Below are 238358 nucleotides of genomic sequence, written 5' to 3'. Positions count from 1 at the left end.
GGTCATGTGTGGATGTCCCAGCAAACAGGATCATGCTTTGGCATCCCGTAAACATCGAATACCTGAATAGTTTAACATACGGTGATAACATGCATTGATCTCATCCAAACCGAGTCACATGGAAAGTATACTTAATGACTTGCAAATCAATGCAGAAAAATATCAATTGCGTTTCACGGAAGCCAAATAACACCTGATGGTGGCATCAAGGTTCGCGAAAATTTGCTTATTTCCGTCGGAGAAACAATGATGTTACAAGAATTCATTAATCGCTGTTTAAAGCCCAACAATTGGATTACTAACTCCGAATCATATATAGTACCATCAAATTCCAATTGAGAAAGAAATGGCTTACAACTGAACTGATAAATATATATGAAAGTATTAAATCCGAAAATAAAAACGATGAAAATGAGGTATTAATTTTCAACAAAAGAAGAATAAGCATAAACACAGCAAATTGTTGTTGCTTTTTACTTAAGCATCCGTTTTTTGTGTGAATGTAAAGCCATAGGTAGGAGTATAAGTGGTGCGAGTGCGAGAGAAAGAGTATGCTAAAAGAGGTCACTACAAGGATGCAGGTGTACGGTGTGTGATGCGTTTGACCCTCCTTGGTGTTCTTTGGCAAGAAGATCAGTCAATATCTTAAGTTGCGGCTACGGACAATGACGTTTGCTGTTGGCAACGGCTAAATACAATTTTGCCAACACCCTTATTTATGCATTAAAGTAAATATTAAAAGGAATCAAAGTAACTAATTTTGTGGTCGCGCTACGCATGAAATAGTTGGCGGAGAGTCAAGACAAGTAAAGGAAAGAGAGTGCAGTATTTTTGCTTACATTATGTAATGGATACCATATGTTTTAAGATAAACAATCAATTCTTTTCGTGTGTTACTATGTTCGCATAGGCTTAGATTTACTTGCAATATTCAGATAGTTTAAAATTATCATGGATGAAAATAGTGGACTTTATATTTGAATATCAGAAGGTGGTTGAGGGATTGCCCTACCACTGAACAACCCAAAGCGTCATGTAGCGCGACCTGGTAATATGGGGTGTCAAATGGAAGACAGAACAAACCGGTTCTGAACGAACCTTAAATCACCTATCATTACAATGAGGGTTTTACAAGTAGAGTACGAACCTCATTTTGATATATGGATTCAACTTTCAGAGAGTTTTTCCCCAATTTGGCTCTAACGGATATGTGGGCTTACTATGACAATATAGGGCTCAAATTCAAGGTATTGGAGAATAGGGTAGTATTTTGAGATCGACATTTTGGTTCAACAATCTCAAATGTCTCCAAAACTGCTCGAAAGGAAATGTTGGCGAATTAACAAAATCTGGGTCTAAATGAAAGGGTTTTTGGAGTAGAGTTCGCACGTAACATTCAAACATTTAACAAGTGGCTGAGAGTCCGCCTTATACCTAAGTTTACATGTAGCCCGATTATGGCAATATGATATTAAAAACAAGTAAAAGCGTGCTAAGTTCGGCCGGGCCGATCTTATATGCCCTCTACCATGGATCGAATTTGCCAAGTTCTTTGGATGACTTCAGGCAAATCGAGTAAAATATACACCCTCCAGTGACTCAGAAAATACTTGGCACAGTTGTTAGAAATCATACCAAAACAATATGTAAATCGGTTAATATGTCAGCTATATCAAAACATGTCCCGTTTACAATCCCAACGACCTACACTAATGAGAAGTATTTGTGCAAAATTTCAAGCGCCCAGCTTTACTCCTTCGAAAGTTAGAGTGCTAAATTGACTTGAAATGTCATGACGATAAAGAATATATACTTTATGGGATCTTAGACATATATTTCGAGGTGTTACAAACGGAATGACGAAATTAGTATACTATGGTGCAGAGTATATTGAAGGCCTTAGGGTAAAACTCTGTTCCGTCCGTGTAAAAGCTCTAAACAGTAAATATGGTAAGCACCTACAATCTTATATATAGAAATCAATTTCTTAGTGGTGAAGTACGAGTTACTCCGGTCATGTGTAGATGTCCCAGCAAACAGGATCATGCTTTGGCATCCCGTAAACATCGAATACCTGAATATTTTCTTAGTGGTGAAGTACGAGTTACTCCGGTCATGTGTAGATGTCCCAGCAAACAGGATCATGCTTTGGCATCCCGTAAACATCGAATACCTGAATAGTTTAACATACGGTGATAACATGCATTGATCTCATCCAAACCGAGTTACATGGAAAGTATACTTAATGACTTGCAAATCAATGCAGAAAAATATCAATTGCGTTTCACGGAAGCCAAATAACACCTGATGGTGGCATCAAGGTTCGCGAAAATTTGCTTATTTCCGTCGGAGAAACAATGATGTTACAAGAATTCATTAATCGCTGTTTAAAGCCCAACAATTGGATTACTAACTCCGAATCATATATAGTACCATCAAATTCCAATTGAGAAAGAAATGGCTTACAACTGAACTGATAAATATATATGAAAGTATTAAATCCGAAAATAAAAACGATGAAAATGAGGTATTAATTTTCAACAAAAGAAGAATAAGCATAAACACAGCAAATTGTTGTTGCTTTTTACTTAAGCATCCGTTTTTTGTGTGAATGTAAAGCCATAGGTAGGAGTATAAGTGGTGCGAGTGCGAGAGAAAGAGTATGCTAAAAGAGGTCACTACAAGGATGCAGGTGTACGGTGTGTGATGCGTTTGACCCTCCTTGGTGTTCTTTGGCAAGAAGATCAGTCAATATCTTAAGTTGCGGCTACAGACAATGACGTTTGCTGTTGGCAACGGCTAAATACAATTTTGCCAACACCCTTATTTATGCATTAAAGTAAATATTAAAAGGAGTCAAAGTAACTAATTTTGTGGTCGCGCTACGCATGAAATAGTTGGCGGAGAGTCAAGACAAGTAAAGGAAAGAGAGTGCAGTATTTTTGCTTACATTATGTAATGGATACCATATGTTTTAAGATAAACAGTCAATTCTTTTCGTGTGTTACTATGTTCGCATAGGCTTAGATTTACTTGCAATATTCAAATACATAGTTTAAAATTATCATGGATGAAAATAGTGGACTTTATATTTGAATATCAGAAGGTGGTTGAGGGATTGCCCTACCACTGAACAACCCAAAGCGTCATGTAGCGCGACCTGGTAATATGGGGTGTCAAATGGAAGACAGAACAAACCGGTTCTGAACGAACCTTAAATCACCTATCATTACAATGAGGGTTTTACAAGTAGAGTACGAACCTCATTTTGATATATGGATTCAACTTTCAGAGAGTTTTTCCCCAATTTGGCTCTAACGGATATGTGGGCTTACTATGACAATATAGGGCTCAAATTCAAGGTATTGGAGAATAGGGTAGTATTTTGAGATCGACATTTGGTTCAACAATCTCAAATGTCTCTAAAACTGCTCGAAAGGAAATGTTGGCGAATTAACAAAATCTGGGTCTAAATGAAAGGGTTTTCGGAGTAGAGTTCGCACGTAACATTGAAACATTTAACAAGTGGCTGAGAGTCCGCCTTATACCTAAGTTTACATGTAGCCCGATTATGGCAATATGATATTAAAAACAAGTAAAAGCGTGCTAAGTTCGGCCGGACCGATCTTATATGCCCTCTACCATGGATCGAATTTGCCAAGTTCTTTGGATGACTTCAGGCAAATCGAGTAAAATATACACCCTCCAGTGACTCAGAAAATACTTGGCACAGTTGTTAGAAATCATACCAAAACAATATGTAAATCGGTTAATATGTCAGCTATATCAAAACATGTCCCGTTTACAAAATTTCAATTTGTGCAAAATTTCAAGCGCCCAGCTTTACTCCTTCGAAAGTTAGAGTGCTAAATTGACTTGAAATGTCATGACGATAAAGAATATATACTTTATGGGATCTTAGACATATATTTCGAGGTGTTACAAACGGAATGACGAAATTAGTATACTATGGTGCAGAGTATATTGAAGGCCTTAGGGTAAAACTCTGTTCCGTCCGTGTAAAAGCTCTAAACAGTAAATATGGTAAGCACCTACAATCTTATATATAGAAATCAATTTGTGTTTGTTTGTAGGTTTGTTTGTTTGTATGTTTGTGTGTTCCTTATAGACTCAGAAACGGCTGAACCGATTTTCTTTAAATTTTCACAGATGGTGCAGAATGACCCCGGGGTGAAAATAGGGTACCACATTTTTTGATATCTGAAGGGGGGGGCGGACCCTCCCCCTTACCCTAATTTTCAGAAACGCCAGATCTCGGAGATTGGTGGTGCGATTTAAGCGAAATTTTGTGTGCTCTCATATAGTACCCTCAAAATAAAAATTTTGTTTCCAAATTTCGGATGGGGTACCTAGGGGGGCTACCACACCCTAAAACCTACCAAACATACATTTAGGCCAATCACGACAATATGGGACTCAAATGAAAGGTATTTAGGATAAGAAAACGTATCTGATATTCAACTGTCGGACCAAGTGTTAGGGGGACCACGCCAAGCCCCAAAACACCCCTAAATCGGACACATTTACCGACCATAGCAATTCTACTACTTACGTGAAAGTAGAATACGAATCTGATATCCAAATGTGGGACCACGTTTCTGGGGGTCCACCCTTTTCCCAAACTGGACTTATTTACTGAGCATGGGAATATGGGGCTTAAATAAAAAATATTTGAATGTAGAACACGAATCTGATATCCAAATATGGGACCAAGTGTTTGGGGGACGCCTCTCACCAAAAACATACCCCAAAGGGGACAAATTTACGACCATAGCAATATGGGGCTCAAATGAAAGGTCTTTGGGAGTAAAGCATGAATTTGATATCAATATTCGGGAAAAGTGTGTATGGGTCCAACCCACCCCCAACACCACCCAAATAGTAGGTATTTTCTGACTATTGCAATATGAGGCTCAAATAAGAGGGTTTTTAAAGTGGAACACGAATCCGATATATATTTTCAAGGCCAACTCACTGAGTCGCCATCCATCCCCCAAAACACCCCCCAAGCCGGTCATTTTTGCCGACTATGGAAATATGGAGCTCAAATTAAAGGTATGTGGGAGCAGACCACGTATCTGATATCAATATTAGGGGCCGACTGTCTAGCGGACATCCCACCACCATAACAATCCCCAAATAGAACGTATTTGCTCACCAAGACAATTTGGGTCCTACAGAGAGTGGAGCTAAATATTCAACGTTTTTAGGGCCAATACCCCAAACCGGACATATTTGCTGACATTTGCAACAAGGAGTTTAGATGAGCTTAGAAAACGAATTTGATATCCAATTTTGAGGGCAATGGCAATATGGGGTTCAAATAAATGATATATAGATATATGAGAATAGAGCACGTTGCTGATATATTTTCAGGGCTTAGAATTTGGGGGACCACCCCACCCCCTATATCGGGCATATTTACCGACCATGACAATGTGGGGCTAAAATGAAGGGTATTGGGGTGGTAGAATAAAAATTGATACTCATTTTCGGGACCAATTTTCTGGACGTCTACCCCTTTCCCAAAATATCCCACAAGCTGCAATTTTTTAGTGACCATCGCAATATGGGGCTAAAATGAAAGAATTTGGGAGTAGAATACGAATTTGATATCCAAATGTAGGACCATGTAATTAGGGCATCATCCCATTCCCAAAACACCCCCAAAGGAAACAAATTTTTCGACCTTGCCAATATCTGGCTCAAATGAAAGGTATTTGAGATAAGAAAACGAATTTGATAACCTATTTTGGGGCCATGTGTTTGGGGGACGACTATTCCTGTGAACTCCTCTTAAGCCAATGGCAATATAAATGGTATTTGAGAGAAGAGCACGATGCTGATATTTTTTCGGGGTCAAGTATCTGGGAGACTTCTCCCCCGAAAACACCACTAAATCAGATATCGTGAGAATATCGGGCTGAAATGAAGTATTTTAAGAATGGAGTGCACCTTACATCCAAACTTAAATTCATAGACTAATAAAGATTATATGGGATTCAGATAAAGGCACTTATATTGTTAAACTGTTAATCAAGTGATATACTACTTTCGTAGCATGGTATTTCACTAAAAGCTCTTTTATTGTTGAAAATAAATATTCCAAGGAAACTTTTGTTCCATATAAAGTAAAAGAAGGCGCAGCGGAGCGGGCGGGTCAGCTAGTAGCTATATACAGCAAAGCTTCTAGCGCTCGACCCTCCTTCAATTCCCACCAAACTGACATATTACCCGATAATAAAAATATCGGGCATAAATTAAAGAAGAGCGGTGGGAATCCTACAAATAAAAAATGAAAAAAAAAAATTGGCTCTTAACCTTTTGAAATATGGACTGCAACCGAACAGTATTGGTAAATTGTGTATGCCAACAATGTAGAGTATATTTGAAGTCAAGATACACCTTCAATATTAATAGTTTTTACACTATCGATACTATCGGTAAAATGTAATTTTCTGTCGAAATGTTTCCTTTTTTGAGATTAATCTTTTTAGATTAACCAATAATTCTAAAATTCATAGACCAAATGTTAGATCTTTGTTTTGATAGACAAACAAATAGTGTAGCCACATTTTCGGGACAATAAATTTAACATATGTTAGTTAGTTAACTCGCCCTTTTCTATTTAATTTTGTTGTTATTAACTCAGGCTCGATGTCTCAATAATGGATTTGGGGTATACCGGCGTAAGGAGGAATGGACGCCAAAATGTATTTAAACATTTTAGAGCTTAATTTTTTCTCGAGCGCTGCTAAAATGGGTTTCCAAGATAAACAAAAAACTATGTTCCAGGAAGATAACGACCTCATCAACACAACATCGGATGTCAAAACGTGGCTTCTTTACGACACAAATTATCCCAAAACACCACAGCAAAGTCCAGACGCCAACCCGATATGTTGGTCGTATTTGGAATCCGGGATTAGACGTCTCCAAATTTCATCTAATTCAACCCTTAAGCAAGTGCTGCAGGAAGAATGAGGCAAAATCATTCCAGAAATGTGTCGAAAATTGGTAGAATTGATGCTTAGACGATTGAAGGCTATCTGTACCAATACGGACTACCATACAAATTATTAAATATGATCAATTTATAGTCCTAAATTTGTGATAAATTTACCGGCAAATACTTTTTTTAAGCAAAATTTCTAATTATCCTTAGAAATAATGCAATGAAGATATTTTTTTTTAATTTTTTTGGCAAAGTTCGCTTCTTTATATACTTCTTTACGTATCTCGAAAAAAATATTTATTTACAAAGTGTTCGTAGGTTTACAAAAAATCTAATATATTTGAAGAAAACAGAAAAACAAATACTTATGTGAGTTATTGTATGTGTAACATCGGCAGAACTCAAACTCCATTTTTAACAGTTGCTTAATTCCCAGAAATACATTATGCGCATATGTACTGGATCGATGAAGACTTGGATAAAGAAAATACTCTACTTGAGGTTAAGGAAACTCTGGCAAAGGTGAAGTTAAATAAAGCACTCAGAAACTTTTAGAAGAAATAGTCCTGCAATGTGATATAATGGTAAACGTGAAGTTGATCTATTGTACGTTCTTCAAAAGCGTAACTTATCCAATTGACAAAAAAGGAGATACATCATAGGCTTGTCCTTCATAAATTGCTTAATGATGGGATGGGAGTAATTATAGCGCGATTGACAGGATGAACTGAAACAAGTAAAAGCGTGCTAAGTTCGGCCGGGCCGAATCTTATCTACCCTCCACCATGGATCGCATTTGTCGAGTTCTTTTCCCGGCATCTCTTCTCAGGCAAAAAAAGGATATAAGAAAAGATTTGCTCTGCTATTAGAGCGATATCAAGATATGGTCCGGTTTAAATTAAATTATATCTTGCAGACCTGTGTAAAATGTCAGCCAATTCGAATAAGAATTGCGCCCTTTGTGGGCTCAAGAAGTAAAATAGAGAGATCGATTTATATGGGAGCTGTATCGATACCGATATACCGATTCAGACCATAATAAACACGTATGTTAATGGTCATGAGAGAATCCGTCGTACAAAATTTCAGGAAAATCGGATAATAATTGCGACCTCTAGAGGCTCAAGAAGTCAAGATCCCAGATCGGTTTATATGGCAGCTATATCAGGTTATGAACCGATTTGAACCATATTTGGCACAGTTGTTGGATATCATAACAAAATACTACGTGCCAAAATTCATTCAAATTGGATAAGAATTGCGCCCTCTAGAGGCTCAAGAAGTCAAGACCCAAGTTCAGTTTATATGACAGCTATATAAGGTTATAGACCGATTTGAACCATACTTAGCACAGTTGTTGGATATCGTAACAAAACACGTCGTGCAAAATTTCATTCCAATCGGATAAGAATTGCGCACTCTAGAGGCTCAAGAAGTCAAAACCCCAGATCCGTTTATATGACAGCTATATCAGGTTATGGACCGATTTCAACCATACTTGGCACAGTTGTTGGATATAATAACAAAACACGTGGTGCAAAATTTCATTTCAATCGGATAAGAATTGCGCACTCTAGAGGCTCAAGAAGTCAAGACCCAAGATCGGTTTATATGGCAGCTATATCAGGCTATGGACCGATTTGAACCATACTTGGCACAGTTGTTGGATATCATAACAAAACACGTCGTGCAAAATTTCATCCCAATTGGATAAGAATTGCGCACTCTAGGGGCTCAAAAAGTCAAGACCCAAGATCGGTTTTTATTACAGCTATATCAAAACATGGACCGATATAGCCCATTTACAATACCAACCGACCTACACTAATAAGAAGTATTTGTGCAAAATTTCAAGCGGCTAGCCTTACTCCTTCGGAAGTTAGCGTGCTTTCGACAGACAGACGGACGGACGGACGGACATGGCTAGATCTACATAAAATTTCACGACGATCAAGAATATATATACTTTATGGGGTCTCAGACGAATATTTCGAGTAGTTACAATCAGAATGACGAAATTAGTATACGCCCCATCTTATGGTGGAGGGTATAAAAATGGAAAACTTAAGGAATACCCAGCAGGTTTTCGCAAAAACTATTCCACGTCTGATATTATTTTTTCATTATCCTCAATTATCCACTTGAACTGGGACAAAAACAAGAAAATATATGCATTTTTCGTTGATTTTAGATTTACTTTTGATAGAATATCGCGAGAGGATTTGATTTATAAGCTACATAGCATTGCTGTACCTTCGAAGATATTAAAATTTATTGAAAAGGTGAATGAAAAGACTGATTCCGTAATATGGACAGAAGAGGAGCTCTCGCATGATTTTTCAACTAACACAGGTAATAAACAAAGATATCTCACTACTCTTATTTGCTCTTTACCTAAATGACTTCATTGGCGGTGCAAAAAACGTAAAAGGCATAAATATTTTTATTTTACTCTATGCGGTCGATATTGTTAAATTGGCAAAAGGTGTAAATGTATTACAGTGGATGAAAAATAAGTTAGAAATTTAATGCAAACTACGAAATGTAGAGGTAAACCTGAGTAAACCCAAATAATGATTTTTACAAAAGAAGGAAGAATTTCAAAACGCCCAAAACGGCGAACAAATTACTGTCAACTCCGAATACTGCTGTCTAGGAACTAATCTGACACCAAAACTCTTTTTCACCAAGCATATTCAAAAACGAACTCAAGCAGCCAAAAGCAACATTAATTTAACATGGAAAACTATGTATATAAGCGGTACGTATCAGTTACCGCAAAATCAAAACTTTACCTTGCAGTTTGTAGAGCAATCGACATATATGTGTCCCAAATATGCGGGTTCTCCAATATATTTTCTATATATTTTCTCGAAAAAATGGTTAGGTTAGGTTGAAAAGGTTGTTATGCGCTCTAAATACTTATAAAGTAACCCCGAAAAAGAAAATCTAAATTTGGAATTCTGTGCTATTTACAAAATCCTTAATTGTTTTCTTTCCTGCATGCCCTACACTTACCTCACCGATTTTGCATAAGTGAGCTCGTAGTCCCATGTGTCCCGTTATAATACCGAAAGCTATACTGACCTCCTTCTTACTTCCTTTCAGTAATAGCCTAGTCTTCTCACGATCTGGATCTCCCCACAGGGTTTTCGCCGTCCTACCGACCGTTTCGCTGTTTTACAGGGTTACATGCGTATTCGTCGCCCACGCCCTTAACTCGGACTGCGTCGAACTGAAAGACTTCGAATTAACTAAGATTATTTACGTCAGCTTTCTCAATCCCAGTTACTCCACCCTATGCCATCCTCAGAGAATGCGTTAATCCCTTTCTTATATTCCAAGACAGATTGTTATTGCAGTGCCTTGCACTCGACCTCAAGTATCGTCTCCTCTTCCTTTCTTTTCAGGTTTCCTTTAGTCGCCTCGATTATATCACTATGGTATGAGCTGCTTCTCAATCTCAATCCATTCTCCCATAGCATTATGTCTTATAGCCGATATGGCTGTGTCGCACTTATGGTTCGAATATCCAGAATAGTCACACATTTACACGCACTTATTTACTTATGCTCGAATCCGGTATAGAAAATGCACACATATATACCCTCGGTACACACCTAAAATATTATCATCGAACCATGTTTGAATATGGCGAAAAAAGGCTTTCACATAAACATACAAAAAAACTAAATTGAACTTGTGTCGGAAAACAATATGGAGCGTTTTGACTGAGACTTAAGTCATACTTGGTTCCACGGTAGTGGGTGCTTATTAAAAAACTTGTGTTGAAAATACATTGGTGGCCATATAGCGAAAGCAAATGAAACGAGAAGTTTCTTTGGTATATTTGATCCGTCTGTAGGTGAGTTATACACAAGACGAAATAACGTGGATCTTCAAGGTCAGAAGCAACATCACAAATCTGAATGAAGCCCATTTCCCTCAGAACTCAAATCCTCGATGTTCAATGTGTAATATGAACGAAAATAAAAATTTGCAACACTTTTGATGTCTATGCCCCGCTTTAAGGAAATTTCGAGTTCAATACTTCCAAAAGGTTTCGTTTGATGAGAATGATCATGTTAAATGGTCTAATAATTGCTTGGAAAACTATAACAAACTGAATAAAAATGTGTGTTCTATAGAGAGAACAACTACTGCACATTAAATTCTATCACATACACAGAAAAAAAGACGTGAAAAAATTTTTAAATTTGAAATTGTTGCGCTTTGTTTATTTGTTTGTTGGTTTGTTTGTCTGTTTTGTATAGACCCAAAAACGGCTGAACTGATTTTCATGAATTTTCACAGCTGGTAGAGTTTGGACCCCCAGTGAAAACAGGGTGTTCAATTTTTTGATATCCGAAAGGAGGCGGACCCTCACCCATATTTAAATTTTCAAAAACGCCAGATCTCGAAGATGCTTTCACTGATTTAAGCGAAATTTTGTATACCACCTTATGATACCCCAAAAACACATAATTAGTATAAAACTTTTGGGTCAAATAACCTAGGGGGACGCCCCATTCCAGAACTCACACAGACGGACCTATTTACCGATTGGGACAATATGGCTACAAAATGACCATTTGGCGTCACAAAATGGATTTTTAATGAAAGGTCTTTGGGAGTTGACTACGAATCTGGTATACATATTTGCGATAGAGTCTGGGACGTGCCAACCCACTAAATTCCCTTCAAAGGACGTGTAGTTCGAGCGGGATAATATGTGAACTAGGTTAGGTTGAAAAGAGGGTGCAGATATTAATCTGCCCTATGCCAATATGGACATACACCTAAGCCAGTAATCGGCTTGTTATGCGCTCTAAAAACTATAAAGTAACCTCTAAAAAGAAAATTTCAAGTTAGGAATTCCGTACTACCTACAAAATCCTTTATTGTTTTCAATACCACTCCCCTCAGTTGGTTCATGTCTGGTATTGTGTCTCCACCTAAGTGCCGGTTCTGTTAGACGCGAAAGCCGGGCAATGACAAAGGAAATGCTCCAACGTCTCATCAACTTCACCGCATGCCCTACACATGCTATCACTTGTCGCACCGATTTTACATAAGTGAACTCGTAGTCCTATGTGTCCCGTTATTATACGAATAGCTATACTGACCTCCTTCTTGCTTCCTTTCAGTAATAGCCTCGTCTTCTCACGATCCGTCCTACCGACCGTTTCGCTGTTCCACAATGTTGCATGCGCATTCGTCGCCCACTCCCTTAACTCGGCCTGCGTCGTCCCGAAAGGCTTCGGGGTAACCAAATTTATTGACGGCAGTCCTCTGGCCTTCACCGCCAAATCGTCTGCCCTTTCATTTCCCCTTACTCCGTTATGCCCCGGCACCCAAACGATGCGGATTTTGCTATCCTCAGAGAAGGCTTTATTCTCCTTCTTACACTGCAAGACTGTTCGTGACCTTACTGTCCTGGTCGTTATTGCCCTAATAGCAATTTTACTGTCGGTAAAGATGTCCACACTCGACGTCCTCGCATTAACACCACACCACTTCACGCATTCCGTGATCGCCGGGATCTCCACCTGCAGGATCGTACTATGGTCAGGCAGTCTAAAACAGATGTCAGTCCCTGGGTTTTCAATGTATACTCCCAGGCCCACTCTGTCCTCTAGCTTTGATCCATCCGTGTAACATGATCCTCCAGATGGCAATACTAGGGTTCCATCAATCCAAGACTGTGCCGATGGCAGCAGTGCGACGCACTCGACTTCAAGGTTCAACTCAGGTATCCGATCGGAAACCTCTCCCCTTCCTTCCAGGTTTTCTATCGTCGCCTCGATTATACCGCGATGGTATGAGCTGTTCCCATCCTCAATCCATTCTCCCATCGCCTTAAGTCTCATAGCCGTAGTGGATATCTAGAATAGTCTCCAGTGCCCTGGTGGGCGTGGTCCTCATCGCTCCGCCTATGCCAAGACAAGATGTTCTCTGAACCTGTTGTATGGTCCTTATATTGCACTTTTTCTCCATAGCAGTCCACCAAACTACTGAGGCGTAAGTAAGTATTGATCTAATCACGGTCCTGTAGAGCCAGTGGACTATCCTAGGATTCAGGCCCCATCTGTGAGCCTTCTCAGTACGCTCCTGAAAGCAACAATTCAAATTCAGTTTCCTGTCCAAGATCACACCTAAGTATTTGACCTTTTCAGATATCGAAATCATCTTATTGAGGAAACGTGGTGCGTTAATAAGTCATTTATGGTGGTCATCCATAGGAGTGGCGATAAAATGTCCCCTGTGGCGTGCCTCGTGCCACTTTCTCCCTTATATTTATGCCATGGGACACACAATTTCTCCACCTCTAGGGACCTGGTACACCCGGTACTGGTCTAAGAATTGGATCAATGTGTCGGTCCGCATACCGCCAGGGTGTACATTTAGGCATTGAAGGATTCGTCTATTTTATGCACAACCTCGAGCAGGGCAGTTTCAACCGACCTTCCCCTTAACATAGGCACGCTGTTTGTATTTGAGCAGTATTTGGATCCATCGTTGGGTCCCTGTTCGTAAAACTTTATTGGATTTCCATTCCCAGTACTGTCTGATGTTCCAATACTAGCCGTCCTGCCGTTCAGCAGGACATGTATATCGCGACAATAAAGGACTGAAATAAATAATAAAAAAAGGAATTAAAAATAATATAATAAGGCCGATCAGGATAGAATGGGACAGCAATAAATGGTCTTTGGAAGTAGAGTACACTTTTTACCCTCAAATTGGGGTAGACACAGGAGTACCTGCGGATCTTTAAAAATGTGGTATCCCATGTATACTCTTAACTCTGCCTTATAAGCGTCCGAGTCGGGTAGTGCCCTTATGCTTTTCGCCTTATTAAAGAGTTTTCTGCATCCTTTGCTTGGACCAACCAGTTCTGTGGAACATTATGCGGTCATTGTTTGCCCCTTGGTTTAATTCTAGCGCTTGACCATTGTATCAAAGACCTTCACTCTATGCACTACCCTTTCATGTCTACTAGGGTTAGCCCTGTAAAGCGTGTGCCGATCTCATAGCAATTCACCTTCTTTCGGTTTAGCGGAGGGACCACTACTGCGGTATTTTCACCAAGGCTGACTCTAATGTTACGATAAACAGAGAAGATATACTCGTCTAAGACTTCTCCGTCACATACATACATACATGTTATCTTTCCGCTAATATTCTCTGATACAAAGTGAACAATTTAGTATATCCTACCTTTTTCTGACAATAAAGATCGGCCTATTTCTTTTTTTTATAATTCGCCTAATTGTAGCTTACAGGGCAGCTGATGTGATATTCAAACGACCACAACCAATGGCCCTGGTAGCAATCGTTTTCACAACTCCGTTCATGCAGCCTCTCCCCATGGACAGAAATTAACCAAATAAAAATATCGCTATGCCCTTAGAATGTTACTTACCAATGGAAGGATCAATTTAGTCTGTCACAACAAAAACATAATTTTGGTTTTAAACTAACCTAAATCCCTTACTTTAGTATACAAGTCCTTTTAAACACTGTAAATTACAAAAAATTATGTTTTCCCCTTTACGCCAACAAGAAATGCTTTTAAATACAAGCATACCTACGGTTCCAAGTACTTGATACTTTATGTGTAGATTTGTAATTATTTTTTTGTTACAAACGAACATATGCATGATAGAATGAACACATTCACGTGTCAGCCATGCGTTTGCGTGTATATGTGTGTGATCGCAAATTTATAACAAGCCCAACTTAACATTTCAACAAAATACTTACATTCACTTGCACCATAAGTAGGGCCATTCAGCGTTTGTACCATCCACCGGCAATGGTGCAACAACAACATTCGCTTCAAGCACTTGCCTAAAGAGGAGAAAAAACCTATTCATATATGGGATACTGCATATGGAACTTTTCAACTGGAGACAATTATTCTTCATAATCAATCATTTTACATACAGATCATATTGTTAGACCAGTGCCGGATGGACCGGGTTCTTAGAGACTGAATGAGCCATATGGTAAGGAACAGTTGAATAAATTGTGAGTACCATGACACAAAGAAAGATTGGTACAGGGCATGACACATGAAGCCTACTATACTAAACCTAAATAAAGAGAGGTTTGAATGTGCGACAAGGTTATAATACTGTTTTAAGGAGTAGGGATCAGAATCAGCTATGGAGAAAAACAGAAAGGGTCGTAGAGATAGCATGCCATTTGGGTGGATCTAGAGGTCTGAACGTTAAACCAACGAAGATTTAAATCCGAATAGATTGGAAGAGGTATTGGATGGATCAGATCTATGAGACAGCACTTAAAGAGGAGTTAGAAACGGGAGCCAGCGGCACAGTTTTATTTTACCGGGACAGAGGTATTGTCATCTGATAGTTCATGCTAAAAGGATTGCTCAAATCTAAAGTCGAGAACAGGTCTGGGTCAGAGAATGACAAATTTTGTGGATGTTGACAACATTCTTACTAAACTCTCAACTCGAACGGCATGGTAGATTCTGAATACATTTATGTTTGAAACATACATGAACAACTCAAACACGTTCGAGAAAGGTTAGATCCGCACTTTAAGTTGAATGTTCCAGTATTATGGTGAATATTTGACGGTTAGTGGTGGTTGTTTGGTTTGTTGGAATCAGGGATGATAAATAAGGTTGGCAAAATGGTATTGTAAACAAGTTAAAAACGTATTTTTTGTGGTCATAAGGTACCATTCTTTATTCTATAGGGCCGAAACTTCCTCTCACAACTTAAAAAAATTCGTTCAAAAACATAACAGTGGGGAATACATATAAAAAAGTACTATGTGCAGGCCTTTTCACTCGTATATAATGCAAGTGTTCTTTTGCTACGAAAATTCCTTTAAAGAACAGGGGCAATACTTTTCTCATATCTATGAGTGCAGTCTGATTCAAGTATTAAATTCATTGATAAGGGACGTCCATGTTACGGCTGAGTCTGAACTCGAACTATATTTTGACATAGCTCCCATATAGACCGAATATGAAGAAATGTTACCCCTTGAAGACACAAAAAGCGTATTTTTCATTAGATTACTTTTAAATGAGGAAAAATTAGTTGTATTCTATCGCTCTAATAGCAGAGCAAATCTTTTCTTATATTCTTTTTTTGCCTAAGAAGAGATGCCGGGAAAAGAACTCGACAAATGCGATCCATGGTGGGGGGTATATAAGATTCGGCCCGGCCGAACTTAGCACGCTTTTACTTGTTAAACATAAATAAATATTTTGGAAAAATTAAATGGAATATTTAAGTTATTCGATGTAATCGATACGTCATAAATTGCTTTTGTCATTGACCGCGGAAGTAATATTGTAGGTGCATTGAAAGATTTTAAAAGGTAAAATTTTTCGGCCCATTTATTTTTGAATGTCTTAAAATGTGCAATCCGCCATGTTGTCATCAAGCTGATCGACGCTTTGCCAACACACACAAAGAAATTGGTTTGAGTGTGTGTATACATGTGCGTACATGAGCAGAGAATAAACGAGAAGAAAGTAACAATGAGAATGCAAACAAAAATCTGTCATTTGAATACCGTCAAACCTGTCCGGCTGTTAGCAGCTGTTCGCGCGAGACCACCTTTTTAAATCCGCTTTGTTAAGAGCTAAGAACCAGGCATTTCGTCATTAAAGACAAATATTATAACAAGCTTGGAGAAATGGACGGCCAATTTAGGGTAGGTGTGATGTAGGGTATCAAAATGTCGACTTTGTCCGACTTAAGTCTTTCCTAACGGATATGGCAAAAAGGTCTTAGAATTTTACGACAATCAAGAGTATATATACTTTACAGCGTCAAATATGGAAATTTCGATATATTTGAAACGGAATGATTATAACCCTGTACTTCGGTGGCGCGTATACAAATTATCAAAGTTTCAATTCAATATCTTTATTTTAAAAGAAAGTAGCATAATTTCAATAGACAGAAAAATGGACACGCCTACGTCGTCTTTTTATCGTATTTTGCTGAAATTTGGAACGGAAGTTTTATTACACCATCTACGGCCACATTGAATATGGTGGAAATTGCTCTAAATTTGCATAAGTATAGTTTCCATTTACCTCTGACCCTCGATTCCCTTGCCCGATTTTAATAAAATTTCATGTTTTTATTATTTGGAGCATTTTTATTGGCAAAGTAATTTTTTTTTTAATTTCAAATAATACAATTTTTGAAAAAGTAATTAAACAAATTTGTTTTTTTATTTCCTCAGCTACAACAACGAACAAAATAATTTTCTTAATACTTTATGACCATATAGCCAAGAAAAGTGAACATCGCAACCGCTATCAAAAGTAGTAGGCTTATCGCCATAAATTTATTGTACCCACCACCGAAGGATGGGGGTATATTCATTTTGTCATTCCGTTTGCAACACATCGAAATATCCATTTCCGACCCTGTAAAGTATATATATTCTTGATCAGCGTAAAAATCTAAGACGATCTAGACATGTCTGTCCGTCTGTCTGTTGAAATCACGCTACAGTCTTCAAAAATAGAGATATTGAGCTGAAATTTTGCACAGGTTCTTTTTTTATCCATAAGCAGGTTAAGTTCGCAGATGGGCTATATCGGACTATATCTTGATATAGCCCCCATATAGACCGATCCGCCGATTTAGGGTCTTAGGCCAATAAAGGCCACATTTATTATCCGAATTTGCTGAAATTTGGGACAGTGGGATGTGTTAGGCTCTTCAACATCCTCCGTCAATTTGGCCCAGATCGGTTCAGATTTGGATATAGCTGCCATATAGACCGATCCTCCGATTTAGGGTCTTAGGCCAATAAAAGCCACATTTATTATCCGATTTTGCTGAAATTCGGGACAGTGAGTTGTCTTAGGCCCTTCGACATCTTCCGTCAATATGGCTCAGATCGGTTCAGATTTGGATATAGCTGCCATATAGACCGATCCTCCAATTTAGGGTCTTAGGCCCACAAAAGCCACATTTATTATCCGATTTTGCTGAAATTTGGGACAGTGAGTTGTGTTAGGCCCTTCGACTTCCTTCGTTAATTTTGCCTAGATCGGTTCAGATTTGGATATAGCTGCCATATAGACCGATCCTCCAATTTAGGGTCTTAGGCCCATAAAAGCCACATTTATTATCCGATTTTGCTGAAATTCGGGACAGTGAGTTGTCTTAGGCCCTTCGACATCTTCCGTCAATATGGCTCAGATCGGTTCAGATTTGAATATAGCTGCCATATAGACCGATCCTCCAATTTAGGGTCTTAGGCCCATAAAAGCCACATTTATTATCCGATTTTGCTGAAATTTGGGACAGTGAGTTGTGTTAAGCCCTTCGACTTCCTTCGCTAATTTTGCCTAGATCGGTTCAGATTTGGATATAGCTGCCATATAGACCGATCCTCCGATTTCGGGTCTTAGGCCCACAAAAGCCATATTTATTATCCGATTTTGATGAAATTCGAGACAGTGAATAGTGTTAGGCCCATGGACATCCTTCGTCAATTTGGCCCAGATCGGTCCAGATTTGGATATAGCTGCCATATAGACCGATCCTCCGATTTAGGGTTTAAGCCCATAAAAGCCACATATATTATCCGATTTTGCTGAAGTTTGGGACAGTGAGTTGACCTAGGCCCTTCGACATCTGTCTTCAATTTGGCCCAGATCGGTTCAGATTTGGATAAAGACCGATTTCCTGATTTAAGGTTTTGGGCCCATAAAATGCTCATCTATTGTTTGATGTCGCTGAATTCGGGACAGTGAGTTAAATTAAGCCCCTAGACATACTTTTGTAATATCGCACAGATCGGTCCAGATTTGGATATATGTAGCTACCAAATGGACCGATCTCGCGATTTAAGGTTTTGGGGCCATAAAAGACGCATTTATTGTCTGATCTGGCTGAAATTTGGGACAGTGCTTTAAGTTAGGCTCTTCGAAATTTTTTTGCAACTTGGCCCAAATCGGTCCAGATATAGCTGCCATGTAGACCGATATCTCGATTTAAAGTCTTGGCCCCATAAAATTCGCATTTATCATCCGATATCACTGAAATTTGACAAAGTCTTATGTTAGGCTTTTCGATATCCGTGTCGTATATGGTTCAGATCGGTTTATTTTTAGATATATCTACTGTACTTATTAGTATTTGGTCCAAATTGGAACATATTTTAATATAACTGATATGGGACATAAGTTATGAATTTTTAACCGAATTTTGATGAAAGGCGGTTTACATATATACCCGAGGTGGTGGGTATCCAAAGTTCGGCCCGGCCAAACTTAATGCCTTTTTACTTGTTTTTTTTTTTTTAATATAGAAAACACCAAGTGAAACAAAATTTTTAAACGGTTAGTCTCATTTCTAAGAATTTTGAGAACATTTTTTGCTTAATTTTAGAGCCTTAGAGAATTATCGACTTTCGGCACTCCAATTTTTCCCAAAACATGACCTTATATGACGGGATTTTTTTAACTAGTTTCAATCGTTTAGTTTACATCAATCCAAATTCATAAACATACCTCTTTCCTAACTCGAGCTAAAATTTTTTTAAGACAGTTCCATTTTTGGATATTTTTCTACCCATTCGTCGTTAATGAATTAAGGTTTTTCAATTAATTTGTCTAACAGATGGCATGGAACTTACATACATAACAAACAAATATTTCATATCTTGCCACGCACCAATTTCAGTAAAAAATCGTATAAATTGGTTCAGTAAAATTAACATTTATAGCCTTTAGATGGTTATAGAGGCGATAGGAGGACAACGTGGGCAACCTGTATCTCACCATGTATTCATGACATGGAATATTTAAGACTAGTCTCTGAAAGCTAACGTACTCTTCTACAAATTTCTAGATCAGATCTAATGTTGTGGACGCATTTACATTTTTAAAAACAAGGTAACTACAATGGAATATTTTTTTTCACTCATGTTTCAGTTCAGCTGTGACGGGTAGTGTAAATGTACACTGATACTGTGAATGTACACGGATACAGTGAATGTACACGGATACAATGAGCATCGAACATTTTGTTTGGGTATCAAACCTGAAATTAGTGTTAAAACATGTTTGAGCTTTTTCATAAGTACACATTTACTTCTGCCCAGTCAAACAGCAGCAATGTTGTTTTGTTTATCAAGGGTTGTTACAGTGTTATGAAGCATATGGAATATGCTTGAGCAGAAACAATACACTTAGCATCCATTCTCATTGAACCTTAATATTTTTGTGGTATCCAAATCCATACAGTTCGTCATTCTCCGGTCTGGGTGTCCACATTGAGGGTCCAGAGGCCGTGCTCTGCCTCGGGCTGTCTGACCACAACACGGTCCTGCAGATAGTAAACGGTCAACGAGCGTACGTCAAATGTTAACAGCTATATGCACAGTCAGTAGGGCAGTTTCAAGATGGTTTGGTCACGATCGGTCTTGGAGCGTATCTAGGAGAATGACGCCTTCTGTGAGTATGCTACAATCTGCATGTTAGTGCTGGACTATAGCGTAATAAGGAGGAATAAAAGGGCAGACGACTAATAGCTTTACGCAGTCAACGTTTAATTAACAGGTATCGTTGCGGCCCATAAAAGATTAATGAGTTCTAGGCAGGTTTAACACTGGATTTAGTCAAGAAGTAATATATTCGTTTACGACCATTGGATGTGGAGAAATTATCTTGATTCCGACTCCGGACAAAGTAATACAAAATGCATACAATCGGATATTGTCCGGCTGCTGACCATAAGGTTATCTGTTTCTATTACAAATAGAAAAACAAAAAAAAACCCTCTTTGTTATAGTTAAGCAGAAAATTTGTTTTTACTTTGTAATAGCGTTCGACTGGTTTGATACCGCCCAAAATCGTCAATAGGAGTGTGCTGTTTTTAAAATATAAGCTGGATGTCTTTCTGTTTTTATACCCTCCACCATAAGATGGGGGGTATACTAATTTCGTCATTCTGATTGTAACTACTCGAAATATTCGTCTGAGACCCCATAAAGTATATACATTCTTGATCGTCGCGAAATTTTATGTCGATCTAGCCATGTCCGGCCGTCTGTCCGTCCGTCCGTCCGTCTGCCCGTCCGTCCGTCTGTCTGTCGAAAGCACGCTAACTTCCGAAGGAGTAAAGCTAGCCGCTTGAAATTTTGCACAAATACTTCTTATTAGTGCAGGTCGGTTGGTATTGTAAATGGGCCATATCGGTCCATGTTTTGATATAGCTGCCATATAAACCGATCTTGGGTCTTGACTTCTTGAGCCTCTAGCGTGCGCAATTCTTATCCGATTGGAATGAAATTTTGCACGACGTGTTTTGTTACGATATCCAACAACTGTGCGAAGTATGGTTCAAATTAGTCCATAACCTTATATAGCTGTCATATAAACCGATCTTGGGTCTTGACTTCTTGAGCCTCTAGAGTGCGCAATTCCTATCCGATTTGAAAGAATTTTGGCACGTAGTATTTTGTTATAATATCCAACAACTGTGCCAAATATGGTTCAAATCGGTTCATAACCTGATATAGCTATCATATAAACAGATCTGGGGACTTGACTTCTTGAGCTTCTTGAGGGCGCAGTTCCTATCCGATTTGGCTGAAATTTAGCAAGACAACAACTATGTCAAATAAATTACAAGTCGGTTCATAACCCGATATAGGTGCCATATAAACCGATCTGGGATCTTGACTTCTTGAGCCTCTAGAGGTCGCAATTATTATCCGATTTGCCTGAAATTTTGTACGACGGATTCTTTCATGACCATCAACATACGTGTTTATTATGGTCTGAATCGGTCCATAGCCCGATGCAGCTCCCATATAAATCGATCTCTCTATTTTACTTTTGGCTGACATTTTACACAGGTCTCCAACATATAATTTAATTGTGGTCCAAACCGGACCATATCTTGATATCGCTCTAATAGCAGAGCAAATCTTTTCTTATATCCTGTTTTGCCTAAGAAGAGATGCCGGGAAAAGAACTCGACAAATGCGATCCATGGTGGAGGGTATATAAGATTCGGCCCGGCCGAACTTAGCACGCTTTTACTTGTTTATTTTAATTATTAATCGATATTTCGAATATAAAAATTGTATTTCTTTTTCGTTTGGATATATCATATCTTGAACATGCATTCCATTGAAATATTGATAACTAAATTAAATGAAGAACAGAAAGACTCCCAGCTTGAAATGAAAAACAGCTAAATTAAAAAATTAAACAGTCATAATTTCAGGGAAATTTTTCTTGGCGAAACTTTTATCAAAATATTGTGTTTAGAGAAAATAGTAATGATTTAAAGAAACTTTATTTTTTTCAAAAGTCATAGAAATAAAAAAAATAAAATTAAGATTTTGTCTCAAGAAAAAATGTCACTAAAATTTTGACTTAAGGATTTTTTTTTCCAATTGATGTTAAAAAAATTTATTCGAACTTTGTATTAAGAAAAAAATTCCCTTAAAATTTTGTCTTAGAGGAAATAAGAAAGATGTCAATGAAATTTTGTCTTTAAAATATTATCTTAAAAAATGTCCTTGCAATTTTGTGTTTAGAAAATGTTTTATTAAAAATTTTTTCCTGAAAAGATTTCAATAAATATTTTTTTAAAGATTACATTAAAATTTTGTTTAAAAAAATTCATTGACATTTGCTTACGTTTAAAAAAATTTCATTAAAATTTAATGTTTTTGGAAAACGTTCATAAAATTTACTGCTTTAGAAAGTTTCATTAAAATTTTAGTCTTTAGAAAAATGTCATTAAAAATGTTGTCTTAGAAAATTGCATGGGCATTTTGTTTTGGAACCGATTTCTTATCAAATTCAATAGGCGTCGTCTCCAAGCCAAATAAAATGCCTGTAATAAATTTGTTCACAAATTAACATGGACAGAAAAACAGACAGATATAGCTAATTGAATTAGAAAGTGATGCTGAGTCTATCGGTGTACATTGGCAATCTGAGCACGCTACTAACTCGGGTATAAATACTTGCATCCTTCGAGAACCATCGTCACATTACAATTAGAAAGCACTGACCACGCCGAACTCGATAAGCTTCCACAATACGGTGAAAACCAACTGGACAAAATTCAGAGGAAGGCTTGGGCACGATAATTTGAATTGTCCAAGCATAGAAGACATTGACGACAATATCAACTGGATCACGACTGCAATAGTGAGGACTATTAAAAATAGTTGTCGTCTTCGAAAAATTAAATTAGTCCAAGAAAAACCCTGGAAGACCGAGCAGATTCGCAACGTTGGGAAAGAGGTTCGCAGATTTTATAACAGAGCACGTCGTAAAAAAACAGAAGTTTATTGGGATGTGTATTACAAAAGGCTAAAGGAATACAATAAAATTATTAGAGCGCCAAAAGTGTCTTCTGGAAGCTTTTCTGCAAACATTTCAATATTGTTAATGATGTTGCCACTATGAAAAAGTTTCTCTCAAAAACCCATATCCAAACTGAAACGTTTGTAGATGACATGGTAGTGAGTGCGAGACTACGGAGGGCAAGTTGGGGATTTGGATGAAAACGCATTTTCCACAGGATACGGCGGGAATCACGGAGACACCGTAGTCTTGGAATAATGACGCTTATCATTACGGAATTTATTGTAAAGGAAGCGCTAAGAAGCTTCCAACTATTAAAGTCACACTAACCTGATGGAAAATTTGCGGCGTTGCTACAGAAAAAGGTAGTGCTGGCAAACTATCGATATTCGCAACATTCGAATATCGATACTATCGTTAATTTCTCATCACCTATATTTCAAACGAAAACGAGAAGTAAAAATCAAGAGATCGACTTATATAGAAGCTATATCAATGCATAGACCGATTGAAACCAAATTGAATAAAGTCAGTTGAAAGTTCTGAGAAAAGCCACTTTACAAAATTTAAGCCCATCGGATGAAAATAGCGCCCTTTATAAGCGCAATGAGTCTTATAGTATACATTCATTGTCGGATCGCTTATTTTTGTTCAGTTTTGCAAAAAATTTACTTTGCCGATAGTATCGATAGTCAAAATATGAATCGATAATCAGACAAAAAATAAAATATCGATAGTGCCATCGATATTTTTCCATCTCTAGAAAGAGTCAGACTACCTGGCGCCCCATTTGGCCACTATTTTCAAAGCGTGCCTAGGACTTGCATATGCTCCGAAAGCCTGTCAGGAGGCAAATAAGGTATTTATACCCAAACCCGGCAAGTTAAGAGGACCACACCCATGCACTGGAAACTATTCTAAATATCCGACCCATAGATATTCAGATTCAGCGTGAGGCAGCCACTGCGGCAATGACACTTAATGCGATGGGAGAATGGATAGAGGATAGGAGTAGATCACACAATAGCGGTATAATCGAGGCGACGATAAGAAGCCCGGAAGGAACGGAAGATATTTCCTAACGTATACCTGAGACGACACTTGAGGTCCAATGCGAGGCACTGCTGCCCGCGACACATTCTTGGATCGATCGGCTCATTTTTACGAGAAGCAAAATACTTTTATTTTGAACATTTTCCTCTATTGTAACTATGTACATTTTCGCTTCGACATATCAAACGTTAGCCATAAACGTAGTATTATCGAAAGTCACTAACTTTTTTTATTGTAAACCCTTTAACAACTTCGCATACGGTAAAAGAACCTGTCTTTTGTTGTGAAACCCAAAAGTTTTTAATGGTAACAGTGTTTCGATAACCGCAAAGGATTATTCGTTTACCGGACCAATAATTGTTCTATTGGGTCTCACCTACTAGATATAGAGAGAAGGTGAGTATTTAAGCATATAGACCAGTGAAGGCTTTAAAGCGATGGGCGGGTGGTCAACTCAGAAACTGAAAATATTTAAAATTACGCCATAGTCACGTACAATGACTTAATTCATTAGAGCAACATGGAAGGCTTTTAATATAATTGTGTATCATAACATTGAAATAAATTCAAATATATTCTGGAAGAGTTTGAGTTACCAACTTAGCTCTGATTATAATTGGTAAACATTTATGTTAGAATACGCAAAGTCTGTTTTAAAATAAACAAGTTCGGCCAGGCCGAATCTTGAGTACCCACCACCGTGCATTCCTTTAAAAATGTACCCGTATTAACTGAGTTTGTATTTGAATTATTGTGGTCTCAAGAAGTCCTACCGGTACTCGGGGGCCTATATCACCAAACTGACCGATTCGGATGAAACTTGACACTGATTTTGTAAGTCATAAGATAGGTACTTTACTTCACTTTAATTGGCTATGACCGAATATTTGTTCCACTAGCCGAACGTAGAATAGCGATCCAAGCGCCTCGATCTTCTGCGCTCATTCTAAAATCTCTGACATCAAGTTTCGAGGTGTCTCCCACAACTTGATCTTTACATCAGGCTTTTGGTCTTCCCGGTTTGCGTGTACCACCGTGTTTGCCTTCAAAAGACTTCTTTGCTGGAGCTTCTTCATCCATTCTGACAACATGACCTAGCCAACGCAGCCGTTGTATTTTGATGCGTGTAACTATGCTATCGTTGTCATACAGCTCATACAGCTCGTGGTTCATACGTCGCCTATATTCTCTTTCTCTCAAATACCCCAAGCACTGCCTCATCAGCTTTCACAAGTACCCATGCTTCAGAACCATATAACAGCACGGGTAGTATCAGTGTCTTGTAAAGTGAAGTCTTCGTCTGTCGAGAGGTGGCCTTGTTTCTAAACTGCTTACTTAGTCCAAAGTAGTATCTGTTTGCCAGCATTATTCTTCGCTTTATCTCAAAACTGGTGTCATTCGTTTCGGTTACGGCGGTGCCGAGGTAGATAAAGTTACTGACTATCTCAACTTTCTCCATTTTCTTTATCTGCTCGGTTGTTTTTGGTCCAAATTTCAGCCAAATCGAATGAAAATTGAGGCTTCTAGGGGCTCAAGAAGTCAAATCCAGGGGTCGGGCTATATCCAAATCTAAACCAATGTAGCCCATTGGCAATCCCCAACGACCTACATCAATTGTTAGTACCTGTGCAAAATTTCAAGCGGCTAGCTTTATGCGTTCGACCGCTATCGTGATTACGGCTGTCGGACGAACATGTCTAGATCGACTCAGAATGCCGAGACGATCCAGAGTATACATATGTACTTTATGGGCCGTAAATCAATATTTCGAGGTGTTACATACGGCATACCCCCATCCTAGGGTGGTGGGGATAAAAATACTATACATATATGTAAGCATGACGCTAAATTAACTTTTAAGTAAAGAAAATCTAGTTGAAACCCCCAATAACATTTTATACATCAAGAATGAAAGGTATTGTCATTGTAAAAAAATTTATATTTGTCACAAATTTTTCCAAGAATTTGTGGCAGGAAACATGTATTTTTATTGTAAACCAAATCAAAGTTTTTCAGAAATGAAGTTTACTTGACAAAAATTTATTTTATGTGAAACGAATTATTTTTTTGCGTGTGGTATTGCCATCTGGAAGTTCATGGATCAAAGCTAAAGGACAGATGGCCTGGAGGTCTACATTGAGAATCCAGGAAATGAAATGTGTTTTCGACTGCCTGCCCATAATACAGTCCTGCAGGCAGAGATCAAGGCAATCACGGAATGTGTGAGGTGGTGTGGCGTTAACACAAGGACGTGGAGTGTGAACATCTTTACGGCCAGTAAACTGGCCATCAGGGCATTGACAACCAGGACGGTAAGGTCGCGAACAATTTTGGAGCAGATTAACGCCTTCTTTTAGGATGGCACCATCCGCATCGTGTGGGTTCTGGGCCAAAGCGAAGCAAAAGGAAATGAAAGAGCAGACGATGTGGCGAAGCCTTTCGGGGAGCATGTAACACCGTGGAAAGGTGAAACGGACAACGAAAATCCTATGGGGAGATCCGTATCGTTAGAAGACGAGGCTATTACTGAAAGCAAGTAAGGTGGAGGTTAGTATAGCTTTCGCTATCCTAATGGGGCACTACGACTTAAAAATAGGTGCAGCAAGTAATAGCAGGTGTAGGGCATGGGAGAAAAATAATGAGACGTTGGCTACATTTAATTCTGAAACAAATTTTATGTATCCAGATAGATTATTAAAATTCCTGTTTCAAATTTCGATCTGAATAACAAATACATGGAAGCTAAATCTAAATCTGAACCGATTTCGACCAAACCGTATGAATATTGTGGAATTCGTCGAGGAAAGCATTGTACAAAATTTTCGGAAGATTGGTCAATAAATGCGCTTGCTGTGGGTCAAGGAGTGAAAATCGGTCGATATATATATATATATATATATATATATATATATATATATATATATATATATATATATATATATATATATATATATATATATATATATATATATATATATATATATATATATATATATATATATATATATATATATATATATATATATATATATATATATATATATATATATATATATATATATATATATATATATATATATATATATATATATATATATATATATATATATATATATATATATTTATATGAAATTCACCAGTAATATCGAGGGTCATAAGAAAATCCTTCCTGCCAAATTTCGAGAGAATCGGTTGACAAATGACCATTTTATTGCAGTATTATTCCAAATCGGACGTAAATATAAATGGGTGCTATATCCAAATCTGAACCGATTTTTATCGAATTCCCCAGTAATATTAAGAGTCAGCAGAAATACCTTCCCAACAAATTTCAAGAGAATTTCAAGAGAATCGGTCAACAAATGACCATTTTACTGCTGTATTACTGAAAATCGGAAGAACATATATATGGGAGCTATATCCTAATCTGAGCCGATTTCTATGAAATTCACCAGTAATATCGAAAGTCATAAGCAAATTCTTCCTGCCGAATTTTGAGAGAATCGGTTAATAAATGATTATTTTATTGCATTATTACTGCAAATCGGACGAACATATATATGGAAGCTATATCCAAATCTGAACCGGTTTTTTCCAATTTCAATAGGCTTCGTCCCTAGGCCGAAAAACATGCCAATACCAAATTTGAAGACGATCGGATGAAAATTGCGACCTGTAGTTTGTACACAAATTAACATGGACAGACAGGCGGACATAACGAATCAGAAAGTGATTCTGAGTCGATCGGTATACTTATCAATGGGTCTATCTCTCTTCCTTTTGGGTGTTACAAACTAATTCACTAAGTTATAATACCCTTTACCAGAGTAGTGGTGTAGGGTATAAAAATTCTGTAGCATATTTTTACTGAAGCTTATTACCATTGATTTTGTGGATTGCTCGAAATTTTACTGATGTACTCTAGAGGATTCGAACAAGGGTGTTCAGCGTCATAGATGAACATGTTATCCTCTGAGCTTCGGTGGCTCTAGTTTATCGATTACGTTTTGAAAAATGGAACAAAATTAAAGTGGAAATTTGACTTAAAGCAGTTTCGCATGCTATGATAAAGAACTCGTAGATGAGCATAAGGTGCCAAAGAGAAACCAGCAGCTTTATTATGAGTACAAGTGCAAGGCGTTAGTTAGAACAAGTAAAAGCGTGCTAAGTTCGGCCGGGCCGAATCTTATATACCCTCCACCATAGATCGCATTTGTCGAGTTCTTTTCCTGGCATCTCTTCTTAGGCAAAAAAGGATATAAGAAAAGATTTGCTCTGCTATTCGAGCGATATCAAGGTATGGTCCGGTTTGGACCACAATTAAATTACATGTGGGAGACCTGTGTAAAATGTCAGCCAATTCGAATAAGAATTGCGCCCTTTGGGGGCTCAAGAAGTAAAATAGAGAGATCGATTTATATGGGAGCTGTATCGGGCTATAGACCGATTCAGACCATAATAAACACGTATGTTGATGGTCATGAGAGAATCCGTCGTACAATTCAGGCAAATCGGATAATAATTGCGACCTCTTTGAACCATACTTGGCACAGTTGTTGGACATCATAACAAAACACGTCGTGCGAAATTTCATTCCATTCGGATAAGAATTGCGCACTCTAGAGGCTCAAGAAGTCAAGACCCAAGAACGGTTTATATGACACTATATCAAAACATGGACCGATATGACCCATTTACAATACCAACCGACCTACACTAATAAGAAGTATTTGTGCAAAATTTCAAGCGACTAGCTTTACTCCTTCGGAAGTTAGCGTGCTTTCGACAGACAGACGTACGGACGGACATGGCTAGATCGACATAAAATGTCACGACGATCAAGAATGTATATACTTTATGGGGTCTCAGACGAATATTTCGAGTAGTTACAAACAGAATGACGAAATTAGTATACCCCCCATCCTATGGTGGAGGGTATAAAAAGACGTCGGCCATGAATATTATAGAATGTTAACAAACTTTCAGTTCTTTTTAAAATAAAAGTTTGGTAACTAAACAAATAACTTGTGTTACAATAATTTTGTTCCCAAAACGAGAGATAATTGGATGAAATTTGCCTAAAAGATGATAGCAAAAACATTCTGTCAATAGATAACTAACTGGCTCAACCAAATGTAAATGATTTAAAATCTGAAAATGTTTTTTGAAAAAGTTATTCTACCGAATTGCACTTCCTGAAATCATCCGATAGACCATGGTGTGATATGGAGCTTTAAATTGCAATTCAAATTTGCCCATAAACATTCCATTAAGGAACAGGGGCAAAGTTTTAAATTGCAGTTCGTCAAAATATTGTGCAAAGACTAGTCATGTAATATAAAGAAACGACTTTGGTCACTTGATAATAGCTGGAAAGATGTTAGTTCTACAGTTTTACAGAATGTCTTGGGTAAATTGCCCCGCCCAAGAAATGAATATAACCGGATATGCATCCGATAATGTAACACAAATCTTAAATGCAATGACCAACGGACTTTAACACTGAGGAAATGAAAATATGGGACAGGTGTGACAACAATGTTTCCCAATTCGCTGCTTTGTTTCATTATGAATTTATAGATTTGACAAATGTCACAGATAAAATGATGATGATATTTCGCCAAAAGATATGTTTAAAGGAGGGTATCTGTTTCTGATTTCTTTTAATTTTATTTAATTATTTTCTATTAATATTATAATAAATATTAAAAAAACATTGTAATTTACTATTTTTGCATAAAACTAAAATTTAATTTTTACAAAAAAAAATGTGTAAAAATTGCTAAAAAAATTTACTCCATTATCATGGAAAATCGATTGTACATAATGCCGAGCATGATCGAGGTCCGATCTGTATATAACTACAACTAATCATGGCTTTTTGCAGCAAATATATATCCAAAATGAATGAGATAATAACTCATCGATAAAATAAATAAATGTTTTTGATAATTCATTTATAAATGCTAATGTATAGTGAAGTGCAAATATTCTTAAACTATCAAATTGGTATTTTTAACTTGACCAAGACGAAAAAAATTATTTATTATTATTCAAAGTTCACTTTTTTAATCAAGCGAAAATTTTACAAGTAAAATACTTACCTATTTGCAAATAAACATAATAATTTTACGTTGAAACAAATTTCATTAAAACAGGAAAATCAGAATAGTTTTTAAGAAATACATCACTATTTCCATATTTATATGTAATAAATTTATTGTGTATACCAAACGGGACATAAATAATTTTAAGCGCCAAATCATGGTCAATTTTACCACCATTTAGTTCAATATTCATTAATTTGGGGTAATTTTTTTTGAGTGAGACTGTCATTCGAACCCAACGGTAAAAATTGGTAAGCAGTTTCCCTCTTTCCTTATTATCTCTTGTCTAAATTATCTAAGTCCGAGGGCCTTTTTAACCAAAACTAGCCTTCCTTTTCATCATCTTACTGATATAGTTAAACATAAGTTTTGATCATGTTGTGCCCCATATGTAAGTTCATTACATATGTATGATTGTATATATTCATAGTCAATTTTTGCCGCCTTTTGGGATAATAATCACAATTAAGTGTTGAAGATGTTTGAAAGACAAAGTGTTTTACTTGCACTCTTCTTTCACACACATCCTTACCCAGCAAACATTTTTTTATTTCCAAACAATCTTCGGCCAATTGAAGAATATGATCGTGGACGAGTTAGTCTAGTTTAGGTTTGGTTGGAAGAGGATGACGCCAAGATTTATGTCTTAGCATCCGCGAAGGCCATCATGTGACTCATTGTGATCCCTCGTGAACTCTTCCTCAGTAACACCCGCCTGAAAGAGTTAGGTTTCAATGCACTTTCTCGTACCATTTTGCCGTTTTGGTAAAGGCCTTGTATTTAACTGGCTTAATGCCTCTGAGTTCATCTAGTGCCTGAAAGAAAAAAAAAAACAAGTATCCTATTTCACCTTTGGGATAGAGCATTGGCATAGGAAATGAAAGCTATCCTCCGCAGAGTCTATATCGTGACACCATCGGCAGGCACATCCTTGACATCGACCCTATCATTTCCTTCAACGTTGCCTGACTGTCGCTGAAAATGTGAATTTTCGATCGGTCGATATCCATACACTGACAAATGCTGAAATTATATCGTGAACAGGCATATTTCAGTCTTCTCTGGGTTAACATTAAGACCTCTGGGTCTATCCCAGTCATATACCATATGCAAGACCCTTTCGGCCCTTTTGCATTGCTCGATCGGATCTTTACCCCTTAGAAGTATTATAACATCGTCTGCGTAGCAGACAGGTTTAAATCCCTCCTCAGTCAGCATCCGTAATAGGTCATATATGGTGGTCACCCTTAGGAGTGGCGATAAAATGTCCCCCTGTGACGTGCCTTGGCTCTAAGGATCCAGTCTCTAAGGACCGGGTCCACCCGGTACTGGTCAAAGGATTGAATCAGTGTGTCTGTTCGCACATTGTTAAAAGCCCCCTTGATTTTAATGCATACCGCCATGGTGTACGTTTTGGCATCTAAGGATTCGTCTATTTTATCCACAACCTCGTGCAGGGCAGTCTCCATCGACCTTCCCTTGACATAGGCATGCTGTTTGATTTTGAGCAGTTCGCTGGATATCCTACTCTTTATCATGTTGTCCACAATGTGTTCCATTGTTTTGAGTAAAAAGGACGTAAGGCTTATAGGTCTGTAGGCCTTTGGGGGCTTGAGTATAAACACCACCATTGCCTCCTGCCAAGCTTTCGGAATATATCAAGTCCTAGGCACACTGTGAAAATGTTGGTCAGATGAGGCGCCAGATAGTCTGCCTCTTTCTGTAGTAACGCCGGAAATATTCCATCAGGTCCGGGTGACTTAAATGATTTGAAGCTCCTCAAGGATTCCTTCACCATAAATTCCGTTATTGTAAACCTTCGATCAATGTCATTATTCCAAGATTCCGGTGTCTCCGTGAGTCCCGTCGTATAATGTGGAAAATGGGTTTTCATCTAAAGCTTCAACATGTCCTCCGTTGTTTTTGCTCTCACTCCCATGTCGTCTACTAACGTTTCAATTTGGACATGGGATTTTGAGAGAAACTTTTTTATCTTGGCGGCGTCATTAACGCTATCGACCTGATCACAGAAAATCTTTCAAAAGGCACGTTTTGCCGCTCTGGTAATCTTATTGTATTCCTTGAACTGTGTGTAACACACATCTGCAGACCTCTTTCCCAATATTGCGAATCTCCCCGGTCATCCAGGGTTTTTCTTGGGCTGATTTTCTTTCTTTTCCGAAGAGGACAACTATCTTCAAAGGACCCCACCAGTGCAGTCGTAATCCTGTTGACATTTTCGTCAATATCTTTTATGTTTGGACAATCTAAATGATCTTGCCCAAGTCTTCTGAGAAGCCTCCCGAATTTTGTCCAGTTGTTTTTCAACTTATTCAGAAAGCTTATCGGATTCGGCGCTGACCGTGCTTTTCTAAACATAATGTAGCGACGGTCAGAGAAAGAGTGTTCCATGGAAAACCTTCAATCCTGAATCTCATCGATTAGATTTTCCGAACATATTGTCACATCTAATACCTCCTCCCTAATCCTATTAACAAAGGTAGCAGTGTTACCAATATTAAGTGTTATTTGGTCGCTATTATTCAAGGACCCACGAAATGTGGTGACAGTTCGCATCGCACCCTATTAGTATCTCGATTCCTGTCTGTTTTGCTTTCCTCACCAGCCGTAGCAGTTCCGACGTGGGTGGCGGTGTCGGAGAGTCGAAAGGCAGATAAAGTGATGCCAGGTATGTTCCACCGTCTCCTTGTCTCATCACTGTTGCATCCAACGTTGACAACTCTGGGAAAAATACATAATTCAAATTTTTATGACAATTAACGCAGGTCCTCGGCCAAATACTAGTGTTAGCATAAAAAATTGGTATTTGATATGGTTCAGTCCACTGCTCTGCCTAGTCTTCCGAATCTTGAAAAAGACGGCCATGGCCCCGTAGTGCGCCATGCCTTTAGTCTTAGCCAAACTTGGTTTTCCCATAGTACTTAAAAGATGGAAGCTCTTTTTCTTCTTCATTTAACGGCTGTTTTTAATTATAATGACAGTCACTAAGAATGGGTCGTTAATGGTTTTCAATGTCTGGTTTTCACTGTTAGTTTGTGTAAAAATCCGTATCCTATTATTTTTGCAAAACAATTCAATAAAATGTAAACTTCTCTGTAAGTTGTTACTTCAGTTATAAACAACATCCAACGAAAGGTGTCCCCATTCCGAAGATTTCCACGGCAAAGTTTACTCCAAATTACAACAATATTATTAGCCAAAAATAACACACAACGTGCTCTCTAATTCGAATAAAAATATTGATATTTACTGAGTTTTTCCAAAATTTATTGTTCACTGCTATTTTTTTGACTGTCTTAAAATGGCGACTTTTTTATAAAAGTTATAACAACTCCATCACGTTGAACAATTGAACCAATATAATTGCTCATTCCGTTTGGCACCAACATACCGTAACGATAAATGCAGCAGTCGGATTGGAAGAAAGTCTGTGTTAAACAATTAATAATGATTTTTATTTTCATGCGCTGCTATTATTTTGACCCTAACTGTACGTGTGTTTCTCGCCGGTGATCCACGAATCCAAGCTGCTACAGTCTGAAAAGAGTTCTCTCCGCTATCTCCCTTACAAATAAGTCCATAAGCTGAATTCCCATTATAACGTCCAATGATGCAGTCACAAGGGTTTCCATAGCCTCAGTTACAAATCTCAAAGCGACCCTAATCACCCTGTTAAGGTTACGGACAAAGGCCATTACTGGCTGCACCACCGCCGAGAATAGCAGTACATCCAAGTGCAGCATTAAACACCTGCGAAATCGTGTTTAAACGTCTCCAATCTATTAAGATCTCCAGCACGAGGATCCAGAGAAGCGGTGATATTACCCATCTCTGAGGTGTTCCCCTAGTGGCATTCCCCCACACCGTCTCGGCACGCTGGCCGCTACCTCCCTGCTCCATTGCAATCATACCATTGCCCAGACCCGCACCCCTTAGTGCCGCATCAATAGCAGAGTAGCTCACGTTGTTAAAAGGTACCTCAATATCCAAAAACGCCACCAGAATGTAGTCCTTGTAATCGATATGTCTCTCAATATGATGTACTACATGATGCAATGTAGAGTCCACGTATCTGCCCTTTATATAAGCATACAGATAGCGAGAGAATTAAGATGTTCCAAACTCTCTCCCATATGAAGGTCTAAGATTCTCTCCGGCGTCTTGGCAATAAAAGAGGAGAGACCATTCGGTCTAAAATCCTTCGCTGAACTGTGTGGGATCTTTCCCGCCTTCGGTATAAAACCCACCTTATCCCTCCTCCAAGATCTGGGAAGATAGGCAACCCTTAAACATGCCCTAAACGCTGGTACGTATTCATAAGATAAATGGTCGAAAGCCTCCTGCAGCGTTTTTGGATAAATGGCGTCCGGCCCGGGAGACTTAAATATTCCAAACGTGTATAGTGTCCAGTTCACACTCCTATTAGGCATCAGTCAGTCGCCAACATCCTCCGCGTCCGTATACCCTGGGATATAGAAGACGAGTTCCCATGTTCCGTGGGAAACGGATAGAGACATCTTCATAAAATTGTACATGGTTATAGCTGAAGTGTTATCCTGTTTCCAGTTTATATGCAAAATTTCAGGGCCCTAGAAGTAGGCCTTCAAAATTGGTCACCTTGGCCCTACAAAATTTTGTTCGGGCTGTCAAATGAGCATTTATGGTTCGATTTTAAAAAATTTCTGTGCTTAAAAAGTCCAAGAAAATTAACTAAAAAAATTTTTCTTCTTGAAATTTTCGCGGAAGCTTGTCTCTTATTTTGTTTCTTGTAAAAGCATTTCTGAACCGATTTAAAATTTTTTAACTGATTTGGAAAGCTAATAAAATTTACTATTTTTTGCGATATATGCTAAGGTTCGGTACTTCAGTCAAAAGTTATGAGAGTTACAAATCAAAAAATGTGAAAAAGTATTTTTTTTTTCATAAAAAAAGGTAATTTCATTGTTTCGTTACCATTGTTACTACTACCAATTTTGCTTACTGTACTGTAAAGAAGTCTTAATGTAGATGCGTTTTAAGTGTAATTTTTACAGATTGTGTTGTAACTCTAATAAGAGATCTGTGAAGTACAATATTGGCATTTTTCAAAAAAAAAAAAAAAAAACTGGGAAAACCCTTCGAGTTCTCAAAACGCAAAGCTGAGACCCCCAACTTTATAACATATTTTCATTGCCCCAAGTAATAACTAATTGCATACAAAAAATTTGTTGCCCCATCCAAGAATTGAGGTCTCTACGAACATTTTACTAAAAAATGCCGGCCCGAACAAAATTTTGTCGGGCCGCTGTGACCAACTTTGAAGGCCCACCAATGGGCTTCTGGGTCATCTAGGGCTCTGAATTTTGCATATATACTGTATAACAAATCAGCCATAACCACGTAATGGTCATGAAGATATCTCTATCCGTTCCAAAATGGCAGACTTATTTCCACTTTTATTTTCCATCCTCAAGACGAATTTTCTGGAAGAGTGTTGTTATTTAATAGTTGCTCGTTATTTGCTTGGAAGACATAAAAATGTATGTCATAATTAGTATGTTTATTTTGTTCCACTCAAAAAAAAAATTTTTTACACAATATCTAGCCAGAATTCGGTTTGGTGTTGTGCAAATTGCCCAGATATTAAAATTAAAGCAATCACGAAAAGCTAACTCAGGCGATTGATAACAAAATCTTCTAAACGATTATTACGCACCTCATTGCGTAATAATCGTCTCGAAGTGTTGCTAAAACTTCCGCACGCGAAGGTGTGTCCAATGATATCCTAGAACAGTGCTTCACGATTCATACGGACGATTATAGCGCAGTGGGTTGAAAGAGAATCGCCGCGAAGGGTTGCTAAAACTATTGCAAACCCAACGGATTGCCCAATGATATCGTAGAAGAGTGTTTCGCGACTCATATGGAAGAATAATTGCGTAAAAATTTTTCAAAAGATTGTTTTATTCAGCGCAGCGACGAAAGCTTTTCCAAAATTATGAAAAATGTTTGCAGGGTAGATACAAATAAAAACATACCAGTGTATGTATGGTTAAATGAGGATACTTGTTTTTTGTAATACATATATACATTAGTAACACTAATATAGGCACACAAAAAAGGCTCCCTCCCACGAAAAATAAATAAATATTATACAACGTGTTGTGGCAAATGCCTCAGAGATATTTTAAAACAAATACACAAACAAACACACATGCTAACTCTCTCTCCTACAGAATTATACGCGTTTTGCCGGCGAACAATTAAAACAACCACAATACATGGCCACATGCCACACTGTAATGAAGCCTCAATAACATCTTTCAGACAGCGAAGGCGATGAGAGCGACGGCAACAAAGGTGTCCTTTTTGCTTTTGCCTTCGGCATGATAACAGAAACAACACGTAAATGTACATCTAATGAAGTTTTTTGGCCCACAAGAAGCCCCATTTCGACAAGGTGGACGTGTCGGGGAAACATTGAACAAGATTCTTAAAGAATCATTATAATTGAACTTAAAGTCACGATTTTTGTATGACCTTAATTTAATTTAAAGATGTTGTTTCTTTTTTTGCTTTGTTGCTTGGTCTTTAACGTTTGACCATAGTGAAGACATAACACGTCTAAAAACACCAGGTGAGAATGTGACGTGAAGCTGTTGCATCCAAAGAGAATGTAAAGTAAACATGAAGTCCACACTATTAGAGGAATGTGATATTTGCGTCAAAAACAAATGTTTTTTGAAGTGTAAGCTTGAAATAGGGAGACACTATTGGAAAGTACTGAAAACAGTTTCCTATACTCGTAGTCGGCTTAATTTATTTAGGATGATATTTTAATTATATACTTACTTACTTAATACTTAATTTCCAATGAAGATTCCACTAAAGACCGATTAATGTTGAGGCTTAATGATAAAGGCCCTCCTTTTTTATGCCGAGTCCGACCGGCGTGGCGCCTAGCGACACCACTTTGTAGAGAAGTTTTATTCTCACAAATGTAGCCAGAACAAGTTAGGGGACAATCACCGTTGATTTGAACCCAGGCGTTCGACATCATAGGCGGACATGCTAACCTCCGTTGTTAAATCTATTCTCTTCTTCTGTTATATAAAAATGAAATTGTTGCGCTTTGTTTGTTTATTTGTTTGTCTGTTCCGTATAAACTTAAAAACGGCTGAACCGATTTTCAGGAAATTTCCACAGATGGTAGAGTTTGAGCCCCCGGTGAATATAGAGTACTACCTCCTCCTTAGCCCAAATTTCAAAATCGCCCTCTCAGAGATGGGTGCACCGATTTAAACGAAATTTTGTGTGCAGCCTAACGGTAGCCCAGAAACACGAAATTGGTAAACATTTTGGGGTCAAATAACATGGGGGGACGTCCCATCCCAAAACCCACCCGAACGGACGTGTGTACTGATTGGGACAATATGTGTATCAAATTAAAGGTATTTAAGAGTAGAGTACGAATTTGGTATACAAATTTCACTCTTAATTTTCTGGGGGGTCCACACCCACAAAAAAGCCCCAAGAGGACACTTTCACAAATTAAAGGTATTTAAGAGTAGAGTACGAACTTGGCATTAAAATTTTACCCTAATTGTCGGAGACCCCCACCGCCAAAACCACCACCCAACACTACACTTTAACCACTTTGAGCAATATGGGTATCAACTGAAAGGTATTTAAAAGAAAGATCTATGAGAGAATATTTTGAATCCAATGTTGGTATAAGGATTCAAGTATCTGGGTCACGTCCTACCTTGTAAGAGGGCGATCCCCCTCCCCCTACACTACCCAAATAAAGGAATAATATGAGATAATATTGAAGGCCGACCAGGATAATAAACGGTCTTTGGTAGTAGAGTACGCTTTTTATCCTCAGATAGGGATGGACACAGGAGGACCTGCGGGCCTTTAAGAATGTAGTATTCCAAGTGGTCGCTTTGAAATATAATTTCGAATGTAGATAACCAATATGCCTCCTTCAAAATGCTTGACATTATAGGGCTCAAATAAAATCGTGCTCCAGCACGATGCTAATATTACTTCAGAGTCCGCCTCCAAGCACCCTTCAAACCGGTCAATTGCCTACTATGACTATAAATAATATCCAAGTTTGAGGCCAAATGTTTAGGGATCGTGCCAACCCATAAACTCCCCCTAAATCAAGGCAATTGGGACTCAAATTAAAGAAATTTGAGAGTAAAGCACGATGCTGATATTTTTTCAGGGCTAAGTATGGGCTAATGCTGGCAATATTTGTGAGATAACATGCCATGTACAATTTCTCTCCAAACAGGTGTCGCATTGCGCCACGGCGTTCGGACTCGGCTATAAAAAGGAGGCCCCTTATCATCGAGCTTAAAACTTGAATCCGACTGCACTCATTCATATGTGAGAAGTTTACCCTTTTTCCATAGTAGAATGGTCATGGGCAAAATTTGTTGTTTGTTTGTAAGTACGTGGTTGGTCGCCCCACCCTTCATACCCCTCAAATTGGACGTATTTGTGGTTATGGAAAAAAGGGGCTCAAATCTGTATCTGTTTCATGGCAAAGTGTTTCAGGGTCGCCTCAGCTTATAAACTCCGCCTAAACCACACATATTTACCGACCATAGCAATATGTAGCTTCAATGTGATATTCGGGAATGGAGTATGAATCTGATATCTACTTTTGGGGCAAAGAGTTTGGCTACTCCAATCCACCACCAAATCCAAGAGAATGAAATAGATCTAACATCCAATCTTCAATGGGCGGGCGCCCTTCTTACCTTATTTCTAAAAACGCCAGATCTCGGAGATGGATGGGATATCTAGGGGGCCGCCCCACCTCCAAAGCCACAGTCAAATGGATGTAAATCAATAATAACAATATGGGAATAAAATGAAAGGTATTTGAGACCAGAGCACGAATCTGATATATGGGGATCCACCTCACTCCCAAAAACACCCCCATACCTCACATATTTACGGCTGCAATGAAAGGTATTTGGGAGAAGAGCACCAATATATTGGGTTGCTCAAAAAGTAATTGCGGATTTTTTAAAAGAAAGTAAATGCATTTTTAATAAAACTTAGAATGAACTTTAATCAAATATACTTTTTATACACTTTTTTTCTAAAGCAAGCTAAAAGTAACAGCTGATAACTGACAGAAGAAAGAATGCAATTACAGAGTCACAAGCTGTGAATAAATTTGTCAACGCCGACTATATGAAAAATCCGCAATCACTTTTTGGGCAACCCAATAATATCCATATTGGCGCGAAATATACCACATTGGCGCGAAATATACCGTACCAGCACCCCTAAAAAGGACTTATTTCCTGACGTGGTCGTACATGGATCAGATAAAATAAGAGAGTGACAGAAGGCGCTGCGGAGCGGGCCCTGTCCAGCAAGTTAAATAATAAGTTTGATTTGAAATAAAAATTAATTAAAATATCCAATTAATTTTTTTATTGGATCAATTAAAAAAGTAATTGAAAATATTCAAATTTTATATATTAAAATTGTTGCAAAATAAGCGCCGCGTACCCTCGATTTCGATGCAACATGGTTTACATATGTAAAACTCCATGAACAAAACCCAACAGAAGAACATCTAGCCTTTATGCCATTAATATGCATATTTTGGTCATTAATAAGATTAGAATTATGCCTAGAAATTTCAAAAGGTAGTCGAAATACTGTCTATGTGAGAGTTTTATCTTCTATGTATAGAAAGTATTTAAAAACATTTTATTCTTTAGTTACTTTTACTTTAATTGCCTATGACAGATCATTTGTTCCACTAGCCAAACGTTGAATAGGGTTCCAAGCGCCCCGATCTTCTGCGCTCACTCTAAAAGTTTCGCAGTGTCTCCCACCACTTGATCTTTCCATCGGGCTTTTTGTCTTTCCGGTTTGCGTATACGTGTTACCGTGTTTGCCTTCAAAACACTTCTTTGCTGGGGCTTTCAATCATTCATTCTGACGCATGACGATTAATGCAAACTGGTCCATATATTTTACGAAGAATATTTCCCTCAAATACTCCAAGCACTGCCTCATCTGCTTTCACAAGTACCCATACCAGTACCATATAACAACACAGGTAGTATCAGTAGTAGTAGTATCAGTAGTAGTAGTATCAGTAGTAACAGGTAGTATCAAAGAGATGGCAAGTGTTGATTTGTCCTTCTCGGATCTTTTCCAGGATTTGGCGCAGTGTGCATATCTGGTTCATGATGGATTTACCAGGTTTAAAGCCACATTGATAGGGCCCAATTATCTCATTGACTTTAGGTTGTATTCTTTCACATAGTGAGCTCGAGAGTATCTTGTATGAGATTGGGAGGAGACTTATTCCTCTGTAGTTGGTACATTCCGTCTTGTCTTCTTTCTTGTGTATGGGACATAGTTTACTGAGATTACAATCATCGAATATGCGTTCTTCTAGTCAAATCGCGCAGACGGGCTAGTGCATACTCCTTTTCAGCGTGTCGCCTCCGGTCTTAAATAGTTCAGCGGGTGACCCGCCGGCTCCTGCCGCCTTGTTGTTCTTTAGTCGGGTCACTGCTACTTGTACCTCATTCTGACTATTCTATACCAACATCATTGATTAGTTCTGCGGTATCCTTTTCGTCGCCAACGTCGATAGCTGAGTAAAATGTTCTTTCCCTATCCACAACATGCTATCTGTGTCAGTTACCAGATTTCCTTCTTTGTCTTTGCAGGAGGATGTGCCTGCACCAAAGCCATCGGTTTGATGTTTAATTCTTTAGTAGAATTTCCGGACTTCATTCTGTCTCCTGCACATTTCAATTCGCTCACATTCACGTCTTTCCATTTCCTTTTTCTTCCTGCGGAATAGACATTTCTTCTCTCTCCTTTTCTCCCGATACCTCTGCTTCATCTGATTGCAGGGTTACTCTATATGCCGCATTCTTTGCTTCAGTATCATCTCGACACTCTTGGTCGTACCATGGGTTTCTTGGAGGAGGCCTCCGGTACCCACGTACGGATTTCGCGCCAATTTCCATAGAGTGGGCAATAGTTTGCCACTGCGCCATTATATCAACGGAACAAGGAGTGTTTTCCTCAAGCAGTTGGATCAGTCGAGTGGAGTATGCAACTGCCATCTTTTGTGCTTGCAGCTTTTCAATGTCCAGCTTCCGTGCAGTGCCAGATCGTACTTTCTTTGCCATGTTAAAGAATTTGGCTTTTATGTGGATTGTGGCTAGCCTCTCATCCACCGGAGTAAAGCTGGAGACAAGCTGTTTCAGTCTCCGACTAACCACAAATCCACAGCCAAATTCATGCCTCGTGTTATGGCAGCTATAGTATAGTTCGTCACCGTCTGGTGTTGTAGTGACGCCATTCCCAGTCCTTCGCACTTCCTTAAGGCGGTTTCTGCCTTCTAATTCTCTAATATCTGCCTTGTACTTCTCTAATACATCCGCCAGCGCGTGTACTGCACCTTCTTTATGAAGAGTGTTGACATGGTGCAGATCCGCAAATCATGGTCCTTTTCTCGTTTGCATGGTTCGTTGGGGGTTCCGTTTTTACTATTCCTTTGTTTCGCATAGTTTTCCGGGCGCGGGTTATTGGCCCAGCGCCCCAACCGCATGGGTTTTGTGGGATTGCACATGTATCCCTCGTTGTCAAGAGCCGCTTGTTCCAAGATCCGACGCTCGCCCCCATCCGCCCCTTACCTGTGGACGCAGCCGGTAGCTTTCAGTTAAGCTTTACGTGGTAACGATGGACACCGCAAAAGTCGGAGCTCAAAGTTCCAGCCTGTGTGGTGCTCATAGTTTTCCCGTGTCGGCCTGGCATTCGACTTTCCTAATATAAAATTATTTAAATCTTCTTCATTTCCTACATATCTAAACTTAAATCCACTGCCATTACCAATGTTATCTAAAGGCCAAGACACTCTCGTAGAAAGTGTTGTTTGAAGGTATTGTAGTTATGTTGGCGATAGATTTATTAAGTTCGTCTATATCATCCCTATACGTTGAGCTTGATCTAGATTTTCTAAGTTCAATGTCTTGAATAACACTCCTTCTCGCATCTATAGCATAATCAAACTTTGATTACTTCAAATTCGCTGTTTTTATTGCGTTATTCGCCCGTCATCTCCCAGTATGAAATTCCTTATGCAACTCTGGCGTTTTAAAACGATTCCATCTCGAAAAGTTAAGATTTCTTTCCTTTTCGAAAACTCGCCAAAGAACTAAACCTTTAAAATTAAGATGCTATCTTTAAATTTAATTTCCTATTTACTAACGGACATGACCATCCGTTTCAAACTTTGATCGCCGATTGATTCTTATTTTACTTCATAGATGACTGTCCAGTTATTATTTTTTAAAAATTATTTTCTTAAACTCAGCTTTGTTACCCTAAAAAAATTAAACATTTGAAGACGCTCCTATTGTAAGGCCAAGGCCAATATCCTAACATTCCACGCTATTTTGACATTCCTAACAGACGCAAAGTTAAGAATTTATTGACCTACAATTTAAAATAAGAAATCCCTAATATGAAGGAAAATATTATTCACAAAAAGGAATGTTTCTTTAGGAAGTTGGAAAAAAGATCACCTTTATATTAAGTTTGCTAATCTTTCGCTCTAATGTTTATAATTAGGACAAACATTTTTTAAGCGTCCTGGGTGTTTTGGTGAAGAATAAATTGAAAGGCAACTATTGTCCTATTCACCGGCAAGAGGGCAAGAAAGCGGCTATATATACTTATGGACCCATCTGGGCGGTATTTGGTGTATGTGTTGGTGGCCTTAAGTATATATCACATACAAAATTTCCTATTTGCCCACTAAGCGAAATTTAAATTTCTAAGAGTTTAAAATTTTCTATCGAGTAATCAGTTTATAAGCGGTCATTACCTGCAATCTGCAATCACTTTGTTACCACAGTGTGAATCAAAGTTACGACCCTTACATTGATAGACCAATCACGCTACCAATTCGAAAATAGCCAAAATTTTTGTCCGACAAAACGAACTTCAGACGTCAAAAGAAAAAACTCAAATAAAAGACCTTGCGGTTCGTCTTTGGACGATTTTTTAATCGGCGGATACTTAAAGTATATAATAACAGACAATAACAGCCACTGGATTCGAATCGGAAGATCGGTTATAGGGGAACAATATGTATGTTCGCATACTCAAAAATTTGTGCAAATTTGGAACAGTTGTTACTAGAAGTCGTTCGCGTACTTTATTTGCCAGCAGAAGAGAGGGGGAAATTGCGTAAGAGCGTGCAAAATTATGAGAGTTTGGTAATTGCGAGCTTGTAAATTTCTATTGGAGGTTTTTTTATACCCTCCACCATAAGATGGGGGGTATACTAATTTCGTCATTCTGTTTGTAACTACTCGAAATATTCGTCTGAGACCCCATAAAGTATATATATTCTTGATCGTCGCGACATTTTATGTCGATCTAGCCATGTCCGTCCGTCTGTCCGTCCGTCCGTCTGTCTGTCGAAAGCACGCTAACTTCCGAAGGAGTAAAGCTAGCTGCTTGAAATTTTGCACACATACTTCTTATTAGTGTAGGTCGGTTGGTATTATAAATGGGCCATATCGGTCCATGTTTTGATATAGCTGCCATATAAACCGATCTGGGGTCTTGACTTCTTGAGCCTCTAGAGTGCGCAATTCTTATCCGATTGGGATGAAATTTTGCACAACGTGTTTTCTTATGATATTCAACAACTATGCCAAGTATGGTTGAAATCGGTTCATAACCTGATATAGCTGCCATATAAACCGATCTTGGGTCTTGACTTCTTGAGCCTTTAGCGTGCGCAATTCTTATCCTATCAGAATGAAATTTTGCACGACGTGTTTTGTTATGATATCCAACAATTGTGCCAAGTATGGTTGAAATCGGTTCATAACCTGATATAGCTGCCATATAAACCGATCTTGGGTCTTGACTTCTTGAGCCTCTAGAGTGCGCAATTCTTATCCGATTGAAATGAAATTTGGCACGACGTGTTTTGTTATTATATCCAATAACTGTGCCAAGTATGGTTGAAATCGGTCCATAACCTGATATAGCTGCCATATAAACCGATCTTGGGTCTTGACTTCTTGAGCCTCTAGAGGGCGCAATTCTTATCCGATTGGAATGAAATTTCGCACGACGTGTTTTGTTATGATACCCAACAACTGTGCCAAGTATGGTTTAAATCGGTTCATAACCTGATATAGCTGCCATATAAACCGATCTTGGGTCTTGACTTCTTGCGCCTCTAGAGGGCACAATCCTTATCCGATTTGAATGAGTTTTTGCACGAGGTATTTCGTCATGATATCCAACAACTGCGCCAAGTATGGTTGAAATCGGTCCATAACCTGATATAGCTGTCATATAAACAGATCTGGGGATTTGACTTCTTGAGCTTCTAGAAGCCGCAATTCCTATCCGATTTGGCTGAAATTTTGCATGACGTATTTTATTTTTACTTTCAACAACTGTGTCAAATAAGGTTCAAATCGGTTCATAACCTGATATAGCTGCCACCTAGAGGTCGCAATTATTATCCGATATGCCTGAAATTTTGTACGGCGGATCCTCTCATGACCATCAACAAACGTGTTTATTATGTTCTGAATCGGTCTATAGCCCGATATAGATCCCATATAAATCGTTCTCTCTATTTTACTTCGTGAGCCCCAATGGGCGCAATTCTTATACGAATTGGCTGAAATTTTACACAGGTCTCCAACATTTAACTTAATTGTGGTCCGAACCGGACCATATCTTGATATCGTTTTAATAGCAGAGCAACTCTTTTCTTATATCCTCTTTAGCCTAAGAAGAGATGCCGGGAAAACAACTCGACAAATGCGATCCATGGTGGAGGGTATATAAGATTCGGCCCGGCCGAACTTAGCACGCTTTTACTTGTTGTTTTTGTATTTATTTTTTTATTGTGATAATACCCATACAAAAGACTAGGTCTTATATAAAGTGTGGGTCAGGTAATCGTACAGTTTTGATTTGCAACTTAGTTATAAAGTAAAAATTAAGTGATATATTTAAATTTTAACAAATTGAAGGCAGCAATGAAAATTCCGAGATCAAATTAATAAAAGAGAAAAAAAAGTTAAATTGTATAAAATAACCAAATAGTAAATTTTATGTACATATGCATTTTGCGCATTTTAACAATGTGTATCAACAAAGGGGTTAAATTAAATAAATAAATTTGATTACATTTTTGTTTAACTTATATAACAAATGGTTAAACTGATTATAATTGTTCATAAATTGTTTAGAAAAAGATTGAATATGTTAAAAAGATTAAAAATCGAAGATTTAACTGTTTTTCGTTACGTTTGGATATTATTGGGAAGGGTATTCCAGAGTCGTATTGCACTTATAAAAAACTGTTGCTCCAGTATGTGATATTGGTGTCGTATTTGAATCACTTGTTTGCCTCTACTAGAATTAGCATAACGAAGTATAGCAGACAAAGTACCAGCAGCGAACGTATTTTAAGGTATGCATCGAAAGTGACACCATGTAACTGTTTGGCAAAGTCCGATATCCGATCTCTCCTACGCAAACCAAAAGCATATCTAGAAACATCATTAAAGGCAACATGTAATTTATTTTTAAGAACTGCATCACAATTTGAAAAAATTTCACTAGAATATAAAAGTTTTGGCAGGATATATGTTTTTGCCAAGAGCATTCTGATTTCTATGGGAGTATACGAGCGACTCATATATAAGGTCCTTAATACACCATACGTCTTGCCAACTGCCGAGTTAATATGATTCGACCATGATAATTTATCGTCAAAAACTACGCCAAGATTACTCGACTTCAAGGAATTCAATTGAAGGCCATTCGCATTCGCCCACGCATTAATATTGTCAAGGTCGTTATTCAGACGATCTTTGGTATCATTTATTTTCTCAGCTGACGTGCTTCTATACAGTTGAACATCATCGGCATACTTATGTATACTACAACTCTGCAAATATTTGGGAAAGTCATTGCTGTATAAAGAAAAAAGGAGAGGGCCTAATATCGTACCTTGTGGGACACCTCGTGAAACTGGAAGGCATCTAGAATTACGATTTACAACTTCGATTAGAAAGATAGGAATGAATCAGATTTGTTGAAGATTCTGAAAATTTAAAAAAATGTCTAAGTTTAAGACAGAGAATTTTGGGGTCAACAGAGTCAAACGCCTTAGACTGATCTAAAAGAACGAGAAAAGTGATTTTGCTGCGATCTATATTACTTCCTATATCTTCAACAACTTTGAAAAGTGCAGTAGTGCAAATGTGCTTCGGCCGGAATCCTGATTGGAGGTTGGTTAAAAGTGAGTTATCTGCAATATGTTGCGAAATTTGTTTGTTCAAAAGGTATTCAAATATCTTCGAAATATATGGCAGTATGGCTATAGGTCTAAATTATTGATTATTTCTCGGTCCCGGACTACTCTTGCCTGTTTCCAGGATTGTGGATAGCAGCTCCGTAATAAAATATTGTTAAAGTAATAACAAATGTAGGGCAGAATATGGGGAAATATTATTTTTAAAAATTTGGGATCAATTAGATCGGATCCTACAGCATTATTTGATTTTACGGCATCTATGATGTCATATGGTTTAAAGTGTCCAAAATCAAAAAGTAAAAAAAATCAGAGTAATATCATTGTCAATATTATTTAATACATTCCCATAAAAGTTAATACTGGGCCTTGGTAGAGATATATTTAAAAAACTTTCATTAAATGCATCCAAATCTACATTATCATCAACTGCAATATTATCGCCCCCTATTCCAATTGACTTAGTATGCCCCCAGGTATCTTTTATCTTTATTGCCTCCTGAAATTTCCTGCTAAAATAAGCATTTTTTTTTGGCTTTAGTGGTAGAAGTTACTAGATTCCTTGCGCATTTGTAAGCATTATAAAATTCAAATATCTTAAAATGTTTCCAACGGTAGTATAGATAATTTCTGCTTTCAATTTGTGCATTAACTTCGTTATCGAACCATGGGCTTCCACTACTCTAAATAGTTTTTACCCTTAGTGGGACACATTTGTCAAATAAATTATTTATATTTTGCTGAAAAAAAGTTTGCCTGTTCGTCAACAGAGGACATGGTATAGAGCTGTATACCGACCTACCCTTTGAGTAGGTCGGTATACTACTCCAACTAGTAGCTTCCTTCGCGTACATGTTAATTCCGATTAAATATATTCTAATTTCTCCTCAGAACGCGAAGCTGCAATAAATTTGCACGAAACTCCTTGCCTTATATACAAAGCCACACCACCCCCTCTTCTGTCGCGATCCGATCTAAAAATTTTGTACCCATTCACCGATAGCAACTTATTCCCATAATTCGGTAAGAACCATGTTTCAGAGACCGCAATAACGTTAATACCAGAGTTTTAAATTATATATGTAGCGAAATTAATCCATTTTATTTCTCTGGCTTTGGACATTACTATGCACAATTCTTAGTCCCGGCTTTTGTTGCACTAGAACACGAATCATTAGATGCAAGGAAGAAAAGACATATTGAGTAAATTTTAAGAAAATGAGAGCAGTATAAATTCTCGATTTTAGATTCAAATAAGTGAAGAGTTTCTACACTTTTTACTTAGATTAGTTTTTCTTCTGAATGATGCAATGTCAGAATTGAAGTATCATCAACAGAGCGATTTTCATATCCAACAAGGTCAAGTGCTTGGGAGTGATCTTGGATAGGTGACTAAACCGGAAGTATCACATGCAGGACCGAACTGAGACGGCTCGTAGATCTTGGACGGGCGAAGGCTCAAAATGGAGCCAGAATCCGAAAATAATCCACACTTTCTACAGGAGCGTAAAGAGACCAATACTTACTTACGCCTTGTTAGTGGAAGGCGATGGAAAGAAAGTGTTACATAAGGACATTGCACAAGATTCTGAAAACATGTTTTCGTAAATGTTGACGTGGACTCATCGCTAACCATAGTTGTGGCGATGAGATCCAAGCCTTCTAGAACACTAGACATAATTCTAGGGTAGGTAGCAGCAGGATATTTCATGGCGGGATTATTGAGGCGAGAATAGGATACCTGGATTGATTGGAAGAGGTTTCTGGTGGGATGCCTAACGCGGCACTTAAGGTCGAGTGAGAGACACTTTTATCAGCGGACCGCAATTTTTCTAAATCTAAAAATCTTGAAAATAATTCTAGAACTTTTTAACAGATAGACTTACTTTACTTTAATTGTCTTTGGCAGAACGTTTGTCCTATTAGTCAAACTCAGAATAGTCTTCCAAGCGGCTCGATCTTCTGCGCTCCTTCTATAATCTATAACACCTAGTTTCGAGGTGCCTCCCACCACTTGATCTTTCCATCGGGCTTTTGGTGTCCCGGTTTGCGTGTTTGTCTTCAAAAGACTTCTTTGCTGGAGCTTCTCCATTCATTTTGACAACATGACCTAGCCAACGCAGTCGTTGTATCTTGTTTCGTGTAACTATGCTAGCGTCGTTATAAAGCTCATGGTTCATACGACGCCTATATTCTTCATTGACGCAAACTGGTCCACATATTTCACAAAGAATCTTTCTCTCAAACACTCCAAGCATTGCCTCGCCTGTTTTCACATAAATATAATAACACAGTATCTTGTATAGTGAATTCTTCGTCTGTCGAGAGGAAGACTTGTTTCTAAACTGCCTGCTTAATCCAAGGTACCATCTGTTCGTCAGTATTAGTCTTTGCTTTATTTCAAAACTGGTGTCATTCGTTACGGTTACGGCGGTGCCGAGGTAGATAAAGTTGCTGACTCTCTCAAAATTGTGGTTCCCAACTTTCTTAATTTTCTTTATCTGATCGGCTGTACAAGGCGTTTTGGGAGTTGATACCATCCATTTCGTTATATATATATATATATATATATATATATATATTGGGTTGCCCAAAAATTAATTTTAATAAAACTTAGAATGAACTTTAATCAAATATACTTTTTTACACGTTTTTTCTAAAGCAAGCTAAAAGTAACTGCTGATAACTGACAGAAGAAAGAATGCAATTACAGAGTAACAAGCTGTGAAAAAATTTGTCAACGCCGACTATATGAAAAATCCGCAATTACTTTTTGGGCAACCCAATATATATATATATATATATATATATATATATATATATATATATATATATATAGCCAGCCAGCTAAAGGTTAACGGAACTCAAATATTGTCTAGCTACAAGGGTGGATCAAAGCTAGACGAATGAACTGCTATGGACTTCTACGTTTAAGACCTAGATGCTGGGATTTCTTTCCGGCTACCTGACCATAACACGCTTGTGCAGGCGGGTATTTGGATGAGTTTTCGTCCTTGGATAGGAACGGAGCATATAAAAACGCAACTCCTCGCCGAGCTTGCAGTGTGGAGCCCATTGCATTGGGCCTCATTTTTATAAGCCTGGAAATGAAATTCTAGGGTATCCTGACACTCGTGGTACAAGATTCAAGTTTCCGATCAGGCTTCGCATCCATTAAGGACTACTAATAGTTTAACACCAAACAGTTCACCAAGAAAAAAAAGGTAAATTGTCCTATGCTGACCTAACAGCCAGCAAGCAGAGTATTCACAAAATAACATACACTAGGATGGCACACAAAATACAAACAGGACATTGCAGTCGTCACAGGCTAAGCAACACATATCAGCTCCAAGAAGGGACTCAAATGCAGCCACGATGACCGAACACAAATACAAGAGAACGCAAACTTAAGAAGGGCAAAACGTAGCCGAGTTAACATGGGGAGGGCAGGTGCCAGGCCATGTCGTGAGCGGCCCAACATCATATGGACAAGCCAATGCAAGAAAACCTTGGCATGGATACCTAGCGTGTATTAAAGCCTCCACTAAGTCGCGTTCTTTCTACAAAATACTTCCCGGAAAAGGTGGTCAACCTTGCAACAAAAGAATCGTCTCCAAGGGCCCTATTGAAATCCCACACCGCCTCTGTAGTCCCCATCGCGCCTAAATATCTAATGTATTCATAGTGCGGGCATTCTCACGAAGCTCTCGAAGGGTTTGGGACGTACGAGGTATGTGCCTAAGGTATAGCGAATCATTTATTTCTTAAAAAAATAATAAATGTAGCTTCACCACATGCCAAAGTCAACACGCGTTCGCGGACTTAATTTTGTTTTTCATACACAATATATAACAGTATATAACTGATAAAGCACATCATATATAAGAAAAAAAGTTTTTAAAATTTTTCAAAACACCATTTCTTTCCTTCCTTCATTACAAAATGATTTGATATAAGAAACAAACATATACTAGATATAGTTTAAAGCACCGGAGCTGAAAACCCCACTTAAAAAAATTTTCTCTAAAAACATATAGATAGTAAAAATAGTTTGTTATATGCAATTATTCTGTATAGGAAAGAACCCATATAAGAAATAAAAGTTAGAATTTTTTGGACTTTCTTATATCCGTTATCTACTGTATATATATTCTTGATACATTTTTTTTTAAACAACCAAAAATTTTAGTTTTTACATTTAGTTATTTATCTTCTAATATGATGTGTATGTGTATATTATAATGATGTAAAATATATAACCATGATTAACACTGAAGCCGAGCCCTTGTAGCCTAGCTGCTAGCGTATTCGGATTGCCAGTTCGGGGGTTGTGGTTTCGATTCCCACCATAGGACTTAGGGTGTCGCTACTGTGGTATCACAATGGACTTAAAACTGTCTAAGTGAGTCTGTAAAGCACTGCCACTCTTGCCTAAACCTAACACCGAAGAATATTAAATCATAAACTTCATCCAACTATTCGATATTATCATGCATAAATCAATTAACATTGAAATAAATAGCATTTAAGCTTCACTAAAAAATAAATTGCTAAAAGAATTTAAAAACCTATCAAAATCTAATTTTCATGAAGCAACCCTGTTTCATATAATAATTACTTAGAATTTGAGAAAATCTGCTCATCCGCCGTTTGGCATAAATTTTGCTTCTTTATCGACAATTTGGTGAATCCTCCGTCATCCCTTAAATACAATACAACATTGTTGACCGCCAATTCCCATTACGTCCATCCATGACTTGGCTAAGCAATTTTACCAAACCGAAGAAGGGACAATATGAGTGAGTTCAGTTGAATTTGCACTTCACAAACAAAAGTCTACAACTTGCCGCAAAACAATCTGAACAAGTAAAACAATAATCGGCAGTGTAGGCCATTTAACAAAATAAAATTGCATAAACAAGACTTTGCATCCTATTTGTGGCTGATTATAAAGACCTATCCTGCTCCTTACACCCTCTCACCCCACACCAACCAAACGAGGCCATTAATATTCTTAATTGTCTTAGGCAAAAAAGCAGTCACAGCTATATTAACAGTCAGTCCTACTTCCCAATTTTGTTGAGAATATTAAATTCAAGTAAACAGCGGCAACATCAGTAATCGCAGTAGAAACAATACCCACCTCCTTACAATTTCCACGCTAGATTTGGGACGATGGGGTCAAGGCCGTCACAGCAGTCACTCGAATATCTGCGTGACTGAATTTGCAATATAAATTATTCAAAGGTTTTCAAAATGTTTGAATATGTTTTTTTTTTCTAGAAACGAGGATTAATGCCAATGTCGCGACATTTATGAAAATTTGTCATAATCGAGATTGCTTTTATTGAAATTGATTATGGGTTTTTACCACAAAAAAAATGTTGATGAAGCTATTTTAATTAATAATTAATACCCTCCCTGATTAATACATTTTTATAAAAATTTAAAAATATCACCAACCTGGAAGCAAACATTTTTTAATATATGTAAGAAAGAGAGGAATTCAACTTGCACTAATCGTTACCTACACTCCTCCACATGGATAAAAAATAATTTAAAACAAGTGAAAACGTGCTAAGTTCGGCCGGGCCGAATTTTCGGAACCCACCACCAGAGATTCTGGCAAAAATGTACACTAAAGAACTTTGTTGAAGAGCATGGGTGCAATTTACGTACCAAATTTCTGCCAAATCAGGCAAGAATTGAAGCTTCTAGCGGCTGTAGAAGACTTATCGAGAGATCGGTTAATATGAGAGCTGTTATACGCCAATTTGGACCGGATGTTGGATGTTATACAAATTTTCTTTCTAGGTACTCAAGAAGTCAAATCGAAGAACCATTTTACATGGGAGCTATATCAAAATATGAAACGAACAATATGCAATCCCCAATGAAGAAGAAGAGTCTGTGCAAAATTTGAAGCGAATTTCTTTATTCATTCAACTGCTATTTTGAGTTCCACTGGCGTACGGACGGACGAACATGACGAGATTTACTGAGAATGTCATTGGACATGAAAGGAATTTCCCGCAAAATGAGCAGATAAAAATTCAAACAGCCATCAAACTCTGCTATCAAATCTGGTTAGATCTAGGATATTGCCCTATTGCCGAAGGCTATCGCTGCATGGCATTTTCAAACTGTTCTGAGTGCCTGGGTCCTTTTCATTACCTTAAATAGCTATGATAGAACATGTGTCCCTTTAGCCGAACTTAGAATAGCTTTCCAAGTACTTCGATCTTCTGCGCTCTTTCTCCAATCTCTGACACCAAGTTTCGAGAGGCCTCTCACCACTTAGCGTTTCCATCGGACTTTTGATTATTGTTGGTGTTGTAGCCGTGTGTTGTACACTGAGGCGGCAGCCCTTGCCGATGAAAGAATCGATCGGACTTTTGATCGTTCCAGTTTGGGTGCACAGCAATGAATGTCTTCAAATGACTTCTTCGCTGGAGCATGATGTAGCCAACGCAACCATTGTATATTGATGCGTTTAAGTATGCTAAAGTCGCACAGTGGGATAAAATCGGAAATATATGCCGTTTGGGAACGAATGGAGATAACTCTTTGAAATTTTAAATGGTTACAGCTGAGTTGCTATCGAGACCACGTTTAGAAAAATTGGACCGCCAAGTCTTCATTTGTGGTTCTATTTTCAGACCTCTCTTATTGATGAATAGTGCTCAAACTTTGCTACAAAAAAGTCTGCTTGAGGTATACAATATCTCTGTTGGCCGATATTCCCTCCGTATTTTACGATTTACGAAAACATTTGTGGTTCGATTTTTATTTTGCTTTGTATTGGTGAAAAATCAACAATGACTCTGCTGCAGTATGCGTCAATATCCGAAAATTCAGTTAGAACTTATACAGTTTGGAAGTCAAAAAATGTGAAAAAGTGTTTTTTTGTTTTTTTTTTTTTTTATAAAAAAAAAACAATTTTCATTAACTAGTCTTTATTGAAAAATACCTTATCTAAACCCTTTTTTTCTTTTGTAAAGAGGATATATTGTAGACGAGTTTCAAGTGAAGTTTTAACAAGTAAAAAGGCGTTCAGTTCGGCCGGGCCGAACTTTGGATACCCACCGCCTCTGGTATACGTGTATGTAAAACACATTTCCAAATAATTATCCAGTGAAATATGCATAATTTATGCCCCCATAACAGATATATCAAAATATGGTTCGATTTGCACCAAATTTGGCACGGACATTGAGTGGTCTAATAAGCACAAGTCATTGTTCAATTTTGTAGAACAAAATATTGGACTTTTTGGTAGCTATATCAAAATACAGACCGATCTGAATCATATTCGACACGGATGTCGAAAAGCCTAACATATGTCACTGTGTCAAATTTCAGCAAAATCGAATTATAAATGCGCCTTTTTTGGGGCCAAGACCTTAAATCTAGAAATCGATCTATATGGCAGATATATCCAAATCTGAACCGTTATGGGCCAAATTGAAGAAGGAAGCCGAAGGGCCTAACACAACTCAATGTCCCAAATTTCGGCGTAATTAGACAATAAATACGTCTTTTATGAACCCAATGCCTTGAATCGAGAGATCGGTCTATATGGCAGCAATATCCAAATTTGGGCTAATCTGAGCCAAATTGCAAAACGATGTCTGAGAGCCTAACATAACTCATTGTCCCAAATTTCGGCAAAATCGGACAGCAACAGCGTCTTTGATGAGCTCAAAACCTTAAATCGGAGATCAGTATATATCGCAGCTATATCCAAATCAGGACCCATCTGGGTCAAATTGAAGAAGAATGTCGAAGGCCCTAACACAACTCACTGTCCCGAATTTCGGCGACATCGGATCATAAATACGCCTTTTATGGTCCCAAAATCATAAATCGAGAGATCAATATATATGTATCTGTGCAAAATTTCAGCTCAATATTTCTATTTTGAAAGACTGTAGCGTGTTTTCAACATACAGACTGACGGACATGGCTAGATCGTCTTAGATTTTTACGCTGATCAAGAATATATGTACTTTATAGGGTCGAAAATGGATATTTCGATGTGTTGCAAACTAAATAACAAAATGGATATACCCCCATCCTTCGGTGGTGCGTATAAAAAGATATGTCAACATAAACGTGTGTTATATGTGCTTCAAAGAAAGATTATTCGTGAAATTTATGGACCAGTTTATGGCGAATAATGGCGTCGTATGAACCACGAACTGTATTAGCTATATGATGACGTTAGTTAAACGCAACGGTTGCTTTAGCTAGGTCATGTTGTCAGAATGAATGAAGAAGCTCCAGCAAATAAGTCTTTTGAAGGGGATCCCTGTGGTACATGCAAACCGAAACGACCAAAAGCCCGATGGAAAGATCAAGTGGTGAAAGATGTCAAAACTTGAATTCAGATATTTTAGAAGGAACGCGAAGATCGAGGTGCCACGAAAGCTTTTCTAAGTTGGGCTTATGGAACAAATGTTCCGTCCAAGCCTATTACAGTAAACATAATATGTACTTCAAAATGTTTATTAAAAAAATTGGAAAAACCCATCGAGTTCTCAAATCTATGATGATCTCATGATCTAAATGACACCTCATCTCTTACAATTTAAAATTTCAAACGGCATATATTTTAGTTTTGCTTTATTCTTTCCCACTGTGCATCGTCATACAGCTCATACAGTCCGTGGTTCATATGGCGCTTATACTCTCCATCAATGCAAATTAGTCAATACATTTTACAAGGAATCTTTATATCAAACACTTCAAGCACTACCTCGTCTGCCTTCACAAGTACTTATGCCTCGGAACCAAGAATCAGTGAGTAATCTGCTTGCTTAACCCAAAGTAGGAACTCTTTGCCAGTGTTGTTGTTTCTTTCATTGCCAGGTTACGGCGTTTCCGAGGTAGATAACTATGCAGACTATCTCAAACTTGTGGTTTTCTACTTTCTCCACTTTCTAATCTGTTCGGGTGTAGAAGACGTTGTGGTAGTTCATGCCATCCAATTTGTTTTTTCTCTGTTTACTGCCATAACCACTTTCAATGATTCTCTTTCGAATAGTTGAAAGGTTGCAGTTACTACTTCCGGTGACCGACCCATGATATCGATGTCGTCGGCATAGGCGATAAGCATGTGTTGTCTTGTGGGTAGTGTACAATATCTATTCACATCTTCATCTCGTACAATCTTCTCCAGCAGAATATTAGAGAAGTCACACGATAAGCTGTCTCCTTGTCTAAAACTATGTATGGTATTGAATGGTTCGGACAGATTCTTTCCTATTCTTTCTGAGGAACGTGTATTAGTGAGTGTCATCCTGCAGAGTCTTATTAATTTTGCCAGGACACAAAACTTAGATATGGCTTGAAACACTTTTGAACGTGTAGGGCTGTCGAAAGCGATTTTATAGTCAAAGAAAAGATGGTAATGGTTGACCTGTCATTCTCGGGACTTATCCAGGATTTGGCGCAGTGTGAATATATGGTCTATGGAGGATTCACCAGGTATGAAGCCCCATTGATTTGGCCTAATTATCTCATTGACTTTAGGTTTTTATCTTTCAAACCGTACGCTCGAGAGTATCTTGTATGCGATGGGAAGAGACTGTAGTTGCCACATTCCGTCTTGTCTCCTTCCTTGTGTATGGGACATAGTATGCCGAGATTACAATCATCGGATATGCGTTCTTCTAGTCAAATCGAGCAGACGGACTAATGCATACGCCTTATCTGAGTGTCGCCTCCGGTCTCAAATAGTTCAGCGGGCAACCCATCGGCTCTTGCCGCCTTATTGTTCTTCAGTAACTTGGGCCTCATTCTGACGTTTACTTTTTTAACCATCATCAGAGATTGGTTCCTCTTTGACGCCAACTTCGGACACTAGCAGCTGGGAAAAATTGTCTTACCATATCCCAAGCACTAGTGTGCTTGGTTTCCAGATTACCTTCTTTATCTCTGCAGGAGGATGTGCATGAACTAAAGCCATCTGTTTCATTTTTGATTCTTTGGTAAAATTTCCTAACTTCATTCTGACTCCTGTAGATATCAATTCGCTCACACTCACGTCTTTCATTTCCTTTTTATACCCTACACCACTACTGTGGTACAGGGTATTATAACTTAGTGAATTAGTTTGTAACGCCCAAAAGGAAGAGAGATAGACCTATTGATAAGTATACCGATCTAAATCTCGGCCGATTTCTATGAAATTCACCAGTAACATCGAGAGTCATAAGAAAATCCTTCCTGCAAAATTTCGAGGGAATCAGTTAAAAAATGAGCACTTTCTTGCAATATTTCACAAAATCGGACGAACATATATATGGGAGCTACACCAATATCTGAACCGATTTCAGCAAACTTCTCAGATACTGTGGCAGTCGTCGAGAAAACCGTTTTGCAAAATTTTTGGCAAGATGGGTCAATAAATGCGCTTGCTGTGACTCTAGGAGTGAAAATCTGAACCGATATTTTTGGTACCAAAATTTACAAATTTTTATGAACACTTAGGCACCGATCATATATTTCCTTGTTGTACCTGCATGCCAAATTTCAGACCTTCAGCTCCATCTGTAAAGAATGTACCAAGTGGTACCAATTGCCGTACTCAATGTGCATCTTATCTCGTTACCAGTAATATTTTCCATTTTTTCTTTCCCCTCTTATTATTTTGCAGCAGATGTCTTTTAAGTCAAATTTCAAAATGATAGCTCTATCCACTCGCCCTGTACAAAGTTCACCCATTTCGTAAATTTTTTGTACTTTTTTTAGTACATAAATGTACAAGTTCCCAAAAACTCTTATAGTCATCCCATTTAGGTTGCTATAGTGTACCTCAGTTTCAAAATTCAGAGCTCGAGCTAAATTTACATAGAAAGTAACAAATAGGACTAATTACGGCACTCATCGTACTATTTCTCCCGTTCCGGTACTATTTTGTGAAATTTTGTTCACTAAACCGTATTGTTTTCATGACGCTCTTTAATTCCAGCCAATTCCGTTCGCGCTGTGCCAATATGTATCATTTCATACTTTTTATACCCTCCACCATAGGATGGGGGGTATACCATTTCGCCATTCTGTTTGTAACTACTCGAAATATTCGTCTGAGACCCCATAAAGTATATATATTCTTGATCGTTGCGACATTTTATGTCGATCTAGCCATGTCCGTCCGTCTGTCCGTCCGTCCGTCTGTCTGTCGAAAGCAACCTAACTTCCGAAGGAGTAAAGCTAGCCGCTTGAAATTTTGCACAAATACTTCTTGTTAGTGTAGGTCGGTTGGTATTGTAAATGGACCATATCAAGTAGGGTTCAAATCGGTTTATAACCTGATATAGCTGCCATATAAACCGATCTGGGATCTTGATTTCTTGAGCCTCTAGAGGTCGCAATTATTATCCGATTTGCCTGAAATTTTGTACGATGAATCCTCTCATGACCATCAACATACGTGTTTATTATGGTCTGAATCGGTCTATAGCCCGATACAGCTCCCATATAAATCGATCTCTCTATTTTACTTCTTGATCCCCCAAACGCCGCAATTCTTATTCGAATTGGGTGCCATTTTACACAGGTCTCCAACATATAATTTAATTGTGGTCCAAACCGGACCATATATTGAAATCGATTTAATAGCAGAGCAAATCTTTTCTTATATCCTTTTTTGCCTAAGAAGAGATGCCGGGAAAAGAACTCGACAAATGCGATCCAAGGTGGAGGGTATATAAGATTCGGCCCGGCCGAGCTTGTTGGTACTAGAGATAGATTCTATATTAATCAAAATTCAACTGTATAAGTACAATATAATCTTCCTGGCTTTTTATACCCTCCACCATAGGATGGGGGGTATACTAATTTCGTCATTCTGTTTGTAACTACTCGAAATATTCGTCTGACACCCCATAAAGTATATATATTCTTGATCGTCGTGACATTTTATGTCGATCTAGCCATGTCCGTCCGTCCGTCTGTCTGTCGAAAGCACGCTAACTTCCGAAGGAGTAAAGCTAGCCCCTTGAAATTTTGCACAAATATTTCTTATTAGTGTAGGTCGGTTGGTATTGTAAATGGGCCATATCGGTCCATGTTTTGATATAGCTGTCATATAAACCGATCTTGGGTCTTGACTTCTTGAGCCTATAGAGGGCGCAATTCTCATCCGATTGGAATGAAATTTCGCACGACGTGTTTTGTTATGATATCCAACAAGTGTGTCAAGTATGGTTAAAATCGGTTCATAACCTCATATAGCTGTCATATTAACCGATCTTGGGTCTTGACTTCTGGAGCCTCTAGAGGGCGCAATTCTTTTCCGATTTGAATGAATTTTGGCACAAAGTATTTTGTAATGATATCCAACAGCTGTGCGAAGTATGGTCCAAATCGGTTCATAACCTGATATAGCTGCCATATAAACCGATCTGGGATCTTGACGTCTTGAGCCTCTAGAGGTCGCAATTATTATCCGATTTGCCTGAAATTTTGTACGACGGATGCTCTCTTGACCATCAACATTCATGTTTATTATGGTCTAAATCGGTCTATAGCCCGATACAGCTCCCATATAAATCGATCTCTCTATTTTACTTATTGAGCCCCCAAAGGGCACAATTCTTATTTGAATTGGCTGACATTTTACACAGGTCTCCAACATATAATTTAATTGTGGTCCAAACCGGACCATATCTTGATATTGCTCTAATAGCAGAGCAAATCGTTTCTTATATCCTTTTTTGCCTAAGAAGGGATGCCGGGAAAAGAACTCGACAAATGCGATCCATGGTGAAGGGTATATAAGATTCGGCCCGGCCGAACTTAGCACGCTTTTACTTGTTTATATTTAATTTAATAAAGATAGTTTAAATAAACGTCTGTCTCATTTATTTTTAGTTTAATTCTTGTATCTAATAATGCATGTAATTTAAAGCACATTTTATATATTTAATCAAATCTCTCCAATCCTCCTCTCGTTGGCCGTTCAATATATTGATCATTTCATGTTCATCTAGTATTATTTTGCCAAAGTATTGTAATCGAAACTCTTTTAGCACTGGACAAACTTCTACAAAATGTTGGATATTTTCGATAGCCTCTATGTTGCAGAGGATACATAATTTATGGTTATTTTCAACTCCGTATAAATTGTTATTTAAGTTAAGCATTCCGCTTCGCGCCTTTAGAATCCGTATGATGGTATCATTCTCATCTGTTATATATGATAACCCTTTATTATAGTCAAGATGCTTGAAAACCCGTTTTGTCGAGTTTTTATTTCGGATATTACCATGGATGTTTTCAGTTTTAAAGCCGTTAGCAGATCAATGCTGAAAGTTTGCCATTGGTCGAAAATATTCGGCAATTCCGGCCAATTGATGTTGAGATCTCTTGTTATATTTCTCAAATATTTCACCCAAAACTAATTCCTTTCAATTAGGGCTCTCGTTAGCTTCTTTGGCAACTGATTTGCATTATAATGAGCAAAACATAATAATAATATATTTCAAATGTAGACCCATCGTGTATATATGAATTTCTTTAACATAAGTTTCCAACATCAGTACATAATTTGGCGTATTTTTCGGCGAACATAATATTTTTTTCATAAAGCAGCGTTGAAGTTAGCCTACTTCATCAAAATGTCTGAAACCCCATATTTGGGATGCGTGGCTCTGTATTGCTCTACAAACTGCTAAGTACACCTGCCATTTCATACGTAGACTGATCATTATGTGGTTCCAAGTCGTATTAAGAGCATGATTTTGAAAACTCAGGTTTGAAGTAAAAATAACTCTCGAATAATTAAATTCAGAGGTAATTTTGACTTCTTCACCATATTGACTGAAAGGTTCCACCTGTTGCAATAGATTTCCAACTTGTCAATCATTCGTTGTATTGTTTCTTAATCATCAGAGAAAATAACAATATCATCTGCGTGTAGTAAATTTGTCAGATTAATACCATTGCACTGCAGTCCTCCCCCCAGGCTATCACGCAAAGCGCATAACAGGGGTGATAGCAAACATACCAGTTTTACGCCAGCCTTAGTTTGACATTTCCTCCCCCGTCCATACAGCGTACTGTGTATTAGATTATATATGTTCTCAACAAGCTTAGCAAATTTTTAGGAGACACCCAGTTCAAATAATTTATAAATTTAGGCTTACAAAATATTATAAGCCTACAATATATGGGTAGACTTTCTTCTTCTCGTCTAGTTTAAAACTTACTTTTGCAGACAAGTTGTATATAATATTGTATGTGGAATAGCCTGGTCTGAATCCTGCTTGAAATTCAGTCAAAACATTCTCAGATTCTACCCATTTCCATAACGCTCGATAAAAATTCCCATCATGCAATACAGTTTGAGAAAGCAATTCTTCTGTAATTATTGGGTTGTTCACAATCGCATTTTTATATATTGGGTATATAGTAGTTCTAATAAATGACTCGTCTACGTTTTCACCTTTCAGTATCTTATTATACTTTCTTAACAATATGTTACGGCAGTTTTTATACCCTCCACCATAGAATATGGGTATACTTGGCACTTCAGCCAATCACGGATATATGGGACTCGGTTTAATTATTCCGTATTGACTGAAAAAACGGCAGAACAGATTTTCTCCAAATGTTCGCATAATGTGTGGATTGGTCTGAAAGGAAATATAGGCTTTATAATTTTTCGATATCGGAAGGGGGACGGACCCTCCCCCTCATGCCAAAAATGCAACCCAAAATTAAAGAAAGGTATTGGAGAGTAGAATACGAATATGGTATTAAAATTTGAGTCTACGTACCCATCGGGCCGCCCCAATAAAAGGTATTCGGGAGTAGATTTCGAATCTGGCATACAAAATCAGATCGAAAAATAGGGGGTCATCCCACCCCTCAAAAACGCCATTAAACCCATTATGACTATGTGATACTTGGCTGAACCGATTTTCTTACAATTTTCACACCCAGCGCAGCCTCCTTCCCCCCAACCCCAAAACTCCTCTAAACAGATATATTCGAAGTTCATGTCATTGGCCGTTAAAGAAAGCGCAGCGGAGCGGGCCCGGTTTGTAGGAATGTATATATATTCTTGATCGTCTGACATTTTAAGTCGATTTCCGTCCGTCCGTCTGTCGAAAGCACGCTAATTTTCGAAGGAGTAAAGCTGTCCGCTTAAAATTTTGGACAAGTACTTCTAATTAGTGAAGGTGATTTGGGATTGTAAATGGGCCAATTCGGTCTGTTTTGATATAGCTGCCATATTAACCGATCTGGGGTCTTGACTTCTTGAGCCACTAGAGGACGCAATTCTTATCCGATTTGGCAGAAATTTTGCATGAGGTGTTTTGTTATGAGTTTTAAGAACTGTGTCAATTATGTTTTAAATCGGTATATAACCTGATATAGCTGTCATATAAACCGATCTGGGTCTTGATTTCTTGTTCCTCTAGAGGGCGCAATTTCTATCCGATTTGGCTGAAATTTCGCATTAAGTATTTCGTTATGACTTCTAATAACTGTGCCAAGTATGGTCTAAATCAGTCCTTAACCTGACTGATACAGCTGTCATATAAACCGATCTCGAATCTTGACTTCTTGACCCTCTAGAGGGCGCAATTCCTATGAAATTTTGCATGAGGTGTTTTGTTATGATTTACAACAACTGTGCCAAATATGGTTCAAATCGGTACACAACCAGATATAGCTGCCATATAAACCGATCTGGGATCTTGACGTCTTGAGCCTCAAGAGGGCGTAATTATTATCCGATTTGGTTGAAATTTTGTACAACGGCTTCCCCAAGACCTCCAACATACGTGTCAAATATGGACTGATCTTTAGTCTGATACAGCTTCCATGTAAACCGATCTCCCTCATTTACTTCTTGAGCCCCTAAACGGCAAAATTTTTATTCGATTTCGCTGAAATTTTACAAATAGACTTCTACTGTGGACTCCAACATTCAAATCAATCAGCCTAGCAATTCTTTTCTTTTATACTTTGTTTGTCTAAAAAGAGATACCGGAAAACAGCTCGATAAATGCGATCCATGTTGGAGGGTATATAAGATTCGGTCCTGCCGAACTTAGGACGCTTTTACTTGTAACAAATAATCGTATAATGTTTTTGAGCCACTAAATATTTGTTTTTTTTTCTTCAGTCTCACCAATTTTTCTTTATGTTTTTAACAGTTTTAAGTACTTTTCTCGTGCGTTGTTGCATTTTGGATCATACCACTGTTGTTTCGATACAAAATTCTTCAAAGGAACATTAACTTTCGCTACTGACGACTTTATCACTTCCGTAAGATTGCTTAAACTTTCCATGTTTTTAATTTTATTTGTCTCAATCGACAATTTATTATGATATTCCCTTTTCCGGTTATCCATCCATCGAATTTTTGGTAAAAGATTTATGGTTTATGTTTTGGGGGTAACCTCTTTGACTTTTAGATTTATTATTATAGGCATATGATCCGACCAAGCCATGTTATCAACCTTAAAAAGTTCGACATTATGACATACTCCGCATATATCTATAAACGACTCTCCAAATGTATTTATAAAAGTAAAGCTCCCAGATTCATCTCCGTTAGTTCTTCCGTTTAGAATTGACATGTTATTATTAGCCATGAATTCAATTACTTGCCTTCCTTGGCGGTTGATTATTGTGTCTTCTGAATTTCTACTTTCTCGACCCAATTGAAAGGTTAAAATAAATGAATCATCAATCTCCTGTCTAAACTCTCTAATTCTGGCATTTAAGTCTCCCATTACAATTTGGTTTACATCATTTATTAAGAACAGGTTTGAGATCCTTTAAACTTCCAGTCCCAACACGCAGGTCTGATATAGGTCGGTACCAATGTAAAACATTTTAAGCAAGTTTGGTTGTCTATCCTAAATATATATGAAGATATTCCCATGCACTTCATTCGGGTGCTTAATTCTAGTATAAGCCCTCCGGTTGCTCTTCCATATCTGCTAAAACGCTTTGCTGCTTCAAAATTCAAAGTAAATCCTTGAAAATATTTTTTGCTGACTCGTAACCGTCTTCATTTAGATGAGTTGGAGTTTATCAAGGTTGGAGTTTATAGTGTTTTTAATAATAGAAATAAGGTCTGTTATTTCAATATTAATTCTTTTAGTAGTTTGTTTTTTTTCCGGTGAAGTTTCAGATAATTTCCTCATGGGTGTATGACTATTGTTATCCATCCGTTTCGATGACTGTTTATACGATAAATTTGAATAATCGCAATTGGCCAGTTACAGCAGAAATTACTTGCTCAAACTGTTGGCATATTTTAAGGGCCGAAATAAGTTCCAAACAAAAGGTTGTAACATACCATATGATTCCACAATTACAATGTAATCGATGACGATATAATAGACTTACGAACAGGTTTGAGGAAAGAGCGCAGCTGATGTTTGTTGAATGTTTATTGTAATATTAGAAATTTAAGTAGAAACCCAAGACCCAAGACCATCATTCGTGCAAATTTCGTTTGGGCTGGGCGATGATCAGTTAGCCAGTCAGTCACGCAACTCTTTTATGTACATATATGTACATATACCCACGGTATGCTTCACTACCCCCTTGGTTGGTATTCGAGATGACATTACAGTGGACTGCAAATTGTCAAAGTATAAAAATTTCAAATGCCGTGTTATGAAAACTAAATAGTACACTACATACATAAATTTTGTATACCTAAATCCACGAATATCAAAAAATTGTTGTAGCTAACTAATGTGCATAGTCAAGGAGTAACTGCATTCCAATTTCAAAAACTTTAGCTCAATTCGTTAAGAGGGAACTATTTTGTTCTTTTTAGTACCTACGTGTGCGAATTTCAAAAATATATTCTAGTCACTCAATATTTACTGTCAAGAAGTAAATATATCCCAAATTCAGAGCTCTATCTCAATCCGTATAGAAAGTACTGATTTGTACGTTTTAGTACCTACATTTAAGAAACAAAAAAATCGTTTAGGTGCCCAATTTATACTACATAACTGAATCTGTATTCCAATTTTGAGAGCTCTAGGTCAATATGTAAAAAAAATACTATCTTGTAAGTTTTAGTACCAGAATGTACAAATCCATACAATGTACGTTTTGGTACCTAAATTTACGAATTTCGATAAAATTTTCCAGTTGCCATCTATATACTGTTAAAGTGTACCTGTATCCCAAATTGCCAGGGAAGTACCATTTTGACGGTTTTTGTAGCAAAATATACGAATTGCAAAAAATCTTTTAGTAGCCCGATATATACTGTGAAGGTGCACCTGTATCAAAAATTTCGGAGTTCTATCATTATGTATGAATGATAGTCGCCTGATAAATACTATCAAGATGTACCTATATCAAAAATTTAAGAGCTCTATCATTATGAATGAATTAAAAAAAATCTTTTAGTCGCTCAATATATACATTCAATGTTTCAACTATACCACAACGTGTAAATTTTCTCGACTTATGGCACGATTTGTTACGACATATCGTATTTTTGTTATGGCTGCGATAATTCTTGTCAAGTTGGTTAATTCTAGCTATCCCCATTCGCTGTAGGCGAAGATAAGCTATTTCGTACTATTTTGTACTTTTTGGTACCAAAATGTACGAATTTTTAATATGTCATTTATTCACATATCATATATTTCCTAATTGTACCTACATGCCAAATTTCAGACCTCTGGCTCCATCTGAAGAGAAAGTACCAAATAGTACCAATTTTGGTAGCAAAATATATAAATTTTGAATAAATCATTTATTCAACCATTATATATTTCTTAGTTTTAATTTCATGCAAAATTTCAGACATCTAACTCCATCTGAACAAAAAGTACAAAATTGAAGCAATTGTGGTACCAAAATTTACGAATTTTTAATAGATCATTTAGACACCCATCATATTTTTCTTGTTGTACCTGCATGCCAAATTTCTCCATCTGTAAAAAAAGTGCCAAGTGGTACCAATTGCAGTACAAAACGAGCATCTTTCCCCGCTACCAGTACTGTTTTTCCAATTTTTTCTTTCCACCTTCATTATTTTGTAGCAGTCAAATTTCAAAATACTAGCTCTATCCGTTCGCCCTGTAAAAAGTTTACCCATTTCGTACATTTTTGGTACTTTTTAAGTACCTATATGTACAAATTTCCAAACCATGGAAATGCCATGGTGCACCCAAATTCCGAAATTCAGAGCTCTAGCTCAATTTGCGAAGAAAGTACCAAATAGTACAAATTTCGGCACTAAACGTACTATTTCTCCCACTTCCGGAACGATTTTCCAAAATTTTTTTCTTCAAAAACTTTTTTTCGAGACTCTCTTTCATTTGAGTCAAAAAAAAAATTTTTTCTAGCCCCTGGCAAATAGTACCCATGTTCGAACTATTTAGTACTATACTTAACGTACGAATACAACCAAACCGGGCCTTATCTCGCGCCTCCGGCCCAAGACCAAGATTCGTTAAAATTTTCATAGTTCTGGCTTTAACCGTTTGGGCTGAGCAGTAATCAGTTAGCCAGTCAGTCAATTACGCCACTCCTTTGTATATAGAAATTCCACTCCAAAAACTTATTTTTATTTTCAATTATTCGACTACTGATATATTCATGTAGTTTTTACATATCCCTTACCAATGTACCACCAATCTTAATTCAATTATTGCAAACAAGTAAAAACGTATTAAGTTCGGTCGTACAGAACTTTGGATACCCACCACCGTAGATATATACATCATCCTATTTTATTATAACTCCACTACGATATCCATAGTTAAATCCAATTATCGCCCGTGTTGGATCAGATTTGATTCAGATGCCGAAAACTCTTATACAATTCGCAGTTTCAGCGAAATCGGGCAATAAATCCGTTTTTAATGGGATTAAGACCCTAAATTGGAAGATTGATCTATATCGCAGTTATATCTATCTAAATATAGTCTGATCTGATGGCGGGAGTCTTATAGCAACTCACTGTTTCAAATTTCAGCAAAAGCGGGTACCAAATGCGGCTTTTATGGGCTTAAGACCCTAACTCAGAATATCGGTCTATATGGTATGTTCCATATTCTAGTTGGATAGTGGGGTGTTTAAAGCAACTCACTGTCTCAAATTTCAGAAAATCGGATATCAAATGGAGCTTATATGTGCTTAAGACCCTAAATCGGCAGATCGGCAGCTATATCCAAATAAAATTCCGATCTGAACCATATTCGGTTGAGATGACGAGAGTTAAAGGAATTGTGTGTTTTAAATTTCAGCTAAATTGGGAAATAAATAAATATGACCAGATATTCGGGTCGCACGTCGGGGCTCCTATTGCAACTCATTGCTTCAAATTTCAGCGAAATCGGACAAAAAATGCGGCTTTTTTGGCATACTAGGGTCTTATCCCATTCACGAACTTGGCCTGCATATGGTAAAAATACTGTTCTGTGTCAAATTTCAGCTCAATATCTCAAGACACACGGACATCGCTAAATCGTCTTAGAATTTTACGAACCTTGTAGGGTCAGAAATGGATATTTCGATGTGTTTCAAACGGAATGACTAATTGAATATAGCCCCTATCCTTTGGTGGTGGATATAAAAAACCACTTCAAGCATCTAATGTTGCCCTCTTGCAGGGTATTTCCTTTTGGAATTGTGCGTGTATGTTGGTAATTTAAAAGCTAAGTGTTTTTAGTAAATTTGCATTGTTATAATACCATTCTGTTGTTATGATAGGATTATTATTTCACCCCATAAACGAGGCACAGCCACAAAAATATGCATATTTGGGTAATTTATGTCACAAAACAATGTATATGAATGACAAGGCCTAAAATGGCTGAGGGCTGAGAATGAATATACAATAGGAATGAAGTCTGGGACAACGACGCTAAATGTAAGAATAATATTCAAGGAACTTTAAAGCAAACACATGCAAACCAAAGAGAACGTAAATGCACACACACACGCACATATGTACATGATTGTATAGTCATGATTTACCCCAAAGTGTAAGGAAACGGATATAGGAGAACGTATCCTTTTCCTCTTTCGTTTGTGAACTGCTAACACAACTTAACACAAAGCAGCACAGCACACACCGCACAACAAACAATATTGCGTATGATTTACGTCTAATTTTCCACATCATTTCCTTGCTAGGATTGGCATGGCCACAGTTACATTTCCATGATTAAAATGTTTAAAATTTTGTCAGCCACAAACTTTGCAGAAAAAATGCGAAATGACGAACAACATCTTTACCTTTTTTTAGCTTTAAAATTTAAGCGTTTAATGTCAACTTTAGTTTTCAAGCGCTCATATAAGCTGTGCGTAAATAATATGTGGTTATTTATATATGTCTGTTTGCTTCTTCTCTTTTCAAAGGATTCACTTTGTTTGGGTTAATAAGATTTTTTTAAGTTTGGCGCTTGCAAAAACTGCTTCCTATTTGTTATAATTTTTTCGCTTCTTCATAGCTTTGGTTATGCTTGCCACCATGGCCACTTCCGGCATTGCTAGTTTAGCATTTTCTTGAAAGTCACAGCGTCGCGACAAATGTAGCCAAGCACGTTCCGGATTAAGTGATATTGGCGTTTGTAGCCATGTAATATAATCAATTTTTAAGGAACCCGTCAGTAACTGAAATCAACACAAGATTTATAAATATTTTTATCTCGATCAAATGAAAAGATTGTGGTTCTGCTATCTCAATTACCTGATCAAAGGGGTGTTGATCAATAAAGAACATTGTTTTCAGTAATGTTGACTTGTTTTCCTTAATATTTTGTCCATGAGCCCCTTGAAAAGGACTCGGCTCGTTTTCAGTGGTTCCCAGTTGCTCCATTAGCCATTCTTTGTTATTCTTCAAATATGAATAGCTAACCTACAATAGAAAACATTTACCATAAAATTATATTAAACTCTACGGATGAGGGTCGGATCCGAAAAAAGCTTTCAACCTGAGAAACAGTTTGAAATTATAATTTAAATTTTTATAGATTTTATAGATCAACCTTAATTTATCAAATATATCGGAATAGTCAAATCGAGATATGATTATAAAAATCATTACAACTGACATATATGCTCAAAAATATGATACAAGACGGATGAGTGTAGTAACCCCCTGAAGTGTTGTATATATGTATCTAAGTGTGAATCTCTTTTATAACCTGTCTCTCAAGTAGCACCTTTCGGACAAGCTACAGTCTATGGAAATTGCAATGAACTCCACGTGGCTCCTTTACATTCATAACAGAAGAATCCAGATTTCTAATACAAAAATGAAAATATACAACAAGTATTGAATAAGTTAAAATTTTTTATCAAGACGCTACTTTACCTACCCAGCAATACACCCAACTATATGTTACACTTTGAAACTTGGCTTCCTAGAACTCAACTTCTCCATTTTTAATTTACAAGTACCGGGATACAGCGCTACCTTTGTGACCTCATAATAATAAATACGCATTTTATGGGCCAAAAACCATAAATCAAGAGATCGGTCCATATGGCGGCTATATCCAAATCTGGACCAAACTGGGCCAACTTGCAGAACGATGTCGGAGAGCCTAACACAAATCACTGTCCCAAATTTTGGCAATATCGGACAATAAATGCGCCTTTTTTGGGCCCAAGACCTTAAATTAAGAGATCGGTCTATATCGCAGCTATATCCAAATCTGAACCGATCTCGGAAAAATTGAAGACGGATGGCGAAGGACCTAACTCAACTCACTGTCCCAAATGTTTGCAAAATCAGACAATAAATGAGCCTTATGTGCGCCTAAGACCTTAAATCGACGGATCGGTCAATATGTAATACCAACTGAAATCTGCTTATAATTACTAAAAATTTTAGTTTGAATTATGTTACAAACCATTGGCACCGTTTTCAATATGCACAATCCATTGTAAATTAATTTATAAATAAAGAAAAACTAGTTGAAACCCTGAATAACATGTTCTATATATCAAGAGTGAAATGTATTGTCAGTGTAAAACACTTTTTATTTCTCACGAATTTTTGCAAGAATTTATCGCAAAAAAGATGTACATGCATTTATCGTAAACAAAGTCGTTTTCCAGAAAAGAAGTTTGCAAATGCAAATATTGCACATGAACATTCCACTAAGGAACAGGGGCAAACTTCATATATATCAATGAGGGCAGTCCGATACAAGTTTAAGCTCAATGATAAGGGGCCTCCTTTTTATAGCAGAGTCCGAACGGCGTGCCGCAGTGCGACACCTCTTGGAGAGAAGTTTACATGGCATGGTACCTCACAAATGTTGCCAGCATTAGGAGGGGAAAAGCACCGTTGTACATTTTTTTCTGATGGTCCCGCCAGGATTCGAACCCAGGCGGACATGGCTACCTCTGCGCTACGGTAGCCTCCTAAAAAGAAAAGAAGTTTACTTGTCGAAAATTTCCTTTATGTCAAACAAATTTTTATTTTGAGTGTTTTTTTTTTTTTGAGTGTATTAGTGGCAGAAGGGGGTGGCGAAGGGAAATGGTGGTACGTTAGTCTATATATATAAAAAGAGTTGCGTGACTGACTAACTAACTAAAGCTGGAATCTTGAAACTTGGCACAAATATTGATATTGGGTCATAGGCGCGTGACAAGACGGAATTTTGAAATATTCGTACATTAAGGTACTAAAAGAATCAAATAGTACCAAATAGTGAATGTTTGTAGAGGGCGAACGGAAAAGTCTAGGAGAACAAATTTTGGCTCAAATGAGAAAGCGTCTCGAAAAAATAAGCTTTAGAGAAATAGTACGATTAGGGCCGCAGTTGGTTGTATTTGGTACCTTCTTTACGGATTGAATTTTGGTTAATTAGGCAAACTATGGCAATCTAAATTGGACAGCTACATTCTGCTTAAAGTATCATGTTACGTAAAATTGGGGTTGGGGAAAAAAATGTTAAGAGTTGTTCTCGAAACGACAGAAAACGTACTTTTAGTACAGCTTTTGGTATAATTTGGTACATTCTTTACTGATAGAGTTACGACTACATCTACCAAATTTCCCATAAACATTCCATTAAGAAATATATTATACTTCTCTCATATCAATGAATGCAGTCCTATTAAAGTTTAAGCTCAATGTTTAGGGGCCTGCTTTATCATTGATTCAAATAATTCAATAAATTGGTACAGCCCTCCCATAACCGATACCCAGATTTGATTTCTTGAGTTTCTGGAAGCAACCTGGAGGCCACCTTACAAATGTTGGCGACATTTGCAAGGTATGCAGTCACATTAAAACTTCTCTAACAAGTGGTGTCGCTAAGCGGCACGCTGTTTGGACTTGGCATAAAAATTGACCTATCATTGAGCTAAAACTTGAATAGGACTGAGTTCGTTGATATTAAAGAAGAAACGCAATGTTCGTGAGAAAATATGTATGGCAGCCGAAATAATTCCGTTTTTCCTTTTTTTTATTTGACATATAAAACTTAAATTTTGACTTAGGTCACTTGTAGTATGGGATACTCGTAGGTCACTTGTAGTATAGGTTGACTTGTAGTATAGGTCGACTTGTAGTATAGGTCGACTTGTAGTATAGGTCGACTTATAGTATGGGATACCCCGACATCGTGTTTTGAGGACCTGTCAAGCCCAATTCGGTAACAAATCGTAACAGAAGTGGGAGAAAACGGACTGTAGTACTGTAATTGATATTATTTGCCACATTATTAACGAATAAACTAAAGCTTTCATAATTAGGACACAGTTTTACCTTGACAGTATATTTTAGGCTACTAGTGGATTTTCTTGAAATTCGTCAACTAAAATTCTAAAACGTACAAAACTTTACTTTCTATACAAACTGAGGAATAGCTCTGAAATTAGGGATACAGGTACACCTTGAGAGTATATTCGGCCGACTAAAAGATATTTTTGCAATTGAGATTGAGGTACAGCTCTCAAAATCGGGATGCAGTTACTCCTTGACAGTTTAAATGGGGGAACTAGTCGATTTTTTGAAATTCGAGTATTTAGGTACTAAAACGTACAGAAACGTACTTTCTTTACGGATAGAGATGGATCTCTAAAATTTGGGATGCAGGATCTCCTTGACAGTATATATCGGGCGAATAGAAGATTTTATGACATTAGTATATTTAGGTAGGAGGCCACCGTAGCACAGAATTTGGCATGTCCGCCTATCACGCTGAACGTCTGTGTTCGAATCCTGACGAGAACATAAGAAAATAATATTTTAACGGTGGTTATCCCCTCCTAATGCTGGCTACATTTGTGAGGTACTATGCCATGTAAAAACTTCTCCCAAAAAGAGGCACCCTTTTATCATTGAGCTTAAATTTGAATCGGACACCACTCTTTGATATGTGAGAAGTTTGCCCATGTTTCTAATGGAATGTTCATGGACAAATTTGCAAATCTTTAGATTTAGGTACTAAAATGTACAAAATGGTACTTTCTTTGCGGATTGAGCCAAAACTCTAAATATTGTTATACAGTTACACTTGGCAGTATATTGGACGGCTAGGAGATTATTTTGAAATTCGTACATTTAGATATTAAAACATACAAAATGGTACTGTCTTTGTATTGAAATTCGTACATTAAGGTACAAAATGGAACTTTCTTAACAAATTGACCTACAGCTCTCAAAATCGGCATGCAATAACTCTTTGACAGTAAATATCGGGGAACAAGGGGATTTTTTGTAATTCACACATTTAAGTTTTAAAACGTACAGAATGGTACTTTCTTTAAGGATTGAGCTAACGCTCTATATCTATATTAGATGACAAGAATAGTTTTTTCAATTTTGTACATTTATATATCGAAACGTACCAAAATTCTTTCTTTACGGATTGAGCTAGAGCTCTAAAATTTGAGATACAGGAACACCTTTGCAATTTACATTAGGTGACTAAAAGAGTTTTTCGCAATTCGTACATTTACGTACAAAATGGTACTTCCTTTACAGATTGAGCTACAGTACTTTAAATTGGGGTACAGTTACACCTTGGCAGTATTAATTGGACAGCTAGGAACATTTTTTTGAACTTCGTGCATTTAAGTACTAAAATGTACAAAATGGTTCTTTCTTTAAGAACTGAGCTAGAGCTCTGAAATTTGGGATACAGGTACACCTTGAGTGTATATTTCGGCCGATTGAAGAATTTTTTTTAATTCGTACTTTAAGGTACTAAAACGTACAAAATGGTACTTTTCAAGCAGGTTGAGTTACAACTGTCAAAATCGGGGTGCAGATCTCCTAGATAGTATATATCGGGGGGAAAAGAGATTGTTTGTAACATTTAGGTACTTAAACGCACAAAATGGTTCCTTCTTTGCAGATAAAGTTAGAGCCTTGAAATTTGGTATGCGGGCAGACCTTGGCAGCATATATTGGACGACTAAAAAATTTTTTGATCTCAGATCAAAATTTCTATGTGTTACAAACGGAATGACTAAATTAGAATACCTCCATCCTATGGTGGAGGGTATAAAAAGACTGAAGGAAGTTTCACTGACTAGAGAGGTCGCCCCGTCAGCCATCCACGACCCTTGTAGAAGTCCACAATGACTCGGAGGTCGAAAAACTGTAGTGAACTCAGTGAAGAGAAGAGATTTTCTCCCCGTCATCGCGAGGCACTGGCAGAGCAGATGCACAACTGTCTTCAATTCCTCCTCATCCCCACAAATCTGCAGAAATCCTCATCATCCCGAGCCCATCGCCATGTCAGCGACCCGACATTGCAGTGGCCGGTCAGAAGTTTCGCCATTAATCCAAGGTCTCGAAGCCTTGGCTACCTTGCAGTCTACAACGCCAGTCCACGCCGAGTCAGCACATTCGTCATCATTCGTAGGAATCCATCATCCCAAACAGCCAACACAGAGGCGGGTTGGCCACCGGCGTCGCACTCCCAGAGTCCATCCGCTACCCAAACCTGAACAGCTCGTTGACCTCTTCATTCTGCGCCACCCCTTGATGGCCCGAAACCTAGCACAATGTAACAGCATCGCGACGGTCCCGCAGTAACCCGCAGTAAGGGCCTTCAGCGCCAACTGACTGTCCACATACACCGTTACACTCTGAGAGGGCCGCAGCTTCGGCCCGAAAGACGATGCACCCTTTCAAAAGTCTTACTGACTCCCTTATTCCTAGGAATTAAAAAAAAAACACTGCCCTGGTGCTCCCATCTAGTATGGACCCAATCGTGTAGAGGGAGGGACCCAAGAATGCCAGAAAGCTCCCAGACCAAAGCTCCCTCCGAGGGAAGACAACCTTCAGGTCGCTATCGAAGAAAGATCGGCCCGACCAGTGTTGCCAGTATTGGGGATTTCTTCCCAATTTGGGGATTTATATTCGAAAATGGGGACGACATTTTTGACTTGGGAATTCGGTCCAAAAAATGTGGTATTTTCGGGGAGAAATTTTCGGTTCAAATTTGTATACCCTCCACCATAGGATGGGGGTATACTAATTTCGTCATTCTGTTTGTAACTACTCGAAATATTCGTCTGAAACCCCAATTTGAACAAATACTTCATATTAGAGTATGTCGGTTGGGATTGTAAATGGGCCATATCGGCCCATGTTTTGATATAGCTGTTTCGATCATAGGTCTTGAATTCTTGAGCCTCTAGAGGGCGCAATTCTTATCCGATTGGAATGAAATTTTCCACGACATGTTTTGTTATGACTTCCAACAACTGTGCCAAATATGGTTCAAATTGGTTTATAACCTGATATAGCTGCCTTATAAACCAATCTTGGGTCTTGACTTCTTGAGCCTCTAGAGGTCGCAATTATTATCCGATTTGCCTGAAATTTTGAACGATTGATCCTCTCATGACTATAAAATATGTGTTTGTTATGGTTTGAATCGGTTTATAGCCTGATACAGCTCCCATATAAATCGATCTCTCTATTTTACTTCTTGTTTTATTTTACCTTTGCTATTTCTTTAGCATTATTTGATAAATGTGTAGAAAACATAAATCGATGCAATTTACAACAACTTACACTTGCTGCATTTCATTTTAGTGTTATATACTGCAAAGCACGATAAATTGGTTATTATTATCTGTTATCGCATGATATCGATAACTATACACAACTTTATATCCATAACTTCTAACTAGTACTGAATAGGACTAAAATAAAACACAGCAGCTGTATCAATGAGATGTTATGTCACCGTTGTTTGAACAATGCATTCATTTTTTTAAAAAGCTCGTATTATTTACTGTTATTGCATGATATCGATAACTTTAAATATCCAGTACAACTTGGCACTGAATAACATCGAATATGTAATGCTAAAAAACGGAACCAACATTGCTATCCATTTTTTACAACTTCAAAATTTTTATAACCATGCGTTCACACGACATACATTCACAGTGGATTTGACCGTCAGTAAAAAATAATATGAAGCATAGTTTTGTCCAAGAAATTAATTCTAATAAAACTATTAATTTAGTGCTTTTTTAAAACGTGATTCTTTAGACCAAGTGTCGCATTTAGCACTACTCCTCGCCCCCGATTTCAGCATCAAAAGGGAAATGGGAAAAGGGAGAAACTTGATGAGGTTCAAGATACAATGCGAAGTTTAGACGATCATCGCAATGTGGCTGCCGAATTCAACTGACGAGCGATCGACTGAGGGTACACGTGTTCTTGATAAGGTTGCAAAAACTGAATTTCAGAAACTAACTCACCTTCAGGCGTACTGGGTGTAAGTGGCAGTGTACTGGAAACGAACACAGCAAGCAACCACCAGTATATAATTGTATACTGGTGGACAGTAATTATTATTAAGGACACTTCTCTGCAAAATTCCCTATAAAATTTTTTTACAAATTTTTCAATTTGAATTTTTTGTATCCAGAAAATTGCTATTTTTCCCTTAAAAAATAAATACTGCCCGATTTTTCCATAAAAATACCCAAAATACCCATTCCGGGCAAATATGGTTTCCATATCGGCATTTTTTATTAAATTGGCTGTGGAGGCTGCACTACTTCGTAACCGTTACAGTAGTTGGCATGGGCATTTTGGCACTGTGCATTTAAATATATCATTATTTTGAAATAATGAACTTCGGATTGGCTTAAGTACTTTTTGATATGAAAGTATCTAGAAAAATGTTTTTTGTCAGAATTCTGAAAAAAATAAATAAACAATGGCAGCCATTTAAGACAGAATAGTACAAAGAGTTGGCTCAGTAGTGCCTTGAGAATAGGTTACTTATAACGGGCGGGGAAACTTGGTCCAAATGAATGAAAGAGTGGATTAAGATAAAATATTGATATATTTCTCAACGAAATTTCACTTCCCTCTGGTGATAAATTTATTGGCGAGTCATTTATTTTACGGCTAGGCAATGCTTTATGCCACAAAAGGCCAATTTTTTCTACTAGATTATGCCAAATGCATTACATTGGTCGCCACCAAGTCGAAATCTAAAAATTGTATGGGTCTAAATCAAGCAAAAACGCTGTAATTTATTGACAAGCGCTTAAGAAGACACAATGGCGGAAATTGAAGCTTTACGAAAAATGTTCCAATATATTTTAATAAAACTATAGTAAAATCCACTCCAAACGATCGCCAAATGTCACTCCCACTCTTCTATGCTCTATTTTCTATTCATTTGATCATAAAACTAATTATATATACTTTATTTATTCTTAGAATAAAGTTAAATGTCAAAATACTTACATTTTTGCATAATATTTTATTTGATAATGAAGTTTGAATAAAAAAAAATACGAAGTTTTAATTTATGACTACTTTTAGTCATATTATGAAATTTTAATTTCATAATATAAAAAATTTCTGTAAGCTAAACTGTTCGAAAATTTATTTGTCAAAACACTTATACCGATGACTGTAGCTGCCGTGAACCGAGGCATGTCTTTGGCTGTGGATTTGGGGATTTGTCTCCAGCTTTACTCCGTTGAATGAGAGGTTAACCACAATCCGCATAAAGGCCGAATTCGTCAAGGATATATTCCACGAGCATCTAGAAAAAGAATATGACTGCTGTCCCTCCCATGATATAAAAATCGTTCTGGGATATTTTATTCTATTTACCGATCGATGGGATTCTCATGATTCTTATTCAGCTTCATAGATGACTGTCCAATTATTATTTTTTGAAAAATTCTTCTTTTAAACTTAGCATCTTAACCTAAAGATGCGTAACGTTTAAGGATGCTCCTATACGAAAGGCTTTTTTCCGACTTTAACTAAGGTACATTATTGTCCTGTTCTAACTTTCAACGATATTTTGACCTTCATATCGGATTTTTATCTTTAACAAAAAATCATTAATTAAAGGAAAATATCTCTGACCAAAGGAAAAGTTTCCTTAAAAAGTTGGAAAGTTGATCATCTTTAAATTAAATTTGCTAATCTTTCGATCGAAGCTTTAAAATTATGACAAACCTTTTCTCAGTGGAGTTAGCAGCACTAGATTCCAACATCAAAAGATTGAAACACATGGCCACATGGCCTGTCCCAACAGTATAGCATCACAATGGCAAACTATTGCCCACCCCATAGAACTCATGGTACGACCAGGAGTGCCAAAAAGCTTATGAAGTCAAAAATGCGGCATATGGGGTAAGATTACAGCCTGGCAAAGGAGAGGTATCGGGAGAAAAGCAGAGAGGAGAAATGTCTCTTCCGCAAGAAGAAGAAGGAAATGGAAACACGTGAGTGTAAGCGAAACGAGATTTTCAGGAGTCTGAATGAGTCCGAAAATTCTACCAAAGAATTAAACATCAAACCGACGACTTTCTGCAGAGACAAAGAAAATCTGGTAACTGCTGCTGTAATCCGATGATGATCCCCATGAGTATAACGCAGAATCAATCCCTGATGATGGTATAGAATGTGTCCCACTTAGTCAGACCGAGGTCCACGTAGCAGTAACCCGGCTGAAAAACGATATGGCAGTAGGAACTGATGGTTGGCCGGCAGAACTATTGAAGACCGGAGTCGACGTCATCTTGTCTGCGCAATCTGCCTTGAAGAAGGCATACCCGATGATTGGAACATCATCATACTTTGTCCCGTACACAAGAGGATGAAATGTGCCAACTACAAGATACTTTCGAGTGTATTGTTTGTTTGTTTGTTTGTTTGTTTATTGAGTGTAACACCAGCACAACAAGATTATATCTTATATGTTAATGTGCTGATTCGCAATAGAGTATATAAAATAATGATTATTCTTTTTAAAAGGATATTAACTAATCTTAACATTTTAAATTATAGTAGTAAATATTAAGGACATTTAAAGAAAAATAATTCGTAGTTCATTTAAAAAATTTAAATAGCTCATTTTTGAATGAAGTTGCATTGCTTATGCTCTGTATGTTGGGAGGTAGGTTGTTCCAGAGACGCGTACTATGTACAATGTACTGTCGTTCAGAGGTTTGTGTGGCAAATCGTGGTTGAATGAGTTTTAGGCCACGGTTGGATCTGGCGAATTTCAGATGTTTGTGTAGGTATTCAGGTTCTTTTGTGTAGATTACCTTGTGCAGAAGAAGTAGACATCTGACATTCAGTAAGTTTGAAAAAGTTAAGTTAAATATTTGGTATGTAAATTGTGATATACGAGCTTGTCGACTTTTGTTAAACACATATCTTGCAATATCATTGTAAGCAACATTAAGCTTTCTACTGGTGTCTGCATCACAATTCGCAAATATCTCGCATCCATATAACAGTGTGGGAATTAAATAACTTTTTGCAAGTAACATTCGGATGTGAAAAGGAGTTGACAAGCGAACAGTCCATAAATTTCGCAGCATCCCACGTACTTTGCCAACTGTTGCATTAATGTGATTTGTCCACGTTAGGGTTGAATTAAAAGTCAATCCTAAATTTGTGGCTACTTGTACAAGATTCACTACAGAGTTACCAATTTTCACAACGAGATCATCAGTTATTGTCACATTTCTTTTACTTATCAGAATCAGTTTGGTTTTGGATGGATTTAAACATAATGCATTATTAACAGCCCAACAATGTATTAAGTCTAAATCAATATTTATGTTAGACACACAGGTTTGGATATCTTTCAGTTTGCAGTATGTGTAAAGTTGGACATCGTCAGCATACATTTGGATTTTAGATGTTGCAGGCACATCAGGCAGATCATTTATATACATGGAAAATAAAAGAGGGCCAAGGATAGAACCTTGAGGTACTCCTTTAAGGACATTCAGAGAGTTAGACCAACTATTGTTATAAAAAACAGACTGCGATCTTTGCGTCAAATATGATGATATCAGCTTGCAAGACGTCTCGGAGAAATTAAATAATTTCATAAGTTTTAGGACAAGAATATTATGGTTTACAGTGTCAAAGGCCTTACTGTGATCCAAAAGAAGGAGAAAGGATATCATTCCGTTATCCATACTTTGACGAAGGTTTTCAATTACATCAATCAGAACAGTGGTACAACTTCTTTTCTTTCTAAATCCAGATTGCCAGTTAGATAACAAATTTTCAGATTTCAGAAAATGCTCAATTTGGTTAGCCATTATGCGTTCCAGTGCTTTAGACAGGTATGGTAAAATGGCGATGGGACGGTACTAATTTTTTGATTTGCGAATAGGTAAAATTTTTGCATGTTTCCAATCAAGCGGAAAAGTGGATTTAGTTAGAACAGTGTTAAATATATATGTTAAATATGGCAGAATCTTTGGCACAATTATTTTAATAAATCGTGGATTTATTTCATCAGTTCCGATCGCATTAGATTTAATGGACAGAATGCTGTGTAGAACCTCAGTTTCATTTACACAGCGAAAGGAAAAAGGATTTTCAACAGCTACCATGCACATATTTTCATATATATTTTCAGTAGGATAGACAGTGTTTATTGAAACAAAATTCTCATTTAGTTCATTTATGTTCATGTTGGGTTCCAGCTGAGTATTGCGTTTTTCTCCAACGCCAATTTTTCGTATCTCATTCCATTTAGAGCGACTATTAACAGCATTCTGAAATTTATTATGAAAATACAATGTCTTTGCCTCAGTTATACACTTTCCAACAGCTCTTCTAGCATTTTTAAAATGTTCATGTAGTTGTGAGGTTCTAAAACGTTTCCAACGTCTATATGAAAAGTTTCTTTCATCAATCAAAGTTTTTATTCGCTGGTTAAACCAAGGTGGTTGTGAATATTTAATTGTTATTGTTTTCTCTGGAACACATCGATTGTATATTGAACAGATATGATTTTGAACAAATGATATTTGTTCATCCACAGAGTCAAAATGATAAATTGAGTCCCACGGTACTTCATCAGTAAGGTGATTCAGTAAATTGTAGTTTATTTTCTTAAAATCGCGGTAGGTAATTCTGTTGTCTTGATAGGTCATGACGTAGTTATATGTTAGAAACAGTAGGTCATGTTTAGAAAAACCAGGTGCAGCAAGTTGGTCATAAAACAAAACATTTGCAACATTGTTAACAAAAAAATATATCCAGAATGCTGGATGAATGACTCGTAAAATGGGTGGGCACAGAAGTGTTAGTTGGTACTAAGCCCAACAGCTCCATCGAACTGGAAAAATGAGATTCAGACAATATATTGCTATTAAAGTCACCAGCTATAGCTATATTGTTGTAAGAAAACGAGATTGTTTCGATACAAGATAGGAGCATGTCATATGGTATATTGTTGTGGGGCCTGTAAACACAGCCAATCAGCATCTTCTCATTTGAATAACAGTTTATTTCTAGAAATAGGTATTCAATGCTGTCACCTTGTGATGACATACATTTAACAGTCGCATGTAGTCCAGATTTCAAAAATATAGCAACACCGCCACCATGACTTTGCCTATCGGCTCTAAATATGTTATATCCTGGTAAGGTATATATATTATCGCATATATCCGGGCGAAACCAAGTTTCAGATACACATATGGCATCTATAGCAGAATTCACAAAAGTATCTCGAAATTCATCCATTTTATTGTTCAAACTTTGTGCATTTATATGAACAATGTGTGAAAGATTAAAATCTAAAGTCTACGAAATAATTGTTCCGTATCAGTGCGGCTTAAGATCTGTTAAATCCACCAAAGATCATATATTTATATTTGTAGACTACAAATCCGCTTACCACAGCTCTATACGTACGATGGAAGCCACCGAGGTGCAGAGCTTAGTGTGTCCGCCTATGATGCCGAACGCCTGGTTTCAAATCCCCGCGTTAACATTAGAAAAATTGTCTGCCAACATTATTATTCCCTCCAAATCCTGGCTACATTTGTGAGGTATACTGCCATGCTTAAACTATGCGGCACGCCGTTCGGACTCGGCAAAAAAGGCCCCTTATCATTGAGCTTGAAATTGAGCTCATTGATATGATAGTAGTATGTTTCTTTATGGATTACTAGCTGATCTGGGCCCGCTCCGCTGCGCCTTCTTTTACTTTATATGGAACAAAAGTTTCCTTGGAATATTTATTTTCGACAATTAAAGAGCTTTTAGTGAAATACCATGCTACGAAAATAGAATATTGCTTGACTAACAATTTAACAATATAAGTGCCTTTGTCCGAATCCCATATGATCTTTATTGGTCTACGAATTTAAGTTCGGATGTAAGGTGTACTCCATTCTTAAAATACTTTATTTGGTGGTCCCCCAGGCACTTGGCCGTGAAAAAATATCAGCATCGTGCTCTTCTTTCAAAAACCATTTATTTAAACCCCATATTGCCATTGGTTTAGGCGATTTTACACGATGAGGCGTCCCCCAAACACATGGCCCAAAATAGGTTATGAAATTCGTTTTCTAATCTTATATACCACATATTGGTACGGTCGAAAATTTTTTACCCTTTGCGGGGTGTTTTGGGGAAGGGGTGATTCCCTAACACCATGGTCCTAAATTTGGATATCAAATTCGTATTCTACTCCCAAATACCTTTATTTGAGCCCCATTTTGCGATGGTCACTAAAAAATTGCTGCCTGTGGGGTATTTGGGAAAGGGGTTAACCCCCTGAAACTTGGTCCCGAAAGTGGGTATCAATTCATGCTCAACCCCTCAATACCTTTCATTTAATCTCCACATTGACATGGTCGGTAAATATGGCCGATTTAGGGGTGTTTTGGGGATTGGGGTGGTCGCCCAAACACTAAGCCCAAAAAATAAATATATCAGCAACGTGCTCTATTCTCATATATCTAAATACCATTTATTTGAACCCCATATTGCCATTGGCCTTAAAATTGGATATAAAATTCGTTTTCTAATCTCATTTAAACTCTTTATTGCAAAAGTCAGCAAATATGTCTGGTTTGGGGTATTGGCCCTAAAAACTATAAATATTTAGTTCCTCTCTCTTTACGACCCAAATTGTCTTGGTGAACCAATACGTCCTATTTGGGGGTTATTATGGTGGTGGGACGTCCGTTATACAGTTGGTCCCTAATGTTGATATCAGATACGTGATCTACTTCCAAATACCTTTAATTTGAGCCTCATATTTCCATAGTCGGCAAACGTGACCGGCTTGGGGGGTGTTTTGGGGGATGGGCGGCCACTCAGTGAGTTGGCCTTGAAAATATATATCGGATTCGTGTTCCACTCTAAAAACCCTCTTATTTAAGCCTCATATTGCAAAAGTCAGCAAATACTTAATATTTGGGTGGTGTTGTGGGGGTAGGGTGGCCCCATAGACATGTGGATATCAGATTCGTATTCTACTGGCAAATACCTTTCATTTGACTCCCATATTGCCATGGTCGGTAAATATGTCCGATTTAGGGGTGTTTTGGGGGTTGGGGTGGTCGGTCCCCCTAGCACTTGGTTCCACAAATGGATATCAGATACGTTTTCTTATCCTAAATACCTTTCATTTGAGTCCCATATTGTCGTGATTGGTCTAAATATATGTTTGGTAAGTTTTAGGGTGGGGCGGCCCCCTAGGTACCCCATCCGAAATTTGGACACCAAATTTTTATTTTTAGGGTATTATATGAGAGCACACAAAATTTCGCTTAAATCCCACCACCCATCTCCGAGATCTGGCGTTTCTGAAAATTAGGGTAAGGGGGAGGGTCCGCCCCCTTCAGATATCAAAAAATGTAGTACCCTATTTTCACCACGGCATCATTATGCACCATCTGTGAAAATTTCAAGAAAATCGGTTCAGCCGTTTCTGAGTCTATAAGGAACACACAAAAATACAAACAAACAAACAATTGATTTTTATATACATATGGAACAAATTTTCATTGGAAAATATTTTCCTCGGTAAATATGCCCGATTTAGGGGTGTTTTGCCCGAAAAATATATCAGCAACGTGCTCTATTCTCATATAACTATATCATTTATTAGAACCCAATATTGACATTGGCCTCAACATTAGATATCAAATTCGTTTTCTAATCTCATTTAAACTCCTTTTTGTAAAAGTCAGCAAATATGTACGGTTTGGGGTACTAGCCCTAAACACTATAAATATTTAGTTCCACCCTCTTTAAGACCCAAATTGGCTTTGTGAGCAAATACGTCCAATGGGGGGTTGTTATGGTGGTGGGACGTCCCCTGGACAGTTGGTCCCTAATATTGATATCAGATACGTGGTCTACTCCCAAATACCTTCAATTTGAGCCCCATATTTCCATGCTCGGTAAACATGACCGGCTTGGGGGGTGTTTTGGGGGATGGGCGGCTACTCAGTGAGTTGGCCTTGAAAATATATATCGGATTCGTGTTCCACTCTAAAAACCCACTTATTTGAGCCTTATATTGCAATAGTTAACAAATACTTCCTATTTGGGTGGTGTTGTGGGGGTGGGGTGGCACCATCTGTGAAAATTTCAAGAAAACCCCAGAAACGTGGTCGCGAATGTGGATATCAATTTCGTGCTCTACTCCCAAAAACCTTTCATTTGTGCTCCAAATATGTGTGCCGTATTTAAGGGCATATTTACATATTTACCGACCCCTGTTTAGAGGGTGTTTTGCGGAAGGGATGGACCACAGAAACTTGGCCCTGAAAATATACATCATATTCGTGTTGTACAAAATTATCTTTTATTTAAGCCCCATATTGCAATAGTCGGCAAATACGTCCTATTTGGGGGTGTTATGGAGAATGTTGATATCAGATTCGTTCTCTACTCCCAAAGACCTTTTATTTGTGCCCCATTTAGATGTGGACGGTAAATGTATCCTCTTTAGGGGGTGTTTTGGAGGGGCGGACCCCCCAAACACTTGGTCCCACATTTGGATATCAGGTTCGTGATTGGTCTATACATATCTTTGGTGGTGGGGGTGGGGCGCCCCCCAAGATACACCATCCGAAATTTGGAGACAAAATTTTTGTTTTTGAGAACAAACAAAATTTCGCTTAAATCGCACCACCCATCTCCGAGATCTGGGGTTTCTCAAAATTAGGGTAAGGGTCCTCCGCCCTTCAGATATCAAAAAATGTAGAACCCTATTTTCACCCCAGGATCATTATGCAGCATCTGTGGAAATTTCAAGAAAATCGTTTGAGCCGTTCTTGAGTCTATACGCAACAGACAAACAAGCAAACAAAAATTGATTTTTATACCCTCCTCCACAGAATGGGGGTATACTAATTTCGTCATTCTGTTTGTAACACCTCGAAATATGCGTCTACGACCCATAAAGTATATATATTCTTGATCGTCATGACATTTTAAGTCGATTTAGCCATGCCCGTCCATCTGTCCGTCCGTCCGTCTGTCTGTCGAAAGCACGCTAAGGAGTAAAGCTAGACACTTGAAATTTGCACAAATACTTTTTTAAGTGTAGGTCGGTTGGGATTGTAAATGGGCCAAATCGCTTCATGTTTTGATAAAGCTGCCATATAAACCGATCTTGTATCTTGACTTATTGTGCCTTGGCACGTTTTTTGTTTGGTTTTGGTATCACTTCCAATAACTTTCCTAAGTATGGTTGAAATCGGTCCATAACCTGATATAGCTGCCATATAATCCATATAAAGAGATTCCGTGCAAACAACTCGACAAATGCAATCCATTGTGGAGGGTATATAATATTCGGCCCGGACGAACTTAGCACGCTTTTACTTGTTATATATAAGACTAGCCGAACCCGGCCGGCTTCGCTGCGCTTCTTTTTACACCATATGAATTATAACTTTCTTTTCAATTACTCTTCTTCTTACGTATATATTTTAATTCCATGTTTTTATACCCTCCACCATAGGATGGGGGTATACCAATTTCGTCATTCTGTTTGTAACACCTCAAAATATGCTTCTCAGACCCCATAAAATATATATATTCTTGATCGTCATGTCATTTTAAGTTGATCTAGCCACGCCTGTCCGTCCGTCCGTCTGTCGAAAGCACGCTAACTTTAGAAGGAGTAAAGCTAGCCGCTTGAAATTTTGCTCAAATATTTTTGTTAGTGTAGGTCAGTTGGGATTGTAAATGGGCTGTATCAGTCCACGTTTTGATATAGCTGCCATATAAACCGATCTGGGATCTTGACTTCTTCAGCCGCTAAAGGGCACAATTCTTATCCGATTTGACTGAAATTTTGCATGAGGTGTTTTGTTATGACATTCAACAACTAAGAAAAGTTCAAATCGGTTCATAACCTGATATAGCTGCCATATAAACCGATATGGGATCTTGACTTCTTGAGCCTCTAAAAAGCGCAAGAATTATCCGATTTGGCTGAAATTTTGTACAACGGCTTCTCCCATGAACTTTTACATACGTATCGAATATGGTATGAATCGGTTTATAGCCTAATACATCTCCCTATAAACCGATCTCCATATTTTACTTCTTCAGCCCCTTAAGTGCGCAATTCTTACTAGATTTGGCTAAAATTTTACACAATGACTTCTACTATGGTCTCCAATATTAAATATTCTTTTACCCTTTGTTTGCCTAAAAACAGATACCGTGAAAAGAGCTCGACAAATGCGGTCCATGGTGGAGGGTATATAAGATTCGGCCCGGCCGAACTTATCACGCTTTTACTTGTTTTTGAATTTAATCGAATTTCCACTTTTGTCGGCCTATCTAATGTTACCGTTGCGCATGGGTTAGCATCTTCGGGTTACCCATGGCATAAATAGCAGAAAAATTTTCAGCCCTGGATATTCCTTCATTAATAGTTGCGACAATTGTGAATAATTATCCATTTAAGATTTCAGTACAAAAACTTTCGGCCTAGATCACTAAATTTGTTTTTTTTATACCTTCTATCATAAACTAAGTTCGTCATTCCGTTTGTAAAACTTGATATAACTCCCATACAAACCGATCTCCTAATTTGACTCCTTGAGCCTCTAGAGGGCACAATTTTTATGCGATTATTTTAACGACTTCTTCTATGACCTTCCTCATACGTGCCAAATATGGTCTGAATGGGTCCATAACCTGATATAATGCCCATATGAACCGATCTCCCGATTTTAGTTCTTAAGTCACTATAGGCTCAATTCTTATCCAATTTTGGATGAAATTTGCACAATGACTTCTACTATGATCTCCAACAGCCAAACCAAGCATGGTCCGAATCGGTTGATAACCTAAAATAGCTCAAATAGCTTGGCACCTTTTATCCGTTATCCTTTGTTTACCTATAAAGAGATATCGGACAAAACAAATAACAAATGAAATCCATGGTAGAGGGTATGTAAGATTCGGTCCGGCCGATCTTTTCACGCTTTTACTTGTTGTCACTCGATTCGTTCGCCAAGTCATTGAAAACAGCTATTTTCCCTTTATAAAATCAACTGTTTTCAATGACTTGGCGGACAATCGAGTGACAAAACGAAAAATATGTGTGCTTATCGGCACGCCACTTGGGCTCGACAATAAAAAGGAGGCTTTGAGCTAAATTTTCAATCAAACCTGCTCCACTGCACTTTCGCTTTCACAACGTAGAAACAGTTCACCTTTGTAACGTAACCTACTCTGCAATAGCTCTGATTCTGTGTACGTTCGTTTAGTTTGCCCCTCTAACAGTTGAGCACAAACATGGATATTCGCACTCTACTCTAAATTTTTATCTATGGCAAAGATAGCCACTTAAACTACATGAAACAGCCATTGTTTAGGCCCGTCTTAGGGTGGGAATTTCAAAAAATTATACAGCAAACAATCGCAACGAAATTCCTACATTTTATTTTTCTTTATTTTAAGGACCGTTAGGTTGTCATAACAAAGACAAACGCTGCATGATCAATTTTTACCACTCTGCCCTCTCTCTGTTCGTGTTGGCGTCTCCATTCAGTTGATTCGATTGCAAACAGCTAATATGGCGCTTATTTAAATGTTAGTGCTGCCATCGATAAGGGAAAGGTTTAGACTTGTTATGAGTCTATAGATTTCCTTTGTCTATGCTGCTACTCGCTTGGAGCGGCTTAGCGCCTACAACATTGATCATATGTTGCAGTTGTCTATAACTGACTACCTGTTGAATAGTCATAATTTAGTCCTTTTTAAATCAAATCAAATGGCCATATTAACGATTCTCAGTGGTAAAGAACTAATTTACCGGTTTTTATATTTGGTGCGGTGGCACCTTGTAAAACTCTTGAATATAAAAGTGTTGTCTAGGAAAAGAAGGCTCCTTGTTGATGAGCTAAAAATGGCGGCCACCTTGACGTTAAGGTTTGCAACTGCTCCTATCACACTGAACATCGTAATTTTAAGGGGATTGGCGGCAGTTTCCTGTTAGGTCGTTATAATTGATCAACTGTTGTGGGGTGAGGCTGTCCGCTAGATATATGAGCAGAATAAAGATTTCGTATTCGCAGTTCACAACCTTATACTTTTAATTTAAACCCATATTGTCATCATTTGTGTATACAGGCAATTTGGGGAGAATTGTGCGCCTTACTCCATATGCCATTTGAGCATAAATAAACTATTAGAGGCGAATGAAGATGTAAAGCACCATCTAGGTTCTTGGACACAAAGTTTAATGTCATATTTGTAATCTGCTACCAAATACCTTTAATTTGAGGCTCATCTAGCTATGATCGAATTATATTCCCATTTCGGGGTAGGACGACCGAGTCACATATTGCCCCGATCGGTCCACTTTCATTTTTGGGTGGTACTTTTGGGGTAAGGGAGAGGGACCGCCCCCTTCCGATATTGCCTATTGCTCCTTCCGGACCACTCCCCACAGTTTCAAAGAAATCTGTTTCGCCGTTTTTGAGTCTATACGGAACAAACAAATTTACACAAATTTAAACTCAAATTCAATTTTATATATAGACAGCTGTTGGAGAAAAAAATACTCTTAATTTGGAAATTTCTGCCTCATTTCAGTTGAAAATGTATTATAATTTTCCTGTGGATTTTTCTACTCTCCAATACCTCTTACTTAAACCCCAATAAGTAAAAGTCATGTTTGAGGGTGTGGTGGATCCCCAGAGAATTGGTCTCAAAAGTGAAAGTCAGTTTCGTGCTCTACTCCCAAAGACATGTCATTTAAGATCCATACTGCATGGTCGGTAAATATGTCCGATTTGAGGGGTTTTTTGGGGGTGAGGTGACCCACGAAACATTTAGTATTACAATTGGAACTCTCAAATACCTTTAATTTGATACCAATATTGTGGTGATTGGTCTATAAACCATTTGGCGGGTTTTGGGGTTGGGCAGCCCTCCTAGGCACCCCACTTCAGATTCTGATACCAAGTTTTTGATTTTAGGTGAATGTAAGTGTGGCAACAAAATTTCACTTAAATCGCCCTACCCATCTCCGAGATCTGACGTTTTTGAAAATTATTGTTAAAGCCCATCTTAGAGTGGGAAACTTAAAAGATAATATCGCAAACAACCGGAACGAAGTCATAACGAAGATAAATGCAGCATGATAAATGTTGACGACTCTGCCCTCTTTCTGTTCATGTTGCCTTCTCCAAATTAGCGCCATCTACTGTTTTCACTTGGATCAACTTAATCCATTTGAAAACAGCCAGTAGAAGGCGCTACCTTAAAAGTTAATGCTTCTACTCGCTTAGAGTGGCTTAACGCCTATAACATTGATCATCATATGGTAGTTGTCTATAGGCACTTATATATATGACTACCTATTAAATAGTCATTATTTAGTCTTTTTTTTAAATCAAATCAAATTGTCTATTGTCTATACTATTAAGCCATGTAAAGCTTTTGAACAAAAAAGTGTTGCCCAGCATCACGTCGTTTGCTCTTGTTTATCGATGAGCTAAAAATAGTAGCAATCTTAACGTTAAGGCTTGCGACTCCTCCTATCACGCTGAACGTCATAATTTTTGGGTTTGTGTCCCACACATTAATTAAATCACACAGTTTGGTGAGGTAGTTTGGTGAAGGGCGTCTATATGAGGGTTGTGCGCCACTTGAGCACATATTTGAATTACGCACTCTACTCAAAAATAGCTATTATTTGATCCCCTATTGTTTTAATTGGTCAAATACTCTATTGGAGGTAAAGCGCCACCTAGATTATTGGACCCAAAGTTTAATGTCATATTCGTAATCGACTCCGAATACATTTCATTTGAGTATTATATAGCTTTGATAGAGTAAAATTCCGATTTGGGTGGCCTTTTGGGGGTGGGGCGACCCGCAAAAACTTAGACATAATTTTTTTACGTCATATTCGTTATCTTCTCCCGAATACCTTTCATTTGAGTCCCATATTGATATGTACGTCCAAAATATGTGAAAATTTTAAAGAAATCGGAACAAACAAATTTACGAACCCACAAACAAACACAAACTCATTTTTATATATGTAAGCTGTGTTCGGGAACTCAAAAGTTTTTGCAAATTTGCACAAAAATTTTTACTTAAAGTCGTTCGCGTACTTTATTTGCCAGCAAAAGAGAGCGCAAGAGAGAGAGAGAGAGAGCAAATGTTGACAGTTGGAAAATAGAGATCCTGCAAATTTCGGGAAGCTACTATGAAACGAACACCGTTCCATTGATTTTGTTAAGGAAGGAAGATTGAGTGGGTCTAGCTGGGCAGTTAAACAATTGACGCACAGTGGGATTAGAAAAAATTAGTGCAAATTAGTCTGCCAATTGTGAACGGATACAGATATCTTTAATGATAACAAAGTTTCCGTAGCCGCCACATGACCAAATAGAAAGCTCCCTTATCCTCACATCAGTGGTTGTAGCAATTTGTCTAGCCACAATATCCAGGAGCATTAAATGGTTAGTACAAGGTTTCTTTGTCAGCACAACAAAGTGTACTTTTGTATACGGTGATGGAATGTAAAGCAGTTGTAGTTCTATGCAGCCTTCGAAATGCATGCTGATGCTCGGCGAATGGAAATTGTCCAACGAGAGGAGCGGGAGGAGTAGTCCCTCATGCGTCTTGGCTACTACTGAGAGAAGGGAGATCGGTCTGTACGGCTCTCCCTAGCTCGTGTTCTTTCCAGGTTTCAGCAGCGGGATCAGACTGCCCATCTTCCAAACATGGGGTACTATAATAGTGTTCGGATAGGCTGAGGACAGTTATATGGTACTCGACTCCATGCAGGTGCAGATTCTTCTGCATCAGTGTAGAGTTTTTGTCTTGGACCAGCGACTTGGCGCGACGGATGACATTCGTAGCTTTGTGCACGGTTGTTGTACTTGTTGTAGCAGTGTATTGTACACTTAAGCGGCAGGCCTTGCCGATGAAAGACTCCATCGGACCAATGCGTTACGTACAACCTACTACCATGGGATTCTACGGTAATTTGTGATGGCTGTCCAGCGGTTCGGAGATCACGGATACGACGATTGGCTCCCCTTCTAGCCTTTTCACTCTCGGGTCAATAAATTGATGTTTATCTAAGGAAAATAGCTCAAAAGTATCGCCAGCATTTTTTATTTAAAAAGAAATGTTTTCCAAGCTAATAAAAAACCAACCAAAACAAAAATCAGCTGTTTTTGTGCAAATTTTCACTGGAAGTCGTTCGCGTTATTTTGCTTGCAAATTTTTTAATGAAGTAAAATGACTCTTACTCTCCTGCAAATTTTTACTAGCAAATTTTTACTGGAAAAGTACGCGAACAGACCTATATTGTTAAAGTCATGATTATGTATATTCTTTTTAATTTTTAAATTAATTGTGCTTATTGAAAAGGATGCCAAGTTAAATTTAATGTTGTAACGTATTTTGTATTATGATCTGCTGTATTCTTTATGCTATAAATAAAACAAAAAATTACTTATGGTAGTTGTTGTTTTCGCACATTTAAATACCTACTTTGGGATGGATACTCCTTTATCGTGTAAATATTACCAAACAATGTATGTGCCTTAGAAATTGTTGTTGTGTTTTTTGTACCTGGCTGCCATTGGTATGTTGCTCTAATGATTTTTGTTATTGGACATACCGGAATTTTTGGACTTAAAGCGAAATTTTAAAAATTGTCAATTTCCGAGTTTACTATCCGCCATCGAGAGAGATGCTCAATATACTGACTGCTCTTTGCTCAATCAAAACAAAAAAGGAACAAATGTTGTGTGTGAGATTGTGTCTATACCAGTGACGAGCAAACTATTGCAATTACTTGCTAGCCCATGGGTCTACTTGGGATTTATTGAATGCGTACAAAGTAATGTGCAAAAGTGTGAGCACCTTTATTTAACACTGGATACTCACTCTATCTTTCAAGTAGGAGAGATACAAGAGAATAATTATTGGTCACGTACACGAATAATCGTCTGCGGCTTTCGAAGCACTTTTGCAATTTAGAAGTTTTTTGGTTTACAACAAAAGAAAGGTTCTTTTACCGTAAGCGAAGCTGCTAAAACGTTTAAAATAAACAAAGCTAGTAACGTTCAATAATGCTACGTTTATGGCTAACGTTTGATATTTTGAAGCGAAACTTTACACGGTAACAATAAAAGAAAAACTTCGTGATAAAAGTATTTTGTTTGTCGTAAAAAAATCCCAAACATTTTAACTTTTTGCGTGTGATACTTGAGTGGGTACTTGCAAAAGCAGATGAGGTAGTGCTTGGAGTGTTTGAGAGAAAGATTATTCGTAAAATGTATGCAATTGATGGAGATTATCGGCATCGTGTGAACCATATACCAACCATAGATATCTCATAACTGATTTTCAGAAATCTATTCAAGTTTCAGCTAGAGGACATGTAGAGTGATATATTCTATAACAGCCAACACAAGTAAAGTAAGGTGACATGTTTATAAACAAAGTAGCTGACACGAAGTGTAATCAATTCAAACGACCACATTTGGTTTGTTAACTAAATTTCAGAATCCATTCTCTTTTGCTCGATATGACCACCTTTTACCTTGACTATTGCTCTGAGTCTGACAAAAAAAAGAGTTGCAAACTGGACGTACGTGGTAAATTAACGAAAATCGTGTTCTTTGACAAAAAAATTTCTACTTTAAATATGGGTTCCTCAATTTAATATTGCCTTTTGACTGTTTGAGACCCAATAACCCTCATTTTTATCTGATTTCTCTGAAGTTTAAACTGGTTAATTATGTAAAATAGTATCAATCCCTTATTTAACTTACGGCTAGATTTTTTACTTTCTCTTTTTGTTTTACGTTCTTACCTTTAATGATTGCTTTCCTATATCTGTGGTCAGCACATCGCTTGTCAATACTTCAGCAATAAAATCCGTAATTCCCACATCCAATTCCATGGCGTAATTGGCAGGTGGGCTGTGACTCATGCGATCGGATTCTGCAGTGCCTACCTCGTCAATTTTTACGGTACTTACGGCGCTCATGCCACCACCACGACGACCAGCCTCACCGTAGCTTTCTAACATAACGCTATCCTTAGCCTGCTTCAAGAAAAGATCAATTTGATCGGTGTGCTTGTCATCTTCATCAATTGAACAAATAGCTTCAGAAAGAGTGAAACAAATTGTAGCTCTATCCTCATTATTGAATTTTTCATATTTTTCGGCAGTTTTAATGAGCTCCGTATAAAGTGCGGCAAACATGACTTGCATCAAAACTGAGTCGCCTAAAAATATTAAAATACATCAAATTGTGTGTACACAAATAAAGGGGAACCTACTTAAAGGCCTTGTGGACACTGGTGTTATATCCTGCAATAACGAGGTAACCTTATATAACCCCTCAGGTATGCAATCCCACATTTCAGATACACAGGTTAAGGCCAATGACATGGCCTGATACATACTAGCCCCTGCTTCAACGGCATTTATTAACATATCAACTGTAGTGTCCAGCACCGGGTAGGCGAAGTGCATAATGGCCTCCAGCCAAGGGGGCCTTTTTTGGTTCCACACCTATAAGTCTGGATGGTTAAACAGGGTTTAAAGTTTTACAAAAATATCAACCTGTCTTTTGTCCAAACAATCACTCCATCCTGGAAGTCCAACTTCTTCTAATGCTCTTACTAAACATGATTTTATATCCAATGCTTTACCCAAAGCCACCAACAAATATGTCAAAGACAGAACAATCTGGTAATTTGATTGGCCCACAGGATCTAGGAAAATGTTATGTTTATTTTCGGACTAAATTATGCCAACAATTTGTATACTTACCCACATCGTCGACCAATAAGTCTGATACTTTAAAACATTCTCCTCTGCACAAAAAACCTTCACATTTCTTTGACTCGGTAGCAGCCTCTACAAAGGAGCACTTGGCGACATTTTTAAAATTTTCTGAAGAAGGTAAATGCTGTAAAAGATGTCTCAGTATGATGCCGGTTAAATAGGCATCACGCATAAGGAGAACCTAAATAATAAAAATAAAAGCGGTAAGGGAAATGGTAAAGAGGAAAAACAAATAATTTTTCAAGTTTTTTTTTTTGTTTTTGAAAACATTTAATATATTTTTCAAGTTCTCTACCTTTACTAAAAATGACCAATCTGCCTCCGGAAAGGCCAAAAGCACCTTCAACTCCAAAGCTATGGCACTGTTTGTATTGAGATCAACGAACTCCGTTACCCATTGACAAGACTGATCTTTGGGAAAGAATCTTGGTAAAGCAAATATAATCCAAGCACTAGGCAAACCATGACGAGATGAAAACATTTCCATATTCTCTAGACCCTTGCGAAATACCTAAAAAAACGTATCCGGTTTTCCAATAAGCACTTGACAACATTTTTTAAATAAAACGAAAATGATTTGAGATATTATTTATTAATTTACTAAACAATTTTAAAGCCTTTTGGAGTAGGCTAGGAATGAACTCCAAAGACTCAACAGCTGCTGTGGTGGCGTCAGAACGCCAGACAGTATCTTGCGGAGGTAGACAAAGTCGGAACAGGAACGAAGGAAGCGCGCACGGCCCCTGAGTCTCCGTGGAGGAGTGTGCCTTCCAATAGGAGGCCACAGCCATCACAGAAGGGGAAGATGGTCGCCGAGAATGGTAAGGAGGCGCCCTCTAACGCCAGAGTGGCAAGGAAGCACAACAGAGATGAGCTAACTTATGCAGTCCTCAATATCGGCTGTGCATCCGGTAGGATTCCACCAGATCTTCGGTCCCAAGTGGAGGATCTGGTTAATGATCGGATTTTCGAACATATGTGGAACTCTGTAGAGGGTCCACCCATACAAATGATGAGCTGCGAGTATAGAGGGGACATCTTTACGCTGCGTTTTGCGTCGGCGGAATCAAACAGCTCATCGGAAGTTTCCATACTCTCTGGGGCGCAAAGCTCGACCTGGTGAGAAAGATGGATATCCCCCAGCTCACAAAGGCAACGATCTTCATCAAGGGATGGTGCAGTAAATTTGCGACGGAACGCATGTTGGGATTCTTGGGCAAGCAAAACCAAGGTTTGGTCGCAGAGGAGTGGTAGATCTTCCACAGGGAGGGGAAGGGGGAAGGAACTCTCCTTGTGGTTGGCATTGATCAAGTCTCCGTGACGAGTTTGGCTAAAACTAAAGGCATGGCGCACTACGTGAGCAAAGCTGTCTTTTTCAAGATTGGGAAGACTAGGATAAGCAGAAATTCTCATTTTGAGATATCAGGCCGTGCAGTGACTCAATACCACCCAACGAACAGGGGACTGACAACGATACAATCACGGCCTCTTTCAATGCTGGAAAGACTAGGATAAGCAAAGATCCTAATACTAAAATATCAGGCAGTGCAGTGGCGAGAGACCCAACACAACCAAACAAACAGGGTCCCGACGACGGACCCGTCACCGACATCAAGATTCGGAGTATTGGGATAGGTGAAGGCTCTAATATTAAAACATTAGGCAGCGCAGCGACAGGAGTCTCAATACAGCCTAAAGAACCTACACTGATCCAATCCTTAGACCAGTACCGGGTGAACCCGGTCCTTACAGACTGGATGAACCATATGCTAAAGAACAGGTGGATAAATAATGAGTGCCATGGCATAAATATATGGGAGAAAGTGGCACGAGGCACGCCACAGGGGGACATTTTATCGCCACTCCTATGTATGACCACCATAAAGACCTATTACGGATACTGACTGAGCAGGTATTTGGACCCGACTGCTACGCAGACAATGTTATAATACTTCTAAGTAGTAAGGATCCGAACGAGCTATGCAGAAGGCCGAAATGGTGTTGCATATGGCATATGACAGGACTAGACCCAGAGGTCTCAATGTTAACCCAGAGAAGACTGAAATATGCCTGTTCACGAGAAAGACGAAGGTGGGCCAATTTAACGCACCATGTTTCCTCAATAAGATGATTTCGATAACTGACAAGGTCAAATACTTAGGTGTGATCTTGGACAGGAAACTGAATTGGTCACATTCAGGAGCGTACTGAGAAGGCTCACATATGGGGCCTAAATCCTAGGATAGTCCACGGGCTCTACAGAGCGTGATTAGATCAATACTTACTTACGCCTCAGTAGTTTGGTGGACTGCTATGGAGAAAAAGTGCAACATAAGGACCATACAACAGGTTCAGAGAACATGTTGTCTTAGCATAGGAGGAGCGATGAGGACCACGCCCACAAGGGCACTGGAGACTATTCTAGATATCCGACACATTGACATACAGATTAAGTGTGAGGCAGCCACTACGGCTATGAGACTTTAGGCGATGGGAGAAAGGATTGAGGATGGAAGCAGCTCATACCATCGCGGTATAATCGAGACGACGATAGGAAACCTGGAAGGAAGGGAAGAGGTTTGCGATCGGATACCCGAGATGAACCTTGAAGTCGAGTGCGAGGAACTGCTGCCATCGGCACAGTCTTGGATTTGCGGAACCCTAGTATTGCCATCTGGAGGATCATGTTACACGGATGGACCAAAGCTAGAGGACAGAGTGGGCCTGGGGGTTTACATTGAAAACCCCCCCAGGGTTGACATCTGTTTTAGACTGACCATAATACGGTCCTGTAGGCGGAGATCCGGGCGATCATGGAATGCGTGAAGTGGTGTAGTGCTAACGCAAGAACGCCGAGTGTGAAAATCTTTACCGACAGTAAAATTGCCATAAGCGCAATAACAACCAGAACGGTAAGGTCACGAACAGTCTTGCAGTATAAGAAGGAGATTAACGCCTTCTCTGAGGATGGCAAATGAAAGGGCAGACGATTTGGCGGATGAAAGGGCAGACGATCTGGCGGTGAAGGCAAGAGGACTGCCGTCAATAAACTTGGTGAACACGAAGTCTTTCGGGACGACGCAGTCCGAGTTAAGGGAGTGGGCGACGAATGCACATGGAACATTGTGAACAGCGAAACGGTCGGTAGGACGGCGAAAATCCTATGGGGGATCCACATCGTGAGAAGACGAGGTATTACTGAAAGAAAGCAAGAAGGAGGTCAGCATAGCTATTAATAACATAACGGGACACATAGGACTACAAGCTCACTTATGTAAAATCGGTGCGACAAGCGATAGCATGTGTATGGCATGCGAGGAGATGATGAGACGTTGGAGCATTTTCTTTGTCATTGCCCGGCTTTCGCGTCACTGTCATATATCGTGGAATCAAGCCAAGTGGTCAACGATAGAGCGAGATGGAGAGATGTTGTTGATGCCCTATGTTCACACGAAATAGATTTTTTCTAATATATTTGTATTTTCTGTAATATATATATATATATATATATATATATATATATATATATATATATATATATACCTATATATATATATATATATATATATATATATATATATATATATATATATATATATATATATATATATATATATATATATATATATATATATACCTATATATATATATACCTATATATATATATATACCTATATATATATAATTTGTGTTTGTTTGTATGTTTGTGTGTTCCTTATAGACTCAGAAACGGCTGAACCGTGATGGTAAAAATAAAAATTTGGTATCCAAATTTCGGATGGGGTACCTAGGGGGGCCGCCCCACCCTCAAACATATATTTGTACCAATCGCAACAATATGGGACTCAAATGAAAGGTATTTAGGATAAGAAAACGTATCTGATATCCATTTGTCGAACCAAGTGCTATGGGGACCACCCCAAAACACCCCTACATCGGACATATTTACCGACCATGGCAATATGGGAGTCAAATGAAAGGTTTTTGCCACTAGAATACGAATCTGATATCCAAATGTGGGACCACGTTTCTGAGGGTCCACCCCTTCCCCAAAACACCCTCCTAACAGGACTTATTTACTGACCATGGGAATATGGAGCTTAATTAAAAGGTATTTGAGTGTAGAATTCGAAACTGATATCCAAATATGAGACAAAGTGTTTTGAGGGCCGCCTCTCGCCAAAAACCTCCCCCACAACACCACCCAACCCCCAAAAAAAACACCCCTAAATCGGACATATTTACCGATCATGGCAATATGGGAGTCAAATGAAAGGTATTTGCCACTAACAGGACTTATTTACTGACTATGGGAATATGGGGCTTAATTAAAAGGTATTTGAGTATAGAATTCGAATCTGATATCGAAATATGAGACCAAGTGTTTGGAGGGCTACCTCTCGCCAAAAACCTCCCCCAAAGGGGACACATTAACGACCAAAGCCACATGGGGCTCAAATGAAAGGTCTTTGGGAGTAAAGCACAAATCTGATCTCAATATTCGGGAAAAGTCTCTATGGGGCCACCCCACCCCCACAACACCACCCAAGCCCAAAAAAAAAACAACACCCCTTAATCGGACATATTTACCGATCATGGCAATATGGGACTCAAATGAAAGGTATTTGCGAGTAGAATATGAATCTGATATCCAAATGTGGGACCACGTTTATGGGGGTCCACCCCTTCCCCAAAACACCCCCCAAACAGGACGTTTGCCGACTATGGAAATATGAGGCTCCAATCAAAGGTATTTGGAAGTAGACCAAATATCTGATATCAACATTAGGGACCAACTGTCTAGGGGACGTCCCACCACCATAACAACCCCCAAATAGGACGTATTTGTTCACCAAGACAATTTGGGTCGTAAAGAGAGTGGATCTAAATATTTATAGTTTTTAGAGCCAATACCCCAAACCAGACATATTTGCTGACTTTTGCAGTAAGGTGTTTAAATGAGATTAGAAAACGAATTTTATATCCAATTTGAAGGCCAATGGCAATATGGGGTTCAAATAAATGGTATATAGATATATGAGAATAGAGCACGTTGCTGATATATTTTCCGGGCTTAGTATTTGGGCGACCACCCCAATCCGCAAAACACCCTTAAATCGGCCATATATACCGACCATGTCAATGTGGAGCTTAAATGAAAGGTATTGAGGGGTAGAGCAAGAATTGATACCCACTTTCGGGACCAACTTTCTGGGGGTCAACCCCTTTCACAAAATATCCCACAAGCAGCAATTTTTTAGTGACCATCGAAAAATGGGACTCAAATAAAGGTATTTGGGAGTAGAATACGAATTTGATATCCAAATTTAGGACCATGTACTTAGGGATTCACCCCTTCCCCAAAACACCCCGCAAAGGGTAAAAAATTTTCGACCATACCAATATGTGGTATTTAAGATTAGAAAACGAATTTCATAACCTATTTTGGGCCAAGTGCCTGGGGGACCACCTCAGCCCCGAAAACACCCCTAAATCAAATATGATGAGAGTAGCGGGCTGAAATAAAGTATTTTAAGAATGGAGTACACCTTACATCCGAACTTAAATTCGTAGACCGATAAAGATCATATGGGATTCGGACAAAGGCACTTATATTGTTAAATTGTTAGTCAAGCGATATACTATTTTCGTAGCATGGTATTTCACTAAAAGCTCTTTAATTGTCGAAAATAAATATTCCAAGGAAACTTTTGTTCCATATAAAGTAAAAGAAGGCGCAGCGGAGCGGGCTCGGGTCAGCTAGTATATATATATATACGATACGAATATATATACGTTTAAAAGTATGAGCGTTTAAAGTTGACTTCTTTTCGATTTTCAAAAAAAACCACACTATTTTTAGTTAATTCGGTCCACTTTTATTGATGGATGTGTCAGCCGGCACGGAAACTTTGCTGAAAGCAACCGGTCTCGTCTACACGAGCAAAAAAATTATTCGTTTCACAATAAAAGACATTTTCGCCACGTAAACTTCTTTTGTGAAAAACGTTTGACTTTGTTTATAATAAAATTATATGTTTATTGCGATAAATTCTTGCAAGAATTTGTTACATATATACTTTTCTTTTACCCTTACAATACATTTTGTTTCTGATATAATTCCTGGTTCCATCTACTTTTTCTTTACTTATATATTAATTTAAAGTCATGCTTATGGGCATGTACACGTATTCTTTTTAATTTTAAAATAGATTGCGCTTATTGAAAAGGATGCCATATTTCAAACTCAGAAAAGGACTTGTTGATTTCGCCCATTTAAATACCTACTTTAGATTGGAAATTTTGTATCGTGTATATACTACCAAACAATGTACGTGCCGTAGAAATTCTTGATATACTTTCTTGTACCTGGTAGTTATTTGTCTATTGCTCTAATGATTTTTTTCATTGGACATGCCACCATTTTTGTATCTAGGTAAAACTTTAAAAATGGACACTTTCTGAGTTTACCATCAGCAATTGACGGAGCTGGTCAGCATGTTCTTTGCTCAGTCAAAATAAAGAACAAAATTTTGTCTGTGAAAATGTATGTATACCAATGACGAGCACCTCTTCACTCGCCTATAGGCTCAAATCCTCACCCTTCTCTCTAATAAGATAGACGTAAGAGAATAATGATTGGTTCGGTAAACGAATGATCGTTTGCGGCTATCAAAACGCTTTTGCCATTAAAGAGTTTTTGGTTTTGCAACAAAACAAATTACGTTCAATAATACTAAGTTTTTGGCTTACGTTTGATATGTTGAAGCAAAACTTTTCGCAGTTGCAATAAAAGAAAAACTTCTTAATGATTACAATTTCTTTGTCGTAACAATGTCCCAAATGTTTTGTTTTTTTTGCATGCAGGTTGCGGATAGTGAAAACTTTGTTTCATGCGGAGTAGCTGCAAATGCGGCCGTGGGCATTCAGCTATTTCGAGAGAATCTCAGTGAGGGTAAAGTGGCACTGGCTCCTATTTAAATACTAAGTGCCAATAATACTCGAGATAACAAGGCGCGTTATTGGCGCCTTCAAATAAACAATGGCTAACATCAGCGTCTGATCCCTGGTTAGAAGCGGCTAGAGAGAAACACGTGCGATCCCACAAAACCCATACGGTTGGGACGCTGGGCCAATAATCCGCCCCCGGAAAATTATAAGAATTACTCTGAGAAACAAAATAATATTAAGAACTGTCTCCCCTAACGTTGGTGACCCATGCAAACGAAAAATGTACTATGATTTGCGGATCTGCACAAGATATGTCCGCACTCTTTATAAAGAAGGTGCAGTATACGCACTCGCGGATGTATTGGAGAAGTACAAGGCAGATTTTACCGCCTTACAGGAACTGCAATGGACCGGGAATGGCATCACAACAACACCAAACGAACTGTAATATAGCTGGCATGAATTTGGCTATGGATTTCTGGTTAGTCGAAGACTAAGAGAGATTAGCCTCAATCCGCAAAAAAGCAAAATTTTTCAAACATCAGCGTTGTTTGTGCCCATGCTCCGAAGCAACACAAGGACGAGCAGACCAAGTATATTTTCTACGAGCGCCTAGAGAGAACATACGACCCCTGCCCCGCCCATGATATTAAAATCGTTCTGGTATATGGAAGGAAGGCATCTTTAGTCCAACAGTCGGAAAGTTTAGCCTCCACAAGATAACGTCCGATAATGGAATAAGGCTGAAAAATTTCGCCGCGTCAAAAAAACATGGTAGTTAGCAGCACTAGATTTCAATATAAAAAAAATCACAAAGTGTTTTGGATTGAAACCAAATTGATGACGTTGTGATAGATGGAAGGCATTCATGTAAGATGTACGATCAATCCGTGGAGCGAATACAGATTCGAATCATTACCTTGTTGCAGCAAAGGTTCGCACCCGTTTGAACATGGCGAGGAAAGTACGATCTGATCCTGCACGGAAGCTGGACATTTAAAAGCTGCAAACACAACAGATGGCAAGGGCATACTCCACACGACTGACCCAACTGCTTGATAACAGCACTCCTTGTTTCGATGATATGATGTGCAGTGGCAATTCCCACTCCATGGAAAATGCCGCGAATTCTGTATTTGGATACCGGAAGCCTTCACCAAGAGTGTCGAGATGCTACTGAAACCAAGAATGCGGCATATAGAACAACCCTGCAATCTGTGGCAATGCGCCAGTTAAAGGACAGATATCGGGAAAAGAGGAGGGAGGAGAAACGTCTATTCCGCAGAAAGAAAAGGGACATGGAAAGACGTGAGTGTGAGCGAATGGAGATGACTCCTGTACATCTCCATTCGCTCAGAATGAAGTCCGAAGATTCTACACGTAAAAAATAAAACGTTTGGGAAATTTTTAAGACAGACCGTGTAAACCGTGTAAAATTTCGGTTCATCATATCAAACTTTGTTTATTGTAAACCCTTTAGCAGCTTCGTCTACGGTAGAATAACCTACCTTTTTTATAAATCCAAAAACTTTTTAATTGCAAAAGTGCTTTGATAGCCGCAAACGATTATTCGTGTACTGTACCAGAAATTGTTCACTTGTGTCTCTACTACTAGAGAGAAAGGATGAGTATTTAAGCCTATAGACTAGTGGTTAGCTAAAATATTTACTCTATTGCACATTATTTTGTACGTACACAAGAAAATAATCGGAATCAGAACCACAGGATAGCAAATAATTGCAATTGTGTGTTCGTCACCAGTATAGACACATTATCACACACAACATTTTTCCTTCTTTGTTTTGACTGTGCAAAGAGCAGTCAGAATATTGATCATCTCGCCGCACTCGTTGGGCGGATAGTAAGCTCGAAAAGTGAAAAATTTTCAACTTTCGGTACAAAAATGCTGGTATGTCCAATGACAAAAATTATTAGAACTACACACAAATGGCTACTAGGTACAAGAAAACACAACACACAAATAATTTCTAAGGCACATAGCATAACAAATACAGCCTTAGACCATAAGGGAGTTATGCGAAAATGGAAGGCTTGTAATATAATTGTGTATCACAACATCGAAAGTAATCCAAAAGGAAGGCCTTTTTAATATAATTGTATATCATAACATCGAAATAAGTCAACTTTATTCTGAGAGAGTTTGAATTACCAACTGAGATCTGCTTATAACTAGTAAACATTTGAGTTTAAATTAAATTGAACTCGGCATACTTTTCAATATGCACAATCCATTTTAAACATTTAATTTATAAAGGGTTTTAACACTATATGCTCTTGTCTTATGACATGTCAAATTTGGCTATTGTTAAAGTGGCACACATAGTGTGATACGAATGAAACTAACACATGGAAATCACTTTTCAAAATAGCTCTGTTATTTTTCCGATTAGACAGGGGCTCTATTCCTTCTGAAAAAACATATAGCAATCAGCTGATTTTGTTGTCAGTTGAATGAAAGCAATTCCAAATTTAATTGTGTTCACCACTTTATGATTTAAACAGCTTTTGCTCACATTTTTAGGGTATATTATACAAAAATTAACATATTAGTGTGGTAGCAAAAATGATGAATCGTACACGCATGTACATTTCACTTCAACATATCAAACTTAACATTATTGATTTGTAAACTATTTGTTTATTGTAAACCTTTTTCATTAATAACATCTCTTATATCTTACTTTATGATCCAATTTCGGCCCCATGTTTTTCATTTTTATTGCTTATGATTTCACCGTATATTAACATATAGATACTTTTTTCTATCGTGACTATAGAAATTTGGATGATGCGGTCTTAAATGATAGAATGTGCCAAGTCAATTGGGATTTACAATATTCGCTGGTTTGTGTCAATCAGCAGTTAGGTTTCCTACAGTAAAATATCGTACAAATATATAATGAGGTGGTGCCCATGTGATATAATGAGTACTAAATCAACCACCAAGCCTTGGTTCAATTCTACAATTAAGGCATTTGCAAATTACTGGGATCTATCGTACTACAGATGGAAGCGTTTTAAGACTCCGGAGCTTAATGAGGAATTTCGCTCGGAAAGAAAGAGAGTTAATAAATATATAAATTCTGCAAAAACAGAATACTTCTCCAGCAGATTTTGTTCCGCGATAGACTACAAAAGTAGTCTAATAATAACTAAATTATAAGTATTATGATTAAAGCCACGACTGCACAGGTCCTACGCTTCGACAAGATAGTAAAAAAGGATTGTTGATATCTGACACTGAAAGGTTTTCCGTGAGAGACAGAGGCCTGTTAACAGCCGCTTTTGCGGCCCTATTAGCTATTTCATTGCCCTCTATATCCTTATGGTCTAGTATCCAAATTATTCTACATTTTGGCCGTTGCTCTGTTAATATATTCCTTATATACAACGCATAGATGTCATTGTTATTAAGGTTTAGGATTGAGTTTAGTGCTGACAAAGTGTCAGTAAATACAGCATATTTCTTGTTCTTTGTCCTCACATACTGAAGAGATTCATATATGGCTATAAATTCGGATGTAAAATTTTAGCTATACGCTGGTATATAAATATACTTCGATTTTCCACCGCACTGAAGCTAACATTTGGAACCATCCGCGTAAAAGAAAGTGAAGCCGTCTATTGGATTGTCTCTAATTCGAGTTTATAAATTTCATTCATGATATGTTCCCTATTGTACCTTCTAAGTGATGCATCGACCAGAGTCGTATCAAATTTAAAATAAAACTTCAAACAGTTCTTCATTGAGTTTCTGTTGTAGGAATGTCCTATTCATCGCATATGGGGACTATGCGGTTATGAACTGAATTAGTTGTTCTTAAAGTCCTTGTGTTCCTTGCCTTATTCAAAAGTTGTGGTATGGGAGACCCACCTTTAAAAAGAATTGTTTTGAATAACTTACAAGTATATAAAGACCCATAGTTTTCTATAGTGGGCAAATTAGCCTCAAAGAGCATGTTTGAAATTCATGTAGTTCGATTTGCACCAAGGTACATTCTTAGAACTGAATTAATGACCGATGTAATTTTGTTTATATTCCTTTTGAATGTAGTGCCATAGAGATAAATACCATACACAATTTTTGATATCATCAGTGGGGTTATTAATGATACTAAGGATGTAGTGCTACAGCTTAATTTTTTTGTTGGACAGACATTTTAGAATATTTAATTGTTTATTCAAAGAAATTGTTAATTGCTCTATGTGATCATTCCAATTATACCTTTTGCTAACGATGATTCCAAGTTTTTCAGATTATCACGTGACTGTATCAAAAATTTTTTTGATTTAAGCGCATAATTTTTTTTTCAACATATATGTAGTTGTTGGCATTTCCGTAAGATAGTTCAGCTCCTGAAACGCTGCACCAAGTTTCTATATCGATGACCAAAGTATCTAAGATGACATCACTTTTATCGTTTTTCCCTAGTTTCTTTATTATAATGAAATTATCGGCATATGAGATAAAATCTAGGTCGTTTTGTAAATATTTCGTCTGGGAGATTAATCACTTCCAGTCGATATAGATGAATTAAACGAGACCAGATCTACGAACTGATAATTCCTTTTATGGTTTTCACAATGGACAAGGGGAAGACATTGCTAATTTGAGTTCAGATGTGTTACACCGGATGAAGTACTAAATAGTTTTTCACTTGTAAAACCGAAAGCCATCGCTCATGGTCAATGAATGACTCTAAGTTTTTAAGGATTGTACTACCTCAATTTCTACCTTTTTTCACACACCTCTTCCATTCTATTCTGACCTCAAGCATATATCCCACCATATGGAAACATGCCAAAATTATACAAATTCCAAAGTCGAAAATTTAATTTTGTCCCATTTCAATTCTATCGTATATCTCAAAAGTTTTCGAAAAGATTCTACATAGACAAATGTTTGCATACCTTCACAGTGAGTCTTTGTTGACTGATAGACAAGTAGGATTTCGTGCAGATCATAGCTTTATTAGCGCATTGGTTGAGGTTTCTGAATCAATAAGAAATGTCATTGAAGACAATGAGTTTAGCCTTCTTGTGCTGTTTGATGATTCTAAAGAATTTGATATTGTTGGTCATCTAAATCTTCGCATGAAAATACGGATTTGTTTTAGGTTCTCTTATACATTGACCAGCCTTATAGTATCTTATCTCAGGAACCGTTATCAATTCGTTTGCTAAGGCAACTGTTTTCGTTATACGATCTTCAACTTCAATTAATTCACAGCAAACTTATGATGTATGCAGATGACGTACAAATATATATAAGCGGTTCCATTCATACGTTTAGTGAATGCATGGACTGAATGGACTTCTTTTGAATCCCCAAAAGTCTAAATGCCTTATAATCCATAAAAATAAACACGACTCCAAACAAGATTCGGATATAGTCATAAATAATCAGATTATTGATATTGTTTCTAGCGCAAGGAACATAGGCGTTGTGTTTAACAAGACATTTTGTTGGTCTGATCATGTGAATGTCATTGTCGATCAAACATATGCGAAGCTGCGTGCACTATGGGCCACACACTTCTTCAAACCAATTCAAATCCGAGCCCTTTTAGCGAAAACCTTCCTGGTTCCCGGTTTGATATATGGATGTGAACTCTTCGCTAATTGCAACTCATCCAGAGAGTGAAAATTAAACGTATCGTTTAACAACATTTTGCGCAATGTCTATGGACTGAGGAGAACTCAGAATACTTCTCATCTTGGAAATGCTCATTATGGAGTTGGTTTAAACGACGTAGCCTGATATCTGAGTGACAGTTTTATATTAACTCTATACGTCTTTGGAATATTCTTCCACATGAAATACAAATCATCAGCAACGTGTTTTGTTTTGTTTAAAATTTTGTTTTCGAACTTCTTTGTCATATTATTTTACTTAATTTTTTTGATTTTAAAATTATAATTTTTATTATTAATTAAATAATTTTAACTTAATAATTTAAACTGGTTAATTCAGACAATTCATGGCATAATTCTACCTGTACTGTAATTATTAGGTTTTATATCTTGTTGTGCAGGAATTCAATAAATTCTAATTCCTTTAGCAGTTTCGCCTACGGTAAAATGACCCATCTTTTGTTGTAAAACCAAAAACTCCATAGTGACAAAAATATTTCGATAGCCGGAAACGATTATTCGTTTATCGGACTAATAATTATTCTTCTGTGTCTCTTCTACTAGAGAGAAGTGGTGAGTTTTTCAGTGATGGCCAAAAATACTCACACTATTGCACGTCATTATGTACCTACACAAGAAAATACTCTACTCTTTTTTAATGATGTGTAACTTTGAGGAGCTATAAAATCAGCACCTATAGAGATATCATCATGATTTTCCCACAATTTATGGATAAAATAGTGTTATGAACAATACAAATAAGAAGTGAACCAATATGTTATAAAAAACGTTCCAAATGGCCAAAATAAGGTGCCAACCTCTCTAAAATTGGCCTTTTTAATAAACTAGCGGTTCTCATAAGTTTATGGCTAGGATGTAGAAACCTTTTGCAGTTAGTTAGTAAACGCGTGGAGCTACTTGTAAGTGTTTAGAACTTGGGAATCGGTGCTTTGCGATTTGAGAAATTTGAGGGAAAATCATTTTTTTGTATAAAATTTTTCCATTTCGGGACGGCATTAACATATATATTGGTTGGTCAAATCGGGACTTTCGCAGCATAATTCACATCTACATTTAGTCTTCTTTAAAATATAAAAAGGAAAATTACACCTACTGGAATAAAAACAAAACTTTAAAGGAAATAATAATGCTACATTAAAAAAAAATGCAAAATTTAGATTCTGAAGCGAATAACTTTTAATTGGAACGAACAATTTGCACAATCTTTCTTTTAAAACTCGTATAGTTTTGTAACCTTTCTAACGATGTAAAAAATTCAATCGAGGTAACCAATAGTCCCACAATTTCAGAAATACCGACGATAACTTGACTAAAATTGTCAAAAGAAATTTGTTGTGCGTTCAATAACTCATAAACCTATATACTAGACATTTTCACATGGTTCTTTAAAAAATATTGCCGATCGGCCCATAAATGACTATTCGCCAAGCAATTCTAAATTTGATATGATCGAGGTGACCAACTTTCAAGTCCCATGGATCAACCTCTGGATCTACAAGGGTCCCCAAGTTTTGCATACTTTTTAAAAAGCACCCCAACATTGACTACGTTAAGTTTCGAGTCTATATCTATATTCGTTCAAAAATTTCAGAATTATTTCCAAGATTTTTCGATTTGGCAACACTGTGCGATAAAACTATCATAATACAATAGTTGCATTGGATAGGTCATGTTATCAGAATGAATGAAGAAGCTCTCGCGAAAAAGTCTTTTGAAGCTGATCACGATGATACACGCAAATCGGGACAGCCAAGAGCCCGATAGAAAGACCAAGTAGTCAGAGACGTCACGAAACTTGGTGTCAGAGATTATAGAAGGAGTACAGAAGATTGAGGCGCTTGGAACGCTTTTCTAAGTTCGGCTGATGGGACAGATGTTCTGTCATAGCCAATAAAATAAATATAGAATAATCCAAAAAATAGCAATGATTTCTTGAGCTTCTCTAGATAAATCGCTATTTAAAAAGTACAAATTTTTTCGCTGTTCTTCAACTTTGATGAAAAATAAAAATAATATACTCTTTCTTACTGTCGCCGTGTTTTCCAAATACGCTCTTTGATTGCCCTTTATTATAATTCAAGAGAGTTAAGCTGCCCGCTCTTGTCCCAATTTCGTTGAGACAAAAATTGTGAAAAGACTTGGTTGAAGTAATGTATGAAGGACATGTCCTACTAGGGTGGTTTAAAACAAAATTTTAGGGCAGCACCCCCCTTAAATAGTTCATTTTGTTAGATTTTAAGATTGCCAAAATTTGAGCACAATTGGAATATGTTAGTTAACACTTTTGAAAATCTCGATTTTTTTTTTTGGCTATATGGCTACTTTCGGGACTTCGGCTGAACCGTTTTGCCCGTGTAATACATCAAATTAAAGGCCATTCTCTTTTTAACATTTTATGTTCAATAGCGAAGAATATAAGTAGTGCTGAATTCGGGATTATAAAGCCAATGTCCCTAAAACCGTGACAAGGGAACCTATTATGAAAAACCCCCCATTTTCCTTTCTATATTATCACTTTTTGGAATGAATGAACAATTGCATGTTTAAAGTATACGACATAATGTGGTTTTGGAGCTATCTGGGTACAGCTGACAACTAGAAGAACGTATTGTTTTTGTTGCTCGTCCTTTGTAATTAATTTGTTTTAATCCGTGACGAGCTTGACTCCTCGCTCTGCTACGTTGTCCACAACATTCAAGTTGTTTACCATCCTTTGTCCCTCCTGGCAGTTTATGTTCTGCGAACAAGTTGCAGGATCTTTTTCCAGAAATTTGATGTTAATGTTTAATGTCTTGAACAACAAGTAAGTCTCACTTGTTATTACGCCTTTCTAAGAATTTTGGCAGTTGTTCTTTTGCTAGTTTAGTTCGAATACTTCTGGTAACATCCCTTCTTGTTCTGCTGGCTTTGTTAAGATTTTTATCGCCATTTTGCTCTTTACGGTGTTTTGCAATTTCGGTTCAAACAATGCCAAGCCAACAAGTTCAAGGCTAAGATACCAAAGATGATTTATCATTTTGTTAATTTCTTTTTCTGATATTTGGTTGTTCAGGACAAAAATACCAAAGGTGATTTTTCATTTTGTTAATTCATTTTTCTGATATTTGGTTGTTCATACTTTCGTTTTTCAATAGATTTTCAAAGAGGTCTCCGTCTTGTTTTGGTGTTAAACACGTTCTGGGGCGTTAAAGCAGGCTTTATAGTAAATTCGAACGATGGGAAAACAAAGTGCTTCTACGACCTCTTGTTTTTCGGAAGATACCTTAAAGTTGTGCGAGGAGAAGCGTGAAGTGCTTCCGCTTCACCGCTCGGATGCAGGAAGTGGTCTTCGCATGCCATCGTTGCATGGGTTTCGACCACAGGGTACGGGATTGCCGCGTGAAGGGTGATGTCTGTCGCCCTTGTGGATTGGGCGGACATGTGGCTTCGGCCTGTCTGAACCCCGTTGAAATTGTTGTAGAAATTGTTCTTTCAAGGGGTCGCCGGCGCATTACATGATGATCTCCGTGGCCTGTCCGATCTATGCTGCTTTGGCGGCTAGGGCGAAGGCTAGGCTTTAAGTATCTTTATGGGGATTAAATTAAATTAAATTTAAACTAATTTAATTGCCAGCGGTCTAGAGCGGTGACGCAGAATTTAGATCATACCATGCGCAGCACTGGTACAGGAATCGTATGAAGTGGATGGTGGTGTTGTAGGATTGCCGAGGAGGATGCGAATCTTTACTGACAGCAAGGGTGACTCTGCGATAATTGTAGATGACAGCGACATCGACTGTATGTTGGTTGGCTATAGCCAGTGGGGAGTCTGCATTTGTGCAGAAAGGCGGTGTGGTAAATCTAGAATCTATTATAGGTTTAGCGCCGACTTGGAGCCCTAAATTGGATATGTGCTTCTACTCGCGAGTAACAATCCGCTCATCCAGATGCAAACGGAACCTCCCAGATGTGATTCTCGAAAATGACCCAGCACTCACTTGGTCATGAGAATCGCCATTTTTGGCAGTTGCTCAGCGAATGGTTGACTTTGAATGGCGTCTGTGTACTGAACATGCCGAGCGAGAAGTATACCTTTGATGGGCCTTCAAGCGGAGGTGACATTGACGGTACCATAATCCGATTAAGATTATGGTAACTTCAGGGATCGACGGACTCGGGATACGACAGAACGATCCAGGTGCTGGAAATATCGAGATGTGAGCTGGGACTTGTTTGTGGAAAGTTTTAGGGAGACTGCATCAGCATTGTCTTTAGATGACTTTAGGGCACTGACCGTAGATGACCAAACTGCTAAGGTAGGCGAATGGATAAGCGCGGTAAATGATGCGCTCCTTGGCAGACGTCGAAAGGCGGAACCAAGTAAGGTCAAGTTGTGGACCCGTGAGCTGGAAACAATGCGGCGGAACGTCAGGCGTCTGAGAAAGCGATTTCAATGAGTCAGAAGTTCCAATGCTGAGAATCTTGTCTCACGCCGAAACGACTACCTCAGCAATTTGAGGACGCACAAGGAACTGTTGATTAGGAGCAAGGAAGATCACTTTAGGAGATTTGTACAGGACAACAGATATGATCCATGGGGAAAGGTATACCGCGGTGGGCAACAGGGTTCTAGTCGGGGTGACCTGGGCGGTTTTAAAGTGGGGGACAATGTGTTGACTTCTTGGAACGAGTGTGCTAGGGTGTTAATGGGAACGTACTTTCCCGATGCGGATGAGCAGGGTCCCAGTGTGGGCAACAGGGTTCTAGTCAGGGTGACCTGGACGGTTTTAAAGTGGGGGACAATGTGTTGACTTCTTGGAACGAGTGTGCTATTGTGTTAATGGGAACGTACTTTCCCGATGCGGATGAGCAGGCTCCCAGTGTGGAGATGACCGTGCCTTCTCCAAGTCTGGAAAGGGTCGAGATAGTGTACAGTGTTTGCCGGCTTAGAAGCGGGAGGTCAACTGCCATGGACGATATGACTGGACAGAAGTGCAAAAGCATCTGGAAGGCTCTACCTGACCATGTCGAGTTGATCCTCAGACGTTGTGTCGAAGTAGGCTGTTTCCCTCGTACGTGGAAATGTGCTCATGTCGTAGTCCTTCTAAAATCCCCCGATAGATTGAGGAGCAATCGTATTGAAACATCAGTCTCCTCCCCGTGTTTGCAAAAGTATTGGAGAGGATAATGGTGACAAGATTTAGGGAGGGCTACGAGGAGACTAGGGCACTGGAGACTATTCTAGTTATCCGACCCATTGACATACAGATCAAGTGTGAGGCAGCCACTGCGGCTATGGCGATGGGAGAATGGATTGAGGATGGGACCAGCTCATACCATCGCGGTATTATCGAGGCTACGATAGGAAACCTGGAAGGAAGGGAAGACGTTTCCGATCGGATACCTGAGATGAACCTTGAAGTCGAGTGCGATGCACTGCTGCCATCGGCAAAGCCTTGGATTTGCGGAACCCCAGTATTGCCATCTGGAGGATCATGTTACACGGATAGATCAAAGCTAGAGGACAGAGTGGGCCTGGGGGTTTACATTGAAAACCCAGGGACTGACATCTGTTTTAGACTGCCTGACCATAATACGGTCCTGTAGGCGGAGATCCGGGCGATCACGGAATGCGTGAAGTGGTGTGGTGCTAACGCGAGGACGTCGAGTGTGAACACCTTTACCGACAGTAAAATTGCTATTAGGGCAACAACAACTAGGACGGTAAGGTCACGAACAGTCTTGCAGTGTAAGAAGGAGATTAACGCCTTCTCAGGGAATGGCAAAATCCGCATAGTTTGGGTGCCGGGCCATAACGGGTTAAGAGGAAATGAAAGGGCAGACGATTTGGCGGTGAAGGCCGGAGGACTGCCGTTAATATACTTGATTTACCCGAAGGCTTTCGGGTAGACACAGTCCGAGTTAAGGGAGTGGGCGACGAATGCACATGCAACATTGTGTGAACAGCGAAACGGTCGGTAGGACGGCGAAAATCCTATGAGGTGATTCAGATCGTGAGAAGACGAGGTAATACTGAAAGGAAGCAAGAAGGAGATCAGTATATCTATTGGTATCATAACGAGACACATAAGACTACGAGCTCACTTATGTAAAATCGCTCACTTATGTAGGGCATGTGGAGATGATGAGACATTGGAGCATTTCCTTTGTCATTGCCCGGCTTTCGCGTCTAACAGATACCGGCACTTACAACCCGATTACTCGCTTATGTGTTTGTCCATAGTGGCATGGGGTGCACCCTCTTTTCAACCTGACTTAACCTACATGTCCGTTCTGTATAGTGTGAAAAAGGGAATTCCATTAGTACGTGAGAATTGGTTCACTGCCTCCGAGCTTGCAGATAGAGATGTTAGGCGGCTCAAGACACTCCTCTTGGAGCATCTTGATGATAGGTGGAAAACTAGATGGACGAACAGTGACAATGTTCGTGACGCGTCGTTCGTACGAGACCGCCCGAACTTTGGCTTCGGCCTAAGTCTGGGCTTCATACTGACGGGACATGATTTTTTTAATACATTTTTGCATCAGAGGAACTTGTCCGCTACTGATCTGTGCAACTATGGGAGACCTGAGGACTGGAGGCATGTACTAACGGAATGCCAGTTCTATGCAGACATTTGAGATTAAGGCGCGAGGCGGTGTGGGATTTCTGTAGGGCCCTTGAAAACGAGACGACTGTTGCAAGGCTGGCCACATCTTCCCGGGAAGTATTTCTTAGGAGACGGACAAGACTTAGTGGAGGCATGAATACACGCTAATTATCCATGACGCGGTGTTGCTTTACTGGCGCGACCGAGTGATTTGGTACTGCGCATGACATGGCCTGGCACCTACCTTGCCCATGTTGATGCTGCGGTGTTTGCCCATCGTTATTTTCCATAACTAATGTGGTTGTTTTCGATCATCCGTTGATTGTGAGTCCCATGTTGGAGCGGATATGTGTGGCGTAGCCCGTGAGGTCTGCCGTGTCACGTTTGTGTATATCGTCCTGATTTATGTTGTTTTCGGTGCATACTTTCGTATGCTGGCTTAAAGCCGGCTTAGGGGAATTCCTTTCTTCCAGATGACCAGTCCGAAACAGTTTGGGGTTCAACTGGTAGTAGTCTTTTTATGCTACAAAGTCTGACCGGAGACTTCAATCTGGTACCACGGGTGTCAGGAGCTCCAGAACTTCGGTTCCAGCCTGGCAATGGTGAGTCCCCAGTGGGGAGCAACGTGGTGGCTGTGGTTTGTACCCAAATCGCGGGTAGAGCATAAGCTCAGCGTTAGGTAGTGGTTCGCTCCTAACCAAGGATTTGCGCGCTAATATCTATGAAAACGAAAAAAGTTTGAAAAATAAATTGACTTCAAATATACTCCACATTATTGGCATAAACCACTTGTCAATACATTTCGGTTGAATGCAAGGTATATTTCAAAAGATTAAGATTATGCAGCCCACAGGCACTTAACCCAAAATGTGCTTTTTTTTCATTTGCATTTATTATTTGTAGAATTTGTACCCCTCTTCTTAGAAGAGCAATATAAACGTTCGACGATGGTAGTACAACTAATAAAGGTTTAAGCTTTTGTAATAGTGAAATATCGTGAAATAAAGGAAGATTCACTACACACTACCTCGAGCTTCATGATTTTTACTTATTTATCAGGAACGAAAAAAAATATCATTTAACATTTAGACCATGACATTACCTTCATACGGTTTGGGGGTACTCTGGCTTTGTTAAACCAGCTATAATAGTGGGAAAATTGATAAACATACTTATCTTAATTTTATCTTCCTTATTCAGTAATTATTTGGAATCAAACGTGGAAAAACGTGGCAAATTTACTCAATGTTTTTTTTTTCACTAACCGTTGATCTAAAAATTACGGCTTGTAGAGTTGGAACATGACAATGAAGTTACTTTTAAGAGATTTTTACACCAGTAAATTCATCTGCCAAGAATCCGATAGACCAAATCGGAGAATCACTCGAAGAAAGTATCTTGAAACAAACGATTTCATCTTAAGAAGGCCTAAAATCCATCTTATGAGAAGAGTGGGCCTATACAGGGGAACCAAAACCCCAAATTGTAGCTAGAAGCGTGAATCGACAATTGGGAGCATCATATAAAACTTTATTTGTTTATAAAAAATAATTATTTGTTTTCATAATGTACGTAAACTTTTTGATATGAATTTCTCATAAATTTAACGTCGCTCAATGGGATGGATAAAAATAAGTGGAAATAAGTCTGCCATTTTGGAATGGATCTCGGCCCTATACATTTTTGTTCGGGCTGTCAAAAGCGCATTTATGGTGCAATTTTCAAATTTTTGCATTTTTTGTAAAATGTCCGTAGAGACATCAATCATTGGATGGCACAAAAAATTGTTATTACTTTAGGCAATGAAAATATGTTATAAAGTTCGGGGTCTCAGCTTTGCGTTTTGAGAATTCGAAGGCTTTTTCCAGGTTTTATGTTAAACATGCCAATATTGTACTTCACAGATCTCCTCATAGAAAACAAAATTCACTTAAAACGCATTTACATTAAGTCTTCTTTCCAGTACAGTAAGCAAAATTGATAGTGCTGGGCCAAGTTTTCTGTATAGCGACGAAACAATGAAATTGCCATTTTTTACGAAAAAAATGCCAATAATCTAGATAACACCTCAGCTATAAGCATGTACAATTTCGTGCGTCGTGGAATCCGTTCATATATGTAACTAGCTGACCCGGACTCGCTCCGCTGCGCCTTCTTTTACTTCATATGGAACAAAATTTTCCTTGGAATATTTATTCTCGCAATTCATTTTCGACATAATGCTCTTCTTTCAAATACCATTTATTTAAACCCCATATTGTCATTGCTTTAGGGGAGTTTACACGATGAGGCGTCCCCCAAACACGTGGTCCAAATTAGTTATTAAGTTCGTTTTCTAATCCCAAATATCTTTCATTTGATCCACATATTGGCATGGTTGAAAAATTTTTACTCTTTGGGGGGTATTTTGGGGAAGGGGTGATGCCCTAAATACATGGTCCTACATTTGGATATCAAATTCGTATTCACTCCCAAATACCTTTATTTGAGCCTCATATTGCGATGGTCACTAAAAAATTGCTGTTTGTGGGGTATTTTGGGTAAGCAGTAGCCCCTAGAAAATTGTTTCCGAAAGTGGGGTATCAATTCTTCTCTACCCCCCAATACCTTTCATTTAAGCTCCATATTGACATGGTCGGCAAATATGCCCGATTTAGGGATGTTTTGGAAATTGGGGTGGTCCCCCAAACACTAAGCCCGGAAAATATATCAGCAACGTGCTCTATTCTCATATAACTATATCATTTATTAGAACCCCATATTTACATTAGCCTCGAAACTAGATATCAAATTCATTTTTTAATCTCATTTAAACTCCTTTTTGCAAAAGTCGGCAAATATGTACGGTTTGGGGTATTGGCCCTAAAAACTATAAATACTTAGTTCCACCCTCTTTAAGACCCAAATTGGCTTGGTGAGTAAATACGTCCAATTGGGGGTTGTAATGGTGGTGGGACCTGGTCCCTGGCCAACGTGGTCTACTTCCAAATACCTTTAATTTGAGCCCCATATATCCGTAGTCGGCAAACGTGACCGGCTTGGGGGGTGTTTTGGGGGATGGGCGGCCACTCAGTGAGTTAGCCTTGAAAATATATATCGGATTCGTGTTCCACTCTAAAAACCCTCTTATTTAAGCCTCATATTGCAAAAGTCAGCAAATACTTACTATTTGGGTGGTGTTGTGGGGGTAGGGTGGCCCCATAGACACTTTTCCCAAATATTGATATCAGATTCGTTCTTTACTCACAAAGACCTTTCATTTGAGCCCCATATGGCTATGGTCGTAAATTTGTCCTCATTGGAGGATGTTTTTGGGGAGAGGCGGCCCCCAAACACTTGGTCCCATATTTGGATATCAGATTCAAATTCTACACTCAAATACCTTTTATTTAAGCCCCATATTCCCATGGTCAGTAAATAAGTCCTGTTTGGGGGGTGTTTTGGGGAAGGGGTCAACCCCCAGAAACGTGGTCCCCCATTTGGATATCAGATTCGTATTCTACTAGCAAATACCTTTCATTTGAGTCCCATATTGCCATGATCGGTAAATATGTCCGATTTAGGGGTGTTATGGGGTTTGGGTGGAGTTGTGGGGGTGGGGTGGCCCCATAGACACTTTTCCGAATATTGATATCAGATTTGTGCTTTACTCCCAAAGACCTTCCATTTGAGCCCCATGTGGCTATGGTCGTAAATGTGTCCCCTTAGGGGGAGGTTTTTTAAGCCCCATATTCCCATGGTCAGTGAATAAGTCCTGTTAGGGGGGTGTTTTGGGGAAGGGGTGGACCCTCAGAAACGTGGTCCCACATTTGGATATCAGATTCGTATTTTACTGGCAAATACCTTTCATTTGAGTCCCATATTGCCATGGTCGGTAAATATGTCCGATTTAGGGGTGTTTTGGGGGTTGGGGTGGTCCCCCTAGCACTTGGTTCCACAAATGGATATCAGATAAGTTTTCTTATCCTAAATACCTTTCATTGAGTCCCATATTGTTGCGATTGGTCTAAATATATGTTTGGTAGGTTTTAGGGTGGGGCGGCCCCCCTAGGTACCCCATCCGAAATTTGGATACCAAATTTTTATTTTTAGGGTACTATATGAGAGCACACAAAATTTCGCTTAAATCGCACCACCCATCTCCGAGATCTGGCGTTTCAGAAAATTAGGGTAAGGGGGAGGGTCCGCCCCCCCTTCAGATATCAAAAAATGTAGTACCCTATTTTCACCACGGGATCATTATGCACCATCTGTGAAAATTTCAAGAATATCGGTTCAGCCGTTTCTGAGTCTATAAGGAACACACAAACAAACAAACCTACAAACAAACGCAAATTGATTTTTATATATAAGATTGAAATTTGTTCGGCAAAACAACATAATTACATTCTCATTTGTGTTTTTTAACGAAATATTTAGTCTACCTTAAATTAAAGCTAAAATAAGTAATAAATAAAAGTACTAACACAGACAACAAACCTTTGAGAGGACTCCAAGTGGTGCGCCACGCAACAGAAGGCAGTAGAAAAGTTCTCGGCATTTTGCATGTATGTCGCGGATAATGACACTTTGGTTATTTAGCTGTAAGCCTGGAAAGACAGTTTTTTCTGAACACATCTCTTCATACGAGTGGATATGATATGTTAATTAGATGCAAATTCCACTTTGTTCAACATTAACAGCGAACCAACACAATAAAAATATCACATACACAAAGATCAACATAATTAAGAAGAAAAGATACAAAATTTTTCTCTATGCTTGGGTGGCTTGAAAGAATTGGAGGCAAACGTTCTGCCGCCAAGAATACTGCAGATTACATCAATTCGATGTTAATGCTAGACTCATGACATTCTCCATCATAAAGACAGGGAAGGTATTGCATACGATACAAAAACTACTCTTCCCTTATAGCCTGAAGCATTCTGTTACCTACTTACCCACATATGCCTCCCCACTTTCGCTAACATGTGGTAACAACTCTGCAACACAGAACAGCAAATTGCAAATGTCACACAAATGCAATTGAGCACGAGCGTTGCTGGTAACGATTTGCGAATAACGTACCGTCAAAACGCTCAAGGTCTCATTAAGCATGCCACCGAATATTCGTTGAGCCATCTTGGGAGGCACGGAATTCCAAAGGTCATCTTTGGTGCCGCACATATACAACCACCACATTTGTATAGTATATGAACCTCGCTCGGATTCAAAGAAGGGCTCGGTATCCTCCCAATGCAAGGCATCCGCATCCTGGACTATGTACAAAAGTAAAAGACGGCAATGCAAATCCAACAAACGTTCGGCCAAGGCCTCAGACATTTGGGAATACTGTTTGAGAGATAATTTTAAAGCTCCACCTTTCTCATCACCTTTGGGCGGACATATTTTTGTTGTACAAGCCTGAAGATATACATTTAAGCAGTTTCGTACTAAAGAAGCAGCGCCTATGGTGGCTGTTAATACAGAGAGATCAGCATGATCTAGGGACTCTTGCGAGAGCACATGCAAATGTTCAAGAAGAAGGTCTGCCGATTTTGTAACAATGCCAACAAATTTATCAGGATCAGATGTCTTGACAACCACAGAAGACTGAAAGAAAACAAATTAAATATGGGAGTTAAAATGCTATACCTGAGAGGTATGGGGTAAATAATGTCTGGGGTGATACTAACGGAAACCAGGTCCATATTTAAGACCTTTGAATTGAAAGTTTAAACCCACCTGATGCAATGCTTCAAATCCTCTTAAATGAGTTTAAAAATATCGCATAAAAGGTAAAAAAGAAATCGTGGATTAATTCCTTTCGCAACAAAGGTATGTCGCTAAAGACAGCTTATTAAAAGGGGGAAAAGGAGGACTGAATGCCTAGGGAAACATTAAGTGTGCTAGCCGATGCACTGTTATTGATATGCTCTTACGGAATTGCCAGGGCCAGATTATGACAATTCAGACTGGTATAGGGACCTATTCAAAATATTTTTTGGGGATCACGCTCAGCCAAAATGTACCGTTGCTCTCTAAAAAAAAGTGTGTTTTAAATTTGTTCTGGATGTAGTCAAGAAGAAAGATATCCTTTCTCGACCAATGGCGCACGCATGGATAGAAGAATCTCAAAACCCTGGAGACCAAGGGAATATAATCCCAATATTTCAACCTCCAATAACCCAGTAATGCAATTCCGCTATAATAAAAGTTGTAATAAAAACAAACGCTTTTCCAAAAAAAAACGCTATTTTTCCAAAAAATGGCACACAGATTTAGCCGAATCTTTACAACAATATTGTTTTGACTCGCTGGGTCAATTTGTATTCTGTATAAAAAAACAACAAAATATTGCACAAACAACCACAGTCTTTTCCGACCGTTTCCACTTAAATTTATGCAATAAAATGAAGTTTTGAAATTTCGAACATAATTTAGGCCAGCACGCAATATTCTCTTCGTTATCTTTGACACAAAAAACAATTCCTGGTTTAAAAAATCTTTTTGAAAAATTTCTTTATATTTTTTTACACACTTCTCCATTTATTGTCTCAAAAATTTCAATAAAATGCTGTGGATGTCTGTCCCAAATTCCCTACAACTCATTTGAAATCGGGGTAAAATTCAATTTGGGTCAAATATAATTTCTATCAAAAAAAAAATCCGACGACCTTTCTAGCTATTCATAATCATAAAAACAATCAAAAACAATATTAAAGTACGCTGGGTAAATGTATGAATTTTCACCTTTTTTGAAAAAGGTTATGAGTGATATAATACCCAACGAGCACTTTAATAGAAAAAAAAACAAGATGGCACTCACTTTGAAGCTTGTTCTTTAATGTTTGTGTATATGTGAATGTGTGTGTATGTGGGCGCTTGGCTTGGGTTCCGAATTTTCGTTGGCGCATTTTTGTAGTTTTGTGTCGCTAGGGTGTTAAATTTTTGTTGTTTTAGTGTCTTTGATTTTGTGAGGCTTTGGGAATTTAACGGTTGTTACGGGTTTTTCACAGTTTTTATCCCAAAGCGTGTATTTTTTGTTTTTGTGTTTTTACACGGAACGCACGAAATTGATTTTGTTGGTGATTTTTTTTTTTTTGAGAAGGCACAATTTTATTATTATTATTATTTGTAATATGATGACTTGTTATACTCGTATTTATAAGAAACTTTTGATGAAACTAAGTAGACTAGCTTGTTCCTTTAATGTTGTTTGTTTGAAAAATATAATAAAAAGAGTCAGTTTGTTGACAGAAGCTTTACAATTCAGGTGTGGGGTTCCCAAAAAAAAAAAATAAATAAAAAAAAAAGAAGACTCAAAAAAAAAAAAAAATTTTTTTTTTATGGATTCACGCCCTACTCGAGAAAGAATTCTTTCAGCTTTGAAAGCTTCAAATGTGGAATTTCCAGAAACAGCGTCAATTGCACAATTGAGAACATTATATGATTCTTTGCAAGTTAACGGTGGTCCATCAAAGCAGACTGAATTGCCTTCTGGAAATGTGGTTTCTTCTGATTCTGCTGGGAATTCATCTGTAACTGTCACTACAATGTCATCCAATACTTTGAATGAAACTCCCGTTATTAATTCCGCAACTGCCGATCCTGAAAATTTGCTTCAGTCATTTCAATGTAATGGTGAGTCCACAAATCAAACTGAATTGGTTCTTGGAACTGCCGCTTGTTTTTCTGCCGCACGGACTTCAACCGATTTAATATCTAGAAATACATTGAGTGTCGCTTTTAATAACAGCGAAATTGGCGTATCCTGTGCAAATCTTCGGCAAACACAGACTTCAGTGCCTCCTTCCGTAATTTCTTCCGTACCTTCCGTCTATAATTCTTCTGCTTCCGTTCCTGTAAATACAGTTCAAAGACAATTTCCTGGTACTTCAGGGACTGCTGCTTCTGTTTCTGCCGCCCGGACTTCATCAGTTATTTCCGATTTAATGAATACAAATACATTGGGTGTCGCTTTTAACAATAGAGCAATTGGCGTGTCCTGTGATGTTCTTCCGCAAACACAAACTTCCGTACCTCCTTCCGTATCTTCTTGTGTTGTTTCTTCCGTACCCTCCGTCAATTATTCCTCAGTTTCTGTTCCTGCAAACTTACTTCGAGGACAATTTTCTAGACCTTCTGTTCCATCAAAGGTAACAGACCCTTTCATTCGTTCAAGCGTTTTATCCCGTGAAGCTGATGAACTAGAGAGTGAAATTAGAGTTTTGAGATTGAAGCAAGAAATGTTGGCTCTTCGAAACCAAATTGAATCTTTAGAAAACGGTGGAAAAAAGGTTTCTACAAATATCAATTATGACGAGCTCTCTATGATGGTTCCGAAATTTTCTGGGAATGATGGACGAAATATTGAAAAATGGATAAACTCTTTTGAAAGCTACACTATAAATATGACTGACCAAGAAAAATATATGTGCTTAAGATATTTGCTGGTTGGAACTGCGCGAGAGTTCATGGAAAATTCAAATTACAAAGAATATAAGGAGTTGAAGAGATCGCTCTTAGACATTTTCAAGAGAACGGTAACGCAAGAAGAAGTTTATCAAAAATTGCGTTTGCGCAAGTTGAAGCCAACAGAGCCGTGTATTGCCTATATAGTAGCAATGCAAACTATTGCAGCAGAAGGCGAAATCAACGAGCAAGAACTGGTTGACATTATAATAGACGGAATGGAAGATAAAACCAACAACATATCCATTCTATACGGATCAAACTCATTACAAGAATTGATGCATGGAATAGATAGATACGAGAAACGCAGGTCAAAAACAGTCAGTACTCATAAAGAAGGCCGTGACAATACTAAAGGCATACGATGTTTCAATTGCTCTCAATTTGGACATATGAAGAACACCTGCAATAAGCCTCGACGTCCACCGGGATCTTGTTTCCATTGTTTCCAAATGGGACATTTTTACAAGGATTGTCCTAAAAGGATGAATGTTACTGCAACCCACAATTCTATTTTAACACTTTAATTTGGTTTTTAAGTTAACATATTGACAAATGTATGATTTTTAGAAAAAAAAAATCAAAAAATTTACAAGCAAAATTTTTTTAACAAAATTTGTGGAATTCCACTTTTTTTCACTTCTGTTCGCGGGTCAATTTTAAGTTTTTCGGATCGCTACAACGCTTTTCTATTGGTTAAGAACAAATTTTAACTATTTCGGGTTATATTGCAAATTATAAGTTTTATTTAATTATTTTTATTTTTTACGGGTCACCCTGTTATGTTTATTGGTTTATGTTTTATGTGAGTCTTAATGTACTTTATTTGTCACTTTGCAACTAGGTTATTCTTTTTTGTTATTTGGTTTTGATCTTCATTTGGTTGCAACATTTTATCAATAATTTAATAAAAATATGTGCTTCAACCAAATTTAGATCACTAAAACCGCTAAATAAATCAATTATTTTTTTTTTTTTGATGTGTTATTTTTTTTTTTTTTGTAAATATGAACCGAACTAATTTTATTTGTGTGTTGTTGGCCGTTTTATGTTGGCCGTCCGTCCATACGTGTTTGTATGTACGGTTGTATGTAACCAACCCTTTTTTAAACACTTTTTCTCTTTTTTCTCTTTTTCTTTTCACTGGTGGATCACTGATAATGTGTTGTTGCAAAATTCTTTTTATGTTTCGGTCACTGGGTCTTTCTTATTTTACAGAAATTTTGTTAAACTTTTTACAAATTTTTATTTTCTTAATAATTAAATAAAAAAAACACTTATTCGGTTCGCAATGGACCAAATGTTTGGGGTCAAACTAAGGGTTTTGCCTTTCGGAATAAAAAGAGGGATAATGAGGTGTTTAAATTCATTGTTGTTGTAATTGTTTATTGTATTTGTTATTTTTCAGTGGTTTTAGATGTCATTAGATATAAGTAGCCAATAGAATTGAATAATTAATTATAGTTAGCTTTAGTTAGAAAATTTAAGAATCAATTATTTGCTTTTAATTAGGGTAAGTAGAGCAATTCATTTTTAGTTTAAGTAGCAAATATTACACTTAGTTTAAGATAGCAAAATTTATATTGGGAACTAACGATTAGAATTAGTTTAGGTTTCACTTAGGGTTTGAGTAATAAAGGAGGGATTTTCTTATGACTTAATATTACTGTTGAATTTTTACTCCAAGAGCCACTGCAAGCGCATTTATTGACCAATCTTGTCAAAATTTTGTACAGCGCTTTCCTCGGAAATTAGGAGTTTGGTCGAAATCGGTTCAGTTTAGATATAGCTCTCATATATATGTTCGTCAAATTTTGGGTAATATGCAATTATGTTGTTATTAAAGTTTGAACATATTTGCTTGAAAATTGATACGGTTTGTTTAATAACCCATCTGAAAACATCAGGTTCATGAAAATTGTTTCAGAATTGATTCTAGCCCCACATTGTACATATAGGGTAGGTGTATGGTATTCTACAGTCGGCATCGCCCGACTTGGTTTATTTATTTTATTTGAAATTTTGTCCGTAAAAAAAATATTAACTAAACATTTTCATTCGTTTGCGTGGGTCGTCAACGTTGGGGGTCTGTTTTTACTATTCCTTTGTTGTTCATAGTAGTTCTATGTTTTCCGGGGGCGGGTTACTGGCCCAGCGCCCCAACCGCATTGGTTTGTGGGATTGCATGTATCCCTCGTTGTGGCGAGCCGCTTGCTCCAAGATCCAACGCTCGCCGCCCCTAACCTGGGAACAGACGCTGATGTTGGCCATTGGTTGTTTGAAGGCGCCAATAACTCGCCTTGTCATCTCGAGTATCATTGGCACTCAGTATTTAATTAAGAGCCAGTGCCACCTGACTCCTCAGGTGGCACTGGCACCCGCCGCCGCATTTGCAGCTACTCCACTTTCCACCATCCGCAACCTGTGGACGCGGTAAGCAGTTTAAAAACAAGGCCACCTCTCGACAGACGAAGACTGCACTTTACAAGACACTGATGCTACCCGTGCTGTTATATGGTTCTGAAGCATGGGTACTTGTGAAAGCTGATGAGGCAGTGCTTGGAGTATTTGAGAGAAAGATTTTTCGTAAAATATATGGACCAGTTTGCGTTTACGGAGAATATAGGCGACGTATGAACCACGAGCTGTATGAGTTGTATGACGACGATAGCATAGTTACACGCATCAAAATACAACGGCTGCGTTGGCTAGGTTATGTTGTCAGAATGGATGAAGAAGCTCCAGCAAAGAAGTCTTTTGAAGGCAAACACGGTGGTACACGCAAACCGGGAAGACCAAAAAACCGATGGAAAGATCAAGTTGTGGGAGACACCTCGAAACTTGGTGTCAGAGATTTTAGAATGAGCGCAGAAGATCGAGGCGCTTGGAACGCTATTCTACGTTCGGCTAGTGGAAGAAATATTCTGTCATAGCCAATCAAAGTAAAGTAAGTAAACATTTTCATTTAATATAATAATTTGCTTTTTAGTCGGAAAAACTTTAGCTAATAATAAATGGGGTTTCCGAAGAATAATAAGAAATATTTAATTTTAAATTATTTGACTTCCACCAGCAATGAAATTAAATATATTAAGGACTCGGAAACACAATTGTAAAACCCCGATATGATGACCCTGATTAATTTACATTTTGTAAGGGATGAGTCCTCCTGTACAGGATAATTGTCCGACCACAGGGCTTTATTTTAGTTTTTAAATAATTTAGATTTTATTTTATTCTAAATTTATTATAAAGGGTTTTATAAAGTTATGTTTTTTAACCTTCTATGTAAAACACCGAGTTTTTGTTAAGGCGACTTTATTTTTCAACAGTCAGACAAGAATGATCATTTTGCTTAACATGTACATAACTATTAAGACTTTTACAGAATCACTTTGACCGTCTAAAGTGAAAACCAAATTTATATTCGAAAGAATTACAAACAAAATTATCCTTAACCATCGAAATTCTATGGGAAAAGGAGTACATAAAATTAGATCATATTGAAGTTTGACAAGAGAGTATAAACATAACGGATATAAAACAAGATAAAGTGAGACAGTAACAAGTATGGATTATCAGAGCGTAACGTTACAATGGCAAGAGCTTTTATTATGTTATACAATATGTTTATTTTTATACCCTCCACCATAAGATGGGGGGTATACTAATTTCGTCATTCTGATTGTAACTAATCGAAATATTCGTCTGAGACCCTATAAAGTATATATATTCTTGATCGTCGTGAAATTTTATGTCGATCTAGCCATGTCCGTCCGTCTGTCTGTCGAAAGCACGCTAACTTCCGAAGGAGTAAAGCTAGCCGCTTGAAATTTTGCACAAATACTTCTTAATAGTGTAGGTCGGTTGGTATTGAAATGGGCCATATCGGTCCATGTTTTGATATAGCTGGCATATAAACCGATCTTGGGTCTTGACCTCCTGAGCCTCTAGAGTGCGCAATTCATATCCGATTGGAATGAAATTTTGCACGACGTGTTTCGTTATTATATCCAACAATTGTGCCAAGTATGGTTCAAATCGGTTCATAACCTGATATAGCTGTCATATAAACCGATCTGGGGTCTTGACTTCTTGAACCTCTAGAGTGCGCAATTCCTATCCGATTGGAATGAAATTTTGCACGACGTGTTTTGTTATGATATCCAACAACTGTGCCAAGTATGGTTCAAATCGGTCCATAACCTTATATAGCTGTCATATAAACCGATCTTGGGCCTTGACTTCTTGAGCCTCTAGAGTGCGCAATTCTTACCCAATTGGGATGAAATTTTGCACGAAGTGTTGTTCACAACGATCCATAACCTGATATACCTGCCATATAAACCGATCTTGGGTCTTGACTTCTTGAGCCTCTAGAGTACGCAATTCTTATCCGATTTGAATGAAATTTTGCACTACGTGTTTTGCTACGATATCCAATAACTGGGCTCAAGTATGGTTCACATCGGTCCATAGCCTGATATAGCTGCAATATAAACCGATCTTGGGTCTTGACTTCTTGAGCCTCTAGAGTGCGCAGTTCTTATCCGATTAGAATGAAATTTTGCACCACGTGTTTTGTTATGATATCCAACAACTGTGCCAAGTATGGGTCAAATCGGTCCATAACCTGATGTAGCTGCCATATAAACCGATCTTGGGTCTTGACTTCTTGGGCCTCTAGAGAGCGCAATTCTTATCCGATTTGCCTGAAATTTTGTACGACGGATCCTCTCATGACCATCAACATACGTGTTTATTATGGTCTAAATCGGTCTATAGCCCGATACAGCTCCCATATAAATCGATCTCTCTATTTTACTTTTTGAGCCCCCAAAGGGCGCAATGCTTATTCGAATTGGCTGACATTTTACACAGGTCTCCAACATATAATTTAATTGTGGGCTAAACCGGATCATATCTTGATATCGCTCTAATAGCAGATTTTTCTTTCTTTCTTTTCTTATATCATTTTTTGCCTAAGAAGAGATGCAGGGAAAAGAACTGACAAATGCGCTCCATGGTGGAGGGTATATAAGATTGGGCCCGGCCGAACTTAGCACGCTTTTACTTGTTAACATTGAGATGTTATACAATTAAGTTATTGAGGGCATTAAACATGTTTGTAAATATTTGGCTGTTACAACCCCCCTCAGTTGCATTAATCGCCACGATGATGTAACTGAACTATATTAAACGTTTTTAGCCAAACAGGCAGACCTTCTTGGTGCTGGTGATCGCACTTCTCTAAAATGGAATCCTTGTTGGTTACCCTGTTGTCTTTGCTGTTGCTGAGGTTGCTGTTCGGTTTGTTGTTGACTATTTTGGTAATGTTGTTGTTGTTTATGTGGTTGACTATGCTGTTCATGTTGCTGACGATTCTGATCGTGTTGTTGCTGTTTATGATGTTGACGAAGCTGTTCATCCGATTTGAAAATCTGGCTGGCTTATGCTTAAGATCGACTAACTTCTTATTTTTGTCCTGCATTTTAATTTGAACTTCATTGAAGATTTCCAAAGATCGGGCCATGTTCGAAGCTATCTTCCGTATGTAAGATACGCTGGTGTTTGTTCCGTACTGTCGCATTTTGCAGATCTTATGCCTGGTAGCATTATATTCCATTTTTTATGGTCTGTACCTACGCATATAGAAAGTTGCGCTTTCAAATCGCGATTTTTCCTTTCAACCGGATTTGATTGCAGATGATTGATAGGGGTAAATGTTTGTTTAATTCCCAAACAAAATGCTAGTTTCTGCATTAATGCCGATATAAATTGGGTGCCATTGTCTGCGTGTATTCTACGAGTAACCCCATATCTCAAAACCACTTCATTCTACAAAGTTAAAGCACAATTCTCCGCAGTGGCATCCTTAAGAGCAAATAACTCTACCCACCTACTGCATATATCTACTGCATATATCTCCTTGGCAAGGTTCCAAAGAGATCCATGGTTTCATGTTTGAAGCTTATAACGTTTACATTCCTCGCGGGATTTCACATAGTTCGCAACATCGTTTCTTATCCCTGGCCAATAAAATAGTGCTGTTATTCGGCTAGTAGTTTTAACTTTCCGTAAAGCTCAGATATTGGATCCTTTTGGTATTTATATAAAATTTCATCACGAAGTGATTTTGGAAGAACCAACTGTCTGTTCTCTGAATCCTGTTCAAGCATCATATATCCACGATTTGTATGTCTAATTACATCCTCGTCATCCTTTTCGAATGATGCAATTATGTGCCTTAAATCATCATCTTCTAACTGCGCTTCACGAAAGTCTTCAAGTCCTTTTCTCGGAAAGTCAATATCTATAGCATTACATTCGCAAGTTTCGATGCATACTTCGTGAGAACATGGTGGTCTGGATCATGTATCGGCTATGACAAACTTCCGGGAGTATAGTTAATTGTAAAATTATAACTTTGTAATAACAAGGACCATCTAGCTAAACGGCCCGTTGGGGAATTTAAAGCGAATAGCCACTTCAGCGGTTTATGATCTGCCAGTATAGAAACCTCAGAACCCTCAATATAACCGCGAAATTTCTGAACTGCCCACACAACAGCTAAAGCTTCGCGCTCTGTGGTGGAATAGTTTCGTTCCGCTGCTAAGAGAAGGCGGCCGGCATATTCAATTAGGTGTTGTTCGCCCTCTGTCTCCCCCTGAAGTAGAACAGCCCCGATAGCATAATTGCTTGCATCAGCCATTAAGAAGAACAGCTGACCCTCTTCCACTTGTTGCAAAATTGGTGGTGATGAGTGCAATTTTTTTAGCTTTTCAAGCGATTTTTTTCTTCTTCGTTCCATTTCCATACAGCAAGCTTCTTTGTTAGGTTTGATAATGGTTTTGATATTTTGGCAAAATCAGGTATGAACCTGGAACATGTTTGTAAGAAAGACATAAGCTGTTTTACATTTTTAGGAATTGGTCTATTCAAGATTGCCGATGACTTTTCAGGATTTTTAAGCCACCTTGTGTTAAAATGTGGTCCAAGTATTTCACTTACGGCTTAGCGAAAAAACAATTATCCTTGTTAAGGTGAAATCCGATGAATTTAAGCCTTTTAAATATCAAGTCTAGGTCCTCGATATGGGAAGGAAAATCTTGTGAACATATTATTGGGTTGCCCAAAAAGTAATTGCGAATTTTTCATATAGTCGGCGTTGACAAATTTTTTCACAGCTTGTGACTCTGTAATTGCATTATTTCTTCTGTTAGTTATCAGCTGTTACTTTTAGCATGCTTTAGAAAAATAGTGTAAAAAAGTATATTTGACTAAAGTTTATTCTAAGTTTTATTAAAAATGCATTTACTTTCTTTTAAAAAATCCGCAATTACTTTTTGGGCAACCCAATATAATGTCGTCTAAATAATCCAGAATTAATATGCTTGGGAGACTAGAACGAAATTGATCGATTATCCTTTGGAAAGTTGCGAGCGCATTTTTAAGGCCAAAAGGCATTCTTTTAAAAGCAAAAATTCCGATAGGACTTGCAAAAGTCGTTATCAACTTATCGTCTTCTGCCATTTGTATTTGCCAATATGCTGATTTTAAATCGAGGGTTGACATATATGGTGTTGTTTTTGCTGCGTGTAAAAGATCCTCCATACGTGGCAATGGATATGTGTCTGTAACTGTAATTGCGTTTAATTTTCGGTAATCGACTCAGAATCGAATGGTACCATCCTTTTTCGGTATAAGGACGACGGGAAAAGCCCAAGTGGATTCAACCTCTTCAATTATGCTCTTTGCCAACATGGAATTTATTTCCGTCTTCAACTTTTCACTCATAGCTGTTGAAATTCGATATGGCGAACTTGATATAGGTGTATGACTACCAGTGTTTGGTTTGTGCGTTATCTCATATCCTCATGGGATGTCCAAAAAGAACAGCAGCTCCTGTTTTTGGGTTTCTAGCAGATATGAATTTTCGTCGCCACATATATTAAAATCTTTGGAATTCAGTTTTAATGCCAACGAGCTCCAAGATTCTGAATCTTTACGAGTTTTCTTCAAAGGAGGAAATAAATCAGCCGATTGTGGCATTTCGAATGCATTTGGCAATGAGTCTTCAAAAATGTTAAATAAATCTCCAGGCGAATAATTTTCGGGCTTTGAGTGCAGCTGTTCCAATGACGGTGGATTTTCTTCATAATTGGACTCAAACCATGACATAAACTCTTGTAAATTTTAAGATGACTTCGGTTGTGCATCTTGTATGCGGGCTTGGCTAATTCCGATGTCTTTAACAATCGCCGTCTTCGGTTTAAATTTTAAAATTTCTTTTGGTTCGTCCTTCGTACCAGACCCTTTGGGCTAAATCCATAACAATGCTCGCCTTCTCTAGAAAGTCAGTACCCAAAAATTGTCCTGTTGCGCTTGGCATTTGGAAGATAGGTAAACCTTATACGTTTTAGCCGTTTTCCTATAATAATGTCCACAATTGTAAAACAGACAACCTCTTTTCGAACAGCTCCATCTGCCAAAGTTATTTCTGCAAAAACTTTTTGGAATTTGACTTCTTTTTCAACAAGTTTTTGAAACAGGTAGTACCCTGCCACACTGGTTCCCGCTGCGGTGTCCAAATAAGCTTCAACATTCAAGCTGTTTACATTAATTTCCACAGTGGTCACGTCGTGGCGTACGAGGGTTGTCTGTATGATATTAAAATCTAGAGTTTTTGGGCTTCCTAAGACGTTACGGTTATCGCAGATTGGACAATTGGATCTGTAATATCCCACAGCGCCACACCCATAACAATTTATCTTATTCTCTTCGGGTTTTCCCCTTTTCTCTATTTCAATGCGTTTGTAACACACATCCGCTGTATGTTTTTATACCCTCCACCATAAGATGGGGGGTATACTAATTTCGTCATTCTGTTTGTAACTACTCGAAATATTCGTCTGAGACCCCATAAAGTATATATATTCTTGATCGTCGTGACATTTTATGTCGATCTAGCCATGTCCGTCCGTCCGTCTGTCTGTCGAAAGCACGCTAACTTCCGAAGGAGTAAAGCTAGCCGCTTGAAATTTTGCACAAATACTTCTTATTAGTGTAGGTCGGTTGGTATTGTAAATGGGCCATATCGGTCCATGTTTTGATATAGCTGCCATATAAACCGATCTTGGGTCTTGACTTCTTGAGCCTCTAGAGTGCGCAGTTCTTATCCGATTGGAATGAAATTTTGCACGACGTGTTTTGTTATGATATCCAACAACTGTGCCAAGTATGGTTCAAATCGGTTCATAATCTGATATAGCTGCCATATAAACCGATCTTGGGTCTTGACTTCTTGAGCCTCTAGAGTGCGCAATTCTTATCCGATTGAAATGAAATTTCGCACGACGTGTTTTGTTATGATGTCCAACAACTGTGCCAAGTATGGTTCAAATCGGTTCATAGCCTGATATAGCTGCCATATAAACCGATCTTGCGTCTTGACTTCTTGAGCCTCTAGAGTACGCAATTCTTATACGATTGGAATGAGATTTTGCACGACGTGTTTTGTTGTGATATCCGAAAACTGTGCCAAGTATGGTTCAAATCGGTTCATAACCTGATATAGCTGCCACATAAATCGATCTTGGGACTTGACTTCTTGAGCCTCTAGAGTGCGCAATTCTTATCCGATTGGAATGAAATTTGGCACGACGTGTTTTGTTATAATATCCAACAACTGTGCCAAGTATAGTTCAAATCGGTCCATAACTTGATATAGCTGTCATATAAACCGATCTGTGATCTTGATTTCTTGAGCCTCTAGAGGTCGCAATTATTATCCGATTTGCCTGATTTGTACCACGGATTCTCTCATGACCATCAACATACGTGTTTATTATGGTCTGAATCGGTCTATAGCCCGATACAGCTCCCATATAAATCGATCTCTCTATTTTACTTCTTGAGCCACCAAAGGGCGCAATTCTTATTCGAATTGGCTGACATTTTACACAGGTCTCCCACATGTAATTTAATTGTGGTCCAAACCGGACTATATCTTGATATCGCTGGAATAGCAGAGCAAATCTTTTCTTATATCCTTTTTTGACTAAGAAGAGATGCCAGGAAAAGAACTCGACAAATGCGATCTATGGTGGAGGGTATATAAGATTCGGCCCGGCCGAACTTAGCACGCTTTTACTTGTTTTCATTTATTTTATATTTCGAGTTTGTATAGAAGTTCTAAGAAAGACTTGACGCTTTCACCAGGAATTTTCTCTCGGATTTTAACACTAATTTGTGAAAAAATCATCATCTGGAAGTCTTTCTTTCCATTGGGCGAAAAGGCTTCTCTTTCTAGACACAAAACTATCAGTCGACTCATAAGGTCTCTGTTTATCTTGAAATATTTCAGAGCAGATTCTCCAATCTGGTTTTGGTGGCGAAAAAGCATCACGCAACAATGCGATGGCATCTGAAAAGGTTCCGGCTTCAATTTTGACGCCTTGCCACCAAGAGGATGCATAACCTTCAAGTAGTAAAGGGAGACTAAGAAGAGCCATGAAATCTGACATATTTTCGGCCTCTTTGTACACTAAAATCATAGCTATAAAATCTTTAACTTTTGCTGTGTTTCGACCACCGTTGAAACGTGCTAGAAGAGCTAAAAGTTGAACGACTTTCTTGACGGGCAGAATTGGAAAAAATGTGAGAAAATTGGCTTTCTGAAAGGCTCACAGTTACGGGGACGGAATTGGAACTGGATCTAGATTTCGTCTGAACGGAGTTGCTTTGCAAAGGAGCAGAACTTTGTTTGCTAGTAGACGGTGCATCAGATGGGGTTTGAGGACAAGTTTGGACGGAGTTATTTCGCATAGATGCAGAACTTTGTTTGCCAGTAGATGAGACATTAGATGGGATTTGAGGAGAATTTGGAACATTTGAAGAAATGCCTGAACCTCCAGCGAGTGCTTGCTCTGGAATCATCGTTGTTCTTGGCATACCTCACCCGACGAAGTTTGTTTAAATATTTTATAGTAAATACCACCTACCGTTTCCTTATAACTAAACCATTCATGCAGATCACCGATGTCCAATTTTACAACAACAACATTTATTGATCACTTTCCCAACAACAACAACCACAACACAAATGATGATTTACCGTTGCTTATGAGTCCAATATATGATGACCAATAAACCCACGTGAAGTAAAATTATTGCTTTGGTGATTTAAATTTTCAATTTAATTAAAAAACAAGTAAAAGCGTGCTAAGTTCGGCCGGGCCGAATCTTATATACCCTCCACCATGGATCTCATTTGTCGAGTTCTTTTCCCGGCATCTCTTCTTAGGCAAAAAAGGATATAAGAAAAGAGTTGCTCTGCTATTAAACGATATCAAGATATGGTCCGGTTCGGACCACAATTAAATTATATGTTGGAGACCTGTGTAAAATTTCAGCCAATTCGTATAAGAATTGCGCCCATTGCGGCTCACGAAGTAAAATAGAGAGAACGATTTATATGGGATCTGTATCGGGCTATAGACCGATTCAGACCATAATAAACAACGTTTGTTGATGGTCATGAGAGGATCCATAGTACAAAATTTCAGGCATATCGGATAATAATTGCGACCTCTAGGGGTCAAGAAGTCAAGATCCCAGATCGGTTTATATGGCAGCTATATCAGGTTATGAACCGATTTGAACCTTATTTGACACAGTTGTTGAAAGTAAAAATAAAATACGTCATGCAAAATTTCAGCCAAATCGGATAGGAATTGCGCCCTCTAGAAGCTCAAGAAATCAAATCCCCAGATCTGTTTATATGACAGCTATATCAGGATATGAACCGATTTAAACCATACTTGGCACAGTTGTTGGATATCATAACGAAATACTTTGTGCAAAAATTCATTCAAATCGGATAAGAATTGTGCCCTCTAGAGGGTCAAGAAGTCAAGACCCAAGATCGGTTTATAAGGTAGCTATATCAGGTTATGGACCGATTTGAACCATACTTGGCACAGTTGTTGGGTATCATAACAAAACACGTCGTGCGAAATTCCATTCCGATCGGATAAGAATTGCGCCCTCTAGAGGGTCAAGAATTCAAGACCCAAGATCGGTTTATATGGCAGCTATATCAGGTTATAGACCGATTTGAACCATACTTGGCACAGTTGTTGGATATCATAACAAAACATGTCGTGCAAAATTTCATTTCAATCGGATAAGAATTACGCACTCTAGAGGCTCAAGAAGTCAAGACTCAAGATCGGTTTATATGGCAGCTATATCAGGTTATGGACCGATTTGAACCATGCTTGGCACAGTTGTTGGAAATCATAACAAAACACGTTGTGCAAAATTTCATTCCAATCGGATAAGAATTGCGCCTTCTAGAGGCTCAAGAAGTCAAGACCCAAGATCGGTTTATATGGCAGCTATATCAGGTTATGAACCGATTTAAACCATACTTGGCACAGTTGTTGGATGTCGTAACAAAACACGTCGTGCAAAATTTCATTCCAATCGGATAAGAATTGCGCACTCTACAGGCTCAAGAAGTCAAGACCCTAGATCGGTTTATATGGCAGCTATATCAAAACATGGACCAATATGGCCCATTTACAATACCAACCGACCTACACTAATAAGAAGTATTTGTGCAAAGTTTCAAGCGGCTAGCTTTACTCCTTCGGAAGTTAGCGTGCTTTCGACAGACAGACGGACGGACGGACGGACGGACGGACGGACGGACAGACGGACGGACATTGCTAGATCGACATAAAATGTCACGACGATCAAGAATATATATACTTTATGGGGTCTCAGACGAATATTTCGAGTAGTTACAAACAGAATGACGAAATTAGTATACCCCCCATCTTATGGTGGAGGGTATAAAAAATCCATTTTTCTAAAATTTTCCGTTGGGCGCCAATAGTAAAGGATGAGTCCTCCTGGACAGGATAATTGTGCGACCACAGGGCTTTACATTAGTTTTTAAATAATTTAGATTTTATTTTATTTTATATGTATTCCTAGACAAGAATAAGGCAATACTGCACAGTATTCGTCCTAGGATTTCGCTAGCCACGGTAGTCTTAAGATCTTCCCGAGTCTTAGCGAATATTTTGGGTTTTAAAAAATTATGTTTTTTTAACCTTCTATGTAAAACACCGAGTTTTTGTTTAGGCGACTTTATTTTTCATCAGTCAGACAAGAATGATCATTTTGCTTAACATGTACATAACTATTAAGATTTTTACAGAATCAATTTAACCCTCTAGAGTGAAAACCAAATTCATATTCCAAAAAATTACAAAAACAATTATCCTTAACCATCGAAATTCTAAGCGAACAGGAGTACATAAAATTAGATCATATTGAGCTTTGAGAAGAGAGTGTAAGCATAACCGATATAAAACAAGATAGAGACAGTCACAAGTATCGATTATCAGAACGTAACATTGTAACATTACATTGCAACATTGGCAAGAGCTTTTATTATGTTATATGTTTATTTTGAACATTGGGATGTTATACAATTAAGTTATTGAGGGCATTAAACATGTTTGTAAATATTGGGCTGTTACAATCTTAAAATAATTATTCCGAAGAAACGATTTAGTTAAGGCAATTGATACGGAGCTTAGAGTGATAAAGGGTCGAAATCCATCAGTCAATAGGAAGCAGCGTTAATTCTCTTGGAAATTTATTAGTTCTGTAGGCCTTGACAGTAGATTTAAGCACAGTGAAATGTTTTAAATAATATTCAAAAATTTACTTTTTTCCAAGTTTCTAAGAAAATCTTTTGACAATGAAAAAATACTGAGAAGTTAACTTATGTGTTATAACGAAAACTGAGACATATACATGAGACACCCATTTTGCATTTGTATTTTTTTTTCTAATATCCCCTTCATAATTAAGCAACAGTCATTTTCAGCAAACAACAGACTTTTCAGCAGTAAGCCTGCTGCTGTGAAATCGCAGAACTACTGCTATAATAGCAGATATACTAATATTCAGCAGACAGTGTTTGCTTTATTCTGTCAAAATAACCGGTTTGATTTTTAGCTAAACATTTTAAAGATTGAACAAAAACATTTAGCCTATGTTCTTAAAAAAAAAACTGAATATATTCCCTACATGTTTGTATATATTCGCAGAAAAGTATATTGATGAAAAAAATTAAATGTAAATATGAATTTGTGTTTGTTTGAACATTTGTACATTTGTTTGTTCCATATAGACTAAGGAGCGGCTGAAAAGATTTTTTTCACAGATTGCGTAGGTTGGTCGGGAAAGACAAATCTTATATATAAAAATCAATTTGTGTTTGTTTGTAGGTTTGTTTGTTTGTGTGTTCCTCATAGACTCAGAAACGGCTGAACCGATATTCTTGAAATTTTCACAGATGGTGCATAATGATCCAGTGGTTAAAATAGGGTACTACATTTTTTGATATCTGAAGGGGGCGGACCCTCCCCCTTACCCTAATTTCAGAAACGCCAGATCATGGAGATGGGTGGTGCGATTTAAGCGAAATTTTGTGTGCTCTCATATAGTACCCTAAAAATTAAAATTTGGTATCCAAATTTGGGATGGGGTACCTAGAGGGGCCGCCCCACCCTAAAACCTACCAAACATATATTTAGACCAATCGCAACAATATGGGACTCAAATGAAAGGTATTTAGGATAAGAAAACGTATCTGATATCCATTTGTCGAACCAAGTGCTAGGGGGACCACCCCAACCCCCAAAACACCCCTAAATCGGACATATTTACCGACCATGGCAATATGGGACTCAAATGAAAGGTATTTGTCAGTAGAATACGAATCTGATATCCAAATGTGGGACCACGTTTCTGGGGGTCCACCCCTTCCCCAAAACACCCCACTAACAGGACTTATTTACTGACCATGGGAATATGGGGCTTAAATAAAAGCTATTTGAGTGTAAAATTCGAATCTGATATCCAAATATGAGACCAATTGTTTGGAGGGCCGCCTCTCGCCAAAAACCTCCCCCAAAGGGGATACATTTACGACCATAGCTACATGGGGCTCAAATGAAAGGTCTTTGAGAGTAAAGCACAAATCTGATATCAATATTCGGGAAAAGTGTCTACCTACCCCCACAACAATGGGGCTCAAATTAAAGGTATTTGGAAGTAGACCACCTATCTGATATCAACATTAGGGACCAACTGTCTAACGGACGTCCCACCACCATAACAACCTCCCATTGGACGTATTTGCTCACCAAGCCAATTTGGGTCTTAAAGAGGGTGGAACTTAATATTTATAGTTTTTAGGGCCAAAACCCCAAACCTAACATATTTGCTGACTTTTGCAATAAGGAGTTCAATTGAGATTAGAAAACGCATTTTATATCCAATTTTAAGGCCAATGACAACATGGGGTTCAAATAAATGGTATATAGATATATGAGAATAGAGCACGTTGCTGATATATTTTCCGGGCTTAGTGTTTGGGGGACCACCCATGGGGTAAGGGAATCACCCCTTCCCCAAAACACCCCGCAAAGGGTAAAAATTTTCGACCATACCAATATGTGGTATTTAAGATTAGAAAACGAATTTCATAACCTATTTTGGGCCATGTGTTTGGGGAACGCCTCATCGTGTAAACTCCCCTAAGCCAATGGCAATATGGGGTTTAAATAAATTGTTTTTGAAAGAAGAGCACGATGCTGATATTTTTTCACGGCCAAGTGTCTGGGGGACCACCTCATCCCCGAAAACACCCCTAAATCAGATATCATGAGAGTAGCGGGCTGAAATAAAGTATTTTAAGAATAGAGTACACCTGACATCCAAACTTAAATTCGTAGACCAATAAAGATCATATGGGATTCGGACAAAGGCACTTATATTGTTAAACTGTTAGTCAAGCGATATACTATTGTCGTAGCATGGTATTTCACTAAAAGCTCTCTAATTGTCGAAAATACATAAATATTCCAAGGAAACATTTGTTCCATATAAAGTAAAGGAAGGCGCAGCGGAGCGGGCCCGCGTCAACTAGTAAGCTATATAATTGTTTCATATCGGAACAAATCAAAGTGGATCGATCGGGACAATATGCGACTCGAATGAAAGGTATTTGGGAGTAGAGTACGAATATGATATTTAAAATTGGGGCCAAGTACCTAGGGGGCCCCCGACCCCAAAACTACCCAAATAGGCATATTGGACGATCATGTCAATATGGGCCACAAATAAAAGGTATTCGAGAGTAGATTACAAATATGACATTAAAAAATATGCCCTCGTAGTGGGGCGCCGTGACTGAAATTTTGCACATAGTGTTCGGTTAGGACTTCCAAAAACAGCGCCAAGTAGGGTCCAAATTGGTCTATAACCTGATATAGCTTCCATATAAACCGATCTCCCGATTTGACCCTTGAGCCCCTGGAAGCCGCAATTTTTGTCAGATTTGGCTGAAGCTTTCCATGCGGTGTTCTATTTCAATAACTGTGCCAAATACGGTCTAAATCAGTCTATTACCTGATATAGCCCCTGAAAGCCAAAATTTTCGTCCGATTTAGTTAAAATTTTGCACATTCGTTCTGTTATGACTTCCAACAACTGCGCCAAATACGGTCCAATAAACCATAAAGGTATACCCATCAACTAAACTTTTTTTGTATAAAATTTTAGCAGAATCCATGGCGGTGCGTTCCCAAGTTTCGGCCCGGCCGAACTTAGAAATGGGGTCTCAGACGAATATTTCGAGTAGCTACAAACAGAATGACGAAATTAGTATACCCTATGGTGGAGGGTATAATAATTGAGAAATATGGAAAACTATAATTACAAATAAACAACATTTGAGAAAATATTTATATATATTTCATATTAAGGAAGAATGTTGTGTAGCATGTTTTTAAATTTATTTTCGTTACTGGTAACCTGCATATCAAATGGTAGGGTGCTCCATAGACGTATAGTACCAGTAAAGAATTGACGTTCCGAAATCAAGCATCTCCGTCTTAGGGGTGTAATTCTCCTACCCTAAGCAAATTGTATCCTCTGAAATAGATACTTTGATGCTTTTCCGACAATTTTCTTGTGCAAGAACTGCAGAGCTGTCAAATTAAGAAGAGAATCGAAGCAGATGCCATCCATATAGAGAACTAGCAAATTGCGTGACATGTTCAGTCCTTCTTAAACCATAAACATTACGTATTATGCTGTTGTATGCTACGGTAAGTTTTCGCCGACTCCCAGCATCACAATGCGCAAAAAGCTCACATCCGTACAACAAACCTGGAACCAAGAGAGACTTCGCCAGAAGACAGTGTATGTTCAGCGGTGTATAGCTAGGAGTCAACCACAGTACTCGCAGCTTCGCGTATGTCTAAACAACTATACTATTGATATGGTCTGACCAGCTTAGCGTACTATTGAAAACTACGCCAAGATTTTTGGCACTGGAAGCCAAAGCCACTTTCTTGCGATTTACCAGTATCTCAACATCCTGCAGAACAAATCTCTTATTCCTATGTATTACTATGCATTTAGACTGGAGAGGTCTTCGTTAAGTTCAAGTATGCGCTGGTCTATGTCATACAGATGACAGCTCAAAAAGATTTCTACGTCATCTGCATACATGTGCATCCGACCATGACGTAATTGAAGAAGGAGATCATTCGCGTACATTGTGAAAAGTAGTGGGCCTTTAATTGAACCTTGCGGCACACCTTTGTCAGCCATCAAAGTCCTGGATATCGTGTCACCCGCGTACACCGATTGTGATCATTATCAATATGCCCGATATCTATCATATATACATGTTTTAACCGAAGAGTTAAACCAGGTTTACTATTTGTACTTGCTGTCGTGGTCTCAAGAGAAACTGTCGAATTGTAAAGCTCAAATAAATTAGCCTGGAGGAATCAAGTTGCCGATCAACAAAAGTAATACCATACAAACCACTCCAGTTTTTTTTTGGAGAAATTTCTATTCCAAGTTACTACAATATAATCCAAACATCTAAAATCCCGAAAAGTATATATTTGTTCCCCTTACACCGTAATATTGAAGTTATATAAGGTCATGCCGAGAAAAACAAAGGAACTGAAATTTGATCATGCAGAAGAACGTTGTCGAGGTTATTCACATAAAACAAATCAAGAAGTGTCTTCACGTTACAACACGTATGTTAGCATGTCCGCCTATGACGCTGAACGCCTGGGTTCGAATCCTCGGGAGACCATCAAAAAATTTTTCTTCTAATGCTGCCAACATTTGTGAGGTAATATGCCATGTAAAACTTCTCTCCAAAGAGGTGTCGCACTGTGGCACGCCGTTCGGACTCGGCTATAAAAAAGACGCCCCTTATCATTGAGCTTAAACTTGAATCGGACTGCACTCATTGATATGTGAGAAGTTTGCCCTTGTTCTTAATGGAATGTTCATGGGCAAAATTTGCAATTTGCATATATATGAGAATAGAGCACGTTGCTGATATATTTTCCGGGTTGAGTGCTTGGGGGACCACCCCAATCCCCAAATCACCCCTAAATCGGGCCTATTTACCGACCACGTCAATGTGGAGCTTAAATGAAAGGTATTGGGGGTAGAGCAAGAATTGATACTCACTTTCGGGACCAATTTTCTGGGATCTACCACATTCAAATGGAAGTTATTTGAGATTAGAAAACGAATTTGATAACCTATTTTGCGACCATGTGTTTGGGGGACGTCTTATCCTGTAAACTCTCCTCAAAACCAGTGGTAATATGGGGTTTGAAAAAATGGTATTTGAGAGAATAGCACGATGCTGATATTTTTTCAGGGCCAAGTGTCAGGGGGACCACCCCGAAAACACCCCTTAATCAGATATCATGAGGATATCGGGCTGTAACAAAGTATTTTAAGAATGGAGTACACCTAACATCCAAACTTAAATTCGTAGACCAATAAAGATCATATGGGATTCAGATAAAGGCACTTATATTGTTAAACTGTTTGCTATAGACGTAGCATGGTATTTCACTAAAAGCTCTTTAATTGTCGAAAATAGTTATTCCAGCGGAGCGGGCCCGGGTCAGCTATCAAGTGATAGATGGGGAATCAAGTGACAGATTTTTTTGAGTTGAGTGCGTCATTAAAATTTGTTCTCAAGCGGCAGTGTGGCGCACAACCCTCATATATTTAAATACCCTCCACCAAACGGCTGTATACACCAATCATGACAATATGAGGTTAAATTAGAGCTATAAGGTTGAGTAATGCGAATCTGATATCATTATTCTGCTCATATATCTAGCGGACAACCTCACCCCAAAACAGTCGATCAATTATAATGACCTAACGTGTCACTGTGTGATTTAATTAATGTGTAGGCCACCATAGGAGTTGCAAACCTTAACGATAAGGTTGCAACCATTTTTAGCTCACCGATAGACGAGACCAAACGACGTGTTGGCAACACTTTTTTGTTCAAGAGTTTTACACGGTAAGAACTATCGCCACCGCACCAAATATATAGACTGTTTTTTACCACAGAAAATAGTTTAATATGGCAATATATGATTTAAAAACAAGTACGTTAAGTTCGGCCGGGCCGAACTTTGGATACCCACCACCTCGGGTAAACCACCTTTCACCCTCCCCTTACCATAATTTTCAGAAATGCCAGATCTCGGAGATGGGTAGTGCGATTTAAGCAAAATTTTGTGTGCTCTCATATAGTATTCTAAAAATAAAAATTTGGTATCCAAATTTCGGATGGGGTACCTAGGGGGGCCGACCCACACTAAAACCTACCAAACATATATTTAGACCGATCACGACAATATGAGACTCGAAGGAAAGGTATTAAGGATAAGAAAACCTATTTGATATCCAATTGTCGGACCAAGTGTTAGGGGGACCACCCCAAAATATATATTCATATTTACCGACCATGGCAATATGGAACTCAAATGAAAGGTAATTGCGAGTAGAATACGAATCTAATATCCAAATGTGGGGCCACGTATCTTGGGGTCCACCCCTTCCCCAAAACACCCCCCAAACAGGACTTATTTACTGATCATTGGAATATGGGGCTTAACTAAAAGGTATTTAAGAATCTGTAGAATTCGAATCTGATATCCAAATATGGGACCAAGTGTATGGGGGCCGCCTCTCCCCAAAAACATCCCCCAAGGGGACAAATTTACGACTATACCAATATGGGGCTCAAATGAAAAGTCTTTGGGAGTAAAGCACGAATCTGATATCAATATTCAGAAAAAGTGTCTATGGGGCCACCCCACCCCCACAACACCACCCAAATAGGAAGTATTTGCTGACTATTGCAATATAAGGCTCAAATAAGTGGGTTTTTAGAGTAGAACACGAATCCTATATGTTTGAATTTCTCAAACATATTTTCCTCAACTATTAGAATAAGTATAGCCTTAATAAACAAATGCTTGCTATCGTCATAGGGTTTCAGTTTACAGAAGGTTTTAATAGGATTGAAATTATGGAAATTTCCCAATGGAAAATTTATGTTTGTTGTCTGCGGCATATTATAACGCAAAGAGATAATAAAGGTTTTATGACCCACTCCAGACATATGCACGCAGGCTAAAACCATTTCAGAAGGTCGCAGCCATATGACATGCCTCTTCAATTACTCGATAGATAGCACATAAGGATTCCTAGAATGTAGATAGATTAAGAAATAGGCTGTAAGATAGAAAGTAAGAAAGAATTGTTTCAAAATAAAGTCAGTGTCTTTTCAATCCTCAATAAGTGCGAGTCGTCTTTTTAACATTTTGGTCCTTCGAACCTTTGAAATATTAGTGAACTAAGTAGAAATCCTACAACTCTACAAACAAACTAATACCAACTACTACTTCTACCAAAACTACAAAAAAAAAAAAAAAACTCAAAATGCCAAGCCGTGAGGAGTTATACAAAGCCCAAATAGCTATAATCAAGGAACTAAAGGGAATGCAGAGCACAGCAGAGGGAAGAGGATATCGTGTTCAAATGATATCTGGCGCGATTAAAAAGGCGGAAGAGCTATGGGCCAAGTTTCAGGTGTATGACGAGACACTCAGCAAAAAAGGTGAAAAATGTGAGAACGACGATTATTTCGTCACCAATGTGTACGATCAAACACAGACGTTGAAAGAGAACATACTGGAGCTCTTGAACAATAATGATCTGGAAGCAGACGTAGAGATGGAAACTAGAAAAAAACAAAGTGGTTTAGATAGAGCTACATCATCATCGAAATTAATGGCGATGGACGAGCTAACAAGAGATAAGGACAGCAGTCACATGACTTCACTGCAAACTGCTTTTGATGTTAACTTGGAAGCATTGAATGTGATGATAAAGCAAGGAGAAAACTTAAGAGATAAGTACTATTTACAAAAATTGTACGAAAGAAGGAAAGAAGGAAAAGTCACTTAATGTGGAACAAGTGAGAATAATGGAAAAGTCGATTTCCTTGGAAGCAGCAGAAAGAAAGTCCGTTATAATGGAGAAGATAAGAATTCCGGAGTTCAGTGGGCGTCTCGAAGATTGGAATACTTTCTATGAGCTATTCCGTACTTTGGTTCATGATGATGAAAGTTCTTCATACCAAGAAAAGCTTTTTCGTTTGAAGTCTGCGCTGAAAGGGGATGCACTGCAGCTGGTGCAAAACATGCCATTGACACGCACTGGCTATGAAACTGCTTTACAAACTTTATGTCAAAGGTACGACAACAAAAGGAATTTATTCACCCATTATTTAGACAAACTATTAGATCAACTAAATGTGAATGGGACATCGGCGCTCAGCATCAAACAATTACTGGATACATCTATAGAGTGTATAGAGGGGATAAAAGCCATGAATTTGAAACTGGGAGATGCATATCCAATTTTGGCGCACATCATATTTAGAAAATTGGATAAGGAGACACGTCTACAGTATGAGCAAACAACGAAAAGGTCTACAGAAATTCAGGAGATCGGCGATATACTTAAGTTTTTAGAACAACGTTATCAAACTTTAAAGACACTTTGGACTGCGGATGAAAGCAGCACATCAAGAAGGCAATTCGACGTTGAAGCAGCAACAGCAGCGAAAGACTACGACAGTCACGTAAAATGTGGTTATTGTGAGAGCGTTGGCAACAACATTTATCATTGTCAAGAGTATAAGAAGTTAGCTATCAAGGAGGGGGTAGCATGGGTCAAAAAGAACGAGCTGTGCAGTAACTGTTTGAATCACCATGCCGCAAAAAAATGTGGAAGCAGAATGAATTGCTTTATATGCAACGGGAGACACCATACCAGCCTACACATGATTAAATCGGCAACAAGCGGCAAATCGACTACAATAAATGAGAGTCATCATGTTTTAATTGCAACTGCGCAGATACGAGTGAAGTCGAGGCAAAACGAGTTCATAACATTGATAGCATTAATAGATTCCTGCGCACAAACTTCGTCGATCAGCGAGGAAGCTGTACAAATTCTACAACTACCGAAGGTTAAGACGGATGTAACTTTGCATGGACTTGGCGGAGTAGTCGTCGGAAAAGCCAAATCGAAAGTATTCATGGAAGTTAAGCCCCGGTTTCTGAGTGATTATGTGGTCAACATAGAGGCAGTCGCACTTCCGGAATTGGCTTCCGTGCAAAAGTATTCAAAATGTGAGTATAGAATAAATAAATGGCGTAATTTTATGCTTGAAGATCCCGACTTTACGTCGTCAGACCGCATCGATGTACTTATTGGAAGTGACATCTACCAAGAAATCCTTCAGCATGGCATTTACAAGAAAGATCGGATTTTAGCCCAGAAGACGAAGCTAGGATGGATATTGTCTGGGTCGAAGAAGCGAAGCAGTGAAAGAATGGCAGCTACCACTACTTTGGAACGATTTTAGGAAATTGAAGAAGTGAAAGACGACCACGAAGCGGAAAAAGGCGATTCTTGCTTGGTGAATTATGAGTCCACAACATCGACAGCGAGTGATGGACGTTTCATAGTGCGACTTCCGTTCAAGGAAGATATTGAATTGGGAGACTCATATAGAAGAGCCATGGCACGATTCCTGAATATTGAGAAGAAGTTATGTAACAACTCGGAGCTCAAAGCAGCATATGACCAGTTTATGGAAGAATACATTGCTATGGGGCATATGGTGAGAGTTAAGGCGAAAATGGGGGGAAAATATTATCTTCCTCACCAAGCGGTCGTACGGGAAAGCAGTTTAACCACGAAACTGAGAGTCGTGTTTGATGCATCTTCAAAGACATCAAATGGAAAGAGCTTAAATGACATTCTGTACTCCGGGCCAAGGTTACAGAAAGACATTTTTGATATACTTACAAAGTGGCGAAAACACCAGTTCGTTATAAGCGCAGACATGGAAAAGATGTACCGCCAAATTTGGGTGCATGAGGATGACCAAGACCATCAATATGTTTTGTGGAGATCTAGCCACGACCAACCGGTCGAAAATTACAAATTGACAACAGTGACGTACGGTACAGCATGTGCACCGTTCCTCGCTTTAAGGACTTTAGCCGAAATTGGAGATAGGTGTGATGACGATACAATTGGCAACATAATCAAAAACGATTTCTACATGGACGACTTATTCACGGGAGCGGATACAATCACAAGGTGCAAGGAGATTCAGGAAAAAGTTAACATACATTTGGTGAAATATGGATTCAAACTAAGAAAATGGATTTCAAATAACAAGGATATTCTGAAGGGAATAAATGAACAGAGAGTGAATGTGTTGCGCATAGAAGAGGATGAATGTCTTAAAACATTAGGGCTGCAATGGTATCCAGCATATGATACTTTCGGGTTTTCAACACAAAAATTTGAAGGCCATGATATAACTAAACGAAAAGCTCTGTCCTATTTGGCCAGAATATTCGACCCCTTAGGATGGCTTACTCCAGTGACAATAACAACGAAGCTATTTATTCAACAACTGTGGGTGATGGAGATCGGATGGGATAACCAGTTAGAAGATTACTTGACGAGGCAGTGGATTGGATTCACTGATAAATTAAATGCTTTGACATCGATTAGAATACCTCGCTGGTTGCAAGTTTCTGGCTCAACTGGTGCACAATAGCGTGGGTTTGCGGATGCCTCGGAAAGAGCATATGCTGCTATAATTTATGTTAAGGGATACATTGCAGTATTCATCTGTATGACGACAAAAGCAATACATTTGGACGCCGTGAGCAGCTTGACATCACAGGCTTTTCTCGCGGCGCTTAAACGTTTATTTGCCAGAAGAGGTAAAAGCAGCCATATTTACTCAGACAATGGGACAAATTTTGTGGGAGCGCTGAAACATCTGGATAGAGATTTCCAAATGGCCATAAAGGAAAACAATAAACTTGCACCAATACTAGCAATGGAGAAATTGCAGTGGCATTTCATTCCACCAGCAAGTCCTCACTTTGGAGGGATATAGGAAGCGGCGGTAAAGTCCATGAAATACCATTTACATGGTCATCGGCGAAAGTAAATTGACATTTGAGGAAATGTCTACGCTTTTATATCAGATTGAAGCGGTTTTGAATTCTAGGCCACTTTATAACATGGATGAGTGCGCTGATGACATCGAAGTCCTGACTCCAGGCCATTTTCTAATTAGTAGGCCGTTGATAAGCTGCCCCGAAACTCCCAACGAGGACAAAGTGACAGCACTTGACAGGTGGAAACAACTGCAAAAGATGAAAAATTGCTTTTGGAAACAGTGGAAGTCAGCATACTTAGAATCACTTCAACAGTTATACAAATGGAAGAGGCAAATGGATAATCTGCAGAGGGGACAAGTGGTTATAGTGAAAAATGAGGAGACACATCCGGGGCGTTGGCCGCTAGGCAAAGTTGAAGATGTCCATCCAGGACCGGATGGGCTGGTGAGAGTCGCCACTATTAAAACCCAAACTGGGTTGATAAGGAGGCCCATGAATAAGTTGTGTCCGTTGGAGGGAGTAAAATCAAAGGAAATACCGACAAGCGGTAGTTCTAGCCGAAAACGTTGTAGTAATCTGGTAAGCTACGCGATGCTTTTGCTGCTTGTTCTACCACACTTAAGATCTACGGCAGCAAATAACCTAACCAACATCACCGAGCTTCAGGAGACAGCAGTGGTGTACTTAGACCATATGGGATCAGTAAATGTCATTGCTTCGAAATGGAACAAGATCATTATTTTTAATATGCTTCCTTTTTTTGAATCCCTGAATAAATGCGATAAAGTACTAAAAACTATGATGCCACTATGCGATAAACTGCAAACATTTGAAGCTCAGTGTGACAATATTCTAAACACAACGGGGAGACTAGTCCGAAGCTTTCAAGACACAAATGAGTTTCTGTTCCTGAGGTCTACAAGGAGGGCGAAACGAGCTCCATTGGAATTTATAGGCTCTCTCCAGCACGTTTTATTCGGAATCATGGACGCGGAAGATCGGAAACAGTTGGAAGAAGATATGCGCAACTTGCTAGAAAATCAATATAACCTAAAATTCATGATGCAAAGGCAAGCAACTGTCGTGGAGTTAACATATTGCGTACTACAATGGAAGACGTAAATAACAACTTCAAGAAGATCGGAGACCAGATGAATAACATCACGGAGGTTATGAAGGAGTCATACTTCGTTTACAGAGAGTCAATCAGGTTTTTTATGGTTACCAAGGATTTGGACTCGATAATCCGCGAGAATGAGAGAGTGCAGTCGAGTATGATAGACCTGCTTATCGATATTAATCATGGAAAACTCAATCCTTCCCTAATTACGCCAATGCAACTTCAAGCTGAGATGTCAAGGATAAGAGAACATATGCCTGATCACTTGAAATTCCCCGGGAAGAAATACGAGCAAATTAGAGCAGTATACAAGCTTTTTTCCGCGAATGCTGCGTTAATTGACGACAAGCTTGTAGTTGCAGCCAAAATTCCATTGTTCCCACAGCATACATCTCAATTACATCGAATAATCCCTCTACCTGTCCTGCTGCATGGAGACAAATTTATGGCCCAGCTCACAGGGCATTATATAATCTACAATTTTGACATAGACGCATACCATGTAATGACTCAAGCTGATCTGAATGCGTGTCAGTTGTATGCGGAAGATGAGTATATTTGCGAAGGAAATTGGGCTTGGATAGATGCAAAGGACCATTCCTGCGAAGTGTATCCCCTTAAGCCCTTGACGACGCCTAATTGTCATTTCATTGAAACGAGATTAGAATTACTATGGACAAAGCTTCATGCAGATAATAGTTGGCTGTTCAAAGCATTTCAGCAAACCACCGCTCACGTGTCTTGTCAGAAAGAATCACAACAAATAATCCAGTTGCCAATGCAGGGCGTCATTACCTTGAAGCCAGGATGTACACTAAGAGTACAAGGAGCTACAATATCAACCCCATTCAACCTTGAATCCAAACGAATAGCAGAGGACAGATCGCATTTTTTTACGGACGTCAGCCGGATATCTAATTTTTCCGTGAAGCCCTTAAGCTCTATGGTAGTAAATCACTCGGCAAGAATAGCTGACATAGAGTCCCAGTTGAGGACGATCGATGCCACTGAACTTCAGCTAAACGGTCTTAAGTTTCAACACATCTCAAGCCACTTATCTCTGCTGTTAATCCTGGGGGCCAGCCTAGTAGCGATGACATGTTCAATAAGGAGATGCAGGAAGTCTAGACGGAATACAACTATTCACTTTGGCGCCGCGCAAAATGTTTGAATTTCTCAAACATATTTTCCTCAACTATTAGAATAAGTATAGCCTTAATAAACAAATGCTTGCTATCGTCATAGGGTTTCAGTTTACAGAAGGTTTTAATAGGATTGAAATTATGGAAATTTCCCAATGGAAAATTTATGTTTGTTGTCTGCGGCATATTATAACGCAAAGAGATAATAAAGGTTTTATGACCCACTCCAGACATATGCACGCAGGCTAAAACCATTTCAGAAGGTCGCAGCCATATGACATGCCTCTTCAATTACTCGATAGATAGCACATAAGGATTCCTAGAATGTAGATAGATTAAGAAATAGGCTGTAAGATAGAAAATAAGAAAGAATTGTTTCAAAATAAAGTCAGTGTCTTTTCAATCCTCAATAAGTGCGAGTCGTCTTTTTAACACTATATATATTTTCAAAGCCAACTCACTGAGTAGCCGCCCATCCCCCAAAACACCCCCCAAGCCGGTCATGTTTACCGACTATGGAAATATGGGGCTCAAATTAAAGGTATTTGGAAGTAGACCACGATATCAACATTAGGGACCAACTGTCTAACGGACGTCCCACCACCATAACAACCTCCCATTGGACGTATTTGCTCACCAAGCCAATTTGGGTTTTAAAGAGGGTGGAACTTAATATTTATAGTTTTTAGGACCAGTACTCCAAACCGTACATATTTGCTGACTTTTGCAAAAAGGAGTTTAAATGAGATTAAAAAATTAATTTGATATCTAATTTTGAGGCCAATGGCAATATGGGTTTCAAATAAATGTTATAGTTATATGAGAATAGAGCACGTTGCTGATATATTTTCCGGGCTTAGTGCTTGGGGGACCACCCCAATCCTCAAAACACCCCTAAATCAGCCATATTTACCGACCATGTCAATATGGAGCTTAAATGAAAGGTATTGGGGGTAGAGCAAGAATTGATACCCACTTTCTTGACCAATTTTCTGGGGGTCTACTGCTTTCCCAAAATACCCTACAAACAGCAATTATTTACTGATCATTGCAATATGGGGCTCAAATAAAGGTATTTGGGAGTAGAATTTGATATCCATGTATTTAGGGCATCACCAATTTCCCAAAACACCGACAAAGGAAAAAAAATTTCTCGGCCATGCCAATATGTGGCTCAAATGAAAGGTATTTGAGATTAGTAACTTAGTAACTAATTTTGGGCCCATGTGTTTGGGGGACGCCTCATCGTGTAAACTCCCCTAAACCAATGGCAATATGGGGTTTAAATAAATGGTATTTGAAAGAAGAGCACTATATCGAAAATTAATATTCATTGGAAAATTTTGTTCCATATAAAGTAAAAGAAGGCGCAGCGGAGCGGGTCCGTGTCAGCTAGTATCAAATATATTCTTACTAAACTTTTATATTTATTATAGCAAAATGAAATATATCATAAGAAAGATTCTGAGTTTATTTTATTTGAAGAAATACCGTTACTTGTAATAAAAATGTGCTTGTAGTTTGATAACAGGGTTCCCATATTTCTCTACATATTGGGTTTTGGCAGTATTTTGGTAAAATTTTGTGAACAATGTCAATGGCGTAAAAATGAACGGTAGGTCTATTTACATGCAAAACAAATAAAACTGTTGGGACTTTTTTACGACAATCAAAATACTTGTAACACGAAGTTTTTCTTTTATTGTAACCGTGGAACGTTTCGCTCCAATATATCAAACGTTAGCCATAAACGTAGTTTTATTGAACGTAACAAACTTCGTTTATTGTAACTCCTTTAGCAGCTTCGCCTCCTATAAAAAGACCTTTCTATTATTGTAACACCAAAAACATTTTAATTGCAAAAATGCTTCGATAGCCGCAAACAAATACCAACATAGGAACTTAAATGTGCAAAACCAACAACTCCCATGAATAATTTTTTGTTATCACAATTTGTTTGTTTCTCTTTCAAGACGAGTTCAATAATCGGAGATTTTTGCAGATAGAAAAGGAAAAATTCGGCAGAGCCCGGCCGGGATTTGTCCAGCGATCGAAGCCATCAATACAACTTCCAACAAATGAACAGAATCATGAACACCATGGAAGTGGTGTAATTGTTGCAAAAATAAATTCTTTCATTACATGAAAACACATGCATTGGGTGGAAAAATTCAACTAATAGACAGGGTTGTCGAACGTGGTTAATGTGGTAATTGTATCATAGAGGCGTTTTCGAAATAAAGACGATTTAAATATAACATACTAACGCACGGCCCTTGAAGCCATCACACCTAATATGGTTGAAAAGTCTCTTCTAACCAAAGACGATACGCGTCCCTTAGCGTTGGTATCTCTGGCTTTCCTTTTCCATTTGCAAAGAAAAATCTCAGATCATTGAGCTCGTCTCGGAAGAGAAACACACAAATTGTGAAATTTAATAATCTTCGCGCTAACAAGCAAAAAACTTAATTTTTATACCCTCCACCATAAGATGGGGGGTATACTAATTTCGTCATTCTGTTTGTAACTACTCGAAATATTCGTCTGAGACCCCATAAAGTATATATATTCTTGATCGTCGCGACATTTTATGTCGATCTTGCCATGTCCGTCCGTCTGTCCGTCCGTCCGTCCGTCCGTTAGTGTAGGTCGGTTGGTATTGTAAATTGGCCATATCGGTCCATGTTTTGATATAGCTGCCATATAAACCGATCTTGGGTCTTGACTTCTTGAGCCTCTAGAGTGCGCAATTCTTATCCGATTGGAATGAAATTTTGCACGACGTGTTTTGTTATAATCAGAGATGGCCTGTCAGAAACAGTGACGTATATGACATACATTTCCGACGTATATTACATACGTCGAAAACGTCGCAAACCTAGCCAAAAAACTAGGTTTCTGACAGAAAAAAAATTCGAACGAAAATATGTCGAATTTTTGATCTGATTAACTAAAAATTTTGGCATAAGTATTAACACTCCATGTACCGTTTCACTTGACACTTCCTCAGATGTCATGCATTTTTAACATATGTCGTTTACAACAGCTTTCAAAAAGCAAATTAAAACGGGAGAAGCAAATAATTTTGCAAAAGGATACAAAATAATTGCAATTTCTAAATATAATTGATGAAAACTAATAACTTATTGATTTTTTGCTTCACAAAAAAATTCTTAAACGTTACTTTATAAATTGACTTGAAATTTGCGTATATTTCCAATTTATTGTGTGAAAAATGTAAATGCAAAAATTAAAAAAAAAAAACTTAATATTTCTTTTATTGCGAAATTTTTTTACATATAAACTCTTCTATATACAACAAATAAGTGACAGTAATATTTGTTAAAAATCAAACTTTTACACTGAATTATTAAGGTTTATGACGTTTGCGACTTTTTCTATGTTTTATACAAATATACGACGTTTTCGACTTTGACAACTTTTTGACAGTCGGAAACCTAAAAAATCGTCTTACGGACCATCTCTGGTTATAATATCCAACAACTGAGCTAAGTATTGTTCAAATCGGTCCATAACCTGATATAGCTGCCATATAAACCGATCTTGGGTCTTGACTTCTTGAGCCTCTAGAGTGCGCAATTCTTATCCGATTGGAATGAAATGAAATTTTGCACGACGTGTTTTGTTATGATATCCAATAACTGTGCGAAGTATGGTTCAAATCGGTCCATAACCTGATATAGCTGTCATATAAACCAATCTTGGGTCTTGACTTCTTGAGCTTCTAGAGGGCGCAATTCCTATCCGATTTGGTTGACAATTTTCATGAAGTATTTTATTCTTACTTTCAACAACTGTGTCAAATAAAGTTCAAATAGGTTCATAACCTGATATAGCTGCCATATAAACCGATCTTAGGTCTTGATTTCTTGAGCCTCTAGAGTGCGCAATTATTATCCGATTTGCCTGAAATTTTGTACGGATTTCTCATTACCATCAACATGCGTGTTTATTATGGTTTGAATCGGTTTATAGCCCGATACAGCTCCCATATAAATCGATCTCTCTATTGTACTTCTTGAGCCCCCAAAGGGCGCAATTCTTTTTCGAATTGGCTGAAATTTTATACAGGACCATATCTTGATATCGCTCTAATAGCAGAGCAAATCTTTTCTTATATCCTTTTTTGCCTAAGAAGAGATGCCGGGAGATGAACTCGACAAATGCGATCCATGGTGGAGGGTATGTAAGATTCGGCCCGGCCGAACTTAGCACGCTTTTACTTGTTTGTTTTATTTATAGCATAACGAATACAACAGACCATAATACAAAACTATAATAGAGTTGTGCGAAAATGGAAGCCTTTTAATTTGACATTGAAGTCTTGCAAGAACTAATCGCATACGAATCTCCGCAAAAAGAAAATTAAAATAAACGAGCGTATTTGACATAAAGATTAAACCAATTTCATAAAATGCTACATAAATTTTTCAACAAAAGAAATGTTTCTTTGAAGAGAATTTCATATGAAATTCAAACAGCGGTCAAAATGGATAACTCATTGTCCCAAATTTCATCGAAATTGGGTAATAAATGGATCTTTTATGGCCTTAATACTCTATATCGGGAGATCGGTCGGTCGGTCTATATGGCAGCTATATCAATGTATGGTCCGATCTGGACCATATTCAACAAAAATGTGTATATGTCTACCAGAACTAACTCTGCTAAATTTCATCGAAATCGTATTAGGTTCATAGGCTCAACACTCTATATCGGAAGATCGATCTATATGGCAGCTAGGTCCAAATATGGTCCATTCTGGACCACATGTCACAGGAATGGGAAGGGAACTACCAAAACTCACTGTGCCAAGTTTCATCGAAATTGGATGAAAAATGCTTCAAATTTTATTGAAATCGCATGAAAAAAAAGTACTTTTAGGCTTATATAGCGGCTATATATAACTTTAGTCCGATTTTATGAGAAAATAAGATCAAGTTTATATACAAAGAATAAGAAATAATAAAAAATTTTACAAAATATTCTGAGTTACCAAAAGATCGGTCGGCCGAATCTTATATATCGCATTTGTCAAGTTCTTTCAATGACTTTTTATACCCACCACCGAAGGAGAGGGGTATATTCATTTTCCGTTCATTATCCGTTTGCAACACGGAATAACAAAATGAATGTACACGGAATGAGAAAATGAATATATATAGTCGAAATATCCATTTTCGACCCTATAAATATATATAGTCATGATCGTCGTAAAAATCTAAGACGATCTAGCCGTGACCGTCGGTATGTCCCTCTGTCTGTTGAAATCACGCTACAGTCTTTAAAAATTGAGATATTGAGCTGAAACTTTGCAGATCCTTTTTTTCTCCATAAGCAGGTTAAGCTCGAAGATGGACCATATCGGACTATATCCTGATATAGGCCGATATGGCTTATTTATTATCCGATTTTACTGAAATTTGGGACAGTGAGTTGTGTTAGGCCACCCGACATCTTTCTTATGTTTGGCCCTGATCGGTGCAGATTTGGATAGAGCTGCCATATAGACCGGTCTCTCAATTTAAGGTCTTGGGTCCATAAAAGGCACATTTATTGCCCGATTTTGGCAAAATTTGAGACAAAGAGCTCTGTTAGGCCCTTCGACATCTTTCTTTAATTTGGCACAGATCAGTCCAGATTTGGATATAGTTGCCATATGGACCGATCTATCGATTGAAGGCCTTAGGCCCATAAAAGGCGCATTTGTTGTCCGATTACGCCGAAATTTGGGACAGTGAGTTGTGTTAGGCCCTTCGACATCGGACTTCAATTTGGCCCAGATCGGTTTAGGGTTGGATATAGCTGCCATATTGACCGATCTCTCTATTTAAAGTTTAGTACCATAAAAAGCACATTTACAATCTGATTTCGCTGAAATTTGACACAGTGACTTATATAAGGCTTTTCGACATCCGTGTCGTATATGGTTTAAATCGGTCTATATTTGGATATGGCTACCAAAAAGACCAATATTTTGTTTTAAAAAATTAAACAATGGCTTGTACTTATTAGACCACTCAATATCCGTGTTGAAATTGGTCAAAATCGAAGCATATTTCGATAAAGCTTCTATGGGGGAATAAATTATGCATTGTTCACCGGTTTATGACGAAAGGTGGTTTACATATATACCCGAGGTGGAGGGTATTCAAAGTTCGGCCTGGCCGAACCTAACGCATTGTTCAAATATATATGAGCTATACCAAGTTATTGACTGATATGGACCGTACTTGTCAAGGGCTTTAGAAGTCATAGAAAAATACCACCTGCAGAATTTTGGCCAAATCGAGTAATACTTGAGCCCTCCTGCTTGGTACAGTTGTTGGAAGTCATACCAAAGCGAGATATGCAAAAGAGAGGTTCAAGAAGTATTGTATAATCGGGAGATCGGTTACGAAGCGATTAGAACCATTCTTGGCACAGTTGGAGATCATGTCACGTGCAAAATTTCAGTCAAATTGGATAAGAATTGCGCTCACTATCGCCCACAGATCGGTTTATATGGGGGCTGTATCTAGCATAGACCGATTTGGCCCATTAACAACCCTTACCGACCTAAACTAAGAAGTATTTGTGCAAAACTTTAAGCGCCTAGCTTTACTCCTTCGAAAGTTAGCGTGCTTTCGACAGACGGATATGACTAGATCGATTTAAAATGTCATGACAACCAAGTATAAATATACTTTATAAGGTCTTAGACGATAATTATGAGGTACGAAATGACGAACTTAGTATAACCCATCTTATGGTGAAGGCTATTAAAACCAGCAATCGGAGAATTACTATTTTCAATAGCCCGAGTAGGTGTATATCATGTAACTAGAAGCCACAGAAACCCCAAGTATGCCGTATAAACCGCCAAACATGTCGGTGGAAATATCATGATTTGGACAATGTTTCTATAACAAGAATTGTGCCTCTTGTCTCGTATACAGGACATCGTAATATCTACAAATTGCGTTGAAATTTTACAGAATTGTATCTTTACATAATCTGAAGATTATAGGCAAATCAGATACATTTTCCATCTGTATCAGAGGCTTAAGAACACTTCGTAATAAGCTGTTACAATAGAACACAGTTTGCAGTTTTTTGATTAAAAACCAGAAGTGTACCAGAAAACTGTGGGCACCAGCTGCTTATTTATATGGAGAAGCTTCAAATGCGGCCGCGGGCAGTCAGCTATTTCGAGAGGAGAGTTGTTATAGCTACACCTATGTTGGTCATATTACGTTATATTGTAGTTACGCTTGTGTGAAAACTCATATTGCCAATATTACCTAAGCAAATATTTTACATCAAAACTCATATTGCCTACACATCGGTCCATCAAAAATCATATATTAACACCAAGCTTAGCTCTTACAGGTTATTTATTGTCCAATTTTGAAAATAAACAAGTAAGAGCGTGCTAAGTTCGGCCGGGCCGAATCTTTTAAACCCTCCACCATGGATCGCATCTGTCGTGTTCTTTGCGCAGTATCTCTTTTTAGACAAACAAAGAATAATGAATTTGGACGGAGGAGGAGGTGGAGCTATATCAAGTTATAGTACGATTCGGGGCTCAAGAAACAAAATCGGGAGATCGGTTTATATGGGAGCTGTGTCAAGCTATAGAACGATTCAGACCATAGTACACACGTATGTTGAAGGCCATGGGAGAAGCCTTTGTACAAAATCTGTGCCAACTCGGATAGGAATTGCGCCTTCTAAAAGCTCAAGAAGTCAAGAACCAAGATCGGTTTATATGGCAGCTATATCAGGTTATGGACCGATTTGAACCATACTTCGCACAGTTTTTGGAAGCGATATCAAAGCACTATGTGCAAAATTTCAAATTGGATGAGAATTGCGCCCTCTAGAGGATCAAGAAGTCAAGACCCAAAATCAGTTTATATGGGAGCTATATCAGGTTATGGACCGATCGTGACATTTAAAGTCGAACTAGCCATATCCGTCCGTCCGTCTGTCTGTCGAAAGCACGCTAACTTTCGAAGGCGTAAAGCTAGCCGCTTGAAGTTTTGCACAAATACTTCTTATTAGTGTAGGTCGATTGGTATTGTAAATGGGCTATATCGGTACATGTTTTGATATAGCTGCCATATAAACCGATCTTGGGTCTTGACTTCTTGATCCTGTAGAGGGTGCAATTCTCTTCCGATTTGACTGAATTTTTGCACGAAGTATTTTGCTATGATATCCAACAACGGTGCCGAGTATAGTTCAAATCGGTTCATAACCTGATATAGCTCTCATATAAACAGATCTGGGGACTTGACTTCTTGAGCTTCTAGAGGGCGCAATTCCTATCCGATTTGGCTGAAATTATGCATGACGTATTTTATTCTTACTTTCAACAACTGTGTCAAATAAGGTTCAGATCTGTTAATAACCTGATATAGCTGCCATATAAATCGATCTGGGATCTTGATTTCTTGAGCCTCTAGAGGTCGCAATTATTATCCGACTTGCCTGAAATTTTGTACTACGGATCCTCTCATGACCATCAACATAGGTTTTTATTATGGTCTGAATCGGTCTATAGCCCGATACTTCTTGAGCCCCCAAAGGGCGCAATTCTTATTCGAATTGGCTGACATTTTATACGGGTCTCCAACATATAATTTAATTGTGGTCCAAACCGGGCCATATCTTAATATCGCCTAAGAAGAGATGCTGGGGAAAGAACTCGACAAATGCGATCCATGGTGGAGGGTATATAAAATTCGGCCCGGCCGAACTTAGCAGGCTTTTATTTGTTTTTATTATAAAGAAATCGGAAAAGTGGCGCAGTCGGTCGGATCCGCGAAATACACAACAAAGAGTGATGTATCAACGTTTAATCGTGGAACAAGAAGTGCAAGGATCTATACAAATAGAACCTCCCTAGAGTTTGAAAAGATTATTATTCGATAATATCCTCACTCGGTAAAATAAACCATTCCGCGAAATAAAAAAACCAAAAAAAAGAAATTTTTTTCCTACACCTCCAACAATTTTACGACAAAAAGAAGTTCATATATACACTCGACGAAATTCTTAAAAAAAAGTGACACTATAAAGAAACTAAATAAAAAAAACAAAAAAAAAGAAAACTTTTTCAACACCTCCAACAATTTTACGCTAGAAAAGGCGGCATAACAAACAGCTGAAGGACGAGTTCTGGTGATTGCAGAAAAGAAGACATAACAATCACCATAAGGACGAGTTCTGGGAATTGGAGAGAAGACCATATATTTTTGATTGACTTTTTTAACGTAAACAATTTTCCGAGGATGGCATTATCTGCATCGTATAACGGAGTAAGGGGGAATGAAAGGGCGGATGATTTGGCAGTGAAGGCCAGGTAAGTGGTGTCAATAAACTTGGTTAACCAGAAGCGTTCCGAGTCGACGCAGTCGGAATAAAGGGCGTGGGCGAAACAGTCGGTAGGACGGCGAAAATCCTATGGGGATCCAGATCGTGAGAAGACGATGCTATTACTGAAAGGAAGTAAGAAGGAGGTCAGTATAGCTATTGGTATCATGACGGGACACGTAGAACTACGAGCTCACTTATGTAAAATCGGTGCGGCAAGTGATAGCATGTGTAGGGCATGCGTGGAAGATGATAAGTCGTTGGAGCCAATAAATCCACTAAATTACCTAGGAAACCTCCCAGAGTTCCACGGGGACTATAGGGATTTGCAAACCTTTATAAATTTAATTGATAGAGTTCATCCTTTACTTAGAGTTTATGATGAACCCTCTCAATACCTTTTTTCTGACATTAAAATAAAATTAAACTAAAAGGTAAGGCCAGAGAAGGCATCGAAATAAATTGCCAAGCCCAAACATGGGGAGATATTAAACAAATACTAAATAACAATTTCGGAGCAAGACACAGTCTAAAAGAATAATACGGCAAGCTAAGAAAAGCGACATTCAAGACAAATTGCGTAGAATTTTATAACGATATCAAAATACGACTAAGGAGTCTAAATAACAAACAATTGTCAAGCCAAGGTTCAGGTCCAGCAACCGAGTCCAAACGAGTGCGCTAAAAATAATATGAAACCAGCTTAAATATATTTAAAGAGAAACTCCCGGAACCTATGAAAACAATATTAAATTGTAGAAATTAAGATTCATTGGAATGTGCTTTGTACATTTTGTTTCAATCAGGCTATGCCTATAGTATACCAAAACATGGATTATTTTCCAATAATACAGACAAAACATTTCGACCAGAAACTAACGGACAAGAAAACAAACCGAAATGATACCAAAACCACAACTAACAACATAATTTACAGAATAGCGGACAAAACGATATAAAAAATACAATCACAATTTTTATAATAATAACCACACAAAATACAACAATAATCAACCATATAAAAGTCAGTACACGCAGCCAAATAATCATTACTATCCACAACACTAAATATTCAAATAATAACCAGTATCAAAATCACAAACAATTTACACCACCCAACTATCAAAGAAAAAAACCAGAAGCAATGGATATAAATATAATCTACGAAACCCATTTAAAACAACTCAATCACAATGACAACAATCACCAACATTTCATCATGAATAGACTTACTAACGAGCAACGCTTGCAAATCATTGAATTTTATTACCAAAATCAGTGTTCGGTTCGAAATGTGTTCATTCACCGTTCAGCGATGAGGCTCATTTCTGGTTGAATGGCTACGTAAATAAGCAAAATTGCCGCATTTGGAGTGAAGAGCAACCAGAAGCCGTTCAAGAACTGCCCATGCATCCCGAAAAATGCACTGTTTGGTGTGGTTTGTACGCTGGTGGAATCATTGGACCGTATTTTTTCAAAGATGCTGTTGGACGCAACGTTACGGTGAATGAACACATTTCGAACCGAACACTGATTTTGGTAATAAAATTCAATGATTTGCAAGCGTTGCTCGTTAGTAAGTCTATTCATGATGAAATGTCAAAGCATACTGAGCATCTTTCTCTTTGACACCATGTCTGAAATCCCACGTGATCTGTCAAATACTAATGCATGAAAATCCTAACCTCAAAAAAATCACCCTTTAGTAAAGAATCATCTAAAATTTATTTTAGACACTGGAGCAACTCATTCAATAGTTAATCCAGGCTTATGTAATCCAAAATGGAAAATCCAACCAGGACAACTGACTTTTAAAACGCTCAAAAATAATGTTGCTGCAAATACAATTTATAGAGCACCAGACTATTCGGAATTTGGAAAAAACGGTGATGCTTTGTTTATGTATTTTTTATAACCTCCACCATAAGATGGGGGGTATACTAATTTCGTCATTCTGATTGTCACTACTCGAAATATTCGTCTGAGACCCCATAAAGTATATATATTCTTGATCGTCGTGAAATTTTATGTCGATCTAGCCATGTCCGTCCGTCTGTCCGTCCGTCCGTCTGTCTGTGGAAAGCACGCTAACTTCCGAAGGAGTAAAGCTAGCCGCTTGAAATTTTGCACAAATACTTCTTATTAGTGTAGGTCGGTTGGTATTGTAAATGGGTCATATCGGTCCATGTTTTTATATAGCTGCCATATAAACCGATCTTGGGTCTTGACTTCTTGAGGCTCTAGAGTGCGCAATTCTTATCCGATTAGAATAAAATTTTGCACCACGTGTTTTGTTATGATATCCAACAACTTTGCCAAGTATGGGTCAAATCGGTCCATAACCTGATGTAGCTGCCATATAAACCGATCTTGGGTCTTGACTTCTTGGGCCTCTAGAGAGCGCAATTCTTATCCGATTTGCCTGAAATTTTGTACGACGGATCCTCATGACCATCAACATACGTGTTTATTATGGTCTGAATCGGTCTATAGCCCGATACAGCTCCCATATAAATCGATCTCTCTATTTTATATTTTTGAGCCCCCAAAGGGCGCAATTCTTATTCGAATTGGCTGACATTTTACACAGGTCTCCAACATATAATTTAATTGTGGTCTAAACCGGATCATATCTTGATATCGCTCTAATAGCAGATTTTTCTTTCTTTTTTTCCTATATCATTTTTTGCTAAGAAGAGATGCCGGGAAAAGAACTGACAAATGCGTTCCATGGTGGAGGGTATATAAGATTCGGCCCGGCCGAACTTAGCACGCTTTTACTTGTTTATTTATAAATCAAATAGTATATTAAATTATTTGTGTATTCTTTTTTATTTGTTTATTTATTTAGTAATCAATTTATTATTACTTAATTAAATATTTTACATTATTTTTCGCTGCGCCTTCTTTTTCTTTATATGGAACAAAAGTTTCCTTGGAATATTTATTTTCGACAATTAAAGAGCTTTTAGTGAAATACCATGCTAAGAAAATAGTAGATCGCTTGACTAACAATTTAACAATATAAGTGCCTTTGTCCGAATCCCATATGATCTTTATTGGTCTACGAATTTAAGTTTGGATGTAAGGTGTACTCCATTCTTAAAATACTTTATTTCAGCCCGCTACTCTCATGATATCTGATTTAGGGGTGTTTTCGGGGGTGAATTGGTCCCCCAGGCACTTGGCCATGAAAAAATATCAGCATCGTGCTCTTCTTTCAAAAACCATTTATTTAAACCCCATATTCCCATTGGTTTAGGGGAGTTTACACGATGAGGCGTCCCCCAAACAAATGGCACAAAATAGGTTGTGAAATTCATTTTCTAATCTTAAATACCACATATTGGTATGGTCGAAAATTTTTTACCCTTTGCGGGGTGTTTTGGGGAAGGGGTGATTCCCTAACCCCATGGTCCTAAATTTGGATATCAAATTCGTATTCTACTCCCAAATACCTTAATTTGAGCCCCATTTTGCGATGGTCACTAAAAAATTGATGCTTGTGGGGTATTTTGGAAAAGGGGTTAACCCCCAGAAACTTGGTCCCGAAAGTGGGTGTCAATTCATGCTCAACCCCTCAATACCTTTCATTTAATCTCCACATTGACATGGTCGGTAAATATGGCCGATTTAGGGGTGTTTTGCGGATTGGGGTGGTCGCCCAAGCACTAAGCCCGGAAAATATATCAGCAACGTGCTCTATTCTCATATATCTATATACACATTTATTTGAACCCCATATTGCCATTGGCCTTAAAATTGGATATAAAATTCGTTTTCTAATCTCATTTAAACTCCTTATTGCAAAAGTCAGCAAATATGTCTGGTTTAGGGTATTGGCGCTAAAAACTGTAAATATTTAGTTCCACTCTCTTTACGACCCAATTGTCTTGGTGAGCAAATACATCCTATTTGGGGGTTGTTATGGTGGTGGGACGTCCTCTAGACAGTTGGTCCCTAATGTTGATATCAGATACGTGGTCTACTTCCAAATACCTTTAATTTGAGCCCCATATTTCCATAGTCGGCAAACTTGACCGGCTTGGGGGGTGTTTTGGGGGATGGGCGGCCACTCAGTGAGTTGGCCTTGAAAATATATATCGGTTTCGTGTTCCACTCTAAAAGCCCTCTTATTTAAGCCTCATATTGCAAAAGTCAGCAAATACTTACTATTTGGGGGTAGGGTGGCCCCATAGACACTTTTCCCAAATATTGATATCAGATTTGTGCTTTACTCACAAAGACCTTTCATTTGAGCCCTATATGGCTATGGTCGTAAATTTGTACCCTTTGGGGGATGTTTTTGGGGAGAGGCGGCCCCCAAACACTTGGTCCCATATTTGGATATCAGATTCAAATTCTACACTCAAACACTAAAATGCATATTTATCTATTGCAAAAATCCATGTTTGCCAGTGGTTTTAATAATATTAACCGAGGTAAGATTACCTACCTAGAATATCTAAAATGAAAACAGAAAGTAAATAAATTAAAATATAATTATGTAAAATAAAACAAAACAAACTAAAATAAAATAAAAGAAAATAAAAATAATATAAAATATGTAATTAGGTTATTAATAAATTAATTACTAAAAGAATAGAAAATAAATACAGTATTAAATAAATTAACAAATAAAGAAGAATAAATAAGTAAAAAATAAATAACTTAGTTAACTAATTGACATTATTTACATGTACAAATACAAAGAAATAAATGACTAAAAAATGCATAAATAAGTAAAACAATAGATGAATAGAAAAGTAAATAAATGCACAAATAAATAATTCAAATTAATATATACTTAAATAAATAAAAAAGAACTCACCTTCTAAATAGTTTTTTTGTTATTCTTTATAATTGAAGAATGTAGTAACATCTTGATAAAAGTAGGATACTTTTTCAGGAAACACACTTTGAAAAATAGTGCCTACTGCCATCAAAGCTTTAAATTTGACAGAAATAGAATGTTATTCGATAGTGAATTAAATAATAACATTTCATTTAATTCAACTCTTAAAATCATCATCATTGTTTCCTTGGCACCTTCACTGGACTTAACTTATTTTAACATTTTTTTTTCTGCAGTGTTGTTTTTTTCTTTACGCTGTAACGATGCGAACCCGAACTCATAACAAAACCAACTGACTAAGCCGCCCATCAAAATGAAAATAAGCAGATAATTGAATACGAGATTTTATACATACATGTTTACACGCCAATTCACACGCAGCCATTCGCTTTTCAGCATGCACTAGCTTGCCCAAAAAAGTAAACAAAACAGATTTTAATAAATTCGGCCGTTCGGACTCGGCTATAAATAGGAGGCCCCTTATCATTGAGCTTAAACTTGAATCGAACTGCACTCATTGTAATGTGAGAAGATTGCCCCTGTTCCTTAGTGGAATATTCATAGGCAAAATTTGCATTGGCAACTAAAAAGTAATGTATTAAATATTTTTTATACCCTCCACCATAAGATGGGGGGTATACTAATTTCGTCATTCTGTTTGTAACTACTCGAAATATTCGTCTGAGACCCCATAAAGTATATATATTCTTGATCGTCGCGACATTTTATGTCGATCTAGCCATGTCCGTCCGTCTGTCCGTCCGTCCGTCCGTCCGTCCGTCCGTCTGTCTGTCGAAAGCACGCTAACTTCCGAAGGAGTAAAGCTAGCCGCTTGAAATTTTGCACAAATACTTCTTATTAGTGTAGGTCGGTTGGTATTGTAAATGGGCCATATCGGTCCATGTTTTGATATAGCTGCCATATAAACCGATCTTGGGTCTTGACTTCTTGAGCCTCTAGAGTGCGCAATTCTTATCCGATTGGAATGAAATTTTGCACGACGTGTTCTGCTATGATGTCCAACAACTGTGCCAAGTATAGTTCAAATCGGTCCATAACCTGATGTAGCTGCCATATAAACCGATCTTGGGTCTTGACTTCTTGAGCCTCTAGAGGGCACAATTCTTATCCGATTTGAATGATTTTTTGCACGATGTATTTCGTTATGATATCCAACAACTGTGCCAAATATGGTTGAAATCGGTCCATAACCTGATATAGCTGTCATATAAACAGATCTGGGGATTTGACTTCTTGAGCTTCAAGAGGGCGCAATTCCTATCCGATTTGGCTGAAATTTTGCATGACGTATTTTATTTTTACTTTCAACAACTGTCAAATAAGGTTCACATCGGTCCATGTTTTGATATAGCTGCCATATAAACCGATCTGGGATCTTGACTTCTTGACCCCTAGAGGTCGCAATTATTATCCGATATGCCTGAAATTTTGTACGATGGATCCTCTCATGACCATCAACAAACGTGTTTATTATGGTCTGAATCGGTCTATAGCCCGATACAGATCCCATATAAATCGTTCTCTCTATTTTACTTCGTGAGCCCCAATGGGCGCAATTTTATACGAATTGGCTGAAATTTTACACAGGTGTCCAACATATTATTTAATTGTGGTCCGAACCGGACCATATCTTGATATCGTTTTAATAGCAGAGCAACTCTTTTCTTATATCCTTTTTTGCCTAAGAAGAGATGTCGGGAAACGAACTGGACAAATGCGATCCATGGTGGAGGGTATATAAGATTCGGCCCGGCCGAACTTAGCACGCTTTTACTTGTTTTACTTGCTCTTGCAACGTGATAAACTTCAAATAAGCAAGTCCGCAAAATCAATGGTGATAAGCTTCAGTAAAAATTTGCTAAAAACAATTTTTTTCCCATACCAAATGTTTTTAGTATTGTCGCAGCTTACAATTAATGATGTAATTTTCCCTTTCGGGAGTATTTTTAAACGTGAATTAAATTTTTTAAACAGGTTTTAAGGAAAATTTTTTAGGAAATGTCTATACCCATTTTTAGTATATGAACTAATTGCAAATTTCTTTGAAAAAGTCTTCCCGTAATTTAGCAAATTTTCATAACAGAAGAGCAAACTTTCATAAGGTGTATTAAAATTTTTATATTTTTATTTGGGACATAAAAAAATTTCCAACTTTCGACAGGCAAATTTTTCCCAAAACTTGACGAGAAAAATTATTGTAATTGGTTTCAGTCGTTCACTTTACCCCAATCCAAATTTCATTACGATACCTCTTTCCTAACTCGAGCTAGAATTTTAATTTTTCGTCGTTAGTGGGTTAATGTAAATTTTTTAAAGACCGATTCGCAATGAAATTGTTTTAAAAGATAACATTTTTATGATTGTTTTAAACGAGAAGTTATTAAAAGTTTCTTTAAGCCAAAATCTTCATGGAATTTTTTTGCCAAAAATTTTTTTTAATAAACATTGTTCTGAAAGACAATCATTTAACACAAATTTTCTAAGACATGACTCTATATGAATTTTCTCCTAATTCTAGTTTTATCATATTAACTGAAATTTTATCTGTAAAAACATTATTTAGAAATAGTCTTTCAATGAGATATTTAGTTTGAAAAACTTTTCCAAAGAATAATTAGTAATATTTAATTATAAATTATTTGAATTACATCAACAATAAAATGAAAAATTTTAAGGACTCGGAACCACTATTTTAAAACCCCCAGGTTATCACCCAGATTGATTTACATTTTTAAATAATTATTTTATTTTTTGACTTCCATAATTCACAATACAGTATATACATAATTCACAATAGATTTGAGCAATGTGAAATATTATTTAAAACATTTTAAAAATTACTATTTTAATTTTTTATTTTCTTCCAAGAAAATCTTTGAAAATCAATGAAAAGATTTTGCGAATTATGATTTCTTTATGTGTTAAGTACGAAAAACACAAATGAAATTCGGCGAGTCATGTTGCATGTTAACAAAGAGGTGGGTATTAAGTTCGTGTTTCACTCATGTTTTTCACGATTACTTTTTTGAAAAACTATAAAAATAACACTGATAACATTTTTACTTTTATTTTTATACCCTCCACCATAAGATGGGGGGTATACTAATTTCGTCATTCTGTTTGTAACTACTCGAAATATTCGTCTGAGACCCCATAAAGTATATATATTCTTGATCGTCGTGACATTTTATGTCGATCTACCCATGTCCGTCCGTCTGTCCGTCCGTCCGTCCGTCTGTCTGTCGAAAGCACGCTAACTTCCGAAGGAGTAAAGCTAGCCGCTTGAAATTTTGCACAAATACTTCTTATTAGTGTAGGTCGGTTGGTATTGTAAATGGGCCATATCGGTCCACGTTTTGATATAGCTGCCATATAAACCGATCTTGGGTCTTGACTTCTTGAGCCTGTAGAGTGCGCAATTCTTATCCGATTGGAACGAAATTTTGCATGACGTGTTTTGCTATGATATCCAACAACTGTGCCAAGTATGGTTCAAATCGGTCTATAACCTGATATAGCTGCCATATAAACCGATCTTGGGTCTTGACTTCTTGAGCCTCTAGCGTGCGCAATTCTTATCCGATCAGAATGAAATTTTGCACAACGTGTTTTGTTATGATATCCAACAACTGTGCCAAGTATGGTTCAAATCGGTCCATAACCTGATATAGCTGCCATATAAACCGATCTTGGGTCCTGACTTCTTGAGCCTCTAGAGTGCGCAATTCTTATCCGATCAAAATGAAATTTTGCACAACGTATTTTGTTATGATATCCAACAACAGTGCCAAGTATGGTTCAAATCGGTCCATAACCTGATATAGCTACCATATAAACCGATCTTGGGTCTTGACTTCTTGAGCCTCTAGAGTGCGCAATTCTTATCCGATTGGAATGGAATTTCGCACGACGTGTTTTGTTATGATACCCAACAACTGTGCCAAGTATGGTTCAAATCGGTCCATAACCTGATATAGCTACCATATAAACCGATCTTGGGTCTTGACTTCTTGACCCTCTAGAGGGCACAATTCTTATCCGATTTGAATGAATTTTTGCACGAAGTATTTCGTTATGATATCCAACAACTGTGCCAAGTATGGTTCAAATCGGTTCATAAACTGATATAGCTGTCATATAAACAGATCTGGGGATTTGATTTCTTGAGCTTCTAGAGGGCACAATTTCTATCCGATTTGGCTGAAATTTTGCATGACGTATTTTATTTTTACTTTCAACAACTGGATCAAATAAGGTTCAAATCGGTTCATAACCTGATATAGCTGTCATATAAACCGATCTGGGATCTTGACTTCTTGACCCCTAGAGGTCGCAATTATTATCCGATATGCCTGAAATTTTGTACGTTGGATCCTCTCATGACCATCAACAAACGTGTTTATTATGGTCTGAATCGGTCTATAGCCCGATACAGATCCCATATAAATCGTTCTCTCTATTTTACTTCGGGAGCCCCAATGGGCGCAATTCTTAACGCAACATATAATTTAATTTTGGTCCGAACCGGACCATATCTTGATATCGTTTTAATAGCAGAGTAACTCTTTTCTTATATCCTTTTTTGCCTAAGAAGAGATGCCGGGAAAATAACTTGACAAATGCGATCCATGGTGGAGGGTATATAAGATTCGGCCCGGCCGAACTTAGCACGCTTTTACTTGTTATTTTATTATAAGTAATGGGAATGCACTAATGAATGAAATCTGAAAGTCTTTTTGCTTCAAAATCTATTATCTACAAAAAGTAATCCTAAAAAATATTAATTTTCACTATGAAACACGAACTTAATAATAAGTGACATCAATTAGTGGGCAAAAAAGAAAAATTTTTACAACTGTAATAACGAAGAAATCTCTTCGTGCTTCTGATTTTTAGTTCTACCACCTTTTCTTATTTTATCTCCAATAAATTATGAAAACTTTAGGACTTATAAAGACATGGTGGATATTATAAGCATAATACGACAATATTTGGATGCAATTTTTTACCGGACATCTTGTCCATCCAAAACGTATTTTGATCGATTTTAATAAAGTTCGAAGAAGAAATAAGTGACATTATTCAAGCAGAATGTAGATGGTTCTTCGTAAAAAATTTTCAAAATAATTTTTTTTTTTGAAATATTCGACAATTATAGTTGCAAATTAATATCTGCACCCTCTTTTCACCCTAATCTAGTTGCATATGGAAATAAACGTAATTTAAAACCAATACACCGACACAACCAATAACCTGTTGAAATCATAAAACTAGTTTAGAGAGCAAAACTGAGCGCAAATGAAAAAAAAATCATCGAAATACTGAAGCTGATTCGCCGAAACTTTCAATAGGATTAGGATCGGCCTATAGCTCTGTCTTTATGACCAAATGTCACCGCCGATGGGTCAGTTCAGACAAGCAAATAACCAAAGAGATTCTGAATTTGTTTCTAAAAAATTATGCTATTTCTGCTCAATTCATGGAAAGCATTTGTTGCGTAAAAAAAATTGCAAATATAAATTTATTTTACTATTCACAATAACTTTAAATTTTGTTATAACGATATGTTGACAAATGGAACTATGGTATTAATCTCAATTTTTGATTTGAAGTTTTCTCCAATTTGTGTTTTCATCACGTCGCACAGTGGGCCAAATGGCAAAAAAATTGGAAATAAGTCTACAACTTTTTATCTGTTGATTTTAGCCATACAAAATGTTCTAGACATTTGTAGAGGAGGACATAGGCTTTCAGAAAAGTGCTGTTGTTGGTCCATATCTTTAATACAGGGTGAGCTACAGGGTGTGAAAGTTGACCACTTTTGACTTCTCCAAGCTTCTGGGGGCCATAACTTTTGATCTACTCAACCGATTTACATGATTTAGGACTCTAGAGAAAGAGCTTGACAAGATCTAAAAAACTTATGCATAAAGTACCATGCCATCGTGTACTGTTAAGGAGTTATGAATTGTTTAATTTTAAAATATGAAAATTTGGCCTTGGTTTTTTTCAGTGTTTTTTTAATAACTCCGTCAATTTTAAAGCTATAAACTTCATACTTCACACAAATTATGCCAGCATATGTGTGCATAAAATACAAAAGGAATCACGTGAATATCTTTGGCGGTTTAAAAATGGCATCGTTTTCAATATGAAAAATATTTTTTTTGTCAAAAAATTGCAAAATTTTTCAAAAAAGATACTCCCATTTCCTTTAAGTTTTCGCAAACTTTGGCCGTCAAAGCATTATCATTTCTTTCCATTTTCACAAAGTCGAGGTATTAAGAAAAGTTTTAAGTGCTAATTTGGCTAATTTCGATATCAAACAACACCGTTATCTTAAGACCAAAATGGCCAATTTTTTTACTAAACTTCAAAAGTTTCTCACTGGAAAAAAAGTTCCACGGGGATTTTTTCGCTTTTTTTGAACTTAAATGAAAGCTTAAAATGTTCCCAACATTTTAAGGTATGTCTCGCCATATCCTAGCCATAAATGAGATCGTAGCGATCAAAATACTGAAAAAAGTCAATTTTCAAGTAGTGCTATATTCATTGCTAAAAAACAAGTATTACGTCACATTTTATTGCAAAGATGTTAAATAAACTTTTATTTGGTAACACTTCTTCTACAAAACACAAAAAGAATCATGGAAATATCTCTATTCTATTCCATTTTATGGAACCGGCAATAAAAAAGTCAATTTTTCAAAAAAGTCGAATTTCCCAAATTTTGTTTTTGTTGTCCTAATTGCACATGACACACTATAGCCATATTTACGCAACATACCTTATCGTAAAGGAAATTTTCATACCTTTCCAACGATGTATAAAACATTTCTCAACTCGGATTCTATCTACTCTAAAATTCATTTACACTTCATTAAACTCTATATAAAAATGTCTATTTGTGAAATGGAACCTTATATGGGGCCTACACTAAAACATTGATAGATTTGCCCAGGGTTTACAATACAAATGTGTTAGAATAAAAAAAGGTCTCCTGCCAAAGTTTAAAAAAATTGGAATAAAAATATGTGTTTTAGAGCGAAAACACTTCGCATCGGCGTGCGTTTATATGTATATTAGCTACTCCCAAAATAAAAAAGCATTTTAGTTTTGTATTATTTGATTTTATTCTCTACCAAATAATCTAAGGTATCAAAATTTAAAAGCTCTTTAATTTGAATGGCATCGGGATCGTCCTTATCTATATCGTCACATATTTTTGGTAGCCATTTAGTTCTGATGCTGTATAGTACCGGATCAGACGATAACAATAAATATTGAAGTAAATCATAATTTTGGTTAAATTTGGTGCTCTTTCGGGTATTGAAAAGCCGGAACTGTTTAACATCTCTATTACGGGATTCCTGAGCTTCTTCTGTAAGTTCTCCTAACGGAAGTATGTTGTATTCCACAATTTCCTTGCCATGATGTAAGACTTTATGTACTGTCGGTGTTAAAGCTTTCCACGAATATAAATCAGATAAAATGTTTTTTGTGTCATTACTATAAGCTTCAAATTTGGTTGAATTTATCATCTTTTTGCTATTGATTACAGCCAAAATCACTTTGAATCGTCTTAGCAAGTGTTCATCAAGACCGGTTATTTTAGATGTCGATACGGGGTCCTCAAAAAACCGCCTTGCCGAGTTGCCATCATTTGTGCTTCCGTATCCGTAAAGAGGTTTATCTATTATAAGTCCCTTTTGTTTAAACTCCAACTGGATTCGATTCTTCTCTTCCTGCCTCATTTTGTGAAGATCTTGGTTGTTTCTAGCAGAGACATCGCGGTTTCCAGGGCTAGTCCGATATTTAAGGTCATACGATAAATGCAAACAATACTCCATGAATCGAATTCTACAGTGCAGGGGCGAAATACCGAAATTGAGCGCATTTTCGTTTACTAAATTTTCATCAGACTTGTCCTCGAATTGCCCATTCTTCTTGCCACAAATATTGCATCTCCAATTGGACATAACGCCAGTTAATGCGTTTGCCACCTTTCCATCGATCATAGTGAGTTGTAGTTGAAACGAAACTTTTATATTTCTTCCCAATTGGTTTATAACAATCATGGGTAATGTAGCAATTTCTTCCTTTATTTCGTTCACCAAAGATCGTGTTGTGTTCCGGTCTTCCTTTGTATACTCAAACCGAATTGGGCGACATAAATATTTTGACCCAGGTGTTCTATTTATCCATATATCTTGAAATGCATTTTCTTTCGATGATGAAGATTGGTCCTTGTACAATCTCATTCTCAATGGTACTAATGATGCCATGAAAATTGATGCGAAGTTGGTATCTATTTCTGTTTGTTGCTTATATTCGGAAAATCCAGATGATCCATCACAACCCCATTTGCTGATCAAAACCACTTCGGAATTATTACATGTGTTCAACTGTTCTTCAGTAAAATTAGAAATAATTCTAACAGCTGTATTTTCAACAAGATCAGCAAGTTTCACTCTTGCTTTTAATTCGTCCACGTATATATTTGATGGCACCATTTTCGTCCTGGTGTTGTACAATTTATGTTTTGAGGGTAAACAACCCCATCCTTTTTCACGAAGAGCCTTCCTCATTGTTGAGTATTTGTTTCTTGAGAGGCCTAGGTTCAAAATCAGGGCCAGTGCATCTTCCTCCGTGAATTCTGTAGTCGATTTTGGAGTTGGAATACTTTCTACCATTCTCTTTACCCTTTTCGGAGATGCTAATGGTAAAACATCGACAATTCGTCCAACATTTTTTGGTTGTGTTTTTAACAATGCTGTTTTGAACGTATCTTTTATTAAATTTGGCGGATGTGCCGCCAATAGTTCCTCTTGTTTTTTCTTTTTGGTTTTCTCCGTAACTTCGTCGTATGCTTTGCTAGGCCGGCCGGGAATCAGCGGTTTAATTTCAATAAGTAGATCCGATTTCAGCCACTTCTCATACATTTTGAAAAACTTGATTTTTGCGAATGAACATTCTGGCAACCTTCTCTCAAATGATTTGTAGAATTTTTCAAGTTTGTCTAAAGCGTCTTTATTTAGCCTTATTCCATATATGTGGTCCAAAGTGTAAACAAGTTCCTTAAATGACTCCGTGTATGATTTGGAATCATTTTTGATGTCCCATACAATTTTCGAAAGAGTGGAATACTTCAGTATGACTTCCATAACTTATAAATGTCCTTTACGCCTCTACAAAATATAATGAAGAAAATTTGGATTTTGTTCAAATATTTATGCAATATATTCACAATTAATGACCCATTTCAGGTATCAGACGCAATCGTAAAAAGGGGTCCAAAGTGCCTCTTTTTACTTACTCTTCTATAATTATTTACCTGGACTCGAATTTGGTTAAAAAAAATGACAATGAATTTTTTATGGGTAGGTTTTTTCACATTCATTGATACGGTGGATTTCCTGGGAATTCGACATAGCGAAACAGGTAACATTTGTCTGCATCAAATCTTAACACAAATATATATATATATGCAGGTATATTTCTAGGTTACTTTTTATTCAAAAATCATCAGCTTACATTAAAAATAGATGTAGGTACTATACAAACGCACGCCGATGCGAAGTGTTTTCGCTCTAAAACACATATTTTTATTCCAATTTTTTTAAACTTTGGCAGGAGACCTTTTTTTATTCTAACACATTTGTATTGTAAACCCTGGGCAAATCTATCAATGTTTTAGTGTAGGCCCCATATAAGGTTCCATTTCACAAATAGACATTTTTATATAGAGTTTAATGAAGTGTAAATGAATTTTAGAGTAGATAGAATCCGAGTTGAGAAATGTTTTATACATCGTTGGAAAGGTATGAAAATTTCCTTTACGATAAGGTATGTTGCGTAAATATGGCTATAGTGTGTCATGTGCAATTAGGACAACAAAAACAAAATTTGGGAAATTCGACTTTTTTGAAAAATTGACTTTTTTATTGCCGGTTCCATAAAATGGAATAGAATAGAGATATTTCCATGATTCTTTTTGTGTTTTGTAGAAGAAGTGTTACCAAATAAAAGTTTATTTAACATCTTTGCAATAAAATGTGACGTAATACTTGTTTTTTAGCAATGAATATAGCACTACTTGAAAATTGACTTTTTTCAGTATTTTGATCGCTACGATCTCATTTATGGCTAGGATATGGCGAGACATACCTTAAAATGTTGGGAACATTTTAAGCTTTCATTTAAGTTCAAAAAAAGCGAAAAAATCCCCGTGGAACTTTTTTTCCAGTGAGAAACTTTTGAAGTTTAGTAAAAAAATTGGCCATTTTGGTCTTAAGATAACGGTGTTGTTTGATATCGAAATTAGCCAAATTAGCACTTAAAACTTTTCTTAATACCTCGACTTTGTGAAAATGGAAAGAAATGATAATGCTTTGACGGCCAAAGTTTGCGAAAACTTAAAGGAAATGGGAGTATCTTTTTTGAAAAATTTTGCAATTTTTTGACAAAAAAAATATTTTTCATATTGAAAACGATGCCATTTTTAAACCGCCAAAGATATTCACGTGATTCCTTTTGTATTTTATGCACACATATGCTGGCATAATTTGTGTGAAGTATGAAGTTTATAGCTTTAAAATTGACGGAGTTATTAAAAAAACACTGAAAAAAACCAAGGCCAAATTTTCATATTTTAAAATTAAACAATTCATAACTCCTTAACAGTACACGATGGCATGGTACTTTATGCATAAGTTTTTTAGATCTTGTCAAGCTCTTTCTCTAGAGTCCTAAATCATGTAAATCGGTTGAGTAGATCAAAAGTTATGGCCCCCAGAAGCTTGGAGAAGTCAAAAGTGGTCAACTTTCACACCCTGTAGCTCACCCTGTATTAAAGATATGGACCAACAACAGCACTTTTCTGAAAGCCTATGTCCTCCTCTACAAATGTCTAGAACATTTTGTATGGCTAAAATCAACAGATAAAAAGTTGTAGACTTATTTCCAATTTTTTTGCCATTTGGCCCACTGTGCGTCGTTCCGTTCTCAGAAGAAAAAAAGGCAAAAATAAATAAAGAAAGGAATTTCCGCCCAAGTTTAGTTCTGTTTTTGGCGACATTTGGTTTTTTTCTCAAAAGGGTTGTACCATGTTCGATTTTAGCGAAATTTTTTTGATAAATAAAAATAAAGGAAAATTAAGAAGCTAAAAAGGAAAATGAGACGTGACTTAAAACCCAAAACCTAATTATGTGAAAGAAATCCTAATAAAGGCATGTAATTCAATGGGTTATTTAACAACTAAAATAAATAGCATAAAGAATAAACAATATAGATATTATTATAGATAATTGTAAAGGGAGGCAGCTGTATGTGGCATATACAAAACAGATGAAGCTGAGCTTATAAAATATGTCACAAAGGCATTAGAAACAAGTAAAAGCGTGCTAAGTTCGGCCGGGCCGAATCTTACATACCCTCCACCATGGATCGCATTTGCCGAGTTCTTCTCCCGGCATCTCTTCTTAGGCAAAAAAGGATATAAGAAAAGATTTTCTCTGATATTATTATATTATTACATGTTGGAGACCTGTGTAAAATGTCAGCCAATTCGAATAAGAATTGCGCCCTTTGGGGGCTCAAGAAGTAAAATAGAGAGATCGATTTATATGGGAGCTATAGACCGATTCAGATCATAATAAACACGTATGAGAGAGGTTCCGTAGTACATAATTTCATTCCAATCGGATAAGAGTTGCGCACTCTAGAGGCTCAAGAAGTCAAGACCCAAGATCGGTTTATATGGCAGCTATATCAGGTTATAGACCGATTTGAACCATACTTTTCAAAGTTGTTGGATATAATAACAAAACACGTGGTGCAAAATTTCATTCCAATCGGATAATAATTGCGACCTCTAGAGGCTCAAGAAGTCAAGATCCCAGATCGGTTTATATGGCAGCTATATCAGGTTATGGACCGATTTGAACCATACTTGGCACAATTATTGGATATCGTAACAAAACACGTCGTGCAAAATTTAATTCCAATCGGATAAGAATTGCGCACTCTAGAGGCTCAAGAAGTCAAAACCCCAGATCGGTGTATATGGCAGCTATATCAGGTTATGGACCGATTTGGACCATACTTGGCACAGTTGTTGGATATCATAACAAAACACGTCGTGCAAAATTTCATTCCAATCAGATAAGAATTGCGCACTTAGAGGCTTAAGAAGTCAAGACCCAAGATCGGTTTATATGGCAGCTATATCAAAACAAGGACCGATATGGCCCATTTACAATACCAACCGACCTACACTAATAAGAAGTATTTGGGCAAAATTTCAAGCGGCTAGCTTGACTCCTTCGGAAGTTAGCGTGCTTTCGACAGACAGACAGACGGACGGACGGACAGACGGACGGACATGGCTAGATTGACATAAAATGTCGCGACGATCAAGAATATATATACTTTATGGGGTCTCAGACGAATATTTCGAGTAGTTACAAACAGAATGAAGATATTAGTATACCCCCCATCTTATGGTGGAGGGTATAAAAATTAAATAAAGAAGAAGAGAGAACCAGACAAGAAGTACAAAAATAAACAAATGGCATTATATATGAAAACCCCCTTTCGGCACTATCCGGTGAAAATTGGATAACTTATGCACCCAAATTCGACACGGTTTTGAGTTCAATTCAATTCAATTTTGTATTTCAAATTTCAACAAAATAGGGTAATAAATAAAGCTTTTATGAGCTTCAGGCCCTTAATCGGCACATCGATCTATATGACAGCTATATCTAAATACAGTCCGATCTTTACCAAATTTGGGTCGGATAGCGGTTGGCCTTAAACTACTTACTGTTTCAAATTTCAGCGAAATCGGATAATAAATAAAGCGTTTAGTCGCTTCAGATCCTTTATCGGGATATCGGTCTGTATGGCAGTTATTTCTAAAAATAGTCCGAACGGATGTCGGGAGAACTAAGGCTATCCACTATTTAAAATTTCAACGAAATCGGGTAATAAATAAAGCTTTTATGGGCTTCAGACCCTTTATCGGCAGATCGGTCTATATGGCAGCTATATATAAATATAGTCCGATATGGACCGATATTTGTGTCAGATGTCGGGAGGCCTAAAACTACTCACTGTTTCAAATTATGGGCATTAGACCCTTTATGCAAAATCGGTCTATATAGCAGCCATATCCAAATATGGTCCGATTTGGCCCGTTCAAGAACTTAACCAGCGTGTATCAAAAAGACGTATCTGTCCCAAATTTCAACTCTATATCTCAATTTTTGAAGCCAACAGCGTCATCCAACGGATGAATATTTTTGAAAAGAAAAACTTTAAAAACTAGAAACAAAACATAAACAAATATATTAAAAAAAAAAGAAATTTTACAGTGTAAGCAAAATTGGAATGAAATTTTGCAGGACATGTTTTATTATGATATCCAACAACTGTGTTAAGTATGATTCAATTCGGTTCATAACCTGATATAGCTGCCATATAAACCGATCTGGGATCTTGACTTCTTGAGCCTCTAGAGGTCGCAAATATTATCCGATTTGCCTGAAATTTTGTACAACGGATCCACTCATGACCATCAACATACGTGTTTATTATGGTCTGAATCGGTCTATAGCCCGATACAGCTCCCATATAAATCGATCTCTCTATTTTACTTTTTGAGCCCCCAAAGGGCGCAATTCTTATTCGAATTGGCTGACATTTTACACAGGTCTCCTACATATAATTTGATTGTGGTCTAAACCGGATCATATCTTGATATCGTTCTAATAGCAGAGCAAATCTTTTCTTATATCATTTTTTGCCTAAGAAGAGATGTCGGTAAAAGAACTCGACAAATGCGCTCCATGGTGGAGGGTATATAAGATTCGGCCCGGCCGAACTTGCTTTGCTTTTACTTGTTGAATTTCAATTTTGCATGGATAACCCTGGCAAGAATTCCCTGTACGTAAGAGCCCAAGACAACTACGTCGGTTTCTAGGGATGTGCGGATGGTACCGACGATTCATCCAGGATTATGCAACCATTGCAGCCCCTCTTCTCTTCAAGGCCTCAAGAGAAGTTTGACTTCGGCTCCATTGCTATCCAACCCGGATTTCAAGGGTCCATTTTTCATCCAATGTGATGCGTCTACGCATGGGGTTGAAAATGAGCACCCTATAGCGTACATGTCCGCTAAGCTCAATAATTCCCAAAGGAACTATAGCGTGACTGAACTGGAATGTTACGCAGCGGTGCTCAGCGTGAAGAAATTTTGTCCCTACGTGGAGGGGTTACCTTCACTATCATCACTGACCACTCCAGCCTCAAGTGGCTAATGAGCCAGAAGGAGTTGATTGGAAGGCTAACAAGGTGGAGTTTGAAATTACAGGCCTTCGAGTTTCGGATAGAACACCGCAAGGCATTTATGGAGGAGGTTGTCAGAGGGAGTCGTTTCCTGGATTTGCAAGGAATGCAAAGGGCCAACACCGGATATATGTGTCGCAGACAATTTTGTCTATAAACGGACGAAATTTGCAACAGGACGAGAAGAATTCCTGGAAATTATGGGTGCCCAAACCTCTGCAGGATGATTTGGTAAAAGCGTCTCATGAATCACCATCCGCCGGACTCGGAGGCATCCACAAAACATTGGCGAGATTGAGAAAAAACTATTATTGGCCAACTATGGTATGTGACGTCATGGATGCTGTTCGGAATTGTGACGTCTGCTATGCTAGTAAGATCAAAAATTCCTTTAGAAAGCCAATCATGTGAGATCAGATTGTAACCGAAAGACCTTTCCAGTGATTGTATATCGATTTCATGGGACCGTTTCCAAGGACAAAGGGCGGATATGTACTTCCACTGGTTTGGATCTAGATCACTTTTCGAAGTTTGTATCGTTGGAACGCATGCGTACTGCCACTGCTGCAAAGGTCATCAAATTCCTTGAGGAACGGATATTCCAATCCTTTGGCGTCCCAGAATTTGTGCACTCGGACAACGGACGCCAGTTTGTTGCTGAATGTTTCCAGGAATTCCTTGCAAAGTACGGAACAAAGCACATAAGAACTGCCTTTTATGCACCGCACTCTAACGCCGCCGAGCGGGTCAATAGATTAGTTGCAAATGATCCGATTTTATTGGTGACATTGAGTTCGCTTTGAGGTGTGTTACCCATAGCTCCATTGGATTTTCACCATACTTTGCCGTTTTTGGACTGGGTATGATTCAACATGCTTCAGCATACAATGTTATTAGGAACATAGATTCAGCGAAAGATCTTGATTTAGTTTTGAAGAACAGACAGCATCTCATAAGGGATACGAATTTTCATAATCGTAAGTTGGCTCATGACCGTGTGGCAAAATCATATACAGCCAAATTCTGAAAACCCCTGGAAATAATTTCTCCCTCGAATAAAATCCTCCTATTCTAATTGGATGGGGAGAGGAAATTTTAGGAGTAGGAATTTCGAATTTTCGAAAACAGCTGTTTTGCTTCAGCTGTTTTATTTTGGCCAAACATTTGACTATTATTTTTTGAAAAAAGCACATAAAATGGAAAAATAAGCAAAAAAAAGTTATAAAGGTTGCTAAAAAAGTTTAAAAACATGTTTACTGATGCTTTTGTAATGTTTGTTTTAATTTTTTGTATTTTAATAGTGCGCAATTATGGCCTACAGCTTGTCACCATATTTTTGTGTTGTGATAACAACTTTAGTCTTCATCTAACAATCGTTGGCTAAATTAGATGCTTCCAGAGTGGTCCGGTAGACAGATTAATTGTGTCGTGTTGTCCCTGGGTGCATGCGGGGCTCACATCCTGCATGTTGGCGTTTCACTTGCCAAAATGAGTTAAGGTAGCTGAATCGTAATATAGAGATTTGCTTCTCCTTCGTCGTCATAAATGCTGTGGTGGTCTGCCTGATACGCCGTTTTATATAAAGGCCTACTTTTATGGAGCTAGAACTTGAAGATTAAATCGACATTTCTGTGCGGCGGACACTTTTCTTGGTGTTTGGGACGGCTACTGGACACATTGCTGTCGAAAAGCGACTTATGGATTTATTCTTACACCTGTGGAGTAAATGCTGCCAAATGTGGCGCCAAGTATCTTTAAATAATTGGCCACGAACATTTCATTAAGGAACAGGCAGAAGACTCCTTGCACATTATTGAGTGCCGCCCGATTCTACTTTAAGCTCCATGATAAGGGACCTCCTTTAAGTATCCGACTTGGAACGGAGTGCCAATAAAATTGAAAAACTTAAGCAAATTACATGACATATTTAAACCGGAAGAACCTAACAAGTTTTTACTTGATTTTGATGAAAAAGTGAAAAATTATTTCCAGAAGTGGTACCATTTTTTTATAAAAACAATAAAATTTATAATTTTTTATCCTAGCTCGCTTTCATTTGTTTGGGGGAATTTTTCCCAAGTTTTACCGTCTGATTTTCCGTTTTACATCGATTCAAAATAGCTACTCTATTCCCTGGGAGATATTTCGCTTTTTCAAAGTTTGTTTAGAATAAGGGAAAAGGGATTGGGGAATAAACACCCAGGGTATTGTTATTCAGAATAGGGCTGATAATGTTAGGGCTAGAGAAGTCAAGTTTAAAGAAGGCCAGCTCATATATAGACGGAATTTCAAACTTAGCAACAAGATAGACCATTACAACCCAAAGCTGGCACATATGAATATTAAGAGCATTATCTTAAGGGTACTGGGAAATTCACTTTATGAGGTCGATTGGCATTTGTCATGGAAAGGACCTATTTGTTGCATAGATTTTCCCCGACTAGAATACCTCGGACAGCAGAATTAAGTATACAAAACTCTTGTACCACAATATGCAATAGAATGTTTTTGGTTATTTCATAAAACTTGTTATACCCTCCACTATAAGATGGGGGGCATACTAATTTCGTCATTCTGTCATTCTTGAAATATTCGTCTGAGACCCCATAAAGTATATATATTCTTGATCGTCGCGACATTTTATGTGGATCTAGCCATGTCCGTCCGTCTGTCCGTCGGTCCGTCTGTCTGTCGAAAGCACGCTAACTTCCGAAGGAGTAAAGCTAGCCGCTTGAAATTTTGCACAAATACTTCTTATTAGTGTAGGTCGGTTGGTATTGTAAATGGGCCATATCGGTCCATGTTTCGATATAGCTGCCATATAAACCGATCTTGGGTCTTGACTTCTTGAGCCTCTAGAGTGCGCAATTCTTACCCGATTGGAATGAAATTTTGCACGACGTGTTTTGTTATGATATCCAACAACTGTGCTAAGTATGGTTCAAATCGGTCCATAACCTGATTTAGCTGCTATATAAACCGATCTTGGGTCTTGACTTCTTAAGCCTCAAAGTGCGCAATTCTTACCTGATTGGAATGAAATTTTGCACGACGTGTTTTGTTATGATATTTAACAACTGTGCCAAGTATGGTTCAAATCAGTTTATAACCTGATATAGCTGTCATATGAACCGATCTTGGGTCTTGACTTCTTGAGCCTCTAGAGGGCGCAATTCTTATCCGATTTTAATGAAATTTTGCACGAAGTATTTTGTTATGATATCCAACAACTGTGCCAAGTATGGTTCAAATCAATTCATAACCTGATATAGCTGTCATATAAACAAATCTGGGGACTTGACTTCTTGAGCTTCTAGAGGGCGCAATTCCTATTCGAATTGGCTGAAATTTGCATGACGCATTTTATTCTTACTTTATACTACTGTGTCAAATAAGGTTCAAATCGGTTTATAACCTGATATAGCTGCCATATAAACCGATTTGGGATCTTGACTCCTTGAGCCTCTAGAGGTCGCAATTATTATCCGATTTGTCTGAAATTTTGTGCGACGGATCCTCTCATAACCATCAACATACGTGTTTATTTTGGTCTGAATCGGTCTATAGCCGGATACAGCTCCCATATAAATCGATCTCTCTATTTTACTTCTTGAGCCCCCAAAGGGAGCAATTCTTAATTAAGTTGGCTGACATTTTGCACAGGTCTCCAACATATAATTTAATTGTGGTCCAAACCGGACCATATCTTGATATCGCTCTAATAGCAGAGCAAATCTTTTCTTATATCCTTTTTTGCCTAAGAAGAGATGCCGGGAAAAGAACTCGACAAGTGCGATCCATGGTGGAGGGTATATAAGATTCGGCCGAATTTAGTACGCTTTTACTTGTTTTTCATTCAAAAATTTTTGACCTTTTCGGGTAAATTTACAATTCCGACAATATCTTTTATTCTAAAATGTAGGCTCTGAGTTCTTAGTTTGGTATGCTTTCCTTTTATTAAAAATGTAAAAGTATAAAACTTTTATATTCATACGAAGCATTTTCGCACTCGTTTCATGCCTTTGAAGCATCGATGGCTGCGAGCCTGTTGTGTACAAAGATAATTGCAAATATAAATTTATTTAACTTTTCACAATAACTTTAAATTTTTTTATAACTATGTGTTGACAAAAGCAACTTGGGCACTTATCTCAATTTTTGATTTGAAGTTTTCTTCGATTTGTGTTTTCATCACGTCATTCCGTTCTCAGAAGAAAAAAAGTCAAAAATAAAGAAAGAAGAGAATTTCCGCCCAAGTTTAGTTCTGTATGTGGTGAGATTTGGTTTTTATACCCTCCACCATAAGATGGGGGGTATACTAATTTCGTCATTCTGATTGTAACTACTCGAAATATTCGTCTGAGACCCCATAAAGTATATATATTCTTGATCGTCGTGAAATTTTATGTTGATCTAGCCATGTCCGTCCGTCTGTCCGTCCGTCCGTCTGTCTGTCGAAAGCACGCTAACTTCCGAAGGAGTAAAGCTAGCCGCTTGAAATTTTGCACAAATACTTCTTATTAGTGTAGGTCGGTTGGTGTTGTAAATGGGCCATATCGGTCCATGTTTTGATATAGCTGCCATATAAACCGATCTTGGGTCTTGACTTCTTGAGCCTCTAGAGTGCGCAATTCTTATCCAATTTTAATGAATTTTGGCACTACGTGTTTTGTTATGATATCCAACAACTGTGCCAAGTATGGTTCAAATCGGTCCATAGCCTGATATAGCTGCCATATAAACCGATCTTGGGTCTTGACTTCTTGAGCCTCTAGAGTGCGCAATTCTTATCCAATTTTAATGAATTTTGGCACTACGTGTTTTGTTATGATATCCAACAACTGTGCCAAGTATGGTTCAAATCGGTCCATAGCCTGATATAGCTGCCATATAAACCGATCTTGGGTCTTGACTTCTTGAGCCTCTAGTGTGCGCAATTCTTATCCGATTGGAATGAAATTTTGCACGACGTGTTTTGTTATGATATCCAACAACTGTGCTAAGTATGGTTCAAATCGGTCTATAACCTTATATAGCTGTCATATAAACCGATCTTGGGTCTTGACTTCTTGAGCCTCTAGAGGGCGCAATTCTTATCCAATTTGAATGAATTTTGGCACTGTGCCAAATATGGTTCAAATCGGTTCATAACCTGATATAGCTGCCATATAAACCGATCTGGGATCTTGACTTCTTGAGCCTCTAGAGGTCGCAATTATTATCCGATTTGCCTGAATTTTTGTACGACGGATTCTCTCATGACCATTAACATACGTGTTTATTATGGTCTGAATCGGTATATCGGCATCGATACAGCTCCCACATAAATCGATCTATCTATTTTACTTCTTGAGCCCACAAAGGGCGCAATTCTTATTCGAATTGGCTGACATTTGACACAGGTCTCCAACATATAATTTAATTTAAACCGGACCATATCTTGATATCGCTCTAATAGCAGAGCAAATCTTTTCTTATATCCTTTTTTTGCCTAAGAAGAGATGCCGGGAAAGAACTCGACAAATGCGATCCATGGTGGAGGGTATATAAGATTCGGCCCGGCCGAACTTAGCACGCTTTTACTTGTTTTCACTAAAGTGGAAAATATAAAAAAAGCTTGGAGTTTGAAAAGGAACTAACTGAAGGAAATAATATTAAAGAAAAAAATTATTATGAAGGCAAACAAACATATCTACATATCTTCTTATATATAAAAAATCAATTTGTGTTTGTTTGTAGGTTTGTTTATATGTGTGTTCCTTATATACTCAAATATGGCTGAACCAATTTTCTTGAAATTTTTACAGAAATATCAGATCTCGGAGTTGGGTAGTGCGATTTAAGCCATTTGTGCTCTTTCATAGTAAACTGAAAACAAAAATTTGGTATCCAAATTTTGGGTGGGGTACCTAGGGGGGGCAGCCCCACCCCAAAACCCACCAAATATACATATATATATATATATATATATATATGTATATATATATATATATATATATATATATATATATATATATATATATATATATATATATATATATATATATATATATATATATATATATATATATATATATATATATATATATATATATATATATATCAATCCCAATAATATGGGACTCAAATGAAAGGTATTAAAGATAAGAAAACGTATCTGATATCCAATTGTCGGACCAAGTGTTCCATGGCCATATGGGATTAAAATGAAAGGTATTTGAGAGTAAAATACAAATCTGATACCCAAAACACCCCCAAACAGGACTTATATACTGACTATGGCAATATTGGGCTTAAATAAAAGGTGTTTGAGTGTAGAATACGAATCTGATATCCAGATGTGGTACCAATTGTTTGGGGGACCGTCCATCCCCGAGAGCATATCCCAAAAAAGACAAATTTACGACCATTGCAATATGGGGATCAAATAAAGGTATATGGGAGTAGAATACGAATTTGATATCCAAATGTAGGACCATGCATTTAAGGCATCACCCCTTCCCAAAACACCCCCCAAAGGGTAAAAATTTTTCGACCATGCCAATATGTGGCTCAAATGGAAGGTATTTGAGATTAGAAAACGAATTTGATAACCAATTTTGGGACCATATGTTTGGGGGACGCCTCATCCTGTAAACTCACCTCAAAATCAATGAGAGAAGAGCACCATGCTCATATTTTTTCAGGGCCAAGTGTCTGGGGGCAACCTCACTACCGAAAACACCCATAATTAGACATCATGAGCATATCGGGCTCAAATAAAGTATTTTAAGAGTGGTATACACCTTACATCCAAACTTAAATTCGTAGACCAATAAAGATCATATGGGATTCAGATAAAGGCACTTATATTGTTAAATTGTTTGTCAAGCGATATACTATTTTCGTAGCAATATTTTTTTCTAAAAGCCCTTTAATTGTCGAAAATAAATATTCCAAGGAAAATTTTGTTCTATATAAAGTAAAAGAAGGCGCAGTGGAGCGGGCCCGGTCCTGCTAGTGTTATATAAAAACTAAAAATATATAAGAGAATAATTGTAAAATTATACATGTTTAGAAAAATACAAATACAATCTCCCTGAGAGTGGAAAGAAATGAAACACCTCTAGTTATTTAGAAATTAAAATAAAGAAAAATTAAGACGCTAAAAAATTTGAGAAGTGCCTTAAAACCCAAAACATAATTATGTGAAAGAAATCCTAATAAAGGCATGCAATCCAATGGGATATGTAACATCTAAAACCAAACGTGGTCTTGTGATGCCATTCTATTGGGTTGCCCAAAAAGTAATTGCGGATTTTTCATATAGTCGGCGTTGACAAAATTTTTCAACGGTTTGTGACTCTGTAATTGCATTCTTTCTTCTGTCAGTTATCAGCTGTTACTTTTAGCTTGCTTTAGAAAAAAAATGTAAAAAAAATATATTTGATTAAAGTTCATTCTAAGTTTTATTAAAAATGCATTTACTTTCTTTTAAAAAATCCGCAATTACTTTTTGGGCAACCATATAAATATGTCACAAAGTCATTAGAAATCAAGTAAAAGCGTGCTAAGTTCGGCCGGGCCGAATCTTATATACCCTGCACCATGGATCGCATTTGTCGAGTTCTTTTCCCAGCATCTCTTCTTAGGCAAAACAGGATATAAGAAAAGATTTGCTCTGCTATTAGAGCGATATCAAGATATGGTCCGGTTTGGACCACAATTAAATTATATGTTGGAGACCTGTGTAAAATGTCAGCCAATTCGAATAAGAATTGCGCCCTTTGGGGGCTCAAGAAGTAAAATAGAGAGATCGATTTATATGGGAGCTGTATCGGGCTATAGACCGATTCAGACCATAATAAACACATATGTTGACGGTCATAAGAGAGTCAGTCGTACATTTCAGGCAAATCGGATAATAATTGCGACCTCTACAGGCTCAAGAAGTCAAGATCACAGATCGGTTTATATGACAGCTATATCAGGTTATGAACCGATTTGAACCATACTTGGCATAGTTGTTGGATATCGTAACAAAACACGTCGTGCCAAAATTCACTCAAATCGGACAAGAATTGCACCCTCTAGATGCTCAAGAAGTCAAGACCCAAGATCGGTTTATATGACAGCTATATCAGATTATAGACCGATTTGAACCATTCTTGGCACATATGTTGAATATCATGACAAAACACGTCGTGCGAAATTTCATTCCAATCGGATAAGAATTGCGCCCTCTAGAGGCTCAAGAAGTCAAGACCAAGATCGGTTTATATGGCAGCTATATCAGGTTATAGACCGATTTGAACCATACTTGGCACAGTTGTTGGATATTATAGCAAAACACGTCGCGCCAAAATTCATTCAAATCGGATAAGAATTGCGCCCTCTAGAGGCTCAAGAAGTCGAGACCCAAGATCGGTTTATATGGCAGCTATTTATATCAAAACATGGACCGATATGGCCCATTTACAATACCAACTGACCTACACTAATAAGAAGTATTTGTGCAAAATTTCAAGCGGCTAGCTTTACTCCTTCGGAAGTTAGCGTGCTTTCGACAGACAGACGGACGGACGGACGAACGGACGGACGGACGGACATGGCTAGATCGACATAAAATGTCACGACGATCAAGAATATATATACTTTATGGGGTCTCAGGCGAATCTTTAGAGTAGTTACAAACAGAATGACGAAATTAGTATACCCCCATTTTATGGTGGAGGGTATAAAAATGTTACAGTTGAAGAAGAAGGAGAGAACCAGACAAGAAGTGCATAAATAAACAAATGATCTAAGAACAAAAAAAAAACAAAGAACCAATGGAAAGAGAAAACAAAAGAATGAAGTATAACACTTTCGAAACTAGTTAGAACCAACAAGTAAAAGCGTGCTAAGTTCGGCCGGGCCGAATCTTATATACCCTCCACCATGGATCGCATATGTCGAGTTCTTTTCCCGGCATCTCTTCTTAGGCAAAAAAAGGATATAAGAAAAGATTTGCTCTGCTATTAGAGCGATATCAAGATATGGTCCGGTTTGGACCACAATTAAATTATATGTTGGAGACCTGTGTAAAATATCAGCCAATTCGAATAAGAATTGCGCCCTTTGTGGGCTCAAGAAGTAAAATAGAGAGATCGATTTATATTGGAGCTATATCAGGCTATAAACCGATTCAGACCATAATAAACACGTATGTTAATGGTCATGAGAGAATCCGTCGTACAAAATTTCAGGCAAATCGGATAATAATTGCGACCTCTAGAGGCTCAAGAAGTCAAGATCCCAGATCGGTTTATATGGCAGCTATATCAGGTTATGAACCGATTTGAACCATATTTGGCACAATTGTTGGATATCATAACAAAATACTACGTGCCAAAATTCATTCACATTGGATAAGAATTGCGCCCTCTAGAGGCTCAAGAAGTCAAGACCCAAGATCGGTTAATATGACAGCTATATCAGGTTATGGACCGATTTGAACCATATTTGGCACAGTTGTTGGATATCAGAACAAAATACTACGTGCCAAAATTCATTCAAATTGGATAAGAATTGCGCCCTCTAGAGGCTCAAGAAGTCAAGACCCAAGATCGGTTTATATGACAGCTATATCAGGTTATAGACCGATTTGAACCATACTTGGCACAGTTTTTGGATATCGTAACAAAACACGTCGTGCAAAATTTCACTCCAATCGGATAAGAATTGCGCACTCTAGAGGCTCAAGAAGTCAAGACCCAAGATCGGTTTATATGGCAGCTGTATCAGGTTATGGACCGATTTGAACCATACTTGGTACAGTTGTTGGATATCATAACAAAACACGTCGTGCAAAATTTCATTCCAATCGGATAAGAATTGCGCACTCTAGAGGCTCAAGAAGTCAAAACCCAAGATCGGTTTATATGTCAGCTATATCAAAACATGGACCGATATGGCCCATTTACAATACCAACCGACCTACACTAATAAAAAGTATTTGTGCAAAATTTCAAGCGCCTAGCTTAACTCCTTCGGAAGTTAGCGTGCTTACGACAGACAGACGGACGGACGGACGGACAGACGGACGGACGGACGGACAGACGGACGGACGGACGGACAGACGGACGGACATGGCTAGATCGACATAAAATTTCACGATGATCAAGAATATATATACTTTATGGGGTCTCAGACGAATATTTCGAGTAGTTACAAACAGAATGACGAAATTAGTATACCCCCATCTTATGGTGGAGGGTATAAAAATATACCTAGTATAAAGAATGTAAATAAAAAACAAAACAACCCAAAAATTTTAAAGAAAGAAGAAAAGGAAACCAAGAAGAGGAGATACGAAGTTCCGACATAACATAAGGAGAATGAAGTAATTAGAAAAGCTGCAACGAGTTTTTTTTACTATAAGTTCTATTGTAAATATATAGGTGTGTACATAATCCAGCTTTAAAAAATTCATTAGTTTTAAGAAATTATAAAGCAATATAAAAAAAAAACTAAATAGTGTTCTGTTATGACCAACAGCTCCCATATAAACCGATCTCCCGATTTTACTTCTAGAGCCTCTGAAAGCCGCAATTTTTGTCCGATTTGGCTGACATTTTCCATGCGGTGTTCTATTGCAACTTTCAACAACTGTGTCAAATACGGTTCAAACCAGCCCATAACCTGTTATAGCCCCTGAAAGCAACAATTTTCGTCCGATTTTTTTTTAAATTTGCATATTCGTTCGGTTATGACTTCCAACAACTGTACCAAGTACTGTCCCAAAAACCCATAAAATTATGCTCTTCAACTAAACTTATTTTGTCTGTCTGTTTGCGCTTTCTTTTCTTGGTCTTAAAATCTTATTGAGATTCCAGGATATTGTCCGGCTTTAGACCAGTGTGTAATGCTTTTTATTCAAAGAATAGTATAGCAAAAAAACATTTAAAAGTCAGCAAAAAGTTGTTGCTAGAAGTTGCAACACACTTTTGCTGAGGTTTGCAAAAGATGTTTGTGTTGGTTGCTATTAGCATCGTTGGACAAATTGGATTTGAATAAGATAAGTAAGATTTGATTTGTTTCCTATTGCGCTTATTAAACAAGTCGACTTAAAGATCCCTGTTCAAATTCAGATGTGTGTTTAACAACTTACTCTAGTTGGAATTGTTGTAAAGCACCCATGATCCATTTGACATCTCCTTCTGATGATTTTTCCTTGGTCGAAAATGAAATCGCGATAAAGGAAACCAGTCAAATGCTTTTAGCAACAACACACTTTTTGCTGGCTTTTAAATGTTTTATATATACTATACTTTAACTTAACTCACTGTCCCGAATTTCGGCGACATCGGACAATAAATGCGCCATTTATTGTCCTAATACCCTAAATCGGAGGATCGGTCTATATGGCAGCATTATCCAAATCTGGACCGCTCTGAGTGAAATTGAGGAAGGGTATCGAAGGGCCTAACACAACTCACTGTCCCAAATTTCAGCAAAATCGGATAATAAATGTGACTTTTATGGGCCTAAGACCCTAAATCGGAGGATGGGTCTATATGGCAGCTATATACAAATCTGGACCGATCTGAGCCAAATTGAAGAAGGATGTCGAAGGGGCTAACACAACCCACTGTCTCAAATTTTAGCAAGATCGGATAATAAATTTGGCTTTTATGGGCCTAAGACCCTAAATCGGAGGATCTTTTTATATGGCAGCTATATCCAAATCTGGACCGCTCTGAGTGAAATTGAGGAAGGGTATCGAAGGGCCTAACACAACTCACTGTCCCAAATTTCAGCAAAATCGGATAATAAATGTGACTTTTATGGGCCTAAGACCCTAAATCGGAGGATGGGTCTATATGGCAGCTATATACAAATCTGGACCGATCTGAGCCAAATTGAAGAAGGATGTCCTAACACAACTCACTGTCCCAAATTTTTGGGAAATCGGATAATAAATGTGGCTTTTATGGGCCTAAGACCCTTAATCGGAGGATCGGTCTATATTGCAGCTATATCCAAATCTGGACCGATCTGAGCCAAATTGACGAAGGATGTCGAAGGGCCTAACACAACTCACTGTCCCAAATTTTTGGGAAATCGGATATTAAATGCGCCTTTTATGGACGCAAGACCTTAAATCGAGAGATCAGTCTATATGGCTGCTATATCCAAATCTGAACCGATTTGGACCAAATTGAGGAGGTATTTCAAAGGGCCTAACGCAACTCACTGTCCCAAATTTCAGCAAAATCGGATAATAAATGTGGCTTTTATGGGCCTAAGACCCTAAATTGGCTGGTCGGTCTATATGGGGGCTATATCAAGATATAGTCCGATATAGTCCATCTTCGAACTTAACCTGCTTATGGACAAAAAAATCTGTGCAAAGTTTCAGCTCAATATCTCGGTTTTTGAAGACTGTAGCGTGATTTCAACAGACAGACGGACATGTCTAGATCGTCTTAGATTTTTACGCTGATCAAAAATATATATACTTTATAGGGTCGGAAATGGATATTTCGATGTGTTGCAAACGGAATGACAAAATGAATATACCCCCATCCTTCGGTGGTGGGTATAAAAATAAAGAAGAAATTGCAGTTTTCTGAAAACGAAATTAAAATAAACAAGTAAAAGCGTGCTAAGTTCGGCCGGGCCGAATCTTATATACCCTCCACCATGGATCGCATTTGTCGAGTTCTTTTCCCAGCATCTCTTCTTAGGCAAAAAAGGATATAAGAAAAGATTTGCTCTGCTATTAGAGCGATATCAAGATATGGTCCAGTTTGGACCACAATTAAATTATATGTTGGAGACCTGTGTAAAATGTCAGCCAATTCGAATAAGAATTGCGCCCTTTGTGAGCTCAAGAAGTAAAATAGAGAGATCGATTTATATGGGAGCTGTATCGGGCTATATACCGATTCAGACCATAATAAACACGTATGTTAATGGTCATGAGAGAATCCGTCGTACAACATTTCAGGCAAATCGGATAATAATTGCGACCTCTAGAGGCTCAAGAAGTCAAGATCCCAGATCGGTTTATATGGCAGCTATATCAGGTTATAGACCAATTTGAACTATATTTGGCACAGTTGTTGGATATCATAACAAAATACTACGTGCCAAAATTCATTCAAATCGCATAAGAATTGCGCCCTCTAGAGGCTGAAGAAGTCAAGATCCCAGATCGGTTTATATGGCAGCTATATCAGGTTATGGACCGATTTGAACCATACTTGGCACAGTTATTGGATATAATAAAAAAACACGTCGTGCACATTTTCAGCCAAATCGGATAAGAATTGCGCACTCTAGAGGCTCAAGAAGTCAAGACCCAAGATCGGTTTATATGGCAGCTGTATCAGGTTATGGACCGATTTGAACCATACTTGGCACAGTTGTTGGATATCATAAGAAAACACGTCGTGCAAAATTGCATTCCAATCGGATAAGAATTGCGCACGCTAGAGGCTCAAGAAGTCAAGACCCAAGATCGGTTTATATGACAGCTATATCAGGTTATAAACCGATTTCAACCATACTTGGCACAGTTGTTGGATACCATAAGAAAACACGTCATGCTAAATTTCATTCCAATCGGATAAGAATTGCGCACTCTAGAGGCTCAAGAAATCAAGACCCAAGATCGGTTTATATGGCAGCTATATCAGGTTATAGACCGATTTGAACCATACTTGACAAAGTTGTTGGATATCATAAGAAAACACGTCATGCAAAATTTCATTCCATTCGGATAAGAATTGCGCACTCTAGAGGCTCAAGAAGTCAAGACCCTAGATCGGTTTATATGGCAGCTATATCAGGTTATGGACCGATTTGAACTAAACTTAGCACAGTTGTTGGATATCATAACAAAACACGTCGTGCAAAATTTTATTCCAATCGGATAAGAATTGCGCACTCTAGAGGCTCAAGAAGTCAAGACCCTAGATCGGTTTATATGGCAGCTATATCAAAACGTGGACCGATATGGCCCATTTACAATACCAACCGACCTACACTAATAGGAAGTATTTGTGCAAAATTTCAAGCGGCTAGCTTTACTCCTTCGGAAGTTAGCGTGCTTTCGACAGACAGACGGACGGACGGACGGACGGACGGACGGACAGACGGACGGACATCGCTAGATCGACATAAAATGTCGCGACGATCAAGAATATATATACTTTATGGGGTCTCAGACGAATATTTCGAGTAGTTACAAACAGAATGACGAAATTAGTATACCCCCCATCTTATGGTGGAGGGTATAAAAACTTCGCAAGAAAAACAAGTAAAAGCGTGCTAAGTTCGGCCGGACCGAATCTTATATACCCTCCACCATGGATCGCATTTGTCGAGTTCTTTTCCCGGCATCTCTTCTTAGGCCAAAAAAGGATATAAGAAAAGATTTGCTCTGCTATTAGAGTGATATCAAGATATGGTCCGGTTTGGACCACAATTAAATTATATGTAGGAGACCTGTGTAAAATGTCAGCCAATTCGAATAAGAATTGCGCCCTTTGTGGGCTCAAGAAGTAAAATAGAGAGATCGATTTATATGGGAGCTGTATCGGGCTATATACCGATTCAGACCATTATAAACACGTATGTTAATGGTCATGAGAGAATCCGTCGTACAAAATTTCAGGCAAATCGGATAATAATTGCGACCTCTAGAGGCTCAAGAAGTCAAGATCCCAGATCGGTTTATATGGCAGCTATATCAGGTTATTGACCGATTTGAACCATATTTGGCACAGTTGTTGGATATTATAACAAAATACTACGTGCCAAAATTCATTCAAATTGGATAAGAATTGCGCCCTCTAGAGGCTCAAAAAGTCAAGACCCAAGATCTGTTTATATGACAGCTATATCAGGTTATGGACCGATATGAACCATACTTGGCACAATTATTGGATATCGTAACAAAACACGTCGTGCAAAATTTAATTCCAATCGGATAAGAATTGCGCACTCTAGAGGCTCAGGAAGTCAAAACCCCAGATCGGTGTATATGGCAGCTATATCAGGTTATGGACCGATTTGAACCATACTTGGCACAGTTGTTGGATATCATAACAAAACACGTCGTGCAAAATTTCATCCCAATCGGATAAGAATTGTGCACTCTAGAGGCTCAAGAAGTCAAAACCCAAGATCGGTTTGTATGGCAGCTATATCAAAACATGGACCGATATGGCCCATTTACAATACCAACCGACCTACACTAATAAGAAGAATTTGTGCAAAATTTCAAGCGGCTAGCTTTACTCCTTCGGAAGTTAGCGTGCTTTCGACAGACAGACGGACGGACGGACGGACGGACAGACGGACGGACAGACGGACGGACAGACGGACGGACAGACGGACAGACGGACGGACAGACGGACGGACAGACGGACGGACAGACGGACGGACATGGCTAGATCGACATAAAATTTCACGACGATGAAGAATATATATACTTTATGGGGTCTCAGACGAATATTTCGAGTAGTTACAATCAGAATGACGAAATTAGTATACCCCCCATCTTATGGTGGAGGGTATAAAAAGAAAAGCGTGCTAAGTTCGGCTGGGTCTAATTTGATATACCTTCCAGCTTGGATCGCATCTATTTCTAGACAAGCAAAGGATTATGGATAACAATTGCTTTGCTATTGGAGCTAAACTACGCACAGTGGGCCAAATGGCAAAAAAATTGGAAATAAGTCTACAACTTTTTATCTGTTGATTTTAGCCATACAAAATGTTCTAGACATTTGTAGAGGAGGACATAGGCTTTCAGAAAAGTGCTGTTGTTGGTCCATATCTTTAATACAGGGTGAGCTACAGGGTGTGAAAGTTGACCACTTTTGACTTCTCCAAGCTTCTGGGGGCCATAACTTTTGATCTACTCAACCGATTTACATGATTTAGGACTCTAGAGAAAGAGCTTGACAAGATCTAAAAAACTTATGCATAAAGTACCATGCCATCGTGTACTGTTAAGGAGTTATGAATTGTTTAATTTTAAAATATGAAAATTTGGCCTTGGTTTTTTTCAGTGTTTTTTTAATAACTCCGTCAATTTTAAAGCTATAAACTTCATACTTCACACAAATTATGCCAGCATATGTGTGCATAAAATACAAAAGGAATCACGTGAATATCTTTGGCGGTTTAAAAATGGCATCGTTTTCAATATGAAAAATATTTTTTTTGTCAAAAAATTGCAAAATTTTTCAAAAAAGATACTCCCATTTCCTTTAAGTTTTCGCAAACTTTGGCCGTCAAAGCATTATCATTTCTTTCCATTTTCACAAAGTCGAGGTATTAAGAAAAGTTTTAAGTGCTAATTTGGCTAATTTCGATATCAAACAACACCGTTATCTTAAGACCAAAATGGCCAATTTTTTTACTAAACTTCAAAAGTTTCTCACTGGAAAAAAAGTTCCACGGGGATTTTTTCGCTTTTTTTGAACTTAAATGAAAGCTTAAAATGTTCCCAACATTTTAAGGTATGTCTCGCCATATCCTAGCCATAAATGAGATCGTAGCGATCAAAATACTGAAAAAAGTCAATTTTCAAGTAGTGCTATATTCATTGCTAAAAAACAAGTATTACGTCACATTTTATTGCAAAGATGTTAAATAAACTTTTATTTGGTAACACTTCTTCTACAAAACACAAAAAGAATCATGGAAATATCTCTATTCTATTCCATTTTATGGAACCGGCAATAAAAAAGTCAATTTTTCAAAAAAGTCGAATTTCCCAAATTTTGTTTTTGTTGTCCTAATTGCACATGACACACTATAGCCATATTTACGCAACATACCTTATCGTAAAGGAAATTTTCATACCTTTCCAACGATGTATAAAACATTTCTCAACTCGGATTCTATCTACTCTAAAATTCATTTACACTTCATTAAACTCTATATAAAAATGTCTATTTGTGAAATGGAACCTTATATGGGGCCTACACTAAAACATTGATAGATTTGCCCAGGGTTTACAATACAAATGTGTTAGAATAAAAAAAGGTCTCCTGCCAAAGTTTAAAAAAATTGGAATAAAAATATGTGTTTTAGAGCGAAAACACTTCGCATCGGCGTGCGTTTATATGTATATTAGCTACTCCCAAAATAAAAAAGCATTTTAGTTTTGTATTATTTGATTTTATTCTCTACCAAATAATCTAAGGTATCAAAATTTAAAAGCTCTTTAATTTGAATGGCATCGGGATCGTCCTTATCTATATCGTCACATATTTTTGGTAGCCATTTAGTTCTGATGCTGTATAGTACCGGATCAGACGATAACAATAAATATTGAAGTAAATCATAATTTTGGTTAAATTTGGTGCTCTTTCGGGTATTGAAAAGCCGGAACTGTTTAACATCTCTATTACGGGATTCCTGAGCTTCTTCTGTAAGTTCTCCTAACGGAAGTATGTTGTATTCCACAATTTCCTTGCCATGATGTAAGACTTTATGTACTGTCGGTGTTAAAGCTTTCCACGAATATAAATCAGATAAAATGTTTTTTGTGTCATTACTATAAGCTTCAAATTTGGTTGAATTTATCATCTTTTTGCTATTGATTACAGCCAAAATCACTTTGAATCGTCTTAGCAAGTGTTCATCAAGACCGGTTATTTTAGATGTCGATACGGGGTCCTCAAAAAACCGCCTTGCCGAGTTGCCATCATTTGTGCTTCCGTATCCGTAAAGAGGTTTATCTATTATAAGTCCCTTTTGTTTAAACTCCAACTGGATTCGATTCTTCTCTTCCTGCCTCATTTTGTGAAGATCTTGGTTGTTTCTAGCAGAGACATCGCGGTTTCCAGGGCTAGTCCGATATTTAAGGTCATACGATAAATGCAAACAATACTCCATGAATCGAATTCTACAGTGCAGGGGCGAAATACCGAAATTGAGCGCATTTTCGTTTACTAAATTTTCATCAGACTTGTCCTCGAATTGCCCATTCTTCTTGCCACAAATATTGCATCTCCAATTGGACATAACGCCAGTTAATGCGTTTGCCACCTTTCCATCGATCATAGTGAGTTGTAGTTGAAACGAAACTTTTATATTTCTTCCCAATTGGTTTATAACAATCATGGGTAATGTAGCAATTTCTTCCTTTATTTCGTTCACCAAAGATCGTGTTGTGTTCCGGTCTTCCTTTGTATACTCAAACCGAATTGGGCGACATAAATATTTTGACCCAGGTGTTCTATTTATCCATATATCTTGAAATGCATTTTCTTTCGATGATGAAGATTGGTCCTTGTACAATCTCATTCTCAATGGTACTAATGATGCCATGAAAATTGATGCGAAGTTGGTATCTATTTCTGTTTGTTGCTTATATTCGGAAAATCCAGATGATCCATCACAACCCCATTTGCTGATCAAAACCACTTCGGAATTATTACATGTGTTCAACTGTTCTTCAGTAAAATTAGAAATAATTCTAACAGCTGTATTTTCAACAAGATCAGCAAGTTTCACTCTTGCTTTTAATTCGTCCACGTATATATTTGATGGCACCATTTTCGTCCTGGTGTTGTACAATTTATGTTTTGAGGGTAAACAACCCCATCCTTTTTCACGAAGAGCCTTCCTCATTGTTGAGTATTTGTTTCTTGAGAGGCCTAGGTTCAAAATCAGGGCCAGTGCATCTTCCTCCGTGAATTCTGTAGTCGATTTTGGAGTTGGAATACTTTCTACCATTCTCTTTACCCTTTTCGGAGATGCTAATGGTAAAACATCGACAATTCGTCCAACATTTTTTGGTTGTGTTTTTAACAATGCTGTTTTGAACGTATCTTTTATTAAATTTGGCGGATGTGCCGCCAATAGTTCCTCTTGTTTTTTCTTTTTGGTTTTCTCCGTAACTTCGTCGTATGCTTTGCTAGGCCGGCCGGGAATCAGCGGTTTAATTTCAATAAGTAGATCCGATTTCAGCCACTTCTCATACATTTTGAAAAACTTGATTTTTGCGAATGAACATTCTGGCAACCTTCTCTCAAATGATTTGTAGAATTTTTCAAGTTTGTCTAAAGCGTCTTTATTTAGCCTTATTCCATATATGTGGTCCAAAGTGTAAACAAGTTCCTTAAATGACTCCGTGTATGATTTGGAATCATTTTTGATGTCCCATACAATTTTCGAAAGAGTGGAATACTTCAGTATGACTTCCATAACTTATAAATGTCCTTTACGCCTCTACAAAATATAATGAAGAAAATTTGGATTTTGTTCAAATATTTATGCAATATATTCACAATTAATGACCCATTTCAGGTATCAGACGCAATCGTAAAAAGGGGTCCAAAGTGCCTCTTTTTACTTACTCTTCTATAATTATTTACCTGGACTCGAATTTGGTTAAAAAAAATGACAATGAATTTTTTATGGGTAGGTTTTTTCACATTCATTGATACGGTGGATTTCCTGGGAATTCGACATAGCGAAACAGGTAACATTTGTCTGCATCAAATCTTAACACAAATATATATATATATGCAGGTATATTTCTAGGTTACTTTTTATTCAAAAATCATCAGCTTACATTAAAAATAGATGTAGGTACTATACAAACGCACGCCGATGCGAAGTGTTTTCGCTCTAAAACACATATTTTTATTCCAATTTTTTTAAACTTTGGCAGGAGACCTTTTTTTATTCTAACACATTTGTATTGTAAACCCTGGGCAAATCTATCAATGTTTTAGTGTAGGCCCCATATAAGGTTCCATTTCACAAATAGACATTTTTATATAGAGTTTAATGAAGTGTAAATGAATTTTAGAGTAGATAGAATCCGAGTTGAGAAATGTTTTATACATCGTTGGAAAGGTATGAAAATTTCCTTTACGATAAGGTATGTTGCGTAAATATGGCTATAGTGTGTCATGTGCAATTAGGACAACAAAAACAAAATTTGGGAAATTCGACTTTTTTGAAAAATTGACTTTTTTATTGCCGGTTCCATAAAATGGAATAGAATAGAGATATTTCCATGATTCTTTTTGTGTTTTGTAGAAGAAGTGTTACCAAATAAAAGTTTATTTAACATCTTTGCAATAAAATGTGACGTAATACTTGTTTTTTAGCAATGAATATAGCACTACTTGAAAATTGACTTTTTTCAGTATTTTGATCGCTACGATCTCATTTATGGCTAGGATATGGCGAGACATACCTTAAAATGTTGGGAACATTTTAAGCTTTCATTTAAGTTCAAAAAAAGCGAAAAAATCCCCGTGGAACTTTTTTTCCAGTGAGAAACTTTTGAAGTTTAGTAAAAAAATTGGCCATTTTGGTCTTAAGATAACGGTGTTGTTTGATATCGAAATTAGCCAAATTAGCACTTAAAACTTTTCTTAATACCTCGACTTTGTGAAAATGGAAAGAAATGATAATGCTTTGACGGCCAAAGTTTGCGAAAACTTAAAGGAAATGGGAGTATCTTTTTTGAAAAATTTTGCAATTTTTTGACAAAAAAAATATTTTTCATATTGAAAACGATGCCATTTTTAAACCGCCAAAGATATTCACGTGATTCCTTTTGTATTTTATGCACACATATGCTGGCATAATTTGTGTGAAGTATGAAGTTTATAGCTTTAAAATTGACGGAGTTATTAAAAAAACACTGAAAAAAACCAAGGCCAAATTTTCATATTTTAAAATTAAACAATTCATAACTCCTTAACAGTACACGATGGCATGGTACTTTATGCATAAGTTTTTTAGATCTTGTCAAGCTCTTTCTCTAGAGTCCTAAATCATGTAAATCGGTTGAGTAGATCAAAAGTTATGGCCCCCAGAAGCTTGGAGAAGTCAAAAGTGGTCAACTTTCACACCCTGTAGCTCACCCTGTATTAAAGATATGGACCAACAACAGCACTTTTCTGAAAGCCTATGTCCTCCTCTACAAATGTCTAGAACATTTTGTATGGCTAAAATCAACAGATAAAAAGTTGTAGACTTATTTCCAATTTTTTTGCCATTTGGCCCACTGTGCTACGTTATGAACCGATTGGGCCATACTTGGTTTGGCTGTTGGAGACCAAAGTAAAAGTCATCAGCCAAATCGGATAAGAATTGCGCCCTATATTGACTCATGAAATAAAGTCGGAAAATCTGTTTATATGAGAGAATATCTGGTTATGAACCGATTCATACCATATTTAACACGTCTATGTAAGGTCATGGAAGAAATCGTTGTGAAAAATGTCAGCCAAATCGGATAAGAATTGCGCCCTCTCGCGGCTCAAAAAATTTAAACGGGGGATTGGTTTTTATGAGAGCCAGGGACGTAGCCAGGGGATCCGAAATTATTTTTCCAAAGACAAAATTTCAATAAAAGGTCTTTAAACAAAAATCTCAATGAAATTTTCTCCAAAGACAAAATTTCAATGAAATTTTTTCTATAGACGAAATTTGCCTTAGGCCCGGTCCTCCTCGAAAATTTTTTTGCTAAACGTATTTTTTTTCCATTGACTTAATTTCAATAAATTTTTTTTCCAAATATCAATGAATTTTTTTAAAATGTCAATGAAATTTGTATTGTAAAGGGTGATTTTTTTGAGGTTAGGATTTTCATGCATTAGTATTTGACAGATCACGTGGGATTTCAGACATGGTGTCAAAGAGAAAGATGCTCAGTATGCTTTGACATTTCATCATGAATAGACTTACTAACGAGCAACGCTTGCAAATCATTGAATTTTATTACCAAAATCAGTGTTCGGTTCGAAATGTGTTCATTCACCGTAACGTTGCGTCCAACAGCATCTTTGAAAAAATACGGTCCAATGATTCCACCAGCGTACAAACCACACCAAACAGTGCATTTTTCGGGATGCATGGGCAGTTCTTGAACGGCTTCTGGTTGCTCTTCACTCCAAATGCGGCAATTTTGCTTATTTACGTAGCCATTCAACCAGAAATGAGCCTCATCGCTGAACAAAATTTGTCAAAATTTGAACACATTTCGAACCGAACACTGATTTTGGTAATAAAATTCAATGATTTGCAAGCGTTGCTCGTTAGTAAGTCTATTCATGATGAAATGTCAAAGCATACTGAGCATCTTTCTCTTTGACACCATGTCTGAAATCCCACGTGATCCGTCAAATACTAATGCATGAAAATCCTAACCTCAAAAAAATCACCCTTTATAAGAACAAAACTTTTCTACGGCCCGGCACAATCAAAATTATTTTTCTAAAGCGACTCTTCAATGCAATATTCTTTAAAAACACACAATTACATTTTTTACACATAAATTCAAAGAATTTTTTAAAGAAAAATTTGCAATTAATTTTTTCTAATAACAAAGTTTAAAAACAAATTTATTTTAATCACAAAATTTATGAAATTATATTACATTTTAAAATAATAATAAATTTAATTTGCAGACAAGATTTAAGAAATTTTTTTTAAATACAAAATTTCTATAAAATTGCAAACAATTTCTTTCTAAATAACCTTTTTTTTAAAACAACATTAAAAAAAATCCAAAAAAAAATTAGACAAATTTTTTTTAAGACAAAATTTCAATAAATTTCTATTTAAAGACAAAATTTCCATGAAACTTCTTCTCAATTCTAAATTTCAAAAAACAATTTCAATAAAATTTTTTCTAAATTCAAAATTTCAAGGAAATGTTTTCTAAATACTACATTTTCACGAAATTTTCTGGAAAAAAATTTGAAATTTCTAAATAATAAATTTTCATGAAATTTTCTAAAAAAATTTGAACTACAATTTTATTAAAAGCCAAAAAAAGTCTATAAAGATCGACTGTGTAACAATATTCTTTCTTTCTTTTGTTGAAACTATATCTCTGGACAAAATTGTTTTAACATAGTTTTTTAAATAAAATTTTTTGTTTGTAAGTCTGGAGTAACCAATTTATTTGTAAATTAATATAGTTTACAAAATAATAATTTGTAGTATATCATCTTAGAAACGAATTATATAAGCATTAAAATTGAATTATCGAAAATACTAAAAGTAAAAAATTTTGTATACTTGCAATACCCGATTTTAGTGATCACACTAATTTATGATCACCAAAAATGTTTTTCTTGTCTCATTTTCCCATTTTCGTTATTTTCTCGGTATTCCATAATTCACATTACCGTATTGAGGTAGTCGATACAGGTTCCACAGTGCTCCAGTATCGAAATCTATCATTCAATAGTAAGCAGAATTGGTTCTCGTAGGATATTAGTTCTGAAAGCTCTGACCGTAGATTGGTCAAACCCCAAAAATATTGACAAAAAAATTCAAAACTCTCTAAGTAAGTGAGTATTTTATTACAAGCAATTAGTCAGCATGTTCTTTTTATATAAGAGTAATGTTTTTCTTTTACGTATTCGCTATGTTATTGATGCTTCGGTGGACATTTTCGACTATCTATCGTTTTTTGCTATTTAAGTATTTTTATACCCACCACCATTTAGTCATTCCGTTTGCAACACATCGAAATATCAATTTCCGACCCTCCAAAGTATATATATTTCGGATCGTCGTAAAATTCTTCAAAAATTGAGATATTGAGCTGAAATTTAGTACAGATGCGTCTTTTTGATGAGCGCTGGTTAAGTTCTTGAACGGGTCAAATCGGACCATATTTGGATATAGCTACTATATAGACCGATTATCCGATAAAGGGTCTAATGCCCATATAAACTTTATTTTTCATCCGATTTTGCTGAAATTTTAAACAGTGTGTAATTTTAGGCCACCATCATCTGACCCAAATATAGTTCAGATCGGACTATTTTTAGATGCCATATAGACCGATCTGCCGATAAAGGGTCTGAAGCCCATAAAAGCATTATTTTTATCCAATTTCACTGAAATTTGAAACAATGGTAATTTTAGGCCACCCGCCATCCGACCGAATATGGTAAAAATATGAATTTATTTAGATATAGCTGTCATATAGACCGATAAGCCCGTTAAGGGTCTGAAAATCATAAAAGCTTTATTTATTACCCGATTTTGTTGAAATTTGAAATACAAAATTCAACAGTGCCGAATTTGGGTGCATAAATTATCCAATTTTCTTCGCATTGTGACGAAAAGTGGTGGGTATCCAAAGTTCAGCCCGGCCGATCTTAATGCCTTTTTGCTTGTTAAATAAAAAATTATTTGTTAGATGACGAAAATTTATCAAATAATATTTAAAAGACAAAAAGATTGAGGGAGAAAGAAAAAAGTTTACAACTGCAACAACATAGATATCTGTAAAATTGATCGCTTGATGTTGCCCCTCTTTTTCATCCATTATCTTCTATTATATAAAAATTAAATTGTTGCGCTTTGTTGTTTGTCTGTTCCATATAGACTCAAAAACTGTTGAACCGCTTTTCATGAAGTTTCCACAGATGGTAGTGTTTAAGCCTCCGCTGATAATAGGGTACTATATTTTTTGATAGCCGTATGGGTGGATCCCCATAACCCTATTTTCAAAACCACAAGATCTCGGAGATGGGTGCACCGATTTAAGCGAAATTTTGCATGCCACCTTATGGTTCCCCAAAAACACGAAATTGGTAAAAAATTTTGTGGTCAAATAACCTGGGGGGACACTCCACCCGAACGGACATGTTTGCCGATCGGGAAAATATGGGTATCAACTGAAAGGTCTATCACAGAAAAGTTCGTATGTAATGTTGATAAAAGGATTCAAGTATCTGGGTCACGTCCTGCCGTTCAGCTGGACATGTAGAGCGCGACAACAAAGGACTCAAATAAATTGACTTTTGAGTCATAGCGTCGCACAGTGGGATGGGAAAAAATAAGTGGAAATAAGTCTGCCATTTTGGAACGGATAGAGATATCTTCATGAAATTTTACATGGTTGTAGCTGAGATGTTATCCAGTTTATATGGCCCTAGAAGTCTCAGGGACCCATTAGTGGGCCTTCAAAGTAGGTCTCCTCGGACCTACAAAATTTTGTTCGGGATGTCAAAAGCGCATTTATAATCCGATTTTCAATATTTTGCTAGAAAGGGCTTAAAAAGCCCCACAAAAAACTTGTCTCAGAATAATAACTGTGTACCACGGGATGCAGTTTGTTCATTACTTATATATTTGCAATACAAAATACACCAAAAAACACTTATGTGAAAAATAAAATTCAAATTAAAAATATTATAAAACCAAAACTTCTAAAGATATCGTTCTAATTTTCCACAAATTTATAGATCAATATGCTATTAAAAAAATGAGTAAAAATTTTGGCCACATTTCTTGATGAAAACACCCAAAATCACCACACTGGGTAAAGTTGTTTGCAAAATTGGCATTTTTTAGTAAAATGTCCTTAGAGACCTCAATCTTTGGAATTGATTGAGGTCCTTTGAAGAGGGGGCGGGCCCTCCCTCTTACCCTAATTTTCAGAAACGCCATATCTCGGAAATGGGTGGTGCGATTTAAGCCAAATTTTGTGTGCTCTCTTATAGTAACCTAAAACAAAAATTCGGTATCCAACCCCCAAAACTTACCAAATATATATATAAACCAATCACGACAATATGGGACTGAAATGAAAGGTATTTAAGATTAGACCACCCCAACCTCCAAAACACCCCTAAATCGAACATATTAACCAATCATGACAATGTGCGGCTCCAATGGAAAGTATTAGGGAGTAGAACACGAAATTGATACCCATTTTCGGGACAAATTTTCCCAAAAATACCCCACAAACAGCAATTATTTATTGACCATCGTAATATGGGGCTCATGTAAAGGTATTTGAGAGTAGAATATGAATCTGATATCCAAATGCGGGACAGTGCATTTGGGGCATTGCCCTTTCCCCAAGAGTACAAATTTACCCACCAAATGAAAGGTATTTGAGATTAGAAAACAAATAGGATAACCAATTTTTTGGGCCAAGTGATTGGGGTACGCATCATCCCATAAACTTCCCCCTAAACAATGGCAATATGCGGTTAAAATAAATGGTATTTGAGAGAAGAGCACGAGATCACGAAATTCATACCCACTTGCGGTACCACGTTTCTGGGGGCCCACACTACCCCCTAAACCCACCAACCGCCACCCTGGGAGCCTTCTTACTCACATAATCCCCATGAGAATATCGGGCTCAAATAAAGTACCTTAGGAATGGAGTACATCTTACATCAAATCGCAAATTACCCTAAACCCATTTAGCGAATTCATAAATCAGTAAAGGGATTCAGATAAAGGCATTTAAATTGTTTAACTGTTAGCCAAGCGATATACATACAAATACTATTTTGTAGCATGGTATTTCAATAAAAGCTCTTTAATTATCGTAAATAAATATTTAAAGAATAATTTTGTTCCATGTAAAGTAAAAAAGGGGCAGCGAAGCGGGCCCAGTTCAGCTATTATGTTATAAAGTTGGGGATCTCAGCATTGTGTTTTGAGAACTCAAAGAGTTTTCGCGGTTTGTTTGTTAAAAAATGCCAATATTGTGCTTCACAGATCTCCTATTAGAGTTAACACAATTTATAAAAAAATACACCTAAAACGCATCTAAAGGGTGATTTTTTTGAGGTTAGGATTTTCATGCATTAGTATTTGACAGATCACGTGGGATTTCAGACATGGTGTCAAAGAGAAAGATGCTCAGTATGCTTTGACATTTCATCATGAATAGACTTACTAACGAGCAACGCTTGCAAATCATTGAATTTTATTACCAAAATCAGTGTTCGGTTCGAAATGTGTTCAAATTTTGACAAATTTTGTTCAGCGATGAGGCTCATTTCTGGTTGAATGGCTACGTAAATAAGCAAAATTGCCGCATTTGGAGTGAAGAGCAACCAGAAGCCGTTCAAGAACTGCCCATGCATCCCGAAAAATGCACTGTTTGGTGTGGTTTGTACGCTGGTGGAATCATTGGACCGTATTTTTTCAAACATGCTGTTGGACGCAACGTTACGGTGAATGAACACATTTCGAACCGAACACTGATTTTGGTAATAAAATTCTATGATTTGCAAGCGTTGCTCGTTAGTAAGTCTATTCATGATGAAATGTCAAAGCATACTAAGCATCTTTCTCTTTGACACCATGTCTGAAATCCCACGTGATCTGTCAAATACTAATGCATGAAAATCCTAACCTCAAAAAAATCACCCTATACATTAAATCTTAAAATTTTTTGATTTGTAGCTCGCATAACTATTGACTAAAGTATGTATCGCGACAAAAAATAGTAAATTTTATTAGCTTTCTAAATCAGTTAAAAAATTTGAACTCGGTTCAGAAATGCTTTCACAAGCAACCAACTAAAAGTGCAGACTCTGCGAAAATTAAAAAAAAATATTGTTAGTCAAATTTCTTGGACGTTATAAAAAATATACCGCACACATTACGCCTGATTTTTGCAGGGCTTTTTAAGCACTTTCCAGCAAACATTTTGAAAATCGGACCATAAATGCGATTTTGACAGCCCAAACAAAATTTTGTAGAGCCGAGGTGACCAACTTTGAAGGCCCATCAATGAGCCCCTGGGACTTCTATAGCCCCAAAATTTTTTGACATAAACCCTGCAAATTTTCATGAAGATATCTATCCATTCCAAAATGGCACACTTATTTCCACTTATTTTTTTCCTATCCCACTGTGCGTCGGGGGGACCCAAGATCTGAACGAGAACCGCTGCCCTGAATATCTTGATCGTCAGATTCAAAATGCTTGATATTATGGGACTCAAAATGCTTGTCATTATTTTCAAAAACGCCAGACCTCGCAAATGGGTGGGACGACTTAAGCGAAATTTAGCTTGTTTCTAGTAACTCAAAAACAGAAATTTTGTATCCTTATTTAGTGTGGGATATCTAGGGGGGCCGCGACACCTCCAAAGCCCGCTGGTTTAAATTTGGATAAAGCTGCCAGATAGACCGATGCTTATTATCCGATTTTGCTTAAATTTGGAACAGTGGGTTATACTCCGATAGACCCCAATATCGGTCCATGTTTACATATAGCTAGCATATAGACCGATCTGTGGATTCAGTGTCTTAAGCCCATAAAAGCCGCTTGATTTCGTTGAAATTTGGAACAGTGAGTTGCTGTACGGACGGAATATGGTTCAGATCGGTGCATATTTGGATATGCAGCCGCGGGCAAAAAAAGCAGCGCAGAATAATAAAAACTTTTTACTGAAAAAAAATTTATTTTTCTTTCGAAGCATGTAATATTTTTACATTGATTTAAGTGCAATGATTTTAAATGTTCTCAATAAAGTCCTAAAATGTGTTTATTTCTGAATTAACGGTGGTCAAAATAATATCAGCGATAACTAAAAATTAACATAAAATTCAGATAACTTATCTTTCTTTGTACGAGTGTCTTCAAACACATTAGTTTGTATAACTTATTATTTTATTGGACAACCTTTGCTGCGTAAAACTTCTCTAGAAAGACATTTTTGTGGACATACTGTATTCTTTCCTTCGAATTTTTCGGCAGGATTTTGCTGTGACCATCTCATTTTCGATATCGCACATCGAAATTTCTATTAGATTAAGATCCGACGGCTATGCAGGTCATTCCCTTAGGTCGTTATTTCCTTAACACCAGCTTATAGTTTTAAGAACGGTGTAATTCTGGTCACTATCATCTTGAAATTTACATGACAAATATAAGATGTTGGGCAATATGTAAACGGGCAGTAGGCTCGAAATAGGGCTTGAATCCGAGGATAGTTCACTGACTCCATAGAAGCGTGATTAGACCAAAACTTACTTACGCCACAGTAGTTCGATTGACTGCGATAGAAAAAGACTACGGAGGAAAAGTGCAACGTAAGGATAATACAATAGGTTCACAGAATATGTTGGCATAGGCGGAGCGATGAGAAGCACAACCACTGGGGCACTAGAGACTATTCTAGATATCCGACCCATTGACATACAGATTATGTGTGGGGCAGCCACTGCGGCTATGAGACTTAAAGCGATGGAGAATAGATAGAGGGTAGGAGCAGGTCATACCATCGCGGAATAATCGAGGCGACAATAAGAAACCTGGATGGATTAGAAGAGGTTTACGATCGGATGTCTAAGTTGGTATTTGAGGTGCGAGACACTGCTGCCAGAGGCACAGCCGGGTAGACGGAACTCTGGTATTGCAATCTGGGAGATCATGCTATACAGACGGATCAAAGCTAGAGTGTGCCTAGGGGTCTGCATTAAGAACCCAGGGACTGAAATCGGTTTTAGATTGCCTGACCATAATACGGTCCTGCAGGCAGAGATCAGGGAAATCACGGAATGCTTGAGGTGGTGTGTTACTTACGAGAGGATGTCGAGTGTGGACAGTTAACTGGCCATAAGGGTAGTGTCAACCAGGACGGTAAAGTCACGAGCTGTCTGGGAGTGTAAGAAGAGATTAACGCCTACTCTGAGGACAGCGCAGTAAGGGGGAATGAAAGAGCAGACGATTTAGCAGTGAAGGCCGGAGGAATGTCGTCAATAGACTTGGCTAACCTGAAGCCATTCGGGTCGACGCAATCCGAGTTAAGGGCGTGGTTGACGAACGCAGTAACGGTAACACTGTGGAGCAGCGAAACCCTACCGACCGTTTGAACGAAAATTCTATGGGGAGATCCGGATCGTGAGAAGACGAGGCTATTACTAAAAGGAAGTAAGAAGGAGGTCAGTAGAGCTTTCGGTATCATAACGAGACCAGAGAACTGTAACCGGTGTGTTTTTTGTAATACGGTGTTACTCACAAATGTCGGTGGCAGTTAATAAAATCTCAAAACACCATGCGCTTGTTTACTTAGATAAAAATGCAAAAACAACACACACTACTACAATTGGTGGCGATGTTCAACCAGTCAACCAGTTTTCGGTAGCAGCCAAGACATCTATGACTCCACTGAAAAAAAGTTATGTAGACCTCAAGTTGGCGACAAACTTCGATTTATAATTTTGCCCGATTTTTTGCTATTACCGCGATATATATACTGAAACTAAACGTTTTTATTTGCAAATAACTTTATTTCATGTTGCATGAATCTATAAAACAATAAATTTTCATCGTAATTGCAAGAATAACTTCTGCAATGCCTTTTATGTCTCCATGTAACACACAAAAAATTTCATTTGAGCTGCGTACTGGCAGGCGAAATTTTGGGTAACGGTATCGGTATCGATAATTTCACTAAGAATATGTCAATACCATGGTTGAATTAGGAAGGTAGCCTCACTTGCCTAACAATACCAAAATCAACGATGAACCCTGTGGCGGTGTGGCGCAAATTCCTATTCGGCTGTCAAATTCCTGGACACTTCCTAATTGACACTCTAGTTTTTATTTGCATTATCATGTGTGGCAGTGACAAGATCAATAGATGGATGATTATAAACGTGTAAATTATAAATTAAAACAAATATAATATGAGAAAAGGAACACAATGTGAACAAAAATTTTTAAATCCAAACCAAGCATTTGACGTTCTAGTGGGATTTGGATACAACTCTGGAGTTGGACAATTCCATTAGCTGGGCAAGTGAGCCAAGCTTCTTAATTCAACCATGGCAACGAAAATTTCGACAGAGGTGCATACTGTCCTTAAGATTGCAATCTCATTCGTAAATATCAATGCTGACAACACTCGTATCTATACATGATTTAGGCGATTTATTTAAAGCAGTTCTGGCGTTTTAGTAAAAGCAGAATACGAGTTTTTTTAAGATCCATTTTTAAGTTTTATAGAAATGCCAAAAATATGAGTTTAGGTAAAGTGGCTTTTACTACAATTCAAGAGTTTCGTTGATAATACCTATAAGTTATGCAAAAAATTACCCGATACCGACATTTAAAGTGCCATTAAAAATTAGGCAACAGTTTTTTTCTGATTTTTTTTTTTTGAAATGCTGTATTTGTGTTTATTATTATTTTATTTATTTATTTATGGATTTATTGTCTACACAACAAGATAATAATCTTATAAATCGAATGTTGATTTATTGTTATATAATACATCCACCTTAAATAGGTTCTCAATAAAAAAAACAAGGTTACAATAAATAAAAAGCGGAACAAAACAGTGTTTAAAAACAAAAATTAAAAAACAGCCGAATGTAATAGTGGATTTAACAAAATCACAAATAAATTTATAATTTAAAGCAAAATTAAAAGAAATTAAATATCAGTTAACCATGAGAAAAATTGAATAAACCGTTTTTTAAATGTAATCGTGTTGCTGATGCATTGAATATCGTGTGGTAGATTAATCTAAAGACGTATGTTGCTATTATAAAATTGTCGTTCAGACATAAGACTCCGTCTTCTAAAAGGTATTAACTTTCTTCCTCTATCAGATTAGGCAAATCTCAGTCTCTAAAACAAATATCTGCATTTCTTTTCCACAATAATCTTATGTAAAAATATTAATTATCTGTTATTTAGAAGATTGTTGAAACTAAGTCCAAATAGAGAATCTACATATAGCGAAACATGCTGACTCCTATTTAAACCATACACATAACGGACTATGCTGTTAAAAGCTACATTCAATAACAATAACAATAACAATTTAAAAAAAGTTCACAACCGTATACCAAAGCTGGAACTAGGAATGTTTTCGCCAGAAGAATTCGGAAATTAAAATTAAAGAGTGTGTGATCCATAAATCACGAAGCTTCGCATAAGTTTGCCCGGCTGCAACGTTAGCATAATCGGACCAGCTGAAAGAACTGTTGAAAACCACGTCTAAATTCTTGAAAACCACGCCTAAATTCTTCGCAATAAATACAATATCAATCCTCTGACCATTAACGTAAATATCCTGTTGTCGCATGTTGAAATTATTGTTTTTGTGAACAACCAAACATTTGGACTTACTCAGATTTAACAACAAATCATTTGCCGTCGCCCAGTCATAAACGCGATTAGGGTCCGCATTAAGTTTACTTATGCAGTTGTCTATATTGTCCACAAAGCCGCTTTGAAAAAAATTGTACGTCATCAGCATACATCATACATCTGTCCATGAAGATTTTTCTCGAAAATCTAAGAGAGATAGTATAGAATTGATATCGGCCGATAATCAACGTTGGATTTGATTATCGGACTTAGTTTCAACAATCTTACTCTTCGAGCCCACTGTGCAATCAAATCTTTAAGAATAATACTCCATTTTAGCCGCATTAATAAAACTATTAACTTTCCTCCTGGCTTTACGGAATTCTTCTTTCAGCTCTGGAGACTTGAAACGCTTCCATCTACTGTGAAATTAAAGTCCCCAGTGATTATAACATCAGCAAAACCCAGTGTTACGGGCTCCAGTACAACCTAAAGACTTCTCACGATTTGAAGTTAGTTCAACAAACACGTATTCTATCTGGTCCCTGAATTCAGACTTTAAACGAATTCTAGCTGTCAGGTTTCTTCTGACATAAATGGCAATACCACCTCCGCGATTTCCTCTATTAAGTAGGTTATTTATTTTAGTAAATGAAAAATTTAGTAAACAACGAAACCGTTGTAATCGACATTAAAATTTGCTACTTTTTGAATGAAAAATTAATATAATTTAGTTTCGCCATACAATTATCAATTCCATGTGCATATAGGTAAATTAAAATTTTTTTATTTATGTTCTGTTGTTTATAATTGACAAAATACACTACAATAAAAAGTTCTAAAGTGCAGTGGAAATTGGAATGCCGTTAACGAGGTTGAGCTTCTATTCGGCATATCTAGAAATTTAAGATAAATATATGTTTGTATATTGTATACATATATCACTATTTAAAATAATTTTCACTGTGCTTTAGGACTTTTACTTTTTTTCACAAGAAAATTGGAAACTTTATTTTAAAAACGGGTAAATACCAAATTTGCGACGTGCAAACCGTAGAACAGAAACAAGTAAGAGCGGGCTAAGTTCGGCCGGGCAGAATCTTATATACCCTTCACCATGGATCGCATTTGTCGAATTTTTTGTTATGCTATTGGAGATATATCAAGCTATAGTCCGATTCGAACCATGAGTGAATTAAATGTTGAAGACCATAGAGAAGTCAATGGGTAATATTTCAGTCCATTCGGATAAGAATTGCGCCTTGGAGGGGCTCAAAAAGCATAATCGGGAGATGGGTTTATATTGAAGCTGTATACGGCTATAGATCGATTAAGACCATATTGCACATGTATGTTGAAGGTTGTGGGAGAAACCGTTGTAAAAAATGCGAACAAAATCGGGTAAAAATTGCGCCAAGTTCTCAGATCGGTTTATAAGGCATCTACATAAGGTTATGTACCGATTTGTACCATACTTAGCACAGTTGTTGGAAGTCATAACAAAACACGTCATGCAAAATTTCAGCCAAATCTGGTACGAATTGCGCCCTCTTGAGCCATAAGAAGTCAAAATCCAAGATCGGTTTATATGGCAGCTATATCAGGTTAGGGACCGATTTGAACTATACTTAGCACAGCTGTCATAACAAAACACTTCATACAAAATTTCAGACAAATCGGATACGAACTGCGCCCTCTACAGTCTTAAGAAGTCAATATCCCAGATCGGTTTATATGGCAGCTATATCAGATTATGTTTCGATTTGAACCATACTTAGCACAGTTGTTGGAAGTCATAACACAACACTTTACTTCAGCCAAATCGGGTACGAATTGCGCCCTCTTGTGACCTAAGAAGTTAAAATCCTAGATTGGTTTATATGGCAGCTATATTAGGTTATGTACCGATTTAACCCATACGTAGCACAATTGTTGGAAGTGATACCAACTAACAAGATATATTTGAGCAAAATTTCAAGAGTCTAGCTTTATTCCTTCAAAAATTGGAGTGCTTTCGACAGACGATCGGACATGGCTAGATCTACCCAGATCGTCGAGACTCTCAGCTGATGGGGTCTTAAACGCATATTTCGAGGTGTTATTGGGTTGCCCAAAAAGTAACTGCGGATTTTTTAAAAAAGAGTAAATGCATTTTTAATAAAACTTAGTATGAAATTTAATCAAATATACTTTTTTACACTTTTTTTCTAAAGCAAGCTAAAAGTTACAGCTGATAACTAACAGAAGAAAGAATGCAATTACAGAGTCACAAGCTGTGAAAAAATTTGTCAACGCCGACTATATGAAAAATCCGCAATTACTTTTTGGGCAACCCTACAAACGCAATGACGAAATTAGTATACCCCCCATCCCATGGTGGAGGGTACGAAAACAAACAAAATCGGTATACATACCAAAATTAACTAAGAGCGAAAATGTGCAAAGACTGTGAAAGAACTCTCTTCTGATGCTCAGAAATACAACAAAAAAAGAAACAACAAATTCAGTGACGAGTATATGCAGAGTATTTGCAGATTTTCAGTACGAACAAAATCGGTATACAAAAAATTCCCCTAGTCTGAAAATGTGCAGAGATTCTGAAATAACTCTCAGCTGATACTCGGGAATACGAATACTTTGAAAGTAATACTTCTCCGCACAGTTCGAGCTTTGGTAATGAGATTTTTTTGTTAGGGGCTACACGAGTCTTTGCAGTAAGCAAAAAGGTAAGAGTTTGATGATTTTCATATTCCACCCTAATGTATAGATCTGCAATATACGCACTCTCTGAGGCGTCACAAAACCCGTGGACTTCCACCCTGGACGTCGGCGTGAAATGTATCCACCTAGGGACTCTTAGCGATTCTATTGCACTAGAGTTTTTAACGAAGTTTTCCCAATTAATCAGAGTTATTGCTTTAAGACCGTCTCTCAGTTAATTTTATCAAGTCATATTTGTTGCATATTCCAACGTGGGCTGAGTAAAAGTGAAGTAATCTCCTGAAATGTTCCATCTTATGCCAAGAGTCTTTGTCGACGAGTCTTCCGAAAGCTCCAGCCAGTTGACTGGGAGCAGCTGTCCTGGCGGTAAATCCCTAATGACCCTGTTGTCATTTGATGTCCACTTCATTAGATGAAATCCAGCTGAATCCAAAGCTGAAATCAACTCCTTTCGAGATTTAATAGCTTGGTTAATCGTGTGTGCCCCTGCTAGGACGTCATCAACATACAAGTTTTCACATATAATCTTTGAAGCAAAGTAAGTGTCCATTACATCTTCTGAAGAAGCTTTCGAATTGCCAGGAATGGCGCACAATTTACTCCAAACGTGACGGTAAAAAGTTCGTAATCTTCGACTCGGTCCTTTGAAGTTTTCCTAAAGAGAATTCTTTGGAAATGGGTTTAGCTAGGATCGAGAGAGATCTGCCTACAGATTTTGGTAACATCGGCATTAAACACGTATTTAAAGAACCTCCACTTCAAAATTTGCGAAACGAGATCTTGCTGCAGAATGGGTCCAGTAAACAAACTGTCGTTGAGGCTTATTTTATTTGAAAAGGGACTTGATGCGTTGAAAACCACCCTAAGTTTTGTAGTAAGTCGGTCTGGCTTGATGACAGCATGATGTGGTAAATAATAATTTGGAGTCTTTGCTATTTCTCCAGAAGAAATTTTCCTCATGTGTCCAAGTTCCAGATACTCTAGAATAGTTTTGTCATGCTGTTCTTTTATCTCTGGTGTCTTCTGTAATTTCCTTTTCATTCTATAGAAATGTGCCATTGCGATGTTTCTTGGAATACCCTGTTCTTCGCAACTTTTAAAAGGGACGGTCACGATATATCTGCCAACGTTGTTTCGACGCGTAGTTTCCTTAAAATTGCGTTCGCAAAACGTATCCCCCTCAGGCATCCAAACCTTTTTTGGGGGTTCCTCCACTTCCCAAAAGCGTGAAAGTATCTTCTAAATTAAGACTGTGCTATGTAAAGAAACTCCGTTGCCAGCCGCCGTTCCCTGTGTTATGGATCCCCCCATCAATCCATCCAAAGACTGTATTTTAGGCCAAAAGTGTACCGCTTGCTTTCATCGGGGATCCAATTTCGAATATCAGGGGTTCAATATCCATCCATACGAATAGGTCAACCAGTTGGCTAATGTAGAACTTCGGATCTGCCAATTCAAGGTTGGCAACATCTCGAAGCTGTGTCAAATCTAAGTTCTGAGGTGGAAAATTAGAAGGAAAGGTTTTCAAGACGGGTGCCCAAACCTCCAATTCGAAACAAGGGTCCAAACGAGATCACAAAATGAAAAGAAAAGCCTTACTTGAAGTTTCGCATACAATATGGCTTAGTCCCGTGACATGTACTAAGTTCCGTTTAGTTGGAAGACTCAACTTGTTCTTTAGCTTCTCTGCTATGAATGTGGACTGAGATCCAGAGTTAATGATTGCTCTGGCCTCGAACAATTGTCCTCTAGACTCAACCTGCACCACGGCAGTAAAGAGTAAGTGCCATGCTGATGATGTTCCCAAGTTCGGTCATTCCGAAGGGTCAAAGTTGTAATATCGCTAGATTCTATGTTTGGTGTAGACTGTATAAAAGTGGTCATAGCTGCAGCACTTGTACTAGGTCGTACTGCATCGCTCGCTGGGTCTCGACTACTGGCTTGGGTCTCCGTTCCCTTGTATAGTATGGTATTATACTTCAAGTTACATTCTCTACACGTGAATTTACTCTTGCAATCCTTAACTCCGTGATTTGTTGACAGGCAATTGTAGCATAAAGGCGAAATTTTTACGATATGTATTCTGTCTTTAATATTCTTTTCAATAAATTTCGGACAATCCCTTATAAAATGCGTGGCCTTACAGATATGGCAGCATTGTGTGTTCTGGGTCTGAGTTGTTGTATTTTGCTGTGTGTTACTGCGATTCTTTGCACCCGAGTTAGGTGCCTTTTGTGAAACGTTGGTGTGAAAACTATTGACGAACTTATTATTCTTGCTGTTAACTTGCCTATTACGATTTTGGTTTAATATTCGTAAACTTATGGGTCAGAAATTTGTTAAATTCTGCCCAATTTAGAAGAGTCTTGCAATCCTCCAGCGACTTTTCGAACTCTTCCAGAAATGGCCTCGGTAGTTTTGCAGAACAAAGGTAAATTTAAAGTGAGTCCCATCCTTTAACATCAACCCCAAGTGTTTCTAGTGTCTGTAGACTTATGTTAACAATTCGCTGTAGCTTCTCAACCGTCTGAGAAGAGTCTATCGTAACGTTTGGGAAATTCAGTCGCCTTATTCTTCAAGGTCATAATATCCGCATTTTATGAGCCTATGACTCACATGTAGCTTTCCCGAGCGTCTCTGTAATGAGATCGAAGCTTGTTTTTGTCTATGGGCGTCTCCTCGGCCATCGGGATATGATCACAGCAATCTAAATAGGATTTCTTCACGTTGTCCCAAAGTGAATCTAACTCCACTTTTAAAGCCTCAAGGCTGTGTACATTATCTCCGGATCTCGCGGCGGCAAAAGTACTGTCGAAGTCCACCAAATCGTTGACGCTATTTGCAAATACATCGCGCTTAGCCTTTTCTATTTTGCAAAAAGTTTCTTAACTCCAAATTTTCCTAATCTAAGAAAAATTATGAGAAGGCTCCACAAAATGTTGCTGTGTGTTTGGGCTTAAGACCACAATTCACAAACAAACGTCTTATTTTGAAACACAAACACAAGGGTAAAAAACGTCGAAAAGCAAAAAAACAAGTAAAAGCGTGCTAAGTTCGGCCGGGCCGAATTTTATATACCCTCCACCTTGGACCGCATTTGTCGAGTTCTTTTCCCGGCATCTCTTCTTAGGCAAAACAAGTAAAAGCGTGCTAATTTCGGCCGGGCCGAATCTTACATACCCTCCACCATAGATCGCATTTGTCGAGTTCATCTCCCGGCATCTGTTCTTAGGCAAAAAAGGATATAAGAAAAGATTTGCTCTGCTATTAGAGCGATATCAAGATATGGTCCGGTATAAAATTTCAGCCAATTCGAATAAGAATTGCGCCCTTTGGGGGCTCAAGAAGTAAAATAGAGAGATCGATTTATATGGGAGCTGTATCGGGCTATAGACCGATTCAGACCATAATTAACACGTATGTTGATGGTCATGAGAAATCCGTCGTACAAAATTTCAGGCAAATCGGATAATAATTGCGACCTCTAGAGGCTCAAGAAGTCAAGATCCCAGATCTGTTTATATGACAGCTATATCAGGTTATGAACCGATTTGAACCACACTTGGCACAGTTGTTGGATATCATAACAAAACACTTCGTGCAAAAATGCATTCAAATCGGATAAGAATTGCACACTCTAGAGGCTCAAGAAGTCAAGACCCAAGATCGGTTTATATGGCAGCTATATCAGGTTATGAACCGATATGAACCATACTTAGCACAGTTGTTGGATATCGTAACAAAACACGTCGTGCAAAATTTCATTCCAATCGGATAAGAATTGCGCACTCTAGAGGCTCAAGAAGTCAAGACCCCAGATCGGTTTATATGGCAGCTATATCAGGTTATAAACCGATTTGAACAATACTTGGCACAGTTGGTGGATATCATAACAAAACACGTCGTGCAAAATTTCATTCCAATCGGATAAGAATTGCGCACTCTAGAGGCTCAAGAAGTCAAGACCCAAGATCGGTTTATATGGCAGCTATATCAGGTTATAGACCGATATGAACCATACTTGGCACAGTTGTTGGATATCGTAACAAAACACGTCATGCAAACTTTCATTCCAATCGGATAAGAATTGCGCACTCTAGAGGCTCAAGAAGTCAAGACCCAAGATCGGCTTATATGGCAGCTATATCAGGTTATGGACCGATATGAACCATACTCGGCACAGTTGTTGGATATCGTAACAAAACACGTCATGCAAAATTTCATTCCAATCGGATAAGAATTGCGCACTCTAGAGGCTCAAGAAGTCAAGACCCAAGATCGGTTTATATGGCAGCTATATCAGGTTATAGACCGATTTGAACAATACTTGGCACAGTTGTTGGATATAATAACAAAACACGTCGTGCAAAATTTCATTTCAATCGGATAAGAATTGCGCACTCTAGAGGCTCAAGAAGTCAAGACCCAAGATCGGTTTATATGGCAGCTATATCAAAACATGGACCGATATGGCCCATTTACAATACCAACCGACCTACACTAATAAGAAGTATTTGTGCAAAATTTCAAGCGGCTAGCTTTACTCCTTCGGAAGTTAGCGTGCTTTCGACAGACAGACGGACGGACATGGCTAGATCGGCATAAAATTTCACGACGATCAAGAATATATAAACTTTATGGGGTCTCAGACGAATATTTCGAGTAGTTACAATCAGAATGACGAAATTAGTATACCCCCCATCTTATGGTGGAGGGTATAAAAAGGATATAAGAAAAGATTTGCTCTGCTATTAGAGCGATATCAAGATATGGTCCGGTTTGGACCACAATCAAATTATATGTTGGAGACCTGTGTAAAATGTCAGCCAAATCGAATAAGAATTGCGCCCTTTGAGGGCTCAAGAATTAAAATAGAGAGATCGATTTATATGGGAGATGTATCGGGCTATAGACCGATTCAGACCATAATAAACACGTATGTTGATGGTCATGAGAGAATCCGTCGTACAAAATTTCAGGCAAATCGGATAATAATTGCGACTTCTACAGGCTGAAGAAGTCAAGATCGCAGATCGGTTTATATGACAGCTATATCAGGTTATGAACAGTTGTTTCATATCATAACAAAATACTACTTGCCAAAATTCATTCAAATCGGATAATAATTGCGACCTCTAGAGGCTCAAGAAGTCAAGATCCCAGATCGGTTTATATGGCAGCTATATCAGGTTATGAACCGATTTGAACCATATTTGGCACAGTTGTTGGATATCATAACAAAACACGTCGTGCAAAATTTCATTCTAATCGGATAAGAATTGCGCCCTCTATAGGCTCAAGAAGTCAAGACCCAAGTTCGGTTTATATGGCAGCTATATCAGGATATGAACCGATTTGAACCATACTTGGCACAGTTGTTGGATATAATAACAAAATACGTGGTGCAAAATTTCATTCCAATCGGATAAGAATTGCGCACTCTAGAGGCTCAAGAAGTCAAGACCCAAGATCGGTTTATATGGCAGCTATATCAGGCTATGGACCGATTTGAACCATACTTGGCACAGTTGTTGGATATCATAACAAAACACGTCGTGCAAAATTTCATCCCAATTGGATAAGAATTGCGCACTCTAGAGGCTCAAGAAGTCAAGACCCAAGATCGGTTTATATGGCAGCTATATCAAAACATGGACCGATATGGCCCATTTACAATACCAACCGACCTACACTAATAAGAAGTATTTGTGCAAAATTTCAAGCGGCTAGCTTTACTCCTTCGGAAGTTAGCGTGCTTTCGACAGACGGACGGACGGACAGACGGACGGACATGGCTAGATCAACATAAAATTTCACGACGATCAAGAATATATATACTTTATGGGGTCTCAGACGAATATTTCGAGTAGTTACAATCAGAATGACGAAATTAGTATACCCCCATCTTATGGTGGAGGGAATAAAAATCAATTGATTTTGGCAAACTTCACACTGTTCTTGGTTATGCTTTTAGTATTTTATATGGTAAGTACACCAACGTATACATAAGACTATGTTTGTTATTTAAATTTTGTATTTTTGAAAATTTACAAATCTAAAATTTGTATGGCTTTGTTACACATTCACTTTCATCCGGTTCCGAATAGACCAAAAATGTTTGGTACAAGCCCTTTTGAGGTTGGTTGGCCGTGTGCGTTTCTTATAAATATGGGGGCGGGTCCGCCCCCCTTCCGATACCGAAAAATTATATAGCCTATGTTTCCTCCCAGACCAACCTACACAATATGCGAAAATTTTGAGAAAATCGGTTCCGCCGTTTTTCAGTCGATACGGAACAAACAATCCTAGTCCCATATATCCGTGATTGGCTAATGTGCCCATTTTGGGCGTTTTTGTGGGGGTGGGGTGACTTCCTATACTTCGACATGAATTTGTATGCCAGATTCGTTGTCTACTCTCGCATACTTTTCATTTGATACCCATATCGTCCTTATCGGCCCACTTTTGATTTTGAGTAGTGTTTTTGGGGTAACGGTAGAGGGTCCGCACCCTTCCGTTATCAATAAATTATAAAGCCGAATATCTTTCATTTGAGTCCCATATTGTCATGATCGTCAAATAAACCTATTTTAGGGGGTTTTGGGGCTGGGGCGGCCCCCAGGTACTTGGACCCAACCTTCAATATGAAATTCGTACTCTACTCTTGAATATCTATTATTTGAATCCCATATTGTCCCGATCGATTCACTTTTATTTTTGGGTAGTACTTTTGAGGTAAGGGGGAGGGTCCGCCCCCCTCCCGATATAAAAAAATATATAGCCTTTGTTTCCTTCCAGACCAACCTACACAATATGTGAAAATTTCAAGGTAATCAGTTCAGCCGTGTTTGATTCTATACGGAACAAACAAACACAAATTTAATTTTATATATAAAATTATCTTTATTTAGTTTCTTAAACAAATTGGGATTCACTTGTTGGGTTTTTTGTATGTTTGGTAATTGTTACAATGTGTATGTTTGTGTGTTGAACACTTTTTCCTTTGCATATGAGTACTGCACTGTCACGGGGCTCGTTTTTTGTTAAAGCACCGAACTAGATTAAAAGATCAACTTCACATTTGATTGCCATCAGCCTCTTGGTTGACCCGTTGTTACCGCTAGCAACAACAATAACAACAACTGAATGGCAGACAGATATGTGTGCATTTGTATTGTGTTCCTTTTTATACCCTCCACCATAAGATGGGGGGTATACTAATTTCGTCATTCTGTTTGTAACTACTCGAAATATTCGTCTGAGACCCTATAAAGTATATATATTCTTGATCGTCGTGACATTTTATGTCGACCTAGCCATGTCCGTCCGTCTGTCCGTCCGTCCGTCTGTCTGTCGAAAGCACGCTAACTTCCGAAGGAGTAAAGCTAGCCGCTTGAAATTTTGCACAAATACTTCTTATTAGTGTAGGTCGGTTGGTATTGTAAATGGGCTATATCGGTCCATGTTTTGATATAGCTGTCATATAAACCGATCTTGGGTCTTGACTTCTTGAGCCTCTAGAGGGCGCAATTCTTATCCGATTTGAATGAATTTTGGCACGACGTGTTTTGTTATGATATCCAACAACTGTGCCAAGTATGGATCAAATCGGTTTATAACCTGATATAGCTGCCATATAAACCGATCTTGGGTCTTGACTTCTTGAGCCTCTAGAGTGTGCAATTCTTGTCCGATTGGAAGGAAATTTTGCACGACGTGTTTTGTCATGATATCCAACAACTATGCCAAGAATGGTTCAAATCGGTTCATAACCTGATATAGCTGTCATATAAACCGATCTGGGATCTTGATTTCTTGAGCCTTTAGAGGTCGCAATTATTATCCGATTTGCCTGAAATTTTGTGCGACGGATTCTCCCATCAACATACGTGTTTGTTATGGTCTGAATCGGTCTATAGGCCGATACAGCTCCCATATAAATCGATCTCTCTATTTTACTTCTTGAGCCCCCAAAGGGCGCAATTCTTATTCGAATTAGCTGACATTTTACACAGGCCTTTAACATATAATTTAATTGTGGTCCAAACCGGACCATATCTTGATATCGCTCTAATAGCAAAGGAAATCTTTTCTTATATCCTTTTTTCCCAAAGAAGAGATGCTCGGAAAAGAACTCGACAAATGCGATCCATGGTGGGGGGTATATAAGATTCGGCCCGGCCGAACTTAGCACGCTTTTATTTGTTGGCAATGATTTTATGTGCCTATTCTATGGTATGGATATTTGATGTGAATGCATGGCTGTGGATCGTAAGTAACCATCGCACAGTGGCGGACAAACACGCGAAATATAATTAATAAAAAACTGTTCATAATCAACATACGATAAAAATACATTCCTTTTCGAGTATGTGCAGTATATTTGCGCATTTTCGGTCATAAATACAATAAAATGTGCAAAAATGATCAAAGAAATCTAACCGAAAATCTGTGAAGTTCTAGGGGAAACTTTGAGAAATCGGCAAATTTTCTTACAAAACATTAAAAAAACTCAAAATATTCATCAGAAAACATCAGAGCGCTCGGCAAAAATTGCTCACTGGGCGTTTTACTCCAGTGGTGGCCAAAATTAAAATGATATTGTATGCGTTAGTTACTCTCTTATTTTTAAATATGTTTATCTTTAATTGAAAATTCATTTATCCAGCAAAAAGATTGATGTTTAAAAAAACATAATATTAAACAAAATTATTAATCTTTCTTACCTCGCGTTTAATCACAAAAAAAATATTGTTTTTAAAACGAAAACATAAAAACGATGCGTACACCCAAATGCATGTTCAGTCGTTGCAGTCTGAACAACGACTGAAACAAATAGCATAAGCGTACGTATGAATTGACTATGGAATCTAGTGAACATTTTAATTTTGGCCACCACTCTTTTACACCTTTGTTTTTGAGAGACCAACACTCATACCTACTGACATAAATAGCGAGCGGTTGCAGTGGTTGAAATTCTTTATACCATTTGGTACATCGCGCGGTTGCGGTGCACCACAACCGTTCTCTGAACGGGACACATAGGACTACGAGCTTAATTATGTAAAATCGGTACGGCAAGTGATATGTGGGGGAGATGATGAGACGTTGGAGCATTTTCAACAAACACCGGTACTTAGAATGGATTCAGGATGGGAGTAGCTCATACCATCGCGGTACAATCAAGGCCACGATAGGAAACCTGGAAGGATGGCAAGAGGTTTCCGATCGGATACCTGAGATGAACCTTGATGTCGAGTGCGAGGCACTGCTGCCAGCGGCACAGCCTTGGATTGACGGAACCGTAGTATTGCCATCTGGAAGATTATGTTTCACGGATGGATCAAAGCTAGAGGACAGTGTGAGCCTGGGGGTCTACATTGAGAACCCAGGAACAATCCTGCAGGCGGAGACCCGGGTGATTAGGGAATGCGTGAGGTGGTGTGGTGCTAACGCGAGGACGTCGAGTGTAAACATCTTTACCGAAAGTAAAATTGCCATAAGGGCAATAACAACAAGAAGGGTGAGGTCACGAACAGTTTTACAGTGTAAGAAGGATATTAACGCCTTCTCTGAGGATGGCAAAATTCGTACCGTTTGGGTGCCGGGCCATAGCGGAGTAAGGGGAAATGAAAGGGCAGACGATTTGGCGGTGAAGGCCAGAGGACTGCCGTCAATAAACTAAGTTAACCCGAGGCCTTTTAAGTCGACGCAGTCCGAGTTAAGGGAGTGGGCGATGAATGCGCATGGAACCCTGTGGAACAGCGAAACGGTCGGTAGGACGGCGAAATGGTCGGTAGGACGGCGAAACGGTCGGAAGGACGGCGAAAATCCTATGTGGGGATCCAGATCGTGAGAAGACGAGGCTATTACTGAAAGAAAGCCAGAAGGAGGTCAGTATGGAATCATAACGGAACACATATATTGGTATCATAACGGGACACATAGGACTACGAGCTCACTTTTGTAAAATCGGTGCGGCAAATGATAGCATGTGTTGGCATGCGTGGAAGATGATGAGTTGTTGGAGCCTTTCCTTCGTAATTGCCCGGCTTTCGCGTCTAGCAGATACCAGCACTTAGGTGGGGATACTATACCAAACATGAACTAACTTAGGGGAGTGGCATGGAAAACAATTAAAGATTTTGTAAGTAGCACGAAATTCCTACCTAACCTAACCAAGGTGGGGACACAAAACCAGACATGAACCAACTTAGGCACGTGGTACAGAAAACAATTAGGGATTTTGCAAATAGCACTGAATTCCGACATCGATAGGTGTCAGTAAGGTGTAATCGGTGCATTAAGTGGGTAAATTTCCGATCTTGCTCTGGTCTTACATCACTACGGGTCTATAGTCATACTAAATATGTTGCAAGGTGCTGTGCGAACATGGACAGCAGTGGGTCACAAGCGTCGTCGTCGTCGCCTTCTGCGTCCTCGTCGTCGGACTATGTGACCCCTTCGATCTCTCATATGCGTCAATATACGTAACAGCAACATCCCAGCCCCAATATTACCAGGCCAGTGCCGGGAAGTGTATAATTTTTGCAATTGAATTGCAACGGTCTCCGTGGAGTTTATGAGTCGGAAGAACATATTGGATGCAGCGATCTAGGAAACAAAGCTGACCAATACCTGCAGCTTGCACAGTTGTCACGGATACAATGTGCTATGTAAGGATCGCTTAAGGAATGGGGTGGGGGATTGGCCTTCATGATACACCATTCCGTGCAGTATAGACTCATTTCGCCTGCGTCGGAGCTAGTGACTTACATGGAGTGCATGGGGATAGCAATCAAGTCCGGTACTGCAGAGATAGAGCTATACAACGTGTACATAGCGCTGGTTGGTAGCTGTGTTCCAATTAATGGCCAAGCTTACAACCCCGACATAAGTGGGCTACTATCTGGCCATAATCGTCTGGTTCTAGCGGACTTTAATGCGCATCACATTTCATTGCGTACTCCCCTAGGTAACGACCAGCGGGGCATAGCTTTGGCAGAGCAGATTGAAGACTCCACGTTTAGCACGGTGAATGAGGAAACCCCCACAAGGAATAAGAGGAGGTGTAGCAGCTCACCAAACATTCATCATTCTCACCATCGACCGACCACCCGACTTCATAACCTCTGAGCGCCGTACGTTCATCAATCGGAAGAAGGCCGATTGGACTGGCTTCAGAGAGTACGCCAATCGCCGCTTCAGTAAACTGATACCCGGTTTAGGCAAGCTGTGGTCTACTGTTAAGTCGCCCTCCAACCCCGGTAGATGGGATGACAGGACTTCAGTCACTTTTAGCGACATAACCGCGACTGATCCGAAGATATGTGCCAGGTTGTTCTACCGTCATTGTGCATCCCGAGAGTGACAGGGCAAGGAGAGCCATTCGTCGTATCCGTGGACTCTACTACGAATATCATCCGTGGCGCCATATCATCAAAGGCGTTGGGCCCGACGAAATCTCTACACTGATGCGGAAGAATTTGGATTTACCTGATTTTGAGTATATAACTACTGCCCTCAACCTGACTTTGATAGCTGCCACCAAATCTTCAGCCACATTGTTCACTACTTATACGCCTGAGGTGAATGCGGAGCTGACTGTGATGGTCGATGGAGATATGATTCCGACCATCAAGTGCCCTAAAATATTTGGCGTCACATTTGACAGCACATGCCACACCAATTTGCGATAAAGTCAAAAGTAGAAACAAGGTCCTTAAGTCACTTGCCGGCAGCGCTTGGGGTGCAGACAAAGAAACCTCGTTTACCACGTACCAAGCAATTGGCCCGTCTGTGATAAGTTATGCCAGGGTGGTCTCGTCAGCTATGTCACACGCAGTGGAATAATATTCTGATCTGTCAGAATGCCGTTCTCCGAACTGCGATGGGCTGTCACCTCAGTTCTCATGTGGACCACCTCCATCAGGAGACAAAGATCCTACCATTACGAAGACATAACTACATGCTGTCTAAGCAATACCTTTTCCTTTCCCATCCAAATCATCATCTTGTGGGTAGATATTCACCGCCCAGAAGCCTTAAGGTAGATCTACATGATATAGTGCGTGAGGTTCAGCGCTACAAGAAAGAACCTCTAGATCAAGCGTTCCGGCAGATGCAGCCGCCTCAACTTCTAAAGAGTAAGAATTGATGCCCACTTGCAAGATGTATGTCCCGATTGTGACTAGGGACCACACGATACACGTGACCTGTTTAACTGCCCAGCCAGACCCACTCGACTCAGACCCAGATGCTACTCGACTCAGACCCAGATGCCATCTTAGTCGCAGAGTTCCTGGATATTGATACTCAACAGAATCAAGCAGACGAGAGATAGAACACAACAAACTCCTACAACAACAAAAACAAACCAATAGTGACAATATAGGGCTTAAATAAGACTAGAGCAAGAATCTGATATATGGGGGGTCCACCTCACTCCCAAAAATACCCCCATACCGGATATATTTACCGACCATAGCAACATAAGGCCCAAACGGAAGGCATTTGGTGCGAAATATCTGAAAGTTCGCACCAGCACCCCTAAACAGGACATACTTCCTGTCCGTGCCTGTGTAGGGCTCAGATTAAATAAAAGAGCGAAAGAACTCGCAGCGGTGCGGGCCCTGTCCAGCTAGTTTACCATAAAAGTGTACGAGAAAACCAAACCAAACTTAACAGCAGGTTTATGCTCTCGATAAAAGAATGTACCGTTTAGTTATCACAAACTCTTTTTTTTTCTACAACAAACCAAGCCCAAAGCTAATTCGCGGAAATGTTTTACAAAGTAATTGAAAAGCCCACTTCTTACTATAAAACTGAGATACCCGCACAGACAAGCACATTCTGAAGGATTTTGGAAGATCTAATCCGCCTTCCAAAGATTTACAAGATATTTAATTTTTGGGATCTGGATATACGACAAAACTGCACCAAATGTTGTTGTTTTAACATAAAGTTGTCGCCAAAAATGCAACCTTTTTTCTACATCCTCTTCAGCGAATTTTGTTCCCTTTTTTATTGTTGTGTACGTAAAATTTATTTAATGTTTTTAAATAGATGACAAAATGGGATTTAAATGACTGAAACAAGTACGTAAAACGCAACGCCAACTCGTAATAGAAAAATTGACCAAAGAAACTATAAGGGGAAAATCGACCAAAAATTCTGCAAGTGCATAGCGAAAACCCTTTATGGCCAAATGTTATCGTCGATGGGTAATTTTCAGAGACCAAAAAAAAAATTTAAGTATCTTTAACCACCCTACAGTTGCAGAGAGGTTTTGAAAATTCTTTAATTTGAAAAAAAAACTGGAAGAAGTCAAGATCAAAGATTGGTTTTTATGGAAGCTACATTAGGTTATGAATCGATTTGAGGCATCGATTTGAGTTAAAACAAAAAAATTCATGCAGATTTTCAGCTAAATCGGATAATAATTGCGCCCTTTAGGGGATCAAGAAGTCAAGATCCGAGAGCGGTTTAAATGGGATCTATGTTAGGTTATGAGCCGTTTTGGACTATACTTGATACAGTTGTTGGAAGTTAAAACAAAACATTTTATGCACAAATTAAGCCAAATCAGGTAATAATTGCGCCTTCTAGTGGCTCAAGAAATCAAGATCCAGGATTGATCTATATGGCAGCTATATCAAAACATGGATCGATATAGCCCATTTACAATCCCAACCGACCTACACTAATAAGAAGTATTCGTGCAAAATGTCAAGCACCTAGCTCCATTGTTTCGAAAGTTAGCGTGCTTTCGACAGACGGACGAACAGGGCTAAATCGACTTAGAATGTCAAGATGATCAAAAATATATTCTTTGTTGGCGTAATGACGAAATTAGTATACACCCCATACATGGTGGAGGGTATAACAAATAGAAATATTTTAATAATTTTCTTTTAATTCCTTGAATTGTTATACCCTCCACCATAGGATGGGGGGTATACTATTTTCGTCATTCTGTTTGTAACTACTCGAAATATTCGTCTGAGACCCCATAAAGTATATATATTCTTGATCGTCGCGACATTTTATGTCGATCTAAGCATGTCCGTCCGTCTGTCTCTCGAAAGCACGCTAACTTCCGAAGGAGTAAAGCTAGCCGCTTGAAATTTAGCACAAATACTTCTTATAAGAGTAGGTCGGTTGGGATTGTAAATGGGCCATATCGGTCCATGTTTTGATATAGCTGCCATATAAACCGATCTTGGGTCTTGACTTCTTGAGCCTCTAGAGTGCGCAATTCTTATCCGATTGGAATGAAATTTTGCACGACGTGTTTTGTTATGATGTCCAACAACTGTGTCAAGTATAGTTCAAATCGGTTTATAACCTGATATAGCTGCCATATAAACCGATCTTGGGTCTTGACTTCTTGAGCCTCTAGAGTGCGCAATTCTTATACGATTGGGATGAAATTTTGCACGACGTGTTTTGTTATGATGTCCAATAACTGTGTCGGTCTATAGCCCGATACAGCTCCCATATAAATCGATCTCTCTATATCATATCCTCTTTACTAAAGAAAAATACATAAGAAACAAGTAAGAGCGAGCTAAGTTCGGCCGGGCCGACTCTTATATACCCTCCACCATGGATCGCATTTGTCGAGTTCTATGCGCAGTATCTCTTTTTAAGCAAACAAAGAATATTGAATAAGAATATGCTATTTACACAATAGTTCATTCGGATAAGAATTGCGCCCTGTAGGGGCTCAAGAAGCAAAATCGGGAGATCGGTTTATATGGGAGCTGTATCAAGGTATTGATCGATCCAGACCATATTAGACACTTATGTTGAAGGTCAAGAGAGAAGCCGTTGTACAAAATTTCTTCCCAATCGGATGAAAATTGCGCGCTCTATTGGCCCAAGAAGTCAAGATCGAAGATCGGTTTATATGACAGCTATACCAAATTATGAACAGATTTAAACCATACTTAGCACAGTTATTGGAAGTCAAACCAAAACACTACGTGCAAAATTTCAGTCAAATCGGATAAGAATTGCACCCTCTAGAGGCTCAAGAAGTCAAGATCCAAGATCGGTTATTATGGCAGCTATATATTTAAAAAAATGGACCGTTTTGAAACATACTTAGCGCAGTTGTTGGAAGTGATACCAAAATACCACGTACAAAATTTCAGTCAAATCGGACGAGAATAGCGCCCTCTAGAGGCTAAAAAATCAAGATCCAAGATCGGTTTATATGGCAGCTATATCAAAACAAGGACCGATTTGGCCCATTTACAATCCTCACCGACCTACACCAATAAAAAGTGTTTGTGCAAAATTTCAAGTGACTAGCTTCACTCTTTCGAAAGTTAGCGTGCTTTCGACAGACAGACGGACATGGCTATAAATATACTTTATATATCAAGTATATAGATTTTTTATGGTGTGTCAGACGCATATTTCGAGGTGTTACAAACAGAATGACGAAATTAGTATACCCCCATCCTATGGTGGAGGGTATAAAAACCTCCTAATTTCGGCCTGGCTAAATCTTGGATGCCCACAATCATGGATTCCGCTAAAATTTTACCTTTATTAATTCATTCGAATTATTTTGCTACAATCAAATCGGGAGTTGATTGCGACTTATATCGTCTCAAGAAGTCAAATCGAGGTATCGATATTTAAGGGGCCTATATCAGTATATAGACTGATTCAGATCACAATTGGCAGATATGCTGGAAGTCATAACAGAAGTCGATGTGCCTTAATACAGCCAAATTAGGTGAAAATTTAAACCTCCAGGAGCTTATGAAGTTAAATCCGCGTGTCGGTTAGTATAAGGGCATTTGTCTAGGGGGGCTAAATCCTTTTGAGAATCACAAAATTTAGTAAGTTTTGTCATAAACAACGTAGTTTTTTAAAATTCTGAGCCTTTCTACGATTATGGGCTAGATCAGTATATAGACCGATTCGGATAATATTTGGCACAGATGTTGGAAGTCGCAAAAGAAGCCTTTATGCCAAATTTAGGACTCTAGGGACTTAAGAAGTCAAAACTGGAGATCGGTTAATATGGGGGCTTTATCCAAATCTAAACCAATATGGCACATTTGCAATCTCCAATAGCCTACATCGAAAAGAAGTATCGGTGCAAAATTTCAAGCGGATATCTTTATTTGTTCAAACGTTATCGTGATTTCTACAGACAGGCATGGCTAAATCGAATCAGGAAATGATTCTAAGCCGATCGGTATACTTATCAATGGATCTATCTCTTCTCCCTCTTAGAGTTGCAAACAATTGCACAGAGTTATAATACCCTGTACTACAGTGGTGGGGTCAGTAACCCGCACTCGGAAAATTATAATGCTTACTGGGAGAAACAAAAGGATAATAAAAACAAACCCCCCTAATGTTGACGACCCACGCAAGCGAAAAAAGGAGCATGATCTGCGGATATGAACCTGGAAAGTCCGTACTCTTTATAGAACAGGTGCAGTATACGCACTGCCGGATGTATTGGAGAAGTGCAAGGCAGATATAATCGCCTTAAAGGAAGTCCGCATAAACGCCAAATTCTTCAACATCAGTCTCATTAGTGCAAAGATATTTTCTACGAGCCCCTAGAGAGCGACCGCCCATGATATTAAAATCGTTCTGGGGGATTTTAATGCGAAGGTAAGGAAGAAAAATATCTTTGGTCCAACAGTAAGAAAATTTTACCTCCACTAGATAACGTCCGATAATTGGTTGAGGCTATTAGACTTCGCCGCGGAAAAAAAGGTAGTTATCAGCACCAGATTTCAATATAAAAGAAGTAAAAACGTGTTAATTTCGGCGGCGGCGATCTTGGGATACACACCGCCATGAATATATTAATCATCCTTTTTACTTTTAAATCCACTACCATATCCATAGTTATATCTAAATAGGGACTGGTCTGGATCATATTTTATTCAGGTCACGAGAACTCTTATACAAGTAACAGTTTCAGCGATATCAGGCAATAAATCCACTTTTTATGGGATTAGAACACTAAATTGGAAGATCGGTTTATATGGCGTCTATATCTATATAGTTTGATCAGAATTTGAGTCAGATGTCGGGAGACTTAAAACAACTCACAATTTCAAATTTCAGCGAAATCGGCTAATAAATGCTGCGTTTATGGGTTTCAGACCCTAAAGCGGCAGATCGGTCCATATTGCAGCTTTATCTAAATATACAGCTCTGTGTTTCAAATGTCAATGGAATCGGATAATAAATAAAGCTTTTATGGGTTTCATCGGCAGGATTGATCGGCAGATCAATCTATTTATATAGCAGCTATTTGGGTCGGATGCCGGGAGGCTTAAAACAACTCACTATTTAAAAATTCAGCAAAATCGGGTAATAAATGAAGCTTTTTGTGGGCTTCAGACGCTAAATCGGCAGTTTGGTCTAAACGGAAGCTATATCCAAATGTACAGCTCACTGTTTCAAATTTCAGCGAAATCGGGTAATAAATAAAAGTTTTATGGATTTCAGACCCTTCATCGGACTGACTGACATACGGACATCGTTAAATCGCCTTAGAATTTTACGCCGATCCAACATATATATTTTGTAGGGTCGGAAATGAATATTTCGATGTATTGCAAATAGAATGACTAAATGATGGTGGGTATAAAAGCTCACAAGCAAACCAAATTGATCACAAAAAGCTAGTAAAAGTACGATCTGGCAGTGAACAGAAACTGGACATTGAAAACATGCAAACACTACTCCACTCAACTGACCCAACTGCTTGATGAAAGTACTCCTTGTCCCTATGCTACAACGGCGCAATGGCAATCCATTGAAAGAGCCGCTACAAGAGCCGAAAATTCTACCAAAGAATCAATCATCCAACCGATGGCTTCGGAGGGGGCACACCCTCCTGCAAAGAAGGAAAACTGGGAACTGATACAGATAGTGTGCTAGAGATACGGAAAGAATATATTTCCATAGTGTCCCTACTGATAGTATAGCATATTTAGTCAGAATGAGGTCCAAGTAGCTGTGACCCGAAGGAAGAACAACAAGGCAGCAGGAGCCGATGGGTTGTCCACTGAACTATTTAACACGGAGAGGACACGCTGATAAGGCGTATGCATCAGTTCGTCTGCGCGATCTGGCTAGAAGAACGCATACCCGATGATTGGAACCTCAGCATACTAAGTCCCGTATACAAGAAAAGAGACAACATTAAATGTGCTAAGTACAGAGGAATAAGTTTCCGCACCATCGCAAGAGCGTAAGAAATAGAAGAGAGGGTTTCTGCTTTGTCTTCCCCGTACTGTAAAACAACTCGCGTTAAAGACACAACATTTTCCACGTATTCCAATTAGAATCACATTGAGGGTTGCAACATTTCTGGGTTATTCTGTTTTGATTCGGGAATTCGTTCGAACATTTTTTCGTATTTTGCTTTGTTTCTTTGCAACCGAAAGTTGGAAGAAAGGAAAAACGAAATATCGTAAGCAACTCAAACATGTTGTTTTTTAAAATTTGTCACTCGTCATCCCGTATTGGGCTCTAACGCCAGCTCTTATTCTTTCTCACGCTCTTTGATTGACACTAATACACATCACCAGATATGGGGAAGTTCAGGTGTTATTGAAAGACGATTTGTAACAATAGAAAGAGACCAACCTTTTGATACTATATTTTACCATTGTATCGGAGAATATTAGAGAAATACTGGGAAGCCAAAGTTGCGGGCTTAATCGCATGTCACACATTGACTGTGTAGTGCAGTTGTAGGACCTATAATGCTCTATGGTGTTGTGGTTTGGTGGACGGCACTCAAAAAATCTATCCACCTTTCAATACTCACCCAGATACAAGGGATGGGTTGTATGTGCATCACAGCAGCATTGCGGACGACACCATCAGATGATAACCGAGTTTTCTCTTTGGTCTAGCAGCAAATATGGACACCGCGCTATCCTTAAAACAATGTCCTTTATTCTAGACAGCGCATATGATCTTTAAGAAGATGACAGAGCAGTTTTAAATTTACATTACAAATTCGAAGGGAACTGGAATCTGTTGGAATGCCTTTAGATACATATATGTTAAGTAAGTTCTTCGAGATAAGGCCCGAAAGGCAATCTAATCTTTGCTGTCGTTAGCTAGAACAGAAGTCTCAGTCATCGTGTAAGTAACAATGTCTGAAGATGCTGTTAGTACATAGCGAAAGATAAAATTGTTGAACTCGTGCTGTGTGGTGTCCCGCACTGGTAAGTATAATAGAAGTCCCACTTCATTGGTTATTTCTGTGAAGGCTTGTCTGAAGCCGATAAGAACATTCGGAAGTTATTCGGCCTTTTAAAGGTACAACGACAGGTAGCTTCTTTCTCTAATTCCTGTGGTATGGACTAAAATGTCTAAGTGAGTCTAATGTAGGCTAGCTCTTTAACCACTGTAACATATATATATTTTCCCATGAACATTCCATTAAAGAACAGAAGTTTATTCTCTCATATCAATGAGTTCAGTCCAATTCAAGTTTTAGCTCAATGATAAGGGACCTCGTTATAAAAACGGAGGGATTGTTTATATGAGTTAAGGAAAAACTAACAGGTTTCAGACAGTCGGAATGTACATAAAAATCACACTGTTGACTACCGCTTTTTTTGGAGCGTAAGTCCAGCCATCCGTGGCATTATCAATTAATAACTGTCCGTCTGAGCGGACTAAACACGCAAAAAAATAAAACGTTTGAGACATTTTTACGAGAAACAAAATACTTTTATTAAGAAGTTTTTATTTTATTGCAACTATGTAACGTTTCGCCTCAACATATCAAACGGTAGCCACAAACCTAGCATTATTGAATGTAACTAACTTTGTTCATGTAAACCCTAAAGCAACTACGCCTACGGTTAAAGTCACTTTCCTTTGTTGTAAAACCAAAAATTCTTTAATGGCAAAAGTGTTTCGATAACAGCAAACGATAATTCGTTCACTTGACCGACAAATGAATGTGCCTCTCCAACTAGATAGAGGGAGAGGATGAGTATTTAAACGTATAGACCAGTGATTGCCGGATGGTAAACTTGGACATTGACAATTTTTAAAGTTTTGCCATAGATACGTCCAATGATACAAATCATTAGAGCAACATGGAAGGCTTTTAATATAATTGTGTATCATAACATCGAAATATTTAAATCCAAATATACTCTGGAAGAGTATAGAGAGAAGAGAGTTACAACATTAAATTGAACTTGGTACCCTTTTCACCATGCACAGTCTATTTTAAAATTAAAAATAATGTGCAATATATATAAGGATGACGTTAAATAAATTTATAATTACCGTAAAACTAGTTGAAACCCCGAATAACATCTTATAAAAAAATGTGAATGTAAGAAAAAGCTAGAATTTATCGCAAAACAAACATGTACTTTCATCGTAAAATAATTCCAACGTTTTGCAGAAAAGAAGTTTACTTGGCGAACATTTCCTTTATGTGAAACGAATTATTTTTTTGCGTGCGTTTGATAAGCCTAGAGGAAATAATGGCATGTTATCTAGATTATAAACAATCAGACCCACTAGTAGGCCCTCTCAATACAACTCAGATTTAACCATACGTAACAGACTTTTTCAATGAAACTTCTGGAGATTAAAAAAAACATCAAAATACGTATGTGTATATATGAATTTAGTAGTAATGCTCCATGTAGGTTAGGAAACATATCGGTATTTTTTGTTACTTTATACTCCCATACTTACAAAATCTCCTTCACTTAATTCCTTTTCAGTATGCAATAGGCCAGAATGTTTGCGATATGAGGCAAAGTATTCATCTTCCCACCACAGAATCATTTTGATGGCAGCAAATGAAGCATAACGAGGAAAGTCTAGTTTTCCACCCACAACGCCAGTACACAAACGTTCTTGCAAAACTCTTTGATGGGTCTACATAAAAGAAAATCTTATTGTTTTTTTTTGTCTTATGCAATTTAAAAACAACACTTGTAGGGTGCCAACAAACCTGATAAAATTCCAAATCTCTCTGCAGCAAAATTGGAACTCTGTCCATAAGATTACCTTCTTCCATAACCTCCATTTTGTTAAGTTTCTTTTATACTTTTTTAAACTCAATAATCTTGTTTAAACTTCTTTCTCAAATATTGTATTTATCATAAAAGAAGTTAATTCATTTTTCGTCTTTCTAAACAACAGTCTGGTTACCCCGGGCAACGATAGTCTACTTGGTAACAATAGCACTAATATAGGATTTTTTAAGGCTTTTCCAGTACAATCTGAAATGGTGAAATGGTCCAAATTCACAAAACCATTACAATTAAAATGTTTCAGAAAATATTGTACGATTTATGCCTGAAGGGACTTATGGAGATAACAAAAAAACCTTCATAAGATTTTCATCGTATAAAACTGCACAAAACTTGCGAAATGTGGATGTAGTTTTAGAGAAACCCTGAATGTCGAGTGGTCAATACAACTCGCCACTTTTTATTTTATCAAAATCGGATTAAAAATACACCTTTTATTATCTAAACAAATTTTATCGATATATGGGGTCCACATAAAAAAATTGTCCATCTTTCAACTTAGCAACTAACAATGGCCATTGCCAGTTGCCAGGTGTTATATCATTAATGTCGTGTTAAGGTCTTTTTTTTATATCCTACACCACTACTGTCGTACAGAGTATTATATCTTAATCTATTCATTTGTAACACCCAGAAGGAAGAGAGATAGATAAGTGTACAGATCGACTCAGAATCATTTTATGATTGTCCGTCTGTCCATGTTAATTTGTGTACAAAGTATATTTCGCAATTTTCGTCCGATCGTCTTAAAATGTGGTACAGGCATGTTTTTCAGTTTAGATAAAAAAAAATCAGTTCAGATTTGGATATAGATCCCATCAGGGACGTAGCCAGGATTTTATTTTTTTTTTTTTTGGGGTGTGGGGTGCACCCCCACAATTTTTCAAAATCGAATATTGCCAAAATTCTTGTTACTGTGAAATTGGTAAAGATCCTTTAATTTCATTTTTTAATTGTGATAGCAGGAACTGACACATCGGCGGTGACATTTGGTCATAAAGTGAGAGCTGAATTTTACACTGATTGCCAACACAGAGCAAATATCTTTTGGAAGTTGTATTATTGACTTCGAACGCTAGACAACGGCAACGACTCTTGCTGCTGCTTCGTGTGCTCAAGTTCGGATTAACGACGAAAAATACCCAAGAATGAAATTTGTATTGGCATAAAGTAGACGATTGAAACCAGTTACAACAATTTCTCCCGTCATGTTTTGGGAGAAAATTGGCTTGTCAAAAGTCGGCAATTTTGTATATTCCAAAAGTCAAACGAAAAATTTCTCAAAATTCTTAGAAGAGAGATTTCTGGAATCTGTTTTAGTGTCTTGTTGTATTTGATGCTTTCTATAAAAAATAAATGTATGGCAATAATCCGTCTCTTGGTAGCAGGTTCTATTTTATGCCAAAATCATAAATTCAGCTTTCTTCGCTAAATGATCATAAAATATTAAGAAATAAAATTATTTTATTTTTTCAAAAATTTTTAAATTTCAAAATATTTGAAAAAATTGCTAGATCAATACAAATTCTCTCAATTATGAATATACCAGTAAAGAAGGGCAAAAGTCGGGCGGTGCCGACTGTATAATACCCTACACCTACCCTATAAGTACAATGTGGGAGCAATATCCAATTCTGAAACAATTTTGATGGGCCTCGGCGAGCAAATATGTTCATACTGTAATAACTACGGATGAGAAATGACAACATTATTGTAAATTACCCAAAATCTGACAAACATATACATGGGAGCTATATCTAATTCTGAACGTATATCGAGCAAACTTCTCAGATAACGTGGTATTCGTCGAGGAAAGCGTTGTGTAACATTTTGGCAAGATTGGTTAAACAATGCGCTTGCAGTGGCTCTTGGGGTGAAAATCTATATGACAGCTATATCTAAATCTGGGGCGATTTAGGAAATTCACCAGTAATATCAAGAGTCATAGGAAAATCATTCCTGCAAAATTTCGAGAGAATCGGTTAAAAAATTATCACTTTCTTGCAATATTTCTCAAAATCGGACGAACCTATATATGGGATCTACTCTAGGAGTGAAAATCGGGCGATATACATATATATATATATGTATATATATATATACATATATATATATATATATATATATATATATATATATATATATATATATATGTATATATATATATATATATATATATATATATATATATATATATATATATATATATATATATATATATATATATATATATATATATATATATATATATATAAATCTGAACCGATATCATGAAAATCACCTGTAATGTCGAAAGCCATTAGAAAATCCTTCCTCCCAACTTTCGAGAGAATCGGGTAACAAATGACCATTTTATTCCATATTTTCTGGCGATAAGACGGGGTTTTATGATATTCGTACGTTTGGGTACTAAAAAGTACGAAATGGCGAATGGATGGGGCTAGAATTATGATTTTGAAATTAAAGAGCGTTTTGAAGAAATAAGATTAGGTGAAAAAATTTCTCAAAATAATACCGGAAGTGGGAAAAATGGTACGTTTAGTACCGCAATTGGTACTTTTAGGTACATTATTTCTTAATTGAGTTAGAGCTTTAAATTTTGGAATTAAGGTACACTATGACAACCTAAATTGGGATGCGAAAAGAGTTTTTCGACATTTTGAAACAAAAAAGGTACTAAATAGGTGAATAGGGCAAACGGGTAGAGCTAGAAATTCCAAATTTGGCTTAAATGATTGTATCGGGCTATAGACCGATTCAGACCATAATAAACACGTATGTTGATGGTCATGAGAGAATCCGTCGTACAAATCAGGCAAATCGGATAATAATTGCGACCTCAACAGGCTCAAGAAGTCAAGATCCCAGAAAGGTTTATATGACAGCTATATCAAGTTATAAACCGATTTGAACCATACTTGGTACAGTTGTTGGATATTATAACAAAACACGTCGTGCCAAAATTCATTCAAATCGGATAAGAATTGCGCCCTCTAGAGGCTCAAGAAGTCAAGACCCAAGATCGGTTTATATGGCAGCTATATCAGGTTATGGACCGATTTGAACCATACTTGGCACAGTTATTGGATATCATAACAAATGACGTCGTGCCAAAATTCATTTAAATCGGATGAGAATTGCGCACTTTAGAGGCTCAAGAAGTCAAGACCTAGATCGGTTTATATGGCAGCTATATCAGGTTATAGACCGATTTGAACCATACTTGGCACAGTTGTTGGATATCAAATCAAAACACGTCGTACAAAATTTCATTCCAATCGGATAAGAATTGCGCACTCTAAAAGCTCAAGAAGTCAAGACCCAAGATCGGTTGTTATGGCAGCTATATCAAAACATGGACCAGTATGGCCCATTTACAATACCGACCTACACTAATAAGAAGTATTTGTGCAAAATTTCAAACGGCTAGCTTTACTCCTTCGGAAGTTAGCGTGCTTTCGACAGACAGACGGACGGACGGACGGACATGGCTAGATCGACATAAAATGTCACGACGATCAAGAATATATATACTTTATGGGGTCTCAGACGAATATTTCGAGTAGTTACAAACAGAATGACGAAATTAGTATACCCCCCATCCTATGGTGCAGGGTATAAAAATTTGCTAAAAGTTAGTGGCAGGAGTGGAATAAAAAGTACTTCAGTGGTGTAATTGGTACTATTTGGCACTTTCTTGGCACTTTCCGTAGCTCCATCTAGGAGCTACGGGTCTAAAATTTGGGATACAGACACATCTTGGCAGTATGTACCGGACGACTAGAAAATGTTATTGATATTTGGACATTTTGGTACTAAAACATACAATATGGCACCATCTTTACGGATTGAGCTACTGTTTTGAAATTTGGAATACAGATACATCTAGACACTATGTATTGAGCGACTAGAAGATTTTTTTTGTTATTCATTCATGTTGGTACTAAAACGTACAAAGTGGTACTTTATTTACAGACTGAGCTACATCTGTTAAATAAGGGATACATATACATCTTGGCAGTATGTTACGGATGACTAGAACATTGTTTTGAAATGTATACATTTAGTTACTAAAACATACAAAATGGTACCTTGTTTACGGATTGAGATACGATAAAATTGCGATACAGTTACACCTTGACAGTATTTATCGGCTGACTAAATTTTTTTTTTATTCGTACATTTAGGCACTTAAACTTTCAAAATGTTCTTTCTTTACGGATAAGGCTAAAACTATTAAAACTGCGATACAGCAACACCTTGATATAGGGTGTACCATCGGGGGCTGCGAAGCGACTGGGCTTATGCTAGTTATACCCTACATCACTACTGTGGTAAAGGGTATTATAACTTAGTAAATTAGTTTGTAAAGGGAGAGAGATATTCCCATTAATTAGTATACCGATCGACTCAGAATCACTTTTTGATTCGATTTAGCTATGTCCGTCTGTCCATGTTAATTCGTTTACAAACTACAGGTCGCAATTTTTATCCGATCGTCTTCAAATTTGGCATTGGCGTGTTTATCGGCCTAGAGACGAAGCCCATAGAAACTGGAAAAAATCGGATCAGATTGTGATAAAGTTCCCATATATATGTTCGTCCGATTTGCAGTAATACTGCAATAAAATGGTCATTTGTTAACCGATTTTCTATATATTTGGCAGGAAGGATTTTTTTATGACTCTCGACATTGCAGGTTCAAATTTGGATATAGCTCCCATATATATGTTCGTGCGATTTCCAGAAATAATGCAATAAAATGGTCATTTGTTACCCGATTCTCTCGAAAGTTGAGAGGAAGGATTTTCTAATGGCTTTAGATTTTACAGGTGATTTTCATGATATCGGTTCAGATTTAGATATAGCTCTCATATATATATATATATATATATATATATATATATATATATATATATATATATATATTTATTATACCCTCCACCATAAGATGGGGGGTATACTAATTTCGTCATTCTGTTTGTAACTACTCGAAATATTCGTCTGAGACCCCATAAAGTATATATATTCTTGATCGTCGTGAAATTTTATGTCGATCTAGCCATGTCCGTCCGTCCGTCCGTCCGTCCGTCCGTCCGTCCGTCCGTCCGTCCGTCTGTCTGTCGAAAGCACGCTAACTTCCGAAGGAGTAAAGCTAGCCGCTTGAAATTTTGCACAAATACTTCTTATTAGTGTAGGTCGGTTGGTATTGTAAATGGGCCATATCGGTCCATGTTTTGATATAGCTGCCATACAAACCGATCTTGGGTCTTGATTTCTTGAGCCTCTAGAGTGCGCAATTCTTATCGGATTGGGATGAAATTTTGCACGGCGTGTTTTGTTATGATATCCAATAACTCTGCCAAGTATGGTTCAAATCGGTCCATAACCTGATATAGCTGCCATATAAACCGATCTTGGGTCTTGACTTCTTGAGCCTCTAGCGTGTGCAATTCTTATCGGATCAGAATGAAATTTTGCACGACGTGTTTTGTTGTGATATCCAACAACTGTGCCAAGTATGGTTCAAATCGGTTCATAACCTGATATAGCTGCCATATAAACCGATCTTGGGTCTTGACTTCTTGAGCCTCTAGAGGGCGCAATTCTTATCCGATTGAAATGAAATTTTGCACGACGTATTTTGTTATGATATCCAACAACTGTGCCAAGTATGGTTTAAATCGGTCCATAACCTGATATAGCTGTCATATAAACCGATCTTGGGTCTTGAATTCTTGAGCCTCTAGAGGGCGCAATTCTTATCCGAATGGAATGGAATTTCGCACGACGTGTTTTGTTATGATACCCAACAACTGTGCCAAGTATGGTTTAAATCGGTCCATAACCTGATATAGCTGCCATATAAACCGATCTGGGGATTTGACTTCTTGAGCTTCTAGAGGGCGCAATTCCTATCCGATTTGGCTGAAATTTTGCATGACGTATTTTATTTTTACTTTCAACTACATAGTGTCAAATAAGGTTCAAATCGGTTCATAACCTGATATAGCTGTCATATAAACCGATCTGGGATCTTGACTTCTTGACCCCTAGAGGTCGCAATTATTATCCGATATGCCTGAAATTTTGTGCGACGGATCCTCTCATGACCATCAACAAACGTGTTTATTATGGTCTGAATCGGTTTATAGCCCGATACAGATCCCATATAAATCGTTCTCTCTATTTTATTTCGTGAGCCCCAATGGGCGCAATTCTTATACGAATTGGCTGAAATTTTACACAGGTCTCCAACATATAATTTAATTGTGGTCCGAACCGGACCATATCTTGATATCGTTTTAATAGC

At 37.8% G+C, this 238358-nt stretch overlaps 1 protein-coding gene across 3 annotated transcripts; it reads right to left on the bottom strand.

Moving 5' to 3' along the window:
• Nucleotides 1-68142: 68142 nt before the first annotated feature.
• LOC106093356 (uncharacterized) lies at nucleotides 68143-232107 on the bottom strand. Of its 3 annotated transcripts, none has more exons than XM_059360396.1 (11): nucleotides 231964-232107; nucleotides 231702-231887; nucleotides 117578-118229; nucleotides 117117-117226; nucleotides 93717-93932; nucleotides 93407-93602; nucleotides 93197-93348; nucleotides 92911-93145; nucleotides 92438-92856; nucleotides 68566-68733; nucleotides 68143-68489 (listed from the first exon to the last, which is right to left on the bottom strand). In XM_059360396.1, exons 1-11 carry the CDS (start codon nucleotides 232036-232038, stop codon nucleotides 68295-68297), a joined length of 2604 nt encoding a protein of 867 aa, XP_059216379.1. In that variant the 5' UTR covers nucleotides 232039-232107; the 3' UTR covers nucleotides 68143-68294. The 3 variants fall into 3 exon arrangements, with proteins under 3 accessions (XP_059216379.1, XP_059216380.1, XP_059216381.1); XM_059360397.1 differs by having other exon boundaries at nucleotides 92438-92847; XM_059360398.1 differs by lacking the exons at nucleotides 231702-231887; nucleotides 231964-232107 and adding an exon at nucleotides 162394-162471.
• Between the last annotated feature and the right edge of the window lie 6251 nt (nucleotides 232108-238358).

This window comes from Stomoxys calcitrans, chromosome 1 (genome assembly GCF_963082655.1).
Source record: "Stomoxys calcitrans chromosome 1, idStoCalc2.1, whole genome shotgun sequence".
In the NCBI taxonomy this organism is placed as follows: Eukaryota; Metazoa; Arthropoda; class Insecta; order Diptera; family Muscidae; genus Stomoxys; species Stomoxys calcitrans.
The sequence above is the reverse complement of the archived record's forward strand: the minus strand, read 5'-3'. Positions and strand labels throughout refer to the sequence as shown.

Excerpts from the sequence above, each read along its gene's own strand:
- LOC106093356 (XM_059360396.1), bottom strand. The coding sequence starts at position 232,038 with ATGGAGGTTATGGAAGAAGGTAATCTTATGGACAGAGTTCCAATTTTG. Across the intron at positions 93,603-93,716 it reads ATTGGTCATTTTTAGTAAAG|GTTCTCCTTATGCGTGATGC; the intron begins GTAGAGAACTTG and ends TTTATTATTTAG. Across the intron at positions 93,349-93,406 it reads CTTATTGGTCGACGATGTGG|ATCCTGTGGGCCAATCAAAT; the intron begins GTAAGTATACAA and ends ACATTTTCCTAG.